General features: G+C 42.2%; 4 protein-coding genes across 11 annotated transcripts; 1 reads left to right on the top strand and 3 right to left on the bottom strand.

Moving 5' to 3' along the window:
* Positions 1-5223: 5223 nt before the first annotated feature.
* On the bottom strand, positions 5224-149979 carry ABTB2 (ankyrin repeat and BTB domain containing 2). 5 transcript variants are annotated; one of them, XM_051620793.1, is made up of 20 exons: positions 149608-149979; positions 146869-146999; positions 145529-145681; positions 137687-137908; positions 52901-53047; positions 50011-50221; positions 27929-28081; positions 22652-22817; positions 19344-19433; positions 18787-18888; positions 17028-17124; positions 15769-15904; positions 14016-14242; positions 13066-13244; positions 11995-12100; positions 11759-11861; positions 11190-11280; positions 9390-9458; positions 8861-8974; positions 5224-7524 (listed from the first exon to the last, which is right to left on the bottom strand). In XM_051620793.1, exons 5-20 carry the CDS (start codon positions 52998-53000, stop codon positions 7327-7329), a joined length of 2142 nt encoding a protein of 713 aa, XP_051476753.1. In that variant the 5' UTR covers positions 53001-53047; positions 137687-137908; positions 145529-145681; positions 146869-146999; positions 149608-149979; the 3' UTR covers positions 5224-7326. The 5 variants fall into 5 exon arrangements, with proteins under 5 accessions (XP_051476753.1, XP_051476751.1, XP_051476755.1 ...); XM_051620791.1 differs by having other exon boundaries at positions 146874-146999; XM_051620795.1 differs by having other exon boundaries at positions 146877-146999.
* Positions 149980-150052: 73 nt separating this feature from the next.
* Positions 150053-168756, top strand: CAT (catalase). The gene is made up of 13 exons (XM_051620801.1): positions 150053-150256; positions 155094-155265; positions 156224-156334; positions 157516-157646; positions 158191-158295; positions 159300-159425; positions 160506-160697; positions 161546-161698; positions 162755-162893; positions 165256-165386; positions 166021-166128; positions 166638-166724; positions 167175-168756. Exons 1-13 carry the CDS (start codon positions 150191-150193, stop codon positions 167238-167240), a joined length of 1587 nt encoding a protein of 528 aa, XP_051476761.1. The 5' UTR covers positions 150053-150190; the 3' UTR covers positions 167241-168756.
* Positions 168757-176499: 7743 nt separating this feature from the next.
* On the bottom strand, positions 176500-181950 carry LOC127385318 (acyl-CoA (8-3)-desaturase-like). The gene is made up of 6 exons (XM_051620968.1): positions 181756-181950; positions 179856-179916; positions 178826-178902; positions 178120-178217; positions 177361-177457; positions 176500-176642 (listed from the first exon to the last, which is right to left on the bottom strand). The coding sequence occupies exons 1-6, from the start codon at positions 181948-181950 to the stop codon at positions 176559-176561; spliced, it is 612 nt and encodes a 203-aa protein (XP_051476928.1). The 3' UTR covers positions 176500-176558.
* Positions 181951-188098: 6148 nt separating this feature from the next.
* Positions 188099-221163, bottom strand: LOC127385217 (acyl-CoA (8-3)-desaturase-like). 4 transcript variants are annotated; one of them, XR_007889621.1, is made up of 13 exons: positions 220600-221163; positions 216805-216915; positions 216224-216421; positions 215161-215262; positions 214855-214983; positions 212982-213039; positions 212477-212553; positions 212040-212137; positions 211595-211691; positions 210377-210456; positions 210060-210185; positions 209582-209736; positions 188099-189022 (listed from the first exon to the last, which is right to left on the bottom strand). XR_007889621.1 is itself a non-coding variant. In XM_051620802.1 (12 exons), exons 1-12 carry the CDS (start codon positions 220891-220893, stop codon positions 209685-209687), a joined length of 1422 nt encoding a protein of 473 aa, XP_051476762.1. In that variant the 5' UTR covers positions 220894-221163; the 3' UTR covers positions 208634-209684. The 4 variants fall into 4 exon arrangements, 1 of the variants encoding a protein (XP_051476762.1); XR_007889620.1 differs by lacking the exon at positions 188099-189022 and adding an exon at positions 208634-209100; XR_007889622.1 differs by lacking the exon at positions 188099-189022 and adding an exon at positions 208634-209100 and having other exon boundaries at positions 209634-209736.
* Between the last annotated feature and the right edge of the window lie 9054 nt (positions 221164-230217).

The following is a 230217-nucleotide window of genomic DNA, read 5'->3' as shown; positions in this document are numbered from 1 at the left end:
ATAAAAGCTGCTCTTTGGCATTCACACTTGCTTGAAAGGTCTCAGCATTCCCATAGCTCAGCAAGTTAAATTTCCTGGTTCTCCAGCAGAGTAGCTTAAAAGGTGCTGGGGAAGCTGCTTTGGCTATGCTGTCTCCCTGCTACCTGCTGACCTCCAGCTGCTGCTGGCTTTGGTGGAAAGGTTGGTCTGAAGCTCACCAGGAAATCAACACTATCTACTGACACCTGGTCTTTGTGATCTCTTGGAGCTTGGGGGGCCAGTTGAGCAGGCAAGAACTGAACTCCCCAGCTTTGCTACTGGCAGTAAATATGTGCTAGTCTGGAGGTGGGACTTCCTGTGAGTGCAGGACTCTAGGTCTGTTGCCTGTCAGACTCCAGAGACTTCAAAATCAGCACAAAGCTTGACACAGAATGTCCCTGTCCCCAACCTGAGTGCCCTGCTGTATTGTCTCGGTGTCTCAGTCTCAGACCTTAGAGATCAGGAACAGAGACTTACCTACAGCTGACACACACAGCTGCAATATATTTACTTGTAGGACTCAGCTCCTTTTTCCAGCAGATCCTTGAGGAAACAGATCAAGACAGTATTTCTTCTCCAGGAGGCTGTTTGATGAAGGGTCTATATTAAGCATGTGCCTTGCACAGCCTGTGTACACCTTTGGTCAGCAGGCCACCAGAGTTGTGACAAGGGCATGTCCCCCTTGTGGGGGAGCTGAGCCCTGAGGAGGGAGATCTGCATCTGCAGCCCTTAAAAGGCTTGATGAGGGGCCTGTTACCACCAGCTGTGGGAAAGAGCAGCACTGGTAGCCTGCTGGGATGAGTTGGTGGCTGACTGTCCTGAAGAAGTTGTGGAAGGAGCAGACATGGAAGGCAAGAAGTGTGAGGCTCTTCACAGCTGCCTGGGAAGTCCTCAGAAGAAAAGGTGAGTGTGAATTCTCTCTGGCTTTGTTGTTGGGATTGTTAAAAACAGCCTGCAAGTCAAAGCTTTAAACACTTTTTAGAGTCCTTTTAAAGCCTGTTGAAACTCAGCACTAATAAAGCAGCAGCAATTACTTCAGTTTCTCTAACCTGTGCAGATTGCTGGGGTTGCTCACTCGGGTGGTGTTTGTTTTACTTGCTCTGGTTCTTACTGTCTAATAGGTGACTTTTTTTTATTGCACGTTGCTTCTTGTACTAAGAAAATGGAACTTTCTTAAAATGTACAAATGGTGCAAATTACAAATCATGTCTCAGGAGGGCTGTTAAACAAATAGGTTCAAAACTAAGGCTAAAGAGAAGTTTTATTATAGAACACCCATGTGCTCTTAGGGCTCAGAAATCTGCTTGGGTTTTTTTTTGATAGCTAAGCTGAGGATCAAATGGCAAAGAAGTTCAAAAAAAGTTGATATTTGTATGAAAAGTATGTGGACGTTTCTTTCTATTTATAAACTGTGATGAAACTGCATGAATTTGACTGTCCTCTGCTTCAGCTGGGACTGTGCCAGAGCTGTGACCTGCACGTGGCTGTGGTGAAGCTGTCACAGTCCTGCCTCAGACTAGGTTTCTGGTTGTTACAGGAAATAAGGCCTCATGCTTGTAGGCAGCAGTCATAAAAACTTTGACACCCAATTCACTGGTACTGTCTTGGGGAAAGTACATCAGAAGCATTCCTGGTGACAGGCTGGGTAGGAGGAGATGGTCTGTGAACATACCTATAGTCCAGCAAGACTTGTGGTGAATTGTACATCTAGGTGGAGGGCAGTAGGCAAAATTAAACTGGAGTCTTCAAGCAAACTTGGAGTTGACTGTTTAGCTGAAGTCTTTCTAGAGCTGCCTCCACTGCTTCCTCTAGGCTGCAGTAACCCTTGCTTTCTTGTCTGTAAATTGGGTGTTGTAGTTGCTGTGAAAGACTTGGAGGATTTGAGCTGCACGTGTGAGTGGGAGTTGTATTTGAGGGCAGTTCTGTTTGTACAGAACACGTGTGTGTTCAGTTGAACCTTTCAGGCTTTCTGTGTATATTTTATGTTTCCTGGCAGCTTTTGGGACTCCCCTCTATTCCAGTCTATTGCTCTTTGAACAGCAAAGTGGAAAAAAAAAACAAAACTCAGATACTAAAATACATGAGAGATGTGGATTTTATTTTTTTTTTAGCAAGTCTAGTCAAACCACATTTTCCTCTGTGCTTTCCATCAGTCAAGCTGGGTTAAAATTCCAGCTAGAGGAAGGGTGAGTTGAATGCAACCCAAGACCAAAACAAGAATCTGTGTCTTTCTCTAGCCAGAAGTGCACTGGAAATGCCACACAAGGTAGGAGCTGGGAAGAGAGTGAGTTTTGTACCTTGGAATTTCAGGATTGGGTGGCTTAGGTTGGTTTTGAGCCCGTTTTCCTCCGAGTAGAGCAGGTTTTTGGTCTTTCCCTACCCTGATCCCCTGCAGGTGGGGCTGTGGGTGCTGGAAGGAGCCTGGTATCCTGCTCGTTGCAGCACACGGAGCCAGCTCAGCTGTCCCAGCCTCCTCCTCTCCTAGGCAGGGGAACAGGTCTCTGCACAACCCAGTCACCACATGCATTAGTGTCTCAGGTGTCTGAGGCTGTTTCAAACCCACAAGGTCAGTTTATGGTCTTTTTTTTCAGTGCTCCCTGGATCACTGCTGTGTCATGTTGCTGCAGGTTCCCTCTCTCCTCCTCTCTTGTGCCCAAGTGAGCTGTTTGCCTGCAGTGATGGGGTACTGTGGCTAATTGGAGGACAATGGGAAAGCCACATCTAGCTGAACAGCAGGTGGTGGGGAGATGTGACCTAGTTGTCAGTGGAATCATCCAGCTTGTTTGGAGACCCGTGAGCTATTTTGACAGCTGGAGTGAGCTGACCTCTGAGGTATCCAGGAGGAAGGAAAAGCTGTGAAGCTGAGGCTCTTCCCTGCTGCTGTGAGCTGGCTGCACTGTCAGGGGGGGCTTGCCCTCCAGAGCTGTGTGGGGGAGAAGTTGGTGTTGGTGTACTGAATAAGGGCAAGGCATGGAAGGGGCAGGACATCATGTCTTTTCTGTTTGGCTGTGGCAATATTGCCTTGGGAGTGTTTTTCTGCTTCCACAGCTGGATTTTTGTTGGACTGCATCACTGCTCCTTCCCTGTGTAGTCTCTGAATCACGAGCCTTACCAAGGGTAAGGGCCCAAACCTCTGTGCATCTCATGGGGTTTGGGACACCTGGGTTCCATCAGCAGGCACGTGAGGGCTGGGGACAGGGAGCAGTGGTGAGGGACACTGCAGCCTCTGCCTGGGCTGAACCTGGGCACAGGAGCATTGGGTGAAACCCCGAGCACCAGGGCAGCTGGAGCTGAGCTGCTGGGAACTGCCCTGCAACCTGCCCTTCCATCAGGAAGCTGAATCAGGGGAGGTTTAGGTTGGATATCAGGAAAAGGTTTTTCACCCAGAGAGTGGTTGAGCACTGGAACCAGCTCCCCAGGGAAATGGTCACAGCCCCAAGCCTACCTGAGGCTCAAGAAGCCTTTGGATGATGCTCTCAGGCATATGGGGTGATTCTTGGGGTGCCCTACACGGGGACAGTTGGACTCAGATGATCCTGATGGGTCCTTTCCAACTCAGCAGTCTGTGATTTCCTGGTTACCAGCAGTAGGAGAAAGGGCAGCACTGAACAGGGCCCAGCTGTGGGGCTGGGCAAGGCTGTGCTGCTGCTGGCAAGGCCTTTCTCCCCACTGTGCTGGGGTTTTTCATCATATGACAGAAACCTTCTGTTTTTCTGCCTCTCCTCTGCTTGAGCAAATAGTGCCGCGTTGCAATATCCTGTTTCCTTTGCTTATCCCTTCTTCTCAAAACCTGCCCTTTGGGGAGGCAAATCCAGCTTTTGAGTCCTCTCCCCTGCCCCAGGCAGAGGTGACAGCAGCTTGCTGCCCCTGTTCCTCAAGAGAATTCCCACTCTCTGCTTTTTTTCCCCTCTTGCCTCTCCTTGGCTGGCTCTGTTGGGGCAGGTGCAGGCTGCAGTGGCTGGTTCCTTGGGCAGCATTTGGCGAGGGCAGAGGGCCAGTTGGTAGCAGTGCTGCATTAGCCAGTGCCTGCCTGCTGTGCAGAGGCTTCTTGTGAGGCTAAAAAGGTTTTAGTTTAGCCTGAAAGTCACTGAGCATGTTCAGGCAGATGTGTGAGCTGTTTCCTCTGCTCTCTGAAATAATTCTGGCCAGCAGAGTGTTGTGCTTCCCCAAAGCTGGGCATACTCTTGCTATGGTACTTTCTAGGACCCCAAGGGCAGCTCTGTGTAAATTAGAGGTGGTATGCAACTACTTTTAGTAAAAAAATTGTTTAATCTACTAGTTGAAGTACTCCAAAGGGAATGTTGGGTGTTTGTATTCCATGATTCTTGAGAACAAGCTGGTGTTTGTATTGGTGGGGTTCCAGGTGTGCTGGTGAAATGGCACCAGGCAAGAGAGAGCACCTCTCAGGTGCCATTCCCAGCTGATCATGTGCATCAAGTGCTGAGAGATGTTTGTGACAGGGGCATGTTCAAAGCTGTATTTTAAGTCTGGCTACACCAGGCAGATACACTGCACCCTGTCCTGTGTTGAGCTGCATGGTGGGAAATTGAAGGGAGGAAACAATTAGAGACTCTAAGCAGCCAAGCACAGGTTTTGGCTGCATTAATAGTTCCCTCTGAAATGTGCTCAGTGTCCTAAGAAACTATTTGAGTCCTGCAGAGGTAGCACTAGAGCTACAGCTCAGCACTGTCCCCAAATTCAGCAGGGGTCTGTGAGATTTATGGGGTAAACTTTGAGGGGGGGGAGGAGATATTTTTGGGTTCTGAGGTGACTCAGGAACCACTCCCTGCTTCTTCCCATTTTCTGTTAGACTTGGGAGTGACTTGGATGTTTAACTTCTTGAAGACTGCTTGAATACCTCCAGGTTAGAGAGTTGCTCTGACACTCTCTGCCTCTGCTGCTGCAGGGAAGAATCTTAGAATTAGGATTTTTTCTTAAGACACAACCATCTGCTGCTTTTCAGTGAAATCAGGTAAACTTCCTTCAGCTGGGGAAAACCACTATAAACTTACTACTTCAAAAATCTTAGAGCCTAGCAAGGGGAAATGATGCCTCTTATCTCTTGTTCCAAAGCACAGAATTAGGTATATGTACCTAAACAAATTTAAGATGCTAAAACTGCAACGGCCTTTTCCACAGAAGGGTCTTTAAATAGGTTGGTTTTTTTCCTCATTGTTAGAAGAGCAGAACAAATAACAGCAGCTGTAGATTTTAAAATTACGTTGTTAATAAAATCCTGGTACATTTACATAGATGACAACATGAATGTACAATTAACAAAGCATGGTAATATTACAGCAACAAATGAGGACCTACATATTTGTACAGATAGCTGGAGCAGCTACTTGAAAATACTTTTCCAAGATAAAGCCTTTTGTGGGATTTTTTTCAGGCAGTTGGGTGATAATTTGGAAACACCTGGATGGCTTTCTGAGAATAAATAGGGTTATTGAGGCTGGTGATCTTCAAAAGTGGAGGTGCACCTAAAGAACAAAATGGAGAGTGTCCTGACCAACTTGTCTGTCAGCTCACTGAACCTAATCATCCTTAGCCTTGCATGCAATTTGCATCCCATGTAAATCCTTTAGGAATGAAGTGATGCCAGATTTTGATGGAGTTGTTGGGAGATGCTGTAGTTCCTTCTCCTTCATCTACTAAACCATATTTATGTTACACTTTGGGCCCAGCTGAGCCTCCTTCTTCCAGTGTGTTCAGTTATCATCTTAATTGTTGACTTTCTAAGAAGCAGCAGTTCTCCACTGAAAACCTGGCTTCCTCTTCTCCTCCACCCACCTATGGAAGTGTCTCAGCAAATGCTTTTTGTGGGTGCTGACAAAGGTCAGTGGGGTTATCTAAAGGTTTTTCCTTAAAACTGTTGATAAATGAGCAAGGTCTGTATTTTCACACAACTAACTGCCTTCCCATGGGTGGGATTATTGACAAACTTTTTAAAACCCCACTCACAAAAACATTTGCTTCAGACTCAGAACTGCTGCTTGGCCTGTCTCCTCTTAGTTCTCCTAAGTCAGCTAGAAGGTGGCCTAGAATGAGTCTTTTTTGGGCCAGAAACATCTGTCTGGGGTGAACAAAGGAAAAATCTTGGGCATTCAAGTTGAGGCACCTTGTTCCAGTGCTGCTGCCCCAAGGTCAGACTGCAGCCACCAGCCTGTGGGCCCCAGCCCCCTGTGCACTGTGCCCAGTCCCTCCTGAGGTAGCATCTGTGGAGACAATAGCATTCCATGGATGAGGCCGTGGAAGCAGAGACTAGAAGCCAGAGCTTCTAATCCCAACGAGCTCCAGAGAGAGAACAAACCATCAAGCTATGTGTTTCTCAGAATTTTACGGAGACTTTTATTGCTATTTCTGCTTTTGGACAGTTTTTCAGCATAGTGCTAGCTCCTACTACACCTGAGTCTTTTAGAAAGCATCTTTTATGGTGTCAGGTCTCACAGATAATGTTCAGAAACAGGTTTTTAAGGTAAAAGTGATTGGGACTATCTAACCTTGATAGGGGGAGGACAGACACCCTTTTTATCCCCCTCCTCAAAATGGATTCTTGATAAACAACTAGCACAGTGAAGCTGTATTGAAAAAATACAGAAAACCCATTCTCCCCTGCCTGCCCCAGCTTTGTTCTTCTTACCAGCTTTAAAGAACGAGTAATTTCAGAGTTAGTATTAGTTTCTACTCAGCTTTGAACATCTACAGAACATCTTTCTCTCAAGGTGCAAACAGTTGGGGGGGGGAAATTTATGTCAGAGCCTGTTGCCACGTAGAGACACTGGTGTTCATGGCTCCAGCAAGGCAGGTGTGTACCCCAGCCTGTGTGTTCTGACAGGTGACTCTGAGTGGGCAGTGTCCTTAGGGTTAGAAAACTCCCTCTATGCAGCCTTTTTTTTTTGTTTTTGTTACAAGGAAAACATCTATGGGTGTATCAACTGGGTGGCCATTTCGATGTGTGGACAGACACTGAGGAGTACACGTTTGGTGCTGGCTCTGGGTGCAGTGCCTCGTTCTCTGCAGCCCTGCCCTGTTCCTCTTTCAATGCCAGCACGGATTTTCTCTTGGCTTGCATCCTCAGTTCTGGTTTGTGCCGTTGACGGTGTTTCTGTGACAGTAGCAGCACAGAGAAGCCAGCTCCCCTCTTCCCCCGTCGGTGGGACGAGGCACAGCACCCTCGCCTGGGGGGGTGTGTGTGGTAGGGGCCTTTCGGCAAGATGCAGAAGGCGAACGGGAAAGTCGCAGCTTTTCCCGGGGACGCGGCCCCTGCCGCTCCACCCACCGCTCCTGCGGCTCCTCCGTCCCGCCTCACACCCGGGAGGTGACATACACGGAGTGCAGGCGGGCGGCCAGCGCTGTCTGCAGGTCCCGCAGGGGCTCCAGGCCTTGCACCTTGCTGTTCCTGCTGTAGATCAGCTGTCTGAAGGAGTCCTGCTCCAGAAGGGAGCTCATGTGTTTGAGGAAGAAGCCTTCACAGAAGGAGGCTAGTTCGGGTGCGTTGTGAATCTGCCCGAGAGAGGAAGGTAAATTAGGAAGATCAATTAGCCTTTCTGTGAGACAGACCTAAGGGACAAGCTGCTGCTCACTTCCATTTCTATATAATGCTCTTCCCATTCATGTTTTCTGAGACTATAGGAACAGTGGAAAAGCACTGAAGGTAGGACCAGCAATGGCTGAGAATTTCTTCTGGTGCTTTTTGCAGGCACAGGAGTGAGCAGGGAAGCAGTCAAGCTGTTTTAATTCCTTCCCCTGCTGGCAGAGCCACGGGCCTGCACTCCAGCCTGCTCCTCCTAAAGGAGCAAAGCAGCTGGCTGATGAAGTGGCCAAGATACCTGTTTGGCTGTGCAAGAGGGGAGCTGGGGGCTGCACTGCCAGATGGCACACACAGCTCCTGGCAAGATGAGGATGGTTCATAGGATGTGAGCCTAGCTCCCAGAAAAAAAGGAGCTGTGTGTAGGAAAACAGGGATGTTACACTTCTAAAACATGTTAGGTGAATTTTCTGGCTGTCATCTGGTTCCCTTTGCTTCAGTGGGGGAAAACAGTGCTAGAACAATGAAACCCACATGCCATATTAAGCACTGTGCACACACATATCCCCTGTCTCTGGGAATTTTGTGCTAATAGTAATTAAGGAAAAAAACTAAAGGCCAGTAGGGAGTGCTCCCTTTGTGCTCTCTGCCACTGCATACTGTGAAATCTTAGGTCTTGAAAGATACCAGCCCAAGTTCCACGGAAAAAAATAGCCCAGCATGGGAGTCAGGAATGGCAAAGGATCAGCAGGACAATGCACACAGCATAAACATGTGCATGGAGATCAGCCCTTTGTGTAGTCCTTCTGCTTGTCTTTGAGGGATCTGACCTGCAAACTTCCAGGAATGGCAGAGTGTTTTTCTGTTCTTTTATTGGTGAGGTGAGTTATTTGCTACAGAGGTGAATGTGTGTCACACAACAGTTCATGCTACTCCTGGAGCTGTAAAGGATGTATTTTAGCAGCAGGAGTGCTAGGAAAGGGTTTCCCTCTTAGCTGCTGCTCTGTGATCAGTTGCCCCTGCTGCTCTGAGGATCTGAGTTGCTCAGCTTTGCTGGTGTTGCTGCTAAGACACCTCTCTCCCTGCTCTGTAGGGATCTTGCAGCAATGTCATACATGATTGCTGCAGACAGGAACACATACTAGGGCTGTGTAGGACTGTGCAGGCTGGAACTTGAATACAACATCTGACTGGTGGCTGTGGCAGAGTTACCAGCATAGCAGGTGCCTGATCTGTGCCTCTTGTGTTTAGTTACCAAAAGGAGCTGGCAGAGAGCAGCGTGCTGTCCCACTGTGGCAGTCTGGAGTGTACCTTTGCATATTTATAGATGTTAACAGAGTTCTCCATGCTGATCGTCTGGGCACAGAGGATTTCACAGTGTCTCTGGAGACCATCCAGTTGGAACAGGCTGGCAGCTGACAGCAGCTATCAGGAGAGGAGAGAAACTACTTGAGATCATGGTCCCTGAAAGGCTTTTAGGGAAGGGAAACAGAACTGAGGATTTCTTCTCTGAACAACCTCTGACTCCCTGTTCTAATGGCCAAGTCCTCCTGATAAGAGCAGGAAGGCCACTTGATGCCCAGCTGAAGTGACAGACCACAGTGCTTTTGGTTGTACCCAGCACTTCCTACCACCACCTCCCTCCAGCATCTCATGGACATTATAAAACATAATTGCTAGTTCTTACTTCCAAGCAATGGTGTTTTGCACCTTTAAGCTCATTCCAAAGTGTTAAGTATCCCCCTGGATTGGAAGCTTGCTGTTAGCTCCTGGATTCCACCTTCCAAGCCCTGTTTATGCCCCAGTGCACTTGGCAAGACTTAGAAGAAAACACTCTCACCTCTAAGATATCAGTGGTGGGAATTTCCATGGATTCCGTTCCTCCATAGTATAAATACTGCATCAGCATCTGGAATGGGAAGGAGGCCAGACATGGAGCTGTGAAGGGCTGAGCTCCCCTTCCTGAGTGCTGGGAACCCTGCACTGTGCTGGCTGTCACCTCCACTGTTGGCTTGGTTATTTTTAGTTGTTGTTGTTTTTTTTTTTCCTAAGTGTGGCAAATCTGCTGCTTTCTAACACTTTTCTTCCTCAGGCTCTGACAAGGGCCCTGTTGAGGATTTCGGGCTGAGGGTGACAGTGTGTTTCTGAGCAACACAAATGTCCCTGTAAAACAGCTCCTCAGATCTGGCTTTGTAAAGCCTTGCAGGCCGGGCACACGCAGGGCTGCTGGAGCACTGGAACTGCCACCCCTGAGCATCTGTGTCTAGGGGACCTCCCAGCCACTCCTGTCCCCTGCTGTGCTTCTAATCAGCTTCCAGCCCCCATCAGGGCCAAAGGAAAAGGCCTAATTGTTTGCAGGGAAGAGCAAGAAGCAGCTTCTGCTCTTTGATCTGTGTGCAAACCCCCAGTTGAACGGTGCTGTCTTATCCAGGGAATGACTGGTTTGGTGTTGGAAGGAGAAGTCATCCCAGTGCCCTGGGTGCAGTATAAGCAGATGTGGGACCATTTCTAACAGTACTGGTAACAAAACTAAGCTTCTGATTCTGAAAATTGCCTTATTTGTAAAATGGAATTGCAGGGAAGCAAAGCTGCTTTCCAGCAGAGCCCTGAGCAGAATGTAGATCTTGGGTGGCTCAGCAACCTCTGTGCACCATAACTAAGCTTGCTCTAGAATCCCATCATCTCCTTCTCTGATTCTAGTTACCAGCAAATTGTTTAATCTTTGAAGTATTTCACTGTTTTAATTATTTTTTATTTGTTGCAGTGAGGCAGAAGTGTTTATCTTAAGAAACCTTTTGATGTAAAAGTGTTGTATTGGGGGCTTGTTTTAATGCACTCAATTACATCTTATTTTTTGTGTCATGGCCTGAGCTGCCAAATGTGATGTCATCTATCCAGCACAAAACTTGCTCAGCCCGTTCCCACTACAGCAAAGATACTCTTTATCAACTTCAATTTCATTCCCTCTATGTGAGATGCCAGCACTGCTGACCAGCAGCTTTGCTGTTTTGTTTGCTTCTAGAAAGAGAAAAAGGAAAAGCCTCAACCCTGTAGTGACACGGTTGTGCAACTTGTTCTGCGCTTCAGGTTTCCCTGTTCTGGACCATCCTTCCAAATCTGGAAAGCTGGAATAACTCGACTATCACATTTCACTGACTTGTTTTTTTTCCTTGGGTTAAGTATCCTGCTTTCTCTCCATCATGAATGAACCTCTCTTAGGTCCATTAAATACAGAACCAAAGTGCAATTCTCAATTTTGAGTCTTCCTTGCAAGGGACACCACTGATTTCTGATCAGATTTGAGTTAATACAAAGCCTGGCAGTCCACCTGCTGTACACAAGTTTACTTTTTGCTTTTCACAGCATGGAAATGGTCCCTTAAAAAGTATGAAAATGGTGTCTTAAAAGTATAAAACTGCTTTCAGTAGAAGACTCGTTTCCCCTGCTTTATGGAGGAGTCAGTGAGAAAGCAAGAATATAACCTGGAGGTTTCTGTTGTAATTGGAAAGGTTAGATAAAGATCAGAATCCTCCTGAAATTAACTCCCATCTATTTGTAAATGACCTGTGATATTAAAGCCTTGGTCCTCTCAACTTCCCAGTATGTGAGGAGATGAGAAAAGGTAGAGTAAGTTACATACCTTGAAAATATTGTATTTCATGTCACTGATTTCAACAGTCTTGCTGCCGTGGCTGTCGTGCTCTGTTTTATTGGTCATCAGGGTCTTAAACCTGAGAATGGTTTGAAGAGGTTTCTGTATTAGTGCTTCATGTACTTGTTACCCACTGACCAGCAGCCTTAGCAGAGGGAAAGGCAGGATCCTTCCCTGCTCTTGCTTGCAAGTTGAAAACCAAAACACTTCTTTCAATAGAACGCAATTAGTTGAGAACTTCAGGGACAACTTAACCTGGGAAGTTCTTGAGTCTGATCCAATCCCACCCTGGAGTAGTTGCACAACACTGTTACTATGCCAACAAGAGGGAAAGAAACAAGGTACTGCAAGTGTATCGGGTCCAGGGTGAGATTTCCAGGAAATCTGGAGCAAGTGGAGATTTTGCTGGCAAACCCTGGAGAGGGGGAGTGGGCAGGCAGGGAATGGCTGGATATGTAAATTCCCAACTACTGCGCAGGATTTTTGGGATAATTACTGGTTATTTTATGTCAATTACCTTCCTGTAACACTGTACCTGGCTGTGGAGAGCAACTCACCTGTTAGATGCAGTAACCAGCAGGACTTTGTGTGCATAAAATAGCTTTCCTTCCACTAAGAAAGTGACATCGGACATTTCTTTATTGTTTAGAAAGTGAGGATCTGTCAGGGTAAGGAAAGAGAAAAAAAAAAAGGGTGAATATTTTTTGAAACTGTGGATGCTTTAAGAAAAAAACAAACAACAAGCAGTACAACAGAAATGCCAAGAACTTCACTGCTCAGGTGAGCACCTTACCCAGGCGGGCTGGCAGTGTCTTTCGGATCTCGGGAATGCTGGGGATGGGGCTGCTGCCGTAGCAGTGGGTGAAGATGGATGCAAGCTGCTGGTTGATGGAATCATTCTGCAAGGAGGACAGAACAGGTATCATCCACCAGCACTTTGTGCTGAGCAGCTGTCAGACATGAGGCTTACAGCTAGGAGAATAAGCTCCAAAGAGTGGGACAAGCACGTGATCGGAAGGAACATGCTCTGGCAGAGCTCTCAGCACCAGTTTATGGGCCAACCACTGTCAAGGGAAGACGAGTCCATCAGCAAAAGCTCATCCTTCCACTTGCTCTGTAAGAGGGGAGCCCACAAGCCTGTTCTCAGCCAGATCTGATTAATGGTTTCAGTTCTTGGTCAGAGCAAGCTCCAGTTCTTAGTTTGCAATTGTTTTTATTTAGCCAGTTGTATCTCTTACACTGAAATGGCCCTTTAAATTAAAGCATGTGGTAGTGACCAATTATGGTGGTTACAAGAGGTGAAGATACTCCCCAGCCTCCCCTGCCTGTGCATTTCAAGTGTGTCCCTTCTAGAGTCCAAATGCCAGCATCCCCCTCTGAACAAGGAGGGCAACAGCCTCTTGGAAGAGAATGTGGTACAGCCTGGGTGAACTAATCTGCAAAACTGGATCAAACTCCTAGACATGCCTTGAAGAGCAAGGGAGAAAAAGTCACTGGCAATCTTTTAGATAAAAGAAAAAAAGTAGAAGGAAAATGTCACTGAACAAGAAGGATTGTTCAGAAAGTTGTGACTGAGGGAACCTGAATTGCCCAGTGCCGTGCTGGTAACTCTTCCTCTCACAGTCCCATGGTTGCAAAAACCAGGTGCTGAGCAGGACTTGAACAGAGCAGCTTTCAGTTCTGCTGAGATGAGGGCCCTGGCTGGGAGGCTGCAGCTGTGGGTCAGACAGAGCTCCCAGGGCCTTTTTCAGACCCTGACTCAGCAGGGACTTTGCACAGGCTTCCACCTGCTGTGCGCTGCCTCCTTCTACTACAAGAGCATAAAACCAGTTGGTTTTGATAGTGTTACCAAAACAATAATTACTTTGCTGGTTTTGAGGATGTCAAACATGAGCTGCAGCCCTTCATTAACCAGTTCTTCATTATAGTCCTCCTCCTTGATGGTGACAAATTCCCGTAGGAGGGTCTGCACGACGGAGTAACGGGACTGGTAGAAGGTCGTCCTCAGCGACTCGATCCACACGTGGAGCTTCCAAGGGACTCCTGCAGCCACAGGGAAAAGGAGAGTGAAAGATGATGCTTTGCTGAAGTATCTGTGAGTAGATTGTCCTGCTGCTGGTACTGACAGTGGCTGAAGTAGATCTTTACATACACCCTAACAGCAGATACGTTTGTCTCTTGGTATCAGAGATGACTGGAATGGGTCACTTAACAGATTAAGTGACTTATCTACAGTAAACTGATAGCAGGACCATAGGTTGGAACTTTCTGCTGATCTTTAAGGACCAGAGACTCCCTAGTGTGTATTTAGCTTCAGGATTAGCCAGAACTACAAATAAATAGGAACTGAACTTGTTAGAATACCTAACCCCACACAGACGTGTGAAGTCTTTCCTCCTGTAACCACCTTGACACACAAGCTTCAAAACTTCTTTTTCCCACTTTTGAATCAAATTGTTCTTTCACCTTAACCCATATTATCTCTGATGTTATCTTTGTTTTGGAGAGCAGCCTCTTTAACACTGAATGTTAAGTGTCAAGAGTATCTGACAGAGACACATGCCCCTTGCTTTTGATACTTGGGAACAGAGAATCCAGCCAAAAGTGAGAGACATCCTAGATCAGTGGGAATTTGAAAAAAACCCTTATAATAATGTGAGGGATCTTAAACACTTAAAAAAATTAAATTAGACAGCTGGTTCCCATCAGCTTGGGAGAGCTTTGCAGTTGGGCTGAAGAGATTCTTCTCCAGGGGACAGGGGCAGAAACTTTTCACACGTGTGCACGATGCTTAAAATAAAGAGAACACCTTACCAAGGGCCCTGAGCTCCATGGTGATGTCTACGTAGCCGTGCTCCGCGCTGTAGTACATGGCCTCCTGCAGAGCTTTCATTCGTGTTTTGCACAGCCTGACCTGCCCCTCGCTGGAGCTGCCCTGGCTGGAGGTGTCACTCTCCACCCCCTCAGCTAAAATCTCCTCCAGTGAGAGGACATCTCCCTTCAGCTGCTGGGGCTGGGTCAGGAGCTTGCGCAGAACGTTCCTGAGGAGAGGGAAGAGATCTCGCTTACTGATGAATGAAACAGCAATTCAGGCAGGACTGTGATGGTCTGGGTTTAGAGGTCTGGCTTCATAAATAATAATTCTCCTTCCAGAGACAGACAGCTGGCAGATATGGAGCAGCATTTGATACACTTGTCCTTCCCTATCCCATGTGCTAAAAATCAATGGCCTGATAGCAAAGGCAAAAGAATGGAACATGCTCTGGTGCCTCAGTGGCACATAGAAGCACACACTTCCTTCTGCCAGCCCCGAGTGTGGTGACATCTTAAGCTCCAAAGTAAGATCTACCAGAGAGTTTCTGTTAGACCCTTTGCTGTTTCCCTAAATTACCATCCTCAAGCACCATTACATTGATTTATTCAGCCCTGCTTCCTGCATCAGTACAGAGAAACCATAAACAAAAACCCAAAAGGTAGTTCCACATCACTAACTCCAGGCAGAATTGTTTTGGTTTGGAATTTCACACAGCAGTTGCAAGGAACAGGCTTCCTTGTTTGTGTCCAGCCACTTTCAGGAAGGTTGGATGGTTGGTGTCCCTCCAGCCAGCTGGAGCCATCTGCGGCAGAGCTTCCCCAACCCAGCACTCAGCCGTGGCACTGACCTGCCACTAGCTGGTGCTCTCTTTGCACTCACACCACTCGGTGTGACTTAAAAAAAGTTCATTTGGTGCTGTAGGATCACCCTGGCCTATCCAGTTGAAAAACAGAGAAACAGAAAAATTTCACAGCTTGCACAGTTAGACCTTGCAGAAGATTGTGGGAGGGGAACAGAGCTGGGAACAGAGCAGTGTTTGTGCAGTTTTACACTGTCCATCACTGCGTGAGGCTGCTCCAGCTTGGTGGAGTTTGGGCCTTGTTTGAGCTTGGGATATTTATCCAGGTGTGTGATGTACCTGGAGGTGCTGTCCTCCTGGAAGGCAGAGCTGTGTTCAGGCAAGGCAGCTGCTCTTTAACGTGCTACTGGAAGGACCAGGCTGTAGTGGGAGACCCTGTGGACACCTCCCAGCCCAGCAACATGGGCGGTTTCAGGGCTGTTTTAATTGGCTTGTTATGCTCACATTTTTTTCTGGGAACAGAAAGATCTCTGGATGGGTTTGCAAGTAATGGCTTTTTTCTAAATAACTACCCTGAAATCAGGGTTGGAAAGCCCAGGCTGGCTTTTCAGCATTTTAATGACTGATTTACTGGTCGGCCATCCCAAAACCAGAGATGGAGTCAACCAAATTCTGCTGCAGATCATTTTTGCCATCTTAATTCTGCCTCAGAACATGAACCACGATCCCATAACCTACCCAGAGGTGGAACTCAGTCTGCTCATGTATGACCTAGAACCAGCTCCTACGCACTCCTAGTCCTGCAGAGCCAGACCAGCAAGTGAGAAGAAAAATCAAAGAGCAACTGCCAGTTTTAAGAATCTTTCTGTTCCCCAAAATGCTTAAAAGGCACAACCTACATCTGAACTGGACCAGTCTGAGAAAAATGGCTCTGAGCATGAGTAGAGCTTTACCTGTGCCCATGTGCAGCTGAGTGGCTGAAGCAATTCATATCCTCATGAAGTGAAGAAGACATCCCATTGACTTCCAGCATACTCAGGAGTGGATCTGCACCCCTGCTCAGCAGTAAGCTGACCAGCTCGTAGTTCCCTAGGAAGAAATAGACAAAATCATCATGATGATTCCATGTCTACTGCCTCTTTGATATAGCATGTAACAGGATTGGGAACAGACACTGTACCAGCAACTTTTAGGCTTCCAGAGCACCCTGCAAGCATGAGGCTTCATAACATCTCAGAGAGAGAAACTGAGTCACAGAGCACTTAAATTACCTAACAACACACAACTAGCTAGAGGCAGAATGAAAAGAGAATTAAACTGGTCTGGTGCTCTCAATACACACCAGCAGAGCTGTGTGCAACCAGTTTTACTAGGATCAAGAGGCTGGGCTGCTCAGCTGGTGGATGAGATTAACAAAGACCAGACAGGAGCTGCTCTGTGCTGCTCTTGCTGACCACAGCTCCATAAACCTTCCCTGCAGACAAGTATCTGGGTGCAGCCCATGTTCAGCCAGGCCTCCTTTCCACTCTTTTCACTAGATGGAGCAGGGAATGGTGGCAGGAGACCTGGCACAATGAGCATTTGCTATTTTTTATCCCTTCAGTAAAGCTTGGTGCAGAGGAAGGCAGAGACTTATCTTCATAAACACACAAAAAATGAAGCTGAAACTAACAAAGGAGAAAAGGTAAAAACAATTAGAGGTTAAAAGTGTGGAAAAATAACAGGTACTTTTAGGCTAGCACAGGCTTGCTCCCAGAATGTGAAACTCTTCTCCTGACAGGTAGAAGCGATGCAGAATTTTACTCATATTTAATAAATTAATAAAACAAATTTCTTTCTATAGCAGCTATTTTTCCCCAGGCTGAACTTAAAACTTGTTAATTTTTGCAGCTGGATGTTATTTAGATCCAAGACGTGCCTGGACTAGACAGTAGCTGGTTTATGTTCTTTGCCAGTGCCCTGTGCAGAGGAGTTATTTCAGTCAGCCTCACTCTGGAGGCCACTGTCAGGAGATGAGTGTTGGGACCACCTGCAGACACTCATCTAGTGCCCATCAAACCTCTGGCCACATGACAACAGCTTTAAGTCCTGTACCCAGGGTACCTCAGAATGCAAAGTGACTCTTCCCACATTTTCCAGACACTGGACCTCCTAGTGTGAGCTGGTTGTGGTTATTCTGGGGTAGCAGGAGCTGAGGCTGTGCTGAGCTTACCTGCTGCTGAGGCCAGCTGGAGAGGGGTCTCGGCGTAGTTGTCTTCTCCAGTGTTAACAGCAGAGCCCTCAACGTGGGCACCAGCATCCAAGAGCAGCTGCAACAGGCACAGGAAAGACAAGGAATTGAGAAAAGAGCAATGCAGAAAGACAGAAGAGGTTGTGGGTGTGTTCAAAAAGCAAGCCAGCAGGTTCATCCACGCAAAGGGACCATCTCAAAAGGTGAAAGCAAAATATCTATTACAAGGCAAACTTCTCTTGCTTAGGACTAAGGTCTCCACATGAATGTCAAAGAGTTTTCTTCTTTTCTCTTGCTTTACTGTGCTTTCAGTAGTGAGTTCATGCTGGAAGAGTCCTCAGCTGGCAGCTTGGAGAACACATCACCTACTTGTTTGTTTGGTTTTTCTTTTTTTTTCAGAAATCTCCTTTATGAACATGGTTTTACAGTTGTAATTTTCCAGCTCCAAAGAGCTGGGCAATCAGAGCTTCTCTTCAGTGCAGGAAGTCCATCTGATGCAGTTCCACGCTGTGCTCAGGAAACAGGGATTCTCCAGGGAATCCCCCTGGAGGCCAACCATACCTCAGCAGACACAGAACCTGCTTTCACTGGATGCACAGAGCAGCTTGCAAGGGAAACTCCCTCCCCCCAGATGAAGAGGAGAAGGTTATAAGCTAATGGGGACCTTTTGTGGCCAGGAAGGGCTGGCAGACACATGGGGCACCCCAAGCACCGTGTGCAGGTGCAGAGGGGTGGGTGCTGCCCCTCTCCCACAGCAGGGAGGGTAAGCCCTGCCCGTGGGTGCATCATCAGCCCTCCAGGAGGTTCTCCCACTGTGGAGGAGTCCAGCTGGCTGATTCCTGCAACACTGTCACATTTTAACAGCCTCAGCCAGGCCCAGTTAGTGATGACCTTGGCCTTGACACAGCTAACACATTCACATTTTTATTATGGAACATTTTGCAGAGCACGACTGCTGGGTGGTTTCTCTCTCGGTGCCAGCTGTTCCATGCAAGTCTTGCACAGTAGACCTTAACTGGAAAAGGGGTTTTCTACACTGATTTCAGCAAAAGCTGACATCTGCCCTTTTAATGACAGTTGCCCAATTAAAACAAAACAAAAAAAGATTATGTAATCCTGAAGTTTTAACCAAAATGAAAGAAACAAACGTTGTGGGTAACGCAGTCCAACAGGACTTTGGCTGCATCTCCAGGGAGAATCACACTCTTACCCCACATGTAAATTCAGGCTGCCCAATCTTTGTCATCCCAAAGGCTGCCCTGGCAACCTGCCAGGTGGACTCTTAACCTTTGTGGTTGTTTACAAATGTACACAAACAAACAAACGAGTGTGTGCAGCCTCCCGTCGCTTGCATCTTGTCTTTCTCCTTTTCAGCAGAAGGTAAATTGAATTCACCAGCACTTGGCTCTCTGTTGTGATCAGTGTTGAATTCCTCTTGAAGTTCAGGGAGGATTCCCAGGACTCCACCCCATTCCACTGCCCTCTGCATTAATTCCCCAGGAAAGGGAAGGGGGAGGATGTGAGAGGCTCAGCTCCCATGGTGGCTTAAGTCTTGTTCATGCAATTCTTGAGGATTATAAAGGAAGTCACAGATGATTTGCTGCCACTGGAGCAGAAATCAGCAGACGCTTCATTTTGGCAGGTGTAAATGTATAACCCAATGAACATCACAAGTCAGAAAGCATCCAGCCCCTCTGACCCTGCTGTAAAGATTCCCAACCAGGGGATTTCCTCTGCTTACCTGAACAACAGAGATGTGCCCGTGGAGCACAGCAAAGGTGAGAGCGGTCCAGTGCCGGCTGTCGGGATGGACTGATGGGTATCGCGGAGAGGTACTGGGAACCTGGGAGAAGGGAACCAGGCAGTTGGTCACCACTGTGGGCTCTGTCTGCCAGAATCTTCAGACTTGTACATACCTGGCTTTTTTTCTTTGTAAGTGACAACCCCAGGGAATGGTAACTTAGGCAATTTAGAGAATGCTGCCAGCACCAGTCACACTGCCCAGTCCCCTGGGCCTTTTTAATGGGCTTACTGGTTTCTCCTCGTGGCAGCTCTTTCAGGAGGGAGGCCCCTTTATCCCACTGTGCCTATTAGACTTGCCAATGCCAATCATAATTGGAGCCACTGAGTGCTCCAGAGGTTTGGAAGGTTTTCTTCCCCCTCCCAAATCCCTGAAGCTATGATTTCTGAAAGAAGTGGCTTCCAGAAACAAAGCTTCAGTTGCTAGGAAAGATTTTGCAATGGTTCTTGCTAGTTAACAGATGACTAATTATGGGGAGAGGGTCCTTTATTACTTACTGGTATATCTAAATTTGCTCCAGCATCTATAAGCATTTGGACCATGGCTTCATCTCCAGCAGCACAGGCATACATAAGTGGGGTCATACCCTTCAGGAAGAAGAAGAAAAAGTTATATTTCTTTACTTATCAACAATGAAAATGCCACAGACACAGGGAGTTTGAATCTTAACACACAGAAGAGTCTGTAGGGACAGCACAAGTGTATGTTCAGAACATCTTGGTTTCTATGCAGAGTGGGCACAACACACTAGTATTGCAAAGTGATGGGGACAAAACACAAGGGGACAAGACTGCAAGAATACAAACCAAAATCCCAGCCCTGTATTGCCCACAATACTTGAGCTTTCTCCAGGCTGCCAAAAAAGATCCATTTCTTGGATCATTTGTAACCAGATGAACAGAAAGCACAAAACAACATAAAAATACACAAGATGAATTTGTTTGGCAATTGAGCCCCATTGCTAAAATCCTATTTGCCACAATATTTCAGCATTTCAATCCCATAAATCTCTCTCATTCTATTTAATCAGCAAACCATGACGGCTCAGAAATGAGTTAAGAGAGAAATGAGCCTTACTTACTGAGTTCATTCCAAAAGTAGCCAAGGACAGAAAGGAAATGGCCTAGTAAAATCCACTCCTGCTCACATCCCACAGTTTCTCCCCTCCCTTCATCAATTTTTCCCAGGCAGCCTCTCTTCTGCTCTTTGTGTAATAATGCAGCTTCATCTTTAGAGAGGGACATAAATACAGTTACATCTCACACAGAGGAGTTCAGCTCTTGGATCTGCAGAGGGGTCTTTTCCAAACAGCCACAATTCCAAACTTCCTGCATTTGAGGCAGTTACATCTGCAGTGATGTTACAGGGGTGATGGCTGGGGGGGCAATGGGTGGGTTTGGCTTTTGGGGGACTTGGGAGGATCCACTCTCATTAAAGACAAATTTAACTGAACTCAAAACTTGGGTCTGCAGCACAAGCCCATATTTACTGCCACAGTCAGGGGTCTAAAACTACAGGTTTGTACAGATGTTATTTTATTTTTAATACAGGTTTTGCCTTCCCTGCTTGTTCCAAGATACTGTTTTCCTAAATGCTTCAAATCCTGTGAAACCCAGGTTGCTGCTTAGTCCCCACTGGAAGTGAATACAGGGTCCTGCTCCAAACTCAATTTCTGCAGATACATCCCGAGTTCCCTCCCTCTCTCTACAAATCTCTCCATACCCAGATGAGTAGAAGTGGGTCTGAACAAACACCTCAACACTGGACATGCTCATGTTCTGGGAGTGGTCAAAACCTGAACCTGGATCTAGAGCCTCTATGTTATAGTCCAACAGCTCTGTTTAATTATTACAGGATTTGCACCACAACTTTTGCTGTGCTTGCCAGGTGAGAGATGGTCACACCTGGCTGCAGTGCCCTGGAGGGCCTGCCTATGGTTTAGGAACACTCAGCATGACCAAAAAGAAATCAAGATTATATTAACTGAGCTTATCAGGTGCCAATATTAAATGTTCTATCACATGGCAGGACATGGAGACCTGCTTTCTGTTGCCATGCCCAAGTGAGTTTTCCCAAGTTTGGACATACTGGCTTGAGCTTATTCCTTCACAGAAGGGCAAGAGCAGCTTGCTGCAATGTTCAGATTGGGTTTCAAATTCCAGTTATGACAGAGTCACTGCTAGAGTTTGGATTTAAGTCTCTCTGTGACTGGTAGCACAATGGAGGACACTTGCTTAGCTGCAGAGATGAGTTGCTCCAGAATCCCTTGAGTGGAGAATTTCAGAGCAACAATGTCTCCAGAGGGAGCCTGTCTTGCCCTCCTTGGTCAGTGCCAAAACTCTGCTTTGAGTTGTGGGAGCAGCATTCTGCAAAGAAGACAGAGTTGCCAGCACACTGCAACCCCCTGCTCACAGCAGGACTGGCTGGAGGATGACATCAACAGGATGACAATGAGACCATAAATAATTGACAGCAGAAACTCCTCACACTTTCCAGTGAGTTGCCCACAGAGTGCAGGGTCTTTATGCATAAAAAGAAAGCTCCTGGTTTGCTGGCTGGCTAAAGAAAGGTAAAGAACACCCCACAAGGGAGAAGTGATGGTCTTGGAGCCAGTGTCTTTGGTGCTAGGGTGGTAATGTTCATGATGCAAAATAATCTGCTCTGAGAGAACAAAAGGTCTCAGGGCTCCAAAACCAAGAATTGTAAAAATAATTACGGGGAAAAAAAAGGAAGTAATCTGCCACCTTTGTCACTTTAATATCAAGGGGACCTATGATGTGATACCCCACCTCTGTGACCACGGAGTTCCTTGTACTGGATTTGTACATGAGGATTAACTTCTGCTCCTATTTGTGTGCACACCCACACTTCCTTTGAAATTGCAGGGTGGTGGAAAGTACCATGGAAGATGTGTGGGTTTCAGCATTTGGGCTGCAATGCTACTGCAGTAGAATGCTGGTGATGAGAAAGCCTCTCTAATTGAACATAAAGCCTTCCTACTGCTAAACATCCTGTTGTTTCTGAGGCGTGACAGCTCATTCTCATTGCTGTGACAGCTATGATGAGTATTTATTTGGGAGAGGGAGGGTTTTTAATTAAAAGCTAATTCAATGCATTGAATGATACCCCAGAGAACAGACTCTGCTGTTACTTGATGGGCCTGACAGCACAAGTAGAAGCAGCACAAGACTCCTCAGTCTACCAAATCCCTGTGGTTCAGTGTTGCTGAGCAGGGAACAGGTAAAAATGAAAAAAACAGACACATCAACATGATGGACTTTCAACAAAGCTAACAGTGACTGATAGCAATGCCACTGGGGTTCTTGGTGCTGTTTCTTACAGGCCAGACTGTTCTGAGAACATACAACTGGCTTTGTGCCTGAAAGCCATCAGACAGGAACACCTTTTGGTCACTCCTCCCTGACCCAGACTGCATTTGGGCTGCTGAACCAGAAGAGAGTGTCACTGGCAGAACCCAGTTTGTTTTGACACTGCCTTAGCATTGAGCCAATGTCAGACTTTCCATTTGCAGCCAGTGCATTAACCTGCTTTTCACCAGTGTCTGAGACAGGCCAAGAAACAGACCTACATTCCAGCTGATAAAGATTCAATTCATTCTAAGCTTTGGCTTTTTTGGGGGGTTGTTTTTTTCTTTCCTAAGGGATACATTTTCAGACTAAAACACAAAGTGCAATCAGAGAAGCCTTGGAGAGGCCATCAGCACACACAGCCTGGTGTATTGATTTGCCACATGGAAAGGAACACGCACTGTGTTAACACAGTGTGTGTGGTGCTGTGGCAGTACCTGATCATCCATGGTGTTAACCCCCTCAGGTCCCAGCACGTCGATGGCTTGGTTGATCAGATCTGTCCTTCCACAGTTGAGCATTCTGAAGCCCAGATCCTGCTGGAATTTTTCAGTAGCAGCCTTAGCATCCAGCCTCCTGAAGGAACTAAAGCAGCATTCGGGTCTGTGAAGAACAAAAGCATTTCTGGGTATATATATATATGGTTTTTTTTTTCCTTAGTTTTACATCCTAAGGAATCAGGGCTCATGAATTTTCATGATTTGACCTATCATGTACCTTCCCCACTCCATAATAATTTCTGAAAAAACTGGCTAGCTTCACTCCTGCTGGAGACACCTTTAGTTCTTAAAGGCAGCCAGTAAGTTAATGGCATAATAAGTGGTGTCCAAGCAGAGAAGCCTTGTCAGTGCCCTCTTCTGAGGGAAAGGCAGGAAGAAATCCTTATTCCTTGTCAAGAGTGGTGGTTCCCAGCCAGCCCCTCACTACAAGGGTAGCTCTGGACCAGGAATTCTGCTACATCTTATCCAGCACAATGGGAAGGGGATGCTGGAATATGGCCATTCCAACAGGCCAGGGTTACTGCAGCAGAGAGGTTATTATGGTGGGACCAGTGCCAACCTGCAGCAACCATGTTTCCTTAGTTCAGCTTCTCACAAAAATCCAAGCAAAACCCAGCTGCCTTAAATAATTAGCTGTCCAGGTTTTGGATATCATAGTTGTATTTTCCTGCTTGATATAGGATAGTCCATCAAACATACACAACAACATATTGCAAGGAGGAAAAGGGGTGGAAAGAAATTGTAGATAATAAAATCCTGGTGTAGTTCTAGAGTGAAACAATTATTCTGTCTGCCTACCAGACCAGCTACCCTTTTGAAACAAAAGGCATTTCTGAAAGAAGATAATGATCCTTATTCTTTTCTGGAAATAAAATAAAAATAAAATAAATCAAATCAAATTTAGCTAGTGGGACATTCTCAACTCTTTCCCAACACCTCAACAAAAGGAAGTGTGCTAACATTTCTGTTAAATCCTTATCCTTTAGGTGACTATCAAATGACCTTTATCTTCTTTGGAAGGAGCCCAGGGATTACTTTAAATCCTCTCTTTATCTGCTTAGAGACTTCTGAATTCCAAACCTGGAAGTGTATCTCCTTCACTGAAGAACCATGGCCAAACTGGAGGTGTTTCCTATCTCAGCTGGGCAGTGATAAGGTTGGCCCTTTGATGTTATTTTGGGGTGAATGCCTTCTCTACATGTTGCCTGGTTTTCAAGACAGGCTCTTGTACAAACTCTCATGGAGTGAGATACCAGTCTGCCAAGTTCCTTTGAAAAATTAGGCTCTTTCAACAAGGCTGACCCTCTTCTGGAAACCTGGTATGCCCTGTCAGATAAGCAAAACACTCATCACTTCATGTAGAAGGTTCAAGATGAATCTTATTCAAGTTTTAATTCAGCTGGTCATTTTTTTAATGCTTCTGAACTTGCACGGATGGTGGGTGACAAATGGCAAGCAGATGCTATGAACAATGTGCTGAGTTAACAAACATCCCTCCACAGCCTGGTGACCTGTCCCATAGTAAAGGGGAAACCAGCATCTCACCACAGCTGCTTTCAGAAAGGAACTACATCAGGGTGTAATTTGAGGAACAGTCAGCAGAGAAGCAAAGTGACAGGCTTGGAGTCACTAGGTCTTTGGAGACACATCTGCAGAGAAAACGTGTCTCCAAGACAGCTGAGTACATCAGAAGACAAGACCTCTGAAGCACCCAGACACTAGATGAGGACACATGCAACAGTACAAGAGAACAGTGAGGAAAAAGGCTTAATGCCAGACACATATAAATGCTGGCTAGGCCAGTAAATGAATCATCTTGTTCTACTATGGTAATTGGTACAGTATCATGATGCTACAATAATATTATGTAGAATACGATGCAATGACTTTGTATCATTAGAAGAAGAAGAATCCTATTAAAAAAAAGTTAAATAAAGTGACAACACTTGAAATCCAGTGACCATCAGATAACAAAAGCTTTTGAAGGGATGGTACCTGTCTTGGCACATTGTTCTGTTTTGCTGACAGGCATGATTCCAGCCAGTGCTGTTCACAGGCACTGCTGGAGGAAGGGTGGGGGGACAATTCACTGTGAGCCCTGCAGAGCCAGCAGGAGCAGGGAGCTGCCAGAGAGCCAGCAGAAAGAGCTGCCATGAGGCCAGCTGAGACACCAAAATTTGAAGCTATAATTTATGAGCTTCACTCCTGGGGGACCTGCAGGCTCAGCCCATGCAGAAGTTCTGTACACAGTGACTTCACAGTGTGCTCCTCCATGGTAGATGCAAAGGAGCTTTTTCTTTTCGTGTGATAGAAGTTGGAGCATCCTTCCAGAGCTGGGGGGAAAGAGCTCCCACATGCACAAGTGCTGTGCAGCTGCTGTAACCACAGCAGGTTTTCCATGTGGAAGTTGTTACCCTGCGGAGGAGAGAGGCAAACTCCTGCATGCTTCCTAGGGTAAAGCCTGAGCTCCTGCAGCTGCCCAGTTGGCAGCTCCCATCTATGTCCAGCTGTGCCCAAGGGATAAATGGAAAAGTGAAGGTGGACTGGGAGACACTGGGGAGGCAGAGCCCAGAGAGCAGGGAAAGGGATAGGGCTGAGGTCCTAGTTTGGGGAGAGCTTGAAAAGGAGAAGCCTGGTGTGCTCTTTGGGTTTCATAAGCAGTAAGTACTACTATAACTACTAGTAATGAGTGATTCAAATTTGGCCTGCAGTGAGGAAAAAAGAATAATCATTTTAAAAGCAGCATATGATAATAATTTAGTATTAAAATCTGAAGATTGATATATAAATAGGTGGAAAAAAACCACAGTTCTCTGCAGTCTAGCATTTCCCCACCTATATTACCATTTAACCAGTAACAGGTGAGTACTAAAGATGTTTGTAAATTGTCTGGCAAACATAAACTGAGAGCATCCTATTAGAAGGCTTCACCCCTAAGACACAAACAGTCTGTGTCAGAGAACAGACATTAAGAGGTCTGAATTTCAGGTTATACTAATGATGTTTTCTCCTTCAGCACAACTTCTCTTTCAGGGATTTCAACGTTCCCTTCCTGATGCATCATCACTGCAAGGAACTACCATTACACGACTTTCAGGCTGTGCATCATGAAGAAAAGCAAGTTGCCTACAGTCACACAGCAAGCCAGGGATAAATTTGGCTTCAGTTCCAAGATTCACTTTTCCCCTAGATGTGCTGTAATGGCCAGATACAGATGGCTGCTTTAAAGGATCATATAAAGGGCACTGGAAACAAGGCACTGCTCTCTTCTCATGTTGGTTTTTTTTTTCTGTTACTTTAAATCTTTCATGCAGCAAAAAAACAATGCTGTTTCTTTCATGCCACACATCACAGAACATCTTTAGCCCTCTGAAAATAAAACCTAGGCAAGACAGATCAGAACAAGCACCTGATGAAGCTTAACTTTGTTTTTTGTCCTCTACTACAAAGATGTGTGCTACTTTAAAGCAAAGGTTGTTTCACCTGCAGGGAATGCACACTGCATACATCCCTGTGGAGGAACAGTTTGGTTAGGTAAATGGTGGGAAAGGATCCTAGTCTTCTTACAGAACGGCCATTCTTTCTGTAATAACAACCAACTTGATAGAAACCTCTAACTTCTTCACTGGACCAGTACTGCTAACCCTTACCAAGCCTGCAACTGAGTTATCTTATGCCTGAATATCCCACGTAGAGGCCCTTCATACCTGCTTCTTACTTTTATTTATTGCTCACACTACTTTGGTCTTCCTGGGTTTCTATTGAGACCTTCATTTCACAGCTGCATCATAATGGCTTCAGTTTGAGGTTACTGAGATGAACCCTTATTTTCACAAAGTGGCCTGACTCTAAGTGTCTCCTTTTAGGATTTAGGATTCAGTTTAGAAATGAAAAGTCTTTCTAAATGAGAGACTAAAAGAGAAACCATGAAACCTGACTGGAATTACTTGTGATAAGTTTAGTCTTCCACAGTACTGCTCATCAAAGAATTGCAAAGGTTTTGGCAAGCATTAGGCACATATGTAAAAACAGTTTAGCCCATATTAAGTTGCTTACACTAGTACCTGCCATTGACACATAAGCCAGAGTAGGGTGTGCTTAAACTGACAGGGAGCACACGTACACTGGCAGAGGAAAGAGAGGAGGAAAGTGTTCCAGGACTAAGCATACAACTCCTGCTTTGTGGACACTGAGTCCAAGTTCAGCTGCTCCCTTCCAGTCTGAAGCCAAGGAGTTTAAATAACTGCTGAGGATCACTTGTGGAACCTCACTTTTTTTAAAAGGTACCAGGTCTCAAAAGAAGGGCAGGAACTGAGGCCTGAGAATAAGCCTAGGAGACAGCTGCAGCCAGCAAAACCTTCAGTCATCTAATTGCACCAGCATTTTCTCCAGCTCATTGAGCTCCCCATTAGGTTTTTGGGTAATAAATACTAGCCTCCAATTCACAAATGGGGAGACAGAGAAGTAGCAAAAAGCAAGAGCCTTTCTGGCTGCCAAAAGGAAGAGTAAAAAGCAATAAAATCAGATCCAGGAATGCTGATTAAAAGCCTCTTGTTGCTTTTGCTGTTAATGAAAAAAAATTCTAAGACTAAGGGTTTATTTTTATCTTTTCAGGTGATCATTTAATCACTTCAGAGCATGATACAAGTATTATTTATTCTTATTAATGCATCCCACCCACTCATTTAACCCAAAGATATATATATGGGGAACAAAGTTCACTCAAGAAACTAGTACCTACCTTGTACTAGAGTTCAAGATGTAACTCTGATATCAAACCCAGTGCTAATGACAGCAACTTAAAGGACTACAAACCTGCATAAAATACCTATGATGTGCTGATGAACCAAGCAAATTATAAATCCCTTTTCAATATAGATGTGAGGGGAGGATTTTAGAAGGTACTGATACTTTTCATCAAGGCATTTCAAAAAGCAAAGAACAATCTTGTAATTAAAGCTCAGGCATAAAAAAAGCAGATACTTGGTTTTCAGTCCTCCCTTCTCTCATTTCTTCTACATAAGTTTTGGCAAGATAAAAATCTTCCCACCCCAGCTACAGTGCTTGGCCAAAGCATCGTTATCCCTGTTAAAGGTTAAACACGTTCTTGCCCCAACAGTGTTTTGAGATCTGGCTTGCAGGAAAATACAGCAAGGAGAGTATTGTTAAGAAGCTGCAATTACTGTAGCTGCTTCCAAAGCTGAGGGCACATACTTGAGCTGCCGGGGCTCGCAGTCCAGCCCTGGGAGGAGCAGCCTGGCAGTCTGCCTGATGTCATCGCTGTCCACAGTCAGGCTGCGCCGGTGCTCAGCGTAGGTGATGGCCACTCTCATCCACTCCATCAGGGGAGGCAGGAGCATGAAGGGTCTGTGGAAAGAAGGAAGAAGTCCCATCAGAGTTGACGCGGCCCTGCTACCTTGTAATGCCATGCCAAAGCACCCTGAGCTGCTTCCTGGGCCTGCCTGTGGGAGGCTGGCACAGGTCGAGGCGCCTGCAGAGGGGAACTCTGTCCCTGTGCTCAGCAAGACTGGCAGGTGACAGCAGGTGGAAGGAACTGCATCTGGGTTATCTGACCTGCTTCTTACCCAAAAATGGGGTCATGCCAGGGCATGCTGGGCTTGTGCAATACATTTTACCCTGTGGGAAATAGGGCCAGACTGAATATAAGAATCACAGAATGCCAGGTTGGAAGGGACCTCAAGGATCATCTGGTCCAATCTTTCCAGGTAATAATACAGTTTAAATGAGATGGCCCAGCACCCTGTCAAGCTGAGTCTTAAAACTGTCCAATGTTGGGGAATCCACCTTGGGAGTGCATTCCAATGTCTAACAGACCCACTATTAGCTGTAGCTGAGGCCCCCTAGCTCCAGTGGCCCAGGCTTTGTTTTGGATCAGAAGGGCTCTCATCTCAGGGCTGCAGTTCAATAGGATTGTGTCTGTTGCCCTAAATAATCCTAAATAATCCATATGTACAGGCTGCTCCACCATGACACTGAAAAGATTCTGGATTGTTTCAAACTCCAGTTAAACCAGGTTAATTCAGTACTGCCTCCACTGGTCTTTACGTTACATCATCACTATCCAGTAGTATTTTACATTCCTTACATGCAGAGCTCAGGCCCCCATTTTCACACAACTGATCCAATAATATATGGGTACCATCATACACAACATATCTCATCCATCATCATCATCTGAGATGTCTAAGAGGCATTTTTCCCCAAGGATACCTGCACCCCAGCAGAAGGCTCTGAAGTGCCAGCTGGGATTGCAAACACCTTTCCCATCTTCAGTAATTCTGAATCTATTAACAGTGGGGAATAAAAAGCCCTTTTCATTTAAGGATTCAAAAGAAAATAACCGAGGGGAGGAAGTACCAATTCCTTTATGAAGTTCAGAGCAGAAGAGACATACCAGAAAATATAAAATGATCTTGGCATTAATGAAAGCAGCTGAACCCATGAAAGGCATTTTCAAAGCTGTGCATGGATCTGTGTGCACACATATGTGAGCACAGTCAGAGTAAGCAGGACCAATCCTGTTAGAAACAGTTTATCAATAATGGGATTTGCAAGCAGGACTCCTTCTGACTGACTCGGAACATCCTTCAGGGTGCAATAACTTCTCTCTCTGCAATCTGGGCCATCTGTTTCCATTTTACCACTTGCAAGGTGTGCTCTAAAACGTTGACATTGTCTCCTTACAAATATGGGCACAGTTTTCCTCTCTGCTCCTTCTCTTCTTCAGAGTAGAGAAGCAGCATCTAGAAAACCAGAGGTCCATTAAAGCAGCTGATCAATCCTGGCTTGCCAATGCAAGGGTGTTTTTAGCCAGACATCTGCCTAGTGCTTTTACCAGTTTACTTCTTTGTCAAACAATCAAAATATCAGGGCTGCTACATTCATCACTCTGAAAATTACCCAGTAGTTCATCAGTTGAAAGACCTTCTGGAAGCCCAGCTGAAATCTCTCAACCCCTCTAGGCTTTCTAACTTGTCCCAGGCACATGGGATGGATCCAATCACAGCCATCTCAGAGTTGACTGATGTCCCTAAGGAAAGAAAAATCTCCAACATGCATTTGGGAGATGCCTTTCAGCAGTGTGTTCCAGAGAACTTCAACCATTATCTGGCCTAGAAAAGAGTCATTTACACCTTTTAAATTCAAGTATTTAAGGGAAGACCCTAAATGAACTATCTAGACTTCCTATGTACTCAGCAGAACCTCTAGTATAGGTTTCAAATCACATCCTGAGATGTGGTGAGGACAGAGAGGTGGGCTAGAAGCACCAGAATTAAATACTCCAAGTTAGATGGGGTGAACACCTCAGGAGCAACAGAAAAACTCACCTTACAGGTGATTATATCTACCACCTTTCATGGTGGACAAGCTATTGAGGCCACATCACAGCTTCCCTGACACTTTCATGGTGGGAACACTGCTGGCCAGAGAACCACATCCATCCAGCAGAGTCCCGATCATATTATTAAGTAATGAGCCAAACCTTGGGAACTGTTACACACTGCACTGGACAGCAAGAGGCTGTGGTCAGCCAGCAGAACATACCACTGAGTCTGCACCAGAAATAACATGTATCATGAAGAAATTTCCATTTTTGTACAAAATTCATGTGCCAGGGTTATAAATGGCTTGCATGCACAAGCAGACCTTGAATGTGGAAAACCTGGTTTTGGGAGGAATGGGATGGAGAAAGATTGTTTGTTTTTATTTTTTTTAATCTCAACAGATTTTTCCAAAGGCTTTGCAACTCACAGCTCAACAGACTGCCTAGTCATGCCGTGCCCAAAGGAAAGCAGGCTTTGGACTGCAAAGAGAAATGCCAGGAAGGATGTTTTCCTCACACTACTATCCTAACTTGTCCCAACCCCACCGCTCACATTGCTGGACAAGTCTGAGAAATCATTGTTGTATCAGCAGTGACTATAATGACTTCACCTTCTGTTTTGCTATAAAAGCTTTATTTCTCTTGAAAGTTTCTAGCTTGAGGATGGACTTTCTACTCTCCTTCCAACACACACACTTCATTTTTCCAACCATTGCCTTTCTTCATGCTGTGGGCATGGCTCAGGGGAACAGCTCTGTCTTACTTTGCTCACTGACACAACATCAGATAAGCATCATTATCACATGATCTGAGCAGAAACAGTTGCAGTTCAACTGAATAAAATGGGCTACATTGTACAAAAAAATAAATGCAATTATTCTTTTCCTAGAATATAAATGCAGTTATCATCCCTGTGGCCCTTAACCTGGGCATCTATCTGCCTCTAGGGAAACACTGATCATTTCACAGTTGGGAAAACACTGGAGGAGGAGAAGGGGAGAAACCTTCATGGAAAATTAACTGGGAGATGCTGCAAGCTAAAAAATTAATTTCTGTGCATTTCTATCTGTGCCATGTTCTGTACTGTGCATTTTCCTCTGGACTTTCTGACATTTAGAAGCATTTGGCAGTTCATTAAATTCTGCACGTGAAGTGATAGAGCCCTGGGAAACTGTCACTCTTGCAGCAGTAGTTCACCAGTGACACACAGCTCTGATTTCCATGAAACTGATTTCAAGGATGCCACGTTGCTTTGTTCAGCTCCTTGCCATGAAGCCATCTTCCAGTGATGCCACATGTAACCTGGGAAAGTGCACAGCAGTGGAAAGTAACGTGGACACTGCTCATCTGCTACACGCCTTGAAAAGAACTGCCTGATGCAGTCAGGTGCTGTCAATATTTTATCCATAGGTTCTCTGAATTTTTTTCCATTTAGAACTGGAGAGCTGCTCCCTTCCCAAGGGGATCAGGTTGGAGCTGGGTGAGATGTGCTCTGAGAAAGCAAGGACTCTGGCCTTTCCTCCTCATTTGAACTGAAACACATTTTCTTTAGACATAACCAAGGATGGTGGCAGCAGCACTTGGCAGAGAACTTAGAGAAAGTTGTAACTTTTTCCTGTAAAATGTACTATGCTTATTAGAAATGGCCTAGGACATGACTGGCACGTGGGGATCACATGCAGCAGCCCTTGAGGAGATACTGTGGGATCAGAGACTTTCAGTGTGAGCACATGCAGCACAAAGAAACTAGTCCTCCAAGTGGGCTCTTCTGAGGATTTTTAACAGGCCTGGGGCCAAGATATTTTTAGCAGAGGGAAGATAATTGTTCCCAATGGAGGAAAGACTTCCACAGGAGTTAGAAAATTGTCATCCTTCCTCTGCATGGAATGCTAGGACAATGCACTTGTACCTGCTGGGGTCCCCAGCAGGGCCCAGTGACAAGATTGCTGGAGACAGGAGGAGCAAGGCAAGGAGGAGACGTTTTGCCTGCAGCCACCTCTCTTCTCCTAGGCTATTTTTGCTTCAGCAAAACAAAGAGGGAGCCAACAGTGGCTGCAACATCAAGAAAGGAAAACCTTGTTCTTCTAAACAAGAACCTCCTTCTTCCAAAGCAGGAAAGAAAACACCGCCCTAATGGGGCAGGTGAGAATGGCAACATTTGTCTCACTCTTGGCAGTCTGAGCTGGTCCTGGGACACACATGCAACAGTCTCCATATCCAGCCTGTCCCATATTCTTCTATGTGGTTTGACTGAACAAGCTTTCTCATCCCTTCATGTTCTAACATTTTAAACACAGGCAAACTTGAGCATTGCAAAACATGTGCAAGTATCAGAATACTTATGGTCAGTGTAGGGTAGGCCGTGGTAACTCCCCTGTATTTGATTTGATTGACTATACAGAGGCTCCGTGCAGAGAAGAACAGAAAGTCTTTAAAGATCATAGGGGTTTGTGCAAGGGACTGAAAAAAGAGGAGAGGCTTTCAGTGCAGTGAGCTCAGGTTTGGGTTTACTGCTGGGACCAACCTATGGATCAGTCCCACTTTACCCTAAAATGGCAGAGCTCAAAGTCACTAACACAAAGAAAGTTGAGAACAGATCCAAAGAGCCATAGCTCAGTCTCACCTGCTCTCTCCTTTTTTTCTTTTTTTTTTTTTTTTTTTAAGGAATAATCTTAAATGGAATTACGTGACTAGCAGAGATGCTGGGAATGACTGCCCTACTGCTGAGCAGGTTGTTTCACAGCTTTTCAAGGCTCCTAGTTAGGGGTCCTGGAAGACCCACATGCAAGGAGCAGAACTATCTAGAGGGGTAAAAAGGCAGGAACAAGACTAACCTGCAACAAAATGGTGAATCACTTCGGAGGCTGGGTAGGAGAAGATGTGTCGTTTGAACTTTATACTAAGATGGAAAAACCCCAAGGATGGCAAAAGTCAAAAAGAAAACAGAGTGAAGTCTCATTAATTGGAGAAGGGAAAAGACTCTGAGGCACAACAGAGCATCCAAAACCTAAACCATGTCACGTTGATGTGGAAAACAGTAGCATATTTACAGCTTGGATTCCCAAACACTAAACCCCTCTCCAAGCTGCAGGAAAAAAAATATCTCTGAGTATGTAATTACATGTGAATAAAATAACAAGAGAAATTATGATTTAGAAAAAGCACAAAACCTTTGCTCCAAAACACAACCAGCTTAAATCAGGAGTCATTCCTTTCAGTCTCAACATATTTTATGGAATTTGCAAAAACCTCCCACATTTACAAAGATGGGAATTACCATGTTGGATCTGATTGAGGGATCATCTCTACAAATGCCACATATTTCAAAGCAGACAGTCCCAGATCTTCACAGTAAAGGAAAAAGCACAAAACTAAAGTTTTCTTCTGAATTCCCTTGAAACAATGCCTGGCTCACATCTTGGAAGGTAAGAGATCTCAAATTTTAGCGGATCATTATCAAGTTACTAAGGTCTTGGCTTGGATGTGCCAGGACACTAACTTCCACAATTTAGTGAGTTATCCTTTAGTCAGAAACTAATGGAATGAAAAAAACATCTGGATAGTATTATATTTATTGGGATCCCTTCCCCACTGAATCTGCCTTCACAGTTTTCCTCTGCTCATAGAATATAAAATGGTACAGGAACAGTTTAAATCCAGAACTGGCAGCTCTGATCTTTCTTAGCAGTCCTAGTAACCACAGACAGAAATATCACATTTTCCATTCTTGTCTGCAAATAAGCACTTAAAAATAAGGTGCAGCATCAGACAGGTTTTCCTCCATCTTAACTACAAATCTAAGTAACAGCTAAATTAAAGCTCACTAAAAACTTGAAGGAATCACTACAAACTCACTATGAATCTTAAAAAAAGATTCTAAATTTGTGGCTTATTTATTATAATCGCATTTTGCAAACTTTGTTTTAACAACAGGGAAAAAGATTCAATTTTCAGGCTGGAAACAAGTACTTGTGCTGCTCTGGAATGTGCCATGTGTCTCATCAGAAAAACATATTTATAACATCTGTATGCTGTGGCAGAATGAACTCCTGGTTTCTAGACAGAGAGAAAATTAAAACCAACTTAAATTGTATCTAGTTGCTGATAAGAGCCAGACAGATATACAAGATAGTTTTAAGTGCAACAATATGGTCACAGTTACATGGTCAAGGATGTGAGTGACTTCCATCTGTCTCCCCTAGACACACACAGAGCTGTTTGATCCCTGACAGGCACTGCCAGCACCCACCTCAACAGAGGAAATACAGAGGAAAAGAAACCACCAATCAGGCTCCTCTTTCTCCTCCCGACTCCTTGACATCCTAAAATTCTCCAAAAGCTGAGAACTACTGCAAACAAGCTGGGACGTGAACTATTCTTGCATGAATCTGGACCTAATTGAAGCCCTGTAAATATACAGCTGGATGTTTACATCACTGCACTAGATGCAACTATGAGGGCTGACTTGCTGAATCTCACATTGGGCACAGAAAACAGCGCTGGTGACAAGCATGGCAACTTGGACCACCAGTCTTGCAGAGGTCAGTTCTACAGATCTCCTCCAAGGGACCTGGCTCTCAAATCCCATCTCTGACCAGCTGAGAACATCCTCGCACCATCACCAAGGCTCTTCCCACCACAGCCCAGTGGCTCTGACCAGGACATTTCCATCAGCTCGGTTAAGCCTTTCCCAGCTGTTGCAAAAAGGTGACTACCCTGCTTTGCAAGCCTTCCAGTTTGTAAGCACAAAATGCTTTTTGGACAAGACCTAACCATGGCCCAGCCCTTTCCCAGCAGTTGCTCTAAAACTGGTCTGCTGGGCAGGTGGGGTGGGAATACCTGCTGCTCCTCAGAGCTGCCCAGACCTGCAGAAAGAACACTTTCCATCCACCTGCCCCTCAGAAATTGCTGTCATTTTGGGTTTTACACTTCAAGTTTCTATAAGCCCAAACTGGCATGTACTGATTCACATGGCAGTTCACAAACTGCCTCAAACTTTCGGCTGCCTTTCAAAACCAGCTCACATGGAAAATCTTTTAAAAGCCCCTTCTTGTCCTTTTTTTTTTTTTTTTTTATACTTTTTCCTTTTTTCTTTTTTGAAGCTAAACCAAATCATTTGCTAACAGAAAATAAATGGCTGGCATGTCTTTCCCCTGCCCCCCCCGAACCAGTCTGACACGTGGAGGCCCAGCACCCACGACCCACCCCACGGGGAATGAACCTTGCCACGTGCTGCAATTCCTACTGCAAATGGAAACACTGGTACATTTTGGAGCAGGACACGGATACAAACTCATGCATTAAAGAAACAAGCCTGTAACAGCACACTATGTGATAGGCAGAGATAAACATGGGCAGGGAGCCAGGATGGGCTGTCTGCTATTCTTGGATTAGCCTTGATCTTGTGGGCAGAAAAACCAAGAGATAACTCCTATGGTTCATTCCAGCAGCTTTTCTGGCACACAAAAAAACCTCCACTGCTATCTGGAAGCAGATGTATCTGGGGTCAGCGTGGTTCTTCACTATCCAGCGCTGAAACTCCCTCCTTCATCATTTTTTTTGCCCATTATACTGAATTCCCAAAAGCACTAGTAGGATTGTGATAACAGGCCTCTTAGTTATGACTTCAATCTGATTTGCCAACATGCATATGTTAAAACATATGCTGATTCTCAAGCCAAAACCAATCTGCCAGATTCAATCACAGAACTAATTTTCAGAGCCCAGTTGTAAAATTCTGAAGGCAGAGCATTGCCATGCTTATGAAAATTGCCTGAAGCTCCTAAGTTACAACTGTGTGAACAAAGAGCCAGAAAGAGAAATATTTTTGTGCAGTTCTGGAATACTAAAAACTGTTTAATTAGTCATAACTGCAAAAGTTTGTTCAGCTAAACAAAGACAATCCTCACCAAAGCAAAGGGTTTTCACAATAAGCAGGGAAATGTTTCCCATTTACCTTACAGCAAAAGTTAAAACCTAACTAGTATTTCAAAAGGGGAATTTTCAAACACAAAATAATGGTATCTAGAGGCTAAACTTTTCAAGGTTAAAAGATTATTCTTTCATTTTCAGGACTAACAGACAGTTGAGGAAACTTCTCTTTTTCTAGTTGCTTGGCTGACGTTCCACTCGAGGACGTCACCCGACTTGGAGCTCAGCCTTGCAACATCAGTCTCACCTGATGCTGCAGCCAGTGTTTGCTTAGTGAAAATCTAGGTAATCTTTTGGCTTTTCACACTCCTGGAATCTGAGATGTTCCAGAAACTAATTTAGGGTGAAGGCATGAGGAACACACCAATACGTGTGGAGCTCTCTTAGGCACAATGATGTGCTGTGCACACTTAAATCAGGTGCCCTCTCCACCCAGTAGTGGGACTGCTGCACTACAGTCACAGGTGGTCTCACAAAAGAACCAAAATTAATTGAAGAGTCCATTCTCTTGAATAAAAGACAATCAAGCTCCCAGGGTGTAGCATTTGTGAATGAACAGGCAGTAGCCTTCTCTCTAAGTCAGAGCCAGGTAAGACACACAAGGTCTGTCTTTACTGAAAATTTAGAAGGAGGAGCAACGTCACCACTGGATGAAATAGATGCCAGTGGGACATTTTAAAAATAATTATTTTGCAAGAGAAGATCCCATTGTCCCAATGACAAGCTGCTCAATTGACATATTTTACTGATACCTTCAAGGAGGTTCTGTTTTGTTCCACAGTTTGTGTTTAAAAACATTGAAAAGAGAAAATATTGCAAGAAGTGTACAGAAATGAACAGAGTTCTGTTTCACCCAAAGATGTTTGGTACCAGTGGTGAATAAATGTTTCTGTTTTTTTAACTGGAAAGCATAATGAGTTATATGTTTGCATTATGCCTTGGAGAATTAAATAAATAGTGTCATTTAAGTGTATAGATATAAGAAATATAAGCAACAGAAGTGTCCTGAATTTAAAGAAAACAACTGTTGGCAGTGAGTTCAGTCCTTCTATGCCAGAGCAGAAATCTCCTCACACTTCCATTTTGTGTTTAATATTGTGAAATCTCCCAATTTCAAACTTTTCTTATGCTTTTATCACCATGACTTTTACAGTCATATCAATGGATATCAATGCACCTAAGCAGCACTACAAATGGCAGACAGAACTGCTGAACTCTGGGGTTCTGAGAGGTGGACTTAATTGGTAAAGCTCAAATTCTTTCAGTGTCCAAATAACCTAAATTTAGAGTATGCCTGAGTTAAATTTCAACATTTGGAGCTGTAGTGCTTCTCAGTATATGCCAGAAATTCCAGCTACAGAGTCTGCTTTCAGCATGGTTACTTCAATCTCCTAGCACTGCTGCTAAACAGTCTCTTGCTTTGACTGTTACAGGGTAGGAACTTCTCAGTGAACTTCAAATAAGAATATTGTGTTTCAGTACCTCAATATATACCCACAGGAGGTTTTTTCAGCAGATAACAGGTTGGTTTAACCAAGAACGATGCAGACATGACACGTGAAAATTTGAGCTAAGATTTGGCCACCCTGGGTATTAGCAGGAGGCTTCCTGACATCTTAACTGTAAAACCTGTGTTGCTTTTCTTAGGAAGAGGTCTCTAGAGGTAAGGCCAGAGTTGTAGAGTTCCTATTATAATGAATTTACCTGCCACAGACAAGAGCTATAGTTGACAAGAGCTATAGTCTGGTCTCAAGCCTTTAAAACACTGTCAGCTTGTAAAGCTGACTCACTTAACTGCTCTCCCAGTTTCTCCAGAAGGACAATGTTACCCACAGGTGCATTGCAGGATCCAGCGGGTAACGATTCCTCAAAACACCTGGATTTCTACACCAGAAGCAGGGGAAATCTTCACAAATGATGAGCTCGCAAATGAGAGATGTAAAAGCACTTACCTACACCACCATGCACACAGTTGCCAAGACTACTAGGACAGAGAGGAGGCTAGAAACATGCATTTATCATACTACCAAGGTTTTATATCTCATGTACTCTGAACTACAGAGCTGCAGGTTTTATGCTGAGTTTGCAAATGACTGAGTAAGCCACTAGCAATGTTTGTTTATGCCCATGACATCTGCAGCATGGGCTAGGAGGTAGATTAAAAAACCCCACAGTCATACAACTCTCCATACCAAAGTTATCTGTTATCCCATCTCTCTCTTCAAATAGGCACACTTAAATAGTCTTATATGAATAGATTAGATAAACATTTTCATGGGGGATAAGAGAATGGAACTTTCTTACACACAGCTAAAACCTGTTCTTGCAACAGGTCCAACCTGCTTCACTTTGACCAGTGCAGAGGGTGCAGTGGTTACAACAGGAACACAGAGGAATTTTAAGCTCCAGCTACCCACTCAGCTGACGACTAGCATGACAAACCAAAAATGTTTCTTTCTAATACCAAATTACAAGGATATTTCTTCTTTTCAGCCCTGTTCAATTCTTCTGCCAGAAAGCAGATCTAAAACCACACAAGCATCAATTAATATGTTAAAAATTACAAAGTTAAACGTGCATCACTTCTAATACCAACTGCAATGGGCACAATTATTTTTTTCAGCTTGTTGAGAAAAATATCATTCAAAATCTTCATCTGCTCTAAACTTCATGACCTGTTGATTGAATCAACCTTTCTATCAACACCCAGTGCTCTGCATTCCAAACACAAAGGAAGGGTAATCAATAAAATGTATACAAAATGTGGGAAATGGGTATCTTTCTCCTCTGAGTTTTTACCTCAAAGAAAACTGAAGAAACAAAACTATTTGAGAAATAAGCTAGTTTTTATTTGCCTGTCTTCTCATCAGGTACCTCTGAGCCTTAACTATGTGAATAAAACTGTCCATAGCCAAAACTGTAACACATCACCTTACTGGGGCAAATGCCCTTTCTGGTTTTACAGTGAGTTTAAGTGAGTTTGGCCACTTATCCTTAAGCTGCTTGAGTATCCCAGCTCAGAGTTTAGCAGACTAAAAAAGGTTCCAAAGGGAGTTAATTAAACTATTGTAACTTTTTGTGTAGGAAGAATGGGATGCCCAGGTGGAAAGTCATTTAAGGAACATATGTTTCTGTGATGTTATAATGCATGGCCTCTTCAGGGAGCTCCTTCCTGAAGAATTTGGCAGCCACACCAGGGAACTGAGCACTGGCTACCTGGCACAGTGCAGTGCTGCACAGAGGTAACTCTTAATCACATAGTCTGGATGCTGGAAGCAATATAATTACAAGATACCTTCTGAGCAGGTTATATATTTCATGCTAATGTGCTTATATTCCTCTCAACCAGCCTGTTTTCTCCTAGTACTGCATTGTGGACAACTCATCCTTTCCTACTGGAAAAGGCTATAAATTCTGAAGCACCTGCCTCAGACAAATCCCATGTTTCTCTGGAAGGTTCTTCTGCATTTCTGAAGGAAGCCAAAGAGGCAAGGCATAGCTAAGTGCATTCCTTAGAGCTGCAGAAAGTTTTCCAGCAAGCCTAGGAATAGAATCTTACAGCTTCTGTCTCCCCCTCTACTGTCTAGCCATCATGATATGTTTTCTAACCCACAAAAGAAAGAGCTTTAGGTACAGACACTTCAGTGTTCCTAGTTTGACTCCAAACTGAAACTACTCCTTTCAGCAGCATCACTCCAGATTGATGCTGATAAGCAGTAAGAGCAAAACACAGGTTGGTCTCCAAGCAAACACGTTAGACCAGCATGCATGGAATCAACACAAGGCTGTTTAGCCCCAGAAGAATCCACCAAGCTGAATCAGCTCAGACATGTAACTCATTTGAATAGGATTTGTCTTGCAGAGCAGACGTGCTTTTTAAAACAGACAGTTCAGCATTTGCTGTAAAAACATGTGCTGAAAACAGTACAGTTTAGCTCTGTAAGTGACCACCGGGTCATGGTACTATGTGCACTCACACGTATAGGACAAGGAAGTGCAAATTGCCAGGATCTCCTTTAAAAAGGAAACAGGACAGAGCCATACCAATCCAGGATTACCCCAGGGAAAGCTTAGTTTCTAATCTCTACAAGGTTCAAGAGAAAGACTGATTGTGGCTATTATAATAAATTATACCCAGAAACTCTCTTCAGAAGAGCTTGGCTCTTAGCTCTCTGTTACAAAGATGTCAGGAACAATAAGAGTGAAAATCTCAACAACCTGCCAGCCTGGGCTGCTGCACAGCAAAAGCTCAGAATTGTGTCTTTATTTAGTGTGGCCTTTGTTAAAGCACCAGCTAAGTCCTTCCTCAGGAAACAGGCAAGTTCTGCAAAGGAAGGTCTGTAATTTAGTCCAATAGGAAATAATACTAAGTTCAATTGGAAACAGCAGTTACTGAAAAAGAAGCAGCTTGCTGGCTTGTTACCATCATCGTTCTTTGCAAGACGTTCAGAACCTTCATCCAAAGTTACCACTTTTTGCTTATATTAGTTACAAGAGCACTACATTGTATCACAACACTGTCTGCAAGGATCTATGCCTAGGAAAAATGAAGATAGGCTGTTATTAAATTACAGGAAAACAGCCAGAGTCAACTAGAGAAATTTAGACTCAAGTCCTCTACTATTTCAATGGGCAGTCACTGTCCAAAAGGTGGAAAAAGAAGCCAGGATACCTTGTCTTATTAATTTCTGTGTTTCTACAATGCCATTTTATCAAAACATGCTGTAACAGTTTTGTTTTAACATTCCCTGGATTATTTTTCCTTCGTTTTTTGTGCCAGCTTGCTGCTTAGCCTTCTCATCATCTCGCCAGCAAACAATAAACAATACACAACACAGAGTGCCTACAGGCACCAAAGATTTCTCTGTGCCAGCCCTGAGAATCCAAGCAGATAAGATGCCAGGCCCTCATTTTCTTGCACCTTCTTTTTCATCTGAACAGATGGAGACTTAAGAGCAGAAGCCAAGAACTTAACATGGACATCTTTACAGGAGTTACACTAATTACTTCAGCTGTAGTTACATTATTTGCAGAGTGGCAGCACACACACGATGGCTGTCAGCTCTTCATTGCTAAACCAGGGAGCCAAAGGTCATCTATTTGTTTTTCAAGCATTTTTAAAAATAGGGGACATTTGCTAGAACTGGCTTAGGTCAGAGAGTCTTTCTGGGGGTTTCCGGCAAGCACTGAGGTCAACTGTAAAATGGCTATGAAAGCAGAAAATAGTGTTTTTCAAGAAAATGTTTTGCAACTGACAGGACCAAGACTGTCAAATGCCTTCTTACTTCTCTAGGCAGGTGGTAAGAATCAACTCTGCCTGCTGTCCACCTGAACAGCCAGTTCTAGGAAACCATGTCCTGATACCTATCAAAGACTGGGACGTTCCAGGCTGACACAATTAAAACAACTTTAAGGATAATGACTGTAATTAGAACCACAGAAAAACAGAACAGCTGAGGTTAGAAGGCACCCCTAAAGATCGTTTAGACCAAACCTCTTTGCTCAAAACCAAGGTCAGAGCAGGTTGCCCAGGACCATGTGGAACTGGTAATCTTTCAGGTGACCTGACCCCCTCCACACTTCTGTGACATCTGAGACTTCTCAGACCATCCTTAACTACTGGCCATGGAAACCAGGGCAAAAACAGCAGCAAGGGCTCAGGACATCCTAAGAGCCTGACGTTTTAGCACACATAGCCACTAACATCCAATTTTTGTTTTGCTGTGGATGCTTGTTTTTACCTGCAATGCTTTCTCTGTGTGCCGAAGCTGTCATAGCAAGGCAGGCTCTTTACTCTCCATGAAGTCTGCTCTGTGCTGTTCCCTTTTGCATGCAGTGAGCTGCTTCTCCTTTGCAATTTTGCAGAGAATTTAAATAATCTATGTTTGTACCACACCCCTGCCCCAATACAGAAAGATCAGAAGATACAGGCCACTCTGGAAACATTCCGGTAACACTAAAAACTGCTTACAGTCAGTAGGATGGGAGAAGGTCTAGTCTGTCCCAGGTGTGAAATACACTGAGTTGAAAAAAAAATAAATTGAGCAGTGTTTGTTTATCCAAACAACATAAAAGAAGGGGGGGGGGGGGGATATCTAATTCAGAGTAGAATGCACTGCCAGTTTCAGCAGTTACACTTGGATGAATTCGATCCTCAGGGTTTGCAATTAATTCCCTGCACTACTGCCATGGTCAGCCCTCACATTCCAATCTTGCAATCTTTGAACTATAAAGAAATGAACAATTAGAAAAAAAATGACAAGATTTAAACTACCTGAATAGATTACGCCAGGCAAAGGCAGGAATATTACCAGGAACCCAAACATAACTAGTCTGTCATCTATTGAATTTTATGTGACTTGTTTTTCATTCACTTCACATACTCAATGCTGTGGTGCTCAGAGCATGCACGGACACACAGACATGGAAGAATAAACAAACATAAGCATTTCATCCTGGATTTAACTTCAGTCTTTCAGTTAGGATACCTGGAGCAAATATGCAGAAGGAATCTCACTATCATGGAATGTGACTGTTACAAAGCCAGTTCTAAGTGTTTCTCTTGTTTTTTTCTGGCTAGATTTTACTGCTGTAGTATGTGCTGAGAGGTCACCAGAAGGAGCAGGAAGGGGAGTGTTCTTCACCATGAGTGTGATAAAGCTACTGACTCCTATTAAATGCTATATGCTCTTAATTCTCAAAATTGTGGAAGATATTTGTTATATTGCAACTATTTAGTATGGGCTCAACAAATACATAATCCTGCCTGAGGTCAGGAACAGCCCTGCCAACAAGCACTTAACTTTACTCAATAGATACATGCTGACTGTAGCTTAGGGCCTCTGAAATAGGGCCCTTCACTCCATCTCCCTTGTGAATGAGTATCCCAAAATCACAATTACGTCTGACATTAAATAGTCAAAGTCTGCAACTGCAAAAATGCATGGCAACAGCTTCTCTCCTTGGTGCTGGTGAAGGAATTTGATCTTATCTGTTTACAGCCTTCTTATTCTTCTAATAAATCTACCAAACTGATCATTCATCAATAGAAAACAGCTTTTTTTTTTTTTTTTCTTTAAAACAAGGAGGAGTAAAGTTTTATGTCCACTCAGAACAATCAATGCCATAAGGGCACAGTTCAATGTAAGGCTTCCTTCTGCTTCCCAGTAGTTAATCAATATCTTTATGTCAAAACAGCTCTGGGGGAAAAAAAATAATCAATGGGAATTTTGCATATGGGTGGGACTGGAATTTGCTCACTGGCACATCTTTCTCTAGTCACCCTATGGACTCAAGGGATACTCTGAGTGCATTTAAGTACTGTTAAACATCAATTTATGATTACAGCATTAATCTCTTTCCAGGCAAGTGACTGGATCAGGATCTTTTTTATGATTCCTGTGTACCAGTTCTCGACTGGTGAGGCAGCTCAGATATTAAGAACACTCAGGACTTATTGCAGACCTTTTCAAAGACACAGCTCACTGAACTAAGTGTATCAAGTTCTGTTCCTGATGTGGCATGGCAACAATGGGATATGGCTGTAAAAGCAAAGAATTCAGACATAAATACATTACATTTTAATTAGGAAAGGCTAGGCCACAAATAAATCTAAAAGACAGACAATGATGTAGCTATTGCACTTCATAAAATTCCATAAACCTGCAGTTAAAAAGAGTAGAGAGGAAAAAAGCCTTATGATAGATCAGTTAAAGTCTGGAAACCTCCATCTGGAGAAAAGATTTGTCCTGAAAAGCCTTAACCAGCTCTGAAAGCAGGTATCCTTCTCACTGATGTTGAGGATGCAGGTCAAGCAACCACAGGTCTCAGCAGCAGGCTCTGCAGGTTATTCCTGGTTTTCCTTCCTTTTCTGCCAGTTGGATGCCCATGCAACAATGAACAAGACTTTCTGGAGACTGTTCACATTAATCACTGGCATGTTAGTATTCTCTTTAGTATGAATTAATATTGTTGTATAAATTTGATCTATGTGACCAAATCACTCTTGATTTCAAGCAATTTTAGAATGAACATTTAGTCGTGTCAGGCATTACCTGAACACAGGGAAAGAAAGGAGCTACCTTTCAGGGAAAGAGCTGAGGGCTCCAATTATTTCTAATGATTTCTAGAGATCATCGAGTAAAAAGGTACTAAGTAAGATCAAAGTAATGCTTTTTCAAAACATGAAATTTAGAAATTGTGATGGGAAGGCCATCTTCATCAGATGGTCACTGGAGATTTAGAAACAGCCATAGCACAGGGGTTGTTCTCTATTTGCATCAACCACTGCAAGGCTCTTGATAGGGAAACTACCCCAGAAGGCTCTTAAAGTAGCTCTGTAGGAAAGTGGATGCACAGACTACTTGGAGATTGTTTTTCTTTCAGCAGAAGTCGATGGCACTTCCCTGATGTATCTGAATTTTATAAAGTATGAAAGATAAAATAAGGTCATCAGGCCACTTCTCTGCTCAATTTGGTCTGAGCATGAGCATTTGAATCGAAAAACAGAATATGCTGAGATGCAAACTTGAGCACCACCAAGTCATGGGATGTTTGGATAGGATTTTGACACTGTATCAGGAACTATTAATTTAGGCCCTTTTGTCTTTTCCACACTTGCCAGAGTAAATTTGGATTATACACCACAAGACAAAAAGATATCAAGTGTTCTAGCTAATAACAATCAAAATCAATAGTGGAAATACTGGCAGGATATAGGATTTGAGGAAACAGCACTCAAAAATAGCATGCAACAATCTTTGTGTCTGGCAGCACCAGATGCATTTTTCATCCTTTCCCAATAAATAATGTTTCAGAGCAGGCATTGCTGGAAATACTCCACAGAGAGAAAGCCCAAGTAGATACCTCACCTCCTGCCCAGCTAATGTGGCACAGGACAGCAGGCACTAGTCCACTGCTCCTGCTTGACCCTATTGAAAAATATGGTTTGTGTGCTTATCCATGGGCCCTGGCATGTGTGAGGTAACAGATGTCATGGGAAGACTCCTGTTAGAAGCAGAAAAAAATGCTAGGCCTCTTTTGAACCTTATAGATAAAAGCAACCACCCAACTGAAAGCAGAATGAGCAGCAGCCTTTCTGAAGGATTTCCTGCGAGAAAAGAGAAACTGAGGGACCCCAGCTTTGTTTACAACCACATCACAAAATAGACTCCTCCAGAGAAGCAGCAAATCTGAGGCAAGTCTCCTAGATGCCTGCACATGGAAAACAGAATGAAGCGTTCTCTTTCCTTGCGAGGTGGCCCCCTGTGTGATTGCAGCTGGCTTCTTGCAGTGTCCACAGCTTTTCCAGCTGAGGAGCTGTGAATTTCCACCAAATTGGCAAGCCTCAAATTTTACTGTTGGCTGCTGACAAACCCTCCATCAGCTCTGGAACTTCACTAGCGTTTTACTGGATTTTCACCCACAGAGTCAGATGGGTACAGTCTGTGTGCTTCTGCTGATGTAAATGGTTTTATACTCGTTGACATTTGGAATGAAATAATGCACCACCAAACTCAGACAATGTGCAAAACTTGGCACAGATAGCTCAGAAAGGTCTGACATGGCTGCATCCATGAGCACTGATGGACAAGCCCTGAACTACTTTTAAAACATTCTACAGATAAACAAGACCAACAATAGGCAAACACAATTTATAGAGGGTTCCTTTTTTAATAGGGTAGCTGGAAGAGGAGGAAGCTCAGCCTACCAGACACACAGATGATCACCAGCTATACAGGGAAGAAGGATTCAGGGTTTTTTGTCTATTCTTAGGTATTAGATCATGCTGACTTTCCTACAATAAATGCTTCATGCACATGGCAACCAAAAAGATAGAGCATGAGAGCAGTCAATGGGGTCTATTTCTAGCTTTAAGGCTAGACCACTATCCTAGCCAAGTCAATTAACGTAGGGCAGACTAGTCCACCCAGATGTAAAATGAGACTATAATATTAACCTTGATTTGTGCTCTATGGAGAGGAGACAAATACTCCCTAAGTATAATTGAGGGAGCCTTTTTGCCTTGACACAATATCAAAAATAAGACAAAAGCTTTATATTTCACTTGGGGAATAGTGGAGAAGGGAGAAAGGAACTTCGTTTACCTTTGGATGGCCCTTCTCAAGTCACAGTACCCCAAACAATCCCAGCAAACATGCTCTGCAACTCTGGGACATGATCTCACACTGCTGAGTGCTCCCAAGTTCAGCCAGCCTGACATAAGCAATGGGAAAAAACCCTGAGCAGACACAGAGCAGAAAGAGAGGAAGTCTCACCCATCTGCTCACTCTTTGGGGTCAAAAAGCACATTGTCTGACCTCTTGCACAATACAGACTATGATCTCTAAGAAACTCAAACTCCATACTGCCCAGTAGAGACACTTCTTTGCAGCAACAAAGACAGATGTGCTCTCTGATGACAAAGACCAGCTCTCAGCCTTTAGGCAGTCAGGTGTATCATTACCCCAGTTAAAGAGCTTGCTCTCACCTCAGGGTCTAATTCTTTTGCCAAAGAACTGCACAAGTGGCACTCTGTATTTACAAAACACTTCCCTCAGGTGGCCTATCTGACACCAAACAGCAGCTGGTTTACTGTCCATGCAGCAAATATGGTCATTTGAAGGTTCCAGGTGGCTCATGGCCTGGCCATGCAGCAAGCAGCTGCATTCATGAAGGGAATGTTTCAAACGTTTTGCTCATGCCACCTGGGTGCTTTCTCTCTAATTCTGCCTCCTCTCCTTCTTCTGCTTCACTGCCTTTACGCGGAGGTAAGCAGAAGAACCAGACATAACCAACTCAAAAACTTTCCAGAGTTGCAACCTACTGGTATCCCAAATAATTCACATGCTGGAGGCCAAAACAGAAAGCTCCTCTATCTGCAGGCTCTAAAGAGATTACTACATCCAACCCATTCCTGCAGGACTCTACAGTTTACCCACCTCAGCTCTGCAGCTGCCAAGGTGTTTAGCATGGATAAGGCTTATAGGAGTTCAAACTGGCTCTGTTCACTGGGGTGCCTTGCATACCTAAGTGCAAGGGTGTATGCTTTCATACCTTGTACAGTTTGCTGCAGGATATGCTCAGAAGCTTGGGTAGGTGTTATAAAGCCCCTTACGACACCCTGCATTAGGCATGGTTTCAGAACTTGAATTCTATGCTTGTCTTTCTTGTTGAAGTACAGTAGAGACCTTCCAGACTCTACAGTGTTATGATTTTCATAGCACTTTGCACTGCAGTGAGACACACAGAAAGCTCACAGACAAGACAAGATGAACAGCAGAGGTTGTCATGTCTCTAGACGTACTGAACAACTGCAGCTCTTTCCACTGAATCAACGTGGCTTGCAGATCTTCCCAAGATCAGATTTTACCAAGTTTGCAACTCTTAACAGCCTCTCTTTGCTACATTTCAGATTGGAGTTCAATACCAACAGACTTACACAGCAGCCTGGAAACTGAAGCACCAGCAAACACAGAATAGGTCAGTGCCATTGTCCTTGTTTGTGACCGAGATTCTCTTCAGTAGAAAACAAGCTGGGGTTGCAGTGCACATCACAAGTATATTCCAGAGAGAGAGCATAAATGCACAAAAGAGCAATGCAGAGTTTGCAGCTGATTTAGCACAGCTCAGGAAAGAATAAAAAAAACAAAACTGGGCTGCACAGCTTTGCCAAGTCACATTAGGTGAATCAGTGGCCTCATCACTCATGCCATGAGTCCAGCATCTCACATGCAGCCTCAACCCTCTCCTCTTAAGCTAGGAAAGAGTAAACCATGTCCTGTATAAAGTGCTGCTAGCAATATTTATCCCACTGGCTATACTGAATAATGTGCAAGGTCAGTACAGTGAGACACATACAAATACACCTTGGAACAAATGACAGGAAGGGTTGGATGTTCTTTTCTGGTATACTAGGCAGTATTAATTTTAATCCCAGGATTCAAAAACTTTTCAAAGCCAATTGTTTAAACTGATGGTCCTCACGTTCTGGGGTTTTTCCCCCCCCTAAAGTCAGGTTTTGCTCCATTCTAATATATCCCCTTTAATTTCCTTTACAGCTAAGTATTGGTCAGAAAAAGATGGTAGAAATTTCCCTTACACCAGCTGTTATAGGATCTAGTGTGGATTTTAAAATAGAATAGAGCTGCAGCCTGCATTCCAAAAAAAACTCCAGTGAACCATGTGAAGAGCATTGTTTGGGAGCAATTGGAGAGATAACTGCACTCCTGATTTAACTGATTTATTATCCTCAGTGTACAAAACAAGTAGCTGCAGTAACATCATTACAGTGGGAGTACTGAAAAGAACAAGAACACAACACAAAACAGAAAGCCTAATCTACATTTCTGATACAAGCTGTTTAGCAGCTTCAGCTGTGCAACTGTGGGAACCAGTGGTACAAATTCATGGACTCTGGCCCCATGAAAACTCATTTTTTTGTACAGTGTGCAAACACAAAAAGCAAAATAAATAATCTTGCACTAGGTAGGGTATTTCATTAAGATTAGAGAGCTCAAAAGTGGTGGTAAATGCAGCTCCAAGAAGCCTTTAGGGCTGCTGAAATCATCTGGCAGGCTTGGTGCAGGCAAACTTAGGTTGGCATGAGGCAGTTGACTTGCAGCATCAGAAATGCACAGACTGAAGGCAGTTCCTAGTTGCTCTCAGACTGCATTGCCTCAATAAAAACTCAAACAGGCTACCCAGCATGGAGCAGAGGAAAAAGCACCATAATCTCCACACATGTAGAAGGGGATAGGAAGAAGAGAGAGAGGACTAACTTCTGTAGGTTTTTTTAGAATGAATTTTAAGAATTAATTATTTGTATGTTACCTTGATTTCAGATCAACTTTAGAAGCTGGGGTCCAGTACAGTAAAGCTCAAGGTGGGAAGAAGAAACCATGTTATTTGCAAAGCTGCAGAGATGTTCTCCTTTCCCTGCTCACCTATCCAACAAGCACTTAGCTTTTTGTTTTGTAAATGTGGCTTCACAACACCTGAACACTATGAAACTTCCCAACCAAGGCTGAAACACTATGAAACTTCCCAAGGCTGCTTTTGGGAAGGGCCAGGATAGAGCTTTTGGCCTGATGTCCTGTAGGCTAAAATAAATCCAAAGAGTAAGCTAACATAACTCCTGAACAGAGGTAATCAGAAACCAGAATTTCCCATTTAGACAAGGCTTCTGAAATAAATACAAAACTGGATATGCATTTCAGTCTGGGGAAACCTAACAAGTCTGGAGAGGTCTCTCTGCAGGTCTCTCAGTCTGCCTTTGAGCTGAGGAGCAGGAGAGCAGGAGCTGCCTGACCTGTCAAGGAACTCAACTTGTGGCCAGGGCTCTGAGAGCTCCTCAGCTCTCCCCTGCCACCAGCCTGTCAGGCAGACTGCCAAGGAGCTGGGCAGGAAGGAAACTGGGGAGGTTTCTAACAGAAAAAACATCCCGCTGGAAAATTTCTGACCCACTCTAATAATGGGCCTACTCTGAGAGTCAGTTGTGATGCTGGCATGAGGTAGGGTGACCCACTGCATTTTCTGTTTAGTTATTGGCTTCCTATATAAATTTCTCTCTATACCAGACACATGGCATCAACTGAAGGATGTTCATAAATCCCTTCAAACCTCTCCCCAGCAAACGACATTGCTTTTCCCAAGAATGATGGCAACTGCTAACTGGCACTATTCAGAAGGTAACATTTTCTTTGGTAAGGTCTTTCCTGCTTTAGGCAACCACATGTGCTTTTGGCAGTGCCTCTAGACAAGCCTTGTTGGCAGTGCACAGGATATGCCTCGCTCGGAAAGATTGCATGCAAGAACAGCTCACTTTCCAGTTCCAATTCCAAGGTTTTGTAAACTTGGCAAGGCTGACAACATAATCTGGCTTGACTGCAGGAATAACTGATGCCTGATAGGTAGCATCCCAGGAAGCTGCCTGAGCTGCCCATGCACATGCGGTTACTCTACAAAAGGAGACCTTTTCAGCCTAACTCCCTGAGGACAAACAGTTGACCAGCCTACATACCGTTCGTTGTTCAGGGTCATTCTTGGAGGGTCAAGGTTGGGGTTCTCCATAGACTCCATCTGAGGACAGCGTAGGAAGTAGTAGAGGGTGTGGAGAGCATCAGGGGACCAGGAGATGGGTTGTTGCTGCCGGGTTTGCCGAATGGGGCTCATTCCTGGGCGGATGGTGTTCAAGCACTGCATGTGGTGCATCGCTCGTGACACCAGGTCACCTGCACAATGAGAAAGAATGCAAAGGCACCTCTTTACTATTCATTCACAGTCCTCTCAAGTACACTTTTTTCAACTAAATAAAATCTCTTCCAGCTAGGAGAAATGTCTTTTGTGAGCACACTCGTTTTTCTTCCACAGAGGCATACGCTGTCCTCAAGCAGCCATTCTGCAGGTTGTTTTATGGGAAATTTACTTTTCTTTCAAATGACAAGTTATTACTTAGAATGAACCTTCTCCCAGTCACCACACAGAACAACAGCTTTACAGTCATTTTCCCACCCTGTTTTACAGTTGTTTTTCTCCTCTTTCTAACCACCTAGACCAGTTTCTAGCCTGCCCACCAAAACTACTGGTATCTTTGTAAAATGTCCATTGCCCAGCCTGGGAGTATAGCTTTCACAAGGTGAAGCCAGTAAACACCAGTACAAACACTTTATTCTCATCACTGGGATCACCACTTTATTATGAGATTGTCCCATTTCTTTCAACTCGGTTCTGACATTCCACACTCCCACTCAGGCACTGGTGGCAAATGAATGAAGTTCAATATAGAAATCCCTTTTCTTAGGGGTCTGCTTCCCTCATTCCCACTTGAGCAGGTTTCTCCAGAATAACAAGACCTGACTCTCTTCTTAGAAAGCCAAACTTTGTGATTGTCTCAAGCTTGCCAGGAATTTGCCTCTGAGGCTTGTAAGAAGCTCAAACCAGGAGCTTTCTGAGCTTTCAGTTCTTCTGGTCTTTGAACCCGAGCCAACCTGCCTCTCTATCAGTGTCCTGGTGAAGGTGAGGAGGCCTGGAAGAAGGCAACCTGTACCACACAGTTTCTTTTCGGAAAGGGTTTCAAGACTGCAGCTTTTTAATGAGTTCACAGTGCAGTGACCACAGGACAGCAGATATGCATCACATAAAGCTGGTCTTTGTGCAATAAGCTTGCTTTGGGCACACCCTGTTTATCCTCCTTTTATTGTGGTGCATTACAAACTCTCAAGAGCTTCGAAGTAAAAGCTTCAGACACTACGTCTTTGAGTAGCGTGACCACCATACCAGTGAGCTGAATGATTACTACAGATTACTATACATAGCTAGGATCTGTTTTTTCCTTGGGAGAATCCTCTGTTGCTTTATGTTTTACAGTCCCCTAAAACTCTCACAGGAAATGTTACTCTATTGTGTCCTACTCTTACAATACTGGGAAAGGATGGAACTGAAATAGTCGCCCCATCTCAAAGCTGGTTCCTGAGAAAGCGCCCTGAACTTAGCCATGCCACACATGGATTGAGTCTCACCTCCCTCTGAATTCTTAGGAAGTTATTATTTGTTCATTTATATCTAACAGCAACACACTGAATTTGCCAAACAACCTCCAGCTGAATCCATGGGGTTCCAGTGTTACACAGCTTAGGGAGGAACCCCTGCAAAGCTCCTGTATGTCTAAACATCACAACGTTATTAGTGGTTCAGATTGACAGAGTATTAAAAAATGCCAGTTTGTGATATAAAGCTGTGTCACTCATTTGTTACACAGCACAGTTTCAGGACCCACTTCAGAATGGAAAAAACACCTTTTAACATCTCTGCCTTTCCACTTCAGTAGCTACTGACTATCCAGGATCTGAACGTTTTATGAGAACATCATTAATCCTCTAGCATTGGTACTAACAGAGAAGCCTCCACAGTTACAGCAGAAATGCATCTGGAATTCAAATTTTCAACTCAGAATAACGTTCCTTCTCCTTTGCACACTCACTCTCTTTATTTTTCTGGCAACGTGCAGCAACATTTAAAAAAAAAAAGAAAAAAAAGTAGGCAACTGTATCAGGAGATCTATTCACTAGATGTAATGACCAAGTTGGCCCAAGTAGGGATGAGGGAAGAGAGAGAGGAAGCAGTATTCAATCTTAGGCCCATGCTACAAATGTTCTCTTGTGTTCCAGGATAAATAGAGGTGTGTTAAAGGAATTTGAAAACCTCAAATTAAGGCAGGTTGCAAAATAAATGGTGAAACCCACAAACTCCTTGCTGGCCCTGACGTTCATTAGCATTCAGGTGGCAGAGACTAAGAAAGTGATGCCAGCAGAAATGTTGCAAGGGAAAAGTAGACCGGGAAAACACAAATCATTTTTGTTTACTTTAAAGGGGCTTTGTGAGTAGTCTAGGAATGGAACATTTCAGTTGGTTAGCATTAAAAAAGAAGGTTTTGAACAAGTTCTTGTTACCGAAGTGCTCTCAGATTTTTTTTTCTCTGCTTTTTGTTTTTTAAGTAACCAAAAAGCTTTTCCTTTTAATATCCTGCACCCTTGACATTTCCACTGCACAAACACTACCAAAGACTCTGCTGTATGAGGGAGGTGCCTCTGCTGCATTCTACAGAGGCACAAGAAAGCCTCCAGAGGCACCTAAGCAAAAGCATCCATCTTTTATTGGCACTAATACCACCACCAAAAGGCTAGAAAAGCCACATCTTATCCACCCCCAAGGTGAATTAAATATGAAGTAGTCCAATAAAACAACGTGATTTTCATAAACGGCACCACAAGACAATTAAACCTTACACAACGTTAGCCAAACACTGCTCACACTGTCAACAAGGGCAACACTCCCACTGACCTCAATAGCAGAGGGACCGGCTCTCCTGCTTTGCTGCAGGAAACCCAAGTTCCATCACACCCAAAACTTACTCAGTTCTGAGATGCTTCCAACGCACGTTGCCAACAGAGACTGCTCTAGAGTTCGGAGCTCCAGCTGGGCATAAGCATCAGCCCGACCATCACTGCACATGGAGCCATCGTTGTATGGGCTGAAGTAGGCAGGCAGGGACAGCACACCTGGGGAGGAGAGCAGACAACAGTCCTGTCACAAGTGACCTGACAGCAGCAGAAAACCAAGTCTCTCTACTCTCAGGAACAATATGGAACTTGAACACGTTGGCACCTTTCGTGGGGGACTTGAGGTCTTTTGAACAGTTCAAATAAAATCAAACAGTGCTGTAAATACTGTTTTGCTGAAACATGAAACTAGGCCTCTAGGGAGTAAAGCTGGATGTTTCTACAGCCTTTAAAAGCTAGAAACAAATTGCAGTGGAGATAAAACTACATGAAAAGCTTTAGAGGAGTCTCTAATATTGTTTAAACAACAACTCAGCTGTGCACACACAGCTTGCTTTTGAACAGCTGTATGCAGATCCTTAGATTTTCAGAGGTGTGGAAGATAACCTCAAGCCCATCTAAGGTAAACGGTTGTTGCAATCTTTGCAACCCTGAAAACAAAACCATGGGCTATGCCAGTTCTTTGAACCTGCCTGCAGTTTCAAATGTGCAGACTGTGGTTTCTACATGTGCAAACCTTTGGATGTGCCAAACTACGCCCACAAGTTTTGAGGTTGACTGTATTTTCATCTCTATAAATGACCCCTCTATGAGAGAGAGAGATTAGAAAGGTAATTATATTGCACACACACATTGACCACACACATGCTCCCGCCATTTTCTTGCACACACAGGCATTAATCATAGAATCATGGAATGATTTGGGTTGGAGGGGACCTTAAAGATCATCTAGTTCCAACTCCCCTGAATGGGGGGGCAGGGCTGGTGGGTGGATGTGGAACAGGCATTCACAGCAACTGAAGAGAACAAAGAATTTGCAAGCAGTCTTGTGTAGTTGTTATTGGGACCCTATCCCACTTTGTGCATATCCCTACAACTCATTTGCATTGCTGGCAAATTAGAGACCATGTGGGTGAATTGGCTGGGAATGGTAGCAAAGCCTGGGGATGCTACAAAAAAAACTGATGTAGGTGGTCTCCAAAAGGGGCACCTCATCCACCTCCTCCCAGTCATCCTTTTCCCCCATTATCTTTAATCTTTATCTTTAGTCAAGCGGGGCAGATCTGCAGCCACAATACAAGTCAGTGCAATATAGAGATCAAAAAATATATAGCCTCCCCTGCTTTCCTCCCAGAAATCCCTTAGTTCAATAGTTTCTCTTAAAACTAGTGAGCTGAGCTTTGTTGGTTTTTGTCCACGATTGCTCTGTGTGGCACAGAGGGGAGAGTGGGAACATGACCTCCAGAGCCAATGTAAGGTGGGGAGCATGGATACATGACTGAGTCTGAGGTAGGTGAGCAGGTCTGCCTCCACTGGTGACACCTTGAGTGGATCTAACAAATCCTGGAATGACACTGCATGCACAGTGCAGGTGGACTCCAAAAAGCCTTTTGCAGTCCACTCAATGTTCTTATACCATTGTTGCCACTGTCTTTTCAGTTGTGTTCAGCTGCTACCATATTTTAAATTATAAATCCATCCCACAATTTCAGTAGCATATCCCAGCCAGATTCTCCATGATGATAGATGAGGACACTTCCAGTCACGACTGCCCATGCTCTTTACCTTGCAGCATCCTATATTTTTGATGTTTTCAACTTTGCCCCATGCAGAGCCATACCAATGTATTTCAGCTTAGACCCACGTTTCCTTCCCACCCTCACCTTCTGACCCGGGTTCTGTCTTAGAAGGGGAGATACTTTATTCCTATTGCAGTGACCTCCTGTCACGTAGGTGCTGTGTATTCTTGTCAAACAAAACCCCACCAGCTGAACAGCAGTGCATTGTGCAAGGGCTTTGTTTCTTTGTCTTGATGTTTTCTTTTGAAATTTTACGCTGAATTGATCTCTCCTACCCTTTTCACATCCTCTTTGCATCCTGCTTGGTGGTCAAGCCAAGGGCTGCATCAAAAACTTCCTGGATATTTGGAGGATAAGGGAATGATTTATCCTGTTGTGCTTCTTCACTATACATCACTGTTAGTTAATGGAGAAAACTCTGCCAATGCCCTCTGTAACCTGAATAATTAGGAAGTCGAGGCTTTAAGAGCTAACCAAAGTGATGCATGCAAACTAGAGGAGCTTGCTTGAAATACACTGCAGCCTCCTATACAGAGCCCTAAGCCACTTCCTTTTCCATGTTAAAGCTATGAAAGGATGTTTTAAGACATATGGATTGAATTTATGGCAGAGGGAGAATGAAAATAGACCGATTTGTCAAAAGTTTCAAATAGAGGCATATAATTCTACAGAGGCAAAACCAGAAAGTAGCAGTTACATTACTTAGGCAGGCAGAGGAGGGGGGGAGGAAAGGGGTACATTTCCTCTGCCAGCCCGTTCCAGTTGGTTCTGTTTTCTAACAAGGAATTAAAAACAAAGATTTATAGAATTATTTAAGTTGGCTCACAAATGAAACAACATTTTCTCAGTTTTTCAGCTAACAGCTTGCCAGGTGCTGTGGGTTAGAGGGAACAGGGATGATTTATTTACTTCTGGAAAAATTACTCATGCCAGATAGTTGCGGACAAGATTCATGTTCTCGTCAGCCTTGGTAGAGCTGAGGAATATCCCTGATGTATGGGAGAGAAATAAGGAAGTTACTGAGACTCTGGCCACGTGCCAAAGCCCGATGATGCCACTGGGGATTTCTCCCTGGGATGGCAACAGGGTGTGATTCAGGCCCTCACTACAAAAGGTTTCATGAAGGCTCCCCACATCTGGCAGGTCTCGATAGGTATGAGCAGGCCTAGGAATGAGAAAACACACACCTCTTGACACTGTCAGTGACTGAATGGGCAGCAAAGTATATATGTGCCCCACAATTATTATAATTTTCGCTTCAGTATGTTTCCAGGAAACGCACAGGGTTGGAAAAGCATCATCTTTGCTCTTCAGATCAGTAATTCAGGCACAAGGACATCGCAGTCAAGCTTTGTCCACTTGTATAATTAGGAACAGGACTCAGTTTTTAATACTAATTAAAAACATCTTGTTTGATAACAACTGCATCGTGATTGCTGCTTGTACCCCAGATGGTGGTACCTGCTCTCCTCCTACCCAAATCAAAAACTTTACAGTCAAAAGGTGTTATACTCATATAAACCATAAAGGCAACTTCTATTCACATGTCTAGCTTTTTGTATTTGTGGCAACACTGCTTTTAATCATAGCTAGCTAAATAAACAAAACTGAAATAAATCAATCCATGTCAAAACACTCTGTTTGAAATCACCTTAAAACTGCCAATTTACTTCTTGACGTTCAAGAACGTGTTTTCCCCACAGAACAGCAATGTGAAACAGCACATAATTACCACACAGGAACGAACCATTCAGGCATGCACACCACTGTTCTTACAATACGTCCTCTGATGTGGGCTCCCTTGTGTTTCCTACACATCCCTGGCTGTATCCTGGTATTCTGGTCACAGTTTTTTTCATTTTTATTTTTTAATTAGCCAAGATTTTAACTATGGGAACCAAACCCAGGTGAAATTAGCGAGAGCCTATTAATTTGAGCGTGGCTTAAATCAGGCCTCAAGAGCACGAGGAACTAAGTCACCTCTCTAAAATGGCATGAGGCAACACCCTGTAGCAGCCCAATAGAAAGCATGTTTGTAGTATTGTGATTAAGGCACAGCTGACTAGCAATTTGTTTCTGATATTTCCACAGCCTTTGAAATAGCAGCTGGAAATAAAGGCATATTTATTCTACCTCAGTTAATTTATGAAACCTGTTCATGGGTAGTGGCTGCCAATGATCTTAAAAGGCAGCCACGACTGGGTGAAATTCCAGTTAGGCAGTTCCTTAAACGCAGATTATTCTGCTTGCCTCAAGATCTTGAAATTGTTGTCTGTAATTCCACGCTTTTTCATAGCAACTGAAAATGTTTCCACAGCCTGAGCTAGGTCCAGGGGAAAGTCTGCTCACACTCTTGGACATCTTTATGCTTTAAGAGATGAAGGAGTTCTGCTGAGAGCTTTGGCTAGAAGGTGGTTCTTCCCATGAGTAGGGCTGTGCAAAACACTGCCCAGCTTGAGGAAACCACACAATCAGGACAGTCCTCAAGGCAAGGCAACTTCTGGAAGGAATCATGGGTCCATCTCTGAATGTCTTCTGATAATTCAGAGGCTGGCATCAAGTTCTGCTCTTTTGATATCAAGGTACAAGCAAACACACACTTCTACCTTGGATTTTATTTTAAGATTTGAATGTTTAAAATCCAGATTTCAAATATTTTTTAAAGTACCCAACTTATCTTCAAACTTCATTCCCTTTGCATGTTATATTCATGCAAAAGGACCAGCCATAATTTTTACCTCGCTGTAATGATTTTCTCTGTGCTCTCTCTACTTTCATCTAAATCCTTCATGTTGGGAGACAACTTCCTAGTGATTAACTCATCAGCCATTTGATGACTTTCAAACACTTACATGATGTCTGGAGGTTAAGATGGGGCCACTGACAAACGGCAAAGAGCCAAGGAGACTTGTCTGGAAAGTACTTGAATTCTGCTTGTCTGGGATTCCTCATGGAAATTGCCCAGGATAGTAACTCTCTTATTTCACAAATGCACTGGCTGTATTCATGCCAGGTTAGGAAAAGAATTAGGACAAGGGTATATACTAGAAACTAATGACACTGAAAAAAATGCCTTTTTTGTGGTGTTTTGTTTCCCCCCCCCCCCCTAATAAGCCTAGTAAAATCTATGAGACAATATAATCTGTATTGATTTCTCCCTTTGGCCAGAATAAAAATATGTTCTCTGGGCCAGGATTGTCTCTATGTCTTGTGTTTGCATTGTACCTAAAGCAGTGGCCATTGTTACTTATCACTACCATAAATTCCAATGAGCACAAAAGGAAACAAGTATCTCTTCGGCAAAACTGACCAGAAGCAAAAGCCCTCAAGATAATTTGGGAATGTAAGCATACATTAGAAATTGTTTCTAAAATCCCCCAGTACTGCAAAAAGCCACTTATGTGAAATCAAAACTGCTGTAAATATGCTACAAAAATGTACTAGGAAAATAAGGAAGAAAAACTATCCTCAGTCTCCAGCATCAGCATACTTTTGCAACGCTTGGCTTGTCATAAATTCCATAAGAAACATTCTGTGAGGTGAGAATGAGAGCTGATCCCAGGGAACTGAGCTGTGATTTAGAAGGCCAAAATTTTGAAGGGAGATGGTGATGACCTGACTATGCCGCAGTGAACAGCCAAATCCCTCTGACTTCAGTGGACCTGGTAAAAACCACATCAACTGCAGTTACAGTTCCCAAACGGGGATCTGGCAGTGACATCAAAATAGCCATCACCTTGCACAGAGTCCTGTAATTCTTCATGGCAAGGAGCATTCAAAGCTCTCCTTGTTTTTTGTTTCCCATCCTACCAAGCAACACAATGTCATGTGGGTCCCTCTTGCCAATCAATTCACTATCTAAAATTAATGCCAGTTTCTGGAGTTGTTTTCTTCTTGCTGAACTACCACTGCTAGGAAAGCTCAACACTCCTTTGTTTTATGAAATGAGAGAGGATCATTCTGACAGAATATAAACAAACACTCCCCATCTCTCCAAAACCAGGCAACCGAAGTGTTTCTGATAGACCTCACTCAAATCTAAACACATCAGGCTCTATAATTAAATACAGTCATGCTATAGATTGTGAGAAAGACTTGTGATCAGGAAACAATGCATATAATTGCTAACATATAGGAAAATAACGTGGCTTTTGCTGTAAGGCAGGGAGGCATCTCTTTCAGTTTGTCTTTGTCAGCAGTAAAAAAAATCAAACACAGTTGCTTGTATCTGCATCCACATTAAACAGTAATTCTGTAATTGAACACAGGAGGACAAGTAGAAGAAGGAGGAGCTTCAAGCAGAGAGAAAAGATCTTTAACTCTTCTGCAAGTGCTCAACTGAATCTCTCCATCAAAGGGCTGCTATCCTAATCAGACACTCCTGGACAGATCTGTTTGATTCACACAGTTCTCACGTGGGCTTCTTGCTCTTGGTCCCACTGCTTGTAGAGACAATGTCCCCTTCCAGTTATCCAAGTACAGTTTGCCTGGACTTCAGGAATGTTATCAGAGATGCATTGTCTTGAAGCATGCAGTCTGGTCCTTCATGTAGCTCACTGTTAGCAGGTACTACTCGACTGAAGCATCACAACATCCCAAAAGAGAGTTTTAAAGCACTCTCAAAATCCACTACCCCTTCTCTGGGCTGCAGGTCACTGCAGCACCTCATGGCCCAAAAGGACAGCTTCTGCAACGTGATGGAGCTGTCACACTACCCTCTGTCTGCACCACCACGGGAAGACGGGGCACACTCAAATGCTTCCTTACTCCTCGGTAACTAACTGTGCCCTGCCCTGTCTTCATCCCACACTTGGAAATGTTTGACATACTCTGCCTCACTTTCACTAAGAAAATAGTGGAATTGGGCTGGAAGTTGAAGGGGAGAAGCTAGAAGTATGTGTAAGAACTATTATATCTTAATCCAGCTGTGATATACACAATTGCAAATGACTATAAATGTAAGAGAAAGGCCTTGGTTTTGTACCCACACTCAGTATTTACTGAGTCATTAACCCCACTTCCATATCCCTGTGGTCTTCTGGACAACCACTACCCTGGCTTGGCTCCAAGGGCTTAATTGAGCGTAAGTTTAAGGGAACACATTGTTGGCTTGTATTTTAAGGACTGCCAAATAACATAGCAAATTTTGTCTTAGGCAGCAGCATACTTTGTAAGATTAAAGGTATCAGTGCTTTTAGGAGATGGTTATTGTCCTCATTTCCATCTCCTAGATGGAGAAACACAGACAAAAGAAGGAGAGGCAATCACGAAGCTTGTACATCAGGACCTTCGTGAAATCCAGATCTCCCAGTTCAGAATCCCTGTGCCATTAGATCTTGCCTGTATGGAACTGGCCAACACAGAACCAATACTCTCACAGCCTGGATCCACAGATTTGAAATAAATGGCAGGACTGCAAGGCTATAGCCTAGGTTTGCAGAACTATGTTGCCTATTTTATGTCACAATAAAAGAACTTTGACAATATGATCTGTAAACATAAACTGTAAACACTTTGTAATAGTGTGACTACAACTACTTTTGAACAGGAGTGTGTGTGCCAGCTTGACAACAAGTACATCCCTAAAACTAGGCTGATCCATTACAATTTTGCACACATGGCTTTCAAGGCACTGGATCTTCTATACGGGGTGCAGGGACAGGCCAAGTCTCACACCAGACTGGTAGGTTGAGAGATAAAAGCACCTACGTTTCTAGGACTCTTATTTTCAGGATCCAGTAAGGCCCATTAAGGAGCAAACCCCGTATATATCAATGGCAAAAGCAGTGAGAAAGTTTCATGAGGCATGGTATAAATAGACTATGAACACTGTGAAAGAAATACAAAACCAGAATCCTGTGCCAATAAATTATTCTGAGTCCAACAGACAAAAGACTTAGCAGGAACTAGTAGTGTAAATCGCAACCAGTTTACTTAATCTCAGTGTCCCAGATGACTACCTGGAAAATGGGGATATTGCTTCATTCCCATTAAGGACAGTCTGACAGAAGCAGTGTTCTTGCTTCATTTCTCATTCTCAACCTTACTCTTTCATGCTACTCAACACCTCAGCAGTGTCCCCATTTCCTTTATGTGTCAACAGTGCATTTTTTTGTCCCTTAGCAACAGTTCATCTTTCTTTTACAAAGCCCTTTCACCTTGAACAAGCCCAAAGCTCTCCAAGGCAGAGTTACTTCTGAGATGAAAGGACTCAACTGTTACAGTTCCACCTCAGAAGAGCTTATGGTACAAGAAGAGGAGCTTATGATACAAGCTTTACCCAACTGAGAGGGTTAAGAAAGGCAAAATTAATTTGAGCCTAATAAAGATTCTGATGTGGGTACAATATTGGGATAGTTACTCTGACAAATAAAGCAAATGTATAATAAATTTATAAAGAAACAATACATATACACACAATAAACAATGTGTGAAAGTTTAAAAAACAAACCTTATTAAAAAAAGAGAGAGATAAAACAGGCAAACAATGGCAACTCCAGAAACTCAAAGTCATTTAGCAGCATTACTGTGGGGATTAGAAAGTTTAGGGAGAGAGGTTTTTATCACTTTCCCTGTTCCCTTGGAATTCTTTAGAAGTCTCCAATTTAGGTGCTTTTACAGTAAAACCAGTTTTATTTGGAGTAATCAGTGTTATTGCAGCAACTGCAGGCACAAGCTAGAGCCCTCATACCCTCTACAATACCCTCTTCTAATCCCTTCCTTATTGTTCACTGTCCTTCCTGAAATATGGTCTTTGAATCATGCCCAGCTCTCCAGATGTGGTCTGACTAAGCTCTTTGTACACGCCATAATGACCTCTCTTTACTTGCCTTCAATTCTTCTATTTATACATCCCATGATCTGTATGCTTGCCAAACACAAAGAGGATAGTAAATTTATATCCTCTGTCACTCCCAGTTCCTTTTCTTAGGGAATGCTGAGATGGAGATTCTGACCAGGGCAGTACTCCAGAATAATCCCATACAATCTCTTGAGATATTCCAGAGCAATCTTTTCAAAGAGTTTACTTCACATGACCCCTCTGCCTATCAACTTCTTTGCACAGGTGAGCCCTTGGCCTGATAAAATCTACCCTGGTTGGACTCTCCTGGCTGTAGTAAACACGTCATTAAAATAGAATTTTAGAAACTGTGGTCATTTAATAATAAACATTAAGACTGCAATTACATCCATGAATGACTTAAAATATCAGGGCATCCCAAGAGCTGTTTATTGTGTGCTTACTTTAAAAAAGCCATGAGGAAATAAGAACTCAGCAGTAACCAAACTACTTCAGAAGGACTGGTCTTTTTTAGACAACCCAAGGATTTTCTCCATTGACTGTCAGCAGCACCAACCCTCTGATGCACAGCTGCACAGTTTGGATTTTGTCAGAGTGGAATATGCATCCATCACTTAATGTAAGATTGGAACTTTATCTACGTGAAACACAGCACAGTCCTGAGCTCATGAAGTCTGACCTCAAGAGGGCAAGGTTTGGAGTCTCACTAGGATGATCACATGCACACCATGCCCACAGACCAAAATAATTCAGGTTTTGAGTCATAGGCCAGACAGCACAAAACTTAAGGTGGGTGTAGCCTGGGTAGTTCACAAGAAAAACAACACAGAATATTGTAGGTTTGATACCTAGGGTTTAATCTCCACTATTACTGCCAGTGTAGCTACAGTAAATTGCTCACAGCAGTATTTACATGCATGAGTAGTTCATGAATCACAAGCTTTGTCATTTTTACCCCAAAACTGCCTGGAGCCCAATATTACCTTTACTGAGCATGAGGTTTTGAGACAAGTATAAACACAAACCCTCAACCTACAGATAACAATGTTGGTGTCTGACCTGCCACTAGACAGGGTTTACTGTCTATGAGTACCTCAGAATACAAACTATTTCTCTTTTAATTTTTATTTCCTCAAACACACCCTTGGACGAATTTAGCAGGTTTTTTTCTCCACAATACAGCCAATTGGTCTCTTGGTAACAACAGCATTTTGCAACTTTCTGCTTCCTCACATCAAAGCATCCTGGAGATCTTGTCAACAATGACCAATTGTCTAGAGACTTGAGGAATTCCACTTACTCACTAGCTGCTGAATTTTGCCTCTACCTTTGCAACACCTTAGCTTATTGCTCACACCATGTGTGGTCCCTAAAGGATCATTTTATACCATCTACATTCATGCTAGGCTCTTTTCCATGCTGTGTGGCTACTTGCTCTGGCTTCCATCACATCTTTTACTCTATACTTTGGTATCTGCATTCTTCTTTCTTGTTCCTCCTTTCCCCTACTCACCATCATCATCCTTGCACTCTTCCTGGGATTCAGCCCTTCAAGGCTCAACATCAGTTACAAACAAGAGTAGATACAGTATCTGTATTTGAATGTACCCTTCAGGGGTAGCAAAACTACAAGAATTTGGCAAGATTTGGAAAGCTAGCAGAGAAAAAACAACCCGACAACTCCACTACAAGGCTCTGGCCTGTCCTTCACATTGCACAAGTGCCAAATGCATTTCAAAGTCTCTTGGTTGTAGCCATTTATAGTTTGTATAAAAAGCATAACTTCTACACTTCCATTAGAGCCCTAAATATAACTGCCCTAAGCAAGTATTCCCTTTTCAAACAGTACCTCTTTGAATTTTGTTTTCAAAAGAATGCTGTTGCCACTATATTATTTATAGACCTTTACATTAAGATGGAAATAGTTGGTCAGGAAACTACTTGGATTAATGGACCCCCAGCATTGCTTTATAACTCTAAATAGCTGAGTAAAAAAAACCCAAAACAACACAGGTTGTCTGTATTTTTCTTCTAGAACAGCATATTTTTTGCATAAGCATAAAAAGCAGCAACATTTTACAGTGCTCAGACTGGATGGCTACAATTCTTTGAAGAATCGGGAAACACTACCACATGTTTCAGCTTTTTAACATGGCATCTGTATAGAGGATGATTTTTAAACAAGAAGAATATGTTGTGATATCTTTATTACACCCTGGCACCGTATCTGTAATGGATTCAGCTATTCAACCAAATTGATTTTGTCACTGTGCCTATCTTCTTAAAGCTCTCTTGCACGTGAGTTTCCAATTACACCATTTCATTGCACGCAATTATTTTCTTGACACTTGGAGTAATTATTTGTAGAGCTGACCTCCTTCAGGTGAGACGATGAAACAATGAGGAAAATCACCTTATGGCAGAAGTGAAAAGGGAAGTATTTTTCAAAGCAAGGCAAGTTCTCATTGCTTTAAAATACTGTGCAAACACAGGGACACTGAGAAGAGAAATAATACTGTGTAGATCAGAGAGCAAGCACATGTGAACAGAAGAGCTTTAGCAAGAAACACTGCCAGCACTCCAAATACCACAGTGGTTGTTCTCACAGGCAATAAGCAAAAATAACATTGTGATTTTCTGGCACCTGCCATTTCTTCCAGAGACATAACCAAAATAATTTTCTTTAAATGTTATGGAACTCTTACTGCTAACTGCAAAAGAAAGTGGCTTTTCTTGCACTTTTTGCCAGAAGAGCAGCTCGGTCCTGTCCCCAGCACTGCTGGAAATTCTGCAGGACCTGAGGGGTAGGAAACAAACTCCAGAGTGCCTACCTGCTTACCTGCAGCCTGTTCTTCTAATAACTTCCAAAATCAGAAAGCCATTTATCTTTCAAGTAATCCCAGATGATACTTTGCTAAAATAACTTATCAGAGTCAGGGGCTATTCAAAGAGCAGGATCACAGCAACCTAATTACTAGAGAAGATGACCTGAGGAAGGACACAAACTGCACACAAAAAAGCAGGCAGCTGTTACCATCTTGCACTCCTCTCTCCCTTTTCAGTGAGCATCCATTTCTAACACTGAACAAGCCTGCTCCTACATGTGAAGATCTTCCTATGGCAGCAACTGACACACTGGTGGTGAAGATTACAGGGGATCTTCCTACAGGAAAATAGAAAACTAGCTCTCATAGGAAGATCCTTTCATTGATTACGAATAACATAGCTGGAAAAGCTTTTTAAAAATAAATGATCATAGCATTACCTCTGTCTATAAAAGTTCTGCAGTCATTAGGCTATAAGATAAAATTAGTATTTTTTTATTTTGTTGGTTCTCTGCTGAACCCAGACTATATTGCTCTACACTGCAATTCTCTCTCTGATGGCAACGTACAGCATCTCTAGTGCTGTGCAGCAGAGCAGCACAGCATGGAAGTACTTGAAAAGCAAAGGTCCATACCACATAAATAATCCCATACCACATAAGTAATCACTTTTTGGATCCAGCTGTTTGTATGCAACCACTATAGCCTAGTAACACTAACAGCTTCAACTACTGCCAAGAAAAAATGTCTTAGAAAGCTTTTAAAATTTGTCACGGAGGAAAGCAAAAGCTAGAATGATGGCAGATGCAGATTTGGGGAGGCTCAACTATCTAAGAATTTTTGTCCCCTCAAATGGCACTCTATTCCTTTCACCAAATTACTGAAGGGTAAGAGACTCTTCTGTTAAAACAGGACAAGCTGGTAAAGGCTACAACTAGACTGCACTGCAGCTCTGTTTAGGGAATTTTAAAATGCAGATAGGAGTAAAGATTGGAATTGGAAATAGGACATATCACTCGGATTTGAAACCCAGGTTCTCCGCAACATAGACTTACTTGGAATTGAAATTGTACTTGAGACACACCTTTTTCCCCCAAAAGAAATACAAAAGGAATATGGAAGGGAAAGGAGCACACAGGAGACTCAGAGAGGCTGGAAATAGATACATGGAAGAAGGATGATGGGAAAGGAACAGGAAGTAAACCCCAAACATTCCCTGATGAAAGAATTAATGACAGAATGGGAGAGCACTGGCAAACAGTCCAGTAAGCAAGAGCCACTTCTGCTTCCTTGTCTTGGAAAGGTTTTATTTTTCCTAGAAATTTTCAGGGTCTTGAGGAATACCATCTGTATCCTTTTAACCTCCAATATAATTTGTCTCCCTTCCCCTCACCTTAGTCCCTGAAAAGTGACATAATAAACAAAGTGTGATCCAGCAGAGCTGGACATGCCCCTTCCTAACACCACTGGAACCTAATGCCACTGTAGCTATCTGGGCAAAGTCATTTAGTTTCCACGTGTGCCTTAGCAGGCTAATTTCAAGATATAGTTACAAAGTTAAAGGAATACATTTTTTAATTCTGTTCTTTGAAACCTGAAGACACTCGGTTTTGTTTTGGTTTTGCTCTTTTGCAGTTCTTCATGACAGAATAATCAAACACGAACAGAAAAATGCTGTGGTCTCCTAACTACCTAATTTCTTCAGATCCTCTTCACCTTCCTGCCCTGTTCTTACTAATAAATCACCAATTTACTGTTAGGGCCCTGCAGGCCCAACCACTGCTTCTTCATCTCAGTAGGAGCCAAATGATGATTGAGATGCCAATATATTAGGCTGGCCTGATTCAAAGAGGGATAAGGAACAAAGCATTTGTGCAGAGCAAAGATAAATGAATATAAATCAAGTGCTGAGCCATTTTCTGTGATGGATTAGCACCTTTCTTTGACCTAATAATGTCAAGGGGTCTCCATGCTGACAGCAACTAATGTGGAAATCTCTCTGCTGTGTAAAGCCAGCAGGAGTCCTGAGCTCCAGCTCACTGTTACTCTGTATTTTGCTGGGTGTCTCACCCAGGTGTAAGCATTCCATCTCCTTCAGCTCACCTTCAGAAAGGTCACTACAGCACAAACAAACTATCTCTAGAGTAAAGGAGAGGCTTTTCTTCCACTCCTTCTTCAAGTTTCTCCCTATATACCATTTTTACCAGTAAACCAGCAGGTCACAGATAGTACTAACCTAGCCAAGGGCTGGATGGAAAAGCTTTCTCAGTACCTGGTGATGATGCTAGAGTGTAACTCTACACAAAGCCAGCAGCAAAAGGCAGATATTTCAATCAAATCTGGCAACTGCAGGTTTTTTTCACCAAAAACAGAAGATAGCAAAAAAATGGGTATGTACAGAGAAAAATTCAGTGGGAGTCAAGCCCAAAGCTCTCAATTTTGGCCATATGCAGTAGCTAGAGCTGTAATACCTAGTATTTAAAGACCCATTGTGTTACAGAAAGGCGGCAAAAGGTGCAGCTTTTGAGAGTCGGAAATATATCTAAGTCCTGCAGCTACCACTGCCTCTGTTATTCCCATTTCTCAGATGTAAGAGTTGTGTATTCTTTTTTTTACCATTTTGGACAAGTAAAAGAGGAACATTTGTCCTGTGTTTGTGTTGCAACACGTGCCCCCATGTCATGTCTTAGATGAGGTGCCTGGACACTTGAGTCAGTAAAAACAAGGTTTTTTGCTGTTCTCATGGGTCATTGTGGATCTGCAGTGTAAACACCCAGGGATAATCAAATGACAGCTCCCCCATCAACCTGCCCCACAGGTGACTGGCACTTGTCTAACCTGTTATCTTTGTCTGGAGACTGAATCACCTCTCAACCTCTCTGAAGAGCTGACCTGATGAAAGATCATCCTAATACTATGCTTCAGGCGAGACTGCAACCATGTCTCCACATCACCCATTCCATGCAGACTGACACAGATAAGAGGTAGTATTCTCAAAGAGACCAGGACATTAAAAATGAGCTGAAGGCTTGGTATTCTCATTACCACCTACCTTGTTTTAAACTTCCTTTCAGCTACGTCCAAGTATGAGAGCAGCTGTGCCCCTGCCCCTCTGCTTTTACCCTGAGCTTTGCGTTCCTAGCCTCTGCTTTTGTCAGAATTGGCATTTGTGCAGCTGTATCATAAGATGCTTTAGCAAACAGAGGGATGTCTTTTTTTTTTTTTTGTACTGCCCTCCTCTCTCAGTAGGCTTAGCTTTGGTCACATCAATTCCTTGCCTTAGCATAAACACTGTATAAACATATAAATGCAGGCATAAAAGGGGCAGGGGCAAAAGGAGATGGATGAGACTGCAGCAACGCCTACTTAGTTCAGCTGCCACAAAAATCACTCCCTTATATTGCCACCATGTCTTGTAGAAATAATTGCTGAAATATTGAAAATCATAAATTAAGTAGGATCCCTTAAATTAATCTCTTCTGCTTTTAAGAGAAAATAGCAAGATTTACTTTTAGAAATTAGTAGAAAACTTATCCATAGTTTTGGCATTCTGAGACAAACTGAAATTGCCAAGTGGAAGAAGTTGTTTATAAGAAAAGAAACAGAGAACTGGACATGGTTCCAGAAAATTTATTATGATCTACCTGATTCTAGCCAAAAACATTACATCAGCCTAGATAGCCTGAGAACTGGAACAATATTATTCTGAAATTAGCAAGTTGCTTGATACAATCAGGCAGGGAGAAATGGTTCTGCAGGAGTTCAGGGTCTCTCCTTAGCCTGGGTCTGCTATGGACTATGAGCAAGGCTGCTTCTCTGCCTCTAAACTTCCTACCTGTAATCAGAAATAAACACATTTCTTCTCTTTACTCCCAAGGTTGGTTTTCGGTTGCTTAGTTTTTCAGGTGGTTGGTTTGGGGGGGAGGGTAACAGTGTCTGTTTTTATAATGTCTTAAGATTCTTAGGAGAGGGAGCACCTCTAACACTTCCAGAATTTGTTATTCTCAGATGTGAGCTTTCTTGGTTTGCGCTTCAAGATGGGTGAAGACAAGGCAGCTCCAGTCCAAAAGCCATTGGTGCTGATGACAAGTGAGACTTAGAATTCCTCAGCACACTGGCACTATACCTGTGGTGGCGCTGTGTTTAAAAAAGGAAAACACAACACAAGCAAAAAGGCCAGCTGATGCTTGTTTTCAAGATCATAATTGGAGAACACTTTTTCAATATTTAGACAATTTCATTCCAAAATAAAACACAGGACTGGTCTAGTTACAGTATGACAGCTTGTCTAACAATGTTCTCTTCCCCTACCAATGCAATCAAAGCATGCACGTTTCTGACTTCAGCTGGAGGGTGCTTTCTCTCATTTAGCACAACTGATAAATTACCTATTTTATGAGAGTCTAAGAAGCCAAGACTCATAAACTCAGTGACGGAGCTGGCACAACACCATTAATTCTGAAGCAGTGTTATGGATGCCTTTTATCTTGAGGTATCTAAAAATCTTCTTATATATTAAACGAGGTGAGTTCATAGGGAGTGCTTCCTGGAAAAAGGAAATACAGTCATTGCTGGGGTGAAAGGAAAACAAAAACCAGCAGCTGCCCACACACAGCAGTGCTGCCCTTCCAGTTAAGAAAGGAGAACTACTGTCCTGCAGACATACAAAATGTTTGGCTGTTTGTATGAACTGATTTGGGGAATGCTGAGAAGTCAGGGCTGGACTAGTGCATTTAGGAAGTCCAAAAACCACCCAGTGCCACAGCTCATTAAAGCTCCAGCCTCCTCAAGATTCCTCCTCTCTGTTTCCTCACAAAAACGGCCACAGAGAAGTGGGATCCATGGAAGAGCCTATGCTCGATGCCACAGTACTTGTGCTGGGGCAGTCAGCGCCTCTATGGACAGGACAGGAGGCTTGGCTGCCACATGGAGACAGCCCATCACCACCACCACCAAAGTGTATTGAGCATTTCCTGAGGGTCTTAGCATTGCCCTGAAAAGCTTAGGAGAGAGCAATTATTTCAGACTCTCACCAGCTAGGCAGATGTTGCTATAGTGTTTCAGTCCCTGAGGACATAATCTGAAGCCTACTCTTGTACCATCATTTTCCAGTGAAAGTCACAACTTTCATGTCATTGTGCAGTCATAGGATTCACAGAAGTGAGCTTTCATGCTTGGGACTCGACCTGGCCCTGCCTGCTGAGGAGACCAATGCTACAGAATTGGACATAACCCCCAAGGCTGCTCTTCCCCAACTTTGAATTGTTAATTTATTTACTCATGTGGTGAATTTGCATCCCTGAAATTTTAATGAAACATCTCTAATGTGAACAGTATCATGAACAGTATCATTCCAACTGCTTTAACTCACTTGTGACACATGTAGTTGTTTGGGTTTTTTTGCATTTCCTGGCCCAAACTGTTGTGTGAAGTTGCTGCTGTGTCCTCTGGAACAGCTGGCATCTTCAGCCCTGATGTCTGCTGGTACAGGGCAGTCAGAGAAAATGTGTTCTCTGAGTGTCCTTGACATTACTCACACAGATGCTTTGACTAATTGCTCATCTTAAAACACGTTGCAATTCTGGGTAAATGCTGCGGAAGTACAAACATTACTGTTACAGTACAGGGAAAAAAAAACCACGAAACTTCTGCAATTGAGGAAAAGAACGTAGGAAATTCTCTGCTCATACACACGCAGCTTTTGTTCCCTAGTATAGTGCAAACATCAGGACATGGGAACACAGGTTTCCAGGAAACTCCAACACCCACTGTGCAAGATTTTTTTCTGCAAGATTTCTGTCTATACATAAACTCGATTATGATCTTTAGGCACATTTAAAAGAGATTTTTTTTTTTTTAAAAGACTTATTCAACCTTCTCAATCTCTCCCTGCCCCATACACTCTGCAGCATTCTGATGAAAGAAGATCTGAAAAGAGGTTCAGCTTCTGAGTATTCAGTTCTTACAACAGTGAATCCTCTTAAACAGCTCAAATAATCTCCCAGCAGAGCTAACATTCTAGGAAAAAAATTAAATAATCTCTTAATCCTTTTGTGCTGGGGGAAGTTCCAGGATGCAACACTGAGCCAACAGCATCTAGTATCTGGGCTAGAGTTTTCATTAAAACACTCAGTATCTGCCCAGGATGAAGATGCTCCCTACAAGTTATCAGCAAGTCTCCTCCCTGTCAGATACCTCCATGAATACCAAAGACATCGCCAGATGGAAAAATACAGCTCCAAAGTATGTGTGACAGGGCATTTCGGCCACAATTACAGAAGTGAAGTGATCTCATGCATTGATGTAAGAACTGTGTTGCATCAAACCACAAAGACTCCAGCTCTTCTAAGCCTGATCACAGGCTGATCACATCCCAAAGGTCTGTGTTAGGTCTAAATCATACCATAGTTATTTTATATATATATTTTTAAATCTATACAGTATATAAATCTCATAAGCAAATAGCTAATGAAAAGCAGAACGCAGGAAATCTTACAGGGCAAACAGAGGTCATCTATCTCAAAGAGGTTATGTTGTCTCTTTGATTTCTGCTGCCAAATGTCTTCTCCCCAAATAAAAGTTAAGTGCATTTGTTGCATGAGGTTTTAGGTCCAGTTTTGTTTACTGTATTTTATAATTACAGGAAGTGCACTTTAGAAATTAGTGTATCACCTCTCCCCACCAAGCATTGAGAAAAAAAATGCTGTTTTTTTTTTTTACCTATACCTGTACTTTGCCTGAAACCTAAGGACCTGATTTCAAACTATCATGAAAGGCTGTGATGGAGCACATGGCCCACGATACAGAGAACATTTCTCAAGTTTTAATCCAGAATTAGGCTTCAAAGACATCAGTCGATTCCTTTTTCAAACATGGTTAAAGTTCTGAGGTTCAAGCCTCACTTTGGTAACTGCTTCAAACCTGCGTTCCTTAATTAGGAAGGTAGAGGTCCCTCAGAATCTCTTGTCATCTAACAGACTGAAAAAACAAACCAAGAATTCCTCCTGCCCATTCTTCTGGGATGCAATGAACAGACCCAACCCACCCTTTGCAGGAACACTGATTTCTGTATTTGAAACAAATTAGCCCTTCCTCCTTTTTAAGTAGCTTTACGTTTCAAACAATACCTATATAACCCCTTTCTTCAGCAACCTCAGCTCCCATACACAGGAAAGATCAGTATCAGCATCTTTGTTTTTCAGCAGGAGAAATGGAGACAGAGGCATCAAAGTCCTTGCCCAGCATAGTTCCCCAGAACTGTTGTGGAGCAGAAATTACAGTGCTCTGGAAGTCAGACATGCTCCAGGGAAAAGGGTGGGAAAAGAGAAGTGGTTATTGATAATTCTTTTCCTCCTTGCATGATTACTGGAGAACACCAGGCACCTGTGCAGTCTCCAGGTGAAATACATCTCCTGAGAGATGTTCTGTTGAACATAGGACAGGGTACTTAGTTGGCAGCCTAAAAACTCAAGGCATTTCTACATGGATATAGTTTATTCAGTCTCTTCAGCTGGGAGGTACAACAAAAATAATAAATCATTTCAATGCTAGAGTCAACTTCAGGATTGTTTTGGTTACCCTCTGGCTTGTTTTCTTGATGTTCACTGTCTCCTAAGGGATAGTGCCAACAAGACCTGCACCACCACAAAAAAAAGGACAAACAGGAGTCTAGAAGGAAGGGATGCACCAAGTCTGCCACCTCTCATACTCTCTCCTTTTGTTAAACAAGTGTCACTGTTTTGCTTCATTGCTTCTGTGCACCAGACTAAGGGCTTCCAAGATTTTTCCACAACAATATCCAAAGCCCTGTTCCAGCACAGTATTCTGGATGATTTTTCCAGTGCACACATATTTCCCCAGCTGACTTCTTTCATTTCCAAGTTATTGTACCATTAGAATGACAACATCAGATTTATTACATCGTGGATGTATCTTAAATAACCCAGAGAGGCGCTGACATTCCCTGCTCTGGAAGGGGCCAATGCAAAACCCTCTCTCCTGCTGGAAGGACAAGCTGAGATCAGATTGATGTGGAGTTTTTCAGCAGGGGATGATTAAAAATAAAAATCTGGGGGAGGGTAGGTATTTTGAAGAAAAACTTCTCTATTCTCAGAAGAAAAGGAGAACTATTTTGAGGCAGCATTACAAACCATAAGACTGTGCTGAAACAGAGGTTATGGTGGGAAAAGACTTCGTAGGCTGTAAAGGCAACAGTAGGTTTAATACTTAGCTCATGGGACCCAGCAGCAGAAATACTGCATTTATTCCAGTCTGCCACTAAATCATGTGACTACAGCATTTCCCTCAGTTCTCATCTGTTAAACAGTTAACAATACTGCTTCCCACTTATGATGCCTCAGAGATGCTTGGAACACGCTCCGAGAGGTGGAGGAAGGAAGAAGTACAGCACACAAAAGCTCTCAGTCTTCAAAGGGACAAGATCCTACCATCGTGAACACTAAATTCATGATCCACTGAGATGAACAGCCAAACAAGCAGTAGCTTGCTGCTTTATATAAAACATAATGCTCTCTATAAAACATAATACTGTATCAGTCTCAAAGCAAGGCTACTTCATAATTCTGGTTTTCCTCCAAAGGACTCTTGGCAGAAAAAAAAAATACCTCAAGAAAACCCAGTCCTCAAACAGCAAGACAACCCTCAAACACATACAGTCATGACAAAAGTTACCAGCTTTTTCCATACAAGTATTAACATGAAAAGCAGGCATTTTATTGTCTAGAGCAAGGTAGGTGTTGCTGCAATTACACATTTCTGGTACTCACCATTAAAACACTAATTCTCAACCTATGCAGACCACAAAACAGAGGAAGGGAACAGACCCAGAGTGTTCTGTCTAGATCCACCATGAATGTACATGGGCTGAGCACTGCCTCTGCATTTGTGGCAACACCTGAGGCCTGATGAAAATACAATAATCTTCTATTGATAGAAAACATTTTCAAACCCAATTATTCAGCCAAGAAGCTGCTTTACAGCAAATTATGAGATAAGGCTAAAATCTATCTGTGCTCTCTGGGGCCTTCAAAAGACTGAACAGAGATGAAAGGCAAGCCCAGGCATGCCAGCGGGAGCAGGCAAATGACTTATAAGATCACCAGTTACACACATCGGAAATTCTCTTTATTGCCAGTGTCTGGCTAGAGAGAGGGGGGAAAACAAAGTAATAAAAAAAATAAATCAATCTGTTGTGGTTAGACTAAAAGACACACTGCTTCTCATCACGTCGTGCTTTATACAAAGCTTCACTTTGTTTGAAACTTTGGAGTCTTGCAGCAAGAGATGAGCACGAGGCTTGGTCTGTCACAAGGTACACTACAGAGGGATGTTGTTACAGACACAGAAACAGGGCTCTACACTTCTCAGATTATATCCCCAGTTGGGCCTTCTGTTCAGGGTCTTTGAGACATTTTATTCTATGCCTCCTTTTCCACCCCTAAGAACTGGGGAACAATATGGGCATTTTTAGTACCTGTTTGGATTTTTGGTATAGGAGAATATATTCTTTACATGTAAGGCTCATTTCTGATGCACAGCTTCTCTCTAGCCAAAGACTTTTTCTGTGTTAGATTCGTATTGGTTTCAAACACCAGGTAAGCCAGGTAAAATAGGAAGATGGAAATGAGTACCCTGGAAGAAGAGCCACAGGGGAATGAAGAGTCAGAGCATGCCCCACAGAAGAACAGGTTCCTGTGGGTACTTGGAGAGCAGAGGCACCAGAGAGAACAATTTACCATAATTCCACAATGAGTAATGAATCCACGTGGCTTCCAGCTGGAGCATGTGATCCATTTAACTTCTTAGTGGAGGAAAAGGCGTTTCCTCACCACTGCCTGACTGGACTGTATCAACAGCTGTTCAGAGCTACGCTCACATGCTTCACCATCACCTCTTGCATGGAAACAAGCCCTACTGAAACTGCACTGATGATTCTCTGCTTTACTTTGCTCCTGACTTAAGTTGTCATCTTGAAATTGGAGTTGTTTCTTCCCTTGCAGCTTTCCACTTTCCCTGCCTGGTTCTGAGTAACTTCAACTTCAGCTGACATTCCTGAACATCGCCCCTGTTGGGACATGCTGCTCCATCCCCTTGGGGGGCTCTGGCACAGCATGTCTGATTTGCATCCAAGTTTGTGACAGCAGAGCCATCCTTTCTCAAATCCTAGCAAAAGAAAAACGGCTTATTTCGTCATGTTAGAGAGGCGGATTTTTATTTTTTCTTTATTCCAAACTGACTCCTTCCAAAAATAAAAGGCAGGCAAATGGTCAGTTCAGTTTCTCTGCTCCCTTTCACAAGGCCATGACTAAGGGTTGGCAGGCTCAGAGCCAGACTCTGAAATGGATTAACTTCTCCTCCCCACTCTTTTAAGAAGCGTAACATCTTGGCTCACCCTAATGCCTCTTTAATCTCTTTTCAACATTCATACATTTTCCCAACCAACTAGAATGCAACTGCTGCTGAACAGTCTATTTTTTAAAAACTAAACATTCCTTGTTCTTTTTATTATTCAACGTCATCAGTCTGATTCTGCACTATGGAAGCAGAGCAATTTTGGAACACCCATAAATCACACAATATAAACTAGCCTAAAATAACTTCATTATTAGTTTGTTTTACAGCCTATCATTGCAAACAGCTTAGCCTGCCATGTATAAAGTCTGGATAGCTATCTGCTTAAAAAAATCCACAAAAGAACAACAACAAAACAACAAAAGACCCAAGGCACTAGCTGTGGTTCATACCACTGCTAGCAAGGGCTGAGGAAGTGTCAAGGAGGCAGCCCTTGCTGTCCTTTCTACATTTATAGTGCTCCATAACAATAATATTTTAAAGATCATACACTACACTACAGCAGAAAGATCAAGTCCATGTAAAATTATGAAAAATCAGAACTACTCACAAAACTGTAACTGACTTCCTGCAGCTTCGCACAATTACTGGCTTCTCTGTCATAGCAAACATTTAGAAGAGATGTCCAACTTGCTCTGTTTGGCACAAGGAATGCCTATCTCTCTTACCCAATACTTCAGTTGGGAGGCTTTGCTTTTAACCTGCCACTTTCCCAAAGATGGCACAAGCAAGCAATGTGAGTGTTATGGCACTATATTCCACTTAATGCCACTCACAACTCAAAGCCATTTTATATCAGCTTCACTGGATGATCTTCTGCTTTGTACCGGCCAAGGAAATCCAAGTCATGTTCTTAGTCTTTCACTGAAGAAACTGTACAGGCTTCAGAAACATTAAAGCAGCAACTAGAAGTGAAAGAGTTTCATCTTCTGAAAAATGAATCCTGGGATGAGAGTGGTTCCCTTCAAGTTTCTTAAGGCAAAAAAAAAAGTCTACCTCGGAGTCTGCTTGGCAAAACCAAATCAGAGGGCTAAAATAAAGTATTACAGCTATCAAAGAATCACAGAAAAAAACCCTCCTACCAAAAAAAAGTGCTTGCTGTGTGCCACTCATTAGTCTGCATCAAACTGAAGCCTCATAGAAAGGGGAGGGAAAGGGTTATTCACACTCTAAATTCTTCATGCAGTTTTTGCGGTTTACCAGTCACATTTTTCTGCATAACACTTTAGCTTTTCTGCTCTTCTGCTTAGGGACAGAGCCTTGCAGACAATAAAATGGTTTAAATGATTACACAGAGTTTCATTTGAAGTAATAAAACCATAACATTTGAGTGGGAATTCACACTGGGCCACTAGTAAGACTGGTCTATCTGTACTTGAGCCCTGCCCTGAAGTCTGTTACCAGATGTCTAAATCTGGGTCTCCGGAGGGGTGCCAGTTCTGTGGTTGTTGAGGCAGACTACAGCCCATGCTGGGCATGCTTCTCCTGACTGGTGCAGCATTCTGCTGTAAAGGTTTGGGTTGGTTTCTTTAAATTTGACACCTTGGTGAAAAACAGTAACTGGACGTGGAGGTTAGTGTCACCTTGGCCCTTCGACAAGTGAAGGCTGTACCCAGAGCACCTCCAGTAACAGCCTCACAGTCCCTGGCCAGGTGACTTGTACCTTTTGCACCAACACCATCCTCAGGAGGGCTACAGCTTCAGTTCAGAGTTGCACTCCGTGACTGCCAGCTGCCTCACTGAAGATAAGAAGCAGGATCCTATCCGACAAGCAGGCAATACACACAAGCTCAAGCTCCAAGATAAGAGGACATGGCAGACAACATTAATGTTTAATTCTGCGACACACTACCCCTTCCCTGCTGCACAGGAATGACTGAGGATTAAACTGTTAAGCTCAGATGCAAGAGAAGCAAAGGGCTGTTTAAAGAAACAGTCAGACTAAGTCACTAATGAAACATCAGCCTGCATAGCACAGCAGCACCAGCCTGGTTGCTTCCAAAGCACTGGCAGACGGGATGGCAGCTTTTGCAGAAGCTTGGCAGAGAAGACCACAGGAAGGTACAGAACACACATGAGGCTTGTATTAATAATTGGGGTCGTGTTAGTAGCCAAGGAAGAAAGGGAACAGAGAGGGGGATATGATGCAATGAGATCCTGGCTTAGGAAGGAAAGGCCAGGCAGTTCTCCCTATGTATACACACACAGAGGAGGAGAGGAAGCACAGCCAGAAAACCTTGTCATAGTTGACCACACTTGCTTTCCACAACTGAGGTTTCCAGCCACCCTTTTTACTACAAAAGAAACAAAATAAATATAATGCATGTGAGCTCTGTGGGTGTGGGAGCAGGACACATATGACATAAGCTGGTATCACAGCAAGACTGTGAATCATATGGTAATCAAATGAGAAGTTCCTGCCTAAACAATACACACAGTGTTGGACTACAGGTCTTGTAGGCAACAGTGCTGAGCTCACAGACTGAGAGCTACAAAAAACCCATAGCACTGACAAAATGAAAGCCCCTAACACACATTGAACAGCAAAAAAATGAAAAACATCCTGGGCTCTGTAACAGTCACATTTGATCTGCCTCCTAGAACTGAACCACCTCAAATCTACAGGCAAAACCTTAGCTCCTACTTCATTCCACAGTCTCTCTGCTGAAAACTTGCCCCAGAACTTGGGCATGATGAACTCAATAAAAAAGATTTAAAGATCTTGTCAGGTGCCTTCGAATGCCACCCAACTCTTATTTATTACATTAAGTAAGCTCCCAAACACTCCAACTAAGATTACCAGTTCTCTATAGCTATCATTCACCAAACAAACAAAAGTCCCTGGAGAAGACAGGACTGATGATTTGTCTTAATATTTTCTATGGAAAAATCAGCTTCAAGTTAGGAAGTCCAGCTTCCTGTAAGAGAAGCTTTTTTTTGTCAGCCCATTTGACTCAGCCCTTTGCTCTTCTTTGGAAGTTCAAGCCCTTTCCACTCTGCCCAGTGCAGGTTGTCCTTTCAGCTGAAAGCTGTCAAAGCCACACTCCTGCGTGCAACCTGCTGAGTTTATAGATCCCACTGTGGGCATTCAGATACAGCACCAATATGCAAGAATCAAGATGGTACATCACTCGTGCCATTTGGCATTTATGGGACAGCTTCAGCCCAAAGTATTTTTTGTTTTCAGCCTTCACCCTTGCTAATCCTTTCAAAAGCCTCAAATGGCATTCTCTCTCCCAGTTTCTCTTTAGCTTTCAGTCATTAAATGTTAAAATCAGTGTGTGATCAGTACATGAAACACTTGAAATCCAGCTTTGAGATCTGGACAACTGGTGTCACATACTCAGGAGAAAGACACAGGTCTGGATGTGACCTAAAAAGAATCCCACAACTCAGGGAACAGAGAAGTAACACTCAACAAAATGCAAGGAATATGAAAGCTTAAACAGTAAATGCCAGAGCAGAAGATTAAAATAAATCACAGCTGAAGCAAATCTAGTGAAAACCACAAGCATAATAAAAACCAGACAGAAAAACACAACGAAGCTGGGTCAATAGCTATGAGTTTTCTCTGATAATGTTTCCAGTAAGTCCCAGAAAATAAATCTCATCATGGAACCTATAAGAACAGCCCTTCTGAGTTACAAGAGTGTATACATGCACAGATGCATGAGACTGAGAAGCAGCTTTTGGGAAACAGCGTAGTCTATGATTTCTACAGTTTTCTCAAAAATGACATCTGTATGCACTGAGGAGAGGCAGAAAAGGAAATATGCTCTTTAAAAACATACTTTGTTTCTTGTTACAAGCAAAACCACATACACACTTTACCTCTGTTAGCCCTACTATAAAGGCTAGTGTGATCAGCAGCTCGAGGGGCCCTAGGCTCTCTTATAGATGCATTCAAGAGGGAGCCCTACAGGAAAGGCCATGTCCAGAAGCCAATACAGCCACAAACACAAACAAATTCCAAATCATGATTCCTTTACAGCAGTCCTACCTTTCTCCTAGGAGAGATTGTGGCACAAGCTGGAGTTGGATTCGTGGTACTGACCACATTTCAAGCACTGGCAAGTCAAGGAATATACAGCTGCCAGAGGCACAGCCAGGGAAAAGGCAGGAGCCATTTCTATTGCCAGCAGGTATCCGAGTTCTTCTGCCAAACTAAGCAGCTGTAATTCAACTTCTCTATACATGCAGGCCCTCTTCGCACCTCCTTAAGCCATCTCCATCACCTGTTTTACTTGTTTCTTCTTCCATGATTGTCAACCCCTCCTTGCAAGGGGGTTGGAACTAGATGATCTTCTAGGTCCCTTCCAACCCAAAGCACTCTATTCTCTAACTCATCTCAGCTCATCTGAGCTCATCTCAGACTGAAAGCTCTTTCAGACTTAAAATGCAGTGTCTTGCACTGTGGGTCTTTATACATAGAAGCAGTGCTCAGAAGTGAGCTTTGGATTTGGTGGAAAGCTTATGATGAGCTGGTCCTGCTTACAGTACATAGCAGCTCATCTTTTAAACAGTTCCTGACACATGAAGCTTAACTGCTGCTGGTCCCTTCTCCCCTGTAACAACAGAGCAAACTGGGCTATTAAACATTCTGCCTAAATTATCCCAAATGGAACCATGGACATATTTAAGTAGCCCTATTCATTGCACTGAAGCACCACATTGAAAGCAGCCCACTGCAACAAAAGGACTACCCAGATGGCAATGCTGAGAAGACTCTCATATATAACAGAGGTATAAAAGACCTGTTTCTCCTCTTGTGTACACCAGGATGCTGTCACACCACTGAGGTATGCAACTTATGTACCAACACCAGTAGGAGCAAAAAGAGCCTAAGACTCAGACACTATTCTGGTAGATGAAAGGCTTTGCAAAAAAGCACAGGCACTAGTTGAGCTATGCAGTACATGCCATTATCTGCAGACATGCTTATTAAAGCTTTAGCAGCCTCCAGATATCTTACCTTAAAGAAACAACAGTAATAGTGTGCAATGCAGTTTGGTAATTGTCATCAGCCAGACAAAATAAGGGTAAGTTGAGGATCCACTTTTCTTGCCTCTCAAAACTAGGAGAATCCCCTTACTTCACTTTTAGAAAGGGAAACAAAAGAATGTGTGTGTGTGTGTATATGTATATATATCTTTTATGCACTGGGCATTCTGTCAGTGCTACACACTCCTAGGCCAGCTATTGTCAGATGAATTCATAAGACTTGCTTTTAACAGCCTGTATTCCTTCCTGCCTTCCTTACACATCACAACTTGGCAAAACCTTGGTGAAACCAAGTGGAATCTCCCAGTAAACCATTTGCTCATCTTGAAGAGACTGAGAGTCTGGGTTGCATTCGTAGGAGGAAATGGTGAGAGGCTTGCAAAGCCAGCCTCGCATAACCTCACTGACATCAAAGACTTGCCTGGGTTTTAAATCAGATCAAAATTTGACTATGCAGCATTTGCACTAGAAACAATCAGAATTCAGATATCCTTAGAAGCAATTTATGATTCACGCTCAAATTTCCACCAAGAACTTCTCTTCACAATTCCGATGTCTTAATTTTTAATAAAGCAAAACAGTGTAAGATAAGATAATGCAAATTCAGTAAATCAATTTGTAGGTCTTCTAAAGCAACTGCTTAAAATGTCTGAGCCCATGCAGAGAACAACAGAATACCAAACATCTGACATGTTCAGTGAAGCATTTCTGTAGAGAATTAAGAATAGATAAGAAGGGTATGAGGAAAGAGGATGAAGTGTAATCAGCAGAGGGGGGAAAACCCAACCTATTGCTTGCTAGGTTTTTTAGAGAGGCAAATAATCAACCTGAATGAAAACAAAAATACCTTCTTACTGCGTTAGGTTTTGCATCATGAATTATACATACATCTCCCTTCTGTACTGGAAATAAAGCTCTCACTTGAGCTTTCATGGTTACTGTGCAGCTGGAAAGTCTCAAGATTAAATGACATCCTTAGGTTACAACTGGAAAACATGCACAGTTTTGCAGCTTGTCAATAAAACAGCTTTGTACTTTAGTCATTGTCCCGATTCAGGAAAAGCAGGGAATGTATTTGAAAGACACTCACTGTCTAGATGTTCACTGTCCATGGAGGAAGGGGTCTTAGCAAAGAGAGCCAGCCTAATCCAAACTTCATGATAGCTCCCAACTTCCAAATGCATAAGCTCACAGTTCAGGGACAAAGCTTCCACATCCAAAGTAAGTGACTTGCTGCTCATGTGCAAGGATTACACCATATCAGCAGACCACACCTCACCAGCAACCACATGCATGGGAATCTGGCACAGACTCCTAGCTGAGGAGAATGTCCAGTGCCAGCAGGAATGAGAGCTTTGTCCCATTCTTCCCAGCATCTACACTACAGATGAGCCTGCAGGAGGAACCCCCAACCCCACAGGGCAGGTGACACGCCACATCCACAGCCCATCTTCTCACTGACACTAAGAATAGCCCAGTCAGGGTGTATAAGGCTGAAAAGAAATTCACAACATGCACGTAAAGTTAAAGGCATCTTGTGACACAGAGGTATATATACTTCACAGGAGCTGAAGTGAATGATGGCCATAGAATTATAGTAGAGTTCAGATGAGGGTCACTTTTTGCCCAGACAGAAGTTCATGAATGCTTTTGCTCTTAGTCACCTAGGTAAGACAAATTTACTCAGATGAAACAGCTATATATGAACAGCAACAAGGATTAACTACCACATAATTATTTAATGGAAAAGTCTGGATGAAATGATAAACCAGTGGAAAGATTAAAAAAAACCCAACAACCCAACATTGAACTGTGACATAGATCCTTAGTAAACAGTTCCATTTATTAGCATTAACACACAGAGACAGCATTACTGTTTCTCTGCCAGATACAGTTATAATTAATTATGCAGTAAAGCTGTTGATACCTGAGATGGAGTCACTATCAGCTATACCCTTACAAGGCCAGACTCTGAGAGAACTCTGTAGATATCTGACACTGTTTCAGCATCTGTTACCTTGGCAGAGTCTTTGCTTAACACAGCAACCACCTCACGTAGCTTATTGCAGATGCAGTGGCTGGGGGGAGGAGGGGAAGGGGTTAATTTTAAAATATGCACTTCATCGTTTATTAAATCAATTTTATGGACAAATACAGTGAGACACAAGGAGCTCACTGACTCGTGGCAAACCGTTTGACCATGCCCTACTTTTAGCCTGAGCTTCCTTTTTTGTACAGCCAGGTCCTGGAGTTTGTCAGGCTAACGTGGGGGGGGTTGTGCTGCACCTCACTGACATGGGGCACTTTCTCTCTACAGCAGAAGATACCACAACTTTCACCTCGGAGAGTTGCAGAAAGGAATAATAAAAAGGCTGTGAGATTAAATCAGCCCAAATTGATAATGAGCTCCAGGTTTGTTTTGAACTGAGCTCACTCTTAAATTGTGTCCCTTGCCCTAAGTGACTCAGGGGATTGGTTTGGAATCAGGAATGTTTTGAATTGCTACGTTCTGGATTTCATTACTTCCCCTCTGGGCAAGTGGATGCATTTGAGAGCTTGAAACTTCATTTGCAGAAATCCTGCTATAGCTGGAAAAGCAGGAATCAAACCTAGCAGGACAGAATACCTGCTGATGCCTCTGAGTCAGCATTCAAATTCCTGTTCCACTTCAGCATTTACTAAGTCTGGAAAGAGCAAAGGGAGTGGAAGGGGGGGTAAAGAGGCTTTCCTTAAGGTACCCGCAGCACACAACAACGTGTGTGGTATGGAAAACACTCCTGGCCTCTGCTTCTCAGAAACTTTTTTCTACATGAAGCAGCTCATTGTATAGTACTTCAAACTCTATTCCTGCTCCTGGTTTACTGCATTTCTCACCTTCCTACCAGCTGGTGGCTGTAATTGCTGGTATCTCATCAGTTAGGGAGAGGTTTGTATTTTTCCTTTTGACAGGAGACTTGTTGCTGCAAGTCTGATATATTTAACATTCTTTCTACCTGGTTCATTTACTAACACACAATAATTAGCTTCCAGAAACAATTGGCATAGCTCAAAGGACTTGTTCACTGAGATTTGTAACCAAAGTTTTTAGTCTGAGCAAACACAAAGGGGGGTAAAAAACAAGTATGTGTTCAAGATGAGACATGAACCAAAGCCTCAACCCAGCACAGGTCCTGAGCAGTGCAGAGAGCTGGGTGGTAACACTGAAAGAATGCACAGAAGCAGAAAGCTGAATTCTGCAGTAGAACTGGACCTCAAACATGACTGTAGTTCTGTGGAAGATGTGCTTCTACTCCCTGTAGCCATTGTTCCTCTTGGCTCACTCCCAGCAACAGTCATAGAGGTTTTATGGGCAATTCAAATGTGAGACCAAAAAGTAATGGAGATGCTCACCACACACATACCATATATATAAAAATAATTTGATTTAAAACTATTAGTGTTCTTATTTCTACAGCTACCTGCCTTCCCAAGAAATATCCAGGATACAGCAATTAAATCACAACTTTATGCTCCTTATGGCCATTAAGTAAATAGATATGTCTGTCACATTTAAAATGGGGGGAAAAAAAACCTTTTTTTGGGGAGGGGTGGAGATAGAAAGAATATTCTCAAGTGTTCAAAGGCAGAGGTGGGAAAATGAGGTGGTGCGATAGCCCCCAGGTCATGGTTTGCACAGTAAACAACCAAAGCACTAAAAGAAAAATACAGATAGCTGATTGGGATCACCATCAGGGTGGGTTCAATGGAGAGATTTCAAAAAGTTCAACTGAGAACAGCCCTGGTTGGATTAGAGAAGGCAAGTGCTGTTTGTGGATAGAGGCAAGTTTGAAGACAAAAGTTAAGATGATAGTGAGGTTCAAAGAACAAATTAAGAAACAAGAGATCTTGGTCTTCACCACCACCTCAGACACAGTTTCATCTCCTCCTCGATCACTACTTGCTGGATTTTTAAAACTCGTTCCACACGGCATCTCACACTGAAAACAGTAAATGCCTGTTGTAAATCAAGAAATTCAAGATCTCACTTTGTCTGGCTCTTTGTGTTTTCATTCGTAAAGTAGAGGCAATAACCATCTTGCTTCTTCAAAGCACTGAAATGCTTTGAGATCCTCATAAAGGAAAACCCTAGGTAAAGTGCAGTTATCATCTGCTATGTGATCACTACACGAACAGTGCCAACTTGCTTGCTCAGATTTACAGCTCCTTTGCAGATCATTCATTTTATATTTTGTGTTACAACTGAAAGAGCTGATGACTAACGTACTGAATGCAGAAATGCTACTGTACTCCTTGGAGTATTTCTTCCCCCATCTCTTTCCTCATCTCTAGACAGATGTTACTAGTTAAAAGTAGCTTGCTGAAGCTCAAAGTTTGGGGGGAAGTAAAAAAAAATAAATCCATGTTTCAAACACAACAGAATACCTAGAGATCCCTCCCTTGTCTCTCTGGCTACAGATGCACACACTTGTTGCCTCTATATAAGGCTTTTAGTCAAGGGCAAAGAACATATAACTGAAGCAGTACATAATAGAAATGACCCATTATACATACCTGTCCTTGAATAAAAATAATGGTTAAATAATGAAGGAACTCAGTTCCTTCACATATCGTGCATTAGTTACCTCTTAGCTTTAATGATGCTATCAGCACAGAAACTTTTGTGGTTTTTCCTGCCTGTACCAATGTGGTGGGAATCTCATAGGAAGACATCCCTATATCCGAAACGTGTGGTTCTCCCTCAGAGAAGTTCTGAGGAGGAGCACAAAACAACACACAGGACTAGTAAATCGAAAGGAAAAACAGCAAACCTGCTGCTAGGAATCTCTGAAACACAACAAAAGTTATCCTGCTTTCTGGTTTCTCTTATGCCAGGGGCCTGAAGAGGGTAGAGGGTAAAGTAGGAGGTAGAAGAGCCAGCCACTGACCTCCCTGGGCTAAAGGCAGGAAAAACCATCTGCCAAGTGCTAATTCCAGTCATCATCACCGTGACAAACAAACCCAAAGCTTGCAAGCAGCAGACTACAGCAAATCCTATACTTTTATATGAGTCACTTCAGAGCCATAACATGATGGGAAACACAGGAACAGACACCAAATCGGTGCCCACTGTCAGGCAGACTCATATCTCATTCACTTCCTCAGAAGCCCGTCTGCTCCACTAACTCCCAGAAATGCTGGCATCATGCCCAAAGAGCACTTACTCAGCCAATTCAATTAACGTTATCATTAAGTCACAACATATCTAATGAATGGGAGAGCCAAGTTACTACTTATTATCACAGCATTTCTCTTTGGAGCAGCGTTAATGATGGGATGCAGAGAGCACATTCTGATGTACAGACAGCAGGGAGTGGATAAAGAAAGCTAAACCAGCCTGGACAAATCAGCTACTCTGCTCTGACTTCCAGAATTGGTCCTGGGAACAGAACTGTCACCTTGGCTTTAATCTGTAAAGGGCCTACACCAGACCTTCTCCAATGTGAGTCTAAAGTGAAGAGTTCAACAATACCAAAAATAATACAGCCCTTCAGTTTTAATCAGTTAAATTAACAGATGCTTAAATTAACAGATATTTAAAAAGAATACAGAATTTTGTGTTCAAGTCCTAGCTTCAGACTTTCTTTAGAAATACAACAGCTCCCAGTTAAATGAATAATGTAGGCATTTCCCATGCAATATGATGAAGGCTTCATAGCTGTAATTCCTCACATGTGGTTTCAAATGTACTGTTTTGTTTACAAAGGACATTCAATCCAGTTCTCTGATCAAACCCAGTGCCTGGCAAGTTAAACACCATGATTAAGGTTGACTTCTTCCTTAACTCTACAGACCAGAGTTCAGAATTTGACTGATCTAAATAAACTGCACAAATCAGAGTGCTTTGTTTTTAGGTCTCCATCTTACATAACTGGTACAAACACCGATGACTGCTGTTATATTTGCTGATGCCATTTTCCAGGAAAAATGCTTAGCTGACTGCTAAGCATTATAGAGGTGCTTGTGATTAGTCTAAACAAGCTATCCTGATCACTGGAAACACAGGAGTTGCAACAGCACAGCACTAAACAGGGCTTAATACACCCTGCTAGGACTACCCAGATAAATTTGCCTGCAGGGAAACTCTGAAGCACCACAGCTATCCTTCCTCAAATATTCAGGTCAGCTCTGGCATATGCTGCAACATGGAAACACCTGGATCTGAGAGAAAAAAATTTAAGAAAGGGAAAAAATGTTAATAATTAACTGGCAAGTAAAACTAATTTTCCTGAAGTTTTCCTACTTAGTTCTCGTTTCTGAACCTTCAACTAATTGTTCTTATAATTACAGATCAGGAGGACCTAGGAGGCCTGGGACAATATTTTTGTGTCTCTGAGCTGAAAAGGTGCAAACCACTGGTCTGTGCTTGAAGGATGAGGCAGGAGGAGTTCTTTGCCACTGTCCTCTCAGGTACTCCAAGAATAGCTCTGCTGTGCTCGATGTGTTTGTCTAGACATGTGCCTCTGCTGAAACAAGACCACAAAAGGGCAGAATATTCCTACTAGTGTTGGCTGTAGCCCTTCAAGACTAACTTCTGAGTCAGTCTAGATCTAGATTGCTTCACAGATTTTACAACAGATAGGGGAAGCTTGTTCGTGTGTTTCTACAGCATGCATCTCTGATTTGAGCTCCTGGGCATTACTGCTCTATCAATAATGGTATCTGAATCTCTCAAATTGCAGTAATTGAAGCTGACAAGACTCACTGGGTTTCATCTTTATCTCAGTTCAGGACTCATTCCTTATCTAGGAGACTTTCATGTTTGAAACAGTGGGGCTTTCAGCACTTCCCTGCAAGTCTGCTTGACAGACCAGCAGATCCACTGTCAGGAAATTCTTCTCCCTTGGTATTCAACTTGAAGTTCCTTTTTGCTTCCTCTTTTCTCTGCCAGTTACCTCTCTGGAGCACACTGAACAAATCCTTCAGTATTTACATTTTTAGAATAATATGGCATAATTAACTCCAGGGGAACAGCTTTCACCAAACTACATATATTTATCTCTTTTAATCTTGCATTATTAATTTAACCCCTCTAGCCAGTCCCTGAGTTGTTTGGGTTGCTCTTCTCTGAGCCCATGCCAATTTGTTAGCTTTTTTCTGGTAACTCAAATGAATAAAGCTGAGAGCAATGTGGTAGGTGTGGTCTTTTCTGAGCCACAGAGAAAATTCTCTATGGTTAAAGTCCATTCTGAACCTTAAAGAATGACAGCACATTAAAATATTAGGTAAATGGAAACTAATTCCCACACCATCTCTCTGGAGAGGGGAAGGAAGCATCTGATTTGTTTTACAGATTGGAAACAAAACATTTTACCTGTGAGAGGAGAGTTAGTGTGAAAACACTGTCTGAAAGTCAGCATTTTCCCCTTAAGTCTTGAGTTTAGACCACTTCCCTTGCTCTATAAAGCAAACCCAAGGACCTTCAAAGAGAAAATTTCCAGAAAGAACTGACTTGGTCCCAACTGTCCTGTAACTCTGCTTCTAGAACTGTGCTCTTATTATCACGTTGGCTCTGCTACTGTGTACCGTTTTGCTTCCCAGGGCTCAGACACTTACGATACTTGACATTCCTCCCTCATTCTCATCCATCTGAAATTGCAGTCTGAATCTACAACCCTCTGGAGCCAAATCCACTTAAGCTTTGAAGCAACTGTCAAAATACAGTACATCAAAGCATAAGACTGAGAACATGCAACATCCCTGAAAAGCCACAGTGCGAGAGAAATACATGTCTCAAAATCTAGAAGTCAGAGGTGTAGATTTGTAAAAAGAACAGAACAGAAAGCAGTTCAGTGCAGGATCCTTCTATCTGGGTAAAAACTCTGTAATATTATAAAGTGTTGGCACCACTCAACTCGTGCTTCATATGTTTCAGCAGCACTGTGTTGTTGCTGGTCTTGACAGCCTAAGCAATGCCAAGTCCTCAGGGAGTGCTGCAAAGAAACTGTTGCATGCCTGGCTGAAGGAGCAGCTGCAGAGTGAGACCATATACTAAAGAGAACGTTTCATCTTGATCTTTTTTTTTTTTGTTTAAAGCGATTTCTACACCTTCTACACACAGTATGTTTCCTTTGCACTCTCAATCACACTCCGAGAACGCCTTTTTTTTGTGTCCATTTCCCTGTGTGACTACTTCTGTACTCTTTTTCCAAAAAAGTTCAACAGACCTTTCTAAAAATAATAAAAGAATCACAGTCCTTCTCTATTGACCGTATTATTGACAATTGCAGATCATTCTGGTTTAACACCTTTGATCTGCTAAGTAGATGACCATATCTACATACCTGATAACTAAACAGGACTTGAATACCCTGAGACAGTCCATAAGGGCTAAGTGCACTTTGTCTAGCACTTGCATGAGTTTCCAAAGAGCTATGACAATGTAAACACCAACACTGAACTAGACAAAGTTAAAATCAGTGCCTGATGCACCATGTTCAGGCTAATGTGTGTTTCATTGCTGCAAATATTGGTCACACTCAGGAGCTGAAAACAATGAGGGGGAAAGTATTGGGGGAAAAAATAATCTTGGTATAGTATTATTCTAAGGTTCAGGAGCTTTCAGGTTTCTGCATTTTATAGTACATTCCATGGTTTTAAAATCTCACTATCACAGGAGGTAAGACCATTTGTAGCGAAAACTGAAGTTATCCTGTAACTTTCCAATTCTAGGAGCAATCACTCAAACAAAAACCCAAATACAAAGAAACAGAGCTTACCACCATGTCCCAAGAATGACATCACGGCATCATACAGCTTTGTGGCTTTGGAGCAGGTTCCAAGAGGAGCCTCATCTGTTTTTTCAACCCCACTCTTCTCAACAGCCTTCTTCAGCATTTGTATATCCTCTGTCTGCACTGATCTGTGAGCTCACTCAATACAAGTAATCCTTAGGCTTCCAAAGCCAGCACTACACCATTCACATCCCCTTTCCAAACCAACTTTTTCCTTCCACAGTGTTGTCACCCAGTTGCTCCAGAATCTCTATGAGCTGACCTACTACCCAGCCACCCAGAGCAGGCAGACAGTCTCCCTACCCATGGGAGGTACCACTCCTCATCTTTCTTACACTTACAACACGGAACCCCAAAATATGAAGAGACACCAAGCTATGGAGACTTACAGTGTTGACTCTGTTCTCTAGAGTTTTGTAGCTACTGTGAAAAAAGCCTATAGCTTCCACCAACATTAAGTATAAAAAGCTGGAAGAAAAAAAATAAATTAGAGGAGATGCTGGAGAGATTCTAGAAGAAAATACCTTTCAGAAAGGCAGAATCTCCTGATGACACAGCTCTTCCAATCAAGGCAAAATTAAGACACTTGTAGAATCATGTAAATTAGAAGAGAAGTGATGAATACTCTTAATTCTGTGTCTTAACAGGTAACTGCCATGCCCCTATCTGACAGGGAAGAACGCCATTTGAGGGGAGATTTCATTTATCCTGGAACCTAACCTTTCCCTGGGGAGTCTCCTTCATGAAGTTGAATACAATACCTCTATTCATTTACTGCTTTTTCCATTAGTTGCTTTGCTTTAGGGGGTCCATTCCCTGCTCAGCTCTTTCCTCCAATTCCCCCTCCTCTTCCCTGTACTATCACACAGTCACTTTGTGAGCCATGTTACTTTCTTCCACTCTGTTATCCTTGCAATATATATTTGATGTGCTTGGCATGCAGAACTGATGTCTGTTTAGATTAAAACCATGTTGTAATTTGGAGGAAAAACATACAAAGCCACGGCTGAGCATGACAGAAGAAAGCTATTCCCAGTTTTGGAAGCTGCAGTATGTCCCCACTGGGAACAGCCTAGTACCATGTTTATTAGGTTAACCAGAAACAGGGGAAATGACTGAGGTTTTGCTGGTCCTTCCGCTCCATACTGTACAGAGGCCAGTGCTCATCCCCCCCAGCTACGCAGGGTGAACATTTTACACATACTCTCATTTCTACTTAATGGTTCTTCCATCCTTTCAAATAACTCTCTCCACTCTGGCAAGCATGTGATTTATGGAACCTCAGCAGAAACAAATGGATTACACAGCTAATGAATGAATGAATCAAGCCCAAGAGGCTACATCCTATGATCAGCTGAATGGGAGTGAGTATTTTAAATGGTAATTCTACTACTTAGGTCTTTGCTCTTGGTTATACTAAGGTTTCAAAGAGCCAGAATCCAAACAGATACTGTATTGTTTAAAAAACATGGAATTTTTCAGTGTGGATCTGCCTTCACTGACATCTTTCAGTAGTGTTGTCTCCACCTAAATTAGCTGTGACTGATGCCAAAACTTCTGTATGACAGCACATACAAAACTTTGGACAGAACGACTTAGCATTCTCTCTCTCAAACATAGCGACGGCACCCTGCATTTCTAACAGGATACCTCTGGAAAATATCCAGGGCTAGGAAATTTCATCTACTCAAATTTGCCCTTTTAGTAGTCATATCGTCCTGAACTTCTAAGGTGGCTGCATACAAAATGTACACTTAAGCATGGCCTGGAAAGGGTAGGAAACCTGGGCACTCCAGCAGGAACTGCAGACTTTGCCCCAAACTTGCCTTCCAACAACTGTCTTTTATAAAAGCTTTGCCTTTACATTAGCCTGAGACAGCTCTATCAACATCACAGCCTAGTAGGCTTGTGAATGCAAAAAACATAATTCATATTTATTTTATATTTTAAAGGCAAACATTTTAATGTAAAAACGTTTAAAACTTTAAAATTCTAATCCTACTTACTAGGCCTATGCTCTGAATTTGATTAATATAGATATTATTTAGCTAAAACTAAATTGCGCTTTTGGGGAATGAACTACTTGATAAATATTGTCTGGTGTTGATCAGGATTTCTTTTCTTCCGTCAAAGAAAGGTCAGCCAAGGGAATGAAGAGATTTAGCTAAAAATTAGTTAAAGATAATTATTATACATTCTTCAGGTCCTTCCTACAGACAGGAGAACAAATATTGCAAGAACAGTTGGTTTATGCACATAATTAGAGAATATACTTTGTAGAACAAGTGACATTCCCAAACAGGAGGTTGCAGTTCATTTATCCCCACACACACACAGCAGCAGCTTACAGGCTTCCTTCCCCCAACTCTTTTGGAGCTCTTTGACTTATCCCAACTGGTTAACTCCTGCAGACCTAAACTCATTAAATTGGTGGATTTTCAGTAGTACTGCTAGGAGACAGAAATGTTCTGAGCAGTGCTTTGTGTTGCTGCAAGAGAGAGGTAATCAAACAATTTCATACATGATACTACAGGATCAGCTGAATTAGGCTGAAGATCATCTCAGCAACTTGGCTGTAAATACTTACCAAGACTAGCCTTTTCACTGCCCAAACACTAAACTCTTTTTACTTAACAGGTCTTGTGAGAGTCAGCATTTTTATATCAATCATATTTACTGTTAGCTACCAGCACTGAAATGACTAAACGTGCTTCTATTCTTGGAGACTAATATAATTGATTAAACCCTACTCAGCACTTCATGTCATGTGGAAAAATAAGTGGCAAACAGTATTTCTCCCTTTTTCTCCCCACAAAGCCTAACATTTCATTTCATCTGGGTGTTTTATTTGGTCTCACATCTGGATTATATAAATTTAAAGAACAGTTTTCAATATCTGTGTTGCTTAAGGTTAAACTATTTGACAAATCCTATTCGCCAGGCTGCCAAATTAAATTAAAGTGGGCAATGGAAGGGGAACAAAAGAATAAAGAAGCTAAGTTTTAGTCCCTTGTGTTCAGAAAGTGAGATAAAATTAACCCCTCTGAAGGGGAAGCACCAGCCCTGACAGATGAGTCTGCTAGAGTGGTAACATCACATAAATCTAGAAATCATGTTGGCTGGCATCCCAGAGGTAACTGGCCTTTACCAGGCCATCAGGTTCCTATAAAGGGAAGCCGCACTTCAACGACTCAGAGCTTCCTGTCCAAGGCTGTAATACTTTTTGTTGTAGTCCCAACCACAAAGCAACAGCAAACACCCTAGGTAGGATATATCTAATGTTTCTTTCAAGGATTCTCACTTGTGTTCAGCCAGAAACTTCTGAAAGACACTGTGAACTCACCAGTGGGCAGAAAGATTAACTGGACCCATGTTTATTTGGCTGTTTGGGAGAGTCAGGTCTCAAGGGATGCTCTTCATATCAATCCTTTGAAGAGTCTTCCTATCTATGTAGTTGCCCACACAGAATAATTTTTATCTGCTTCTCCAAGGGTAGCCTTTGAGCTGACCCCATGCTTCAGCAGCCACATGCTGTGGAGGGCCCATCCACAAGAAAAGAAATGCACACGAAGCCCAGAAAAATATTAACAATTGAAGTAGAAGTCAGTAAGGGGGCTTGTCTTCATGAACCAGCTTAACTCAGATGGTTAAATCCAGTATAGTGCTGATTAGACTTACAAGTGAGACCAACTCCTAACAGCAATCCTGCACGTTGACCAGCACTTACTTTGATCTCTTAAGAAAGAATCTTGATCATAGTTTGCATCAAGATGGCATCAGAAGGCATCTGCAGGGGGCAAGAGGAGAATTCTTTCCTCAAGAATTACTCAGGGGCTCTGCAATCATGACTGCAGTTCTGAGATGAACTTGGAAAGTTCATGTAAATCCAAAACCTTCACTACTGAGGTAGCTAGAACCCAGAGGTGAGACCAGGTGGTCTCATCCTCACTCTTCCTACAGTTCCATTTTTGACCCCCCTGGCTTCCTGCGTCCCTCTTGGGTATGGATGGGCAGACTCCACACATTCTCCCTTCCTGGGTGAAACTCTGTAACTCTTATTCAAAAGAAACTACAACTCACATACAGTCCATAATTCTTACTTAAATAGAACAAAATGGGCTTAGTACCCAAGACCAGAACTGTCAGAGAAGACAGCAACAAGAAAGCTCTCTAACACCAGACCTTAGCAGTAGAGCATTTTGGCAAAAAGGACTGAAAACATATGCCAAGACAGTTTTGATTTCTTTTGGTAGGTCAGCATAACAAGGCTGTCAGCTCAGCTGAGTTTTGGTGACTTCCATGAGATAGAGACAGCTTTTAAGTACATAAAGTGTATTGGACTGTCTGGCTCCAAGTATTAACTTTCACAATACCTACTTAGAGGGCTTCAGAGAGAACATGCTCACAGCTATTGTGGCATTTCTTCCTACTACCTGCAAGTAATTTTCAGGGAAGCTAGTGTTTGACTAATTCTTCTTAAGCTCTTCACAAATCAACATTAAACTTGACTAACCCCTTTGTATCTTAAACATCTTCATGTGCATGGTACATACATTACATAGACTCCCTATTGAATAGCCTCATAAAATGGGGACTTCATATTTTACAAAATTAAGAAAGCCACACAGCTCAGTTCCAGGATTTGTTGTTGTTAATAAAGTCTGTATTGGTACAGATTGAACCTTCTTGTAACTTCATATAAAGAGTTAAGGGAAGTCACTTGACATGGTATCACCACTGTCAACTTGACTGAGGGGAAAAAAAAAAAGCTGCATAATAGGCTGCTGTTGTGACCCATCCTGCCACTGCAATGCTGAAGCAACATGGAGATTGCTCCTTCCAGTTTAAAACATGTTCTTGTTTATCTCAACTATCTGCTGACAGCAAACATGTATAGATGTGATCATCCAAACACAGACATTGGTGATCTGTTTTTAAAAACCACCTTTTTATGGCAAAACACAGGGACTGAAAGGCAGTAAAAAGAGCAGAGCAAACATTCTGGCAGTGATGCTGTTTTCCCCTGAGAGACAGTAAAGCAAGACATATCTGTCATGAGATGAAGGATCACAAGAAGAGTTTAAATCTTTTTTGTATGTTTACATACACGTACGTGTATTTTTGACACTGTACTGACAGTCTTGTTAAGCATTCTTATATACAGTCATCCGGATGTCAAAATGGCACCAAGGCTCTCTGAAAGCACTGAGAAGGGCTGGCTTTTCTTCCAGTGATCAAAACCAACCCTCAGCTGAGGACAGTTAAAGCTCCAGCCACTCCTTGGGTATTTTCCCAGATTTATAATAGCGACATAAACTGAGACATGAATCATGCTTTTTGTCCTCTCAACCCATCAAGTTTCTGCTTTTACAAATAATATAATGCACTTCTGCTCCCCCCAGAGCTGTGTATTACACTGAGCCAGATAAAACCTCCAATGAACCAATACTCATTAAATCACTTCAGATACCTATTTTCTCAATAAAAACTAGACAAGATTCAGACAGCACCTTGCTGGGCATAGAGCCCAAAACTGAGCCATGCCAGCATGCATGAGTACTTGCCAGCTATGGCTGCAGCCACAGGAGAACATCATCACTGTCCACATACACCCACAGGGACAAGACAGCTACCAGAAGTTGTTTTATGACAGGAGTGTTTAATTTAAACATTTACCAAGGGCCCTTTATTTGCAAAAGGCCTTACTAGGAAAGAGACAAAGAACAAAATGAAGCAGCAACAATCCAATGCACTAGTATTTGCAAGTATGTGGAAAGGAGCTATGAAAAGGTAAAAGTCAGTGAACAAAGGGAATCTAGAAGGAAGGAGAATAGCTTCTGAGCAAGTCTTAGGAATATAAAGAGGATTTAGGGATGGTCACTGAGGTCAATTCAGATGAAGGGCTCGGTTTGCACAAACACAGTGGGTTTGGAACTCTGCCGAGAGGGAAGCCACTGAAGACTCCTAACTATGGAAAACTAAGATTGAAAATGGAGGAGAAGATGGGAAACAGCTGTGTTTAGAGGAAGGGAACCTCAGAAACACAAGCAGCATGATGTAAAGGGCTAGTGGCTAACTTCGTGTCGAGGTGGGTCTTTTGGACAGTTGAGCATCATTTGTGCTTCCTTAGCCTCCAAACTAAAATTAATGCAGGCAAACTTTTGAGGCTGATAGGTTTTTCTTTCCCAAAGGGAATATCAGGTTAAAACCGGACTTCAAACAGAGGCAAGATCCTGCTTATTTCCTTATCAGTTGTTTCTTATCATTGCAAGAAGGAGTGGCTCTCCACTGCTGCTGTGTTCCCAACTCAGCAGCTGGGAGCCTCTGCCCATCATCGATACTGCACTTTAGATGCTACAGCACAAGTTCCTGGCTGTCACCAGCTTTGCTTTATGCACCAAACACCTGCCCACAAGCTCTCTTTTGTGCCTCATCTCATCACTGCAGAGCTTTCGTGTCCTGAAACATTACTCCAAATCTTAGAGAGGACAAGAGACCTCCTTGACACAAGTAAGGATACAATAAAGCGGTGGATAAGTTGTTCAACATTTAGTTCTCTAAAGGACTGCTTTTATCCAAGAACTGGAGCCAAGAACAGAAACACTTCAGTTAGGAGTAAAACAAAGACTCACAAGCACCCACAGAAAACCAGCTGATGGATTGGTATCTGAAATCCTTGAGGAGGAGGGACTTCACAGTGAATGAGGCAGATCACTCAAGCCAGATACAATCAGAAGTTACTCCTACGCTCTAGCATGATGGATAACGTCACACAAGGGTTCTCAGGAACATTAATAAAGCTCAACGTAGCGATCTGTCTTGATCAGCAATTCTTTGGGGGCATTACATTCACTTAACAAAAGAAAATCCCCATCTCCATTAGATCTAGAATAATATAAAATAATAAGATAAACAACACATGGCAACACTCTCATTTGCTTAGAAGGAAAGATTTAAAAATGAGATCATTTAATGGACTATTATTTTAGGGCAATTTATTTTTCCATTAAAATCAGTTTTATTGTAGATCACTCAGAGAGGAAATCAGCCTTTCCCAAGGCAACTGGAATGAGAAGCATAGGAAGGAAATATTATGATCATTTAACAAGGGACTAAACAGCACAAGTACAGAATTAAGTGTTGGCACTTAGGTATGGCATCAATCTCAACTGCTGGTCTTAAAAACTATTAAATCTAAATTCAGAAAATGAAGGAAGAAAGAAAAAAAAACCCAGAGCATCCAAATTAAGCATGCCTTGCACTCATCCTATCCTTAAACCCTGAGCAGTGATACAAAAACAGGGCCACTTGCCATAGCAGCTGCTCCTGCATGTCCTCTTCCACACCATTACTGGTCCTGCTGTCACAGGACCAAAGGGATAAGGCAAGATTTGTTCTTGTGTGGCTACCAATACCAAATGCTACACATATGGCAAAGTATAGTAAATAAAAACCCGATCCCATCACCTCACTTTGAAATCAAAGGTTTTTTCCTGATCTGCTTTTTGTGGTTTGCCCCAGTCCTAAGGGAAAACCAGGAAAACACACATCCTGCAGAAAAAAAAAACAACGTATTTGAGTGGGATTGAACCAGGAGAAGAAGGAAGGTCAAAAATGCAAAGAAACAATGGAAAAGACTCCTGCTTTTGAAATGATCCATATACCAGCTCTTAATACCATAATGCAAAGATGTCACGAAAGCTAAGCACAACACCGTGAGGCATTTCACATTTGTCCTATGCATTTATTATTTAGACATCATTTCTCTTTTATGGCTTTGCTGGAAGGTCAAGACAAATTTTCTCCCATCACCTCCAAGGCCAAGGCTGGTAATGAAACACCTACCCAACAAAATAATTGCTGCATTATATATTTTGTAATGCTCCATTTGAAAGGGGGAACATGAAATAGCTCCATCCTTCAGGGAAAAGGGCTTCCACTTAGGATACCAATGGCTTTCACATTTTTTCTCATTTTTTTCTTCCTGTTTTGCACTATCATGTTATTCCAAGCGAGAGGTTACACTGAAAAAAATCAAAGCCATTTTACACTTTCTACCCTTTTCATTGATCAGACCTGAAAACTGAAAATTAAGACATCTGGTAATTACAAAGGAAAAGGCTTATGAAACAGACATGCTAGGGAAAACTGGAGTTTTATACAATAATGATTAAGATTTTCTGAGCATGACAGTAAATTTCACTACTGGTAAGCAATACTCCTGCTGTGTGCAAAGGACCAAAAAGAATTATCCATCTGAATTTCCTGTTCTCTTTCAATCGTCAAAGTGCAGACTCTGCTCTTACTCACACTGTTGTGACTCTAATTTCTTTCTATTTACAATTTTAATTGAAAAGCTAGGAGTTTGGCCTTCATATTTGTATTTGCTCCTTCTGTATTAATAATGAACTCTACTAACATTAAAATGCAGCTCCAAAAATGTGCTTGTGCACATTAATGAAGCCAGGAGAGACAGTTTGTCATTGTTATCCCCTGAATCTGTAACTGAACAAAACCACTCAGGTAAGCACAAGGATTTTTACCACGGCCATAAAATATTTTTGCAAAGACAAGCTTTAAAACCCAAGCTAGGATTGTACATTGTGATTTGCAGCACTCAGCTCATATCTGATGTAGATATTTTTAACAATTTTTACCATGATGTATGGGATCAGGCCAGTTGAGTCCCCTGACACAAGAAATCTGCAGCCTCATTTGAATAGTTGGGAGGAGAGAATTTACTGGTGAGCTCTTGCCAGACTGTTCAGTGCAAGCTCATGTTTGTGCAGCACCTCTGCACTTGTGCTGCTGCACAGCTGCCCTCCCTGGAATGCCCTTGCAGAAACTGGGGAAATGCTTAACAGAAACAAATATCAAAACCAGCCACCAAGCAAGGTAACCTGATAAAGCTCTTTTTGCTAGCTACTGTAATAAATGACATTGATCTGTAGAGCACAAAGTAGAGTGAATTTCTAGAACGTCCCCCTAAAAGTGTACAAAGGTCTGCTAAGTGTGGCTTTACTCCTCCCAGTGATGAGTTTCTCTGAGGAGCACCAGACTGGCTCAGCTCACTGGTCTGTGACAGACCTAGAAGGACAACTGCTCTCCTGAATGTGGAAAATTAATTTCTTTATTCTACTTTCCACTGTCAAGGGGTATGAGAGTGATATAGAGAGTATTTATGATAGTCTCCAGTTTTAAGTAATATAACATGTTTCTTATTACACACTATATTTGCAGCATCTGTTCCCACCATAAATACAGTTCGGTCCAACAAACCATAACTTTCACTGACTTAAGGCTTGATTCTGTGGTGCACATCCCATCAGGTTACTTGCAGGGACTACTTCCATGAATAAATCTAAAGGATAATACTATGCTATTGACTTCAACCAAGTTACTCCTGATCTTTATTGAGATGAATGGAAACAAAGTGAATCAAAATGAGATGAGATCTTGCACAAAGCTTCTAGCCAAAAAAACCCTAACCAAACCAAAAATCCCACAACCCAAAACCCCAACAACAACAGAAAAAAGTGTGTCCATCTACTATTTTGTTTTCAATCTGTTTTCACCCTGTATTTTCCTGCAGTCACCAACTTGAACAGAGAAGCATTCACCCAGAACACTCACCTGGGCTGTAGCAGGCTTCTTCCTGCTTGTCTGAGTCAAATAAAGATGTTTGAAGACTTGTTACACACCCTCTGATAAGAGGTTTACACTGCAGGGAAGTTCCATGTTTATCTCCTTTTTCTCTAGGAAATACCCATGAGGCAACAGATGCTCAGCACTGCAGGTAATGCATTGGCAAGGAGTGAGTCAGTGATACCAAGGATGTGGTATTTGCCTATTCAAATTCCACCCATGTCAGTGTTTTGCCATGCAGTACTATAATCACACAGGGATGCTCACATCCAATAATACAGAATCAGGATCTCACCCTGTAGGTGCCAGCTGATGTTTAAAAAAGATGGTAAGTATTCTGTACACTTAAACTAGATGGAATCAGCATTAATAACCTAAGGTCACAGTTTTACATTATACTGGCTGCTGCTGAAAGGTAAAGTTCTATCTTCTTTTTCCCTAAGGTACATATTCTCACCCTCCACCTTGCACAGGATTATGCAGTCTTCTGTCTCAGGCCAGCAATCTCATGCAGTGGAAAACTTGCTTTTATTTTTCAAAGCTAGTTTTCCCATAAGTCAGCAAACCGATCCAACTTGCCCACAGTCACAAAGTTGCCAGAGCAAACACAAACAGTGTGAGCACATGGCTGGCCCAGAGAGAACAGGATCTCATTTCATTGGCAGCCTAAACTTAGACTGAACTCAGTGTAACATAATACTGCACCCTGAATTTTCTACAATGTTGTTTCCTTGCTGCGACTGACAGAATACTGAATGATATCTCTGCATTATCTGTGAAGAGGTAGCTGTTCATATGTGACTGATTTGTCTTCCTCCCATTTGAGAAAACTAAATATATTAAGCATTTTGCTAGAATGTTTTTTGTAAGTAAGTGGTTACAGAGGTTGGCACAAAGCTTACAGTGGGGAAACAATCTATCCAGAGAGGAAAAAAACCAGCGTCTTACCTTCTCATGTAATCTAAAACTCAGTAAAAGCAAGACTTACCCAAACTATTTATGATTATTATTATTACTATTAGGGCTCCAGAAGCTTTTAACAGCCTTAAACATAGAGTCAAGGCTCCAATGCAGTAGTTTTGTTAATACTTGCCACTCTACTGCAAATTTGGGAGCAATTTTTTGTGGTACTCAAGCACATCTCCCAGAGTTTTAGTATTAAATTAGCAGAACAAAGTTCCTTAAAACAGAAAAAGACAAACAAAAACATCCTTCCTTCCATTTGTCACAGATGAGAAGAAAAAAATTAAACACTGCATACTAAAAATACCAGCAAACAAACCTAGCCAAAACTGGGTTTGTTTATTTTGCTTTAAAAAATAGGCTCTTAACTTCGGATAGCTAGGTTAGGATTTTGGAAGACTGAGCATGCTAGAAAAGAAGAGTCCTTGACTCCTGCAAATCAGAATTCTTCATTATTCTAAAACTACCTTCAACATCTAAGCAATATATAATGTATTTTCTTCTAGAAGGGCCCTTCTAACTTGAATTTGAAAGGCTTCAGTAATTTCTTTAAGTTGCTTGTAGTAGTGCTCTTTTCTTCCATGGTTAATAACTTGAATATTAGTAGGATCCCGATTATAAGCATTAAAACTATTTTATACTAGCACCTATTCATTTCTTCTTTTTATTTTTAATATCTACATCTTATGCCAGTTCTGGGGAGAAAATTCAAAATTTAAGAATTCACTTCGTAGTTATTTTACTCCTGCCAGGCAGATCTCCACTTAACATTTCCCATGAAACTAACCTGGCTTGTGGTCAACCAAAACCTGTCCAGCTAGAGTTAAGTGGTACTTAAAACTTGGGTTGGCCTCTGCAAAATTAAGCAAAAGGTAAATTGGTAAAGATGATAGTTTTTTGCAGTTTTTGAAAGCTGAGCTACAAATTTGGTAGGGATGCTGCAGTCAGTGTTCCAACTCCCTTTCAGAAGGAATCTCCAACTGTAGCAGATGCCCATTGTTCAGATGTATAATTCTGTTGCAGAATATTAAAGCTCTTATTTAAACTCAGTTTCTAAATATGAAAAGAACTCTTAAAAAACAAACTAGTCAATCTGACAAGAAAGTCTGAGTTGGGGTCTCATTCTAAAGGACAACATTACCTAAGACACATGCAAGTTTTACACGAGCTTTTTAAATGGCTTTCACATTTATTTTTCCTCTACATCACTGACAGTACAATACAAGCCTGTCTGAATTTAAAATATGCATTCAATTTCCACGACAATGGATTATCTTTTTAGCAGATGTTGTTTGAAATATATAGTGACTGTTAAATGTATTGATCTAAAATGAGGACTAAACACGTACCATTTTTATTTTTTTTTCTTCTTTCTCCAGGGAGATTGGTTTTTTTTGCAAATCTAGTTCCCATCATCGTGCACATCAAATGCATGAAGCCATTTGTGGGACAGCCTTAAAGCTCAAACATCAGACACCAAGTAGAAGTGTTAACATCACTGTCTATTCTAAAGCAATACTGCTTAGTGGGCAGAGCTTCTGATCTCCAGGCCAAGATTTCTCAGCATATCAGGTTTCCTTATTTGGAGGAATGGCTTATTTAGGAGGCTGTAGTGATATTTCTCCTGAAAAACAATGAAGGCAGTTGTTTGAAGAGCAGAGGCTGACCTGGATTATCCGAGTGCCAGGGCAAGCACATCAGCTGCTTGATGCAATTTTTAGTAAGCATTGCAGGAAAAATGCAGAGCATTTGTAATCATAACTGCACAAACACTCCACTAAGTTGTTGTCGGCTTGGCCTCTGAAAGCCTTGCTTCAAAACCAAAATGTTTTGAAATCTAAACAAGGTATTAGAGCAGCATGTCCCATAATAAGACGATGTCTTATTTGCACTGACTAGTCTAAGAGTATTTGACAACCTTGTATTCACTGTAGCAACAGAAAAACTAGAGACTGAATATCATAAAGCCAAGCTTTGAAAGATTTCACCTGTAAGCAGCTGCCTGCATATGAAACCCCAGTAATTTTCAGAGACTGACTTTTGTTATTTCACTCTCAATAATTTTTCTTCCAAACCCTCCCACGTTTTCTTAAACAAGTAATGGTTACTTGACTTCTCACACCCACATACCTGTAACTCTTATTCTGCTCTCTGCTTGCTGTCCAGAAAATGTAGTTTCTTCATACAAATATATAGAAATAAAAAAAATATTTAAAGATTCAAGAAAAGCAGTTTATCTTTTTGTGATAATTTGGGGTTTTTCTGAGAGGCTTAATTGCTTTTGCTAGTAGCTATTTGATGCTGCTATGATAATTTATCTTTGTTCAATATTAGTTTAACAAGCCCTCTTCAACAGACTGCAAATGCTAATTAAAAAAAAACAAATCACACTCATGTTTTTCAAGTTCAAAGCTACTTTAAAAAAAAACAACAAAAATGACTGAAATCACCTATAGCCATGATCAGAATTAAATTAACTTCCATCAAGAATTTAACATCTGGATTTCAATTAAGCTTCGACTTAATTGTTAACTGTCTTAATTCATAACCCATCAAGGAGTTAAAAAAAGACAAAAGGGAGAGATCAGCCTTTGATGCCAGTTTGAAAGTTGCTGAGCTATTAATCAGTAGTTATCAGTTTGCCTTAGATGACTAAAACTCATTAATATAAACGAGAAGCCTGAAAGGATCATGTTAGTGTGATATCAGTTCCTAATTTACAACATTGAAATAGCTAGAATAGTTAAGCTATCACACACTGCATAGAAGGATAATTTGGCATCATTAATTTTATTCTGCCATTTGCCAAACATAATTGGGAACGATAGGATCTTGTAAATCTGAGTTCCAGAAGCTTTTTCTCACATCCTCTTATTGTCTCCCCAGTGTCCTGGCATTTAATGAATGAAATAGCACCAAAAGCATCCAATAAATGGAATTTTGGCTATCCACCAGTGCCACCCATCTCTCCTTCTGCTCACCTCCAGAGGCCACATTATCCTGTGTTTAAGCCTCTCATCCACCGAGCCAAGCCTGGTTTTGCTAAGGTGATTAGAAGATAAGGGAGCTCTGAAGTTGTCAGCAGAGATGACAGAAGCAGTTTAGCCGGAGGAGAGTTTTACATTCCTTTTGATTTCACTGGATAGATACTTCATAAAAGCATAGTGCTGTGGCAATTATTTCCAATGCTTGTTTTTTATTTCTATTACCTTTCTATGAGCAGGATAGAATTCTTCCCCTCATCATCTTCACTACATACACTGTGACAGTCCTCGTATAGAGCTGTTTACTAGTGGACAGTTACTATCTGGCACACACCTTAGTCACACTGTTCACTGGCCAAATTGTTCACTCTTAAAGGGACTTTTAAACTTTTGGCATAGAAGGAATATTATTAAATGGAAATAAGTTTCTCCTTCTCTAGTTAAAAATACAAAATCTCCTCTTTAATTTTCAGTTTCTCAATTCAAACGTAATACCCTAGAATTGATTCTAGAAAACAAAAAAAAGAGAAAACAGCAATATCTACCTAGTCACCAAATGGTTAATGCATTAGATCTTGAAAGCAGAAAAATAATTCCTTTTTTTTTTTGTTAGGTATGTGCTCAGCTTGTGTATATGGCAAATAATGAGTAAAACAGCACTCTGTCCTCAGCCTCATTACCACTGGATCTCTGCCTCTGAGTAAGAACTTAGTATTTAGCTAGCTCATGAATAAAAAAAAGTAATAAAAAACAATCCGTAAACATGACTATGACTAATTTAAATATTTAGATCCAACCTAACACTGATTTTAGCCTTGCAAACATTTAGTTAGTTCAGAAAGAGCAATTCTTAAGTAAACTCATTAACTATTCCAGTTAATCTTTATTCCTGGTCACTTTTATTCACCTAAAAGTATAAGCAAAGCTAAGGGAAAGAAGTTGTACCAATTCCAGAGGTAGATAACCATATGCTGGATCAGGATTATTATTGCATATTTACACTTGAGATCTACACTGAATCTAAAGCTGAATTAGCCTTCAACTGTAGATGGATCCCTTGGTTCTCAAAGCTCCCATAATTTCAAGGAAGCATTTCTCATTTGAATTACTGCTGGGGAACAACAATTTATACCTGTGCTTCCCAGACAGATGATGTTCACTACACAGAAGCAAAGCATTCGTTTTGCACATTTTTTTACTTCACAGATAATCCCTTTAGCCTTTGGGCTGACATACTGTATAGAAATTCAAAATAACCATCCACTAGACTTATTTCATACTTCTTTTATGAAGCTCTTCAAAGAGCATTCTTATTCCAAAGAGATAAGAGAGTTCTTTTGTCACATTGACATATAGGCTTTATTATCCTTTAATGGAAACTTCATCATCTCTGGCAGTTTTGAACCTTAAGGAGGTTGTGCTATTCGGCACAACAGACGTGCTACTTTTAACTGTAAAAAGTTACAAGGCAAACAGTTGTTTCCACTGTTCTTGATATATTGCAGTGTTTTAGAAGATATTTGCTCTTTTCTTGCATGCAACTTTGATCAGAAGAGCAACCAAATTAGAGACCTCCTTCAAAAACTTTTTAGTGAAAAAAAAACAACCAATTTTTAAAGACAAAGGAAACACAAGGGCTTTACAGGACTATGGGTCCTGAAATGTTGTGTCATTAGCTCTGCTTCACACACTGAGAAATAATGATCTGCAAGCCAATCAAGAGCTAAGTCTGAAACGGAAGCTACTCTAGGGGAATGTTCAAAGCATGGAGCTGATGGAAAAATACCTCTCCAAGTTAAAATTAAACTTTGTGGATACTACCTTTAAGTCCCAGGTTACTGTGGTCTACCCATTAAGAAATACTGTCTAATTAAAAAAAAAAAAAAACAAACACAACTTTTCACTTTAAATCAGCTTCTAAAATGTGCCTCATTTATCCCCGCATGACGAACTCAAGAGAGCCTCACTGGACTGCCAAAGATAAAACCAGACCTCACCAAACCTGCTTCCAACCCAATCATGCTTTGCAACTAAACGTGCACTTGAAACCACAGCACTAAGATAGTTCTGCTACTGTCAGGGGTTAATGAAGAGGCTGAAAGATAAGTGCTAATTAGCATGGTCAGAATGGTATCCACAACCATTATTATTTTATACAGAGTTGGCAACTCTTTATCACTATCACTTCTAACACTGGATACTAACTAATTTCTTCAAGAAACATTGAGTTTTTTGATGCTTCTTTTAAATCACCTTTTTCTCCTGCATTTGCACAGTACGTTGAACAAAACCCAGACAGTTATGCTTCCTATCACTTGAGAGGATCCAAGTCCTGCACGAGTGGAATAGGCAGAGTGAAAAGCAGGATTAAACCCCGGCTGTGGCAGTTAAGCAAGTGGGTTTTGACATACAAGGGGCATGTAAACAGAAAAATTCAAAAGTCAAAGTCTGTGAAGTGAGCAGCCTCGATTCCAAACACATCCAAGCAAGCAGGGTCAATGCACAGAGTGTAGGAGTTTAGCACAGGATTAGGGGCTAAAACTCAAGTTAGACCCAGAGGTAAGCTTACTACTTGGACATGCAACTAATATCTTCGTCAGAAGATGAAATTAAGTTTGGGATGTGTGACATACTAGAGTAAGGAATGCAACAGACAAAACTGGTATGTATTTTCTTGCAGAGAGACAAACCAAAGATACAGAGAGATGGTCCAAATCTCAGTCATTAAAGCTGCCCCATTTTTAAAAAGTGAAAGATTCAGAACCAAAATTTCACTACTGCATTGCCTTCCACAGCTACATCAGGTCTGCCAAATACATCAACTCGACACATATTCAAGTCAAGAGATGGCATTTAGAAACTATTCACATGATAAACCTCAAATTCTTCTACTCTGATACTGTCAGTATAAGTCTGTTTGGAGTATAAATCCATTTTGAAAATATACCTGATAATAAAAGATGACAGCATCTATTTTAAATGCAATTATTATTTGAAAGGTGCTCATTATTGCTAAATGATCCCTCTTTGATAGAACCAGTACCTGCAACACACACTGGTATTCAACAGCTCCAGTAGTGAACAGTTCTCTAAACTGCTAATTAATATGATAACACGACTGCTCTCCTCAGCTATACTGTAATTAAATTTAGGGCCTATAAAGACTAAACTCTACCATCTGTAGCTGTGGAGAGAAAAGTGCTTTATTTGGACAGTGATGGGGATTTTTTTCTCTATAGCCAAAGGGGGAACCCTGAAACAGGGGATTGCTTTCTGAGTACTTGAACCCAATGTGCTTATGCTGAACTCCCTGTCACTCTTAATGGGAAGCCTGTCAACCTTTGTTTGAAACAGTTTGTCTGCAGGTTTTCTTTTTTTTTTTTTTTGTAAAGCATTTGTGCCACTGTTTCATCCCCCAAGCAGTTCCAAATAACTGACACGTTTTTACAAATTTTGTAATTAAAAGACCTACTGGAGTTACTATAGTAACAGGGGTCTTTAGAAATCAATTGAATTAAAAAAATAAAAATGGGATTTATTGGTTGGCTTTGATCTTTTCTCTTTGTTCAGTGGTACTAAGAATATTCTGAAAGATAATCTTTTTTCTCTCAGCTGCAGAGTTCAGCTATATTTCAGGGCTTACACAGTGAAAGCATTTGATTTCATCAGCAAGTGATGGCATAAATGTAGACAACTGTCTGTATGCTGGTTTCTTTCTGGGGACAGCCCTGACAAATAACAGACTTACTGAACTTTTACCATGACACAGAAAAACTCTAAAAAATTATGGACATTTTAGGAAATACTCCTCCAAAAATGAAACCAAATTCAAGTTACAAGAACAAAACTCAGTGCTCATTCATTTCGAAGCAAGGTTCAACTGGATGGTGCAGTTAACTTGTTTCATTGCAAGTATTCTATTTGGTTTTGGTTCCACCAGCACCTGACTCTTAAAGTTTCAGTTTCAAGAGTGTTTCCACTTTGAAAAACTATAAAGTGTAACCTCTTAGTCAACAGCTCTGTTCCTTCTCATGCTGTCTACAGAGACAGATCATCAGTGCTTAGGGCACAGATCAAGCCTTTCTTGCTTTTTTTGCTCTGTTAGCAGTTCAATCAATGCAAAGAAGAATGTGTTTATGATAATAATTATATTTTAATTATACTGTCAGGCAATATCAACCCTAGTATACTAACATCACAGTAATTCCTCCAACACAGGAAAGCAATGGTAGTACCTGTGCAAGTCACTGTCTCATTCCTTCAATTTAACTGTTTGGGCTTTTTAAAGTCACTTAATGTATACTTGGTGGAAAAAAGTCACACCAGAAATTTTCACTAGGAAAACTGTTTCCACCAGATATAGACTGAGTCACAAAGGAAAAAAGACTACAACAGTCCAGATCACAGGTGTGTGAGAAGAATGAGACTGAATTCACCAAGTTCTATCCTCTTGCACCTAACCACAAGTGTTGCTTGCTTTGGGATACCAACCCATCAACAACAGCATAAACACAATATGATGCAGTTGCCACACACTTTGGAAGGGCGTAATTTGCATTCCAGAACCTTTCCTGAGAAAGGATGAACCCAGCTTAGTTCTCAGAATCAAGATACAGAGCCAGGTTTGGACTCTGTTGCAAGCAGCCACCTACATCATGGTTTCAATTTCCAGTGATGAAAATGAAACCTTTTTCCCCATAAGAGACAATTACCTTTCATTAAGCTCTTCTTATTATTTATTAGCATCTGCTTGAAAAATATTTTTTTGAACAACTGTGTCATTTGCTTGCAGAAGTAAGCTGAAACTATGAATCTGAGTGTCAAACCACCATACCCATCCAAAGATACAGAAGGTTTTGCACCTCTCAGGTGTCACCAATACCCTGTTGTGGCACGGCCCCATGTGGTCCTCCTCATCAGCCATGCCTAACCTACCCAACAGGACCACTCCAGGGACTCACTGCAGTCTTATTTTCCCAACTAAGTCATCAGGAAACTCCTGTTTTCCTTAGAAGAAAATTTGGGTGCCCAGGCGACCAGGGAGGAGGTGGAGCGATGCACACTCAAGTTCTGTCCTGCCTCGTGGCAGGAACATCAGGAAGGTGTTAGACCAGATCTGCAAGGCTCACCAGAGAGCAAATCCACCCCACAGCTTATGCATAACCAGCAAGACCAACCATTTAAAATGACATGGAATAATTTTTCTCCAAAGGAAGACAGATCTTAGAATAATTTCAGCAACAAGGAAATTCAGCCACTTCTAAGTCAGTAACATTTCCAGAGGTTTAGCACATCTTATGTAAAATCTGCTCTTTAAAATACCTAATTTACGATTGCTGTAACAAATTTACAAAACCAGGTAAATTCATGGTCACACACATTTCTGGAATGAGCCTAAATTTCAGGGCAGAACTTGATTTTTACCTTAACTAACCACACTTACTAAGCAACTAGCTTTCATTGGTCTGAAGGGCAATTGCTTAAAATAAATGTCATTGTAGCTTAGAAATAGGAGCCCAGATCCTCATTTCAGACACACCACTGTAATGCAGATGAACATCAAATTTTATAAAGTCAAAGTCTGATTTGTAAGTAATCTATATAAAACAAACATTGTTATAAGTTATGCTAATTAAAAAAGAAATATTATTAATAACTGATTAGTAACAGAACCTGTTTTTACCTAATAAATGGTTTTCCAGTCCTAAAAAGAGCCATAAACACAAAGGATCTGTTTCATGCATTGATTATTAATTTTAAAATTTTTTTAGAGAATAGTCAGTCATGAGCTCTTTATGCAGCCCCATACATGCAGTAGGCCTAAACAGAGGAAAATGCAGCAGCAGATGCATCTTCAACATCTACCTTAAGCCAGTGAAATATTTAAATTACCTTCTGGGAAGAAACAAAGAGAAACAGACTGAGATTTCACTTTCACCATGGATAGGAATTCTGCAACCAACCCACGTGCAAAACACTGAGAGTTTGCTCAATCTGACAAGGCAGCCCCCATCTCAGCTCACTCAGCTGCAGGAGCAGGTCAGTGCAAGACCTCTAAACATAACAATTTCTTAAAATAAATGGTTAACACTCTATGGCCTAAGCATAGGACAATCTTTTGTCCATAAGTGTCAAGCAGACCACCCTCTAATAACTGCTCAGTAGCATAAGGAATTTCAGGGAGACAGCATCCCATTTCTTGGTGGGAGATATATTGAAATTTGAAGATACATCGCTGTGTTGTGTCCCTCCTCCATTGTTTGTGGGTTGTAAATTCATGCTGTCAGGATATTTCTCTTAAGAACTTCTCAGCTTTGCTAAAAACTCATACTGTCTGCTACGCTGGCCAGAGAGCACAGACTACAGGACATCTATTTCAGTTCCTTATGAGTGGCAGAAGCCCTAAACTAACACCACTCCTGTCCATGAGGTAGCATCACATTATCAACTGAGACACGTTTCAGGATTTTCTTCCCAGTTTTGCCACTTTGTTTCTTGCGTGACTTTAATCAAATAAGTTATCCCGCACAAATTTCACATTTCCCTTTTTAATTTTTTTTCTGCCTTAATAAGGTGCTACAAGGCTTATTTAGTATTTTTAAAACATAAACAAGAGGTACTTTATCAAAATCATAAGTTATTATAATAACAATAGGCTTTGTAACCCCTGGTTTGAGTCCTTGCAATATTTTGTAAGCAGGGTGTGAAGTAGAAGCAGCACACCGAAACTCTTGTGCGTCATCTTCACAGGAACTTCACCTGTTATTACCCTGCCTACAATGCTTAGCGATCTGCAGAAACACACAGTCAACTAATACAGATTTGCAGCATAGCTGAAAGAGAAAAGAGAGAGGGTTTCCTCATGTGCATGGAATGCCCTAATTCTAGTCAGCTATATGATGTTTAAAAAAAGAATGATGACAAGCTCTGTGACGTACCAGGCAAGAGTCATTACGAACGTGATACAAACTGAATCCAAAAATAGATGACTACGTGCTTCAGAAAGAAAGAGAAAGAGACCTTCCCATCATTTGCAATAAGGAAACCACCTTAGCTTATCACAGAACAGAAGTCAGATGGTTGCTGGGCTGAGCAATCCTGTCACCAGACGGGTATGTGTAGGTTGTTGCTGGATGTGATCTCTGGTGAGCTGCACAAACATGTTTCTCTAATGAGTATGCACAGTGGTTTGCTTTTCTACAACATGGAAATGTTACCCAAATGTGGCTGCCTGCACAGTGAGAAGTATTCCTTGAAATATTTCATTATACACTAAATTTACTTCTGACAGAATGCCACCGCTGAGCAGAATGTAAATTCTGTGAGTTAACTGGCTACTTACATTTTCACCCCTCTCCTTCATGACTGTCCCAGCCTACCAGGCTAGTGAGAAAATACTGAAGAAGGAAGCTGTTAGCAGTTGTTGAAAATATTCCAAACACCAGTGATTTTTACTGCAGTCAGGTCTTGCAGTTTTTGTTATTATCATTGAAGGCTTGATGCTCATGGTATAAAATCACAGTTGAAGAACCTCATTGTCAACTACCCTCCGCAGCCACAAGCCTAAAATTACAGCTGGACAGTGGAGGATGCAGCGGGAGCACAGAAACTCTAAACTTAAACCAGTCAGAACATCTAGCATTCAATCCAAGCTCTGACACTGACTGCTAAAAGGTGGCCTTGGACAGTTGAACTGAATTTTCTCTGCCACATCAATACAATGGGTACAGTGCTATACTATTAGCAGCAATATTCAAATTAAATTAAGCCTCACTAGGAAAAGTAAGAAAAAGATTATTCCAATAGAAGCAAAGCTACCCCATAACATGTTTTTATTTTCATAAAGGATACACTTTCCTTTTCCTCCCTCAAAAGTGATCTGTTTTCCAACAGACCAGCCCTAGCAGTGAATGCAGGTCCCATGTTTTCAAACCTTGACTATACCTTGTCACATTTATTCACACACAGCCTTCCACATACCATTTACATTCACAAAAGAACAATATGACCAAACCCAGACAGATTTGCAAATATTTTTATTGCATCCAATGGCTACCTATTACCAACTAGCCATTCAGACAACATAAAGCAGGAATATCATCTGGTCCTTCATTTCAAAAGCAGGAGACACTCCTAGTCCCCTCTCTTAATTCTGTGCTCTTCATGGGATGCTACTACTGAACTCACTACAGCGAGGACAATATACCACTGCTCTAGTGCTACACTGTAGCAGCAAATCCTTTCAGATCTGGGTTACCTACTGTTTGCTCATAATAATTCTCATCCTCAGTCATCCTTCCCATTTTTTTGTTCTTTTTTTTTTTTTTTTGGGGGGGGGTTGAGGAATATGAAAGAGGGGAAGAATTCTGAGCAATATTTTGCAATCTCTACCTCCTTCTGGGCTTCTAAACTGTAGTCTGTATTCACACAACATGGAAGATCAAATCTTATTTTTAAAAGAACTTATGTACCCACATTTTATTCACAAAAGAAAATTAAACTTGTCATAAGTGTATGAGTTTTTTTGTGCTTAGTAAGCTGCTGTTGGTAGACTGCTACTGGTACCAGTTAAACAGGTTTCTCACAATACATTATAATACGCTTTCCTATTGAAACTGTTTAAAGCATATTTTATTAAGCAGTTTTTAATTTCTTTTATTTATTATAAATCTGTAAAGAAGAAGCCCCTCATTTTCAAAGTCAGAGCTAAAGTACATACCCAAATTCATAAGATGTTATGATTAAGAACAGCTGAGCTACAAAGAAAAAATTACAACAGAACGAAAGAGAATAGTGCCAAGCCAGATCAAAGAAGTGTGTGAACAAGCCTGCAGCCCGATTGAGCCAGGAATCTAAACAGCTTCTCAGACAAATAATAAGAGACCCCACTGCAATCAGAAGGCAACATACCTTCATCCTAACACTGCATTACCACAATGAAGGCATTTTCACAATTACCAGTAATCCTAAAGAACAGGAGGAGGGGTAGGGAGATTATTATATCCACAGCCATGAACTCAGAAACCTTTAAAACCAGTTGGGTGTGTACCCACATTTAGGAAGCAATGCTCAAATGCTCGTTGTCCAGGCTGGCCATCTCCTGTACTGACCCAAACTCATTCCATTTAACTTGCATTTGCAAACAAAATGTTTTAATCTCTCAGATTATTTTATTCTGAGATGTGCATGGCATAAAATGAAAGACAACTTTTCCTTTGCAACCCCAAAACACAAGCCTCACAGTCACAGCTTCATTGTGTCCACAGCCATGTTTTAGGGAAGGTTTTTTGATTTTACTGCTTGTAGAAAAGAGGCACCAGATACCCACAATGAGACATGTTGCTGATTCTATATAAGCTGTAAGTACACAGTGTGCTGGATAAAACCTGACAAATTCCCTCTTAATCTTAATGCTCATGAAGGGAAAGAAATTAGCAGCAAGACTGAGTTGAGCAATGAGATAGGTTTAATTAATAGGTTTCAGCATAATTATAGAATGGTTTGGGTTGGAAGGGACCTAAAAGATGATCTAGTTTCAACTCCCCTTCATGGGCAGGGACACGTTCCCCTAGACCAAGGTTGCTCCAAACCCCATCCAATCTGGCCTTGAACACTTCTGAAGGCACGCTACAAAGGTGGTTTCTCTGTAATCCCTTTGCTAAAGTGTGGGATCAGAAGAAGCTCACTGCTTCTGCCTGGCTTTACAAGCAGTATACTTGTACAAACCAGCTACAGAGAGACTGTCACAGCAAACATCCCACTAGCTAAAATCCCAGCACACGTATGACTAGTCATACAGGGAGCTTGCATGAGGCTGTATTGCTTTATAAAAGGGTTTTACTAGCACACACTTCAGGCGACTTGAAAACTCAGTAGTGGCTTCCTGAATAATGTGGCTGGCTCAAACTCATACCAATAAAACTTTTACATCAGACCAAACTGCCACCTAGTATTTTAACATCACATATTATGCAGGGAAGCTGTTTTAGAGGGCATTAAGTGCTTTATGTTTGCTTTACTTCCTCACGTCTCCAGCAATTCCGTAACTGCCAGGAGCAAATAGTACCCAGCTGTACAGTTAGATACAAAAACATGGACATTTCTCAGGTCACTTTCAGGAGTTGGCTATGAAGGCTCAAGACAAGAAGCCTGCCGTAACCTCTTTTGCACTGATGTGCTCAGTCTAGCCAGAGAAAGCAATGTCCCATTTCTTGACCTGCACTGCACATAGGGCTTCTCAGTGGCAAATTTACAGCCTGAACCCGATTTCAGGCATGTACTTTTAAACAAGCAGAGTTATATTCAGTGGCATGCTGTAGAGCAGGCAATCCTGGCTCTCAGCCCTCTTCAGCTTCTGAATCCTTGTGTGCAAGAAATGAAAGAGCTGGTCACATCCACATAGTGGAATGAATTAGTTACTCACAAAAGATAACATTTTACTCAAGTACAGTGTTCACTGAATAAGAAAGTGCTGAAAACGTCTGCATTTCTGTAACGTGAGTGTGTGTTTAAGAGTCCCCTCTGGATAATCTGCATGTAAATGAGGCAATGTTAGTTGAAAGTATCTCTGGAAACTTAAACTGGTTACACATTCTGAAAGTTAAGTAAAAACAGAACCATGGGAGAGAACCCCTAATTACCACATAGCGAGGGTACTGATTAAAACCATCAGGGCAGAGATCCTGTGTTTCATTAAATAAATACACCAAGTTCAGCTTTATTGTTATTTTAGCTGATGAAGGAAAAATAAAGTCTACCTCTGCATGCATGAAATTACCTAAATTCAAAGACTTGCTGGCAAGAGACTTCCAATAGTGCAGGTTTTTTTTCTTAATGTTTCTATTTAAGTAGCTCACTACAGTTACTTGGATTAATATGAAATACTGAAGCACAGTTAACCTCTGGCATTTTAGCATTCTATATAGAGCCATTTCTTTGGATTTCACATGGCAGGGTGTAACTAATAAATACAACATTAGAATACTATTTTAATCATTTTTTTTTTTTTAACTAAAAGCAGAGAAGAACTTAGAGAGCATTTTGGGATCATGGGCACCATCACATTTATTCTCTAGCTCACAGGGTTTTTTGCTGCTTTTTAGCTACTACATTGAGTATTCAAAACTGATTGGCAAAAGCTTGAGCAAACAACCTTAGTGAGGTCATTCCTGGGTAGCAATTTCACAGAGGGTTTAGTTCAATTAGAGAAAGACATAAATTTGTACGTAGGGAGCAAGTTTCCTCTTGCTACTAGCAGACTTAATTTAGTTACACTGCTCAGGACAGGAGAACACCATTTCTGGGGTATACCAATATTTGCAGCCTATATCTCACTGTTAAATAAAATCTATTACGCAGAATTATATCTGCTGACATCTCCAGAGTTTAAGTATGTCAAAAGATGTTTCTCTACTACTTTTCCACCAGTATTGTCAGCCTCAGAGGGGACCTCACATCCAGAACTGATACTGCTGGCTAATGGGATCTGGCCTCTTTGAGGAACATTTCAGCGTAATTTCAACATTTTCCACGGAAGAGAAAGTGAAAAGTCTGATCCTTTATTTTTACTAATCACTTTAAGAGTTTAAGTTATATTAAGAGCTTTGTTCAAGAACTGAACAAAGTCAATACAGAGTAACCTTCAGTGTCCTGATCTGCACACTACTCTCTTCAGAAATTTATAACCTAGAACAAAATAAAAAGAAAAGGCAAGAAAAGCAGTGGGGGTATACTGAAATTTGCACACTCATCAACACTGTTATTTTAATTGGTATAAAAATCTCTTCGACTGTTTATCCATATATTAGTTCATTATTTTTTGTAGGTGATGCTCTGTTTTTAAGGGTTATGTGAGGCTAAAACATAATCCAGTTCTCCACTTTTCCAAGTACTTACAGGCAGCATTCATGTAAGTGTCTGGGGGATCCCTGCTGTTTATTATCTTCATAATCAGCCTTCAAGGAGATGGTGAGGGAGCTGGGCTTATATAGGATAGCTTTGAGGATGCTAAGGGCCAATTTAAAATAAACCTACAACTGTAGTTTTTGTAGCTACCCTTCCAACAGAGTCAAATTCTTCTCAGGATTGTCAGATGGTGCACAACTGTGGCTTGGGAGGCTCAGGCTAGACATTAGGAGAATCACTAAAAAATGAGCAGGTTGCTCAGAGAGGCTGTGGGATCTACCACACAGACATTTTCAAGATTTAGAAATGCAAAGCCATGCTTATCTGATGTAGTTCTGGAAGAAGTCCAACTATAGGTTGGACGTGGGACTAGATGACCTCCAGGAGCTCCTCTTAACCAGCATTTACATCATTGTAAGGCAACCAAGTAGTTATACAGTAAGGATTTCCAGTTCCTAAAATGTTCATTTGTATTCCTCCTCCTACCCTTTCTTGGATCTAATTCATAAGCTCACAGTGTTTTCACAATGAATGAATCAAAGATACCTTTTTTTTAAAAAAAAAAAAACACCAAAAACCCAAAACTCTAGCTGAAAACTGCTACTCTATGCAACTTCCCTGCTGTCAGTGGGGAGGCTGAATGTAACAGAGCATGTCTGTGACATTAATGAAAAAAAGCCTACAAGACATATCTATATGAAACAGCTCATTCCCTTCTGAAGTGCTGTTTTTGTCTTAGCTTCTCAGAAAAGACAGGGGCAAAGGGAGGGAGGAAGCACATAATTCACTGCCCATAAAAATAAACTTAATATTCATTAAAGGTCTGAACACCCTGCACAGAACCAAATACCTAAGCAATGCTTATTTCCTTCAACACTACTGCCTGCTCTGTCTGAACATTGTTACCAAAGAGTGGCTGATTATTTGCATTAGGAAGTTGGGGCCAAAGAATAATGTCTCCCTAAGCAGCCAACTGGAAAAAAATCCGTGAACAGCTGTGTGACTGTTGCACAAGAGTTGTGGGAAAGCAGTGCACTAAAGTCAGATCCTGATCCATTACATCACTGTGCATTGAGACAAGCTCTACTGCAGACAGAAGCCATGACAGATGTAAAATAAACCCAGAGTCCAGTCCACAATCTGTAGGACAGACAGCAGAATACAGCTCATTAGCATAGCTACAGGAATGCCATTATTCAAACAAAATTATATACATTTTTCTTGACCTTAGCTACTCACTGTGACAAGTCATGCGTATTTTAAGAGAAGAGGCAATTCAAACCCCAAGAGATCTCATTCTGGTTCACCTCATATGCTTCTACTAACTGCTACATCCAATTAAGACTGCCAGTTTTATGAACTACTATATATTAGAGAACATCACAAACCTGATTGTACTCTCCCAATACAATGAGAATGTTGTTTGAGTACCTTCCTTAAAAGCTCAATGAAAGCTTGATCCTGTGGTTACGATTACATTTTGATTTGCAGAAATATATTATTGTATTATGCTCCTACACAATATAGAGCAGGATTCTGACCAAATCATACAATATATTTGAAAAGTCATTTACTGACCACTTCTCCATCTCAGAACTCATCTAGGTTTTAATGGTTGATCCACTTATCCACAGTACTCAAAAATAACTGCAAGAAGTTAACGTGACTATAAAGTAGTAAGCTCTTCTGATACCATTATAACTACACAGGGGACATGAGAAAGACACTGTGCCAAGGAACTGAGTCTAAACACAGAATTTGTGCTCTTGTAAAATTAGAGTTGGGTTTTTGGTTTTTTTGTTGTTGGTTTCCTTGGGGTTTTTTTGGGGGGTGGGGCAGATGGAGAAGTTGGTTTATTCCTCTTTTTCCCTCCTGGAAGACTTGCAGAAAAGTGAAGGTTTTTGTGTTGGCAAGGATTGAAAGAAGAGAAGAAGCCACTACCTCAGGACAAAAATTTACACATAGCAACCATGGAATGAGAATTTGCAACAGTTCTTTATTGTGCAGGTATTTATACAGCCACCTTTTACTCTGAAAAATTAATAAGAGGAAGGACAACACTTCCACAGAAATCCATTTTTGTTTTTCTCCCTATTACAACTTAATTTGATGCTTTTAGCCTATGGATGTGAATACATATTTCTCAGCATCCCTAGCATTCTGAAATGAACAATAGAGGCAAGAAGTGGTTGTTGGTTGTTTGGGTTGTTTTTTTTTCAATAATAAATTAAGGTCAAGCTAAGTGATTAATGGGTTCTTTAATGTGCTATGCTGATTTTGTTCCAAAATAAGCAGCTGCTTTATATAAACGGCTTCATTTCTCTCCAACAGCAAATCACAAAAAGCAGAAGAAATCACTCCCACACGAATCTTTTACATCTCATGTTGTTCATCACAGAACAAGCACAGAAAGTAACCTGTTGTCCCTGAACAGGAAAGTGTCCTCAGATGAACCAATCCTATAAAATGAATACTATACATTTTTACAGATATTCACTGGGCAAGCTCCTTAGAAACAGTTAAGGAAATAGCAAGGTTAGGAGAGCAATTGATTCTTAATACGTATCCATATTTGGACCCAGAAGTCAAATTAGTTGTCTAACAATCCCTAATTAAGACAAATCAAATACAATTTTCTGTCACCTTCGAAAAACAACTACGGGTGACAAAATCAGAGGAAGCTAGCCCATGCAAGCTTTATGAATATATATTAAGCAGGAAATATTATATGTCCCCCCCCAAGTGGCTCAAGGAACTTGACAACAAAAGATCTCATACTTCTAAGCAAAACACAGATTGAAAATACAAGTGACAGTAGCTTCTCCCAGTTGTGGAATATCAGGAGCTATAACTCACGACAGATTGTTCAAATCAGCCTTAATCACTCCAGCACTTCTTTGTTATGTACTCTCATCAGAGAAATACTTGGCAGTGTTCACATGCAAATCAGCAGCAGCTTTTTGGATCACCTCTTTTAATGTAGAATCAGCTCAAACTTTGCAGAATTATGATGTTTCACTAGAATGCTTTTCAGAAATACAATGTGCTGCTGAAGACTCAGGCAGATGGCTTGGCTGAGACAGTTCTATTTGGAAATTGTATCCAGTCAAACTTCATTTAAAGTAATAATCAGCAAGTCTTTTTGAGATTGTATTACACACAAAATAGCAGCAGTTACTGGAAGATAAAGGGTCATGAAGTAGACTGCCTCATTCACTGATCTCAGCCCCAGGGTTAAATGCTACCTTAGTTATTTGATTTCTCAGTTGGATTAATTGGTAGCTTCAGTCTCATTCTTGGCAGATGCATCACTATTGCATCCAGCAATATTTGGCACTGTAACATGCAGACCTCACCTTACTCCTGTTCACATGCAGCTGAAAAGGGACTACATACACAATGAAGGCAAGCAAGAAGCAGTTGTTACAGCCTAATACAAGCTATGGTTGGAAAATGCCTGGAGAACAAACCACCCTCTTGTATGGTTCCCTTCAGTCAGAACTAAAAACCACAGATGAGCCTGAGAGAAAAAGTTTTAGTTCTGTTTTTCACCACAAGAAGTTTGCTGAGCTCCTGTTCTTTAAGTCCAAAAAGCATTCCTACCATGACACTCAGTGTTATTTTTTAATTAAGAAGCATCTTTTATACAAAGATTAAATTAGCAACTGATGGAGAAATTCTTCTCTCCCATCATCTGTCAAGGGAGTGTAAATTGACCAGTTGCACACTACTCTTCAGACCAGCGGAAGCTTTCAAAGAGTGCAGCTCATTGCCTGTTGATCATTATGCTTACCTCTGATTGACAGATAGGAAAATCATTTCTCTCCAGAGCAGGTTGTCCCAGTACTCTATTTCAACCTACAGTTCAAAGGAAATACATTGGTAACCCTGTCCCTACAATTTACCCGGTGCTAGAAAGTGATCCAGCTCTGCTAACCAAACGCTTTGTGTCCCTGTCTATTGATGGATCATACACAAAGCCTCCTATAGCTCTACTCTGAACTCTACACATTTGAGTAGTACACAGAACACAGGTCTTGTTCCCTGAAAACAAAACCAAATCCTAAAGCAGTGGCAACTCTGGGGGGAAAAGGGGAGGCAGGAGGTTGCTTCGTTTCACCTGACAAAACAAAACCGTGTGTGGTTACTTCACATGTGTCAGGGGCCTGATTCTCCTCCATTTTACTCTTCTGTCAGACCAGCGTGGCCAATTAAGTGAGGGTTGAATCAGGCCTCTTATATATAAATGGATCATTTGAAGTTATACACGTTACTCCACGTGGAAAAAATTCAAGCTTTTAAAAAACGAGCATATAAAATCTAAAATGACATTTAAAGTGCGCGGGCACACACACACAAGCCAGTTTTACTTTGCACTGCCTGTTCAGTAGAACAGATAGTCTGTTCTCTGACTCTCACTTAACTGCAGACCTTATTCTAGCTGTGTATATTTTGGACCCTTTCCCATTCTACCATGATTTCCTGTCTGAGTCTGCAGCCCATGGCAACAGCAGAAAATTGGAGTGCAGGCTTTGCAGATGGTGGTAGGTCAAATGCCCTGTGCCAATTTAGTATCTTCTTCCAGAACATATGCATTATCTAAGTCTTGACTATATAGCAAGAGTTACCTTCATGCTAATAAATTATATCCATTTTAATCTATACATTGTGCTTGCCTCAGGGAAGCTCTGGCCTTCTGCTGTGAATATTAAAAAAACACAGTCACACAGCTTTACATATACATCATCATACTATAAAAGGAAAACTATATTCTGAACTGCTGTTAAGGTATAAGAAAATTCACACAGCTTTGTCACTCAATTCCAGCAGGTCACAGACTGCTCAAAAATAAAGCAAAACCGTCCCCAAATGTATTGATGTGCAGCACGTATATGATCCCACAAAATAATCTAAACCAAAAGCTGCATTTCCACATCTGTGACAAAAATTTGAGACCCAAGATTATATGCACAGGGAAAAGGTGCCAGAAACAATTTCAGGGTTGCTTTCCATCAGGAAATGTAGCATTAAACATGAATCTTCTTTGAGTAGCTTTAACAAGAGACTCTGCATCTGGCATTGCCCTGAGAGAACGAGGCTGGCGGGGGAAGGAGGGAGAGGTAGCAGAGAGAAGAACACGTTTTTCAAGGAATAATATTAACAAGAATACACCAGCCATCCACTTCACACTCACTAGAAAACCACCTCAGTGTACAGATGCTCTAAATCCCTCCCACCTCCAGCACATAAAACAGGATATCCAGGTTTTTCATTGAATGAATGGTCGCCATCAAAGCTTCTCCCACCTCAAGGTGTAAAGCCCTGAAGTTTATTACAAAGCACTAAAATAAAACTACCTCAGACAAAAGTGATTTCTGCAGAAAAGCCTGGGCAGCTGATTCAGAAAGAATTCAGTCTTTTCTGATAAGAAAAATCATTCTTTTCCTATTTTAAGGACTCTCAGCCTAAAATTCATAAGCCACTGCTTTATTCCATAATGAAACACTCAGGTCTCTCAGCACTGGTAAATAAACTCACTATTTTTTCCCCCTAGAGTTTAGTTCACAATTTGGATCAACTTCCTCGACAATCTCTTCTTCCATCTATACCACACCAGGCAGAAGTATTATCCAGAACTAAGAGATTCACAAACCTAGTCTGGATACCAAGCAAAATCCTACTAAAGCTAATGGAAATTATTCCTTTGGCTTCAGCAAGAATAAACTTCAAGCTAAGCAGTACTTTTTGCATGGATTCCAAGCTTGCTTTCAGTAGCAATTCATTGACAATAATTCTGACAAATTTCCCCCTTGATGATCTTTCTGTCATCGCCCCCAATTATCTTACAAGTTCAAACAAAACCAATAATCACTCAAGCCAAAATTTCCACATACACTGCCAAAGCATAAGAGAACTTTTAATAATATTTCTTGAAACAAAAAAAATAAAAAAAGAACCCATCAAAAAGCTGTAGAAGCCTATATATATTGACAATAGAATTAAATGGTTTATTAGAAACAACTAATAAAGATGATGTGTCTTGGTTGCTGCTATTACGGTTCTCCATCTTCTTCCTCCCATGCCAAGTTAAACTGTCACTTCAATGAAAATAGCCAAAGACACCTTATAAATTTGATATAACAACCTAAAAGTACTCAAAACCGTATTAAGACTGTAATAAAACTGTGTCAGTTCAACTCTGGACCGATTTTTATGATCTCTAGACTAAACAAAACTGTCAGTGCAAGTTGAATGTAAAACAGGGTGGAGGGAAGATAAGATTCAAACCAAAGAGCAGATATTTCATGTGCAATTAACCAGAAATTGTATCACCCCCACAGAGGAAATACATTTCATTATATATTATCTCTTATGCTATTACAACAAAAACAGATACGTCCCTAATGTTTTGGATAGACCTGTGGTATTAGCTCAGGAAACTGCACAAAAACTAAAAAAGTAAAGGAAAAGGAAACCTCTCAACCATTTGTGCTGCAGAAATAGAGGAATGCTTCAGAGGACAAGTCTACAATGTGCAACAGCCCATTACGTTTGCCATGACTCACATCACCTGTTCTTCCCAAATTCAACATGCAATAAAACACTCCAAAAAGACAACTCTGAAGCCAACACTCCAGCATAACAGTACACAGAGGGCTGCTCTCTGCCTGCATAGGTACCTACTGCAGAAACACTATACCTGCTCATCCCCTCTTCCTCACCTGCCACAGCAGCATCCTGACACCACTTCCACACCTATCAGGGAAGGCTCAGACACTGTTTCAGATTAAAAGAATCTGCAGGATCATCAGTGGACCATCCAAGTGGAATCAAAGTTAAAGATGAGTGACCTGCCTAAAAGCAACCATAAAACTGGGATGTTTTGCTTTAATCTACTAGCTTTGACATCAGTCTGTGCTGCCTGGATCATTGGGTAGTCATTTACATAAGACAAGCAAACAAGAAATTGATTCCTGCTAAATTCTTTTAAACAACAGAAGTCCAAAACAGTTTGAAAAAAAAAAATAATGAGGCAAAACTGGTCTAATTTTCTACTTTAGCTGGTTGACAATATTCAACTCTTGCCCTTTGGCTGAGAGAGCTGTGTGCTTTATTCATAAACAAAATAAAAGTAAATATTAGAAGAAAATCTATTCACTGTCATCTTAAAATTAATCAGGAAAAAAAACAGAGCTATACAGGATCAGGAAAATAATATATAATTATGCCTCTGCATGTTTATCTTTTTAATGTATAAATCCCAGCATAAACATGCAGTCATATTTTCTTCTTTATTCTCCAGGTCCCAAGCTACAGATTGCAGACTGGGCTAGAAATGAAAGTAAGTATCCAACATGGACTATAATGTTATAAACACTATAGAATGGGACAAGCAGATTATAGTGTTCCTTTCCTCTCATCCCCGAAATTTCATAAACAACATTTGCTTTGATCTTGCATAGCTCCATAGCAAATTTATCAGTTGTTATAAATCTGCATGCATGAACTGAAAAGCTGGTCTGAAATGTTTATTTGGCTTCAGTTCTTAGTCTCTAGCCCATGACTTTACCACAAATACCCTTAATCATCTCAAGCGTTTTGGTGTCACTACACAAAAACTACAGCAATTACTTAAGCACATTTTCCAGTTTCTTTCTTTTTTGCTTATGTAAAAATTTTTGGGTTTTTGGACAGGGAGGGCCAAATGCAACCTCCTGATAGACTGCTGTGGTATTGTAACACTACAAAAAGCATCACTTTGGTCACTTGGAAACTCTTCTAGCTTTCTTCTAAATTTTTAAAAAATACAACACTAATTAAAAATTAATCTTAGACTTCAATGACACACAAACGTAGCAGCCTGTCAAATAGCTGACTTGCTACCTGTGCATAAGACAAGCAAACAAATGGAGATACAGATTGTCAGTGTGAGATGGCATAGTTAGAGAGAAAGCCTCACATGAAATACATGATCCATGTACACTGACCCAGGATGATTAAGAAGATGCTTTCTCTTCTACTGTCCTATCACTCCACAGCCTGAAAGCACTTTACACAAGTGACTAATTGAAACCTTGCGGCATCCCCCAGAAGTCGGTATTTTGCTCAATTCAGATGTGAAACAGGTCAAGTGGCCTACTGAACATCAAACAAGTTTTAACAAAGAAATGGTCCAAGTGTAACAATTAAACAACCAGAACAAGACAGACAAGTGCTCAGGCTTACAACTAATCTATTAATTATCTAGGTCAAACCCATATAAACATGGGACAGTTGTTGCTTGATCATCAGGAAGAAGGCAAAGCACATTCACAGCAATCCCTGTGACCAGATGTAATGATTCTCACAGGTTCCAGTCCACAATCTCAGTGTTGCTGAAGGGCTATTTCAAAGAAATGTTTTATGTAAGACTAATCCAAATAATTGCTTCCTGGAGGACCACCACAAGAGACATCAGCTAGACTATAGCTAATGAAATCACATCATTAAGTAACAGGTTCTGAGCAAATGAGGAGGAAGTTTACAATTCTAAGGGACTTTCATCTGCAAGCAACACATAAGTAAGTAGGTTTTACTAGACAAGGATTTTATAGCTCAGAATTCCATTTAACTTGAATGTAAAAGGACTGCTCCTTAGTTTCCACTCCTGAAGACAGCAGCAATTGCAGCATACCTTCCCTCAGAAGTTCCATTCACACTATTACTTCTATCCCACACAATCCATGCTCACAAAAGCTGCAACCACCACCCTGGCAGGCTGCAGGCAGACACTTTAATTACAGGTTGACAAACAACCCTCAGCCATACCCTGCCTGTCCCAGCTCTGGTCTCTCCCTGCTCCAATTGCCAAGCATACCAAAGTCACACCCACTGTACCAAACGTTTCCTAAGAACCAGAATGAGCTCACAGGCTCAGCTTGGTTTGTGGCCTGTCAGAAGGCAAGTCTGGATGCGTTTGTATGAAAGGAACAAACTTTGCAGCATTTGTGTATCTTTTCCTCTTTCTATTATTTCTTTCTTGTGACAAGGTCCATGCTGCCAACAAGATGAGTCCAGTTAGAAGACTCTCCTCGCTCACAAACGCACAGCTTGGAATCTTTAAACTGACTTAGATGCACTCAAAAAGGTCCAGCAGCTGTTTGGCTTTGTTTTTCAAATGTACTCTTGCTCTGTTAGGGAAGGAATTAGAGTTGTTGAAATACTTTTGTCTCAATTAGAAAATTAAGAAAGCATGAAGCCACCATTGTACTGGTTTTATGACTGCCTCAGGCTTGCTTAGATTTAACCAAATGTCAAAGTGTTAGACACTTAGATTCAAAATATACAAATTAATGCCATTAAACCAAGAAGAGCATTGGACATTGTTTTTATTCTTTTGTCCATCGGCCCAAATTCTCATAGTTCAATGGGAGCAAATGGACATTATTTTATGTTGAATACTGGTGGAGCAGAACTTAGTCAATGAGAGGTTCTTCTTAATGTTCAGAGGGCAAGACTGCAAAGCAGGACTTCTGAGCCTGTGATGATGTGAAAATGTTTATAAATAAGGATCACATATATTGACTTGAAAAGCTGAGCACTGACTACATGCTAAATGAGAGCTAAAATGTAAACAAAGAATTATTTTGATCTTGTTTCCAAACAATCAGAAGAACAGAGACTGCTGAAGGATATGCTGGGCATTTCTGAGCATCTAGTGCTTTTCTTATGTTTAGAAGCTTGTGTTTCTCTTGTTTTGAATTCTGCTGGCACCATGAAAAAATTGCTCAAGGTAAACGCCTGTTAATTCTATATTTTACTTTGAAAAAGGACAACATATCAACTTAGTGAAGATCACAGAATATTACTCTTGGCGTTACTTTTCCATTGTCTTGCATTGCTGTAAGATGAGTTCTGTTTAAAAATGAACTTATATCTAGTCCAGCATTTAGATCTTGGATTCAAGCTCCCAAGTGCAACTTGGGTAATTGTGCAAAAAGTTAATTTTAAGCGGTCTATTGTAAAGAAGTACGTTCAGCACTTTACTTGTTACATTTCATACAACAGAGGGTTTTAAAACATCAAGCTAGGGAAAGGGACAGAAAAATTACTGATAAGGAAGGAAGCTCTAAATGGACCATTAACCAGACTAACTGAATCACACCAGATACATCAGCAGAAAAATTATTACAACATGAAATTAACACTCAAGGTTTTTCAGTGTAAAAAGATCTTTCACCTAAACCCCATTATCAAAACAAAATTCACTGCCACCCTATGTAACCACTGCATTTAGCTTTGGAATAGCCCCAAATTAGAAAGGTTCAGGATATCAAAACAGCTAGAATACACAGATCATCCATTCACTGGGTCAGTGTTGATCTCAAGAAAGTAGAGACAATTTGTAATGCTAGGGAGGGATCAGTCAGGGAATTTCACTGACAACCATCAACTCTCCCCAGATCTGGTAAGTTTTGGTTTCAAATCAAATCAGAAAATGGACAGGTACATGAAAAAAACTCTAGTGGCTGAGTTCAGCAAGACTAGCTAACTGTAATGCTTCAAGAGCTTCAAACTGGAAATGAAACAATTTAGTTTAAACTGTTCAAATATCTACATCAACCACATCATATTTTATTATCAAGGATCTGAACACTCAAAGCCCATTCCTGATTTTCTGCAGACACAAAAATATGAAAGAACACCCCAAAAATCACACAGCTGTTCTCTGCTAAACTTTGAGCCAAAGCAGATTTTCCACTTGAAAAATAAAAAACAACATCACAAAACCCTGTTATAACTTAGGGGTTTACATACAAAGGATAAAATTCTGTCCTAGCCTCAACATTATTTGCTCAGTTCAAACCCCTGGCTTCAGACTTGTCTCAACAACAGATCACAGACTTTTCTATCCAAGAGGTTCCTTCTTCACAGGCCTAGCTCCCCAGTTCCACTCAGTGCTAAGTTTCATTGACACCAATTCCATCTGAAAGCCAAATATCAGCATTTTGCTGCTAGTAATTATACACTGAGGGAGTTCCAGCACTTGTTCTTTAAACAACTGAATTGAAAGGACACAAATTTTATTGCCACGGGGTAATACCAACAATTGGAAGGATTAATTTAAGACAGCATTATTACTTCATTAATGAAGTTTTCCTTTAGTATCACTGAATGAATTATATATATACATACACACAAAATCCACTCTAGGGACAAAAAATATGTATTTTAGCTTTAGTTGATCAACCCTTAAACAACAGCAGACATTTGTATTTTGTATTGTGCATCTAGTGGTTTGCTTTTGCAGGAGGAGGTGAGCATGTATTTACAAGCACTAACATTTAGTCTTAAAGAACTTGTCCCTGTGGGTTTGTGGATATAAATCCAACTTGTTCAATTTGTAGAAACACACAAGGTGTTCTGGGGGTATGTTTGTACAGAGGTGAATGAAGCCGTAGCTCAAATAGGATCATAGCTACAACCAGCTCATTTCACACGGAAATGTGGGTGTAGGTCTATCACATTCTTGCCCAGGAACCCCAGTAACCAACATTACTTCAAACTAATGCTTGATTATGTCACCCAAGACAGAGGTGTTTAATTTTTCTTTATTTTAATTATTTGCAAACCACCTGTGGTATCTCTGTACCAGCCTTGCTCTTCTCCTCAGCTTAGCTTATTGATTGCATTTGCAGCTCTCTGCCTCAAAACACACCCCTTCCAGCATGCAGGTTTTTTCCTGAATAGTTGTGAAGCTGACAGCTTATTAAAATTGATGAGGCTCTTTATGAGCACACCAGTTTGTTCAGTTCAGATAACAAAAGGACATTCTATTTGTTGAAATGTCATAGTTCTTTTTTTCCGCTATGCTGGATTTCAGTACAGCACCATGACTACACTGAAAGAAAAAGTTATTTCAGAGAATGTTGATAGCCATAAAAAAAGAATCATTACAATGGTGTGGCTCTAAAAAAAAAATTAAAATAAAACCCCTTTTAGACTCACTAAATCTAAAGTCCATCCTTGGTAGTATGTGCAGCAGTGTTTAGCACTGGAGGGTTTAATTTTATTGACTCCAAATCATTCCCTCCTACTGTGGGGAAAGGTTATGCATTTTCCCTCTCAACCCCTTTCTAAGAAAAATCTCTCAAGCAGTGTTTACTTCAAATTCTTTCCACTACTCATCAGCTAAGCAAATCAACAGGCTAATTTGTGGATTAGTTAATCCATGGGGAACATCAAGTGTTTCAGCTACAAGGTACATGAAGAAAGAGAATTACCAAGTTAAATTCCCCTCCCCATTTTTATTTTTTTGCAACAACATCTGTCAACACTTGAACCTCTAGAACATCAGGATGTGCTGATGCATTAAATAGCACAGCAGGTGTATTGGCTGTCACAGGAGTGTTCGGCAATAGCCAGATAGCTAAGTACAACATATGTGTTGTAGTTAATAGGGCAATAACATCAAATTGTATTTGCAGTGCTGACAGGACAGAGTCTAATGAACCACGCACTGGTCAAACACTGAAGCATCAAGTAAAAGAATCACATTTCCAAGGTACATTCTCCTTGTCTCTCAACAAACATTTGAAATTAATACACTCTAATAGTCCAAATTGGCCTGTCTCAAAATCCCTGTGAAACTACCAAATGCATTCTCTATTTTAGCCATATCAAACCAATTCATATCCTATACCTCCATCAGATTAAAAACAGAAACCAAAACATTCAAATTTACACCTTCTTTTTAACCTTCCAGTTGCTATGTTGCTCAGTAGCTACTTATAAGTTTTGCTGCTTTTAAAGCTGGTTCTATTTTTTTTTTTCCAGCTTGGAGTGCATTTTTTGCATCATCCCACCTAGACTCTGTTTGAGAAGACTTGCACTTGGAGACATGAGAACACCAAGAGCTTTACAGACCTCCTGATGGCCACAAGCTCCTCATTCCAAATCAAAGAGACTGAGTCCCAAGGATGAAGTCAGAACTCGCACTAACAGCAGAAAATGTCTCTCAGAAGCAGCCAATAGCGGATGAAAGAATAGCTTCAGAGAGGATGAACAAATATTTCACAGATCCTTATTTATTGAAAAAATAATTTAAAAAACACAACAAAATTCCCCATAAGCATTTACAGAGTTTTAAACTAAACCCTTCACACACTAGGTGGTGATTAAAACACATGTGTTAAAATATAGAAATGTTAAGCTTTCAGCCTCCCAAGCCTTAAGAACAATAACTAGACTACTGTCTTTAATGGGGGATTAGTCACTGAAGAAACACAGGTCTAAACGTCAGCCTCTTTGAGAATTTATTAAGATTTATGTATTTACTCTACTGTTTCTTATACTCCAAAGAAGGATGCTATCCTGATCTAATAATGAAAACTGTATTCAACAGATCTTAGTGCTAGAAAGAGCCATTATGATAATCCAGTGCAATCTTCTGCATAGCACACTGCTGTGGATTTCATTCAGGGATTGCAGTGCTTGACTGGAGTCAGACCTCAACCTCTAAGTGCTTTTTATCTCTAGCATCAAACACGGTGCTATAAAACAAAGCTCAACAAACATACGCCAAGTTTGCAATTTACAAGTACTCAACTGAAGTGTTCTTACTATAAAAGAAAACAAAAAATGACAGTAAAGCAAGTTTTCCTGTTCCTTATGCTGGAATAAATCCAGTTATTTTACTGCTAAATCTACCTTAGGTTTAAATTAACGTAAAAGACGATTTGAAAGCCCTGTGGAGAATGATGTGAATACTACTGATTTACAATTCCTACAGGAAGAACAAATAAAGAAGTTATTTCAAGCTTTTTTGCATCCATATAAAACCATTTATGGCCTTACAACTGCAAGAAAAGCCATTTAGAAGACTCACTGACTTGTGTCAGGTGAAATACTAGTGACAGACTGTCACAGGAAATCACAGGATACCTTCATGTGCCCTTTTATTCCATTTCCCCGACTTAAAAAATGCATTAAATTATTGACGGAATTGATCTCAAAGACAAGAACAACAAAAGAGGCAACAGAAGCCAATCCTTCTGCGGCCAGTGACTGCTTGCTGTTATGCTGCACAAGCGTTATCATAACTGACCATTTGGTGGTTTGAATATTTATAAGCACTTCCCTGCTCAGTCACTCGTGTTCCCATTGAAGTCCAGCTTCCATTCATTCATTGCAATTTTTTCAAGGAGATTTCTCTTAAGAAAAAAAACCAACTCCATGAGGAACTGACTCCTCATCTCTGTTTTACTCACAGAACTTGTGTGGCAGAAGCACTGAGCAGTGAACAGCTGAAATGAAGGTAGTTTTACTTTATAGAACCACAATATTTTACTCCTGTTTACCTCAATAAGGAACAAAAGAGGGAAGCAAGTCCTCTTTTTGGAGCTGGTGATAAATGCCCCCATGGTAGACAAAGAATTACGACAAGTGTTTTGGCAGAGGACATGACATCCCCATACCTTCATGGTCTTGCAACAAAGAGCTTGTAGTTAAAAATGTAGATGGCTATATTTGACTTTTAAAGTTACAGTAACACCTTGTACCAGTGCCAAGAGCACATCCCAAAGGGTTCCTCATGTTTATTTCACATATATTCACTAAACCTGCCAGTGGACAGAGAGAGGGCACAGGAGAGGTATTGTGGGTTTCATAACATTTGTAATTTGAACCAGGCTGACCCAATGGGACACCCACTGCACCTATCTAGCAGTGATCTGCATCGTGGCATTACTGCTTTGGTATAGAATAACTGCAGGAAATCAATGCACCCAGGAAGCAGAAGTTGAGTCAGCCTTTCTCTGACCAAGCATGTCATTACTGACATTCACCTAAGCTGTGTTTTTTTCCACAAAGAAAATCCACTCTTTACTTACGTCTTGTTATGAGATGATCTCTCGAAGACAACCAAGCCACTTGGGTTTATAAAGAGTCAGATGAGAAAGGTATTATGCTTGGAATATCTGGCTGTAATGATGAGGCCAGCAAAAGTAATGAAAATGCACACAGAGAACAGTTTTCTAAACTGAATCTTTCCTCAAGTCTTCCATGGAAAAATGTGGTACCCTTCAGTGTGACAATGCAAAATAAACAGTGCAGCTTCTTAACAGAACTGTCAGGACTTAAGCCTTTCAAACTGCTCCTCAGTCTCATCGGAAGATGCCAACATTCCTCTATCTGCTTATTTTCTTAACTGTTCAAAAAGACTGCTTTCTAAACAAATGACAGAGGTAAGCACCTTAATGCCATGTTACTCTCATTACTGAGGCACCATCCCACTTTGGCAAGCCAAGAACAAGCTCTTGCTTATTGCATGAGTGTAATTACAACACCGGTTTCTGCTAAAGGAGAAGGAAGTCTAAGTAACATGCAGTTAGCAGTTTCTGCTCAGAAGCTGAATTTTACTACTGCAAAGAAAAAAATATTGTTTTCCCTCTCCAGGCTGTATGTGGGAATAGCATCTTGGAGATGAAACTGCAAGACACTATCAGAAAAATTTTATTTAAAACAATAGTGGTATTTTCTAAAGAGTACTGGTAAAGCACCTATCATCTTACAGTTACAGAGAGACGTGTTTACATGCCAGTTTACAGTAAAAACGTTCAAAATTGCAGCTGGTAGAAAATCAAGAGACATTGGTTAGGACAACAGGGTTTGGTTTCGCAGAGCCTCTACACCTTTTATAAACTGGTACAACTTAAGAATAAAACAGAATCATTTTCACCCAGTAAAACCATCACGCCTGCACGACGCACACACAACCACCCACCAGGATACAATTCAAATGAAAAGAAAAACCAGAAAAAAGACCAAACAACAGAAGTCCACAGATATCAGCAGCTTTACTGTAAAGCTGGCTGGTATGAAGATCAGAAATCGTAAAAGCTGGATCTTACCATTGGCATTTTTCCCACAGATGAGATGCTCATAAGGTTGCAATACTCCCCAAAGTTCGGCATCGTTGTTGATAACCATCTCCAGGATTTCAGCAGAGATCTCCCCTCCTCCGCCATCCGGGCTCTGACTTGCCAAAACCCTACCCTTAATCTCTTCTACGAGGTTCTCCATGCAAGCGGTTAAAGAGATGGCTGCATACTCGTGGATCCTAACTGAGATCCTCGTGTCCACCATCCACCTGAAAAACCTCCCCACGGAGAAGGTGAGGCCGCACCTCGCCGATTTACCTTTCCTCAGCCCGTCCCCGGCACTCATGCTGTACAGAGACAGAGCCTTGACAGTGGCCAAGACGCAGCTTTCCGACAAGGACCAGCTCTGGATGAGCTTGATCGCGCTCTGCACCTCAAACCGGGTGCACTTGGAGTGCATCACGCTGAGGCGCTGAGCTTCCCTGGAGACCCTGATCAAGGCGCGCCTGAGGAGCTGCGAGAGCCGCCTGACGGCTTCCTGAGAAAAGGCTCTGGCGTGGCCATCTCCTTTCCCTTTTCGGAGTATTTTTCCCATGTCTTCATCAGTCCAAGGGTATTCCTCTAGATCCGGCAGCTTAGGACACTTGGAGAAGATATCTGCAACCTCGGGATCTTCTGGCAGGACAGTGTTCACGGTATCCCAGCTGTTGTTCCTACTGTTCATGGAGCCCGAGTAGTACCACCAGTTGCCTCTGTGCTGAGAAGAGGTGAAAGCTTGCGAGTTGGACTTGGAAGAAGAGAGACTAAGGGACCTGCAGGAATCCCCTGCCCCATAACCAGAGTCCAAAGTCAAATCCTCCAGGGTCTTCAGAGTAGAGCTGTATATCCCAGCCATAGGAAAAGACGGGGTGAAGCCCAACCGCCGAGGAGCACGAAAAAGGTGAGGCCGGGCACCGGTCCCCTCCCAACGCCTACCGCCCCAGGGCCGCCGCTGGACCGGCAGCACGGCGGGAGGCAGCGCTCCCCGCCCGCCGGTTCCGCCGAGGACCGGTCCCTTCCATCCTCCCCCTCAGAGGAAGGGACGGCAGCGGGGGGGGGGGTTGGGGGGGGTTCCCGCCGAGCCGCCCGCCGCAGGTCGCGAGGCCCCGGCGCGAGGGCGGGCTCCGCGCGAGCCGCCCGGCGGGACACTTCGGGAGCCGCCGGCTCCTCCGGCTCAACTTCTCCGCCGGGGCGGCCCCGCCCCCCGCCGCATGCAAAGGAGCTGCTGGGGAAGGAAGAGCCAATCAGAGACGCCGATCCAGAACGTCTCCGCCAATCAAATCCCAGCTGGGCGGCGCCGTATGCAAATCGGCGCGGGGAAGGGGGGGGGGGGGACAGCCCGGGGGAGCGGCGCCGGGTTGCGGGGGGCCCGGGCACAACCCGCACCCCGCGGCCCCCGGCCCGCTCCGCTCCGCTCCGGCGGGCTGCCCACCCTGCCCGGCCCTCGGCAGCGGCGCACGGGCGGGCCCGGAGACGTGTGGCGGCTTCCCCGGGGCGAGAGGGTCGCGCACGCCACGAGAGGTGTCACCGCCTGAACGGAGGACCGCGAGGGCGGCCGCGAAGCCGATGTGCCGGCGGCTGAAAGGCGCCTTTGTGCGGCCGTTTACACGGCCCTGACCTTGAACCGTGAGCTGGGTACGAAGCGGAGGCGTCTGGTTTGATGTCTCCCTCCCGAGGCCCGGGCCTGCGGGCCGGGGGCGCCTCCTCCCGGCCCGACCGCGCAGGGGAGCGGCCACGGGCGGAGGGGAAGGCCGGAGGAACCTTCCTGCCCCGCGGCAGGTTCTCGTCCAAACGGCGTTTGAAAGTTAAGTGACAGCTTCCTACAAGGAGTAAGCTCCCCCCCGCAAAGATCAGACGGCGTTGCTACTGGTGGCCCCCCCCCCAAAGCGCCCAGGCAGGCACGGTGTCTCTGTGCAGCATCGCAGAGCTCCTGAACGGTCACAGAACCGTTCTGGTGGGAAAAGACCTTTAAAGCCACCCAGTCCAGCCGTTAAGCTAGCACACTGCCAAGCCCACCACCAAACCGTGTCCCTCAGCACCACATCCGTACATCTTTGAATTCCTCCAGGGGTGGTGACTCTGATGCTCCTCTGGGCAGCCGGTGCCAGGGCCTGACAAGGCTTTCAGTGAAGAATTTTCTTCTAGTATGCAACCTGAACCACCACTGGCACAATTCGGGGCCATATGACTTATTACTTGAGAGAAGAGACCAACCACTCCCCAGCTCCAACCTCCTTTCAGGGAGTTGCAGAGAGGGAGAAGGTATCCCCTCAACCTCCTTTGCTCCAGGCTGAACACCCCCACTTCCCTCAGCTGCTCCTTTTAAGTTTTCCAAACTCGTCTTGTGCTCCAGCCCCTTCCCCAGCTCCATTCCCCTTCTTTGGACACTTTCCAGCACCTCAGTGTCCTTCTTGTAGTGAGGAGCCCACAACTGAACACAGGATTTGAGGTGCTGTGCACAGGGGGACAATTCCTGCCTTGGTCCTGCTGCCCACACTATTACTGGTACAAGTCAGGATGCTGGTGGCCTCCTTGGCCACCAGGGCACATTACTGGCTCATATTCAACCACCTATTGACTAATATCCCTAAATACATTAGCTGTAGGTGACAAGGACCCAACACAGAGAGTGAAGGTCGCCAAGCATCCACTTGGTTAACACCCAACCTCATTTCACTCCTCCATACAGGAACCTGCTGTGACTGCAAATACCTGTCATTTAGCATATGTCAGGCATTGATTTTTCAACAGCTTTCTTATTTACACACACAGTGTTTTCTTTCTTTTCTGTAAAATACATAAAAGCTCTGCTCCTTTCCTCTCTAAAGTTACATTAGATATTTAAAATCTGTGGAAGAAAACTTCCGTCAGGAATTTCAGCACTCTTAACCTAAACCACAACTGCCATGGCTTGCACAAAGCAGCAGTTCTCTCCACCTTTGCCTGGTTAGTATATTTCTTGTGCTCTTGCAGAATATACACATTTTCTTCGTTCTTCAGACTGAACAGATTTCAATCAAAAATGCCAAGTGTCATCTGCTGTTGCCTTTGGTTGCACGGGGACTAAAGGTTCCACTTAGAAGTAGTCTAAATTTGTACCAGCAGGCTGACCACCATGACATCCACTTCACAGGCAAGAACAGACATCAAATGCTTCAATTTCTTCATTTGGTTTAAAAAGTGCCTAGAAAGGTGCATTTAAATCTCTAAAAGGTCCATATTTTACAGTGACACTCATGGAGCAGCATCTATTCTCAGTCTGAGTCACTTTCCCTTCATGCCTGCTTGCCACAGAAGCAGAAGGGTTGTATTTGCATACAGTCTGACCTGGAGAGCAGTGCTTTCCTGCTGCTAAGTACTTGGAGCATGGTTGCTGTTGACCAGCTATTAGCATGGCTGGCCAGTCACTGGTCCACAGATTTTTGTGCTATCTGGGATACAAGAGATTTCCTCCTTCAAAAGCAGAATGCCTTATGGGATCTCATTTTGTATTGTTGTACTGCATTATACACATTGCTTAGTGTCCATAAAATATGTATCAGAACAACTATTAGATTCTACTTAAATACTTGAAAAACTAATATCTTTTACTTATGCACTTCTGCTCACAGGAGCAAGCACTTTCTATATACCAAAAGACAAATTATTTAACAGGACATAACTTCTCACTAGTTGACCCTTAAAACTGCTTTTTAAAAACCTTGTATCTCCTTTTATCTTTCTTACATCTCAGCCCATCTATAATTCAGCATTTTCACAGCTTCTCCCCATAATGGCATGAACAAGAAGCATAAGTTGTCTAATAAAACCAGACATAATTCTCTCAAAGTTGTTCCAACTTATTTAAAGATCTGAACACCTCAGCACTTTGTTTGTACTCCACCATCAGCTCAGAAATAGAACTATGTAATAAAAATACCTAATGCCTCACTCAGTTGACATTTTACAGATCAAAGCTAACTCTGCTATTCTGTCATATTTTTCAGGCCTGAGCACTATTTTTAAGAAGTGAGAGCCCAAAAAAGACAACATAGCTGACTGTGCACATGATAAAATAGGTACCTGGATGTAAGACAAGGCATTATTGACTGAAAGAACAGCCTTAACTCACATACATCCATTGCATTCAATCAATACACTTCCTTTAAAATAGTATCTTTCCACTCTTACATCTGTATTTCATCCTGTCTATTAGGTACCAAGGACTAATGTAGACTTCTTAATCATGACTTTTGGTAGCTTATCATGGTGTCTGTCCCTCATCTCCTTCCATCTCTCCACTGCCTCCTCAAAACAAGGGTACTATGTTAGTTCCTCATCCAGATCTCTAAGATAATACATAGAAACATCTTTTTATTCCCCCACTTGTGTCTTCATACTGAACTCTATACAAATGGGAAGCAGACAGTAAGAGCCATCTCCATCACCTTTCTTACTAAAAAGCCTTTGTGCTTTGTTTTGTGATGGCCCTTTGCAAAGCTCTCTCTAAAATTAATCCTCTTTTGTCTACTTCAGGTTAATTTCAACCATAAAAACAGGCATAAATGGCCACTGAGGATCACTACATAGTTGGCCAATAGGAACTCACATTATTTGGAAAAAATTCAGCTGTGCAAGTACCATATTTCTACAAGTCATTTCTATTCTTTCCCTTTATCCTACTTCTCCAATACTCCCACTCTGTTATTCCTACCATTCCAACTAATTTAACAATACAAAAATCATCCAGCTTAACAGCAGCAGCTGCTTTCTTACTTCCCTCATGGAGTGTTTTCTCCTTGTTAAGTCACACTAGTTTCCATTTTTAGAATTTCACATGTAGTATTTCCTTATACAATAACACTGCCTGATAAATCCTTCTCCCCCTCCACTGCAAAGGTTTCATCAGCCTTTTCCAAAAGCAAATCAACTGTGGAACAGAAGCCCCCAAGTATGGAAAGGATATTCCTTACTGAAGATTTAAACCTCAAGGTCCAATATATCCATCACAATAAAACTAAAACTGAGGTAGAAGGAAGTAGACCAGATAAATATGGGTTCTCTACCAGCACTTCTCAATTTCATGTGTGTTACTTATCCATGACACGACAAGTTCATCACATGAGCTGTGCTCCTCAATGCTAATTCATTATCTCTACAAGCCAACTAGAAATAGGCAATTTTGCAACAGATTTCCAAGAACAGCTAATAGAAGCATGAAGTGTGGAAGGAAATAACCAAGTAACTTAATTTATATGAAGAAGAAAATAGTTCACTTTCAGGCCAGATGCATATTTGTAACAAAACTATAGACCATGTTATGAAAACTAAGGTGCACCTTTGGAAAGCAATGACTATACTGGACTAACACAAAATTGCCAACCCAAACAATCAAGATTACAAATTATACATCAAAACACTGATAAGAACAACTTTACTTTCCTTGATTTATAAGACACAATAAGCACTGGGCTTTTTTGTATATGTTTCAACTAGAGCCATAAGAGACTGCAAATTGCTTTAATACAACAAAAATCAACTTCATAAAGACTGATTTTTCTCATAATAATTTCTTCCTAAAATTAAAGGGTTAAGAAAGTAGAAGGTATCAGAAGACTTTCAGGAACATAGGATAAAGGATGCCTCACCATAAACAAAAACCTGGCACCCTAGAAGCCTGCTCTTCCTTCATGTTAAGAGCTCAGATCCAAGTGTTCTTCTAGCTCTGATACACTACAGACTGTGACATAGTTTTAAAACTTTAACTTTAAAGTACATCAGAATTAATTAGAATTAAAAAGTATCATCATTTTCTGATACACAAATAGCAACTAGACAAATAACAGACCCATTTAAAAATAGTCACTTGTTTTAACTTTTTAAGGAAACATAACAATCAAAGCAAATGTAAAACCCCCATAAACTTGACTCCAAATCAATACTTTTAAAAGTAACCAGTCACAAAACCATGGAATGGTTTGGATTGGAAGGGACCTTAAAGATCATTCAGTTGCATCCCCCTTGCATAGGCAGGGACACCTCCCCATAGATCAGGTTGCTCCAAGCCCCATCCTAATAGCTAGAGTAATCTGCTACTTGTTCAAACAACAAAGTTCATCATTCCTAGAAAACAGCATTCACATAAACACTGCTGAGCAGCACAAACATCCCTTACCACGAGGTTGCATTTTATTCACTTGTAGTAAAGAAGACTGAAGCTTTTCCACCAGGGGAAAAAAAAAACCACACACAAAAAAAAAGAAAAAAAAAAAGAAAGAAAACAAAACAAAAAACCCCAAAACAACAAACCACACACCAAAATAACACAAATATCCTCAGCAGAGCAGTCCAAAAAGCTGTTTGAATGGTGCAGCCAAAGCCCTGTGGTAGTACCTACAGAGCACCTGCCACAGGAGTAATTTCCAAGCTTTATTTAGTGCAGGTGGGGGTGTAGGGGGAAATCAGAGATGAAGCATGACTAGAGCAGCTGAATCACGTATCAGGTCTAAATTAAGCTTTAAAAAAAACCCAAGTTTTTTACTACAGTTAGGAGAGTACATTTTGCATACTTTCAAAGCAACACTGGTGAAGACAGTTTGGTGTGAACACATCTGGTGTGTTTTCTATAGTAAAGCAAACCCCCCATCCAGCACAAGCCCCAATTTATTGTCTAATTGGTGTTGAGGGTCCAGTTCAGCAAGTTACCAAATCCTCACTGCTGACCCTACCAACACCAAGTATTAATGGAGGGACCAGCTATATCTTCCCAGCTGAAGAGAGACTTTTTTCCCCAGTATATAATGTCTTCTCTCCTTCATTCTGTGCAGAATGACCTTCTCAAAGGTTACAACACTTAGATTTTTGGAATGTGTTAATTGGTGTTTCATAGGTAAATTTACTCGATAGCACTAATTAAAATTTAAAAAGAGAACACAGAATCTCATGAGTGTAGAATTTCAGAGCAAGCCTTTGTTCTTCAGAATCCTCAGAAACATCCCTTGTGTAAACTTTTCAGGTAGTTAGAACTCAGGGAAATCTTCAGCAGAAGAAATCTTTAGGCTTATTGGCAATAAATGGCAATCTTACCTTCTCCCTGTGTCAGTTTTATCTGTCATTTAGCATAGATTAAAACTACATTTTGCTATTAACAATTCCACAAAAATGCTCCTGCCTAGAAAATCCTGCCTACTTTTTTCTCCTGTACCAGTAGTCTAATAAATGACATTACCTGTCCTTACAGAACTTACTCCACCTAAAGATATCAGCTGAAACAGAATTTCTATTATAAAAAAAAAAAAAAATTCACTCCTCTTTTTTTTTTTTCCTTTTTTTTTTTTCAGTAAGTTTGCTTAGCACAGGAAATCAGCACAGATCAGCCTTTCTATTATTTGTAATGATAGATAAGGTACTACTTCTCAAAATTATTCCTGAGGGGAAAAAAAGGGGTCACATCCCATTATGACTAATAGTGACTGTTATGCAAGAACATTTAAAAAACTTCAATTCATTAAGATTTTATAGGAGAGCCTGCTTGACACATTTTCAGGTGTGAAAAGCAAAAGAAACATTGAGAATTAATTTAAAAAAAAATTCTTTCTGCTTTCAAAAGCTGCCTTTTGTAGTAGATATAAATAGAAAGATAAAGAACTTGGAGTGAAATCTCTGTGCACATGTGCATCATATCCTGAGATGAACAAGAAAGTGGTTTTCTGCTGGTGCTGTATGGACAGCTTTGGCTGTGCTCCTCCAGAAGTCATTCAAAGCAACCAGCTACAAACTGGTCAGCCTCACCTATATCCTTGGGAAGGAGGTGGAACAAATAATCTTGGAAACCATTTGCAAACACATTAAGGACAAAAAAGCTATTTAGAGTAGTCAGCATTGATTTATGAAAGGGAAATGATGCCTGACTAACCTGACAGCCTTCTGTGATGAAATCACAACCATGATGGATGAGGGAAGAGCAGTTGATATTGTTTATCTTCACTTCAGCAAGGCTTTCGACACTCGCTCCCGTAACATCCTCATCGGTAAATTGATGAATTATGGCCTAGACAAGAGGTCAGGAAGGTGGACTGAAAGCTGCCTGAGCTGCTGGGCTTGAAGCGTGGTGATCAGCATCACCAAGTCAGCAAGTCTGCAGGTGACAAAAAAATGGGAGGGGTGATTGATACAGCAGGTTTTGCCAGTAAGACGATCCTCAACAGGCTGAAGAAATGGTTGTGGAAGCTTTTGACGTTCAGCAAAGTGAAGCACCAAGTTCTGCATCTAGGGAGGAATAACCCCACGGGTCACGACATGCTAGGGGCTGACCAGCTGGAAAACAACTTTGCATAAAAAGACCCGAGGGTAGCGGTGGAAAACAAGTTGAACATGAACTAGTAGTACATCCTTGTGGCAAAGGCAGCCAACAGCACCCTGGACTGCATCAGGAAAAACATCGCCAGCAGGTGGAGGGAGAGGAACCCTTGTTAGGTGTAGGAAATAGCCTTCCTCAGTAGTTGTTTCACATATATAATGCGTTTATTCCATGTTTGTTTTGAAAACAGTTTAAAGTCGGAAAAGGAAGCTGGTCTTTGAAATAACCGATGAGATTTCACCTCTTTAAAAATGTAATATTCAACAAACAAACAAAAATTCTGCCCAGAAATTCAGAATGTATAAAGATAAGACATGATATAAAAATACTTGTTACTTTTAAATGCATCAGACAACTGAAAAGTATTATAGTTGGCCTTATTTGGGAAGATGGATCTAAGTTTTCCCTATGAATAACACAATTAAATTATTGTAATGACAAAGGGTGGGGAAAACTGTCAGGAGGAGAGAGACTAGCATCTGAAAAATGCAGTAAATTCCTGGATGATAACTTGGTACAGTATCAGATTTTCTCGATCACCAGCAGTAAGCTCTTACCAGTGAGGGTTGATTGGAGGAATAACATGATACCATCTGGAATCAGATCAAATGAAGGGGATAGAAGAGTATTTTCTTCCTCACCTGACACTATTCAAGGCAAGTGGTGTACTGAAACTTACTGAGGCCTATTTCCCCACCACTTCTTATTTAATCTCTTACTGTTGATTAAAATTTCGGTGCCTGTATTTTCTTTCTTATACAAGGATGAAGCAACTAGAACATCCATAAAGTCATTAGGCATTACCAAAGTAGCTCCAAATAATTATGTTGTTCTTCAGCATTTAACAGCTATTCATTTATAACATCCAGCTGTAAAGTTATAGCAGGACAAACTTCTCTAGTCACCTAGATATCTAGGTCTGATATAACAACAGCTCTGACATGTGATTAGCAACTAGGGTAAAATAATTCTTTGGAGGCACTTGCAATAATCTCAGTTATTTGGTCATGGGTCATATTTTCACTACTACATCATGTATGTGTGGAAACCTGCTACAGTCCTGTGTGCCAGAGTACTCCTGTATTTTGATGAATTTCGTATCAAAAGGACACTTCTAATTACAGCTGTTCACTGGCTGTAATATTAACTCATGAGGCACTTGACAGAACCAATGACACACAGACATTGCAACACTTGTGTGTCTGCTTCCTGGCACGTGTCCCAAAGTAATGTTCATGTCCTCAACTCTCTCTTATTAGCCCAATAATCCAGTATTGACAGTAAGATTATCAAGAGTCAACCGCTATGGTCACAGAGTCAGTGGAAAGAATAGCCACACAGACAGACATTTATAGGTAAATATTGTAATTCTCACAATTCTCAACTGTCAGGAAACCAAATCAAATACTATTCTCTAACACTGTTGTGAAGTGGTTGCCCCAGAGAGTATCAGTCCACGCTGAGAATAATGTTTCGATACAACAGCAACCAATGCTGAAAAGAATTGAAGATAAATTATAGGGGAAAGGCAAGGACAAAACCCAAGCCTTAAAAATGTTTTCTACCTTGTCTGGAATGATTCAGAACCTTAGGACAGCAGCTACAATATGTAGCAGAGTACTGACATACATCAGTCTAGCAACAGCTTCCTGGCTGATGCAGGATCTCATTCCACAAGGTTCTTACCTTATGTGCTTTGAGACTGCCTACACCAAAAGGTCAGCAGTGCCTACCCTGACACTGTGTACTCTAATCACAGAATCACAGAATCACAGAATAGTTAAGGTTGAAAGAGACCTTAAAGATAATCAGGTTCCAACCTCCCTGCTATGAGCAGGGACACCTCCCACCAGACCAGGCTGCACAAGCCCCTTCCAACCTGGCCTTGAACACCTCCAGGGATGGAGCTTCCACAACCTCCCTGGGCAACCTGTTCCAGTGTCTTACTACCCTTATGGTGAAGAATTTATTCCTCTCTTCTAGTTTAAAACCATTACTCTTTGTCCTGTCACTGCCCTCTCTGGTCAAAAGCCCTTCCCTAGCTTTCCTGGAGCCCCTTCAGGCACTGGAAGGTGCTCTAAGGTCTCCCTGGAGCCTTCTCTTCTCCAGGCTGAACAGCCCCAACTCCTTCAGCCTGTCTCCATAGCTGAGGTGCTCCAGCCCTTTGATCATCTTCGTGGCCCTTCTCTGGACCCTCTCCAACAGCTCCAGGTCTTTCCTGGAGAATTCTCCCTCCCATCCTTGCTAGGGTGACAGGCCCATGGGAAGATGGCTTCTGCAATTAGGAACCTTGGAAAGGAGCCAGGTAGGAAATGCACATGAAAGCATCATTGGGAAAAAAGAGGAGATGTGACAGCTATCCCCTCACCAAGGTGATGTCACATCATTTATATAAACTGTATTCCAGCACGTTGTTGATGATGTTTCCACAGGAAGTATGGGTGGAATGGGGTTTGTTCCCAGTGAGCACAATGTTTTCTGATCTGCACGGAAAATATTCCAAGGAGACATACAGAGGCATGGGGATGAATGGATGCCTGTCAGAGTGACCTCTTGCCAGGAGACACATGCATGCTACTGTGTTTAATGCAGTCATGTGCTTTCCTTCACATATATTTTCATTTTCTGAAGCTTAAGATGGCCCTGCTCACCACTAGGGACAGATTTCAAGAGTGTAAGGCTATCCTAAGACTTGATAACAGCATGTTAGGCTGGTGGTGCTGAAAGTGACACCTTCAGTCTAGGCCATCTCCAGGCATCACAGAGCTATGACCAAGTCTCCTAATGAACCCAGGCCAAAATGCTATAAACCCTCGATGGGTTTGTGTTCAGAATTATTGGATTGTATTTCAGGTTACCCTGAGCAGTGGCGAGGTTACCTGGCAACCTTCCAAAAAGCCATTCTGCTTTGGAAGCAGACAGACAGAGAGAGTGCTGCAGTATCACCCCAGTACTCATCTTGAAGGTAGGAGAGGAAAGTTCAAACATGTTTGTGGGAAATAACTACAATGAATCTCTACTTCCAGCAACAAAATAATTACTGAAAGAATGCCAAATGTGTTAGAATAAGGGGGAAAAAACCCACAACAAAACAATGTCTTCATTTGCAGATTTCTCTCCTCACTAAGATCTTCCTATCTTTTTACTTTGTGACCCTGATTTTCTTTTATCTGATTTCTGATAAACTCAAGAGATTTTAGCTATTTCCAGTATATACTGGAAAACCTTGCCTACCTGCACATAAACCTAGAGTAGAATTTTACAAATTTTTCAGTTTGAGGTGTACTTCATATGGTTTAAATACCTCACAGACAATATCAGATAATGCTAATTTAGTAAATTAATTGGTAACTGTTCAAAAATTAGGCTGAATTTTAAAGGAAATTATAACTAAAATGTAAAAGGTATGTGTGAGAAGTGCTATAACTCACCTAGCATGACCATTAACATTGGCATTTTTATGGAAAACAAAACAGAAGACAAAGTTTGTAACATTAGTAGGCCACTGAAACATCAGAATTTGAAATAGAGGAAAAGTCTTTGTTTCTGTCCCAAAGATTCTGTAACAAGAACATTTCTTTATTCCATATAACATTTTAACAGCACAGTACCTGTTATTCTAGTATTCATCACCAAATTATACTGCCCATACTAAAAACTTTAAGAAACCTTCTTCAATGGGGAGATTTAATCTCAGTATGTTGGAGCAGGGGTTTGTGGTTTGAAATTTACTGCCTGAGTGAACTAATTAATGAAAACTTTCTGAGTTTATATGGCAGTCAAAAAGTACCTTACATTATGCACTCTTCATGATTTTTCAGTGTCCTTGTTCCTAGTTTTTATGTGAATGATTGTTATTTTACTATCTCACTACTCTTGTGAAGATAGTGAATGTGTGTACCACCATGTTTTTGTTCTAAAATTCATACTTACAACTCAAAAAATTAAAATTCTGTGAAAATCAGCAGGGAAACAATGACATAATAAGGTTTCAAAACTCATTGTCAGTCAGTATGTGCAAGTGTAGGTGAGTTCTTAATTAGTACTATTGGCTGAAGAACCACCTAGTCAACACATAGTCTTCATAAAAGTAATGCTGTTCACCAACTTATGTACCTCGTTTCAGTTATGACACAGGGTTGCTTGTTAATATATAACCCAGGAATATTTTTCCAACAAGGAGGCTGCTGACATGGGCCAAGTTGTCACTGCCCCTCAGGAATAAACATATGATGTAAGCATAGGGTAGATAATGACAACTCCCTTTTTTTCCACCTACGTCACTGCGAAGGCTGACCTGTGACACCTCATCTGTAATGGAAGTATCACTGGTCCTGAAAAAATATAAGAATAGTCTTTATGATTTAGTAAAAATGGGGCTGCTGCCAGGATCATGAAGTACAGGATCCCCCAGCACTCAAGAAAATGATGAGTCAGAGATGGATCAGAGGTTGACAAAATAACTGAATTAAACGGTAGGTGAATGTCATAGGAGAAGTCATTAGAACTGGATCACAACAAAAACCTCCTTGTTCAAATGCACTAAAATACAGGAGGATAGACCAAGGTCTATGTCCAGTTCTTAGAAGAATAATTGGCATTAACTTTCAAGTACAATGGGGCCTTTTGTCAATAGGATATACTGGTTACAATATCAAACAGAAGGGGTATTAGCACACTGTAAAAAAAAAAAAAAAAGAGCCCCTCTACCATGCTAATAACAAAGTAGTCAGGACTACTGAAAAATAGCTGTTTTCACTGTTAATCACAGAATGGTTAGAGTTGGAAGGAGCCTTAACGATCATCCAGTCCCAACCCCCCTGCATGGGCAGGGACACCTCCCACCAGACCAGGTTGCTCCAAGCCCCATCCAACCTGCCCTTCAACACTGCCAGGGATGGGGCAGCCACAGCTTCTCTGGGCAACCTGGGCCAGTGTCTCACCACCCTCACAGTGAAGAATTTCCTCCTCATCTCTAACCTAAATCTCTCTTCTTTCAGTTTAAAACCACTACCCCATGCACTGCTGGTGAATCCAAAGTAGTTGGTGGTCAACAACTGGCCTAATTTACATGACTGTTATAGAACTCTTTCTGGTAGTTGTAAAAACATACCAAATATTTTTAGACTAGAAGTATTGAAAGAAAATGAAGGCAGCATTTTCAGTGGAAAACGTGGATTCGTCTGAAAATTGCTTAGAAGTGCACGTTATGGATCAAGACCCAAGTGTGCTACTCAAACACAGAACAAACACTGCACTTCACCCAACAAAAACAGGAAATGCACATCAACAAAGCTGGGTAGGAATGCTGATAGATCACTGGAGGTCTGTTTAGAAGGTTTTAACCTGTTTATAAATGTGATGGTCTCTAAGTTATGACTGGTATTTCTTCTTATCCCTACATCATAAGTTTTTTGGCAATGTAAATGGCTTGTAAGCCTCTTGTAAATAACTTGTGAATGGCCAGCCAAGGGTGCAAGGGACTATTAGTAGCTAGAAAGAAATATATCAATATATTAACCTTATAGCTTTATGTCAACCTCCAGAAAAAAACAAAAAACAAAAACAAGCAAACAAACAAAACCAAAACAAACTCAGCAAACTAATGATTTGTTGCAGTTTCCAGGTAACTTTTACCATTTCTTGCTTCTCATGAAACAGTGAAGTGCTGTGCTGATATGTCAAAATAACCATTGTCTCTTCCACCAACTTTTAGAAAGCAGGCACACCTTCTAAAAACATAGGTCTCCATACATATCACAACCAGAGACTTTTTATGAGGTCTATAATTGATCCCAATGTCTAATTAAATGCTGTAGAGACTACCATAGTTAGAGAATTATTTTCCTTTTTTTTAATGTATATTAGATGCTTCTGTCATTTCAGCTCCCCTATTTCTGGCAATGAATTTTCTATCAACAGAAAAAAATAATGAGGTCTGTTTATTTTCCATGCATCTACCTGTGGTCAAAACAGTCAAGGGTTTGTCCAGGCCTTTTACTCTGCTTCAGCAGAAACCAGAAGTAGTCCCTGGCAATCGTGTAAGTCTTAAACAAAATCGTGGTCATCTTTGCAAGCAAGAATGATACATAACTAGTTAGTGTGGAAACCTGTTTTTATCAGAGGGACTGGAACAACAGCTCAAATGCTGCTGGTACCCCAGACAGCTGGGGCAAAGGGCATCAGCAAGCTGCTGGCCAGATGGCAGGCACTGTGCTGAACCAATTATTCCAGGCTAAAATAGCTATTTTGTATCTCTCTGATATGCTACTGACAGTGCTGTATTTCTCTCTGACCCTTGCTTCTTTGAATCTCATCCTGGAATTTTTTTTGCTAGACTTTCTTTTTGTCAAAATTAAGATATGTAAGCAGATGGTAAACAGACTTTTCTGCTAGTATTCCAGCCTTAGATGCTTCCTGTTATGATGTAAAATACACTGAGAATGACAGATATTTAAAGTGAAAAAAAAAAAAAAAAAAAAAAAAGGCTAAAACATTCACATCAAAATAAAAACAGATTTTCAAAGATATTGAGAACCTACAACTCCTATCAATTCAAACAATACTAATTAATGTGCTGGCACCCTAGGATTAATTATTTTCTTGGTTGAATTTGTGATCATCTCAAGGGACACACCTCAAGTCTTGCATCTATTGCTCTTAGGCAACAAAAGAGACAGCCACATTTCTTGTTCTATAATAAAGCAGATGTATAAAACTGCATTTATTTCACAACTCATTGAAATGATCTTTAAAAATCTGGGTTATGTTCAACATCTATTAATCAGCTACTTTAAAGTAAATGAAAATGAATCAGTGGCAAGATAGTTCCATTAAATAAAGTGTATTTGTGTTTTCAGGACAAAAAAGTGAAAGAGAAAACACATTAAACTACATGTGGATTATAAACTCAGAAAATACTATCATCTTAATGGGATTCTGGCAGGCAATCTCTACACTGGGAATTTGCAACAATCACCTCCAGGTGATTCCATGGGAAACTGACCCATCAAGTCAGCACACTAGATAGTTATTATATATGTAAAATGCTCACTGATATTCCAGCATCCAGCTATCACGTGTACCTATTACAACTGTCACATGCAATTTAATAGTCTTTGAGGTATCTCTGCTTGCAGAGAGTCACATCTTTCATAACTTATTTAAATAGATCAATTCAGCCTTTCTTTTGATGATACCTAACATTACTTAGTTGCCTAACTTGCCCATGCAGGGTGGTTGGAACTAGATTATCCCTTCCAACTCAAACCATTCTATGATTCTGTGATAAATCCCACAGGTTTGACAGTTCTTAGTGTCTAGATCATGTATGGAGAACCTCCAGCTACTTCCTATTAGTTTCAAAGACAGTGACACATTCTTACATATGCAACATACCTTCTTCTTTGTCCTTTTCCCAGTGTCCACATTTGCTGTGGTTATAGCAACTCCATCTTGTTCAGTGTCATTCCACTAGCTGGTTTCTTTGCTGTTTTCCCTCATAAGCTTCCTATGATCCCATTATTGTCTCTTCCTGTGGTAACTGTGATACTATATTCATAGAAAAAATACAGAAATGACTGCTGTAAAGAACAATGTGTGATCAGATGACCAAGTTTAACATGGTTTTAGTAACAAACCATGCCTAAATTAATCATTAGTTGTGTTATTCACCTCACAACTTAACTGTCAGTCATGCACTCAAAATGCCACCAATTAGGGTTTTCCTTTCAAAATGGGATGCCCAGGTGATAAAGCAGTGTTGATATTGTTAGGCAGATCTGCAGTCTCTTTTGTTCACTGCACATTCTGTAGACCTCTAACAAAGCCACACCCACCTTCCCACTTGCAGCATGGAATCTTACATTTTAATCTGAAATGTTACACGGTATTTTTCAGCACAGCATCAAACTGTTCTTCTACTTCAAGATCATAGAACATATATAATGGGCAGACAAATTCTGTGCATTCATCCAAGTAGCAGCTTCAGTTTAGTTCATTTCCCTGGCATGTTAATGAATTGCATGACTAGTCTCTGTGTATCAGTCAAAAGCCATATTGATGCATTCAGCTACAGACATAGATCCAAAATTTTCAAAAGCATATATATAATTTTTTGCTGGCAATGAAATAATACCCTGATTTTCCAGTCCTGCTGGGCAGCTAATATTTTGAATTGCCTTTAAGTTTCCGAAAACTTAATTGGTTTGGAAAACCAGTTCACTTATGATTCTCTTCTTCCTACAGAATTAGACCATATAAAATAATAGGTATCCAAGGTATCTCTTGGATCAAACATCTATATTTATATATGCAAACATCCAGCCAGCCAATTAAGCACTTGACTAATTGAAAGCACAATGTGACTAAGTCATGATGGATGCTTGACCCATTTAAAAGTTTAAGAGCTTCTGAGTCTAACAACAGAAAAACATATTGCTTTGTCTCATTTTTTTCTTATGCAGAATGAAGCAATAATGGACAAAATAATGTTTCAAAATAGAGGCTTCATTAACTGCTATTAGGTAAATGCTTCAGACAATGCTGCTAATAATACAGAAATGCAGAAAAACATTCATAAGCTGACTTATTGGTGCTCTAACTTGAAATAAAATAAAAGCAAATGCAATAACAAAAGATAATTGTATTTCTTTGATATGAAGTCTTTTTAATAATGTAGTTTCTAGGAATAAAACCACAAAACTAAAATAACCAGAATGCTAAACACGTTTGAATACCTTACCACCTGAACAGTGCTGCATTTCTTATTCTATTATTCTTCTTTCAGTTATCTCCAGAAGTACATTGCAGCTGTCTTTCCAGCAACAAATATGAAACACATCTTGATGATGATGATCAGAAGTAATGTCTATGAAAATTAATAAATTATTGCAGAACATTAATATAGACAAACAATATTCTCTCTTTTTTTCTTTTTTTTTAAATACTGCCAAATTTATTTTACTCCAGGACTGGTGTATCCATTGACATTACTCACAAACAGTACTAACATTTGAAAACATGTCTGCTCCAGAATCACTGAAGTGATTAATAAAAGAAGCAGAATAAAAGAAATACGTGTTGTTCGTAACATATAAACTCTCGTTATTCTAACATGCTTTTCAATCTCTTAGATTGCTCTTTTTCTCTAGTGTTTTAATTCAAACCTTGCCCTACTAACTACAGCAGAGGATGGCACAAAATTTCAAACCCAAACCAGAGTTTTCCTATGTGCCTTTTTCTGGTTTTCTTTTACATGTGTTTTCCTAGAAGTCCACGTTTTCTCTCTGCTGGGCACTCTCTGTCTTGTGTTTCTCTTTTCTGATATTTTAGAATAAAAGTCATGGTGGGATGACCTACTCAGGAGTTGTAGAGAACATGAGAACATCTATGAATCTGATTAATCATAAGAACGAGGTAGGTACCAAGTCAGATGGCTGCAGCATGGAAGCTTTCAGTGCTCACGGAACTTAATTAGCAAAGCAACAGACCTATTAACCTTCTGCTTGACTAATTCTAGCTCATTCCCTTGGGTGTAAAAGACTGAGCTATGCATAAACTTTACATACAGCACAATTGTGTGTGAGAGTGAAACTGACCTTGTAGTTTATATTTAAACTACTTTAAATACAGAAAACAAAACACAAATGCTAAGCATTATGACTTTTAATCTCTCAAAATCTGAACTGAGGGTGAAGTGTGGTTTGGGTTGTGCCTCAGAAAGACACACAGCAACACAGAACCAGTCTCCCCAGGTAAACAGAGATTATTAAATTGGGATTGTTTGAAGTTTGTTTACTTAATGCATATTTAACAGGAGGCTTACGCAGGCAAATAAGATGCTGCAGGAAACAAATATTAAAATAGAAGGGGGGGAAAAGGAAATAGATACCCACAGCAAGGTACCTGTGAAATTCAAACTTGTATTCACTATTCCCTTCACTGAAAAGCTACAAGATCATGGCAAGATGAGAGAAAAAAAAAAGCATAGTTCTTTTACACTTAGCTTTGTATATGACCTTTCTTATCAAAAGCAGTTGCTTAAGTGCAAGCAGTGAAGCTGAAGTGCAAACGTTTTGGCAAGATGCTTGGCATTGGTGTTGCCACCTGCTCTCTCTTGGAACTTTTTTTGCTTATTTTTTTAGGCAATATTTAATCCCCTCTTGTTTTTTTAGGCACACTTACAACTGCCTTTATACACATATATCTTTTCCTCTAGCATTAGACTTACACTAGCAGAGTTCTCAGGAAATGAAAAAGAAGCAGTTTATGCAAGTTACTCTTACTTTGAAGTATATTTGTGACAAGGAAGTTTATCTACAGACTTTTGTTGACAGGCAGTGTTAAACTTTAAAGGAAAAGCAAACAGTTGCTCTTCATGAAAACATCCACATTTCCCCCGTTCTGCTGGTCAAGCAAACTGAAATATCAATGACATGCTTAAAAAAACAAAGGGGGAAAAGTGTTATTGTCTAGGCAATGCAGATGTGAATCTGGGAGTCTTAGCACTCTTAATACATAATAACAAACACTAGATAAAGCAATTGTGTGATTGAAATAACGAGCTAGACTATTCTTTGTACCTGTTAAGGGAAAAAAAATGAAGCCATAAACTTGCAGCTAAGCATTTCCCCCATGTCATTCATTTCTGACAGGATAAGGGTAAGCAGAGCTGCTTTGCTCCATTGTTGTAGTATCTGTTCTGTAAAGAACCGTATTGGGATTCTTATCAAGAATGACAGTGGTGGGAAACCAAACCAACACACATACAAAACTTGCTGGCTCACTTGCTTTTATAAACTTCAACCCCATTTGGGCAATTTCAGCTTGTTCAGGGAAGTCTCCTATCTGCTAGGATTACCCCCAATCACTGTCATTAGGGAAGAGCTAATAAGGGGAAAGAAATAGTTTAGTTTTCTAAGCTTCATGTGCCATGAAGTGCAAGTCCACAGAATTACTGGTAGGTGGAGATCTTCATCTATGCTTCAAGCACCCTGTGTCACACAACCTAATAGTCTAAAGTAGGTTATTCAGGTTGCTGAAAGGTTTTGCCTGAGAAATTGGAAAAATAACTGCCTCTTAAGCACTTTCATCACTTGTACGTACATCCTTCAGGCACAGAGCCACGGGATGTCCCCCAGAGTCATTAATGTGACAGGACAAGGGATGGACCCGTGGGCCACAGGGCAGGAAAACTCCGCAGGTGACAGGGCTTGAAGGAGCAGGACTACAGCTGCCTAACAGGACAGCTGTATGTACCTCATCCTTTGTAAGTATAACCCAGGGGAGTGTTCTCATGAATTCAGAATGGAGCTTAAGGTTACAAATCCAGGCCTCCAAAGAAAACACCCTTCACGATCGGGCGCGTACGAAGGATGAACGACGTCAGGTGCCTCCTTTGAGGTACAGGCACAAGGATGAGCATTGAACCGCACACTCGGTCGCTCTGAACTTGCAGTCTGAATCTGCAATCGCACCTTTTCACGCTGAAACAAAACTCCCTCGAAGCAACGGCAAGTTTTGGCAGCGCCCTCACCCCATCCTCTGTCATTTCCCAGGCCGGCCATGTCTCCCTCAGCAGCAGCTGGAGAAAGTTCTGACATCTCGGGGAAAAAAAAAAAAACAAAAAAACAACCAACCCACTAAACTGAAAACGCGAACCAAATAATTAAGCCGCTTCCACAACTAATTACCCCGACACCCGAGGAACCAGCCCCCGCCGGCCTGAGGCGGCGAGCGGCCGCGGGCGCCGCCCCCCGCCACCGCGCTTGATTGACGTCCCTCTCAGCCACTCACAGCCCTCGCTGCCCGCAGCCCGTGACGCTATTGGTCAAGGAGGTAGCGGGGGGCGGGCACAGCGCTGGGGTAGAAGGTGCGGTCGCTCCCGCTACCTGCGGGTGCTGTGGGACGTGCTGCGGTTCCTGGCGGGGTGACCCCCCCTTCCCATCCGCTGTTCCCGGCGTCTCGTCCGTCGCGGTCGCTGCTCTCTCGGGCCGTCCCCGCGTTCTGCTTCTCTTCGCGTCGCCCTCCCTGCCTTTGGGGGTCGCCTAAGCTTGCAAAATGGCTGACGGCCGGGACGACGCCTCCGACCAGCTGAAGCAGTGGCGGAGCCAGCGGGGCTCGCAGGTACCTGGCCGGGCTCGGCACTGCGAGGCCCGAGAGACCGGCGCCCCTCGGCACCCCGCCGGCCCCGCGGGGCGGTAACGGTGCGGCCCGTTGCGAGGGGAGCGGCGGGTCCGCGGGCGGCCGTTGCCCTCGCGGGGGCCGAGGCGGGCGGGCCCCGGTGCTGGAGGGAGGGCGCAGAGCCCCGGGGGTCCCTCCGGCCTGGCCTGACAAACCGGCGAGGACGGGGCAGGGCAGGGGGAGAGGGCGGGTGGGCCGCGGGCCGCCCTTGGGTGCTCCCGTGGGGGCAGCGGCGGAGGGCGAGGCGGCTTCGTCCCGCAGCCTGAGGCGGAGCCGGGCTCGGTGCCGTGCCCGGGAAAAGCGGGGCACGAAGGGGCTGGCGGCTGGCCGGGGGTGATCCGGGCGGTCAGCGTTCCTGGCACGGCTGCTCGGGAGCTCTGCCTTGTCCGTAGCCTCTCCTTTTTGGCCAGGAATGGAGCTTGCCTGCGCCCAAGCAGGGCAGAGATATTGCTGGGTTTTATTCCTTTTCAAACCAGGTGTTCGCGTTTGCAGTCCTGCTAGTTGCTAGAACCCAGAGACAGTGGGGATAGGGAGCAGTGTAAAAGATGAGGTAGACCCAGCAATACGTGGAGACTTGTTTACCAGCTGGGATTTAGGCAAATGCTTGGTTGAAGTCATGAGAACATGTAGATGTACAATATACCCCAAAATACTTAGATAAACGTGTAAATGCTGCAAGAGTTGTTTTCCATTCTTTTTCATCAAATCCCTGTGACGTTTTCTATGTGTTTTCTGGCAGAAGTGTGTATTTTACACTAAATACTTCTTCAGCTGGTTATACTGAGCAGCAGCCTTACAAGACATAAGTGGATGTCTCAGTTCCCACTGTTCGTAGTTATGTCATTTTCATTATATTTTTTTCCTCTTGGTTCCAAAAGGTATTGTATAAAAGCTGCCTTCCAGTAATGAATGGCGACTTGATCATATTCTGGCATATTTTCCCCTTGTGCCATGAGTAGTAGTTTTCATATATGGCTGTTGGCTTTTCTGTAGCAAAGCAGTGTTTGAATACAGGCCAAGGTTAATTTAGAAGACTGGGAGGCAACCCAAAGTCTGTGTTGCATAAGGAGTCATGAGACCTTAAGATAGAAAGTAGGGAGGACTTATTAGAATTTTAAAGTGACTTGTATAAGGTGCAAAGTATCAGTAATGCCTGGAAGTATGTACTTTGATGTATGCTGTTTATAACAACTGTGACTATAATTCTTCTGGCTTTGTTTCCCTTCTTTTTGTCATGGCAGGTTAGTGCTGTAATGAAATACACATGCAGATTGGACAGTTCTTATCTTTTAAGGTTTTGACTGTATGCAGCTTCCAGCTCTATGAAAATATAGGCATCAAACAAATTCAAGTCCAGAAGTAGTATGAGAATTCTGCTTGCAACTGCTGTTTCTTTTTTCTCTCCCTTCATACTGCTGGAACTTGTTTTGTATGCCCCATGTACCATTATCCTGAAACTAAAGCAAATATATCCTACCATAAAAAAAACAACTTATATGTCTAATGTGAATGTGAGAAAGAACCTTTCCAAAAGTCTCTGTGCTCAAAGGAGTCTCAAAAAATTTAACAGTCAAAGCTGTTAATTTTTTGTATAGGTTTCATTTGAAAAAGTTCTGGGTTTTGCTGCTGCTTCTAGTAGTCTTAAATGTTAGCATTGGGGAAGAGATTTTCAGGCAACAGTGCAGCCTGTTGGATTGAGAAAAGGTTTGCAGATGTAACACAACCTTATTCTGTGTTGGATGCATAGTTTACGAGTAATTACCTCAAGGGTAGAAAAAAACCTTGCATATCTCATGAAGGGTATTATAATGGTATAGGTGAAGCAAAAGAGCTCAAAAAGTCTTCTTAAGACTGAAATTTCACTTTTTCCACCCCCCTTCTGTCTTTTTCCAAGCTCTTGTAAGGACTTTGTAGAGAAGAAGGTCATAGATGTAGGTATGTGCATTATATTCTTCCAACTGCATGGTTAAACCTACTGGGCTTATCAGAATTAATGAAGATCTCCGGGGTAAACAGGGCTCTGATGCAACAGAATCAGTTTCTCCCTAAGTTTCTCAATAGGCTGAGTGAAACTTGGTTGCAAGTTCAAGATGACATAAATATTGGTGACTTCAAGAAGTCACTGTATGGATTGAAGTGGTGTTAAGAGCTATGCCTCTTGTTCAAACAGCGTTACCAGAATCCAGTCCCCAAGTTTGCTTTTCTTAGAATTATAGTATTCAAAATTCATAAATGGTGCTGGAGCTGTACACAGGATTTTTGTGTAGCAGTGGGATGAAGTGGAAATCTGTGTGTACACAGAACACGTTGGGAGGGTTGGAAATGTCTTCAATGATAATAACACAGGAAGACTGGAGAGGAAAATACAGAAGTTTAGAATGCCATTCATAGGATCTGTTCCTTTTCATCACATTACAGTGATCTTGCCTGTCTTAAATGAGTGTGACAGAGTCACCAATTAAAAAAAAATCGACAAATTTCTGATTAGGAAAACTGTGGGGTTTAGCTTGAGAAATCTGAAAGTTTTAATTGACAAAACTAAGGAAGAGAAAATTAAAATGTTGACAGTTCTGGAAGCTGGATTTAAAAAAAGTGAAGTAGCTCTCCCTAAGCAAATTCTGAAAAAAATGTCTTGATGAAAAAGTTGAGTTCAAAATGTGGTGTATGAGCATTTCATATTCTCCTCATCTGTAAGCTGTGTGACTTTCTAAGAAATGTCAAAGTAGAGGCTTAAAATGGGATTTGAGATGGGTAGATTGTAGCTTTCATAATGAGTGGATGATTATGTTAATTTGTGAGCAAAATATAAGGCAGGAAGCATGCAGTGTATAAGCAGGGGAAAGCTCTTGCATGTTTCCCTTGACAAACTGTAGGTAATGTTTTGGTTTAGGCAGATGTTCTTTTGACTTAAAATACTTCAAATAAAGCTGAAGTGGTAACTTTCCTGTGAGTTTCTGAACACCGTGTTACTGTTTGTAACCAGATACATATTGTGTCTTTGAAGTGTTTGTACATATTTCAGCGTAGGTCAGGGTTTCAGACATCCTGAAGGAGTTTAATTTGTACTTATAGGTCTTTAGCTTTATGATAGTGAAGTGGTGAATGAAGAATAAAGAACCTAAATATTTTGGGAATTGGAGCCAGCTAGACTAGTAGGTGTTGCATATTTAGTGAGAACACATTGGAAATGCAGTTATCCTGTTAAATGTCTTTTATGTGGTTATTTGTGTACCTGAGTTAAACAAAGTTGTATATATGTTGATGTGAATAATTTGTGGGGTGGCTCTTGGAAAAATAAAACCCTGGAGGCTAGTCCAGTTCTGTATGATCTTCTATGAGATACAGATGGGAATGTTACCAGTTTACCATAGTTAAAACATGTAAAGTAGAACCTAAACTGTCAATATAAACATTGGAACTTGGTAAAGTTGTTGATACGAGAGTGAAGGCTTTCTCATCAGGAGTTACTTTTTCCTTCTCTTCAGCATCCCTCTTCATTTATAGAACTTTGAAAGAAGGAGAACTAGTGAGGAGGGGATGAGTAATTTTATCCTGGTGCATTTCCCGTGGTTCACGTGTGGGTGCTACTGGCAGAAGAGGGTAGGATGGCATGGGTAGAGAGCCTGTATGGATGGTGTCAGTTCAGTGCAGCAGGTTACTGTGGATTTAGTGTTAACTGGTTGTAATCTGTGACTCAAATATTGGAGCTCACTTGTTGTGAACTTTTTCATTTTTTATTTTATTTTTTACATGTACTAACCTCTATTCTGTTCTTCTGAAGCCTTTACAAGTATCACCCTGGCTCCTAACAATAAATGTGCTCCATAAAAAACTAACCCTTGCAACCATGAGGTCTCTGGAGCTGATAGACCTTTCGTTCTGCGTTTTATACAGTACCAAGTAAAACAGAAATGTCATCTTAGAGGAAGGAATATGTGACCCCCATATGTGATGCAGGCACTATCTTTTCTACAGGGATTTTTGTTGTTGTTGTTTCTTGAAGTTGTTTTGGAGTGGCTGTTTTTTTCAGGTACAGGGTCACTCCTCCTGTACAAGCAGCCTACAAGAGTGGTTAGCTTAGACTTGATAGGGAAGTGGAGGATTATGGGCTGTATCAAGCAGTTTCTTTAAAGTCAATAATGATGCTAGTAAAAAAGTGTTCTGGCTTGCTGTCCTTTTGGCAGAGCATTTCTTGACAGTAGGGCTACTTAGGGCTTTTGGTACTCCCATAGTTCAAGAGTCAGGAATGATGATTCCTCAGATGCTTTTGCTTATGTTATTTTCCATTGCTCTTCTAGACCAATGGTAATCACGGGTACCCTCTTTTACAAAGTCTTTATTCTTTCCTTACATCTTCATCCCTGTACTGACATTACCACCTTCCTCTCCTTTCTCTGTTACTACTCTCCAGCAGCCACAGCTTTTCTAGCTTGCCCTCTCCCCATCCTCTCCTGTTGAGGTGGGGGGCAAACTGACCCTTAACTGAAGGTTGATGCATTTTTCTTGAAGCAAGATAGATTGTCTTAAGTAATGTTTCTGAACCATTTAATTCATTCTTGCACTATGCATGACTTGAACTCTGCTTCTTAAATAGCCCCAGACATGGTGGTGTGCTGATGTAGTTAGACATCTATGTTTTCTGTAACTAGTTCCAGACTCCTATATTGCTATATACTTGTTAGTCTATCCTGTGGCACATAATGGTTGAACAGGCATTTGGCTTAAAGATAGAGGGTGCTTAATTTCTGGTGTTGTGATATTGACTGTCTCTTGCTTTCAGAAACCAGATGTCTTGACGACGGGTGCTGGAAACCCAGTAGGGGATAAGCTTAATGTTCTGACAGTAGGGCCACGTGGACCTCTTCTTGTTCAAGATGTTGTTTTCACTGATGAGATGGCTCATTTTGACAGAGAGAGGATTCCTGAAAGAGTTGTGCATGCAAAAGGGGCAGGTATGTTTAAAAACACGTACTTTTTCTCTGTGTACAGTTAGACTTTTAAAAGCTTTAGGATTAACACAGATTGTGGCAGATAAATTGCATCATCTTATCTATAATTTACTATTATATAGATAATTATATATCAACACTGGTGGTAAGGCCTGGTTTAAAAGAACTCAGTGCCAAAACTTGAAGCCCTGAAAAGCTGTTAGAAAGCAAAACCAGAGAGAAAGTGTAGTTATAGCCCTCAGATTTTTAATCTCTGCTATTCTGTCTGTTCCTCCATAGTACTTCATTCCTCTGGAAGGAAAGACTTATTTACTCTATTTTAATGTCTGTTTGCATGTTGATAGAGATTCTTTGTCATCCAATGTATCTCTCTGCCAAAGCAAGATGATGGTGTAATACTTAATTACAAATAAACCAACTAATTTAAATATTTGCTACTGCTCCTAGTAGAGTAGAACTGGCAGCTCTGGTTTTTATTGCATGTTGCCCTAGAAGAAGAAAATATGGGACTGAATTTTATATGACATGTATATAAATGGAAAAAATTCTTCTGTGGGGGTGGGAAAAATTTGTTGCTTCATCCAGCTTGAAGGTGGACCAAAAATTCAGCAACACATCAGATTAATCTGATGAGATTGATTTGAGATAAGCATGCTTGGCAGAAGAGCTTCCAAACAGCTATTGATTATTATTTTGCACAGTAGAAATTAGGATTGTGTTGCTGCTGGGGGCTGTTAATCAGTTAAGGAGGGGGTGAATGAGCACTATGCAAATACTGTTTTGTCTTAAGTATATTTAATTTGTGAAAATGAATTGTTTTAGTGCATGGATACAAACTCTTTAAAACAAACTGGTGTATTTCATTGTTTCTTTTTTGACTTCAAGTTGTGTGTTGGACCATAAGGGACTGAGTGGAAGGAAGGTATCTAGAGCTGATTATTTTGAAATTACTTTTTTCCAGGAGCCTTTGGCTATTTTGAAGTCACTCATGATATTACCAAGTATTGTAAGGCAAAAGTGTTTGAACACATTGGGAAAAGAACTCCCATTGCTATACGATTCTCCACTGTTGGTAAGGCTCTGAATTTATTGTCTGTCTTCTTAAGCATGTACTGTAGTTACACTGATAGCAATGTGTACATTGTGCAGCACTTCATGTACTTAAGGTAGTTTGAAATGCTTTCTGCTAACCAATTCCTCTTCCGTGAATTTAGTTGAAATTGTAAGACCTTAAGCATCTCCTGCATCTTTCTGCCAGAGCTCTCTGTAGACACTTTTTCCACTGGAATGTGAGAGAAAGGATAGGCTGAGCTGTTTTTTTTACTGACAGAAGGCTTGCTTTGTTGCTGGCTGGATTATAATCAGCATTTTCATGCTGTGGTTTAACACTTGGAAATTAAATACCTACATTATCTTAACACTGTAGCAGTGTTTTGGGACTGAATGCTGTAAACTAAGTACTAGGCAACAAAGAATAAACAATCTTATGTAAATTCTTATTTTTGAAGAGCTGAATGCATAAACTAACAAAATCTTAAAGCATATTAATTATATCTGTGGACCATGTGTGGAAGTGGGTTGTGGCATCATTACCTTTCCTTTCCCTGCTCTGTTTGAACGTGTTTCTCCCTAGTTGTTCTGTAATATACAATTTTTTTAATGAGAGAATGAGTGTTCTTGTTATTTCAACATAATGCTGAGCATTAGCTGTTCCTGAATACTTCTGGAACACTTTTGCTCAGGTAGTGTTATGCACTTTTGCTCTGGTATAGTTACCCATTGAAAGGACTGTTTTGGATAAAGCAGAAGGGAAATTAAAAGGCTTGCAACTCTTCTGTTATAAATTCTCTTTTAATTAGGCACGCTAGTAAGATTGCTGCCTTCCCAGTGAGAGCTTTCACACTGGCACAGAAACTAATGTGGTGTTGAGTTGATTCAGCCTTATAATTTGGTGTTGTCTGTGTTAGTGATGATGCAGGTTCCACTCTTAATTAGTTCAATTGGATATACTTGGCTTTTCTGTATTTTAACTGTGTCCCAAATGCTTGGGTGAGTGTCTGTTCACACTTTGGAAACTTCCAGTGCCCGAACTGTTGTTGAAAATGCCAAAACTGCCTTGGTATAGAAACTGCTTAAATTAATAAACCTGGTTTTTGTAGGATTTTATGGCATATTCTCAACATCTGTGTTTTTATACTTAACATTTGTATGGATTTCCTATAACACTTCTGTATGTTCATGTGTTTCTTCAAGCTGGAGAATCTGGGTCAGCTGATACAGTTCGTGACCCTCGAGGCTTTGCAATGAAATTCTATACAGAAGAGGGGAACTGGGATCTTGTGGGAAATAATACTCCTATCTTCTTTATTCGGGATGCCATGTTGGTGAGTAAGCACAAAAAGATGAGGGTACTCTGTGAAAGAGTCCACAGGTTCATTCACATCTTGTTCTTGCTTCACTGAGAAGCAAAAGCTTTTTTTTATCCACTTAAACTTTGTTGTTTGTTAGATTGTCTGACTGTTTTTTACTTGAAAAGGTATTATTTAAAAATAAATAAAGGACTAATGCTTAGTTACTTAATTACATAAAGTTATGCAGTTGTGTTTGCTAGTGCATATGCCACTGGAGAACAGCCAGCAATTAAGTACGTTATCATGTTTTTAACTCAGTTCTGATCATTTTCTTTGGTGCTCAAATTAGCTGTTTTACTCTGGACAGTTTTTTCATTGTGAGGCTGTTTGCAGGGGGGAGACTTCACTTTAAAAGCTTACTGGTCTGTGAGTGAATTTGATTGCAGGAGGGGTATGACAATATAATGTTTTTTGTTATCTTACAGCTTTGTCTTGTCTCTGTGCTGTTCCTTTCACAGTGAAGTGTCTTAACTTTTTTTTTTTCCTTCCTTTCTTTTCCACTTCTGGACAACTCAAGTTTCCATCCTTCATTCATAGCCAAAAGAGGAACCCTCAGACTCATTTAAGGGATCCTGACATGATGTGGGACTTCTGGAGTCTTCGCCCTGAGTCTTTGCATCAAGTAAGGTTCTCCTTTTGACTTGATTTTGCATGATGAAGAAAATCACATTACAACAGCAGATTATTTTTTAACTCTCTCTTGTCCATGTTTTACCTAGAAGTCTATGTAGACTTCAAGGAGCAGTAAAGGTGAAAAGCCTACAGTAACTTTTAAGGCTATTAGCATGTGTATCAAGCCTTTTTTCTTTTAAGGACTTTATTAAATGAGTGGGATTCTTCTGTTTTCATAATCATATTTTATATAGTGATGAAGGGGAAGTTGCTGGGTTTTCTAATACTAAAACAGTGGTGATACTGATGAACAACAAACTTAATGTTTGAGAACAGTAAGTACTGGGAAACTAGTCCTATCATATATAAGCTTATTTAAAGCTTGTTATTTAAATTCCCTGTGCGTTCTCATTATTCTGAAATGTATTTGTATCTAAAAATATTATGCAAAAAAGCTAACACAGAATTCAAAATGCGGGTTTTTTTTAAGAAAATGGGTTCATACGGAAGCCTTCCAGGAATTACTAGTTGGAAAAAGAAGTACCACAAGCAGTGTTTGTGAAAATAAACCTAAAGAAAAGCAGCATTCTTAGTATGTTTGCGTGATCGTATGTTTACTGCTTGAGGACTGAAGTTATTAAGACAAAAAACTGAAAACTTAAGTTCTTTAACCTGGAAAAAACTCCTTATTTATATTTGCGACTTAAATTATCCCACGATAATTTAACAGAACTGCTCTGTTCTTACAGGGGAAATCATAACATTGTGATTTACTCATTGTTTCAGGTGGGCCTGAAACTTCACATAGGTTTAATTCCCAATTGTTCTTTGTGCAAAACCAAAGAACATTTTGTTAACACTCCTAAAACTTGAACTAGAAATTCCTCAAGGAGTTCATAACACGAAGATAGCTTCCTGTGGTGCAGATTAGTGCAATAAATGACCTTTGGCTGGAGTGGTCACTTTATCCTTGATCTGGTGAGTCCGTTAATGTTGTTTGATCCTTCTCTTTAGGTGTCTTTCCTGTTCAGTGACCGTGGCATTCCTGATGGCTATCGCTACATGAATGGATATGGATCACATACATTTAAACTGGTTAATGCTAATGGAAGAGCAGTTTATTGCAAGTTCCATGTGAAGGTATTGATTATTTTGTTTCCAGTTACCTCTTGGAAGTATGCATCATATTGGATGAAGCCCACTTTAAAGAGATTGTCTAAAAATATTCTGTGACTTTTCAAGCTTAATTCAGACAAGTTACTGCATAGACTGAATTGAAAAGAGGTTTTTTTAGATCAGCTACATACCTTTAATAAAAAACATGGGCACCATTGTTCCTGCTATGAGACAGTAGGTATTTACTAAGCTATAATGAACTCTTCTTTGGGGAACTGTTTTGTGTTATCATGGAGAGCTTGGTCTACTGTGTGGTGAGCTTTGAACATCTAGCTCAGCTTACTGCATTTCAGCCTCACAGCATGAGGTGTTTTGAGTGTAAAGCTGTGCAAGAACTTCCTATAGACTCCCTTGCTGTCATTCAGTGCAGATGCAAGAGTTCTCTAGCCCTTTGGAAGTGTATTCTATTCAGTGTGTGATGTGTTCCTCTTTTATGGTCATGGCTACAAAGTAGTTTGGGTTCAAAAGGTGCTTCTTCAGGTACAAGTTCCCTCAGTCTGGATCTGTTTTTTTGTTCCCATTTATCTTCTGGATATGAGCTGCATTGATCTAGTATTCCTAAGATGGCCTCAGGTGTATACCAAAATACAAAACATCTGTCACAGAAATAGGGGTGGTGGTTGGGAAAATGAGATCCATGTAGAATCCAGAATCTTCAGCTCTGAGGGCTGCAGCTGTTTGATCACTTTGAGATGGCATGTGATCTGTAGGAAAGGGTGGGATGGTGGGACAATAAAGGAGCACTCTGTCCTATAAGGGAAGAGGGGAAACCTCTCTACTTGATGTGCTGCAGGGATCATACCTTCAAGTTTGATGTCTTGTGTTCTGCAGTTTAGCATTACACACTTGGTTAATTCTATCAGAACTGATTTTTATCTGTGGATAGCTGCGAAATGTACTATTATTCTGAACTCAAATTATTGGAAATTGGAACATGGACAATCACATCTCTGGATTCTAGGTCGTCTTAAAGTACATTTATTGATGGTTACTGTAATACTTTCTGCATGTTGTAACTGGTGTCACTGCTTCTGTTGCTTTCAGACTGACCAGGGCATCAAAAATCTTTCTGTTGAAGAAGCAGGAAGATTGGCTTCTACTGATCCTGATTATGCAATCCGTGATCTTTACAATGCCATTGCAAAGGGGGACTATCCGTCATGGTCTTTCTACATTCAAGTCATGACATTTGAAGAAGCAGAAAAGTTTCCATTTAATCCTTTTGATTTAACTAAGGTATTTCTCAGACTGCTGTGAATGTTCAGTTTTGGGTAGTTTTAAGGAAGGTGATGAGATCAAAATGCAGCAAATGCCAGAACTGAGCTTATCTGTGCCATGGAGTAGCACTTTTTTCTTACTAGTCCCTTTCAATTAAGTGTTCTCTTTTATTTGTATGGTCATGAAAAATTGGCAATTCTGGAGATAAAATCCTGTTGATACATCTGGTGTTACTCCTCAGTGAAATATGGATAGGGCTTGATTCCAGGCCTGCAAGTGCACTGCATTTCCAAACTGTGATCTTGGATCATATAGACACACCCTGAGTTCACTAGTTTTAGATGTTGATAATGTAGCTTCTGATTGTTGGTCTGATTTTTTTTTTGTCTTCCAGTTGCTGTTCCAAGGAATAGCCTGTTAAAAGATACTATCATAAACTTGAATTACTTTTTTTGCCCTCTAATGTTGCTGTCCCAAAATTACTAAAGACTTTTGAAATTGGAAGTAGAGGCTAAGGTGACAAACAAGAGGCTAGTTCAGCTGGTTGTGCTTTGAAGTAGCTGAAAACAATCATGCTACCAGTTCCACCCACAATATTGCATTCCCAGAGTTTTTCAGGCATCTGTGGGCATTTGATTCAAGTAGTCAGGGGCAGAGGTTCTGCAGGGATGATGAAATAAGTTGTGTTAATACTCTCTTAAATCCAAAAGAGGTCTTAAATAAGACATTTCTCAAAATATTTTTTAGCAAAAAATACATTTCTTCAGTAGTGTATTTTAAATCGGGCACATGTTGCCTGGTAGTTACTTAAGCTGCATGATACTGTAATCATGTTGATTGCAATGTGTGTGTGTTATGTCTTACAGATTTGGCCACATGGTGACTACCCTCTCATCCCTGTGGGTAAGCTTGTCTTGAACAGGAATCCTGTCAATTACTTTGCAGAGGTAGAACAGATGGCATATGATCCCAGCAACATGCCCCCTGGTATTGAACCTAGCCCAGATAAAATGCTGCAGGTAAGCTGCAATGCACGTAAGACTTTACCTGAAGAGCATTCTTGTTTGCTTTGCTGTTTAGGAAAGCATTCCTGCCCCTGTTTGTGTAGCTGCAGTAAACCTGACCAGTGGAAAGCAACCAATAATTATTATTTTTTTTGGTGGTTTATTTTTTAATGAATCACCATTTGTTTCACTCAACCAAAATTTGAATGTAAAGAGAACAGGATGGAACTTAAGGAATAGATAATTAGAATTTAGAGGGCATCTGCAGCAACTATCCAAGTAGATGTGGAGATCTGTCAGTCTGGCAAGAGTTGTGGGATAAAACCAAAGCAGTAATGCATTATTTTTTCATGCTTTTACAGTATATCTTAGAATTATAATCTCTTAAGAGTGTGAGGAGTGGATTTCAAGTGCTCTAAAATACAAGTGTAACTAATCCCTGATACAAACAGCAAGCCTGTTCTTTAGAAGTGGTGTCAGATTTTATTACAGGTGAAAGTATCTGATAAGACTGGCAGCAGTAGACTGTTCTGTCTGAAGGGTCATGGGTGCTTGTGTTCTGTTTTTTCAGATTAAAATCAGATTGCTCTTTAAAATTGTCTATAGCAACAGAAAGGTATTCTGACAGTTTTAACTGGATAAACTCTTGAACCATCATGCAGTTCTTTTGTTTTGGCTCTTTGCTGCCACAGACTTCATGGTCAGAAGTAGTTTGTCTTCTTGACATCTAGATGTCACTAGAACTGCTTCAGGTTCAGTAAATAAATAAAGGACTCTCACATTTCAGATGTAATCAATTTTTAAATCTAACATTGATAATAAGTAGGAAGAAGAAAACATCCCACCTGCATAAATGCAGCTTCACCTGATACTCTTCCCTGGTATTCCAGCAAAGTTACTTTGTGGCTGAGTGTTACTTTAAGCATTGTTTGAAGTATGTCAGGACTATATATGCAAAGGAAACAGTCTTCTCCCTTTTCCTATTTCATGCATAGTGCTTTCAATTGACATATGCCACTTAAGTGATTTATTTCAGCAAGTAGCAGTTAATGTCTGTGATAAATGTTTTAGGGTCGCCTTTTTTCATATCCTGACACTCACAGACACCGTCTGGGACCTAATTATCTACAAATTCCTGTCAACTGTCCCTTCAGAACTCGTGTGGCCAATTACCAGAGGGATGGACCAATGTGCATTTCTGATAACCAAGGTAGTAATGAAAATATCTTTAAAAATGACACGCATGTACTGCAGAATTCATTTCTGTTTATGGGGGATTTAAGATACCTGCTAAACAGATGGGGGTGTTTTGGGTATTGATAACATAGTAGACTGTAAGAAATGCTGCTTTTTATCCTCAGCCCTTCAATGTCTCTTGTGACTTTTCCCCCAGCTCAAACATCACTGTGTAACTTCCTGAGCTTTGGACTTCCCAGTCTGTTTTTTTCATTCCATGTGAAAACTGTTCTTTATATCTCAATCTTTTCAACCACTTAGTACCTTTCCTTATATTACTAGATCCTTTTGGGATTAGTTGGCCTTGCCTGTAGTTGTTAGGAATCCACCATGTGCTCTTTTCTGCAGAGAGCCCTAAGTTTGTCCATGTGCCTAATATTCACTTGAACTCAGCACTTGCCAGCAATCACAAATTCACTTCAAACTGTACAAATAAACACAAGATCTGTGTTGTGTGACATGTCGGAGAACCCTTGATTGTGCATGTATCATGTGCATTCCCCATGTGAATTACATGATAAAGTATTTTCAGAAAAGCAGTTTTTGCCTGCTGTTTTGTTAGAATGAAATTGTGTCAGTATAAATAACTAGCTTTGATTTTGACTTAAGTTTAAATTTTTAGAGTCAAAGCTGTCAGTTTGCTCCATTCTCAGGTAGCTTTATGAATGTGTTGAGTAGTACTGTCCTCACACAGATCCTTGAGGAAGGTCTACCTGATTATTACTAAAAAAAAATCACCTTCTTATGTTCTCTATCTGATGCTGACTGACAAGATACCAACTCTTACCCTGTTATCCCTCCTGTTTGAGGGATCTTGTTGAAAGCATTCTTAAATCTGAATGTTATTGTCCTCATCGCTCTTCTTTGAGTGTCCACCCACTGTATGTGTCTTATTATTCTTAAGACTTTAAAATGAGCATATGGATGTACCTCAGACAACTTCAGCCTTGTTTAAAGTGGTTGATAGTTTGTTGATTGTATGTGTTTTCAGTTCTGTCTGTGTAGTGTTGACTTGCTACGAATACTCATTTTTTATTTTGTACATGTGGGGAGGTGGTGGGTTTTAGTTCCTGACAAGCAGAATGCTTGTCATCTTTACAAACTTGTTTAGAATGGATGTACAACTCTTATTTATCCAAGAAAGGAGACTTTGGATATTTGGATGGGGGTGGGGTGTTTCTTTAAAGGTGTAAAAAAAACATGTGAAGCTTCAGATGGGTTTAAAAAGTTGCAAATAGGCCTTTAAGAGAAAGGAGGTTTACAGGAGAGCACCCCCAGTCAAATGGATTCAGTAATGTTACTAGTTTATGTTCCTTTAAAGACTTCTAGAAACATGCTTGTCGAAGGGGACTTAATAGGAAAAAGTTCTAAAATCTTAATTCTCTAAAATTAAATATGCCAGGGAAATTGTTTCACGTAAGTTAATTACTACCTCTCTGTTTCTACTTCTAGGCAAAAATCTATTCTAAAATAATAGAGGTGCCCTAAATGCCTTTGAGAAATCTGTGTTTGCATTTTTAAAATGTAGAGCCTGGCTTTCATTTCCTCAGTCCTCTTTGTTAAACTGCTTTGCTTTCTGATTTCTGAGAGATTGTGAAAGCCAAGAGTGTAAATGCCAAGCCTAGAGCTTTGCCTCCACTCAGCATGTTATGTTCTGTCAGCGTTTTCCCAAAAGTGACTGGTTTATGCCCAAGAGCAAACAAGAATATACTTAAGCTGTGCCTTGTGCCAAAGACATTCCTCTGGGCTATGAATTCGAGTACTTGCTGAGGGAGGAGAGGGAGACACTTGTAACGTGAGAACTTTAGAACAGCTGCCTTTCTCTGAGAACAGAGTAGTTTATTTTTATGCAGTTCTGGAAGTTCATTATGTATTTAAAATAAAGCTTCTACATAGTGAAGATTAGCAGTACTGCAAATATGTGGATAAAAGTGTATTTTTATGCTGTGGGCTAAAACTTTGAATTACTTTTATGACTTTAGCTGCTAAAGTTGTCTGAGCTGTTGACTTTTTAGCTACTGAAGTTGTCTAGTGTTGTTGTGAGCACGGCCAGACCTCCTTATTTCTGAAACAAATCAATTTTTTCCCCAGAAAAAACTATTGAAATTCTCTTTGTAATAAGAGCTGTTAATTACTGGCTTGAAGACACAGCTCCTGATGTCCAGCTGTGTGTGACAGAAAAGTGCTGACAGCTGGTTTTAATAACATGAATCATAATTGGCTATTTGATTTAGGGTCTTCTAGGCAAAGATGACTTTCAGTCTTCTGACTTGATCTGAGGGAGCTGGCATCTGATCGTTTTGGGTTTTTTGGGGGGGGCTGTTTGCTGTCTTTAGGTGGTGCCCCAAACTATTATCCAAATAGTTTTACTGGTCCAGAAGATCAGCCCACGTTGAAGGAGAGCCGCGTGTGTGTTTCGGGAGATGTGCAGCGCTTCAACAGTGCAAATGAAGACAATGTGACTCAGGTATGAGGTCTGAAAAACCTTTATAGTGCCTTCTACATCAGGTGAGTTTATAGGATAAGTCTAGAGAATAATAATAAGACTCACTCAAACATGACTTCTCTCTGAAGCATCCGGACTAACCTGAAGTTAAGGTCTTGTGAGAGCTTGGATGATCTCCTTACAGTTTAATTTCATGAATAAGTGAATTTTTGCTCACAGGACAGTTGGTGAATTCTCACAGCCCTTTGCCATCCATACTCTGTACACAAATTACCTAGAGCTTGTGACTTGATCTTTTGATTAGTGTCTCCAGATATGCAAACTGATGTATGCATGCAATGTCACAGTCATCACTTCCTGAATGGGACACCAAGAGCAGTGTTTGTTTTCATTAATGAATTGATCAACAGTTAGTTCAAGCTAAACATAGGAGGTTTTAGTAGGTTTGCACAAAAGACACCAAAACCAAGCAACAAACTGGTTGTCTTTTGAGTTCAAGTACTTTGAGTATTTTAAGTGTTGCCTGACTAATAAGTAAAGGCTATTATTTTTCTGTAATATGAATCCTGAAAGTCTTGTAAGTGTTGCTGACTGTCCCAGGTGTAATGATTTGCTTTTGGGAATTTCAAAATAAATCTTTGCTTCCTGTTTTGAGGTGAGAGAATTTTATCTCAAAGTGCTGAAGGAGGATGAACGCCAGAGGCTGTGTCAAAATATTGCTGATCATCTGAAAGATGCCCAGCTCTTCATTCAGAAGAGAGCTGTAAGTGACCTGTTTGGTTTTTAGCCTTTGCTCTTTATTCCAGGCTTTCTTGCAGTCTAGTAACTTTGTCCAAATGGCAATATACTTATGGAAGGGAGGATCAGGAATTCTTCTCAGAGAAGGCAATTTCTAGATTTTCCTTGTGCAGAAATTCTCAATACAGAACTCAGCAGCATGTGTATTTACATAATGTAACATACATAATGCATAACATGTTAAAGTAACTTTTTTCTGATGTAAAGAATGGGATTGATGTTGAACATTCAGGGGATTTGGTCTTCATCCTTCCCAGGGAAACTTTGTTTACATCAGGAAAGAGCTCTATATGAAACAATAGAATTAGTATTTGAAGGTGTTCATAGCTCCTTTAATTAAACTTTCAGAAAAGGGTTTTTCTTATTATGATAAGAACTGCATGCAGACTGTAGAGCAGGAAATGTGTTGGAAAATATGTTTGAAGTGGAGGAAAAACATTCTTTTTGCTTTTTCTGTTCCGTCTTCCTCTTTAGGTGAAAAACTTCACTGATGTTCATCCTGACTATGGTGCCCGTATCCAGGCTTTGCTGGACAAATACAATGCTGACAGTGGGAAAAAAGTATGCTGATAGTTTCTGTAGTTGCATTTTGAGTGGGTGGATGATTTCTAGCTTCTTTTGCAAATCCAACAAAGTGAGAAATTGGTCTGGATTCCTATTTGATTAAAATGGCAAAATCAACTGCATGTAGAATTGCAAAATGAGGAAACATCACTCTAATTATGTTTAAGTGCTGATTAACCAATGATGTGCAATTACTTTGTTTCAGTTGGGTTTTTTTAAGGCTTCTGGAAGATAACTCTGTGTGATATGCAATGTGTTGGTTCTTCAGACCAAATTGTTACCCCCTCTTTGTAATGGTAATGAAACACTTCCACAGGCCTTTCCTGGGCTCCCTGCTTATTACACAGAACAACAAACTTGTTGCTGCAAGTACTAATTCTTTTCTGAAGTTTCTATAATTACTTTTAATGGAACTTGCTCTGAATGTTTCTTTTGTATTATTTTTAGGATGTAATTAGGACATATACACAGTCCACATCTCGTGTATCTGCCAAAGAAAGATCCAACTTGTAAAGCATGCTGCAGAGATTCACTCTATGAATTTTGCATCCTTTCAAGCAAAGGACAACCTGATGAAGATGTTAATGAATGTAGCAGATTTCCACACAAATACAGAAGTGTTTTACAGGCTTGATAAATTAAGCTTTCAAGTGCCTGTGTCTGCACTGGAAACTAGGTAATACAAGCTAACAATTCTAGTGCCTTTCATCACTAGTGCTTTACTACTTGTTAACAATACATGGTGTTTTTAAGGAAGTCAATTCTTAAAATTGTCTTAATTTTTAGAAGTAAACATAAATTTCATCAAAATATTTCATTTTTTTTGCTGTAAAACTTTCCTGGCTAAATTGCACAATAGAGCTTCTGTAATGATACTGTGACTATCCTTATGGATAAACTTGTTCATGTTAAAAAGTTATTATCCTCAGTATTTCTAATAAAGTAGTTATCTGTATGTATGTAGGCACTTCCTTTGAATTTCATTCTTGGCCTTCCAGAAATACAATTATATGCAAGTAAAATATTGGTGATGTCTCATTTGTTATGTTTGAAGTGAAGCTAACTAGAAAGCTTAGGCTTTAATATATGTATTTTATTCCCAATATATATTTTAAGATCATATTTGCTTACTAATGCTAGGTTGGAATACAGCTGACCTGAGGGAGATAAGAAAATAGCCTTCCCTGTTACATACACTTCACAACTAAATTGATTACATGTTAGAGTTCTTTAGGGGGGAAATGGTTCTTTCTAACCTGTAAAAACTTAAATAGAAAAATACTTTCCAAGTGTCTGAGAAATTAATCTCCCAATGCATTAATATTTCTATCTTAGCCAAATTCAAGATTAAGCACTTTGAAAACTAGCTCTGGCTTGATCAATAGATGCAATATCAAATTATGGCAGTAATTGCAAGAACAGAATTTCAAGAACTACTAACCTGTTGTGAAAAATCAGCTGTGATATAGATGCAATATAATAATAACTGATACCCCACTCTGTTCTGGGATTCAGTGGGATTTTTAGCTGATGAAGCAGGTGGGAGCTGAAAGAGCTACATTTGCCTTCAGGAAAGCTGGGAAGGTGATTTTTTTTTTTTTTTTTTTTTTACCAGGGTAGTGATAGGATAAGGGGCAATGGTTTTAAACTGAAAGAGGGGAGATTTAGGTTAGACATCAGGAAGAAATTCTTCACCATGAGGGTACGAAGGCACTGGAGTAGGTTGCCCAGGGAGGTTGTGGAAGCCCCATCCCTGGAGGTGTTCAAGGGCAGGTTGGATGAAGCTTGTGCAGCCTGGTCTGGTGGGAGGTGTCCCTGCTCATGGCAGGGAGGTTGGAACCTGATGATCTTTAAGGTCCCTTCCAACCTTCACCACTCTATGATTCTGTGAATGGGTGGGAATTTCCTTGCTGGAGCTTAGAATCCTAATGAATGTTGGAAAAGAATAAGCAAGGCTGAACCTTTAATTTTGAAATGAATTATATTTTCTTCCTCTTTTACTTCTGAAATAAAACTGAATTTAAAAGTCCTTTGGTGAGATGTTGTCTGTCTTGTGTGCAATGTTTTCAAATAGTTTCTTTTCATCTAAGAAGTTCATACCTTCATCTCTTTGGAGATCATGCAGATGCTGTTGGAAGTTCTGGGTAATGGGTATCTACTTCAGAACTTAGTTATTTGGCCTGCTTTTCTTATTGCAGTTACTTTTGTCCTAAATCCCTGCCTTATTTCCCACAGGTGAGGAAGTTTGGGCCTCATGCCTCATTGTACTTCTACAAAACAGTGGGTAAATACACCTACTGATCACAGGGGGGAAAGGGCATTGTGATGTGGCCTTGTGGAGGTTTTAGTGGAGTGTTTAACATGGACAGGTATTTTATTAACTTCAGATGGCCTTTGTCTCCCCATGCCCATAAATGATTATCACTAATAAATTCTAATGTAAGCTATACTAATTTAAAGTAGTAGGTAGGCTAAAATGGGGATGGTGTCAAATCAGAAAAGAAAATCAAGCAGTAGAAAATGAAGAGAGAGGAAACTTTCCTCTTCTGCTGTAATGTTGAGAGGACATAGAATGACGTAGGTAGTAGGAACCTTCTGCAGCTACCTTTGCTTTGAAAACTATACTAAAGATTCTTGGGGTGCCCTACACAGGGACAGGACTTGGAACTGGTGATCCTGATGGGTCCCTTCTAACTCAGCATATTCTATTATTCTATTAACTCGTTTCAATGGACTTGTGCTTGGAAGACTGACCTGTGTTCTGTGCTGCTAAACTGACCATGACAACTATTATACAGTAAAACTCACCTTGCTCAAAAGGTGTCGAGAGGGTTTGCCAACACATGAAGAACAATAATACTGTTCCTTAAAACAAACAAGACAATGAATTAATTTATGGCTGCTTACCATGAAAACAGACTGTGTCATGTCATGTGGACAATTCATTTGTATTTGGACTTGGTGTTCTGCTCAAGTAAAATTAAACACTGCAATACCATTTTCAGTTGTTTACAACGGAGAATTGTTCAACATGTTGCTGCTATTTTAGGTGTACATCTGTAACACTGGAAATGAATCTGAAGCTTATGTTTTGAAATTCCAGCTTCTTCAGGAGCACCTGTCCTCGGGGGTGTGTACCCTTTATTCCTAGATTGTTTTTTTTCCAAAGTGTTTGGACCTGAGTAGACAAAATCAGCAGCAGAGTTCAGAATCTAAATGGACATTTGTTGAAGTGGGCTGTGCCAGGAGATAACTGAGTATATGGAGTTGCTAAATCTCCAGGGTATAAAAGGGGTGAGGTAGATTTGAATCAGATTTTTAGTGCTTTAAGTATGTTGGAAAAAATAAGCCCTGAATTCCTTTCTTGAACTCAACTGCCTCCTTGCTTGCTGAAAGCCACTGAGGGCAAATCATCTAAGCAGTGTGTAGGTGACCATGATTTTAACCTCCACCAAGTTAGTCGTGGTCCTTTGCTAAATAATGTGCACGTTACTCCTCTTGTGTTTTCTCCATTTGGAGATCTGATCCCTGATTTCTTGGGCAGACAGGCTTGTGAGTCACTAGTTTCCCACAAAATCACAGTAGGGCATGAGCCGTTTCTGACCTGATGCCAAAGGAGGAGATGGTTACAGATTTGTGGTTTGTTTGTCAGTAATTGCTAGATTCCTGCTTAGCTCTTGAATCCAAACTAAAAACTAAAGACCTTCATAATCTGAGCTGTAGCATCTTCTCACAAATAACTGTTTAAGGTACCTGCAACTCATCTGTGCCATTCCCTTTCTCTTCTGTCCCATTAAGGAAATACCAACATACTTCCCTGATGAAAAGTTCTCAACTGTGAGAAGTTCTGAGATTCATGACTTTTTCAGTTGTGGGGAAAGATCATTTAGACTGAAGAAGATTCCTGGAAAAGCCTTATGTTTGCAAAAGGTTGTAAAGGGCTACATATTTATATAGTCTAGCTAATCAAGGCTAATCAGGGAGGCAGTGGTGTAAAAATAATGAAGTAGCTTGATGCTCAGTTTGCTGGTAATGTTGACATTTTTACAGCCTGGGTTGCTGTGCAGAGCCTGTGTGATTTCATTGTGTAACAAAAGCTTGAACTTTGTCCTCCTGGAGTTTGACCCAAAATCAAACTTCGATCCCAGCACAGCTGGAAATCAAACTGCATTGCAGTTTGAGAGTAAACAGGCCCTTAAGAGCTATGCTAAAATTTATTTTCAGGTTACACAGAAAGCTGGGTAAAGTTGTCCTTTTTTAAAATAAATCAAATACATTTCTGCATCCTGCTTAACAGAGCAAAGCAGCTGGGCCAAGGAGGTCTAGTACTGTTACCTGATAAATGGTGACATTTTTCAGCCTGACCTGTTTCATTAAGTGATGATATGTTGCTCTTTACCTTGAGAGAAAACATTAGACACCAGTTACTTTGCTTTATTTATTTTTTCAGAAGCACTTGCACACAGTGGTTTCATAGTTTCTTGAAAACCTCAGAAACATTCACCTTGGTCTGAATCGATCTCATTTAAATCATTATGAGAGTACAAAAGGAGTTTTGCTGGGTTGCTGTAACCAAATTTGGATCCAATTACCCAGTTCTGATATTGTAAAGATCTAATGAAACCAGTCAGAAGAAAAAATTAATCTCTTGTTCTTGCAATAACTTACAAAAATGTTTTATATAGATTTGTTAACTGTGTAATATGTTTTTTTATATATATGTCTGTTAACTTTGGTGTTTATTCTTTGCTCATTCCTCTCAGATTTCACCATTTAAAAACTTTGACCAATATTGGGAACCTCGTTATCTTGCCTTGATTATGTTTTTTTCAGAGCAATAAATCCTTGTCTCACAGTGGTTGTTGATTCAGGATTGACAGCAACAGCATTGACACGCAAGTGGATAAGACTCCTACAAAAATGCAAAGGGAAGAAGAATCTGTTTTCTATGCTTAAGACTCGGGAATCTCTCCTGGGCCTTGTGGATGTAGGTAATAAGGATGATGGAAGACACTCTTTACAGACTTAAGTTGCAGGTGCAACACCCCTCAAAAGGGAAAGAAAACTTAAAATGCCTGAGAGCAGCCTTCCCTGGGCTGCTGACTGCACAAGTTGTCAGCTTTAGGTCTGGCTTCCCTCCCAGATGCTCCTGAGGTTGCCACTGAAAGTGTGTGAAGAAGCAGGTAACTGAGTTCCTGGGGAAGTCGGTACCTCTCCCTCACCCTTAGGGAACAACTCCATTCAATGTGTTTTTTCTTTGCAGTAGCCTTGTCTTGATAGAACAGGTCAGAGGAAAACGTGCAGAGCATGTTGCCTGTTGGACCAAACAGCATCTTTTGTCAACTGCTGCAGCCAAGCTCTACCCAGATGGAGCAGGGCTGACCCCAGCCCCAGCCAAGGTCTGCACGACCTGTTCCAACCTGCTCTGCTCAGGTAAGAAGAACCAGACCCTGGCAGGCAAGCTGGCCAAACCAGTGCTGCTTTAAATGCCACGCTACTTGCTCTGCCTAAAGCTGTCATCTTCAACAGAAGTGTAATGTATTTTTGCCTGACTTGCAATTTTTCCTCTGTCTTGCTGTTAAACCCACTTAAATAAGGCAATAAGGCTGGTGTTCCTTTTTGGGTAGCTTGAGATGAGGGGGAAAAATATCAAAATTGGCACATGTAAAGGAGATAAAATGGTGTAGCTCTGCCTAATCACAGCTCCCATGTTGTCTGTGGGCTCCTGACAATGACCTTGACTTTGTGGAGAGAAGCTGGAAAAGTGAAAAGGAAGAAATCTCTGGTCATTTTCCCTGCTTTATTTATTGTGTATGTGCATAGTCCAAGGTGCTTTGGACACTCAGTGCTTTTCCCAGGTGCTTTAGATTCAAAACAGATAAGTTACATCTTATTTTTAAGTAGAAGTTATGCATCTGATATGCATACATGTACAAGTTTGAGAAGGCCACAGCACGAGGAACTGTTTCAAATAAACTGTCATTACATTATTAAAAGTTTGGCTAAGATCTGTCAGCCTTTTACCAGATACAGCTTTTTCTTTAAATATTAAAATCTATTTACCATTCAGCTTTATAATAGAGAAGACACTGAATGTGCTTGTTTTGTTTACTTAATATTTAGCTAATAATACGAGGTGCTCTGTTTGTCAGGCACACTATTTCTGAAAACATACCTTCTTTTTTGTCAGAGAGAATTTATCAGAAAAAACCACTTTGTTTTAAAGTCAAATTTTAAATATGATTTCCAGAGGAAACCATCTGTCCTGCACTTCCAGTTTCAAGGTATGACCATTGGAAAAGAATAGAATTTGCACTTCTGAGCTGCAGGAATAAATGTTGTATTTTAGAATAAGTCAGTTAATATTTTGTATTATTTCCACCATTCTTCACATTTAGAGAAGATACTCTAGGGGTGATACTAATTTTACTTCCACTCTGTGTTCATGTACCATAAGTTCTTTACATAATTCTTTTTTTTCTTATGCTCTTCTGTTGGGTTGTGTAACTAATTTGTATGTGTTTCCTTCCTGAGGGCCCTCTCAGTGATATCTTCTTTGTAAAATCTCACCAAGCCATTAAATATTTTTCCCAGGTAATGAGGCAGCCTTTCATCCCAACCTATGCTGTCTGCCATCCTGATAAGATTGGTCAGAGATACCTGGGGAAAATTTGGCAGCTCCTCCTGTTTGCTCTGGCATCAAGCCAAACTGCTTAGGCTTTGTTCCACATTAATCCACAGCCCTTCATCTCTGTCTTGCTCAACCTTCTGGCACACCTTTCCTCCCTTGCACACTGTTGGCTCCTCAGCTGAAATGGTTGCAGCTCTTTTTAGCTACTGCATTTTGACTCCCAGGGCTCCTGCAAATTGCACTAGAAGCCCAGTCATATCGAAGGTCCAAAAGTCAAATGCTGTTCTTCAAAATCAGGCCTCTCATCTATCCAAGGAAATAATTTTAAAACACTACTGAAAGTCATTTTTTAAAGCTTTTAAAAACAGTGGAAATGTGTGAATGAGTGATAGCATTCTGAGTCCTACCTCACTCCTTACTTCTCCCACAGAGTTTTCAGGAATTACTTCTTTTACTCCCATGGTTTGGGAATGGTACTTTGTGCTGTTAACCTCTAAACATAATTGCAGACTTTACAGGGTAGAAAATGGTTTAATAACAAATCTTTTGTATGTTCTGGCTGACTGTACCAGGTTAAAGGTTTTTAAGTAACAACCAGTGCTGAGCATGGCATGTATAATTCAGAAAATCATTGCACAAACAATATAAAGTCCATTTATTATCTAATCAGAGGCTTTCTTATATCTTTTAACCAGGTGAAATCTCTATTTACTAACCTCATCACTTTAATTATTGTAAGAAAATGATCTTAACTGTGGATACTCTATTTTTTTTTTTTGGTAGCTGGGACAAAGTCTGGAGCACAAGCAGCTCTGCCTCACCTCGTGTTCACACAGCATGATGCAGAGTTTGCATAACTCCAGACTTGCCTTAACTATCCAACTCTCCCTTCTTCCTTGCTTTCTCATCCAGCCTCCCCCACCTGATTTTATTTGTAATCCCATCTCTCAGGTTCATTTCCAGTGCTGTAAATCTCAGCAGGAAGCAAGGAAGGCAACTGAGCTCCAGAAATTGTCATTTTTTCCTGCTCTGTATCAAAGACATAGGGAGTAAAAAATGCATTTTACTTCATTTAGTGAAAAAAAGTCATCAGATCTGTTTGTCTGAATGGATTAGGGTTGGGGTTGATGTTAGAGCTGTTGGGGTCAAGGCTAGTGTTAGGGTCTATAGCTAATTTATTTCATGTTTGGTTTATCTTGCTATAGGACAATAACAGTCTTATGTAGATAGCAGTAATGAGCAGTTACTTAATGTGGAATGAGGTATGGTGTCAACATAATGAAATACAGGTATAATAGGCACAGCTTTGAGAAGCAAGGACAAAGGATGAGGCATGAAGGATCACAGGCAGGAAGGATTACAGGCAGGAAGTGTTTAAGAGCCCTTTAGGGCACAGACTTGACAGTGGGGACCTCATGGTTGTCAAAAACAGCTCAGCCAGACCAGCAGGAGGAGTGTACTCATGGCTCAGCACAAACAACAAACAATGAATAGAGAAACTTTGAAGACAGCAGTGGGCTTGAGCTGGTTTCAACCCATGTATTCCTTCCAGATAACTGGGAAGGCCTGGAATTGTGACCATGAGGATGCTCTAGAGATGGGAAACACATTTATACTGTTATTCAACTGCACATTGCAATACTCTGAGTGCAATACATAGTTTATTATAATTCATTATGACTCAAGCACATTGCTGGACCACTATATTAATTACAAATCCTGTACAATTTAAAATGCCTTCAAATAAGCAAATGTTGTATTAAGCATTGTGAGGAGTACCTAAAAAAGTCAGAGGATTCTGGCATAGAGTTAAGTGTAGCCAGACCAGCCTGTAATCTGACATGAACACATGCTCAGGCTCAGAAATGCTCTTGACCATGTTTACTCAGACAGTTAGTAAAGAGTTTCTCCTATTCTAACCATTTATCTCCTGCTTGTCCTACCCCCTCCTAATATATCAGAACCAAAGCACCAGAAAAGACCAGAAATAAAATTCAGGTAACTTCATATCTATTGGAATCATATTCTTTGGTTCTCATCCATTTTCTTCTGCCACCGAGTCCCTGTGGTCCCTGCTTCTCAGGTTGCTGGGGATGCAAAGAGTTGACAGGTTGTGAATGGTACCATCAAGCTTTGTCTTCTTATTTGTGTAGGTAGGCATCAAGCCAGAGCTCCCCTGAATTCTTCAGAGAGCTGAGAGAAAGAGAGAGCACAAGAGGCCACATTATGCAGGGCTGCTCACCATAGTGTTGGTGAGGACATGGGAAATGAGGGTTTGTGTGTGTTGATTTGGGAGAGAAGAAGCAGACTGCTGTTCTTAGGCTTCCAATCTCTCCTCCATCCTCCTGTCATGTGTTGCTAACGTGTTGTTACTTACTGCACAATGTCTGCAAAAGCTGTGAGCAGAGGCTTGCACTGGTACTCGATGCCGTGTTTGGCACACAGGGACTTCACCAGAGGAGCCACCTTCCAGTAGTTGTGTCTTGGCATTGTGGGGAAGAGGCTGTGAACAGGAGACAAAGTCTCTTCCAGTGGTCCATAAGAAATACTACCTTTCAGATGTTCACATTCATTGTTATTTCCCTGGAATCACACTGAGTAGCTTCTTTAGCTGCTCCTGGCTCTTTGCCCTTGAGTGCTTCTAGCACAAGTGACTCAGAAGCCCGTCCTGCTTCCCCCCTCTGTTGTTTTCTACTGTTGTCTCTAGCATCTATGAAGTGACATTTCTCCAAATTAAGTGATGCCTTAAACTGGAAAACACTACTTCTTTCTCCAGCAGTAACCATCTCCATAGCCCAGAAAAGATGAGTCCATCCTCCAGCTGCAAATCTCAGTGTCTAGAGTACTAGTGTAAGTAGTCAGGTGGGCTTAACTACTGTGTCAGCCCATGAACAGGGTGTCTTAGCATGTACATTTTCACTAATGCTTATGAGCTGCTACTTTGGATAGACCCTGTTGCTCTCTGTATGGTTTCCTAGATCCTGCCCACATTCAATTGTAGCTATTAATTCTCACCTTCCTGTGGGTTCAGTGAAGGTTTTGAATTACAGTACAAATCTCATTAGGGTTTTTGGTCTGTTGAAAGACAAACTCATTGGTGCCTCACAACTATTTGTAGAATACAGAGCAAAGGGAAAAAGAAAAAAAAAAAAGGAAACAATCTTTTAAAAAGGAAGCAAATTCTCTCTCAGGGTGCATACTCACTGATGTTCAATCTGGAAGTTCAGGTGCCCCGTGAACCAGTCATTGAACAGAGACTGCTCAACGTTGCATGTTGCCTGGAGCTAGAGAAGGGGAAAGGAAAGCAAAACCAGTACAGGTTGGTGCCTGCAGCCTCTCTCATTTGTCTAAAGAGCCCAGTATGCTGTGCTGCTCTGCTCTAGTGTTTTCTTTTAGCCTAAGCTGAGCTACCTCAATCCAGGGATCATAATCCTCCTTCAGCTTTGTGGACCAGCAGAGGTGCATAGACTGGCTAATATGAGGCATGGTAAAACTAAGGTTTGGCTTTGTCCTCCTGTGAGTGCACATGAACAGTCAGAAGTTCCTCCTGGGTCTTCTCAAACCTACTTCTGCAGAAAAAGCAGAGGTGGCAGGGTGCTCCTGTGATGGCCAGACTTCACTGCTGGACTCCAGGAAGTCTCTCTGCAAAGAGTGGACAACACACTGACCTTCTGCTAGTGTGGAATTGCCCAACAAGTGTAGGACACAGACTTCCATCTCTGCATTATCAGAAAAGGTCCAAGACAGAATGATGCAATAAGTGGGGAGGTGGGTTTCTTTAGGAAATAGAGCTGGGACCTAGCTTTGATTTTTAGATTGACTGTGACCATGCCATTGCTGCCCTCCTCTGCTGTCACCATAACTCAATCCCATATCCTACTAATCTTCACTTCCCTGTTACTGACAGGTTAACACCCCTGAAGCAACAGAGGAGTCGTTTTGTCTTACAGTTGGAATTTGTACCTGAATGGCCACAATTCTTAAGAATGGAAAATGTTTTACCTGAGTAGACACCCAGTCCAAATTCTTGTCATAGTAAATATCCATGGGGATATGGTTCATCTGGGAAACCCAGACAAACCAGCTGCTCCCCAGCATCCTGTGCAATCAGATAAGAGGCCAGAATTCAGTAACAGGGCAGCAAGTCAACAATGAGCCACTGACATAACAGCATCACCAGACCTACAGCCACACAGCTTAACACCAGCCTTGCTAACCCAGCACCTGGAAGAACTTTCAAAGCCTGGAAGTTTCATATTCCTTATGAAACTCATGACTATTTAATATGTTTTGTTATGAAACTGATGTAGCCTGGCTCTCATCTTGTTTTATCTGTAGCCAAGGACTGAACTGGTTAGAATCAGTAAAATGATTGAAGTGTAAAGTGAATTGTCCACTCAAGCCAATGCTGCTGGATAATGCCCGGATATTTGCAAGCCCAAGCTAAGCTGTTTCTGTTAAATGTTCTCTTTTTCTAGCTAGTAGCACACCCAAAGGACTGAATTTTATGGAAGGTAAGTATTTGTCATGGTCAGTACTTTGTGAAGTCCATTTGCTGCCAGAGCCAAAGAGGCAACATAAAACTTGAACTAGCAATTAAGCAGAAAAGTCTCAGTTTAACTTGACAGAATTAAAAAACTAAGGAAAAATGAGGTGGTGAAGGAGAGCATGGGAGGATAAGCAAAGGCAGAGAAAAGCAGGCAGGCACAGATGGAAAGAATATGTAGTGGATGGCTGAAGAATCTTCTAAAGACATCTCACCTGAATATAAAATAATATGCCAGGAGACTCTTTATTTCTAATAATGATCCATACATCAAACAGAATCTGATATAGAAGGTCAGCATCCAGGCCAAGTCCTACCAAAACCAGAGACAACACATAAAGAAAATAATTATAAATGACATTTCCTTCAATCCTTTTCTAAGCTTCGTGTTATATGTACAAGAGAACAATTTATATTCACCTTCTATAGGTTTCTGCTGAATTGGATCATCTGGAGCAACCCAGGTTAACACAAGGTAATAATACTTTTTCATGGCTTGCTAGAACAGAGACGAGTCTGAGCTTTCATGCCCACTAAGTAGGTGAATATGCAAATGGCTATGCAATCAGAAACATGAGTTGAAGACTTGTATCAAATCACTGCCCAGGCCTCCACAATGAGCCAAGTGCAAGACCAACCATCTCATTTTGGCTGGAACTTGCTCCGTCCTCCTATGCACACGCAAGAGAAGAAAGAACAAAGCACTAATTCTGGCTGCCTGGCGTAGGAAGTAACACCAAATACACATAAATCAAGGACAGCAGTTCCTATAAATCCACATCCTCCCTTTCCTGACCACTGGGGACCTTCCAGTGTCGCACAGCAGGGACTGAGCTCTGGGCAGAAGCTGGCTCCTTGTTAAGAAGAAAGGTTGAAGGCCCACAACTGTCCCATCTTGGTTGCACAAGCAGCAGTACTTACCACCCAATACCTTTTGGTGTAGGCAATGTAAAACGTGTGGTAGTTGAAGTAGGTGGGAAACAGGAGCGGAGGAAGAGCTGTAATGGGGAATTCATTGTCACTAGGCACATCATGGACAGAATGACAGCATAAAAGGGGATAAAAGGATCCCTGGACAGCTGGGAAGTTTTGGGGCTGCAGAGTTTTCTGCCTGATAGCAGCGTGCATCCACACAGACTAGCAGGAAGCAATCTGGGAGCCCGCTGACCTCAAGAGGTGAAACAAAGGTAAGACAAGAAGTTCTCTGAAGCTTGATTGACAGTTCTTGCTCTTCAGCCGGGCAGCCTGCCACTGCTTATGTCACCTGTCAGCACAGGCACTACTGCCTTCTGTCCCCTCAGGGGGAGCTATGACCACGCCTTCTTTTTAGAAAAGAGTGAAAACAAATCAAAAAAGAGGTGTGGAGATCCTGAAAAAATAAGGAGGACAAGACCCCAGAAGCTTAATGCTCCTTTTTGACTACCAGAGTAACCACTTTGCAAGAAAGCAACTGTCTGATACTGGTCAGGATGCTCTGTTAGTGCCTCTAAACATTTCTAGGTCTAGTGCTTACAAACCTGGGGTTTCTTTTTAGGCCTGTAATTGAGGAACAGCCACAGAGGAGCATTTCAAGAAATGGCTTCCACAGCCCCAGAGCTTATCTGGCTCCCCAGTCAGTTGTTCAAAGCAGGACAACCACAGGAATAGGTATGAAATGCCTGTCTACCTGGGAATTTGGGTTGCAAGAGCTCAGCCTTCTGGAGGGGCATCTCATTTGTACTTAAAAAACCAAACCAAACAACAAAAAAACCCATTAGCTATAGAGTCAGACCAGGTTACTTGGGTCTTTATCCAGTCAGGTTTTCAACTCCTCCAAAAATGAGATACAAGCTGGTTATTATGTTCTTTGAATCAGGCACCTTGGTTCTGCTCAAGACCTACAGGTCCCAGGCAAGATCTACAAGCCCCATTATTACCCCTCCTGCTATGGCAGGAGAGTGGAGATACTCACTGATGAAGAAGTATTTGTGCTGGTGGTTGTATGGCATGTATTTTGTCTTTTTGATCCCAAGCTGTGAAAAGAAACAGCAAAAAAAATAATTATCCTGAGTGGAAACCAAGCAGCCTGCCCAAGTCACTTGCTGTTTTCCATTCTTTCTTCCCAAGACAAGAAGGTTCTTCTTGCACAGTTCCCACAGCTCTCATTCCTACTGTCCTCCTCTTGTGCACCTGTCCTATTAATTTATATACATAATATAAATGTCTATAAATCCTCATGCCATTAATGTAAGGCTTTAATTTAAACTGTTAATTTCCTTGTTTTCCTTTTCTTACCAAATTCATAGTTCATTTGGTGAATGATCAGATATTTCAAGGCCAAGTTGTATTATTGGTCAAAACAGTCACATGTATTTTCTTTTTTTACCTCCTACTTTCTTCTCTGATTCTATATGAGAAGTTTCCTGATGGCAAAGGTCTTCCAAGGAGAAAAACATTTCACTTTTGTAGCTACTCTGATGGGGTCTCAAGGACTGATGGAGTTGTACAACAAAAGGGGTTCAGAATTGCCTTAGGTTGTTGCTCCTGGAAGTTTTTCTACTAGGTCATGAAGTTGCTGTAACCATTAACTTTTTGCTGATGGGTTTTCCACCCTCTCTCTGAGACAGGTACACCACGTCTCATTTATTTACAACTACAAGTTCACTTGTTTTCTTCCAGATGTTTTACTGAAGGAAGCAGACACCAGGATATCCTTCCCAGTTCCTGGTGCAGGAGCACATACACACAGACACACTGACCTCCACGGATAATTTCTTCCCCAGAGTAAACAAGAAAGGGTGTATATCAATATCAGGATCTTTCTGGAAGCAGTTGGGTTTGGCATGGTGCTGGGAGTGCAGAAGAGTCCACCATTTGGCCGATGCTCCCTGTTTTAGTGAAGGACAGAGGATGGAAAGTACAATGCTTTCAAGGCCAGAGTCCCTCTGACTCCCCTCCTTCACCCAAAGCTGAAGGACACTGTTACCCTCCACAGTCTCCCAAACACACACTTTGACAGGAAAGCCATCAGATCTAAGGAGTTTTTTTCCAGGGTCAGGTACTTACTATCAAATGGCACATCACAAACTTATGCAGCAAGTGGTTCCACTTGCTCTGCCTGAATACTGAAAGATGTCCTAAATCATGTTGTAACCATGAAGCCTGGACCTGGAAGAGGTAAAAAAAACAAAACACATTAGGAAGTGGGAGGGAAGAGGAATTGAGACCTGGACAGTGTCCCACCCAACTTTTGCTTTGAAAGATCAAGACTTATTTCTTGGACAGTGCTCCAAAGTCACAATCAGAAAAGAACTATGAATTCCTGATATTCTTGAGGCTTCCCCTAAAAGCTGAAAGAATCCCAGAATTAGTGGGAGCTCCCCACATGCAGAATTTCTTACATCTGCTGGAAACGTGTCACATGGGAGGTGAGGGACTTCTGGTGAGGGACGTTTTAGGATGTTGGGTAGTGGTAGGACTAGGGGGAATGGATCAGAACTAGATGTGGGCAGATTCAGATTAGACATTAAGATGAAGTTCTTCACCATGAGGGTGGTGAGACACTGGAACAGGTTGCCCAGAGAGGCAATGGAAGCTCCATCCCTGGAAGTTTTCAAGGCCAGGTTGGATGGCGCTCTGAGCAACCTGGTCTAGTGGGAGGTGTCCCTGCCCATGCAGGGGGCTGGAACTCAATGATCTTTAAGGTCCCTTCCAGCCCAAACATTTCTGTAATTCTACATAGTGTTTGTTTTCTTACAACAGAGGAGAACTGTGCCATGTAAGGAAACTGAGGACTACAAAACAGCAACAGTGTGATCTGTGTGAAAGCTGACTCAAGTCCACGTGTACATGCTGTGGACTTAGATGCTTACCTGGGAAATGGTCAGCACCACCAGAGAGACAATAAAGGGCATGATGGATGTCCCAAAGTAGAAGAGAATGAGCCAAGCAGCAGCATCCAACAGGAGGATGTGAGCCAGGTGCAGGAAGAAGAAGAGCTGGTTTGGCTTCAGAAGTCCCATGTTCTCGACAGCAGCGCGCAGCTCACGGAAGTCTTGCACCAGCATTTTCTGTGGGAAGCACCAGTGTCACGTGTGCCCTGCTTCTGGAGTGCAGTGCTGCAGCCTCCAAACCCAAGGACCACTTTAATGGAAGGAAGAAAGAGCAAAGGATCTGTCCAAATGGGCAAGATGTGGGCTTGCACACAGGTAAACTTGTCTTTGCTCCTACAGCTTCTCTGTTTCTTTGCCTGGTAAGGTAGGTGGAGCAGAAGAGCAAGCAGTACCCATCACAGATCACAATGTTTGTACCCCCAACTCCTGAGGCTAGATCTTTGGTGCTTCTTCCATCATCTTGGCAGGTAGCACAGGGCTCGGATGGAAGTTGTGTCTAGTGGAGGCTGCACTGTGCATGAGCATAGCGTGCCATCTTGTGGTGGGCCTGTGGGATTAAATTATTCATCTTCTGCCACCAGTTCCAATAGATCATTCTATATCTTCACTTTACCCTTCCCAAGGTTAATAGGGGAGGCTGAAAAAAATATATGAAAAAACCCCTCATTCTCAACCACATAATGTGGATTTAGACTAATATCCATGTATTTTTTTTTTTCTGAGTACTAGCACAAAAAAATTGGGAAGAACCTGGATCCCATTGTTCCTGGAACCACGCTGATACAGAAGAGCGAAGTCTAATCTCAGAACATTTCCCTTTGGTCTGATTTACAAGGATAGACTTACATTTTTAGTGGGCTCAATGCTGGGTTGATCTGGTGCCAGCTCCCCAATCTGCAGTGGCTTCAAGTACTTGCTCACCAGCACCTTGTCAACGTGGAATGCTACAAAGGCATCCTGCAAATGCACAGGAGTAAAGGAAGAGGTAAGAAAATCAGATTCTAGGTGCTACTCTAATTCTGCTGTGCACAGCAAGACATTCACTCTGGAAGCACCACAATGGCAAAGGTGGTTAGTTTACCTTTCTGTCTCCTCCAGCTTCTGTTGACCTTTTTCTCCTTGTGTTTGTCCTGTGCTCTCCTTAAATACGATCTTATTTCAGTGGCAAACAGAAGAGTTCTGACTGCCACTACTGCAATGACTACAGGTATGCAAGCTCCATGCTACAAAATTTAATAAATGTCCATCATACACCTAAAGCAGAGTCTTAGTTCCCCCTGCCTTTTGTTTTCTCCCTCTTCTCTACCCCAATATCAGTGACTTTTCCGTCTCCCTGGATATCCAAGTGCCCCAAAGAGCTTTCTTCTCAGCAGACTGAAATCTTCTTTGTTGTGCAATGTGTCAAAAGAGAAAATTGCCCTTTCAATCCAACAGTTGAAGAGAAAAATGTGGTTCCTCTTATTCACAGAGAGGAAGGATTTTAATCTTTCAGAAATATATCACTTTCAGAGGCTGCCTTCTTACTTCCCCCAAAGTGGTCGTGCAAGAGAATCAAGTTCTGTTATATTAAGGACACGTAATTACAGGAAACAAAACTACAAAAAGCAGTTCAAGCTGTGGAGAAGGATAGGCTGCAGCAATGAGAAGCCTGCTCTGGAAGAGGAATCAGAACAATATTCCAACCAGCTCTGGGTAGAGAACTCCACTCCTGAATTACCTGAGGCAGGAAGCATTTCATCAAGGACCAAGTGGTCCAGAGAACTTGCTGTTTCCTCTATGACTTGGAGGTACTCAGAAGGAAAGGATGCAAGGACACAACTCACATGCCCAGGCCTGGTTAGGGGTTACTGACCTCTCAAAGATACCAGCATGAATAAGCAATAAATAATAATAATAATAATAATAATAAATCAGCAAGCAGTTTCTCTGCAAAGTAATCTGGTGCAGGTGCCTGGTTATTTTGTGACATTGCAGCACCAGTTGTTTTTACAGTCTCCAAAATTCAACCAAATTGTGCCAAATCCAGCCAAAATTTCCAGACCCAAGATTGTTGCTCCTGTTTTCTAGGTCACCTCATTCCTTAACTCTGCTCTTCTATCCTTTGTGAGAAAACACCATGACAAAAAGCAGCAATAAAAGGACTCCTCTTCACAATTTTGTTCAGTGTCACCCTTACTAATATTGTGGTATTAATTATAATCATTTTTCCATTCCAAGGTTTCTTGCCTTACTGAGAGCCTTCCATGATTTCCATCCTCTCAAGTTATCATCTCTCAAGGCTATATGGTCTAGGTACAATCTCCCAGTCAAACTAAGATAATTATTTAATTTGTCCTGCTATACATCCAAAAGATTAAGCAATTAACCTCTTCCAAGATGCAAAGATCTCAGAGGTCCTTTCCAACCACGACTATTCTGTGATTCTGTGGGACCTCTCTAAAGTCTTAGGGACTTTCCTAATAAAAACTCCTTCCCATTGATTTCACTTGCAGCTCTCGAGCTGGACTTTTATCACATGTGCTTAAAAAGAGAGAGGGGGAAATAACCAGGCATTTTTCCATCATGGTGCACAGTCCATTTAAAGTGCTTCACACTGGTGTGTGAAGACAGTTGAGCTGGTGTCACACACAACTGGCTGAAGCCTTGCAAGGCTTCATGATTTGGGCATGGAACCAACTTAGAAGAACCAGCTCAGATCCCAGAAACAAGGTACCTGTGTTTTCCAAGTTCATCCATTGTCTCGGGTACTTCAGCTAAAATAAAAGGAATCTGACTTTACTAAGTAGAGCAAAATGAATGATGGAAAACAAGGAATGCAAAATGCAGCTAATACAGAATTTGAAATTTAAAACTTAGTAGACTGAAAATGATTGGTATTTCCGTGAACCTCAAACATCCCTTACAGACAGAAGGTAGGGAACTCTATGTCTTGGGCTTTTTTCTTTCAAAATACACAGCAAGGAAGCCATCACATCTGTCACATCTCTGTAGAGATGTTAATTCACCATTATTTTCCTTCTTGCGTATCCCAGAAGGCTGAACGTTTTAGTTTGTATTACCACAGGTTTCCATGGCATTAAACCAGCAGTCAGGCAAGGAAACATGATGAGCAGAAGTCTTTTTGCCCACGCACTGACTCGCCAGCAGTTGGACACTTCTTACCTGGCTGGTTCAATTTTGTTCATCTCCAGGGTCAGAAGGACCATATGCAATAACTACAGGAGCTTTTCTGCAAGTCTGGGAAAGCAGGCTGGCTTTGCTTTCCCTCCAAGTTATCCCAGGTGGCATTTAGGAGGGATTTCTTTCCTGAAGGTACGTTTCTGGTAGTAGCTCCTGTTGTTGCCACAGGGCTTGTGGCAGCTTCCCCACCTTACCCAGCCCCTAAGCAGTCACTGCCAGAGCAAGATGAGGTGATAAGAGTCATCCTGAAGACTTCAGGTGGATAAACAGTTACAATCTGGTTACCCCACAGGGTAAGACTCTTCATTTGCCTGTCTCCACAGCGTGATGCTGGGAAGTTTGCACGGAGTAGAGACATCCACATAGCCTGGACCCTGCTCCATCCCCCCAAGCCCCTCTTTCAGCTTAAGACTGTTACCCCTCATCCCATCCCTCCCTGCCCTTGTCCCAAGCCCCTCCCCAGCTTTCCTGCAGCCCCTTCAGGCACTGGAATGTGCTCTAAAGTCTCCCTGGAGCCTTCTCTTCTCCAGGCTGAACACCCCAACTCTCCCAGCCTGGCTCCTGAGCAGAGCTGCTCCAGCCCTGAGAGCACCTTTGTGGCCTCCTCTGGGCTTGCTTCAACAGCTGTAGATGTCCTTCTTGTGTTGGGGACCCCAGAGCTGGACCCAGCCCTGCAGGGGGGTCTCACCAGAACAGAGCAGAGGGGGACAATCCCCTCCCTCTACCTGCTGGTCACTCTGCTGGTGCTGCAGCCCAGGACACGGGTGGTTTCTGGGCTGCCAATGCACATGTGCAGCTCATGGAGAGCTTCTCATCAACCCACATCCCCAGGTACCAGCCTCCTCCACCCCTCATCTCAAAGCCAGCAGCAAGCAAACCCCTCCCCGCCATCCCCCCCGGCCCTCACCGTGGCGTCCTGCCCGGCGTGGCTGCTGATGAGCCGGGCTCCCCCCGGGTGCCTCCGGCAGAAGCGGCTGATGTCGTACACCTTCCTCTCGATCACCAGCCATCGCTCCTGGGCCGGCAACCCCCGCCCGTTCCGCTGCCCGATCTCCTCCCAGGTGAAGCTCCGAAGCTCCCGCTGCGCCGCGGGGCTCCCGCTCCGCTCCTCCCCGGTCCCCCGGGGCGGCATCTTCCTTCTTTCTCCCTCTCCTTCTCCTTCTCCTTCCTCTCCTTCTCCCTCTCCTTCTCCTCCTTCTACTCCTCCCTCTACTCCTTCTCCCTCTCCTCCTTCTACTCCTCCCTCTACTCCTTCTCCCTCTCCTCCTTCTACTTCTACTCCTTCTCCCTCTCCTCCTTCTCCTCCTCCTCTCTCTCCTTCTCCCTCTCCTACTCTTCTTCTTCTCCCTCTCCTCCTTCTCTTCTCCTTCTTTCCTCCTTCTCCCTCTCCTTCTCTTCTCCTTCTTTCCTCCTTCTCCCTCTCCTTCTCTTCTTCTCCTCCTCTTCTCCTTCTTTCCTCCTTCTCCCTCTCCTTCTCTTCTTTTCCTCCTCTTCTCCTTCTTTCCTCCTTCTCCCTCTCCTTCTCTTCTCCTCTTTCTCCCTCTCCTTCTCTTCTCCTTCTTTCCTCCTTCCTCTCCTTCTCTCCTCCTCCTTCTCCCTCTCCTCCTTCTCTTCTCCTTCTTTCCTCCTCCCTCTCCTTCTCTTCTCCTCCTTCTCTTCTCCTTCTTTCCTCCTTCTCCCTCTCCTTCTCTTCTCCTTCTCTTCTCCTCCTTCTCTTCTCGCTCTCCTCCTTCTCTGCTCCTCTTTCTCTTCTCCTTTTCTTCTTCTTTTCTTTTTTTTTTCTTTTCTTCTTCTCCTTCTCCCTCTCCTCCTCCTCCCCTCTCTCCCTCTGGTCCCGCACCCGGCTCCGCACACCACATATAAGGGTGGGACAAACCCCCGCCCACCCCGCTCCCACGCTCCCTCCTCCTTTCCCTTTCCTTGGGATTTTCGGGACAGGGAGGGATGCTGGGCTGGAAGCAGCTCCTGCTTCAGCTCCAGCTGCTCTGGGCTTCATCCCCCCGAAAACCCCCTTTGCTCCTTCACTGCCCCGGTGAATCCCCGCGGTTACTTCCAGGTAAGGAACGGCCGAGCCCTGAAGGGTTTGGGTTTTTCCCTTTGTTTTGGCTTGTTTGTTTGTTTGCTTGGATGGTGGCTTTGTTCGTTTGTTTGTTTTCCCTCAGCTGGCTCATTCTGTTCCCAAAGCCAGGTTTCCTGGGCTCTGACAGTCAGGGAAAACTTCACTTCAAACCCACCTCTCACCAACTTGTTGCTAACCAGAAAAACAACATTACTCTCTAGCCCAGCGTAGGCATTTACAGTCCATGAACCACTTTGTAAAAACCATGAGTTATGCACATTCTCATGCTAAATTAAAAACAATAATAATTAAAAAAACCCAACCAGAAACCCAACATGCCAACCTCCTCAAAACTTGGTATTGTTTCCAAAGCACAACATTTTCTGTGGACTTTTTGTGAGGGCGTGTAGTGATAGGACAAGGGGGAATGGTTTTAAAGTGGAAGAGGGAAGGCTTAGGTTGGACATGAGGAGGAAGTTATTCACCATGAGGGTGTTGAGACCCTGGCCCAGGTTGCCCAGGGAAGCTGTGGCTGCCCCATCCCTGGCAGTGTTGAAGGGCAGGTTGGATGGGGCTTGGAGCAACCTGGGCTGGTGGGAGGTGTCCCTGCCCATGCAGAGGGTTGGATATAGGTGACCTTTAAGGTCCCTTCCAACCCAAACCATTCCATATTTCTATTCACAATCTGATGAAAACCCATATTTCTGTATTTCCAGTTCTCCAGCACACAGAGCAGGAAAGGAGCAGGTGGAGGAGCTTCCACAGTGGCCTTCACACCAGGAATCCTCTTGGAGCTCTGCACTCGATGCTGCTGTTGCCTGCGATGAGCCTGGGGTTGCACACACCAAGTGTCCCACTGTTCTCCTGGTAGGTTGTGAAATTGCTTTTTCTTCTCTGCCACCTTCTTGTTTGTAACATTTCTAAGCAAACTCTTGACTTGGGGACTCCAGGAAATTAATATTAATTGCAAAACAAGGCTTGGTTCAGCTTTTCCTATAGTTCTAAGGCAATCATAGCACTCACATAATTGTCTCTTTTCAAAACAGACCACAAAGTCTTGAAAATATTATGAAACCACAACTGAGTCAATGATTTTATTTTTTTTAATATTCCATAGAAAAACACGTTACAGGCCTTATCAACATCAACCCAGATAGAGGAGCACACCATTAGGATAGAGTTTTCCAAGCATGTGACCAAAGCTGCAACTGATTTGTCTGAGTTTGTGTCTTTTGGTGGTTTGCAGGATTTAATTTGAATTATTTCCTGGACATTTGTAACACTTCTCACCCAATTACTTGCATTATTAGTTGTTTTTTTTTTTTTCCTCAGTGCTCATTGGCTTTTGAGGCTGCTCGAGCTAGTGAAGTTCTCACCTGGTAATAATTCTGCAGTCTGTATTTCAAGTTAGAAATGCTGATCCAAAGAACCAGGAGAAATCTCATCTAAATATCACAGTTAAGTTGTTTAAATAGTGTTTATGGCTCTTGGCCTTTCTCAGAAGGTGTGAAAAGACTAAAGCTGATTTCTCAACCCACCTCCCAATGTTTGAGAATGCAGTGAGATGCCTTAAGAAGAAGTTCAATAGTCATTGTAATTGATCTGTTTCTTTGCTTCTCCTCTGCCACAGCAGATAGTCAGCTAACATTTTCCCTTCTCACTCCCAGGCTTTGCCTTCCCTTAGGCTCATGTCCTTTTTTTACAGAATATGTTGTTATAGTATCTGAGAGAAGCCATCTCCAGTGCAGCAGCACACACACCTCTGGCAGCACAGCAGAACTTGTTCCTTGTAGCTTCCCTCCTACACCAAATACTCAACACTGAACATTCAGCAAAAAAAAGGAGGAGGAATTTAGCCCCCCTTGTCCTGTGTTCATGCCTCCTTATCTGCTCTTTCCCACCCCAAAATCCTGCACAGGCTTAAATAACTTCAATAACATGACTGAGAGATTTCCTGCTTCATCTTCCTCTCCACATTTCTGGGGATGCTCAGATGGCCACGACAATCTAGGGATACACAAGAGAAATAAGTTCAAATCCCTTGGTATTTTCACCTTCCCAGTGAGTCACAGGTCAATGAGTAAAACAGAAAAATCCCTTCTTTTCCAGTCACGGAATTACAGAATAGAATCCTAGAAAGGTTTGGAAGGGACCATTAGAGGTCATCTAGTCCAACCCCCCCTGCACTGAGCAGGGACATCTACTACAACTAGATCAGGTTGCTCAGAGCCCCATCCAGCCTGACCTGGAATGTTTCCAGGGATGGGGCTTCATCCTTGATGTAAAGCTGCAGCTCCCGCTGCATCAGCAAGACAGGTGAGGAAAAGCTTTTTCACCCTCTGCTTTTTAGCACACTGAGCATCCAGCCACCTCTAAAAAGCTCCTTGGCTGGGGGGAAAGCTGTGTGTGCTCTTAGGCTGCCACAGGTGTGAGGTTAAAAGAAAAAGCACTAAAAACCAACAAGAAAAAACCACCTTCTGGGCTCGATTCAGAAACTTTGGGAACTGGAGTGAGAGGGATTTATTAATACCTCTGAGAATCTGGCTGTGTCAGGAGGCACACAACAAAATAGCTCAACCTTTAGATTTGAAGAACTGCTCTCAAATACCTAAAACGGTAGCCAGGCTATTAAGTCCTTTCATAGGTGTATGTCAAACCCTTGGCTAACTGAAGTTTTAATTACTCAAGAAAGTGCCACACAGTCCATTCAGAGGAGGACCTGTCTGCACAGCCCTCAGGGCAGTGCTCTTGTGTCAGCCTGTAGACATGGCTCTGATAGAAATACTGATAATCACAATAATTGCTGTTGTATCAGCCAGACTTTGCAGTGGAACAAGACATTTGATAACAAACACGTTATCAACCTGAACCACTGCTCTTACATCAAGTTGCCAGCTACTCCGTTTTTTACTGAAACACCCCTTTAAGCTAAACTTGCACATTTCCAGTAGTGCAGCTCTTTGCTTCCATGTTTTGCAACCACTTGTTTCACAATATAAGATTTCAGCTGCTAAAAATATGAACATCAAATTATGATTTTATATCTACTCGACACCTACTTGTTCTCCCACATATCCCATGTTTTCATGCTCTGTAATCCATCCTTTTCTTGCATCAGGCTGAAGAGGACCAATATACCTGCATAATTAACCTTTTTGGAACTCTAGTGCTAATACATCTGTCATCAAGCCTTAATTAAAAAAAAAAAAGTAAATATTTGGGGCAGGGCTAAATGAAACTTGTGTGTGGGTTAAAATCTGAACATGGATTTTTCCAGACTGAGCTGTTTCACCTTGTAAGTGGTTCATATATTTAATGACTCTCAAAGGAACACTGTTAGTTTCCTTTCTCCATGCCGTGGCCATCACATATTTCTTGACCTGAGGAACATTAGCTAGATGAATGACAGCAGAGATATGAGGAGCTCAAGCACCTTCATCTTTGTACAAGCAGGAGCTTTCTTTACCCTGGTGGGAGGATAGGGTAGGAGAAGTTGAGTTGGAAGGGACCTACAACAATCATCTAGTCCAACTGTCTGATTACTTCTGGGCTGACCAAAACCTACACTATGACCAAAGGCATTGGTCATTGCTTCTTAAACACTGAGAGGCTTGGGGCATCGACCAGCTCTCTAGGAAGCCTGTTCCAGTGTTTGACCATCCCCTTGATAAATACATGCTTCCTAATGTCCAGTCTAGACCTCCCCTGATGCAGCTTTGAACCACTCCCAGGTGTCTTGCCTCTGGATCCCAGGGAGAAGAGATCAGCACCTCCCTCTCCATGTCCCCTCCACAGGAAGCTGTGGAGAGCAATATAGGTGCTCCTCAGCTCCCAAATTAGACAACCCAAGAGCCCTCAGCTGCTCCTCATTAGGACATTCCTTCTTTTCACCAGCTTTATTGCCCTTCTCTGGATGAGTTCAAGTTAAATTTCATGCCATTGTTGTTTGCCAAGTGCTCCCATCTATCTAAACCCCTCTGCAAGGCTTCTTGTCCCTTGAGAGAATCACCAGCACCCCCCAGTTTGGCAGCACCAGCAAACTTGCTAAAGGTGCTTTCAACTCCTGCTTCCAGATCATTGGTAAATGTCTTCAGTGGAACTGGATGGAGAATTGAACCCTGAGGAACACTAGTGGTGACCAGTCCCCAGCCAATTATAGCCCCCATTGATGTAGGATCATCAGTCAATTGTAGGAGCCCATCTGTGTTTCAAGGATCCCCACCCTTCTTCCATGATTTAGGAAACTTGGTAGGATGGGGCCACTCACAGTTGAGGTGCCACGTGAGTTTGGAAAACAGAATGCAAGCTCAGATTTCCTTCAGGAAGTCTTAGGTGTGCCAACAGGTGAGGTACTATTACTGGAGCCTCCCTCAGCCAGCACAAATGCTGAAAACCTGTATTTTAAAATAAAACACAATAAATATTTTGATAAATATTCCAATGCATTAAATATTTGAATTAAAATTAAAAATTAGAATATTTACATATTTCCACATGGAGTACAGCCTGAATACTGGTGGGCTCCATGACCAGTTCCCATATTTAGGGAACATCCAAGTAATGAATCCACTGAGACTGGGGCTGTGCAGTGCTTGTGTCCCTGCCATGCTTTAGAGCCAGAGTGTCCCTCTCTGCTAATACACTATTTCATCTTTTAGACTTGTTCTTTTGTGCTGGCAGAAGGGGCAGTTGCCAATATATTTGCCACAATTTGCCCCTGAAAAAGGTTTTGAATTGTGGTGAACAGCAAGAAAGAAGGCAGGGCATTGATTTGCCTGCTAAGCAGCATCTAAGGTTCAGTTGTGCCTTGCTCTGGTTGCTATTTTAGGCTGGTAGAAAATCAATTCAGTGGATTGCATGGGTGGTTCTCTTCCTAATGAGTTCTACTTTCATTGGTGCTGTGTGGGCAGGAGTAACAATTTCTGTAACAGGTGGTGCTAGGAATTTCAACAACACCAGCAAGCAAAGGATATAATCAGAGCAGCCAGCCACTAAACACATACTCCCAGCTCTCCAGAAGCAGGAGACTCTGAAAACAGCACAGCAAAAAAAATAATGAATAAAAATACTAATTAAACTGAGTAAGCCAGAAAAAAATATAAAGAAAGAGAATAAAGAATTCTTCAGAAAAAAATGCAATATACATAAGTAGGAAGATAAGAAAGATGTAGTGAGACATTTTACCAAGGCCTGGTGTGACAGGACAAGGGGCAACAGTTTTAAACTGGAAGAAGGTAGGTTTAGATTGAATATAAGGAAGATTATTTTTTCATAATAAGGGTGGTGAGACAGTGGAACAGGTTGCCCAGAGAAATGGTGGGTGCCCCATCATTGTCTCTGGTCAAGTTGACAGATGTAAATAGCAATGGATTCATGGAAAAGTATTCCAGGACATCTCTTCAAGTCTTCAGAGCTTTCATGGAAGTTACAAGAACACTGCAAAAATCCCTAGAGGTGACACATCATGTGCACAGAGAATGAAGCTTAAGGATGCTGATCCATAATCCCCTCCAGTTCATGGTCATCAAGTAGTCCCAGGTAGCAACTGCAGTTGCTTTCCAACCTCCCCCCCACCCCAGTGCAGAGGGGTTGGAAAACGATCTTTAAGGTCCCTTCCAGCCCAACCCATTCCATGATTCTAGGACATATTATTTGTGGCATGGTAGTTTGTGGGAAGTATGACTCTGTGCTGCAAGAGGGGAAGGAAAGCTCAGCCAGTACCCAAACAATCTGACTTGGTTTTTTAAGTTTCCCTCCAACTCAGGCAAGGCAGCAAACACCCAGGCACTCACCTGCCACTTGGCTTCCTGAGGTGTGTAAACATGGAACAGCTTCTAGAAGTGTTAACAGGATAAATGGAAAGAGAACCTGAGAAAGGTGCTGGGTACAGAAGTTAAGGAGACATCAGTACTCACATGCTTGAAGTTGCTGCATAACAGAAGAGATTTTGTAACATTAGTGGGGCAAGGATTTCTCTCATCAGCTTTGTTTCTCACACCTCAGGCTTCACAGTGCATGCCAGCAATTACCTTGCTTCTACAACAGGAGACATTTCATAAAGAATCATCTACCACTTCTACATGAAAGCTACATGGAAACTTCAGTGCATGATCACGTTCTGCCACGGGAGGCATTATTCTCTTATTAGGACAACAAATAGGAAGTGCAGCAATGGAGAGATTTATCAGCCTGTGTAACTTCCCCTCATGCTACCCTGTTCTATTTAGAGAGAAGCTGTTCTGCAAACTCAGACACTTGAAGTTAGGAAACAAGAGTATTTCAAACTCAGTCATGTGAAGAGCTGGAAACAGATTAAGGTTATGCCCGGATATTTACATTATTTAAATGACATCCTAATCTCCCAGGCCCGCTCTTCCTCCCTCTCCCCCTGCACGCACAGACACTCTTATTTTAGAACTACAGTGAACAGAATTTTTCTTCCTCTTCCCTACCAGGCCAAATACTCAGTCTAGACTCTTCATACCTGACGTTCAGCGCCTAACTTCACCTAAGTGCCCACGTTAAGAGGTCGGGTAAACTCTCCCTGGTCAGTGCAATGAGATAAACCTGAGTGGATTATTCCATTTTCTGTGGCCACAGCTCAGCCCATACAGGTTACCACGCTGCCTGAAGGTTTGGATCCTTTCAGTCTCTTGGCCAGGATCCTGGCACTGCACTTTCACCTCCTGCTCGTTAAATGCAGAGATCAAGTAACACCAGCTTTACTCCAGGTAATCTCCACAGCAAGGGAATCCCTGCTTCCTGCTACTGGATGGAATCTATGCAAGCCAGCAAGGACAGGAGTTATGGCTGAGGATTTGAGTGTAACGCTCTCCTCTGTGCACAAAAGGGTCAGAGAGAGGCTGGAATCCTTTAGAAATTCTCCTCCAGATAATCCTGTATCCCAGCATTGCCACCCAGTTCATTAACTGCTTTCTTGTTGGGTGCACCTGGAATATTTCCACTTTACACTGCCCATCTGTGAGGAAGAGAGGGATGAATACTGCATACCTCTTCATTTCTTAGTCCTTGGTTTTCTGTAATAGCTGCAACTACTTCCTCTCCTAGTTTTTTGGCTAGTGATGTGATGATGATGATGATGATAGTATTTGGAAAAGGCCAAAGAAACACCCTAGTAATTCGCAATATATTTTGGCAATAGCAACAAAAAAACTGCTGGAATTTGGAAAGGGAAGGAACAAACCCCATGTCTAATGATAGGGCCAACTCTCACTGGTGATGGAAAGTCAGCAGAGAGACTTCATAAAGGGTGGTGATTATATTGCCATCCCAGCAGTGACAGGGATGGGGAAGCACAGAAAAACCTGGAATCACTCAAGTCCTTGAAGCACCTCTTGAAACTTGTGGCTGCATCTACAGTAACTGTACACCTTCTCCTGGAAGGGAAGACAAAGAGTGGTATCCCTTGCATCTGTGCCACCACACCTTCTCTATCTGCTGCCCAGGACAGGAATGGTGAATTTCAGGAGATGAGCTTACAGACTGTGGCCACACTCTGCAGAAAGTCCCTGATTCTGTTTGCAGAAATATTTGTCTGTGATCATTTTTTGGAGAAAACTGGTTCTTACAACTTGCCTCATAAGACAAAGCTGCACCCAGCCTTCCCAGCTGAAGCATGTCAGCAGACATGCAGACAAGTCTCATCTAATAGTAGGTGAAAACACATTGCACAATGCTGGAAATGATCCTCCTGAGAAGTGGCTTCTGCAACAAAATGGGCCCAACAGGAGCTGTATTCACTGGCTCTCAGGAAGGGCACTTCCCCTCCTTCAGCTCTACATCAGGGGTAGCAAACATAGCTGTTCTTTGCACCTACCAGGCTCCTGCAAAGAGCAGCCCCAAATCCTCTTGTTCATCTACTATGTATATATGAAACACAGTCATTTTGGTTCTTGACTTTTCATTTGGAGGAAAATACCAGAAACATCACCTGAAAATTATCTGAGCTCTTTTAGCTTCTGCTTATGTGATGAACACAGCACCTCTCTGATCTGCCTCCCTCTTGAGGTCTCAGTCAATCTTTCTGCAGGTTTTGAATTCATCTTTTCCTTCCCCCATCTTCTACGAGTCCAGCACAGTTTTTTTTCTTTCACTGCTGATAATTCCTGCTCTGCTACAAATTTGCTTGTTTTCCTTTTTGAGAGGTTCACCACAGCCTTGGCTTGTAGACATTGTTGCTCTCCCATGGCTTCTTCTCCCCTTGTTGACTATCAGGCAGTAGCACTTTCCCTTTCAAGGCACCATTAATGAAAATAACACTTAGGATTTCATTCCAGGATTTGGAAACGTGTTGGATTCTTTCTCAGGCTTTGCATTCCCGTGTGATCCCAGCCAGATCATGTTGACAGAGAAAATCTCAGTGCCCAGGTCCACATACTCTAAACGAACAAGAATGAGATTTTTTTGAGTGAGGTTGAGCTCCTGTGGCTCTAGACTTCACTCTTTCAGGTAGTTCAGGTATTGGAAACAGAACTGACACATGACATTTCCCTGGACTAATATGTCCAATATGGGCAGCACTGCAAATATATAGATAGATATAATTTTAAAGGGTATTTTAATATTTTCTTCCAGTAAAGGGTGCCCAGGCAATGTGCACAGGTGGCTGAATGTACAGACTGTACAAAAAGGGACTTCAGATTTGAGCAGCTTCCTTTGCTCTGCTGGTGACTGATTAATATAGAAATAGAATAACCTGAAAAGGAAGGATGGAAAAAAGGGACTACAAAACCAGAACAAAAAAAGGAAGTCTTAAAAGTAGGAGTAGGTAGACAGTAAATACTTCAAACTCATCTTTATTTCACTATATTGCAAGTAGATTATTTCCTTTAACAAATTAACCCCTTTTTATCATCTACAGATTTAAGGATTAGGTTTTCAGATTTGTGAGAGTGTTCACACTGGTTTTGGTTTGACCCCTGGTGACTGAGGCAGAACAAATCCTTTAGCTTTGAGTTATGGATTTTTAGTGACCAGGTCTGGGTTGTTTGTTGTTGTTTTTTTTTTTCTTTTCACTTTGTGAATAAAACTCTCCAGTATCTCAGCTTCTCTCTGTGGTGGTACAGATATAGAAAGTGCTCCTTGGCATCTCTCTGCCCCAAAAAAGGATGATGTGAGCATCAGAATAGTTCAGATACAATGAATTAATTCATTCACTCAGCTTTAGCTGTCTGAAACTGTATAATCTAAATGATTTATTTATTCTTCCTCTATAATTATTGGAGAAGAGGGACAGCACAAATGACATGTAGTGATGATTATCTGGCTGCATTGGCAAGAGAAGCCTGACACTAACTTACACTAGTTGTTTAACTTCAGAAGGCTAATCAAGACAAATCCTATTTAATGAGTCCTTCAGTGTTAGGGCTGATAACTTTCTTCTTCTGAACAGTCATTGCTGGAGGCAGCACAAGTTTAAACGTAAAAAAACCCCCTGAGATCCACTCAGATTTGCTTGGCATTCCTCCCATTTGCTATGGACAGTGACCAACTTCCTCTCCTCTTCCAGGAGTGAAATAACGGAGCTTTTAAGGGAATTTACTTTCACCTCTTACCACCATCTTTCCTTTCACTTTTTGTTCCCTTCCCTTTCTCCTTTCCCTCTCTCTCCTCCTCTCCTCCTCTTCCTCTCCCTTTCCCTTTCCCCTGTCCCTTTCCCTTTCCCCTGTCCCTTTCCCTTTCTCTCTCTCCCTTTCCCTTTCTCTCTCTCCCTTTCCCTTTCTCTCTCTCCCTCTTTCTCTCTCTTTCTCTGTCTTTCTTTCTGTCTTTTCTCTCACAATTGAAGCAATTTCCAGAAAAGGAAAAAAACCAAGCAATTCCAAGAACCTCTTGCAGAATTACTGCTTTACAATGCCCAGTGTGCACTCACCACCCCTCACCTTTTATTCCTCTGTCTACATGATTTTCTTTCTTCTCCCCAAGGGAGGCAGAACATTAAAGTTACAGTCACATTATCCACCCAGTCTCCAAGGAGAACTGGCAGGTTGCACACTTAGGGTTGTCTTGCAAAATCCCAGACACCCACTCACTCTGTGATAACAAATCAGTCACTTTCATTTGGGGGAAACAAGGAGGAGCAAAGTGGGGCCATATAATTAATTCTGTTACTTAGAAACCACTATCAAGATGAAAAGGGAGGATCTAGATTGTGGAGCTGGGCTGGTTCCTTGCACAACCTGTCTAGCATCTACTAGGTTACCTAATGGCCTTGTTTCACCTGAAGGGACCAGATCCACATGTCATCACAATTCTTTTAGGATCTTCTTACCTTCTGCTTCCCTGCTAAGGGCAAAGAAGCAGGAACCAGAAGCTAATGCTGGTTATTTTTGAGCTGAACCACACAAATCTTGCTTGCCAAATGGCATTTATCAGGTTGGCAGGGGCTTGGGCATGTCATTGCATTTGGAAATGTCAATTTGTAGAGAAGGTTTTAGGTATAGGATAGACACCAACCACATGTCCCCAGGCCCAGAAGTGCAGCCAGCTCTGGGAATTACATGGATTTATGAACTTCAATTTCAGTTTAGCCATTCCCAGGTAATTTTTTACTTTGCATCTTACAAATCACAGAGCAGCAAAGAGAAACTGTTCTTAGGCATTTGCTCAGTGTATGCCTGATTTCAAACTATCTAACCCTAAACAGGGGTTGGTAAAAAACTAAACCAAAACAAACCAACCAACCAAACAAAAAGGCATCCTTAAAAGGTAAAGAAATGTTACAAGTGAGGCAGGAAAAGCAGCTGCTGAGGGTGAGCAAAGCTATGGCCAGATTCAAAAAAGGAACTGGGGAAAATTAGACTAGATCTTGATTAGGCTTTTGGATTGCTGTTATGTTCTAGAACAGCATTTCCTTTAGATGTACCACGGAGGATTAACCTTGGGAAGAACCAGACTGCATTTTACAAACACATTTCCCAAGTGCCCGATGCCAGCCCAGGATGGATTTTACTGGATGTGATGCAAGTGTTGCACTTGGTTTCTCTTAATTGCTCCAAATCCTTGATTAGCCAAACAGAAGCCTTGGACTATGCCTGTGGGATACTTCCCAAAATCCAAATGGAGTATTAATTGTTTAATCCTAGCCCTGGGCAGCTGCTGGTTGCTTGTGTAGTGATTGCTGGCAGGGGATAGACCCAGGGAGGTGGCAGTGCCAGGCACACCAACCACTCCACAATAGACTGCCTGGCCCAGGGCTGCAAGTGCTGTCTTTTGGGCAGGAAACATAGATGACACCTGATATTTCAGCTCTATTTTTAATATTGGTTGGCTTCCTGCTCTCTCTCAGGCAGTAACAGGCTCTTCTGGCTGGAGACAATTTGTGTCCTGCTTTGCACAGCTCCAGCTGCATCACTTTGTGCTATAATTAATTGTTACAATCACTCTAACTTTTAATATTCAAATGCACCTCATGCCAAGGATAACGTTAGTAATCCAGAAGAAAGATAATCAGTTTTTTATGTTGTTACTACACTTCTTTGGGTAACATTGCTTTGTTAAGCACACAGGACTTTGATGCAGGAGCAGGGAGCATTGTGGTACAGGATGTTAGCAGGCAAAACTGCATCTGTCTTTGGCCTGCCTCAGCAGTGAGTCTCCAAAATCACCCCTGAAGTGCTGAAAGGCCAAAGAGACTCTAAAAACAACAGGGCTGACCCAGGCTGAGCAGCAAACAGGGAGGATTCATAGAAAGAAAAGGAGAAAGCTGTACATTTCTAGGTGTAACAGCAGGACAACACCAGGAGGAGGCAAACTTGGATTATTTTTCCTAACCCTTTCCTTCCCTTCTTCTGCTTGAGAGAGGTTTTTCCCTCTAAACTCTTCGGATTGCAAATAAGCTTCCCCTGAGTGGAAACCATGCCAGGGTCTTCTACCTTCTCTAGCTCTCCGACCAGGTCACAGCACCAAGACTGTCACAGTTCAAGGAGAGTTTGGTTGATGTTCTTGGTTGTGTGGTTTAGTTTTAGTCAGGCCTAGGATGGCAGCCAACTCAACCAAGTCCCAAATCCAGGAAAAAAAGCTTGTGGTGATGAAGCAGGTTCATGGATCTGGGTCAGTGGTGTCTATGGCCAAGCCCATGGACGGACTGAAGACCCAGAGCTGAGCTAACATGGGGGCACAGGTCAGGGTGTGGGTCCCAGGTGAGGCTGGTCAGGGCCATCAAGACCTGTTGGTGTACTCAAGGCCCTGAGGTAGTTCACTTTTTCTTAGAAAACAAATAGAGAAAGAGGTGCAGTTGGTGATTTTGAGGTTAGGAGCCAGAGAAAGACCAAACCAGTACAGAACACCTCAGGTCACCAGTGAAAGATTTGATCCAATGACCAAAATTTCAGCTCAAGCAAAGACCAGAATCAGTCCTGGTCAGTGTATCCCTATTTATTCTACCTATTTTAATCAGTTGGAAGGCAGGGATACTTCAAAGCACCAGCCTGCATCCCTCTTTATATTTATTTATAGTAAAACTGTGCTTTTAAAACACATTTCAAGTTAAATATTGTGAATACCACTCTGCCCTTCCCAATCTCTCCAGCTTTAGGATCAAATTCTTGAGGCTCTCTAGCCTTCCTCTCATTAGTTGTCTCAATTTATATATATATATATATAAAAATCATATTATAATTGTCAACCAATTATAAAGGTTTCTCTCTAGTGAATGAGGAAAGACACAATAGTTTTCTCCAGACCTGGATCTACTCAAAAACTCTTTTGAAAGCCCTTTATAAATTAAAAAAATTGTTTGATTTGCCTTCAAGCCATAAGGGAAACATCTGACTTCCCAGCTGGAGTAAAATGCACCCAGTAGCAGAGTGCACCCCAAAAATAAGGTAATTTCATGTGGGAAACTGTGTCTCCACATCATCTAGAAAGTCTTCTTAAAGAAGGGCCTGAGAATTTACACCTGAAGAGCCAAGAGAGGAGCAACCTCCCTCCCAGACACACGTTACAGAGGGCAACATAAAGGGAATGTGGTTGGTGCTGATCAGGGCCTGAAAGGCATCCTAACAGGAGGATAGAAAAGGGCTTCCTGGAAGGGCCAGCTGCTTGGATTTGTTGCCATTCTCCCTGTTACCCTTGGCATACTTCCACTGACTTGGCAAGAGATGAGTGGGCTCTCCCCTGCTGCACACAAGGTGGGCTTGTGGTCAGAAACCACAGCAGACTTCCCTAGAGAAGGACAAGTCACAGAAACAGCCCGACAGCTTCAATCCAGGCATTAGCATTGATATCCCACCAGTATTGATGTCAAATCCACTTGACTGTGGGAGGGAAGGCTGGCAAAATACCAGGAGGAAGAAAACTGGAGGTAGCAGCCCAGAGGTAAATCCCTTCACAGGTTGTTATTAGCAGGAGATGAAGGTGGCAAGATAACTTCCAACTATTGGATTTACAACTCCAAGGAAACTGTCCAGGGAGAGTGAGATTTTGAGCTGGTAAATGCAGCAAGGGTGCAAGTGAAGTGTCCATACTGGAAAAAAGGAGATATTAGTTGGAAACTAAACATACTGCCCCTAGTCACAAGTTGTACTTAAATATAAGTAGTCAAAATAAGAAACTCAAGCAAGTGAATTAAAAGGATTAAAGGAATGACCTTGTGTTTGGCCTTGTCAAACTTCCTGCACGTTAAATAAAACTCCCATCCATGGCTTAGGCTTGTAACCCTCAGGTATTGCTATAAAATGCAAATTCTGTGGAGCACCTGAGAGGACTCACATGCTTTCAGGCCACACACCCACCACTCCTCTTTCCCCCTTCATGCAACAGATGTTAGAGACCCTCTACATGGAAGCAGAGGCTTTCCATGTACTTCAAAAGATTAAAAACCAGGGGCATCAATCCAATTTCAGTAGCAAGCTTTCAACATTTCATGTTGTTGTCTAAATCTAAAATCAACGTAGGACACAATGAAGTCATCAGAGTGAGGAGGACTGCTGCAGGTTGAAACCTGCCAGCAGGCAAATAGCAGGGACAACCCATGCTGTTGGAAAGCCTCCAAAGCAACCTGGTGTCAAGAAAGCTCTACAAGAAGCCACAGGTGTGAATTTCTTTTCTCCCCTCTAATGCAGGTTGTCATCCTGAAGTTGTTGATCTTGCTTGTGTCTAGAGTAGCTTTTTACTCTAAGTGGGAAATCAAAAAAACCACCCCAACATTAAATTATTTGTAATGTATAAAGCTGGCAGGTGAGGAATGAATAAATCATGCTGGACAAGGAAGGAGCTGGTGATGCCATCTGAACTTCTAGAAGGTCTTTAGCAGGGTCTTCTACAACATCCTTCTCTGTACATTGATGAGATGGGTTTGATGGGAGGATTATTTGGTGGATGAAGAACTGGCTGGATGGTCTCTTAGTGCCTTGAAAGCTGAGTTTTATCTCCCTGGCTGCCATAGCTTCTCACTGAAGGTATGTTTTTTAATTTAAAAGTTGGTAAGGGCAGTGAAAAGAACAAGTGGGTTAACAAAAAAGGATTAAGTAGTACCCTGAGAACCTCTCTTTCCTTCTCACACACCCACAGCTTGCAGCTTTGTTCATGGGGTGAAGTTGTTCCCATCATCACCCCCATACATTGAGCAAACTGGGTGTGCTGCAATTCTAAAAATGTAGGCCATGTCCCACAGAGAACACTTAAATCTTGTAATGAGTGCTTTTATGGGCAGCACAGACCTGCTGTGCTTTGCTCCCTGAGCGTGTGGCTGATGGATCAAAGTGCTTCTGATTCAGCAAATTGGAGCTTCATCTTTGGTGTGTTGAAACAGAGCATCAGAAACACCAGCAGGCCCTGAGAGAAAGCAGGAGCCACCATTCCAGAACTGGTTGACTCTCCTCACCCTGAGGTCACAGCAATAGCACAGGGAATCTCAGCTTTAAATCACTTTTTTAATGCCCATAACTCTCCAGTTGTAGTTCACCTTCTATTGGGAGGGTATCAATTGTGCATTCTCTGAATAGGCAGGAAGGAAAAACCCCACAGGATGATTTTTCAATAGATATGATTACTGTGATTTGTCTGTCAAGACAAACCCTTTTCCAGCTTCATGAGGAGCCACAGCCTGAGGGATTTTTTTTCTGCAACCTGCCAGAGTGGCTGAGGCTGTTTGTATTCCAAGAGGAACAGAAGAAGGTTAGACTAATACTTGGGACATCTAGCATCAGGGTGGCATTTCAAAGGTCCTAATAGGTCAGTGGGAATGGAATGAGGAGCTCCTGAGAAGATCCACCCTGTAAATCACTGTCAGCAGCAGCCTTGGTGGGCAGAGCTGCTGTTCTTTCCCTTCTCCCACGGGGTAAGTCCCCACATATCCAATTAATAGAGGATAATAAATCAGACATTGTAATGAATCCCTATTGAATCTCTCTTTATCCCCCTCTCCAGGCATCCACTTCTTGGGACACTGGGCTGGCTGGGATATTGCTCTGGTCTAACATTGCCTCTCTTAAGCCACCTCACACCTATTTGCTCTTCTAGGAAGCCACACAGACCCAGGTAATTAAAGCTTTATTCTGTGAGAGTGATAAAAGAGGTTGTGAAGGGGTAGAAATGCCCAGGGAAGCAAGGCTCAGTGACACACTGGCTGGTGTGTAGCTGCCCTGCACAAATCTGGTCACAAACATGGAATTATGAGTCAGAGTGAGCATTATGGTCACGCAGAGTTCTGTGGGCAGCAATTCTTGCAGAGTATATTGGCTTTATTTGCATAATTAGCTGGCTCTTGCTCAATGTTCCCCAGGCTGGGCTGGTATAAAACTCTGTGTATCAGCACATCACCTCCTGGCACAAGACCTGTGCAGGGATAAAGAGGGGATTCTAAAATACATCACCTTTTTTTTACACTAGATACTTAAACCAAAGCCAAGTGAAGCTGCTGTGTCACAAATGGGCACCTGGGGACTCAGCAGTCACCATTCAGGGGGGGCTTCCAGAGCAGACTAGGCTTATAAAACAAATCTAAAATGAATTCACACTGGATGTCTGATGCTGGAGACTCTAGATGTTCATGTTAGATTTCTTGGGTACCATTTGCAACAAACAAATCCAAAAGGAAAGGAATAGAGCTTTTTAAAAAGGCTGTCATTTTTATTTCACCAATACCTGTAGACTGGATCTCTTCTAATCTAGAGCAGAGCAACAGCTTGAGTGGGCACCTTTGTGTCAACACCCTTGAATTAATAAATTATTAATTAGCCAAAAAAAAAAAAAAAAAAAAGATAGTATGAATCCCTGCACATGTTCCCATTAGGATATTCCCACCATTCTAATTTTTCAACATGTCACCAAAACCCAGATACAGCCCAAAAGCTTATGCTAACCATAACCCTGCTGATAAAATACACAGGTAATACAAGTATTCCTTGGGGGGTAAATATATTCAAGGATAGGGCAGTCAACAGAGAGAGATCTAGATCCCCTAGAAACCTAAACCATCCTGAAAACTGTATTTTCACATATATGTGTTATATGTTTTCAAATGTTCATTGTTACTTCCAAGAAGGACTGTTGGTCCTCCAAGGGAGAATAATTTTTTTACCAGGCTCAGCTGGGGGGCCAGTTAAATCAATGATGATTTTTTCATTTGATTCTCATTTTTCCTCATGTATCCTCAGCAGTAGCAGGCATAAGATCTTTCTGAGAAGCTTAAAAATATGGACCAAACTCTTCCTGGTTAGGATACTGAGTTTCCAACTTTTCCCTGTGCTGAAGTTAATCCTGTATTGATGATAGTGTGGTTATTGCAGTATTACTGACAGAATCCTGAAGCAATGTGTCTTTCCATCATCTTACCCTCTTGTTAATCCTGCTTGGTTTCTCCAAGAACTAAACTTTGGAGGAGGAGCAGTTGAGCCTGGACTTTAAAAAGGACCCAGTGCTGCTGTAGGTTAGAACCCTGTTTGGTTCAGTCGTGAGGAAAGATCAGCTCTGATTATTTCTCCCTCCTGTGCAGGGCTTTGCAAGCTGAGCATTTCTTGGTAGGACAACTGGAGAATTCAAACCTGCAGGCACCTTCTGAAGAGCAAGTGCTGACTCTTCTTTCCCCTTGATTTTAGCAATGTCTGTTGGTTTCTTTGACATGTGAAATCCCAGGGGTGAAAGTCAGTTTTAATCTGCAAGTGCTGAACAAACTAATTTAATCTAATTGCTATTGAGGTCATTTTACAAGGTCACATTGGGGTGCTGAGGAGATAAAAGCAATCCACTCTTAGAGAGCTTAAAGAGAGGCAATCTGACATTACCTCTGGTTCTTCCTGTAGGGACAGATGTTAAGCCCAGAGATTACAGTGCTCCCATGGAAGTGCTTTTGCCAACACCCTTGTGCACGTTGTCACCACAACAGCACTGCTGGTCCCCCAGGAACACCTACCTGGTGTCACCTGTTAACCTAGCCTCACCACACTGGCCTCTTCCCCACCTCATTCCCCTATGTCCAGGTGACCACTTGAACTCAACAGTTCATTCAAGAGTCCATTACTGGCTCTTGAAGGTGCAGCTGGTGTGTTCAGTACCAAACACATGGTTGAGAAGGCTGGAATTAGCACGTTGGCTTCAGACTCCAACTTGTACACCCAGAGTCATAACTTATAGCTGACTCCCCCAGCAGGGTGTGACAGAAGACACTACATACCCTAGCAGATGTTTCCAACTGGATCTTAGAACAGCATCATAGAAGGTACCACTTGGTGTTGCTCAAGTTTCCATAGGCTCTCCAGTAACATCCTTGGTTCTCACTTTGAGCTCATCCTGGACTTCTGCACACAGCTCCTCATCCTCTAGCATTCAAGGCACCTTGTTGTCTTATTCCAGGGGTCAGAACTCAGTGCAGAAGTGGGGACAGGAGAGGCACTGATTTTTAAATTGCTCCTTCCTGGTACCAGAGCCCCACCATGGTGCTTCTCAGACTGCTGTGTGTGCACAGACCACGTCCCTCAATAGCAATTTCCTCAAAATGACATCAAAACCCAACATCTGAGCAGCTGACTCAGTCCTGGCACACCATTTTCTCACCCCTTCTGGAGTATGAACAAGAACAGGCTCAGAAGTGCAACGTCAGGGCCCAGGCTGCCTGAGATAACAGCCTGGACACCCCATTGCTCTTAGGAATGCAATTAGAGGGGCTGGGAATTGCTCTTGCAATCATCAGGAGTCACTGAATCAAAGGTGTAGAAAGCATCTGAAATGGGGATTGAAGTCCTGCCCAGACAAACAATGCCATAAATGAGAGGCCTGTTCTGCCAGTCTGGAAGTCTTTGGAAGCTTCCAAGGAAAAGGGAATGTATCACCAGCCAGTCCATACATGGGGGAGAGGTGGGCATTATGGCCCTGGGTGACTTTTCCTAGGGAGAAAACTGAACCTTGGCAACTAGGCTGCTCCAACAACTGCACTGGTGCACTGCCATCCCCACCACGTTGTGGAAAAGGCCAGGATCACCTCTTCCAGCTCCATTTTTAGAAAGAAAACCAACCTTCTCTGCAAAGAACAGTCCCGCCAGAACGTCAAGCGTGTTCCGAGTGCGCCTGTGGGATCAGGTCCCTGGGGGAAGAGGGCAGGCAGGGAAATGGAACATGCCCCACCCCTGGGTGGGTGATAAGATGAAAATTGCTCAGACCCAGGCAGTTCTGTACATGCACAGAGGCAGAGCTCAGCATTTAAAGAGCCTGAGAAACAGCAGAACACACCTACTGAGCTGTGGGCACCACCTGCAGAGTAGGCACCTCAGGTGGTCAGCTGGAACATAGTCACCTTGGGTCAGCAGGCTCCACTGTAGATATCATCTCTACTCCTGGGTGACTGTCTCTTAATGGATGGATATTAGGCATCTACATTGTCATTTCCTTCAGGGTGGGAAGGCTGGCCAGCAATCAATTCTCTAAGAGTTGATGCAGTAACACTGAAGGACTATAGCAACGTTTTGCAGGATGGGGTGGGAAGAGGAATCAGTGAAGTCTTACAGGGGAATCTTTTTTGGCAGGAGGAGAGAGGGCAGGTGCTAAGCTGAGGTCCTGCCACCCAGGGCAAGGTAGGGGGGTTTAGGTTACGGTTGGACTTGATGATTTTCAAGGTCCCTTCCAACCAAGATGATTCCACTCTTATTTTATTCTATTCCAAGACAACAGCAGAGAAGGCAGCTGGTCTTTCCCTTTCTAAATTCTTCAGCTTCCATCTGAACCATCTGATTCAACATTCTCCCTAAACCTAGAGCCTGAGTGAAAGAACAAAAGCAAAGATACAAGTTCAGGAGAGGGAATGTAACCACATATGCCTCCCTTTGTCCTGAAATAAGCTTTGCTAAGTCAAGCTTCTCCTTCTCTCAAAGGCTCCCTAGTCCTTTGGGGTCTATTGTAGTTGCTGCAGCTTCACTGACATTCTTTCTCCATATAAACAGAGATCACATCAGCATCCTGCAAATCCTTCAGAGAACCTACAAGGCAGAAAGGCTGGAGTCTGTCTAATCATGAGGAAACAGGGAATGCTGGAGGGTGGGAAAGATGGAAACCCATTTGGGAAAGAATTAAAGGAGGCAATGACTAAAATTATCCATGAGGAGAGTGAGAGAAAAGCCAAGAAGTGCAAGGGAAATACTAGAGTTGTGTGATAAGAGAACAAGAAAAGGAAGTGGAAGAAGAAATAACAGTTTTGTTATTTTTGTTATTTGTTCTTGTGCACCATGTTAGAATTTGGCAAAGATCAACCAGCTTAATTGTTAATAACCTTTATGAAACAGATAAAGAAACAAACCAATATTCACACAGGCTGTTGGATCAATTAAAGAGGTGGAAACAATCAAAATGAGGCTGCAAAAAGACAGACTCAATGAATTACTACTTTCAAATGAGTAGAATGCAACTAAAGACAACAAAGAATCAGTTTGATTTATGAGACTGACACCAGAGAGAACCATTTTGTGTCAGTCTTGTATTTAGAGGATTTCAGTGGGACCCAGGATCTACTCAGCAAAGCTTTCAAGTCTCACTGGTAAAAACCCCATAGGAATCCTTAATATTTATATTACCTTCATATCCATTTAAAAATTCCTTTGTGTATTACCACACTATCACTTAAATACTTACAAAATGTGATTTCTGTTAAACATAATTGTGGATCTCACCATTCTAACCAACCCTGGATTTGGGAATGCAGAATTGTTCCAGGTACTGGTTAGAAGGGATTTTTCAAATTACAAGCAAAGCAGCTTTTAAAAACTACTTTTAAAAGCAGGATCCCTTTCAGTGGCATCTCTCAGCTGTTACTAGGAAATAATATTAGTACCAGCACTTACACACAAGAGATATAAATCCAATTTTTAAAAAGATGTTCTTAAAAAATAAAGACAAAAATTAAAAGTGCAAACTTTTGCTTCTTGTGTTGGGCTTGGTATGATTTGCTAGCTAGAAGAAGGTTGTGGGTGTCTGTAGTTTGTAGCACATCTAAGTTGCCCATCAGTGGGTTGCAGATGGGTCACATTGCTCGTGGTGATACCTCACGTTCAGATCTTTCATGTTTTCCTCTCTGGGGTGGTTTGTTCACCGAAAGCTGGGGCCCAGAGCTCTGGATGTGAGTGGCAGAGGAGAAGAACCATGTTCTTCCATATGGTCTTCGCTCTTATGGACAAATTGTCTACCTACCTGCCAGCCAGCCAGGTGAGTACACTACACCACAGGTTTTGCCAGTATGGCTCAACTGTCTCACAAGGGACTTCATTAGCTATAAATTATATCACAATATTTCATCATCCTATCATCATTCTTTTGCAAAATCAGCAAGATTAATCAGAGGTCACAGACTCTTTCCAAAACAGGTATTGACTTGCAATCTTAAAAAAAAAACCACAAAGAGGAGCTTTACTGCTTAGTATAATTTCTCTTTTTTCCTGTATTCTAGCTTTTCCAGATGACCATGCTGTCACCACCCAGCTCTTCATCTTTCCCCTTCCTTCCCTGCTGCTAATGGATACCTGCACATCTCCTTGCTCATTCACACATCCTCCACCTCTTTCATCTGTTATTCAAGGCTCATCTCTCCTCATTCCCAGTTTTACCTTCCCCGTAAGGTTGTAAAGCACTTTCAGTGAAGATATTCCACTCTAGGCCCTCTCCAGCTTTTTCATTTTGTTGGCTCTCTCAGCTGCTGGTGTTCTTGGAGACCTACACCTCTACACGAGTGGCCGTGACACTTTCCACCAGCAGAAGCTGTCCTTGACCATAAGCAGGGAAGAGCTAGGTCCTCCTTGGGGCCAAACAGCTCAGAACCAGGTACAGAACTGCTAAGAGGGAATTCCAGGTGAGGAGCTGGATCTTGGGGATGATGAAAGAGAAGTTGGCAAGACCCAGAGAGGCCTACAGAGTTAGGCAAGATGAGTTCCTCTTCTGGATGGAGGAGCACACAAATGTACTTAGTTGCCTAATAACCGTGCAGATGCCCACAAGCCCTTGGAATCACTGGGAAGTAAGCACGTAGGTAGAAATTAATGGATGTAAATAAAGGTCAATAAAAGCAAGATTACCCTAAATGCCCTTGTAATCTGGGCCTACTCCTCCGTGCCTTGGCTCCTCAGTCTTACTCAAAGCAGGTCGAGAGCAGAAAGCTAATTAGACAGCACAGTCACCACCCAATTAAAATATATCCATGTATTTAGGCATATAAATATTACAGGCTTTACAGACTCTTTGGACTGTCTTCAAACCAGCAATTACAGGTGTAAAACTTAGCACCCAGTTCCCTGCTCCCCACGCAATCCATGAACAACACTCAGTGGTAACACCTACGTGGTCAGAGGGTGTAGTGTACAAACAACCAGCAGCATGGGCACGTGTGCCAGGCCATCTTGTTCTGTGCCTACTTATTTTATCTAATCTAGAATATTCCTTAAAGATCTTCCTTGTCCTAAGGTGTCCTGACTTCCTGCAGTTTGCTTTGGCCTATCCCATTCTCATCGATCCACTGAGCCAAAAAAAAGAAACAACCAAAACAACTAAGGAGACCTTATTGTGGCTTTTCAAGACTGGCAGAGGGCTTGTAAGGAAGATGGAGACTTCTTACCAGGGCTTGTAGTGATAGGACAAGGGGCAACGGTTTTAAACTGAAAGAAAAGAGATTTAGGTTAGATATTAGGAAGAAATTCTTCACTATGAGGATGGTGAGACACTGGAACAAGTGGCCCAGGGAAGCTGGGGCTGCCCCATCCCTGGAAGTGTTCAAGGGCAGGTTGGATGGGGCTTGGAGCAACCTGGTCTAGTGAAAGATGTCCCTGCACATGGTGAGGATTGGAACTGTATGATCTTTAAGGTCCCTTCCAACCCAAACCATTGCAGGATTCTATCACTCTATGAAGAATTCCCTTTCAAACTTTCTCCACGAGGAACGAGCTGATTCCTCCAATGAAGTAAACTGGTCAAGCTGAGTCAAGAGCTACTTCTCCCCAGTTTAAAGGCCCAGTTCACCATGGCTCTAAAGGCTGAGATTTGGAGCAAGAAAAATAGAGGTTAGTGGTTGGGAAGGAGAAAAAAAATTACCTCTAAGCCACTTCCCCACCCATTCTTACTGAAATTAGCTTTGCCCACCTCCCGAATTTCTATGCCAGGAGACACACACACACTGATGGTCAGTGCTGACTTTTTGCAGCAGTTGTCTGGTGAAGAGGTTCCCTTTGAGAGCTGTCAGTCTCTATCCATGCAGATAGGCTTCAAGCCAGTGCTCCCCAGAATCCTTCAGTGAGCTGCAGGAAGGGAACATAAAAAAATATCAGGTATGGGGAGGCAATAATCAACTTCATGGGAAGTTGGAGTTGAGATGGAAAAAGAAGTAAATGGAAACAGTGGGTTAAAAACTGCATTGACATCTCATAGCAAAGTCTGACTACAGGGAATGAGTTGAGAAGGCTTAAGGCAAAGAAAAAGAGCTTTAAAACTCTGAAAAGTGTTGAAAATTAAAGTGCTTTTAGAAAAACCTAAATAAATTCCAGGATTGACCTCTCCACGGACGTGAATTTGCCTCGTGTGTTATTGCAGTGCAAAAACCATCTTGGTGGTTGATACTTACTGCAAAATATCTAGAAAGGCTGTCAGTAAAGGCTTGGTTTTATACTCAACGCCGTGCTTCTCACAGAGGGCTTTCACCAGGGGAGCTGCTTTCCAGTAGTTGTGTCGGGGCATCGTGGGGAAAAGGCTGGAGAATTGGAGGAGAAAAGTACTGTAAGACTTTGCTTGCCCCACTCTGTTGAAAAATCTTTCCCTTCCCTCCACCCCAGCAGGAGAGCAAAGGGTTTCCGTGAGATGGTTTCATGTGAGACTTCCTGGCCTTTCTCCCTTGTAAGGGCCCCACATTATTCCCACTCTTCTCCCCAGAATCGTACTCACTGGTGCTCAATCTGGAAGTTCAGGTGCCCAGTGAACCAGTCGTTGAACAGGGACTGTTCCACGTTGCACGTTGCGTGGAGCTGGGAGGCAAAAAGACCAAAGAAATACCTGATTTAGCTTTTTCTTTTCTACAGGTCTGATAATTGAACCCCAGCAATCGTCACCCACCCTTGTCTAGCATGAAAGGCAAGTCAGTGTCAGGGGTTACAGGTACTGTTGCCCTGAAGAATTCAATGAAGTCTAGATTGAAAGGAGTTTTGGGGATATAAGTTAATTCAGCTGCTCAGGAAGAGCAACTTCTTCCCTGGCAAGCACACAGCCCCAGCTGTGATTCTTTTAAGAGGCTCCCCTCACACCTTTCACTCGGGTGGAAGGAGAAGATGCCCAATGAAGAAACAAAAAACATTCTTCTGGCCTCCTCTGGCCAGGACGAGTGCAAAAGGATGAGTACAACCCTTTGTGTACCCAAGCTTCATCTCACCTCCTTTGGACCCCTCTAGTTTGAAACCTGCATCTGAGCTCATCGCTTTAGAGTCAATGGAGAGTCACTTTAGAGTCAATTTTCATCGTGCCAACCATCTGACTTGGTTTAGATGTCTATTTTAGAGCAAGATGAACCATGCTCTGGAGGTGGGTCTTTCTCTCCAGTGAGTGTAGCAGGTGTTCAGATGTAGACATCCAGGTTTGGTCAGATGAATACCAGGGTGGGTCTTTTTCCCTTAATAGAAGGAAAAACTGGGAACCCACTATATGGGATTATACTGCTGGAGGCAGTAGAGGTGTGAGGAAAGGTGTATTTCCATATTCATTCTAATCAGACCCAAATCTTGTCAGATTCACCTTATCTGCAGTCAACCTATAACCTGTGGGGTAAAAAAATAAAGGTATCCTGTCCCACTTTGCCTCACTTCAGTTGGCCTAAAAGGAGAAACTGACTGTTATGCCACCAGTACTTTGTCATAATAGGAAAGGAAAAGTGTTGTGAAAAATGTGTCAACATTTTTGAGTGAAAAAAATAGGAATTTTTTTAAAAATCTAGATGTCCTGTTTTCTAACTGAAGTTTTAACTATTTTGACTACTACTGAAATGTGTGCCTGTTTATTGAACAGCAAGGACAAACCTCTTTACCATGGCATTAAAGCTAAGAGACCAATGTTGTCTGTGTCCTATAATTCAGGTCTGCAGTCCCACTCTTCCAGAAGTTAGGAAATTCTCACCTGAGTTGACACCCAGTCCTTGTTCTGGTCATAATCAATGTCCATTGGAATGTGATTCATCTGTGTCACCCAAATAAACCAGTTACTCTCTAGGTACCTGGACAGATAAACACAGGAACACTTGTCATATCTCTAACCACATCCAAATTGACCATGAAAACCCTTTCCTAATCCTGAGTACAAGAACACTTTGGCATAATTCAGGATTTTCTATTCCATCCCTTTGCCTCCTAAATTTTGGGGTCTCTTCTGAGCTTGAGTTTAATCTTGAGTTTCTCCATCTGTAGCTGCAGATGTCCCTGAGCAACCACCACAGCCCTCCCCAGGTGATGCTGTTCCTTCTTGGCTGACTATTTCTGAGAAAACTGCAGCAAGTACAACCAGTTTTCATTTCTTTTTCACTGAACCTTTGATATTGATGAAAAACATTAGCCACGTGTGTTACCTGGACACCCAGTAGTACACCATGAAATTGTTAAATCCCATCAGAGGAACATACATGAGACAGACTCGGATGTTGAAAAGCACAATCAAGAAGAGGTCCTGTAAGAGAAAAAAAAAAAAAGCCAAACAACTAAATAAAATAATAATAAATAACAAAAAACCAAGATGAAAACAAGCCCTTGTGGAAGAAGTCCCTCCACTCCCTCCTCTCCCCTTTGCTTGAACTGCAGATGAAAAATAGTTTCCTGTTCACTTCCATTCAGCTGCTAAGAGGCTAAAAACCCTCTTCTAAAAATTTTTCCCTGGACCCATTCCTGCTGCAGCAAGTCTGGAATCAGCCCTTTTTGATCTGCAACTCCCAGAAGAACCTGAGGTGAAGGTTAATACAGGCACAGAGTGGTGACATTTTATCTTCTAGCCCATGGAAGTTGTGCTTACCAACCAGTTCTTCCTCTTGATGGAAAAGTAGAATATAGTCACCTGGAAGAAGGGTATAATTGCAAGTGGGGCCAAAACTGGAGGGGAAAAAGGAAAACAGAGAGACATGTATATATATTATGTCTAGATATATATATAAAATTTATAATATACACATATAATATTGGGGGTTGGGCAACAGTTCCCTCAAAAGCTTCTTCTTTGCAGTGGAATAAAAAAAGTTGCTTTCATTCACACTAACTACTCATGTGCCCACATCATCTCTTCTTCTGTTCATCTTCTTCATTTCTTCCCCATCCTTTTCTTTCTCACACTTGGTTCACCCTCACCTGGTACCCAACATCACATAACCCCAACACAGACTTAAGGGCAACTCCTCCTCATGTGAACCTTCTTCATTGTGGAGGAAGCTTCCTAAATCTAAGATTTCAGTGGGAGTATCTTTAGAACCTTTCTCTGGGGGAGGAGATGCACTCCTGGTTTTTAGGTGGACAGGGGTACTCACAGATGAAATATTTATGCTGATAATTGTAAGGCATGAACTTTTTCTTCTTTCTTCCAAGCTGGAAAATGAAACAACATTGTGATGGGGCAGTTGAAGACCCGAGACCCTTCATAAAGCTATTTCTTACTTCTGGCTGATGAACACATCAACAACCACCTCTTCTCTCTAATCCAACCCCTCTTCTTGAGAAGCAGGTGCTAAAACCTCCAGAGCACTGGAGAGACACAAGTTTCATTTCAGGCTCTGCATCCAGATACCAGCATTACACTCATGCCAGAACAGAGCCATTAGTTTTAGGAGAGCTCCAAAACTCAGGGCAGGACACACAAATGCTCAAAAATGCTCCCAAACAATTTGAATGTTGTAGAGGAAGTTTCCAGTGATGGTGATGAAAGTCCCACCTAACCAATTCCACCCATTCACCCCACAGAGTGCAAAGACCACGGGTGCTCAGGGAGGGACAGGTTGGTAAGGTGAAAACCAAGACCAGAACCTTGATGGGTGACAAATGCAGGATGTGTTTGCTGTGAAAGCTACACCTGAATTTCCTTATTAGATAAGACAGGATGCAGACAGCCCAAATTCCTGAGTCAGAGAGGAGATAGTGCCCAGAAATTACACAAGCTCTCCTAAAATGGCCACAAGTTCAAAGCAGTAAATACTCTCTAAAGGCATCTGCCTTTGTTGTTGAATATTTTGCCTTCAAGTACCTGAAGACCCAAGAGGTGAAATATTACCAAAAAGAACAGGTAAGTTTAATGCCTCACAGTGTTATTTTCACTGTTTGCACAAGAAGGTTTTTAACATCATCAGCAAATTTTGCACTTCAAAGGACAAAATAATCAGGAGGTAAAGCAAACTATTACTGACAAAAAAACCCCACCCTTCAGCACCTCAAAGATTTCTTCACTGGATCAAAACAGAAACAGAACAAATGAACTGGGCTCAATGAAGCCCCTGAAAACCCTTTTGCCCACCCATGGGGTGCTTGACTCTTTTCTGTTAGCAACCAGGAAGACATGACAACTAGTTTCCTTCCTTCCCTTCCATCAAAGGCAACCCAGCAAAACCAGCTCACTCTAGTGGGGCTAATTCAGAACCATGGGGGCATCTTTCACAGACAAACCCCTTCCCACTTGCAGCTACTAGTTTTCTATGAATAAGTATTTCCCATAAATTCTCTTTACAGGAGCCTTTCTGAGACAGCAGAGCTGGAACTTTCCACATGCCTTGGAGAGCTGTAATTTCTCTGCTTCTTCCCAGCTAAAAGAGACTGAGACATTATTTTAAGAGGCTGGTTGTCCAGCAAAGAGGCCATGAGTAAAGAGAATTGTCAGAGAAAGAAGAGGCAAAAGAGACTTTGCCCATTCTGACGTCACCAGAAATCTCAGGGGTGCAGGGACAGGGTCTGTCCATGGGCTTTATTTTTAGGAAAGCCATAGCTTTCATGATTAAGAAATGATTTGCTATTTTTGTGTTTCGTGCATAGCAGTTGTTCTGGTGCTGAAGGATTTAGGTGCTAAACACCTCCTACAGCCAAAAGGTCCCAGAAGGAGCATCTGATTCACCACCTGCTATCACTATCACTATCAAAGAACATCTCACCAACGCAAGTGGACTGACTCATCCTTTGGGCTGCCTCCAAGGTGCTTACCCAGCTCTTCAGAGAACTTCAGCACTGAATTTAAGACCTGACTTCTCAGGAGTTGGTGCCTCAGCATCGTCTTAACTCTCCTGAGACTCTCAGCCCTAGGACCACTTTGGAAACTCCCATGAGTTTATGCAGCCAGGCACAAACTGGGTTATGATTATACCTCACTCCATAGCTTTCTGTCCATGAAGTCTTTGCTGCTCCAGCCACCCCCATGCTCACCTCCTTGGAGAGGGTCTTTCCCAGGCAGAAGAGGAAAGGGTGCATGTTGAGGTCGGGGTCCTTGCGGAAGCAGTTGGGTTTGGCATGGTGCTGGTTGTGCAGGTGGTTCCACCAGCTGGCTGGCAACCCCTGCAGGAAAAAGAGAAGACCAGGGAGTCTAGCTAAAATAAAAAATAAATCAATTGCATCACTTTTTATCCACCTGTGATTAACACCTGTACTACCCTTCCCTGAACATAGCGACACTCCCCTTCGTTGCTTAGTCCAGACTAGCCCCAGAGAATATTCCCACCATGAGGCAATTACCTTCAGAACATTTATCACAACAATCTGCATAAATCGGTTCCATTTAGTCTTCCTTAAGACAGAGCAGTGCCCCAGATCGTGCTGGAACCAGCCCATCTGGATCTGGAAGACAAAAGGATCACTGAGGGAACGGAGTCACAGCAGCGTTGCATCAATTGGCCTCAGGAGTCTCTGTAACTTCATGGCACGAGTACATCTTCCTTCTGGCTTGGGGAAGGAACCTGCTGTCCCACCTGCTCAATGCTGAGAACTTCCTTTTCAGGCTACTGTCCACTAAAGCTGCTCAACACCAGGTACTGACTTTGTTGGAGCAGCTGAAGGGAAAGCAGCAAAGCATCGTTACAATTCATGTGACACTTACAGCATGGAACTCTTTTGCCCCCACTGCAAATATACATTTCCCAAGGAACCAGCTAGAAAATACAAGAACTTCCAAATTATTGGATACTAGGCAAGTAGAACAGATTAAGTAATGAATTGCTTTGCACTTGTTCCATGGATGTCTGAGCAAACCTAAGGTTTCAGTGCTATGAAGAAAATCATTCTTTCTTCCTCCCCTCACCCCCCAATTTCTCCCACCTAAGGGCCACAAGGTCCTGTTCCTTCCTTCCCTACATCAACCCTGATGTGTGTCGTGCCTTTCTGTGCTTCAGCTTTCCAAACCAGCAGAAGACTATTCAGGGTTAGTGGGTGCAATCCACTCACAAATGACCCAACAAACACAAGAGCCATCAGGCAGAAAACAGAAGGAACATGGAGCCAAAAGTAGAGTAGGCAATGAAATAGTCCTTCTTTTGCTGGGGTGATTAGATCAGCTCATCCCATTTTGTGGAGCTGCCAGGTCCACAACAGCCCACCAACCCTAGTGAGCAGCTTGGCAGTAAACTCAGATTTGCTGGAGGCACCAAAAATTGTGGTGCAGAACGTGCTTGTGGTCCTGAGCCAGATGCCAGGATCTAAGAAGAGGCAACAAAGCACGCCCAAGACACCAACATTCCATTAATCCTCTCCATCTGGAAGGACCAAACACGTCTGCAGTGTCAAACAGCTGCCAGCACTTTACCTGAGCAGTGGTGAACAACACCATGCCAACCACGAAGGGCACTAAGGATATCCCGAAGTACCAGACCACGAGCCAAGATGCAGCATCCAGTACCAGGAAGTGAAGGAAAATCAGGAAGAAAAAGAGGGAATTTGGCCTGAGAAGTCCCATCTTCTCAACAGTGCAGCGCAGCTCCCGAAAATCCTCCAAAAGGCATTTCTGTGGGTGAAGTGAGTATTAATGCACTGTCTGCTTTGAAAAAGGAACCCAGCTGAGCCAGGAAGCCTGGAGCAGCCCTGGAATGCAGAGGAGCAAGGCTGTCTGAGGGGAGTCTGTGCAAAAAAACGAGCCTGAGATCAACAGGTCTTGGTTTTCCTCTGAGAAGAGTGTGGAGCTCTGGGGCTCATCCCTCAAACCCCAGTGGGGATGCAGTGATGCTGGGACCATGCATGTTTCCATGCTACTGCCCCACCAGCCCCCCCAGGGCCCAGCAGCAGGCATGGTGCCTCAGACATGGTTTCTCCTGCCTCCTTGGTTTTCCCTCTCCTCCCATGCTGAATCCCCAGCCATTCCCACCCACCACTGGATTCTGGGACACTCACTTCCTTATTCGACTCAAAGCTGGGCTGATCTGGTGCCAACTCCCCAATCAGCAGAGACTTCAAGTATTTTTTCACCAGAGACTTATCACTGTGAAATGCAATGAAGGCATCCTGAGAAAGACAAAAAAAAGGGATGGGGGGAGGGAAAGAAAGGGTTAAGTGACTAAATACCAGGTGCTGAGCCTCTAGTTTTCCCAGGTCTTTGATACAGCACATAATCCAGTTTCCTCGGTCCAGAGGCTTTAGGATTTTAGTCCCATTTGGTTGCTCCCTGTAGTTCTGTGCCACCAGCTGGAGCTTGGCCCAGGGAAGCTGGAGAAGTTTCAAGAAACCAGATTTCATAAATGTACCTGGGCGAGGCTGGCAATAAACCTGAAAGTGTTTGATGAAAAACTCCTTGCGGAGGGAAACACGGTCTTTCATCTGCTTGTTTCAGCACAGTCCTTCCCCAGGAGGCTCCAGCCAGCAGCCCTGCCCTATGGATGAGTCCCAGGAGAAGAGGAAGATGCCAGTGCCTTCGCTGGGTGCCTCTGCCATGCTCAGGATGATGTCTTTAAAGTCCTGTCTTCGTTATGCTTGGGCCAAAGGGGATACATGCTGAAGGTCCCCACCCAGCAGGACTAGGTGGGCATCCCTTCCAGTAAGATTTCAGACTGATTGATGTTTGGGGAAGCTGGGTAACACTGGTGGCACAAAAGGTCTGCCCAAGAGCCGTTGGAAATACCAGTTTCAAAATCATTTATCAGCTGTGGGTTGAAAGTTGAAAGTCCAGATAAAGCAAAACTCTTCCTTGGCTCATGGCCTCAGTGAATTTTCCAGCAGGAAAGTAAAGAGGTTGAACATATTCTTTTGTCTTCCAAAACCAGCAGATACAACAAAATCCTCAGAGTCTGAGCATCCAGGAACTTGCTGATTTGGGCTCTGAAGGTCAAGGTGGATGATCATGACACACAAAAATCAAGTCCCTGGCATTCCTCCCGAGCCTCTGTGTACAGACAGTCTATCCCTGAGTACTTTAGCCCAGAGGAAGTCAGAGCAAGGTGACTTTGTGGCCAGGTGACCCTTCCACAGTTCCCTAGTGGCCCTTTGTCCCAGCGACTAACTCTGTCCAGACCCAAAGGACTGAGGAAAACTCTCCATCATGATTCTGTGCCTCTCATCCTACAGTTTTTAGACATTTTTTATGTAGCTCCCTCTTGCCAGGAACACCAAAACTGACCTAAGCTGTAAGTATCTTACTGCAGCTTGGAAACAGGAGCCAGAATCCTTTCAAGCAGAATTTCCCATCCACTCTACCAGTAGCACAGATTTTTATCACAGAACTGCAAGCCTTGCAGTCCTGCAGCCTCTCCTGTCTCCTCCCTGCTCTCTAGGCCCTGATTATCACCTTGTAGGAGACATTAACTTTCAGAGCTCTCATCTGCAACACACCTCATCTCCAACATTTGACATCAGTGTCATGTTCTGCCAGGCATATTGCCTGCATTTACAAAGTAATCCACACAGAAGTAGATCATTCTCACCACATCTATATAATTATGAGCTCTGGAAGAAAAGAATCCCCACCAGATAGATACAGTTATGAGCTCTGGAGCAGTCAAAAGTAATTTGGAAAAAACCCTGGAACCTGGCTTGAGGCAAAGTCATCCACCAGATGATCTCTTGAGTCACTTTCCAGTCCTGTTTTTCTGTAGAACTTTGTATTTCTCAGAATCTATGAACATTTTAGAAGCAAAAAAAAAAGAATGACACAGAGTCACACAATAAAAATCCAGAGCAGACAGAAGATTAAATCCAGAGTGTAGCCACAACCCTGACTACTGTGTGGAGTTCTGGTCCTTCTGTCTTCAAAGAGATGTAACCTAAACACCTGTAGCAAAAAAAAACAACAAACCCAAACAACCCCAAAGCAAAGAAAACCAGAGTTCTGGAACAGCTTTTGTATTAGAAGACTGCCTTGGAAAGGAGGTAGCAAGTTAAAGAGTTTAAAAACCCCCTGGGTAGCACTGAGGAAAAAAATGATGGAAAATGTAGTCACTGTTTTCACAAGACAAGAATGGGATTTGCAGGAAGTAGGTTTAAAATGTGCCAAAGTATTAATGAGGCTTAATGAGGGAAAACAGGCTGTAAGATTATTGTAATAACAAACACAAGGAAGATCAAAGGTTGTTTTTCGAACTCAGTCAGACCAGACAAATTCACTGCTGCTCAAACCCCTGGGGGCCTTTAAAGCACAATAATAAATCAAATCCAAGCCTCTGCAGGGGTGGCTGCAGAAGCTGGGAGGACGTAGCTTGGGGACAGATCCTGCCAAGCATCCTGAATCCCTTGACTCCTTCCATTGCAGCCCAGGAATGGAAACTGCAGGAGGTGGCACCAGGCTACAGGGATCCCTGGGCTGCCCTTGGTGTGCTGGGACTCGAAGATCTTCAAGGTCTTTTCCAACCAGATCAATTCTGGGGTTGGTCTTGTGTAGTTAAGAGGAGCAACCTCAGTGTTTGTCTCTGTGGCTGCAGTAAAATCATTACACAAGGCACAAAACATCAGCTGAGAGGGTGGATTTCAGATCCTCAAGTCAAAAAAAGCAGTTTTCATGTAAAAGAAAAGACTTTCAAGCATGCCTAAACCCTCCTGAGAGCAGACCACAGAGAGTCAGCATGCACAGGGGGTTTACTGGAGCAGAATTACTAGGAAGGGAAGAGGTTGGTGAGAGAGCTGGTGGTGTTGGTGGCCCACAAAGACTCCAAAGCCTTGTTTTAGTTCATTTGGGAACACTAGGTGTTTTTCTGCCTCAGTTTCCAACAAGGTGAAAGCAAGAAAATGCATTTAAGAACTGAGCTGAACCATTCTGGGCCATGAGTCAGGAAGTCCTGTCCCATTTTATTAACCCAAACCTGAGGAACTGGACAGGCTGAGCAATTTCCTTGATATCAGACCGTCTTGTCATGACACAAATTAAATCTGGGTCTCCCACATCACAAGTTTATGCCTTAATCCCATGTTCCTGAGGCACATATCACATGTCTGACTATTCAGAAACACAGGACCTACTTTCAGCAGTCACTCTGCATACAATCATTATTTCTGTCAACAAGCAACCAAGTATTTCAGATAAACCTTCTAACAATTTTGCAGGAAGCTAGGGAAAAAAACCCCACGTTTTCAAATAGTGATTATTTGTAGAATTTTTCCTCCTCTCCTGCAGCCAATTGTCATTTTGTTGCTTTCTCAGTCGTTTTCCCTGACTTTTTATATCTTTTCCCCCTTCTTTGAAGGAGCCTTTTTGCTCAAGACTCTCTTGAGTGACTTTGTCACTCAAGTGGCCTCTTCTCTGGCTTCACTCCCTCCCAAATTACTTTATGTGTGGATGTTTCCTCCTTCATGTCCATCTCATCTATCTTTGCTGATAATTCGCTTGTCACTGATCACATCCATGTTATGCTGGGAAAGTAAAAACACACACTGAGCATTCAGCTTCCAACCCTCTTCCCTTTCTCCCTGCTAACCCAGAAGCAATTTCCAGGCCCCTGGAGGGACAGCTTGCCTGGTCATTCCATGTGCAAGATGACCCAGATGGACATTGCAAGGTGTAACGAGCCGAAACGCAGCTTCACAAGTTGTTGTGCAGCAGGTGACTCTGACCTTGAGGGTCACCAGAAGTGTGGGCAGTGCCAACTACCTGGTCAATGCCAACTACCTGGTCAGTGCCAACTACCACAAGCCCCTGGTGTCCCACCGTGCCATCCTACCCTGCCGATGGCACCACTTGCCCCCCAGTCTTCTCCCAGACCTTACCGTAGCATCTTGCCCCGCGTAGTGTTTCAGAACCCGGCTGCCTCCAGGGTGTCTTTTGGAGAACTGGCTGACATCATAAACCTTCCTGTCGATCACCAGCCACTGCTGCTGCCCTTGGCCACGGCCATTGTGGAGCCTGATCTCTTCCCAGGTGAGAAGCTGTGGGAAAGCTGAAACGGGTCCTGTCTCCTTGGCCGTGGAGCCAGTCCGTGGAGTCATCCGTGCTGGCAGCTGTGCACTCAGCTTGACTGGCCTCAGCTTTGCAGCAGTGTCTCCAGAAATAGACTGATCCATCTCAGCCTGCCCGTTATACAGTCCCTCTCCAAGCCACTCCCTGTGCTTCTAGGGCTGGTTGGCTCCTCTTGCCCAAACACACCCTTTCCATAGCTCCCTCCTCCTCCACAGTCACACCTGACACATGGGCACACCCTTGAATAAAAGGCCTGTTCCTTCTTGTCCTTCCTGAGTTGCCTTTGGGAGGTCTGATGAACTCATGAGGACTGAAGATTGCTCCACTGAGAAGATTATCTGTTATTCAGGTATATCAGATGTTAAAATGACAGAAAGGACCATCAAGTGAGCAGCTTCCCAGAGTACTAGGAGTTGTTAACTTACAGCCATGCTGCTGAGCTGATGTGGGGATTGGCCAAAAGATTAGATTAGACATGAGGAGGAAATTCTTCCCTGTCAGGGTGGTGAGACCCTGGCCCAGGCTGCCCAGGGAAGCTGTGGCTGCTCCATCCCTGGCAGTGTTGAAGGGCAGGTTGGATGGGGCTTGGAGCAGCCTGGGCTGGTGGGAGGTGTCCCTGCCCATGCAGGGCGTTGGATCTAGATGGTCTTTAAGGTCCCTCCAGCCCAAACCATTCTATGATTCTAAGATGAACCAGAGGAAAGCTGTGGGCAGCTCTTCAGCACCACATATTCCCTGGTCTTCTGAGGAAATTGCAGCACTTTCAGCATCCTGTAATCCTTTAACCAGTCATTAAACACCAGGAAAGCCTGTGTTTACCATTCTGTGGGGCTTCATCCTGCCATCCAGCACCCAAAGGTAAAGCTGTGAAGGAGCATTTAAAGCTGCTATTAAATGTGGTTGCTAACATCTCCTGTAACTGTAATTCCTGCCTTCAAGGCATGGAGACAACCTGAACACTGCTGTGAAACCAGCAGCCAGCTCCAGGGCCTGCAAGCTCTCCACAAGCTACCTCCTAACAACCTCATCACTACCAAAAAACCTCAGGCTGCCCTTGCTCTTTGGAATTTTCTGGGTCAAGCCTGAACTCATGGCTCTTTCTTCACTAAAGGCATCTCTGGCTTGGAACAGCAGCAGATCAAAGAAAAGGCAGACGAAGGAAATGTTATTTATCTCCAGTTAATTTAGCTCATGTAGTTGGTGTGTGGTTGTTTGCAGAGGTTCCCATGTGCACTCCAGGCTGTCATCTCATTGTTCAGGTCATGAATCTACAGGTCACCAACAGACAGAAATTACAAGACTTGGGGGTGGAGAATACCACCACCACCACCACCTATCAACACCAAGCTTGGCTGTAAATCAGGAGTCCCTAAACCTGCTGTTCACAGAATTAACCCCACTGAAATATAAGTCTTGTAGAGCCAAATCTACAGATCTGTGATGTTCAGAGAGGCTCTGCTACCCAACCAGGAGGTGAGAGTCCTCAGAAGTAAGAAATAAATAGAGGGCAATGCCGTGGTTCCTATGAAGTCACAGCAGTTTTGCAGGAGACCCAAAAAAACCTAAACCCACATAAATGAAATGGTACCTTCCTTGGGATTCAGGATTCTCTTCATACTGTAATTTTTTAAATCCAAAATTTCTAGCCTTGGGTGCTTCTGAGGAAGGTCCAGGCTCTAGGCAGGTGTGGTGTGGTCTGTTCTCATTTTCTCTTTATAATGTAAAACTGAGTGAAATTCCAAACTTCTCATTTACATTTATAAATGTATTACATGTAAAACTATAAATATTGTCTACACCAATGCCCAGACCCTGCCTGAAACCTACCAAAGGTCTGGGTCTCAACTACCTCTTGTGATTGCAAGTTTCACAGACAGTTCCCATACGATGATCCAAAGAAAAGTGGGGTTTGGGACGAGAAGGATTGAAAAATATCTCAGCAGAAGCTTCAGACCTCAGGAAGGAATGAAAGCCAAGAAAGGCAAATGATGTTCTTGGTCAAAGTGCCTCAGCAGGGTGAGGTGAGTGGCATGATGGCATTGCAGCAAGCCCAGGCAAGAGCTGACTGAAGCAGAGATGAGCTGATAGGCCTCAGCATCAGGAGAAAGGTGCCATTTCAGTTCTACAGAATAACTTCATTTCAAAGACTTTCTGCTCAGGACACTATGGAATGGAGTTCAGGGGATATTTATATAGGGATATTTATATAAGGTTAGTGGGACTCTGGGCAACCCAATCTAGTGCGAGGTGTCCCTGCCCATGCAAAGGAGTTGGGACTCAATGATCTTCAAGATCCCTTCCAACTCAAACCCTTCTCTGGTTCTGTGATTCTATGATGATTTGGGCTAGAAGTGATGCTCAAGCTTCTCAGCTCACAGTTCTTTTTCTGAGCACACTCTGCGTGTCTCAGACTGCAGACACAGTCTGCAAACATTCACAGATGTGAAGTCTTGGGTTTTGTCTCCCTGGTGGTTCCCAGTGAATTAACAGTGGCCCAAAAGCAGTTGAGTAGGAGCATCTCCCATAGCAAAGTCACCTGCCTTGCCTTCAGCCCTGCACAGAGTGGGCAGCCTTTCTGGCTCACACAGAATTGCAAATTGTGCAATTCTAGTTCTTTAAATCATGTAGCATCTTGCAAATTCATCAGACAAGCCCAACAACCCTTTCAAAGTTCCTGACATGTGGCAATGGTTGAACCACCTCGGGTAAAAGAGAAATCTAACTATTTGCATTCATTAGAAGACAGAGATTAAAAAAATAAAAAGGGGAGGAATCATTTCTACTGTCACATTGCATTTTGTAACTCTTTACTTTGCTCTAAACAGGAATTGAGTGTCCACACTCAGGATGTGCTCATGTTCTAGCCTGGATGATGTGCAGAGTCTTACACAAACTGTTCAGCTCTTGAGGTGGTGACAACAGAATATGCATAAGAGTTGTTACACGTTTCTACATGTGTTGTCTTTATATACATGCCCAAAATTTCCAAGTTACTCCATAGCTGGCTGAAAATACTAAAAAAACCCCAACAAAACCCAAAGAAACCAACAAAAAAAACCTTCCCATCATCCTATTGTCAGATTTGTAAACCATAGAATCACAGAACGTGAGGGGTTGGAAGGAACCTCTGGAGATCAGCTACTACAACCCCCCCCCTAAATGTAGCAGCTACCTGAAATGAAGTCAATAAAAATGTGGGGTCAGATTCTGGTCCACAAAGAACTGGAGAATACAGAGGCAGGACCATCCTGGAGTGGACAACTATGGGAGGTGCCTGTCTGTACACACAGTAACAATGAGTTTCTCTGGGAACAGACACTGTGGGAGCCACTATCCCCCAAACCACTGGTTCTCCTTAGAGGAAGCCCCATCCCTGGCAGTGTTGAAGGGCAGGTTGGATGGAGCTTGGAGCAACCTAGGCTGGTGGGAGGTGTCCCTGCCCAGGCAGGGGGTTGGAACTGGATGATCTTGAAGGTCCCTTCCAACCCAAACCAGTTCTTTGATTCTATGAATGAAGTTTGGGAACTCTAAGTTCATTGTCCTCCATATTAACAATGTGCAGAATATACTTCATGGCTCAATTTATTTACCATCAGATCCTATCCACAGGGTCCTGTAATTCCCATCAATATTACACACTAAAGAGTCTCAAACATGTCCCTTCCCAGCCTGAAAGCAGAAGTTGTCCCTGCCAATATTATCCAGGCCACCAACCACATCTCAGAGCTGCATGGCAAAGCCCAGGTAGATGGTGAAAGCCACAGCCACACTCACCCAGGGAAACTATTGAGAAATCAAAGTGAATTTGCACCATCCTGGGTGTTCTGCAACAGGTGCCAACACACCTGCCCAAACCCGTGTTGGATGGAGCTGGGAGCTGGGACATGTGCCCAGAACCATCCTGCAGAGCTGCTGGTGTGACTAGTAGGAGTCCCTTTGCACAGGAACCTGACACAGTTCCCCTGATTTCCAGAAGGTCAGGATGGGACTGCTGAGCTGGGCGTTATGGCATCAACAATTTTAGCCTGTGTCACAGAAAAGGTTAAAATCATAGAATCACAGACTGGTTTGGGTTGGAAGGGACCTTAAAGATCCTCTAGTTCCAACCCCCCTGCATGGGCAGGGACACCTCCCAGCAGCCCAGGCTGCTCCAAGCCCCATCCAACCTGCCCTTCAACACTGCCAGGGATGGGGCAGCCACAGCTTCCCTGGGCAACCTGGGCCAGGGTCTCACCACCCTCACAGCAAAGAATTTCCTCCTCATGTCCAACCTCAATCTCCCTCTTCCAGTTTTCATCCATCCCCCTCACCCCATCCCTCCCTGCCCTTGTCCCAAGCCCCTCCCCAGCTTTCCTGGAGCCCCTTCAGGCACTAGAAGGTGCTCTAAGGTCTCCCTGGAGCCTTCTCTTCTCCAGGCTGAACACCCCAACTCTCCCAGCCTGGCTCCTGTTTCGTTGCCTTAAGTTTACACTTAATCCACTGGAGATCAGTTGCCACAGCACCAAGTAGTTCAGAGAAACAAGCTAATACTAAGATACGGTTGGACTTGATGATCCTGAAGGTCTTTTCCAACCTAAGTGACTCCGTGATTCTGTGAAGATACACTGAAGCATCTTGTTCCAGAGAAATCCTCCAAGTTCTGAGTAATGTTGTCATATCAGATGCCACCTATGGTTCTTTTAACCACCTTTTCTACAAAAACTAGATCTTTCATGGAACCTGTCTCACGTGCTGTGAAAAGACCTGCCAAGTGAGTCTCCCAGGCAAGACTGGATGAAGAACATCTACTTTATGAGCTGCAGAGTCTCACCCAGAAGGAGAATTTAGGTGTAAGACAGACAATTATGGGTTGTACATGTCTGCAGGGTTAGATGTCAACAGCACAGGGTTTCAGCTGCACTTACCTGTGTGTGCAGACCTGAATCTCTTGCCCTGTCCTGGCTGGTCTGAAGCCACCCAGAGCACCTTGACTTGGTGGTAGGCTCAGGGATGCTCTGAGCTCTGGCAGGGAGCTGACCTGCTCCCACCCCTGCAAGGATTTCATGGGTCCTCCTTCAAGGTTCTTTCCTCTGTGACTGGGATCTGTCTCTTGCCAAACACAGCAGGAAAACTGGAATCATTACAGTGATTTTCTCTCCAGCACAAAGCTTAATGGGGAAGCCACAACTCAGGAGAAGGCTGCACTCTAAAACATCTCTTCAGGCTTTTCAAGAGACAAAAGCTTTTGCAGACCACAACGTTTTGAAGACAAATAAACAAATCTAGTGACTACTTGCTTGATAACAACATTAAAAGACACCGTGTCAGTCAGGAGGACAAAAGGACCAGCTTTTCCTTTTTTTTTGGTATATTCTGAATTAATGGAACACCACCTGTACCTCAGGTGGGACTACTTTTTCAGGACTGGGAAGTCCTGAAATGGGAAGAGACACCAAAAGCCAAACTAATGGGTTTTCTGTAAGGCAGAGAGTCCAGTTTGCAATGAAGAACCTCTTCTCTTCATTGCCCTGAGGGGTTTAGGTGGGCTCAGATATTCCAAGTCTTGCTTAACTTTGTTTCATTCTTTAATCCATGGGGTTGGGTTTTTTTTTTCCCACTTGTGAAACCAAGCTTGACATTTTTTGCAAGAGGAAAAAAAATATTTCCCCTTGGGGGGTGGCACACTCTGCTTTCACTCCTAGCTTTGGGTTGCATTTTTATGGGTAAATAAGAAAACCACCAAGAATGATGCTGCTCACAGCAGGGAGGATGAAACCTGATGATCTTTAAGGTCCCTTCCAACCTCAACCTTCTATGATTCTATGCTCAGAACTCTGTCATCTTCATTATTATGAGGTGTAAAATTTTATAAGAAGCACTGAGAACATTCTCCTCTAAAGCTCCTCAGGGAACAACAAGCAGCACTGACACTGAGTTGTATTTTATACATTTTGTTGTAACTTCTGGGTGAGTTCCTGGAACCCCTGCACAGAAGGTGCTGCAAGGCTGCCCAATGAAGCTGTAAAACAATTTGCTCCTGCAATTCTGATGCCACCTTCTCACACACACACACCCACCACCTGCAAATCCACACCCAAGTCCTTTTTAAAGAGGCTCGATATTCATCTCTTCAACACTCCTCAGGTGCTTAATATTCCCATTTTGTGTATCTCATTTAACCTGCAGCTCCTATGAAATCCACCCTTCCCATCCTCCAGTTTCACAGAAGTTCCAGGGGCTCTTCCATGGCTTTAAGATCTACATTCAGCTGATCTAAATTTGGAAATTCTAAATTTCCAAGTCCCTCTCTCCAGCACAGGGGCAGCATTATGTGTTCTCACAAAGAAGAAGTAGAACACAGAATGATTCAAGCTACAACAAGCCTGCCAGTGACCAACACTGCACTGTTAGATGACATTTTATTTATTGAGATGTATTTTAAGCTCCTTTTCCTGAAAATAAGCATTGTGCCACTTGACCCTCCAACCCTACAGAACTCCTGCTTCTCACAGGAGCAAACCACTTTGCCTGAAGGACACCATCAGAACCAGCCTTTCATCTATCTAGACACTGACTGCTGCATTAGTTTTTATTGCTGTTTCAAAACCTTCTTTGTAGAAATTCCTCACCATTGTCTGAGCAATTAATAACCAGCCTCTGCAGCAGATGGAAATCACACAGAAACCACGTTCATGCCAACAAACTCTCCCCAAGTATAACATAATCCTCCTTCTTTCCCCACCCATGAGGAGTGTTGCATTAAGCCATTAGTCTTCTCCACCTGACCTGTTAAGAAATCTTTTTACATTCCTTGTAAAAGAACCCACCCTGGGAAGCAACAAATTATTCTGTTTCCGAGCAGCTCAGTTGAGCATCCATTACCTACCCTGTAGGGACTGTGCTCCTAAAGGTGGAGAGATTTCCATAAACACCACATTTCCACCTCTTCAGGAATTCAGGAGAATGGAACCATGGGTTGGACATGGATTGCAAAGTCAGATCATTCCTTCCATTAACAAGTCAAAACGAGTAGGTGCTGGGAAGGGGAAAACTACAGCATTTTCCTCTTCCAGTTGCCCCATCACCCTTCACTGCTTTAACACCACCCAAACATTTTTATCATTCCAGCTGCTTTTTTTTTTGGCTGAAAATGTTCCTCCCCGATTTGAAAACAAAGTAATTTATTCTGGGCTGGAGCCACCTCTTTGTCCAATGAAACTCCACTTCACTGGGTCATTTTCAAAGCCTTGGGAACCTCAGGCTGCAGTTTCTAAGACCCCCCCACAAAGGCCTGATCAATTTGTTCTCCTTTCAAGTATCTTTGGGAATCTTTCCCAACATCTAAATCCAATGGAAGAGGCTGAAGACTACAATGCTTCACCTTGGGTGTAAAAACTCTGTCTTCATCCCTAAACAAGCTTTGCTACAGTTTGTTTTTTTTAAAACCAATTATCCTTTTCATTAAATTCCCTCCTTAGACCATGTATTTTAAATATCTCACTGCTTAACCTGCCACAACTCTGGCAGCAAAAAGAGCATTTAAGTACAGGACACGTGAGCACAACAGAATTGAACAAATGGAAGCAATTACCAAGAGCTGATGATTAATTACTCTCCCCTACCTCATAGATCCACTGGAGAGACCTTCAGAGAATTAATTTTTTATGCTTAATTAAACCTGCACTTGGTGTTTAACACACCTTTCACTTCCTAGTCTTTAGGCTGAACTAAAATGAAGACCCAAATGGCCCCAGAAGCCATTTCTGCTGACACACCAAGGTTATTTTAACAGTCTTACCTGTTCCAGAGAGTGAGATGAGGACCCAAAGCTTTGAGCTTTAACAGTTCCATTCTCACATCAGCCAAAAGCTGCTTTGAGCTGTGCATTAATTTCATATTTACTTCCTTTAAGTGAAAAGTAGGAGAAACAGCAAGACTGGAGCCTTCAAACACTGGTGCTGCAGTTCCCAGAGAGGCTGGATGTCCTCCTTCCCTCCTGCTGCCTGACTGCCACCCTGTGGCTGTTCCACAAGGTTCAGGTTCTGTGTTTTGACTGTGGAGCCAAAGGGCTTCCACTGAATGGCAAATTTGGGGCAGCTGGTGGTGTCCCAGGAAGGTCTATCCCAGTGGGCCTGGTTTGAGCTAGGACAGAACCAAAGTTCAGAGAATGTGAAAGAGGTCTTGGACTTGTATGTGAATATTATTGTAAAATTGTGGCATTAGAAGCCTCAAGAGTGATCTGCCCCTGTGGACTATGAACAGCCCAGAGCAACCACAGAAACTGAAGTTGTCACACAGCTTAGTCCTCTTCCTGAGCTCTCATACACCTAGAGAACTTCCAGCAAACTCAACACACACAGATCTGCTTGTGTTGATTCAGGTCCCCTTTTGGTCTTACCCTTTAGGACTCTGAATCAGTTCATCATGTTATTTTTCCTGGTTAATCAGGCAACTGCTTCATTGTCTTGTGGATGTTTCCTCCTTACTGTGGCAAACACAAGAGTCTCACAAAACTCTTAGGCACCAAGATGGAACTTGGACACACCATTCTCTTCAAAAGTCCTAGATCATCCTAGCCCTTAAGTTTTTTACCCATTTTCAAAATTAAACATCCAGATAATTAACTTTCCAACTCTGGACATTCAGAAAGAAAAACCCACTTGCTGGGTACCACCAAGTTCTTCAACATTGCTGAACCCTTATGGCCCACTTGACCTACAAGCAGCATTTCTTCCTTTGCCACAGTCCACCCAGGAAGCACTTTCAAAGCCTCAGGAGCTGAGCTGCAGTCCAGCTGTTTTCCTTCAAAACATGTTGGAAGTATTTGCATTTTTATATCATCTTCATGACTAGAGCACCAGTATCCAGCAACTGGAGCATCTTGGGCTTCCCTCTTTTGTCAGAGATGACTGAAAGCTGGTCCTGACAAAAGGGGCAGACCTTCCTTGCCTCTTCAACCATCCTACTTGCATGTCCGGATTCAAACCTCACGGGGCCACAGAAAGAGAAGAGGAGCAAATTTTATTCTCCAACCTGGCAATTACAGCTAGAATGTGAGATGGATGCTTGCTACCTGGACAGTCTGGGTGGTTTTATCCCATGGACAGTTGTGGAGCTTGAGTGAGGGAGATGGGAGGCCTCTTTTGAAGACTTGTCTTCAGGGTTTTCTCTTGCCTAGCTTAGGCAGCTCCCCACTTGTCCTGCTTTTTCCTTATGTACAAAGAGCCTATCCTGGGGGATTGAAGCTCCTGCTAACTGGCTCTCTTTGTGGTTAGGATCAACACTCCAAGGTCAAGGGGAACTCTTGGCAGTGCCAATGAAGTTTCACCTGCAAGGTGATACCACGTTAAATGCAGTTCCTTACATAGCTACTCTTGACTCCATGAAACACCCACCCCTTCCTCCAGAGAAAGCCATGCAACTTTCAGAAGTCAGAAGTAGTTCAGTTT

The sequence above is a fragment of the Apus apus genome, chromosome 5 (assembly GCF_020740795.1).
Source record: "Apus apus isolate bApuApu2 chromosome 5, bApuApu2.pri.cur, whole genome shotgun sequence".
In the NCBI taxonomy this organism is placed as follows: Eukaryota; Metazoa; Chordata; class Aves; order Apodiformes; family Apodidae; genus Apus; species Apus apus.
The sequence above is the reverse complement of the archived record's forward strand: the minus strand, read 5'-3'. Positions and strand labels throughout refer to the sequence as shown.

What these genes read in the sequence shown, in the direction of transcription:
- ABTB2 (XM_051620790.1), bottom strand. Translation starts at nt 130,648, where the DNA reads ATGGCTGGGATATACAGCTCTACTCTGAAGACCCTGGAGGATTTGACT. An exon ending in TTAACACCATGGATGATCAG is followed by an intron (nt 19,434 to 22,651) that starts GTACTGCCACAG and finishes TTCTTCCTGAAG; the next exon opens with GGTATGACCCCACTTATGTA. An exon ending in TGAAATACAATATTTTCAAG is followed by an intron (nt 9,459 to 11,189) that starts GTATGTAACTTA and finishes TTCCCATTCCAG; the next exon opens with ATGCTGATGCAGTATTTATA.
- CAT (XM_051620801.1), top strand. Translation starts at nt 150,191, where the DNA reads ATGGCTGACGGCCGGGACGACGCCTCCGACCAGCTGAAGCAGTGGCGG. An exon ending in ATTGCAAGTTCCATGTGAAG is followed by an intron (nt 159,426 to 160,505) that starts GTATTGATTATT and finishes TGTTGCTTTCAG; the next exon opens with ACTGACCAGGGCATCAAAAA. An exon ending in GTGCATTTCTGATAACCAAG is followed by an intron (nt 162,894 to 165,255) that starts GTAGTAATGAAA and finishes TGCTGTCTTTAG; the next exon opens with GTGGTGCCCCAAACTATTAT.
- LOC127385318 (XM_051620968.1), bottom strand. Translation starts at nt 181,950, where the DNA reads ATGCTGGTGCAAGACTTCCGTGAGCTGCGCGCTGCTGTCGAGAACATG. An exon ending in TGGTGCTGACCATTTCCCAG is followed by an intron (nt 179,917 to 181,755) that starts GTAAGCATCTAA and finishes TTCTTTTCACAG; the next exon opens with CTTGGGATCAAAAAGACAAA. An exon ending in GCACAAATACTTCTTCATCA is followed by an intron (nt 178,903 to 179,855) that starts GTGAGTATCTCC and finishes TCCCCATTACAG; the next exon opens with CTCTTCCTCCGCTCCTGTTT.
- LOC127385217 (XM_051620802.1), bottom strand. Translation starts at nt 220,893, where the DNA reads ATGGATCAGTCTATTTCTGGAGACACTGCTGCAAAGCTGAGGCCAGTC. An exon ending in GTGTACTACTGGGTGTCCAG is followed by an intron (nt 211,692 to 212,039) that starts GTAACACACGTG and finishes TTATCTGTCCAG; the next exon opens with GTACCTAGAGAGTAACTGGT. An exon ending in GCCTTTCTAGATATTTTGCA is followed by an intron (nt 209,737 to 210,059) that starts GTAAGTATCAAC and finishes CCCTTCCTGCAG; the next exon opens with CTCACTGAAGGATTCTGGGG.